This window comes from Copadichromis virginalis, linkage group LG19, assembly GCF_057382275.1.
Source record: "Copadichromis virginalis isolate Kocher_CV1m ecotype Utaka linkage group LG19, C_Virginalis_male_GT1.1, whole genome shotgun sequence".
NCBI lineage: Eukaryota > Metazoa > Chordata > Actinopteri > Cichliformes > Cichlidae > Copadichromis > Copadichromis virginalis.
The window spans coordinates 35,778,310-36,061,695 of NC_140636.1; the positions used below are offsets into that span (position 1 = coordinate 35,778,310).

The 283,386-nt window shown below is 40.9% G+C and overlaps 19 protein-coding genes and 2 long non-coding RNA genes across 36 annotated transcripts; 9 read left to right on the plus strand and 12 right to left on the minus strand.

The window, feature by feature from the left end:
• Positions 1 to 7,651: 7,651 nt before the first annotated feature.
• On the minus strand, positions 7,652 to 34,669 carry plcb2 (phospholipase C, beta 2). Its single transcript, XM_085441026.1, has 32 exons — positions 34,466 to 34,669; positions 33,971 to 34,048; positions 32,713 to 32,781; positions 31,773 to 31,913; positions 31,318 to 31,397; positions 31,138 to 31,191; positions 30,977 to 31,052; positions 30,750 to 30,850; positions 29,917 to 30,077; positions 29,666 to 29,812; positions 29,421 to 29,578; positions 28,465 to 28,547; positions 28,274 to 28,358; positions 25,434 to 25,668; positions 25,270 to 25,352; positions 25,096 to 25,192; positions 24,915 to 24,999; positions 24,638 to 24,762; positions 24,226 to 24,377; positions 23,742 to 23,906; positions 22,948 to 23,047; positions 22,672 to 22,776; positions 22,404 to 22,468; positions 22,175 to 22,265; positions 21,622 to 22,047; positions 21,237 to 21,420; positions 20,616 to 20,757; positions 18,525 to 18,589; positions 17,884 to 17,943; positions 17,675 to 17,732; positions 15,092 to 15,175; positions 7,652 to 8,615 (listed from the first exon to the last, which is right to left on the minus strand). Exons 1-32 carry the CDS (start codon positions 34,547 to 34,549, stop codon positions 8,448 to 8,450), a joined length of 3,807 nt encoding a protein of 1,268 aa, XP_085297152.1. The 5' UTR covers positions 34,550 to 34,669; the 3' UTR covers positions 7,652 to 8,447.
• Positions 34,670 to 38,195: 3,526 nt separating this feature from the next.
• Positions 38,196 to 40,259, plus strand: LOC146686716 (uncharacterized). The gene has a single exon (XM_085441350.1). The coding sequence runs from the start codon at positions 38,909 to 38,911 to the stop codon at positions 39,560 to 39,562; it is 654 nt and encodes a 217-aa protein (XP_085297476.1). The 5' UTR covers positions 38,196 to 38,908; the 3' UTR covers positions 39,563 to 40,259.
• A 5,379-nt stretch (positions 40,260 to 45,638) lies between these two features.
• On the minus strand, positions 45,639 to 67,568 carry ccdc9b (coiled-coil domain containing 9B). Of its 3 annotated transcripts, XM_085442160.1 has the most exons (15): positions 67,324 to 67,568; positions 66,853 to 67,185; positions 63,557 to 63,664; positions 63,357 to 63,461; positions 62,622 to 62,777; positions 57,709 to 57,858; positions 55,400 to 55,462; positions 53,779 to 53,957; positions 51,863 to 51,912; positions 51,726 to 51,773; positions 51,537 to 51,633; positions 49,727 to 49,760; positions 49,021 to 49,624; positions 48,829 to 48,911; positions 45,639 to 48,527 (listed from the first exon to the last, which is right to left on the minus strand). In XM_085442160.1, the coding sequence occupies exons 1-15, from the start codon at positions 67,333 to 67,335 to the stop codon at positions 48,501 to 48,503; spliced, it is 2,049 nt and encodes a 682-aa protein (XP_085298286.1). In that variant the 5' UTR covers positions 67,336 to 67,568; the 3' UTR covers positions 45,639 to 48,500. The 3 variants fall into 3 exon arrangements, with proteins under 3 accessions (XP_085298286.1, XP_085298287.1, XP_085298289.1); XM_085442161.1 differs by lacking the exon at positions 66,853 to 67,185; XM_085442163.1 differs by lacking the exon at positions 67,324 to 67,568 and having other exon boundaries at positions 64,424 to 66,920.
• Positions 67,569 to 69,788: 2,220 nt separating this feature from the next.
• LOC146686718 (uncharacterized) lies at positions 69,789 to 74,064 on the plus strand. The gene is made up of 11 exons (XM_085442164.1): positions 69,789 to 69,914; positions 70,458 to 70,490; positions 70,587 to 70,676; positions 71,088 to 71,159; positions 71,266 to 71,354; positions 71,467 to 71,569; positions 71,833 to 71,935; positions 72,015 to 72,067; positions 72,175 to 72,253; positions 72,475 to 73,340; positions 73,449 to 74,064. Exons 1-10 carry the CDS (start codon positions 69,864 to 69,866, stop codon positions 73,008 to 73,010), a joined length of 1,209 nt encoding a protein of 402 aa, XP_085298290.1. The 5' UTR covers positions 69,789 to 69,863; the 3' UTR covers positions 73,011 to 73,340; positions 73,449 to 74,064.
• Positions 74,065 to 75,539: 1,475 nt separating this feature from the next.
• LOC146686719 (uncharacterized) lies at positions 75,540 to 78,785 on the minus strand. Its single transcript, XM_085440988.1, has 5 exons — positions 78,569 to 78,785; positions 76,978 to 77,887; positions 76,613 to 76,709; positions 76,129 to 76,239; positions 75,540 to 75,680 (listed from the first exon to the last, which is right to left on the minus strand). Exons 2-5 carry the CDS (start codon positions 77,883 to 77,885, stop codon positions 75,540 to 75,542), a joined length of 1,257 nt encoding a protein of 418 aa, XP_085297114.1. The 5' UTR covers positions 77,886 to 77,887; positions 78,569 to 78,785.
• A 5,673-nt stretch (positions 78,786 to 84,458) lies between these two features.
• On the plus strand, positions 84,459 to 86,152 carry LOC146686720 (uncharacterized). The gene is made up of 3 exons (XR_014916928.1): positions 84,459 to 84,548; positions 84,637 to 84,682; positions 85,094 to 86,152. It is a non-coding gene; the product is annotated as an uncharacterized LOC146686720 (long non-coding RNA).
• A 6,765-nt stretch (positions 86,153 to 92,917) lies between these two features.
• On the plus strand, positions 92,918 to 96,626 carry LOC146686721 (uncharacterized). 6 transcript variants are annotated; one of them, XR_014916883.1, is made up of 6 exons: positions 92,918 to 93,906; positions 95,285 to 95,428; positions 95,560 to 95,606; positions 95,705 to 96,134; positions 96,230 to 96,247; positions 96,342 to 96,626. It is a non-coding gene; the product is annotated as an uncharacterized LOC146686721 (long non-coding RNA). The 6 variants fall into 6 exon arrangements; XR_014916884.1 differs by lacking the exon at positions 95,285 to 95,428 and having other exon boundaries at positions 92,935 to 93,906; XR_014916882.1 differs by lacking the exon at positions 92,918 to 93,906 and having other exon boundaries at positions 93,945 to 95,428.
• A 3,140-nt stretch (positions 96,627 to 99,766) lies between these two features.
• Positions 99,767 to 114,583, minus strand: mthfd1b (methylenetetrahydrofolate dehydrogenase (NADP+ dependent) 1b). Of its 2 annotated transcripts, XM_085441246.1 has the most exons (28): positions 114,416 to 114,583; positions 112,530 to 112,614; positions 112,228 to 112,287; positions 112,064 to 112,117; positions 111,525 to 111,661; positions 110,342 to 110,442; positions 110,095 to 110,231; positions 109,604 to 109,715; positions 109,395 to 109,522; positions 109,187 to 109,284; positions 108,898 to 109,071; positions 106,672 to 106,808; positions 106,524 to 106,570; positions 106,328 to 106,435; positions 106,154 to 106,228; positions 105,964 to 106,066; positions 105,790 to 105,866; positions 105,493 to 105,633; positions 105,330 to 105,398; positions 105,035 to 105,146; positions 104,723 to 104,862; positions 104,058 to 104,099; positions 103,763 to 103,863; positions 103,479 to 103,656; positions 103,272 to 103,379; positions 102,981 to 103,133; positions 100,398 to 100,520; positions 99,767 to 100,315 (listed from the first exon to the last, which is right to left on the minus strand). In XM_085441246.1, exons 1-27 carry the CDS (start codon positions 114,451 to 114,453, stop codon positions 100,431 to 100,433), a joined length of 2,805 nt encoding a protein of 934 aa, XP_085297372.1. In that variant the 5' UTR covers positions 114,454 to 114,583; the 3' UTR covers positions 99,767 to 100,315; positions 100,398 to 100,430. The 2 variants fall into 2 exon arrangements, with proteins under 2 accessions (XP_085297372.1, XP_085297371.1); XM_085441245.1 differs by having other exon boundaries at positions 99,767 to 100,520.
• A 3,108-nt stretch (positions 114,584 to 117,691) lies between these two features.
• Positions 117,692 to 121,299, plus strand: dorip1 (dopamine receptor interacting protein 1). Its single transcript, XM_085442188.1, has 5 exons — positions 117,692 to 118,040; positions 118,315 to 118,839; positions 119,092 to 119,181; positions 119,271 to 119,405; positions 119,802 to 121,299. Exons 1-5 carry the CDS (start codon positions 117,955 to 117,957, stop codon positions 119,983 to 119,985), a joined length of 1,020 nt encoding a protein of 339 aa, XP_085298314.1. The 5' UTR covers positions 117,692 to 117,954; the 3' UTR covers positions 119,986 to 121,299.
• On the minus strand, positions 121,297 to 131,312 carry klhl28 (kelch like family member 28). Of its 4 annotated transcripts, none has more exons than XM_085442182.1 (6): positions 131,216 to 131,312; positions 127,616 to 127,876; positions 126,892 to 127,529; positions 126,333 to 126,776; positions 124,990 to 125,198; positions 121,297 to 124,877 (listed from the first exon to the last, which is right to left on the minus strand). In XM_085442182.1, the coding sequence occupies exons 1-6, from the start codon at positions 131,237 to 131,239 to the stop codon at positions 124,714 to 124,716; spliced, it is 1,740 nt and encodes a 579-aa protein (XP_085298308.1). In that variant the 5' UTR covers positions 131,240 to 131,312; the 3' UTR covers positions 121,297 to 124,713. The 4 variants fall into 4 exon arrangements, with proteins under 4 accessions (XP_085298308.1, XP_085298310.1, XP_085298313.1 ...); XM_085442184.1 differs by lacking the exon at positions 131,216 to 131,312 and adding an exon at positions 130,574 to 130,690; XM_085442187.1 differs by lacking the exon at positions 131,216 to 131,312 and adding an exon at positions 130,554 to 130,690.
• togaram1 (TOG array regulator of axonemal microtubules 1) lies at positions 130,858 to 147,873 on the plus strand. The gene is made up of 23 exons (XM_085442181.1): positions 130,858 to 130,922; positions 131,461 to 132,643; positions 134,768 to 134,828; positions 137,352 to 137,480; positions 137,647 to 137,910; positions 138,028 to 138,305; positions 138,446 to 138,666; positions 139,280 to 139,380; positions 139,482 to 139,646; positions 139,754 to 139,822; positions 140,738 to 140,901; positions 141,352 to 141,514; positions 143,056 to 143,283; positions 143,638 to 143,761; positions 143,859 to 143,964; positions 144,245 to 144,480; positions 144,591 to 144,749; positions 145,155 to 145,281; positions 145,378 to 145,493; positions 145,607 to 145,790; positions 145,911 to 146,130; positions 146,218 to 146,304; positions 146,395 to 147,873. Exons 2-23 carry the CDS (start codon positions 131,609 to 131,611, stop codon positions 146,646 to 146,648), a joined length of 4,491 nt encoding a protein of 1,496 aa, XP_085298307.1. The 5' UTR covers positions 130,858 to 130,922; positions 131,461 to 131,608; the 3' UTR covers positions 146,649 to 147,873.
• Positions 145,527 to 153,798, minus strand: ccdc28b (coiled-coil domain containing 28B). 2 transcript variants are annotated; one of them, XM_085442190.1, is made up of 6 exons: positions 153,462 to 153,798; positions 152,092 to 152,393; positions 151,615 to 151,784; positions 151,228 to 151,382; positions 149,530 to 149,552; positions 145,527 to 149,403 (listed from the first exon to the last, which is right to left on the minus strand). In XM_085442190.1, exons 2-6 carry the CDS (start codon positions 152,325 to 152,327, stop codon positions 149,349 to 149,351), a joined length of 639 nt encoding a protein of 212 aa, XP_085298316.1. In that variant the 5' UTR covers positions 152,328 to 152,393; positions 153,462 to 153,798; the 3' UTR covers positions 145,527 to 149,348. The 2 variants fall into 2 exon arrangements, with proteins under 2 accessions (XP_085298316.1, XP_085298315.1); XM_085442189.1 differs by having other exon boundaries at positions 153,446 to 153,797.
• Positions 153,799 to 155,073: 1,275 nt separating this feature from the next.
• On the minus strand, positions 155,074 to 159,719 carry tmem39b (transmembrane protein 39B). Of its 2 annotated transcripts, none has more exons than XM_085441999.1 (9): positions 159,438 to 159,719; positions 158,661 to 158,858; positions 158,346 to 158,565; positions 158,121 to 158,204; positions 157,589 to 157,743; positions 156,038 to 156,371; positions 155,766 to 155,953; positions 155,549 to 155,669; positions 155,074 to 155,453 (listed from the first exon to the last, which is right to left on the minus strand). In XM_085441999.1, exons 2-9 carry the CDS (start codon positions 158,789 to 158,791, stop codon positions 155,220 to 155,222), a joined length of 1,467 nt encoding a protein of 488 aa, XP_085298125.1. In that variant the 5' UTR covers positions 158,792 to 158,858; positions 159,438 to 159,719; the 3' UTR covers positions 155,074 to 155,219. The 2 variants fall into 2 exon arrangements, with proteins under 2 accessions (XP_085298125.1, XP_085298124.1); XM_085441998.1 differs by having other exon boundaries at positions 158,346 to 158,568; positions 159,438 to 159,710.
• A 2,053-nt stretch (positions 159,720 to 161,772) lies between these two features.
• Positions 161,773 to 166,923, minus strand: LOC146686728 (KH domain-containing, RNA-binding, signal transduction-associated protein 1-like). Of its 2 annotated transcripts, XR_014916733.1 has the most exons (11): positions 166,562 to 166,923; positions 165,987 to 166,114; positions 165,695 to 165,811; positions 165,461 to 165,607; positions 165,223 to 165,347; positions 164,720 to 164,987; positions 164,556 to 164,632; positions 164,366 to 164,430; positions 164,080 to 164,256; positions 162,173 to 162,236; positions 161,773 to 162,093 (listed from the first exon to the last, which is right to left on the minus strand). XR_014916733.1 is itself a non-coding variant. In XM_085441477.1 (9 exons), exons 1-9 carry the CDS (start codon positions 166,725 to 166,727, stop codon positions 164,147 to 164,149), a joined length of 1,203 nt encoding a protein of 400 aa, XP_085297603.1. In that variant the 5' UTR covers positions 166,728 to 166,923; the 3' UTR covers positions 162,961 to 164,146. The 2 variants fall into 2 exon arrangements, 1 of the variants encoding a protein (XP_085297603.1); XM_085441477.1 differs by lacking the exons at positions 161,773 to 162,093; positions 162,173 to 162,236 and having other exon boundaries at positions 162,961 to 164,256.
• A 679-nt stretch (positions 166,924 to 167,602) lies between these two features.
• Positions 167,603 to 175,975, minus strand: tslig1 (tRNA splicing ligase complex subunit 1). The gene is made up of 7 exons (XM_085440870.1): positions 175,533 to 175,975; positions 171,906 to 171,930; positions 171,693 to 171,814; positions 171,489 to 171,571; positions 169,404 to 169,456; positions 169,170 to 169,206; positions 167,603 to 169,052 (listed from the first exon to the last, which is right to left on the minus strand). Exons 1-7 carry the CDS (start codon positions 175,612 to 175,614, stop codon positions 168,966 to 168,968), a joined length of 489 nt encoding a protein of 162 aa, XP_085296996.1. The 5' UTR covers positions 175,615 to 175,975; the 3' UTR covers positions 167,603 to 168,965.
• Positions 175,976 to 176,076: 101 nt separating this feature from the next.
• LOC146686730 (histone-binding protein RBBP4) lies at positions 176,077 to 180,818 on the plus strand. The gene is made up of 11 exons (XM_085440868.1): positions 176,077 to 176,192; positions 176,609 to 176,756; positions 176,847 to 176,992; positions 177,726 to 177,899; positions 178,004 to 178,119; positions 178,249 to 178,409; positions 178,505 to 178,631; positions 178,711 to 178,788; positions 179,323 to 179,457; positions 180,001 to 180,111; positions 180,246 to 180,818. Exons 1-11 carry the CDS (start codon positions 176,177 to 176,179, stop codon positions 180,306 to 180,308), a joined length of 1,275 nt encoding a protein of 424 aa, XP_085296994.1. The 5' UTR covers positions 176,077 to 176,176; the 3' UTR covers positions 180,309 to 180,818.
• On the minus strand, positions 180,403 to 183,239 carry LOC146686731 (syncoilin-like). The gene is made up of 5 exons (XM_085440869.1): positions 183,073 to 183,239; positions 182,360 to 182,841; positions 181,585 to 181,995; positions 181,391 to 181,515; positions 180,403 to 181,310 (listed from the first exon to the last, which is right to left on the minus strand). The coding sequence occupies exons 2-5, from the start codon at positions 182,831 to 182,833 to the stop codon at positions 181,271 to 181,273; spliced, it is 1,050 nt and encodes a 349-aa protein (XP_085296995.1). The 5' UTR covers positions 182,834 to 182,841; positions 183,073 to 183,239; the 3' UTR covers positions 180,403 to 181,270.
• Positions 183,240 to 184,170: 931 nt separating this feature from the next.
• Positions 184,171 to 216,499, plus strand: LOC146686732 (uncharacterized). The gene is made up of 8 exons (XM_085441028.1): positions 184,171 to 184,462; positions 195,177 to 195,492; positions 209,798 to 209,941; positions 210,050 to 210,093; positions 210,197 to 210,332; positions 210,457 to 210,567; positions 211,313 to 215,125; positions 215,676 to 216,499. The coding sequence occupies exons 2-8, from the start codon at positions 195,198 to 195,200 to the stop codon at positions 215,729 to 215,731; spliced, it is 4,599 nt and encodes a 1,532-aa protein (XP_085297154.1). The 5' UTR covers positions 184,171 to 184,462; positions 195,177 to 195,197; the 3' UTR covers positions 215,732 to 216,499.
• Positions 216,500 to 217,767: 1,268 nt separating this feature from the next.
• LOC146686733 (uncharacterized) lies at positions 217,768 to 220,823 on the minus strand. The gene is made up of 8 exons (XM_085442270.1): positions 220,293 to 220,823; positions 220,101 to 220,213; positions 219,909 to 220,015; positions 219,639 to 219,813; positions 219,383 to 219,497; positions 219,229 to 219,308; positions 219,054 to 219,142; positions 217,768 to 218,468 (listed from the first exon to the last, which is right to left on the minus strand). The coding sequence occupies exons 1-8, from the start codon at positions 220,803 to 220,805 to the stop codon at positions 217,843 to 217,845; spliced, it is 1,818 nt and encodes a 605-aa protein (XP_085298396.1). The 5' UTR covers positions 220,806 to 220,823; the 3' UTR covers positions 217,768 to 217,842.
• Positions 220,824 to 239,144: 18,321 nt separating this feature from the next.
• Positions 239,145 to 252,097, minus strand: LOC146686734 (sodium-dependent lysophosphatidylcholine symporter 1-B-like). The gene is made up of 14 exons (XM_085441130.1): positions 251,869 to 252,097; positions 250,266 to 250,394; positions 249,447 to 249,571; positions 246,683 to 246,806; positions 246,500 to 246,578; positions 246,261 to 246,412; positions 246,067 to 246,157; positions 245,403 to 245,521; positions 245,191 to 245,274; positions 241,608 to 241,691; positions 241,322 to 241,434; positions 241,077 to 241,220; positions 240,735 to 240,911; positions 239,145 to 240,576 (listed from the first exon to the last, which is right to left on the minus strand). The coding sequence occupies exons 1-14, from the start codon at positions 251,950 to 251,952 to the stop codon at positions 240,522 to 240,524; spliced, it is 1,560 nt and encodes a 519-aa protein (XP_085297256.1). The 5' UTR covers positions 251,953 to 252,097; the 3' UTR covers positions 239,145 to 240,521.
• Positions 252,098 to 277,359: 25,262 nt separating this feature from the next.
• On the plus strand, positions 277,360 to 280,681 carry LOC146686735 (protein L-Myc-1b-like). Of its 2 annotated transcripts, none has more exons than XM_085442206.1 (3): positions 277,360 to 277,642; positions 278,210 to 278,815; positions 279,469 to 280,681. In XM_085442206.1, exons 2-3 carry the CDS (start codon positions 278,290 to 278,292, stop codon positions 280,053 to 280,055), a joined length of 1,113 nt encoding a protein of 370 aa, XP_085298332.1. In that variant the 5' UTR covers positions 277,360 to 277,642; positions 278,210 to 278,289; the 3' UTR covers positions 280,056 to 280,681. The 2 variants fall into 2 exon arrangements, with proteins under 2 accessions (XP_085298332.1, XP_085298334.1); XM_085442208.1 differs by lacking the exon at positions 277,360 to 277,642 and adding an exon at positions 277,651 to 277,812.
• Positions 280,682 to 283,386: the final 2,705 nt, after the last annotated feature.

Here is a 283,386-nt window from a genome sequence, read left to right on the forward strand (position 1 = left end):
CTGTTTCAACTATTATTATGTCTTGTGACACTGATGGCTTGGAACTGTCAGAGGAACATTGATAAATTCCTAGAAAACGATTGCCTATAAACAACAAATTCCCTTTTATCTAATCTTTCTTCAATATAACAGATAGCTACTACATAGTATCTAACTTTTATTAATTGTAGTGTACCCAGTTGTTTAGATACATTTCTTCAAACCCAGGACTGATTATTAACATAATACCAACATAGTGAGGTATGCTCAGTTTACCTCCATGCATGACATAAAACCCCTCTACTATCAATCCCCTAAATATGAAAACTGGACTGAAGACAAATGAATGAAATGTGGATGAAATATTCAGAATGTGAATGAGTTGGTACCATGAGACTTGCTAATTGCACAGATATATGCAATAAAGCAAGGATGTCGTGGTAAATACCCGATCTCCCATTCACAGCGGGCCTGGCCTAGGCAGGAGCCACTTTGAATGCCTGATTACAAATTAAAGCTAGTGTCAAGTTAAGGTGTTATCCCCGGTTCTAAATAACTTAATTAGCCACGGGGGAGAATGCACTTTCAGTGATAAAAAAAAAAGAAAAGAAAAAGAAAGCAGTCTCTCAAGGTCCTTCAAGAAACAACTTGCATGTGGAAACAAAACACAGAGCTGGGCCTTCTTGGTACCTTTGCTGAGCTACAAACAACTGGGACTAGATAAGTGTAGGAAGGCAAGAAATTGAGCACATCTGGGACAAGTTCAACAAAGCCCATTCACTGTTACTCAAAATGTTTTCTTATCAGTGACTCAACATGCCCTCATCCTCCATGGACTACTTAATCTTCCTTGCTAATTAAACACACCTGAGAGTGACGTGGTTTGGGCTATCACCTGCCTTGTTCTGTGACAAACAGAATGCAGCTCGTGGTAACTTTGTGTTTCCATTCCCTGATCATATTTAGAAAGGAAAACAGTGCCAGCTATAGCACAACTCGCCTAATCAAGTCGTAACGACCAACGTGACATGATGACACTTTCCTAGAACTTGTCAACATTATTAATGACCTCCTTTCGGGATCACGGCGCAAACACAATCTGACTTTTGCTTACTCACAGTTATATAACATTTTAGCACCGGTAGATGTGTCAGTTGAGTCGGAGATAGCTTTTCCTGCAGGGACAAAAGCACTAAAATGACACATTCATATTCACCCAAAAAAATCATCGGTTTCAGTGCCTCTGATGCCCTTTGATGTGATACAAGGACACAGCAGTCTTAGGCTGAATTGAGATTTCACACACCTTCCGTTCCAGGAAAGAGGCAGCAGCTGGCCTGCTGTCACTGTGTAACCATGGTGTGCGTGTCATCGCTAAGGTTGAGGCGAGGTCATTGCTGCCCCATAGCAAAGAGCAAATGTCGAAGAGCAGAAACTGTGAATCAATTTCAAGCTTTAATAAATGTCACTTGTGTTTTTTATTTCAGATAATAAAAACAAGGGACATTATTGTATTTTTGTTTTGTTTTTTTAAATTTTACAATAAGACAGAAGAGAGCCATGATGAAAGTGAGATGGATGGAAGGGGACAATTACTAAGAGTTACAGGGTTGCCACTGAAGAACCTGACAGCTCACCAGGAGCTGCCAATCACAGGGACCACTGATATGTTATTGACCACGAGGCAGACCCCTTAGTGTCTTTGCTCCCTCCGTTATCATCAATTATTAGCCTGACTCAGGCTTGCCAGCCTGCCAGAACCAGATGGCAAACAGTAGGTTGTTCCTTCTTCCTTCTGCCTTTGGATTTAGAGGACTATAATATTAGCTTTCAGGCGGAGACATTTTGGACAACAGTGCATTAGTGGAGTGTGTTCTTTTGCCACAGCAAAAGGGAGGATTGATTAAAGAGGGGAAGCAGCAATGCCATCCAAAAGTCCAAATGCACATCAGGACTGGATTTCTGGTGGTTTTGCATAAAGACAATCAAAGAGTTGAAGAAATGATATGCATAGTATTTCTCTTTTAAAGCGCTGATTGGTAGACTTCTGACCTGATATTTGGAGTGCCTTGAGAAGACGTGGTCTTTCAAGTAGTACACTGAATACAATGCACTTTTTGCACAGTGGATGAATTTCTGGAAGAGAGAAACAAGTAAAAAGGCACCTGAAATGGAGATTGCAATGTTTGTCTACAAGTTCTGAATATTTTCAACTTGTCCAATCTGCAAGCAATCATAATTCTAAACTCTTCTAGTATCTGATAAACCGGTAACCGATTGTCAAAGTAAAAGTTGCATCTTTTGAAATGTGTTGATTGCAGAAAACTTTTACTTTGAAAAGTAACAGTCTCACTTTTCTTTTTACGATTTTCAGTTTCACTATTGCTTGGCAAGTCTTTCCCAAGTGTTTGTAGACAAGCTGATGTCTTTCACGTAACTACTGGCGAGGCTTTTGGTGCACCTCTGTATACCTTTAGTGACCAGTTGTGATCACTAGCTTAACTGAACTATACACTTTTCACTAGTAACCAGTGTTTACTATTGGGTCACCAATCAGTTTCTAGTCTTTCATACATAAGACTTTATCAATTACTTTCACAGCAACTGCTGGCAACCTCTAACAACCACTCACAACTGGTTGAGGAACACACATACTTCACTATCAAACAGAGATTTCCAGGAGGTTGTCAACTGGTCTCCAGGCCTGTGTCTCTAAGGCCAACATAAGGAGTTTTGCAAAACCTAAAACTTCTCACTGGTTTCCTGTTGAACAAGAGGATTTGCCTTCAATGCCATTTCCTATGAACCACCTGTACCCACTTCCATAATCTATCAGCTCTGACAGAAATTCTTTTTTCTGCAGTGATGTGGAAGAGATGGAGAGCCACAGAGCTTCCGTCTCCATCTTCCACCTGACAGGCCCTTTTCGTGGCCTTGCAGGCCCACTCATCTCTGACAGCTCAATAAATTGTACAAGTGGATAACAAATGCATTTGTGTGATGTCCACAACGTACAGAGGCGGGTAACACTCGGGTGCATCAGGAGTAAAGGTCTGCCTCAACGGGAGGAAGCTGCAGCAAATGGCAGGTTTAGCTGGGTCAGTGGAGAAAGCAGAAAAATCGCACCTGGGGACTCTAACACAATAGCACATGCCAGATTTCATTTGATATGATGGCTGGACTGCTGACACCAGTGAACGTTTTAGTCAGTTTCCTCAAGTCCATCACTTTATGGACTCTGAGTTAAAGGGAAACTGATCCATTGCTCTTCTGATAAACCTTTTATTGATTTTAAAACATGACCGTCTCTTTTTTTTTTTTTTTTTTTTTTTTTTTTGGCCTGTCCCGTTTGGCTCTTTTGCATCAGAATTGTTGTCTAAAGGCAAAGAAAGATGCCCAACGGATTTACTTTACCAAACTGACCATCCCAGCCTTGCCGTAATGGTCCATTTGATTCACCTTTTATTGTTTATTTTATTTTCACTTACTGAATACGGGACAGACTTGACTGGGGGAAAGAAGGGGAGAAAGAAAGAGGGAAAGAGAAACAGCTGAGAAGAGGGACGGGGGAGAAGGGCAAAAACCAAAAACCAACAGAACGGGCAGAGAAAAAAAAATGCATATATCAATCACCTGGATCACCTGCTGAGAAAGAAAAAAGAAAGCAAGCAGAAGAGAACAAGAGTAATAGAATAAACAACATCACAATGATATATGGGAATATGACAGTAAATACTAAATGTTAAACATTATTGTGCAGCACATAAGATCAACAGAACACAGTGTGCTTTGAGGTAGGAGCCAAAAAGGGTGTAGTTTGTGTGACCGTCTCTAACTTTAAAAACAGAGAAAAAACTCATTGGTCAGACGTCACCCCGACACCATCGCTTTGTAAATCACAGGCCTTTTCACGCCGTGCTCCCTTGGAGGAATTTCACTTCTTGTTAAATGAACTAATGGCCCTGAAGCCCATGGATATCCATTTTCTGCCACATGCTCTGCCACTCACGTTGTTCAGCGTTCACCATCCATCTGCTAAAACTGGCTTCTTTGTGTGTGTGTGTGTGGGGGGGGGACACATACAGTGTACAATAAAAGTAGCTCTGAGTAAAAGCAAGTTTTAAATGAACCCTTGATAAGACTTCTCTGAAAAGAGGCACTTGGTGACTCACCTGTATTAAATGCATAACATAGAGCACATGCTGTCATGACATTGTGGGTGTTATGTGGCTCAAGACCTTTTTTACACCCACCACTCTCCTGAGCTGCTGCCACATGAAGCACAAATGTAGAAAAAGAAAAAAGAAAAGCCGACATGGGGAAGGGAACTAATGATGTAGGCAAGATGAAGTGATATTATACCTACATTTAAATAAAATATGTTCATATACTGTAGATGTACTATTGTAGATACACAGACAACATCAAAGATTTTCTTTCCAGGTGTCCTTTCACTTTATTGGCAGTTTGTTTGTGGTCACTGTCATGCTGAAAAATGAGTTTGTTGATAGTCAGATGTTCTTCAGATAGTACTGATAGTGGATCAAGATCAGATGTTTTGTCTGTGTTCATAATTCCATCAATTTAGGCAAGATCCCTAACACCACTGGATGAAATGTAGACCTAGACATGACAGAGCCTCCACTGTGTTTAATAGATAACTGTCGGCACTCTCTCTTGGATTCTTCCAGATTTTTGGCTAATAACTCTTAGGGAATCACATTGTTGTCTGTCAAAATTTGTTATCTTTGGCCTTTTTGTAGATTTAACTAAAGAAATTGGAACAAATTGTGATTTTTTTTTTGCAACAGGTTGCTGGCCAAACTTTCAGTGATATCATTTAAAATGTGTTCTTTGCTAAGTTCTAATGTGTAGGTTCAATGCTTATTAATTGAGTTAGTTCATTGAGTTAAGTGAGTTAGATTGTTAGATTGGAAACATTTGTCTTACTTTCTGCAGAGCATGTGTTTCATGTAAGTGCTTGAAACTTAAATCAAAAGTCATTAAACTGTTGATCCCATCAAATAACAAAATGCATTTTGTTTAAACCTTCAACAGAACCATTATACAAAATATCCATCTTCTCTTTTTTTATGTTGAGTGACCGCTCTGCATGAAACAGAAATTGGGAGAATATTATCACTTTTTCTTTTATGAAATCTGAGTGCTAGACTTTTTTCTTGTTGCTTGAAATTTTTAACTATGAACCAATAACACTGCAGAAGCAACAACAGATCCCAGGCATTTTGCTGTTTACATAACAGTGTATTGAGCTGTCAGGGTTTTCATAGGATGTGTCTCTGTTCTCTTAACTCACTGTGAGATGGAGGCTCTTAATCCAGAGAGGTTAAAGCTATAATGGAGCTATCACTACACGACAAGGTAACCAAATGTCAGAAAGAGCAAGAGCAGAATAAATCAACCAAACTCAGCCTTAAAACATGAACTTTTGCCACCCGGGAAACTCAGGATTCAGGTAGTCAGAGTACTGTCTGCAGCTACTTTAAAGTATGTGGGTGTCTGTGCGTGTGCACTTGTATGTGTCTGTGTGTTTAAGTGAAAGGGCCATATCATCAACACATGTAGGACGCTCAAATTTGCATCTCTGAGGAGGTGGAGGTGCCTCTCACAGGCCCTCAGCGCTCATGCGATACAGTGGAGAAGAGGGTGACTGCGACGACGATGAGCCACACTCATTGGGCTGCTGATCCCATGCCAGAATTATAATGTTAATGAGATTATGTTGGGCACCCAGGAACAGAAATCAACCAATTTCACAAATCTTGTACTCTCTTTAAAAACAGAAAGTGCAGTTAGCAGCTCGCAGAATCCTCCACAAACAGGCTGTGAACAGTGCAGCCTCGGCAGGTGGTGTTTATGTGGGTGGTGTTTATGTGGGTGGTGTGGGTGCTTAATATTCATCTAGGATGGCATCCACTTCGAGCCAAGATGGGCTACGGATCCTGACTCCACCTCCTGTGGGTCAGACCTGCTTCCTCACACAGGAAATAACAAGTAGAAAAAAAATGTGCATGTACCTCGCAGTACCCCTATTTTTAGAGCTTATTCCACTGAAAAATACCAAATCTCTTGTCAGCTGTTCGTTTAACCTTGCATGTTCAATGTTTCATATGGCTGTTGTGCAGAATTCTGCTTTTGATTGCAGAATTTGGTTTCTCTGGTCTTTTGCAAGGGGAGGCACAACTGAGCACAGACGGCAACAGACAAAGGCTAGTACTGTCTTTTCAGCCACTGCCAGGATTCAGTACAATTTCACTGATCGTAGCTATTAACAGTTTTTTGTGCTTTCAAGTGATATAATTTCTCAAAATTAAAAAAAAGATTGAGGTTAAAGTAAAAGAAAAAAGTATATTGCATACCAAATGACATATCAAGACTTTTTAATTAGATTCTATTAAATTTAAAGACCCTACAATAATAGGGAGAAAGGCACTATAGTCAGTGGACCCCCTATGAGCAAGCACTAGGTTAGAGTGAGAAGGAAAAAAAACCCTTTAACAGGCAGCCGTCTACCTCAACTGGTTGGGGGCGACAGGTCAACCATATGCCATTCATTTAAACCACCTAGGATCTAATTAGCTTTTCTTAGGAAATTCTTTACCTTTACTTTTATCTCACAGATAAATAAAACAGTATAAAACTTTTGCTTTTGCAGCTACTCTGTGATTCATTTATGTGTGCGAACGGAAACGCTTTCCTCCTCCTTTTGGCTTTTCATCCAGTGTCACTGAGTAGCCATGTGTTTCCTGTCGGTGAGAGATCCTGCTCAGGCCATCCCTCTCCAGCTGGTTTGAGACAAACCTGCTGGAGATGTCTTCATCCTTATGTAAGATAATTAGCCCAGTGATTCAGGGCTGACTGGATTCACACCCGAAAGCTAACAGTTCATCTGTGTTGTGCATGAGGTGGCAGGACTTTCGGGCACAAGCTGTGTCTCCTAGAGATTTATCCAGATCCCCCACTTTGAAATGTCGCTCATGTCATTTGATTCAGAAGAAGGGTGTCGCGTGGAAAAGGAAATCAAATGAATGGACAGATTGCACGGGATGATGAGTCAGAGAAAAGCTGCATTCACTAATAAATGCATGCATATGCGTGTAAACACGTGAGGGGAAAAAATGACTCTCACAGGATACAGTGCATAAGTAGCTGAAATTTAAGCTGAAACCCTGCAATTTCCGGATTTATTTATTTATTTAGTTTTACCCAGACTACCTGCATTATCTCTGATTCACGTGCCTTTATTATAGCTCTGGTTTTAAGAGAGCACGTGATCCATCACATAGCAATTATGTGGTATTGTGAATCAGGTTATAATGTGCAAAATTACACTGAGGTTTGAAGCAATGCGCAAAGAGTAAGAGAGACAGTGGACAGGAGAAAAGAGAAAGGGTTACTGGCAGACAATACCTAACCTCATTTCCCATCACCTCTTTACTTAAGTTCCAGTCACTGATTCAGCTTCATTTGCTTTTCATATGATGATTCATATCATTTTGCTATGTGTCAGTATGATAATCACTTAACTTCAACAAATTACAGTTAATATAATATCTCAGGGATTAGCTAAGAAAGACAAACCTCCCCTTCAGAAATTTAACAAATCAACCTCAAAGATGTAGCAGTTTTAGTGATAGAAAAATAACACATATTTCGAGTAACTGTAAGTTTATTAATCATCGATTCATCACAGGAATAGAATAGGAGAAAATCCAAAGAGTACACTAAAAATAGGTTGAGCCACATTATAAGCAATCGTCTACATTTTCCAAACTTTCATGTTTTACATGCAATACAGGATGTGCCGTATACGTGGAATTGATGTCACAGGAGCTTCAAGCTTGTTACAAAGCAAATTTACCTTTGTTTGTTTTTTAATTTTGCAAAACATATGTAGTGGCTACATCACAGAGTCCAAGCGAGCACTTATCACACATGCAAACTGATGTGCCATTTTCTCGCTCAGCCCTGCAGACTCTGATAACCCATTTTTGCATCTACATTTAGTCCCATTTTTAACTTAAGAGAACAGAAAGGAGACCACAAGCACCTCTCTAAGGCTTTTAGAGCTACAGAGCCCACATCTGCAAGATATTTGTCACTTTGTCGCCTAATTTAGGGTGGGGGTTTTTTAATGGTGAAAAGAAACAGAAATAAAGAGTTAAATAGAAACTAAAAAAAATCTTTTCAAAATCATCTAATTTTGGAGTACCTGGACATTTGTGAAAACCTCATTATCAGCTCCCCAAAGTATACACCCACCTATGAATTAGCACAACTAAATTGCAACTTCACTCTGAGAACCTCTCATTAAGCAATCTTCTACGATTTCATATCCGCGCCCTGATTATAGGTTATGTAACAGTTTGAAAGCAGATATAAAAGTGAAAAAACTAAAAAAACATTTATAGCAGAGTTACACAGAGAGAGGTAATCAAAAGGCACATCTAACCTAGGAAGACATCTCCATAGAAGCCCACTCCCCCCCCACTCTTGTCGACCTCGTCGACCAACTCAGGGAAGTGCGCCCCCACACTTACATTAACGGCCTCTCGCACTTCTCGTGCCAGCGATCTTGTTTTCTGATCGTGCTCCTTCAGGGCCTCTTGATTGAGCTGCCAACACAAGGGGCCAAAGGTTAGTCAGAGGATTATCAAGAGAATGGGCTGACATTTTCATGATTTCACACATTTTTCTTTTTAGGCAGGTGCTTATCATAATCTTTAGAGAATGATTTTCTGTGCTCGTGCAAGTAAAACTAAAGATCGACCTCAACTGGCTTATACCCAAGTTTGACTGATTGATTGCAAATAAGAGTGAGGGATTTACCAATATGGAAAAAAAGTGTCTCAATATTCAGTAAGTATGTTAAATACAGCTGCATACATTAGCTCACATTCAGTTCTCTTCATTCATCTGTTTTTAAAGCCTCACTTGAATTCCTTCCCCCGCCTCTCGCAATATTGAAAACTCTATCTGCAAGCTAATACTACTAGTGAGACATAAAAACACACTGTCCATCTGGCATTCGCACGTCAGTGTCTAAGCTGTCTTCTCACACCTCTTTTCACAATAATAACTGCCAACATTTCACCAATCCTAAGCAAAGTATTGTCATAAAAAACATTCTGACATCATTTACAGCGGTGGGAGCTTGATGTGTACTTTCTGCATCCCCCAAACTGGATGTGTCACACCGCAGCATTACGTACATCCACTGAAAGGACAGATGGCCGTGGTTGGCAGTGTGGTTGAAAAACAAAAATTTGGTGGTTGGCTCAGTTTGGATTATAGATGCCTATAAGTCCATCAATGTAGTCAGATTTACACTACATTTGTTTGGACAGAAAAATCCAAAAAACTCTTGGTACAGTGAAGGTAAGGTTTGTGTAAATTCTCTCTGTGATTTTGCAAGTACAGTGTAAAACATTAAATCTCTATCATTATCTTTATCAAGGTCGGGTACTGGTCGACAACCCATTGTAGTTGCATCCAGAGGTCAGGGCTGTATTGGCTGCAAAAGCGGGACCAGCACAAAATTAGGCAGACGGTCACAAGGTTATTCCCAATCAGTGTGCGTGACATGGAATAATGGGTGAGTACCCTTGGTTGATGCTAGCTCACACACAAGCGACATGCTCTAATTTTTACTCACTGATGGGCAGACCTACGTAAGAACTTATGCAGCGTTGGGAATAATTTTTTAAAGGACTCTGGAACTGCCAAAGAATGCAAGGACATGTATTTATTTTTTCTGTGACAGTCCCCCAAAAATCAGGTAATAAAGTATAGTCATTTCTAAAGATCAGGAGTCAAGGACCTCTCAGAGTTTCTATTGGTAAACATGACTGTTTTGGCTGTCGTCAGAGGTTTTTACAAATATGCAGATTTAGTGGAAACACGAATAAGGTGTGCAAGTGTAGTTTCATTTTTCTAAGAGAAAAAAAATAAAACCAGTGTGCCCTGGTGTTACTGTGTCAATCAATCAATCAATCAATATTTTATTTCTATAGCACATTTCAAAAGGACAGTGTCCATCAAAGTGCTTCACACAAGGTAGCAAAGCAGATTACATCAAAGGCAACAAAAAAAGTTAAAAACAATTAAAAACAGTTAGAGTTGCACAACTGCAGACACGGTGGAAGGTTAGGTAACTGGGCGCCAAGTTATTTAACATTTTAAAAGTATACAAAAGGATTTTAAATGATACAGTATTTAACAGGGAGACAGTGTAGAGTGGCTAGAACTGCGGTGATATGATCATGCCTTCTGGTGCCAGTTAAGTGGCGTGCTGCGTCATTTTGAACTAATTGCAAACGCTGGAGGAGAGAGAATTGGAGGCCCATGTACAGAGAATTGCAATAGTCTAGTCTCGAAGTAATGAAGGCATGGATAAGCTTTTCAAGGTCTTTATGTGGAATATAGGGCTTTGCCTTGGAGATTTGACGTAGCTGGTAAAAACCCGTTTTCTCAACTGAGGCAACTTGTTTGTCTAACTTGAGTGAGCTGTCCAGGACTACTCCAAGATTTCTAACGGTATAAGAGAGATGGCTGACACAGGGCCTGGCCCCATTGTCTCCCCTCTGAATAACACAGCCAACACAACAACATTTTCCTGTTCGTTTGTTTTTGTTTTTTGTTTGTTTTTGTTTTGTTTTGTTTTTGTTTTTTCTATACATATTTAATTACAGGCTGCTTTGCCGGCCCTGAAAGCCGAGGCTGACTGGACTCCTGCTCTCCCCCATACGTGACACTGACCAAATGCTGCAACAGCTGGACCCACAACAACGACCTGAGAATGTCAACAGACCTGCAGGAATGTGATCTCATGCAGCCGAGACGGAGAGCACTAAACCTAAGGCCCGTTTCACTACACGGGGGAAAATTCCCAGACTGCGTCAGCTGACAGAGCTGTGACGAGACGCCCGCCAAGCCCGAATGAAAAGTAAGGCCGAGCGAAAGAATGCTGACCTTGATAACTTTGCATTCACACTGTGCAGGACAGTGATGGACCAACACGGATGATCGGGTGGCGAAAAAGGGCGTGACCGAGACAAGAGGAGTAACTGAGGACAGAAGGCACCTCAGAATGGACAAAAACACAGAAGAAGATGCAGGTTTCACCTGCGGTGAACATCGACACTGAAGAAAGGACTGCCCCAATTGGGGTCAGAACCAGGACGGACTGAATTTTGAGCAGCAGCAGCAGCAATGGTCGCAAACAAACTGAAAAAGGAGGGGGGCAGGACCCCAGGGCATGCTTCAGGCCGTGGTTTACCCAGAACACCAGAACAGGAAAGTGATGAACACAAACAGCCACACACACACACACATCTACATGCACTGACTCAGAATGAAGAGAAACACACACACACACACACACACACACACACACACACACACGTCTCCAAACACACAGATTCAGAATGAAGTGAAATACTCACATGAACACGTGCACTCGTTGAGTGAGTGAGAAATGACACACACACACATATACACACACACACACATACATGCACACACACATTGGAATGTTGATTCACTGAGAAGTGATGCACACACATACACATGCACACGCTTGTGCAATGAAGAGTGATCCACACGCACACACACATACACGCTGATGCAATGAAGAATGCTTTGCTTATGCTGATATGCAAAATGCTGCACACAAACATCCCAATGCATAATTTTTATGAGGAGCCATTGATTACCATTAAAAACTTAGAATGTGTTATATGTCACCTAGAAGGCATTTATGTAGATTTTAGGAATAAGCTCTAAAACGGTTTGGTTATGAAAACAATGTCTGTGCGTGATGTCTGTTTATGGCTCAAGGCCTTGACTGAATTCTTTGCTGTGCTTCACACAGCCCTAATGAGGAACAGTGGCACAGAGTGAAAATGATGAATTAATAGTGTAAGTTTTAGGTCAGAGTACGGCATTTTCTGTGATTGAGTTTTAATTCAAGGAGGAACAAAAGGTGTTACGGCACCTGAGGTTCTCATTCCCACACAATATTGTCCCGGCAGGAAGCAAAATGTTCCTGTGAATTTCTGGTTGATTGTTTGGTTTTGCTTAGCGCTAGCTTGATTTTATCAGTGAGCTTTGGCTTGTGTTCTTTCTCGTAAGCGAGAGAGGGATAGTTTTATGCTTGGACATGTCTGCAACGGGCCCTAGTTTGTGTTATTTTAGTAGTATTTTGTTGGTTATGTCTGTTTTCGTTTTTGTTACAGTGCACTGGAGAAAAAAACATCTGAGAGGTGTGATCCACCGGTGGTGATATGGTGATATTTTGTGAGTACATGATTTAACAATCAGCTCTTTAAACAAGGCCTGAAAGATTGAAATTTAAAGCGCTATAAAATATTATTACTGTAAACAGTTGCAAAGTGTGCTTCTCCATGATTGTAATTGGCTTGGGAGAAATTCACTTATAGGGAACACTGATCTAAAAGGATTGCACCGAGTCAATCCGGCCCAAAAAACAACAAGGAATTGTTTTTCTTTAAAATGATGACGTCATCTTGCTGGTGATGGAGGCTCGAATAGGTTGCGCGGGAGACTCCATTATCAGCAACATCTGGTATGAATGTGTATGGAGGTATGCATGTGAATGGACTGTGATGGACTGACGACTAAAAGTTTTGACTGACTTGATACTGAGACAATGACTGCACCCACTTTAGGATTAGTAAATGCCAATAAACAATTCATAAACAATTCACCCAGCCGACAAGAGAAGGGTGGAGGCTTCGCTTTGTTTTGTTTTTTCAGGAGCAGGAGGATAAGAGAGACTGGAGGAGGAGACTCTAGCTTCACATAAGTATGAACTGCAGACTTAACACTGTGGTTGCTGATTTTGAGTTACTGATGTTTGCATCAAGAAAACTGTGCTATATTAACTGTGTTTTGATTAAGGTATCATGTTGTATTATTGGGAATGCCAAATGCTACAGTGGAGAAGACTTTTGATACCACTCATGACTGGAATATGTTATCATTAACCATAGCAGGCCACTGTAAAAAGTCAATTAAATTTTATAGAGGAAAATCGCCAAAATTGAACAATACCTATGAATGACTGGCCACATTCAGAATAGAGATATGCAATAATAAACATTGGTCCACATGATTTAGGTTCTCACTTGAAATAGTAAGTATTAAATGTAGAATATAATCGACAGGGACATTTGATAGGATGTGGTACTGCAAAAGAACAAGAGCAAAGTAAATAAAGAAAATATTGTGTTTAGTTTGGATAAATTCAAATTAAAATGTACCATTACACTCAGAGGATCAATATGGAATAAAACATATGCAAAATTTGTAGGAAGTACATGACTGATAACTGTTCTGTCCTGAGCGTTTGTTTCCAGAGCACCCACTTGACCACACCAACAGTTTCTCGCCACCGAGGAGAGGTACTTGCAAAAAGAATAAAATAAAAATCTGAGTTTAACAAAACATTTTAAATGTAAATATCAAGCTTACCTTTCTTTTTCCATGAAATATGCTTGTGGGCACGCCAGCCATTTTGAAAAGGTGGGCAAAACAATTGGCAAGGCCACACCCCCACACATGTGATATAATTTTAAAGGTACTGTTGCCCTCTCTAAGAAACATCAGGACTTAGAGGAGTGGCAAGTAGAGTATGAGAGCTACAAGCAAAAAACTAAAAGTCCCACTAACCTTAAAGTGCACTTGAAAAGCTCACACAAGAAGGTTAACCTAGCTTACCTAGAAGACCTCATCAGGGGGAGCACACTCCCCCTCCTTGAAGAGCTCATCCACTCAACCCGCATCCCCAGAAAACAGCTAACCCCAGATAAGGCAGCGTGATGTATCCCGAGACAACAGGACTGGGACATCTAAATAAAGGTGTGAAACAATCGCCTTCAAAAGGTTATCAATTCACTCCAACCAAAATTAGGACCACACGGTGCGGCAAGAGTTAATAGTTATTAGTCTCAACACCCAAGGATAACCAGAAGAGCATGACTGATATGATGGAACTGGGATTTTGTTACACTTAATTTTTGCAAAACACAAATAAAACTAAATTGAAACTAAGGATTTTCAGAAAATAAAAACTACACTAAACTAGCAAAGAATTGGTAAAAACTAATTACAACTGGTAAAAATTGAAAATCTGGAGTCGAAACTAAATAAAAATAACAACTAATGGAAATGGCGAAAAGTTTAAAACCCTGGTGCAGAGATTGGCAAATCTGACCAGGAAACGTTATAAAATGGATTGTCAGGATAGTCAGCGTTAAAGCCACTTTTGACAGTCCATACTAGGGTGGCATTGGACATCTTCGGGGCAGAAAAGGGTTGGTGTGACCAAGGTGTGGTTTGGCTTGTTGTATGTACATTTCAAAATGTTACAGCTCTGGATGGATCAGTTACCAGATATGATGTCACTAACCTTCTCTTTTAAGTGTCTAGCTCCAATGAATTGACACATGGGAGTGTGTCAAGAAAGGGGAGTTGAGTCCGAACATCAAACAATGGTTTTATGAACATCTTATGACGTTATTTCTGTGTTTAATAATTTAGGAATGGTAAAGCTTAAGCTAATAGCGGTCCGAGAAGACGGACCTGTTAGAGAATCAGTGAAAAAGCATAAACTATCACTTTCATGTTTAATCATTACTCATTGAAATGAACTGAATAGCGTTTAGAAGATTTGTTAATTTTTTGTCTTTTGTTAAAAAGAGGGGTTTCAATAATTTTCAGACACACCTTGCAAATGTGCTTATAACGAGTTGGCACTCGGCCTTTTGAAGGTCAGAAGCTAGGTAACACATTCCCAGCAGATCAAGGATACAGAGTGATGCACATTTATCTAATGAACTAATATGTGAATATGTTCTGTTAACTCAAAAGTATAATGAGAACTAAACTACATACAGATCACACACTCTATTTTAAAGAGTATAATATGATCTACAACAATATCATAATTCAACTATTTTGATTACATCTATAAGGTAACATATAATAACAGAATAATATCACACTGGTCCAGGGGAATGGGACTGTCAAAAACAATAATTTCCGTTTTAATTGAATTTCTTGTGTGTACCTGATTGGTCAAGGTCTTGATTTCTTCCAGTGTAGCAGCCTGTTTCTTCATCAGAGCCTCTTGCTGCGGACTGTAATCTGAAGACTGTAACAATACAACAAAGCAGAAAACATGTTGCAAGTGGAAAACACTATCGATTTGTGGTTTTGAAGTGTGTGCGAGCAAATGGGAATGTGCATGTGGTATCAAGTTTGCGATAAAGACTGTTAGCGTGTCTATATAAGCAGTTCATCTGCTCATATGTACCCGTGGGATCTATGGATGCAACCTGAGAGAGAGAATCAATACAGTTAAGTCACAGGTTGCACTTGTCGAGTTAGATTACAGATCCCCCAACTGGACTTGTGCATTCAATACTGAGCCTATGCTGATTAAACAAGTGATTGTGTTATAAATATCTGCAGTAATTAATGGGGAAATGTTGATTAAGTAGATCAACACCAGCTGCAATGTGACCCAAATGTGTGGAGGGATGAAAGTGAGGGGGGGATTTCTGCCATCTAAACTGAGTCGATCTGAGAGGAGCAGAGTGAAATAGCTGAGTCTTTAACCCCGATGCATCATGCCTGAATCTTGATGAGCCAACGGAGGAACAAAAGCAAAGCTCAGTGAGTCATCGACCACACATGGATTAGCTTGTAAACAGCTTCTGAGTAATGGACAAGCCTGGCCTATGGTCAGGGCCCGCTGCACTTTACTCACTGGGTGAAAGCGTGTGTAAGTTTGTGTATGCGTGGCCTGCTGTGAGTTAATGTGTGTGCATGTTCAAGCGTGTGTGGGTGTACCTACAGCTGTGTGAAAGAGAAAGGCTTTAGCATGCCTAGGGTATTATTTTTCCATGCTTTCTTCAAATCTTGGCATTCTTAACAATAGGTACACAGCTAAATTATATGTGATCTGGTACTGGTAATGCGTGAGTACATGAAAATTACTAAAAACAGGGATGTTAAGCTCATTTTACACCGTGTGCCTCATAAAGCCTGCGGTTAAGTGGGCCAGACGAGTGAAACTCCCCTTTCTGTCTATGTTCAACTACACATTAGGTCCCTGCAATAGTACAATTTCAATAATACATCTTAGTTTTCTACATGATAGATGTGTAAAATTACAGAGTGGCTATGGTGGAGAGCTTAATTAATAGGAAAAACTGTAAAATTGTGAAAATAAGGTCTTCCTTTAAATTTTTCAGACTTCCAGTCAAACATAAGGCCCCCTAGGTTTCTGGCTCTGCAGTTTCAAAGCAATGACCTCTTCATCTGTGAACATAGCAAAACTCTAACCGATCCTTCTCCTGTTTGCCTTTTTTGCAGTATAAGCTTCTTTCCTTTCATGTTTATTTTAGTGCTAGGAAGTACAACAGTTGGCACTCTCACATGGTTTGCAGGGTTATCTCCTGCCAGAATGCCAGCGGTTACTAGCCAACAGTGTGTTAGCAAGTATATAGAAAGCCACAGTAAAACTCAACCTTCAAATTTTATTTCCAGAAGTAGAAAATCCTTAAGGTTTTTACCTTGAAAGAGAGCATTTTTCATTACTAAGTTGCATTGCTGCCAGTGTTGTGTTATTTTGTTATTTTTCCAATGTCATTGCTTTTATCTTCCTTTAATAATAATAAAAATAAAAATATATATTTTTTTACAAAGTAACATTCATGATTTGAATGTCACAGCTTTAGCCTGTCTCAGCCAGTGCCCACAGATGTACAGTAAAGCTGCAACTAAGCTAAATATTTAACTTAGCATAAAAGGCTAAATGTTTAGCTTAGCATAAAAAGCTAAATGTTTAACTTAGCATAAAAGGCTAAATGTTTAGCTTAGCATAAAAGGCTAAATGTTTAGCTTAGCATAAAAGGCTAAATGTTTAGCTTAGCATAAAAATCTAAATGTTTAACTTAGCATAAGACAACAACAGATTACAGCGGAAACAGCTAGCAGGTGTTTGTTTAAAGGTAACAAGAAAGGTTACTAGTACAAGCCTGTTATAGTTAACTAAAATGAAACTTAAAACTAGATCTTTAAAAAAATAAAGCTTAGCAAATTAACTAAAATAAAATAACAATATAGGGAAAATGTCCTTTTAGTTTTAGTGTTTGTACATTTGGTGAAATTATTTTTCAAAACTTACCTTATGAAGCTTTTTATTGAGAGTCTGGACATGTATCAGACTTTGAGTCAACTGCTCTAAAAAGTTCTGTTTTTAATGTAATATCTGTTCTGCTTTTCTTACATCTTGCCTCTGACATTTGTCCTCAATACACAAATAATTACAAGAACTGAAACGCAAAATAAACTGAACTAAAACCAAAAAGTCAAAACAAAATAAAAATATAAACTAATTAGAATGACAAAACTAAAAAAAAGTCCAGTTACTGATTAATGTAAATTTGAGAACCTCTGTAAAGTGTTTCCCTCATTTTCCTTTTTCTAGGCTACGGTAACCCTTTTTCTGGTTGTAGTGTTACGTTCAGCTTAGCTTTTAGCAAAAAGGTGACCACAAATGTCAAACAGTGCCTTTTATTTTGCACACAAACTAAAAAAAAAGTTTGATTGTGTTAGATCACTTTGAAACAACTTCTGTACTCACGGCAGCATTCGACTGACTCGCTTCATCCAGCATCTCAGTGCTCATTGCCTTTTTCAGCCTGAATGAATAAATTTATCTTTAATTAATCATCTTGTACAAAATGTTAAAAATTCAGATCTTCACTCTCGCTCTCTTAATTCTTTTGTCTTTCTAAAATAAATTGTAACTAACTTAGAGTGATGAATAAAACCTGAATGTCGTGAACTTACTTTGCTTTGTCTGCGGACGAACATTTCATATTGGCTTTTTTCTTGTTTTCTTTGGTTTCGCTGCAGAGCAAGACAAAGGGAACATGTGAGGATCTCAAATCTGACACTGAAAAGTGACCCTATAAACACCCTTTCTCCTTTAATCAAGAGTTGTAGGGCTGTGTGTGTCTTATGTGACCTTATCTTTATAGTGAAAGGAACGCTTGAATGCTGTGTTTTTGTGCCTGAGTGGACAGGTAGATGATCAAGCCTGCCTTTGCTTCCCTACTGCTGTTTAAACACCTGCTGGATAATGGCTGTCCTGAGATAACCATCTGCCAGCTGGGGACTTGGGATGATGCACACACACAGATATAACACCATAAGCCCAGCCAAGGACATTGGAAGACCCGCCTGCTGAGGTGATTCATTCATTATTTGAGGTATTCTCTTTGCTAAATGTCAAATATTTCACCTCAAATGGCACACACACACACACACACACACACACACACACACACACACACACACACACACACACACACACACACACACAGACTGTCACGGCAAAGTCTGAAGGGGCAGATTGGATGGACTCAGCAAAGCCTTCTGCTCCTTCATGTGCGCATCATGTCCTGAATGTGTTGCATGTGTGCTCACACCTCTCCAGGGTTTTCAGTTCAATGGCGTGCTTCTCCATGGCCATCTCCAACAGTTTGGCTAGTCTCTGTCACAACACAATAAGAAGATGGTGCAGTCACAGTAAGGATGAAGCTCCAACTCATGAGATGTGAATAGCTGTGAGTAACAATGTGAATGAAAATGTTTGCTTCTGTGCAAAAACTGGGGTCAAGCGGATTCTTTATATATAGATTGATTACTATTAGTAACAGCAATCCAGTTGGTGTGTAATTAATAAAGCCTCTGCTTGTCCATGATCCCAAACACACAACGAGGAGAGCCCATAGAGGAAATAGTGACTACATCCTGAATCATGGACATTAATCTGAGGTGAACAGGTAAATATATAACAGAGATTTCAGAGTGAGGAGACTAATGGCTGTAGGGGTGACCAGAGCACACAGAGAAGAGTTTGTCTTTCAGTTGTTACTTTTATAAGCCACTTTGTACTGTAAGGACAGGATGTGAATATCATACCCGTTTGATGCCTTTTAGAAACACTTTACAACAGTAGGAAGGCAACAGCTCCAAACATTAACATTATAGATCTAGTAATAGTGTTAAATGCATAGCATTGTTACCATATAAGCCTACTTCTTTTAACGTTGGAAACAGGCCTCACAGGTATCACCGTGCAAAATAAAAATAATATTTTATTTTTCAAAGCAGATTACGTTTAAATAATATCACCGAACGAGTTCATGATGTCTTATCAGCATCCTGATTTTTACTTAAATTGGGGTAAATCATGTCTTAACTGATTTACACTCACGAGCCACTTTAATCAGCCAATCACATGGCAGCAACTCAGTACACTAAGGCATGCAGACATGGTCAAAAAAACTTACTGAAGTTCAAACTGAGCATCAGAATGTGGAAAAATGTGATTTAAGTAACTTTAAATATGGAAAGGGTGAGTATTTCGGAAAATGCCGATCTGCCAGTGAGTTTTCTGGGTGGAAATAACTTGATGATGCCAGTGGGCGAAGGAGAATGGCCAGACAGTTTTTAGCTGAAATGAAGGCAATAATAACTCAAATAACGGCTCATCTCAAGCAAGCCATACAGGAGAGCATTTGCAGCCTAAAACTGCACCCGGTGCACTTCTATGAGCTAAGAACAGAAAATGGAGGCTAGAATTTTTATGGGCTCACCAAAATTGAACAACAGAAGATTGGAAAAATGCTGCCTGGTCTAATGACTTTTGATTTCTGCTCAGATATTTGTTGGTTTGTAGCATAAACAACATGAAAACATGGATCCATCCTGACTTGAATGATGCAGTTGAGGCTGCTACTGGTAGTGATGAAGGTCTGGGGGATATTTTCTTTGCACACTTGGTGGCTGACAATGTCCATATGTGACCACAGTGTGATCGGCATGGTTGCCTCCCACGGGATACCGCACAATGTCGCAAAGCTCAGATGATCTCAAACTGGTTATTGGTTGAACATAACAGTGAGGGAGATCATGGATGTGCAGCTGAGACATCTGAAGCTATTGTGTCATGCTATCATGTCAGTATGGATTAAATGTCTTTTTGAATCTATTACAAGACGAAAATATGAAGGCAAAAGGACGTGTGTGCCTTATAAAGTGGTAACTGTATTCATATAATCAAGAGACATACGTGTCATGTTTCTCTGGACTAATGTTTCTGTCCAACTGAGTTAGTATAACCCTGATAGCCAATCTCCTTTATCTCCTAATTCACCATCTTCCAGCACACATAGAAACGATGGCTTTACAGTATTTAGTGATTATACTTGTCTGGCTCATGTTTGGTATTTGGGCAGGTGGAACACAATAGATTTGATTGGAGTTGAAAACAGCTGCCTGTGTCACGTAGCGAGTAAGCCACTGAACAAACACGGTGTTTTGTGAGTCATAAAACCAAAATAATGAGCAGATAAGATCCTGAAATATTCCATAGAGCTGAGGGGACCTTTTACTTGCAGCAGTAATCATTTGGTTCACTGTTAATTATGACAGTATTGATTAGTGCGCCTTTAAGCACAGTATCTGGCTGCAATGTGTGTAATGTGTTTATTGTCACCTTCAGTGTCACTAACCTCTGTTGCACACTGCTCCTTCTTCTTCTTCATCTGATCATACTGCTCAGCAAACAGTGTTTTTATTTCAGACGTCATTTTTTCCTTCAGCTCCTGCACCCGCTCTGTCTTCCCATTGGACTCAGGGGTGTTGTCACCTCCCCTGGTGAAAAAATAACATGACACAATAAATCAGTATGTGTGGGCAATACAGTTTATTGACTAACAGCCACTGCCCTTCATAGCTGACAACCATGAGCTTCCAGAAAATACTATACAAAATGCTTATTTGGCCTTTAGTAACACTTGGTTTGCTCTGACAGCTCAGTGACAAACACTGCAGACACTCATTTTCTTCATCCTCATCTTAATAGTCAGTGTCAGCTAGAAACGCACATTAACTGTAGCTGTACTCCTCATGTTTCTAAATATAGTCTTATTAATCCAAAAACAGCAACATTATTAGTGAGTCACTATTAATTTGTGGAGATTTGAGCGCTGCTTTGCAGGAAACAGGACTGTCTCCTTCCAGCGGGATAATCAAAAGCTCTTTTGTCAAGCACCCTAGCTAAAATATATAGCTGCAGATTCACTCTGGAAAGCTCTTTGAAAACAAATTTGGGAAGGAAAACATCCCCTTACTCTTTTTTCTTCACTGAAACCTTCTTCTTGAGGGCCTTGAAAGAGTCGGAGTATTTCTGAATCAGATCCTCGCCTTTTTTCTGATACTTCTTTTCTAATTCTTTTATCTCTTTCTCCTGACGCTTGATGACCTTCTGATAGCTCTTGTGCTGTGTCAGTTCTTCAGTAGTCACAGTCGAAGGCTCTGCAGCACAAACACAAAGGGGATTTTTTTGTGTGGAGTCTTCTTACTTTTCAGCACTGGATATGCAATTATAATGAATCTATTCAACAAAAAATAACTCTAAATTGTTCTGTATTATCCTTGTCAGAGCGCTTTTATCCAGAGTGTATTGACAAAAGGAAAACTATGATGAGTGCAGCACATGAAGTGCTGCAGTGTTACCTTCACTGCCCGTCTGCGGCTGAGATGAGTCACCTGATCCTGCAGACTCGGTGGTTGCAACTGTTGGAGAGGGAACGGCCGCAGCAGAAGGCGCTTCAGCAGGTTCTGCAGCTGCACTGGCTTCCTCTTTTTTATCAGATGTAGGTTCGGGGTTTGTGCAAGACTCGGTGCTCGGTTCTTCTTTGGCTTCAGGAGCCGCTTCAGGCTCCGGGCTTGCTTTGGTCTCCTCGGGTGAAGGAGAGGCTTCAGGAAGGGTTTCAGATCTGGAGCTTCCTGTATCTGGTGCTGCATCGGCTGGGGCTTCATCGAGAATTTGAGGGGTCTCTGCCTTGCTTTCTTCCTCCTTTTTAGCTTCTTCTGCACCAGCTGCTGGTGGAGACTGGTCAGTGGCATCAGCGGGCGGTGTAGGTTCGGATGCAGCTTTTTCTAGAGGAGGAAGTGATTAAATGCACCTTCAAATACACCAGCATTGAGACCAATTGTGTGAGCCACAGACAAGCTCAAAATCTTTGCAATGCAAGATCTGAAGTGTCATCCTCTAAAGCTTCATTACCTGCAGCAGGGGCTTCACTTTCTTTAGCTTGGTCTGCGGGAGGCTGGGCTCCAAGAGGCAACTCATAGGGAGACACATAGTCAGAAGATGACTGTGGGGGTAAAAGAAGAAAAGGACAGGAACATAACAATCTAGCAAGTGGTTATATTCCAGGAACTCAATTAGTGTTGTTAGGATTTACTGGAAATCCAAAGGTATTGCTGATGATGTTTTTTCTCTCTTTTTTTACCTGTTTGGGAGGCTTTGTGGTCTTCTCTGTGCCTTTTGTTGGATTAAATAAGGCATCTGTGAAATCTGCAAAACAAACCATTTTAATGAGTGTACAATGATTTATTCTTAAACCAAACATAAGTGTGGGTACGAAGACAAAGAAGAAAACAAAAATGCTTCCAAACTACATTAGTCTTCTCTTCTCTAACTGTCACTCTGGCAACAAGGAGTCACTCGCAGCAGAGGTTTTCTTCTTTTGCAAAAACACAAAGTAAAAGGCTAAGCACCCGCAAAGGCAGCAGGGATGTAGTCCTTGACCTCAATGTACACAAAGAGAGCAGGCAGAGTGAGGGGCATGTTGCTCTCACTGCGCAGGCAGATGTGGTGGAAGCCTGCAGGACATGAAAATAAAACCTTGGTGAAATAAAAGCAAGGCAGCAGCTTGCCTGATGCAGAAGCTGGTTAAAACAAGCTGGCAAATGTTCTGAGGCCTAGAGTGATTCATTGCTTTAATTATGTATATTATATGAAGTATGAATTCAAATATTCTCAGCTTCGCTGACCTGACTGGATGGCATCAAGAGGGATGATTCTGTGTCCCACAAATTTGCCATTCTCTTCATGGACAACGATTCTTAAAGATGCCAATTCTGGCAGCAAGATCTAACCATGTAAACAACAACAGATATGTTAGTGACACATCATTTCATTCATTTATTCATCAAGGAGCCAGAATTTCTTGTAATATTTTAAAGTGGTCTTGAGTATGATTTCTCCAGGCTTTCTGAATTTCTTTCAACATTTTTCTTTGGACACCGGCTGCTTTTTAACTCCTTTTCGATCCTGTCCTTGTACCTGGGCATTTTCAGAGGAATGCTTTTGTGTGTATATGTGTTTTTGTTAAGATGCTTAACACTGATGTATAAACCATTCAAGCATAATACAGGTATCTAACTCAAGGTGTGAAAAGGATGGAGGAGGTCAGGAGGGAGGTGCAACATCTGGTAAGCATCTAAATGGCAATGGCTTCATTTTTTTAGCATGACAATGACCCCAAACACACAATAAAACACTATCAGTCTTGAACCTTCATCCCTACTAAAGCAGTGTGGGATTGTCTTAACAGAGATCGGAACAAAAGGCAGGCAGCATCCAAAGAAGAGTTTTGAATGTCCTTCAAGGAGCCTGAAGAACTATTCCTGTCAAAGAGAGTTCAGGATGTGATGAAGAAAAATGGTGCTCATACCAAATACTGACTTTCAAGCTCATTATAATTGTACAAGCTCTGTTTTTGCCTTCACATCAAAATATGAAGACTGAGGAGTGGCTGAAAATGTTTACATGGTATTTTATTCACCTTCTCAAAAACAAATGGCTCTTCATTCCACACTGGATTAATGGCGTTGGGTGTCGTGGACCACTTGGTGCGGTATTTCTTCTTAGGGTCTCCTGGCAGCCCAATCACTTCCACCTCAACCCCTGTTTTTACATTCTTGTCAGCCAGAAACTGCCCCGAATAGATCTATGGAGACAAGTAGATATGATTGGACGACTTATATATACAAGTCTGGACTTTTGAACAGCTGGACTCCTATATGAAGCAAATTATGTTTTTATTAAGATATCACACAAGGACAACATGGACAAACTTCCCAAAGCCAAAACAGCCATCTGTTATACACATACTGCACTAATTCTTCATGAGTTTCTCTGCATGCAGAATGATGAAAAGATGGAGCTTGAAACTCAATTACTCTGACATTCAGCTTCCACAGATAATAGGAGCCCACACTGATGGTTAAAGAAAGAGACACTCTGTAATAACAGGGTCGTGAACCTGCCTTGATGGTCAGTGTGCTCGCCACAACGGTGTCAATCCTGTCACAGAAAGGGTCAAACTTCTTGTCATTGCGACGCATCACATCGTGCTTGAGGAGGTAGCCCGTTCGGCCATTGAATTCAAACAGGGCCATGTTGAGCTGCATGGGGAAATCTGTAAGTGAGACACAAACAGCCCATTCACGCCACTTGTCTTCAGCTTAAAGGGAGGCAGCGAACAGAGGCCTGTGCAGCACAAAAAGGTGCAACACTGACCTGCTGTGGCGAATAAACAGAATAGATTTTAAATGACTAAAACACACAGTGTCATCAGTGTGTCAGAAAACTGTATTTAAACAGGAACGGTAGACGGTTCCAAACATTCACAAAGGGTATATTTCTGAGCATTTTAAAGTGTGATATCTCCATTTTTACCCATCGTCTGGTAGTTGAGCGCCACCATCTGGCAACCAGCGTTCCAAAAAGGTTGGGGATTGTAGTTGGAGGAGTCCATTCTTGTTCCTTTGGGGTAAATCCTGCTCATCTGCCTCTTATTATATCTTAGGTAGACAGTTAGGGAATCATTTATTTATATTTCCGTGTCCCCCCCCCGACCCCAATAAACTGAATGCATAGAATAAATTTGTCGTATACTTAAATGGTTTTCATTTTTGTCGAGCATGACAGCATGTGATGCACTCCTAAAGGATACTCAACAAATTCAACGGCACTCTTGGCGATCATTGCCTCCCCTTTGGTCTCCACAAAAGAAGAGATGGCGTAACTCTTGTTTTTCTCTGTGAAGGGAGAAGAAAATGACACGTTACCAAGGTTACATCGAGTTGTACCTGTTTTGTTTGAATTTAGGTTAAATTTGTTGTTTGCAGACATACTTCTGGCATTTTCAAAGGAGATGAATTTGTTGGGCTGGATGTAGTTGACTATGGATGACATGGCCTCATATGCTGTTACTTCTTGTCCAGCTGTGCCCTGCGGGACGTCAAAAGGAGGTTAACTTATATTTGGACTCTCCTGGCTGGAACAAATGATGTAAAACAAGTATTTACCTCATCTGATGTCTTCATTTTCTCCTCATCCTGTTCCTCTGTGTCTTCTTGCTCCTCATTTTCCTCCACAGTTGCTTCCGGTTCTGGTGAAACACATAAAAACAGTGTCAGTGACACCTGGAAATAAAATCACACGTCTAAATCTGGAGTATAACTGAATTTGCCTTGTGGTTTTTCATTTTCATCTTGATTCTCCGGGGTGGTTGCTGCTGGGTTGGCCTCATCCTGGGAAGTGGCGTTCGGGGCCTGGGCATTCGTAGCTGCGGCTGCGGTCTGGTCAGCGGCTGCTGCGGCAGTTTTCTTATTCTGGGCCGGTTTCTCATGGCTGCCCTTCTTGTTCTTGATGAGGATCTTACCCAGGAGCTCAGACGGGCTGGGGATCTGCTGGCCCGGCTTCAGCTGAATGTTAGAGACACAAACAAGAAGTTTAAACAATGACAAAATCGATTATATTCAGAAAACATCAAACTTATACTCTTACTTTTGTTTCAGAGGGATTTACATCAAAGTTGTTTAATGTTCAAAGTGTCATTGCTAAATTTAATCAACTTAGTCTGTTTTTTGTTTGGCTGTTGAGCATGAAACAAATGTAGTCTGTCATTAAAGGAAAGCTGTTTTGAGTGGAAAGCAATGGCCCTCATTTATTAACATTGCATATGCACAAATACGTGTAATTTAAACACAAAAGTTAAATAAAAAATGAAATGAATGGCTGTTATTGACAGGTTAACTTAAAAAGACATTCACATAGTGGACTATATGGTATAGCCATACTCCGATTACATCTTCCTATTTCTTTGCTATGCAGTTTTTATTTATTATCCTGGGCTGCGTTTTGGAGAGACTGTTTAGTATTTTAATTAACAGTAAAATACAATAAAACTGTTATTATTATTATTATTAATTTATTTACCTTTTTTTATTTTGCCTTTTGCTCAATTTTCAAAAACATACTCCTCCAAATTTTCAGAATTACAATTAAATAAAAAAAAAAAAAAAGAAAACAAAAAAGAATACAAAATAGTAAATGGAAAGGTGCAGACTTTAACCTTTTTCTTCTACACATAATCAACAATAATAGCTATTATTTTAATAGAATCAGAATCAGAATCAGAATGGGGTTTATTGCCAGATGTTGAGGTTTACAACATTAGGAAATTGCTGCGGTGCTTCAGTGCAAACATAGTGTCATAAATAGCACTTAAATAGACATGAAAAAAATAAAGTAAGAATAAGAATTAGAGTGCTATGTAGAAAGAAAGATATGTGCATGAGATATACATGAGATATATACATGAGAATAAGAATTAAGAGTGCTACGTAGAAAGATATATACATGAGTGCAGGTGGTGATCAGTGCCAGACATGAAATGATGCAGTGACACAGCGTAGGGTCATGTGTTAGTGGCGGGGACAGTCATGTGGTTATTGTTCATGTGTCCAACAGCAGAGGGGAAGAAACTGTTCTTGTGGCGAGAGGTTCTGGTGCGAATGGACCGGAGCCTCCTGCCTGAGGGGAGCAGGTCAAACAGACTGTGTCCAGGGTGAGAAGGGTCAGCTGAGATCCGGGCTGCACGCCGCAGTGTCCTAGAGGTGTACAGGTCCTGCAGAGATGGGAGTCTGCAGCCAATCACCTTCTCAGCAGAGCGCACAACACGCTGCAGTCTCTGTTTGTCCCTGATAGTGGCTCCAGCGTACCACACGGTGATGGAGGAGGTGAGGATGGACTCGATGATTGCGGTGTAGAATTGCATCATCGTCCGTGTTGGCAGGTTGAATTTCTTCAGCTGCCTCAGGAAGTACATCCTCTGCTGGGCTTTCTTGATGACGGAGGTGATGGTGGGCTCCCACTTCAGGTCCTGGGTGATGGTGGTACCCAGGAAGCGGAATGAGTCCACAGAGGTGATGGGGGTGTCAGTCAGGATGATGGGGGGGAGTGGGGCTGTGTGCTTCCTGAAGTCCACAATAATCTCCACTGTCTTCTGGGCATTCAGCACCAGGTTGTTGTGGCTGCACCAAGACACCAGACGTTCAACCTCCCTCCTGTAGGCAGACTCGTCCCCGTCCGAGATGAGCCCAATGACGGTGGTGTCATCTGCAAACTTGATTAGCTTGACAGACTGGTGGGTGGAGGTGCAGCAGTTGGTGTACAGGGAGAAGAGCAGAGGAGAAAGAACACAGCCCTGAGGGGAGCCGGTGCTGATGGTCCGGGAGTCCGAGACATTCTTTCCCAGCCTCACGTGCTGCTAGTAGTAATAGTAGTAATAGTAGAAGAATTTGTTTTAAAAGCTTGTGTTTAATTTTCCTAAGACAGTCAGGTCATCATGTGATCATATGCATGGCCACAGGGACTGCTTGACCTTCTAAAAGAAAAAAGCATTCAGGCATTTGGATGCATCGAAAACCTGAATGCATCCTCTACATTAATGTTGCATTCACTGACATTACCTCACTTCAATAATTTAGCCCAAATACCATCATGAAAGCTGCCTTTATTGTCTGCACACTGATAAAAAGCCGGATGGTCACTCTCCCATTTAGCTTGTTGCCTTTACTTAAACCTTTTTTAAAAACAAACAAACAAACAAACAAACAAACAAACAAACATAAAATTAACAACATATAAAATAAACATCTTTTTTTTCATACTTCAAAAATTGAGGCCTGGATTCAAACTGTCTGCTGACCTCCTTTCTAAAACACTGGTTTTGTCCCTAATACCATCTAAGATAGTTAAACAGACACAGCCTCAGGAATATAAACACATGCAGGCCTAAGAGGAGCTGACAGAGTTTGTTTCTGGGAATCTGAGAGGTTCTTACAGCAGATACAAGACAGAGGACAACAAACACACCAGTGAAACTTGAACTTTGCCATTTATTGCCTTCATGTCGTTGTGATTAAATAGTGAAACTCATCCGAGTCACCCAGCGTAGCATGATAGCATCTAAACTTTATCTGTTATTTTGACAGCTGGCTGTGCTGCAGCAGTGTACTCACTCACAGGGTATTTGTCCAGTGGCTCTGTTAACAGGGCATCACCAAATATGGTTTTGCAGTAGTTGGCCATCTTCTCCTGCTGTTTCACCCTGGAAGAAATCACATTAATGCCTGTTATTATTCGTGATACGTGCATCAGAACAGCAGCATTAATGGCATGTTATGACACGGCTTTATTTAAAGCTCGGCTCTTACGAGTCAACGTGGTTCTCGAAGGAGAGGATAACGGGGTACTGTGAGGTCTTGAAGGCGCTCTCTGCAATAGCCTCTATCACGTCCTGTCAAGTGTCACAAAAAGAGGCCTTTTAGCTGTTATTTTGTAAAAGTGGATTTTTACTTTTGGACTTAAATTTAAAGAAATGAAACTGGCAATAGCATATTAGAAAACTTCAAGAAGTTAATGAGACGCAGAGCAAAAAAGAAACAAGCTCACTAAAATAAAAATTATGAAAACATGAACATTGTGTCAAACTGCAGAGGTGTTTCTTGCAGAGGCTGTGATGTTGCTGAACTGAACCTGCACGTTGTGCCTCGGCCTGGGGCTGTTCATCTCCTGCTGCCCTTATATGGAAGTGTTGAGTGTAAGAGAATGGCCTATCAGTGTGTTTGTGTGTTACTGTGTACTTACACTTTCGTGTTTCGAATGTGCTCTTCAGCATGAATTAAAGATAAGTGTGAGCAGCTTTTTGGTGTGCAAGAAGCTTAGATGTTGCACATTCAAGATGTGCTGGCAGGAAAATGGTGACGGTCATTTACTTGGACTCAGCCGTCGCTTTCTGATCACAATTTTTAACACCAAAAAAATAATACTATAAATTTGAATATTAAATTTGTTTATCGTTACCATTCTTTCCTTTCTGTAAAGGCTGCAAAATATTAGAGTGGACCCTTTACGTTTTTCCTTATCTTCTATACTATATAGAAGACAAGAAAAGATAATAATGTAGGTGTACTTAACTACATCAGCTCTATGCACTGGTGGATGGTCATTAGTTGTGGCCAAAAAATTCCAGTAACCCCAAAACTAACATTTCAGCACGACATTAAAAAGGTGGGAATATTCCTAATATGGTAATGTGAACAGTTGCAGAGGAAAAATTTCAAATACTTGGAGGGTGGGAGACTGAGGGCACATGAGTATGTTCAACAACCTTGAACAGGATCTCAGTGGTCATGGTGAAGCCGTGAGTAATGATGGGCTCTTCATCTGGAGGTTTACCCTTCCAGCAGTCCAGCTCCAGGCAGCGGCAGCCGGCGAGCAGACACTGGCGGTACATCTCTGGGGAGGACACGCCCGAGAACTGACCAGCTGCACAGGGAGAGAAAAATGAAAAATAAGGCACATTGTTAAGCAGCATCTTAAAGAAATCATATCCATTTCTCTTTTTTTTCTGACCTGTTAGGTATGTGTTGTGTGACGACTTGACGAAGTAGTGAGGTATGGGTTGGGTCATGTCTTGAGACTTGGCCAGACTGTCTTGCATGACCACTGATGTCTCTGGACCCATCAAGTAGAATAAAAGACCTTCTGGAGAAATCAAACCTGGAGATGGGAACAAGAGACCATTTGAAGCAAAAACATAAGGAGGGTGATTGTGCCCATTATTCCATCCTCAGCATAGCAAAGTGACCACCGCTGAATCTCACCTCTGTTAGAATTATTGGACAGGGGCTCATACTTGTCAATCAGTGCCTTGATCTGATCTTGCCGGAGACGCGGAAACAGTTCCTCATTCAGCCGAGAGTCTCTCTGCTTCTCGTTGAGGAACTTGGTGAAATTCTCCTTCGTCATGGTGGGTTTGGTGGAGCTGGAGGGCGGGGCACAGCGAGACAATCACATCTTGGACTTGCACTTACTTCAGGCTGCAGTGTTTTGCCTGAATATTATTACCTTTGTTTCTGATATTCTTTATTACTTGCTGTATGGGTTTGGATACATGCGTGCGTATGTGCAACTAATTTATGCAACTTATGATTGCACTGCTGTCCTTCTTGGCCAGGACACTCTCTTAAAACAGATTTTTTTCATGATTAAATACAAGTAAATAAATAAATAAAAGCATCAGCGATGCCCATAAGGTTCCTCATCCCCATCACGGCCAATTTCCTGCCATTTTAGCTCAGGCAAGGCTGCTGAGGCACGAGCTGGAGCACAGACTGGCAGTGCAAGACCAGCATATTACATGAGGCACCTCTAACTTTAGTTTGTCAAACTAGGACAATTTTTTGCTTCATACATTTTGAACAGACAATGACATCATTTTTGAAACGAGTAGATTTAAACACCAGATGAAGAAGGTTTACCACTAACATTAAATTTATTATTATTTATTTATTTTTTGCTTGACAATTTGTGGAAGTTTCAAAACGTAAATGCAATAACAAACTAATTATGAATAAAGCATAACTACAGCTACAGTAGGTGTGTGATATTCAGGCTGTACAATGATCAGTTAAGGACACTTCTACAGGTTACTCACTAGGAAGTGAAGATCTCATAGATCTCAGGCCGAGGACAGAGGTGTGTCATAAAGCTCCTGAAGGCAGTCTCAGTGAAAACATCAGGCTTAATGGTGTCATACTGAAGAACAAAACAAAATGTGCAGACGGGTTGTCAGAAAACCGCAAACTGTTTTCATTAAGTTAGATAAGAATAACGTCCAAATTTAAAATGTATTTCCACTCGAAAGGAGATTTATTTTCTGACCTTTCCTTTGGGGAGCTGTGCTGCTGCCAAAGCACTTTCTACCCTCTTTTTATCCGCAGGGAACATCTTGTAAATACTGAAAAAACATAGTGAACAACTGAGTAGGAAACACAGGTATCTGCTGAACAAATGAACCAGTATGTGGTTGTCCTGAAACTTACTGTTTCACTGGGATCTTCCCATCTTTGTTGGTCTGAAGAGAAAGCCGGACATATCTAAGATTTAATAGTATTTCCATTAGAATTCCCAGAGCACGTGTTATCCAGCGCATGATGTGATTGCATGGTATTATGTTCCCTCATCATCTAGAAGCTGTAGATTACGTGATGATGTTCACTTACATTTTATCCAGGAAGACCTGCCTGCACGCGTTGTTTCTTGCAGCGTTGTAGGTGATCGCAAGAATGTCGTCCGCCCAGTTCTAATGTGCATTTTTTTTTAAATTCACAAAAATAAACAGAGGTGCTGCATGAAATTCGGTGTCTGCATGAGTTTGGCTTAAAAGGTCATAAGCGTCTATGCACAAGCTCACCACTAGAGGGTGTTGATGCAGAGTTAGGTTAGGAAATGAGAGCAGTGAATGTTGTATTTGAACAAAGCACTATTGAGATTTCATTACAGCAGATTAAATCTGGATGTTGGAGTCACAGAGTCTAATTTAGACTGAAAGGGAGGGGTCGGAGGGGTTGGGAGGGAGAAGAAGCAAAGGCTCCAGTGGTATAAGGGCTAGAGGCCTTTGGCTGTGTTTGAACAGTCAAAGGGGAACAGCTACTACACAGATACAGCGGTTTATTACCTGTGTCACTTTTTCCTTTGAGGCAAAGAAGTTATGATAGGTCAGGTTCACCGTGTCTGGACCCGAGACGATAGTCAGGGTTTTGGCGAGATGGTTGCTGTCCGGGAAATCCAAATTAAACACATTTCGGACCTTTGGGTGCTGTGGACAAATAAAATGTATTATTTCATGTTTTAGCTGACTAAACAAATCTAAATCTGCAGCACTTTGCTGTCTGCACAGATTGGACACCTGAAAGGTGCTTCGACACATGCAAATATGCTGACCAGCATATGCAAACATATGCACAACACACTGAGAGTCGCGCACTTGCTTATATATACGCACACACAAGGCGGTCATGAAGAGCACAAGCACACATGTGCTGCCTTCCTGTGTATGATGCTTTACAATCACCTCTCTATGCACGCCTGACGTCAGCATTGGAGCAGCTTTCCCAAAAAGTCCTAAGGGACCAAAAGATGAGGATGTGCTTTCAGCAGCACCCCATCTGTGATGATGCATTCTCCCTAAGGAGAACAGATTTTTCAGATTTCCCTCCCGTAAGGGATGATGACAGCTGCATAATGCAGCTCTCTGCGGAGGCCAGCGAGGAGTGGGAAAAGAGACGAAACTACAGCTGACAGCTTTGGAGCTCACTCGAAACTCGCTCACAGAAATCTCCCGCCATGACTCAGCCTGTCGTAGGGTGTGTGTTTATGTTTGTTTGCGTGCCAGTGCATCTGTGTGTTTCTGTGGAGGAGTAGCCTGGGTTCATGCGTCCACGGCGCTTTTTTTTCTCTCTTTGCAATGCAAATATGTCTGTCAATATTAATGGACAAACAAAGGACTCGACAGATATATTTGCATGCTTGGAGAGATTCCTCCACACAGAGCACAATCATTAAGCTCAATTAAATCAAAGTGAACGCCACAAATTAAATAATACAAATGGACTTACTTTGGGAAGTTTTGCATATTTTCCTGTTCTGGTATCTCTGATGGTAGCAACATCCAGGAATGTTGTCTCCTAGAAACAAGAGACAAGAAATCATCGTGGATACTAAATTCAACGTGTAGGCACCATTCCAGATATGGATTAGATACAACTCACCCTTTAGCAAAGTAGAAAAAAAAACACGTTGCCCATCAGTAAAATAAGTGAGTTAATAAATAAGCTATTTAAGGCTGGGAATATTGTAGGGCTGTTTTAACCTATAAATGAGTAAATAAATGCCAAGTTCATTCTGATATTTTTACAAAGTAGGGATAGCTTGTTGTTTCCTGTTCACTTTCAACAGACAATACATCTGTAATAGCAGCAGTGATGGGGTGGTCATGAAACATGGTTACTTAACAATATTGTGTGTTGATCATGAGGAGGGTCAGCGTGCCAGAGGTAGATATTACATTTTTCTTCTGTTATTACCTGTAAACAAATTAGATGGTTTTTGGGGAAACTGTGACATTTAGCTAAGCATGTTTCCCAGTATTATAGCTAATACTGGTGTAATTACAGAATTATTACTTGGTAATAACTAAATCTCTGTTATTATTGATCCGCAAAGTGCTACTTAAGGATTTTTGTTTGTTTGTTGAATGTATTCTCTTATTTATTATATTTTATATTATATTTTCCTGACTCTATTTATTTTTTTCCTTTTTCCATTTTGTTTTGTTTTCATCTGAGGCGCATCATCAGGGGGAACATTTGAGAAGCTATTATGAAAGATATCACAAGACAAAGTGAAGAACATGTAGACATCACAGTCACAATAACAATATGATTTCCTATATCACTGCCTCCTGCTTTTAGTTGTGGTGACCAAATTAAGAAAAAGAAAGACATTTCTTTTATATTATTTAGTTTTTTGAGCACCTGTAATTTTTTCAGCCAACATTTGCTTTTTACACCTATTTTATCTTAAAATTTAGTTTTGGTTAACTGTGGTAGCACATTTAAAGAAGACCTTGCCTGTTTAGTGAGAAGAGAAAGAGAGATGAAGAGTAAACACAGCTAGACACCTTCATTGAGTGCATCACAGTCCAGCTGCACAGCACAGTAGGACAGTGAGCCCACATCAGCACTGATCGATAATCTATACAGACTGCTGAGGCCAGAAGGTGGTGAATGATGCGCTTACATATCTCACACCTTTAGCAGATCCTAATCACATATATTTTACCCACACATCAGAATGCTGCTGGCTTTTCCCCACCTTGCTTTGGTTAATCCAGTAGACGAAAAACCCTTTTGGATCCATCTTCATGGTGACAGGAACGGTTTTGGTTGAGTCCTTGATAGAGACAAATTTATTCAGTACTTCTTGTATCGAGCTGATTGACAACAGTAGTCATCTAAGGGTAGTGTGCATCATAAGATGAAGACCGTACAACATTATAGAGGAATAATCTTTGACGTGGTTCTGGTAATTGTTTGAGATGGAACCCGTGAAACAGAGATGCTTTTTGGCGATGTGCCGATACTGAACCTGATATTTAAACTGCATTTGTAGCTATATTTAAGTTATTAGATAAGAAATTAATGATTAGTGTTTTAAAAACAGATGAGAACCATGTAATTTCACAGAGAAGGCTGTATTGCTCACAGGAGAATGAAAATAAGCAACACTTACTGATGTATATTTAAACTCCTAATCACTCTGGTTAATATTCAAGAATCAACAGCTTAATTTTTTTCAATATTCACTCACCTCTGACCACTTGGTAAACCTTTCTCCTTTGACCAGGTAGTCTTTGATCTCTGGAGGATCCAGAAAGTATCTTTTCTTATTCATTTTGTCCTTCTAGAGTGGACTTTGTTTCAGTTAAATAGCCTATTATTGCTAAAATATATCCACTATCTGATTCTCCACCATGGTCAGAACTATTAACCAGCTTATTCCAACACTAGCAACCAAAAGATGCACTAAACTGGAACTCTGCTGACCTGCCTGTGTCCAGGACGCACCCAAGAAAATATGCATTGCAAATTAAGATGAAAAAAAAGAAAAGAAAAAAACAGGACTGAAGGTTAATCTGTTGCCCATAAAATTACAGTTTATATATGTAAGATAAAGGTTACATAAGTATATGATTCTAACTGTCATTCACTTAAAGTAAAAGCATTCACGTGTTTATAAAATAAAAAGATAAAATAATAAAAGGCAGAAATTAGATATTTAAAACTCTTTTTTTAACATCCAGCTCCCCCATTAACTGTTGCTGTGACAACAATAACTGAAATTGCTTTTTACTGAGGAAATAGTTCCTTTAAAAAGTGATAACAGGGTAATCCTCTGGGTTCTAAAAAGTGACAAAGTTTTTAAGCCCCAAATGAATTCATAAGTGGCATAATGGCAAGACACAACTGGAGATAATGAGGATTTGCTTTTCTTTTAGCTTCCATGAATTGACACTTGGTTTGTTAATGAGTTCCTTCTTTACACAATGATTTTGAGTTAGCATTATTTATATCAGCATATCACATTATGTATGCCTCAAACTATAGTTGAAGCAGCATCTGTTGCACTAAGTGTTTGATTATTTCTGCTATATGTTGTGAATAAATGCCTGATCTGATCACATACTAGTGCTTAATTTTGCATTATTGGCTAAATATTTTATGAAATTGTGACCTGTCCAGGGTCACGGTGTCATTTATTACTCAGGGCAGTGCTGTTTCAACAAAAGATGCCAGGCCATTTGGATAACATTCAAATAAACCTTCAGACAGCGCAATATCTGATGCAAACAGTCAGCCACTGAAGAACCAAAGAAGTGACTTCTGGTGAACCAACCACAGGATCAGTTTATACTGGTGATTTTAATGGAGAAATAAAACCTTTTAATGAAAAACTGCTACACACAACCTTATCAGACTCACATCACACCTGGCCACCTCGCTCCCATACCCTACCATACCATAAAACATTGCAATGAAAGCAGTCATTAGAAACAACCCCCATTAGATGTTTGTTAGAGCAGGGCTTGTCACACCCGTCACGTGTAGAAACCTGTGCTGACGCTCATCCTTAGAAATGGATTGGCTGTTGCAAAACAAGTCATTTTCACCTCTGCAGCCAAGCCACTATAATGTAGGTCATTTTTCCACTTTGTATCAATGTAACAAAAATGTAATGTTAACTGTAAACTTAGCATGACACATAATAGTCAACCACCTCAAGGTGCTTTATAAGTTAAAGACCCTAAAACAATAGAGAAACCCCCTCTGTTGGTCTTCCTTGGTCTCTTGTGTTCTGGGGGCCTCTGGATGTCTGGAGTTTTGATGTCCTCCATACCTTCATGCCCTGGAGGACGGGGCTGTGGCCCCCCCACACCCTCTAGCAGATCATTACATGAAGGAACCTTTTAAAAACAAGCGCGTCCATGCTCACAGGTGTACACACGGGTGATCACACCCACAAACTACACCCTTTTTGGCTCCTACCTCAAAGCACACTGTGTTCTGTTGATCTTATGTGCTGCACAATAATGTTTAATATTTAGTATTTACTGTCATATTCCCATAGATCATTGTGATGTTGTTTATTCTGTTGCTCTTTTTTTTCTTCTGCTTGTTTTCTCTTTTTTCTTTCTCAACAGGTGATCCAGGTGATCGATACATGTATTTTACAATACTTCTGATGGCAAAAGAGCCAAACGGGACAGGCAAAAAAAAAGAGAAACCCCATCAATCAAACAACCCCCTTTAAGCAAGCACTTGGTGACTCCCTTTTAACAGGAAGAAACCTCTAGCAGAACCAGGCTCAGGGAGGGGCACCTATTTGCTGTGACCAATTGGAGCCGATGGCTAGCACCACGTTGGACTTCATTTTGCTTTTAAAGTGTCTTTAATTGTTTGTGGCATATATTCAACACAGTGCCCCAGAGATGAAACATTTCTCAGAGATTTTAGTCCATGTTGACGTAGCAGCATCACACGGGTGCTGCAGATTTACTGGCTGCACATCCATGATGCAAATCTTCCTCCACAACATACCAAAGATACTGACTGAGCTTTGGACTGAATGTGGAGGCCATTTGAATGACCTCACTGTCATGTTTAGGAAACCAGTTTGAGATGACCTGAGCTTTGTGACATTTATCCTGCTAGAAAGCAGCCATTAAAAGATGGGAACACTGTGGTCATAAAGAGATGGATGATGGTACTCAGGTAGGCTGTGACATTTAAACAACATTTGGTCCAAAGAGGCCCAAAGTGTGCCAAGAAAATATTTCCCCGATTGCCCCACACAATTTCACCACCAACAACCTGAACTATTAATAAAAGGCAAGGTGGAGTCATGCTTTCATGTTTCATGTTCCTGCTGTTTAGTCCAAATTCTGATCCTATTTTGCAGCAAATAAAGACTTAAAAAAATATTCTATTGTCCAATTGTGATGAGTCCATGCAAACAATTTCCTGTTACTGAGGTGCTCCTGTAGACCATCTGCTTCAAGGTCCAATGTATGACGAAGATCCCTTCCCAGACGCCTTAACGCCCACTCACATCCTGGGCCATCTGACCTCAGGAATTCGCATGATAAGGTGGGGCCAGGTTTCACAATGAACACACCCGAAACTCTGGCTGATTGGGACCCACACCCAATTTCCCACCTTGGCTCATGTGATTAGAGGATCATCAGGGGGTCCTTTGTCCCTCTGTGGGGGGTCACTCCCACTAGGTTTATATCTGGGACTCTCCACCATTTGACCTTAGAACTGAAGAAGCTTCTCGGATGAGAGGTGAAACGTCTTCAAGCAACTTAAAGAAGTCCAGACGCTTTTCTTTGCAAGCTCCTTTGACTACGATGACCTGGATGACTGAGAACCTTCACAGACGTATGACGAAGTGGTTACTTGAATTGTCACTGCTTTCCTATCAGCTCAAACCACTTTCCTCTGATCTCTGGCATCAACGATGGCCTTTTGGGAAAATCCCAGATCAGCAGCTCCTCAAACACTCACAGCAGCCTGTGTGGCACAAACAACCACGCCAGTTGAAGCTATGCCATCCTGAGGCTCGTTCAGCACGTGGACCACCTGCACATGCCCAAATACACCGAGTGATTGCCTGATTAGATATTTGTGCTAATTAGCAGTTGGATGTACTTAACAAGGTGTCCAGTGAGTGTATAATAAACAGAAGGTACTTGTTATATAATGTGTTCATTTATTTGTTTTTAACTGCTGTGCGATTTATGCTGAAAACTGGATTTCACGCGCTTGTTAAATCTGTCGCTTCACCTTTTTCACCTTCCCGGAGGACACGAGCGATGACAAATTCGGGTCGCTGTCCATTGTGCTGAAAAGGCGCGTTGTGGAGCAGCCAACAGGTAGGAAACATCATAAGCGGCATGAAAGCCACTCGTTGTGTATGGGTCTGGCTACGAGTTTAACACGTGATTACGTAAGACATCAACATAAATGAAGCCCCCCCCCTCTCTGATTGCTCGGAGCACATGGACTACCATCCTTTCCACTCGGGTGAACGCAGTGAAGCTAAAACACACGGTTGACCGTGTTTATCCCCTCCGCGACATCCTGTTCTCCGTGTGCACTTCTCGCGTGCTGATGTGAAGGAGATATCGTTTTTCTTTTTGTTTTGTTTTTACGGTTTCTTCTCGGGTTGCTGCACAGCTGCTGCTTCTTTAAGAACCACCACCCGCCCCCTCTCCTGTATTTTTAGCTGAGCCAGCCACTTCATTTGCTGGATAAGACAGACAGTTGTGTACCGTATGATCTCACTTAATCGTTTTAATAAATGACATCAAATAGTATACTGCGGATTCGCCGTGGGCCTGCGGCCAGCTGTTCCTTGGAGACCTCGCACAGGAGGAGGAGGAGGAGGGGGGACATTTGTCCCGCCGCTGTCGGATTCTGAAACGCGCAGTCAGTCAGCCTGTGGATGCTTGATGTCCATTATGAAACGCAGTGCTGCGCTGGCTGCACAATATGAGGCGCAGTTCCTCTGAGATCAAATGAATTACGGGAAATCTGTTTAGGTGCAACATCTTCCTGCGGCGCGGACGGTTCAAGGTGGTCCAGCATCTTCCCTCTGAGCCTCCTGCTTCCTCTTCTCTTGGACTGTGGATAACATAAAGCCTTCAAGACGGAGGGGGTGGTGGAGCATCGAGGAAAAAACAGGGGCAATATGAGAGAGCGGGACTTCATGCCCAATATGGAGAGGGGCAAACCTGCTACTTATACGGGGGACAAAAAGGCTAAGATGGCTGCTAAGACTAACAAGAAGTGGGTGAGACTAGCCACTGTTTTTGCATATGTGTTGTCTGTGTCTTTAGCAGCCATTATCCTGGCAATTTACTATAGCCTGATCTGGAAGCCAACCAGCGCATCCTCTTCTGGTGGGAAGCTGGTGGTGCCCACTCCGACTGCAAATATCTCAACTAACATGTCCACAAACGACAACATGACAGAGTGGAACTCTACGCAAACACGGCTGTTATCTCTCAACCAGACCAGGCAGGGCACAACCCCGCACGGTCCGGCGATTCAGTGGGGTGACAGAGCGGAGAGAGTGGCGGTTTCCCCGCGGGGTGCGGGAGCAGAAATTGCGCACTCGCAACAGGACGAAGGACTCTACGCGTCTTCCCACGGTCACACGAGCGCGGGGAGGTCGGGAGCTTTGGGTACAGAGACGCAAGGGTCTTCTCAACCCCGCGTGAGCCACTACATCCCGTCGAGCACCGCGAGGGAGTCTGTCGCTGAGGACAAGGGGGAGAGGGAGGCGCGCGGGGTGACAGAAAAGCGCGAGCCCGAAGACGCTATCACTCTTCCTCCGACCTGAACGGTGAGCCGAGGTGGCCATGGAAGAGACTGGTCGGTCCTAATCCCCATCACCACACCACCCTTAGGACCCCCCATATTTAAAACAGCTACCCCCCACCCCCAAAAAGGAGTGGTTTACATCCTCAGTACCGCAGGTCGGATAACTCACGTCTTTCAAGTGAATTTGCAGAGCCCCGTATGGATACTGAACTGCACATGTTAACAGACATCTTGCTTTTATTACCGAGAAAAGAGGAGAGCTCCCCCGTGGACCCTGTACCCCCTTAACTATGCGTTTCCTTTTTCTTTTGTTTTAGGCCATCTGTATGCCTTAAATCAGTGTGTGTCTACTTTACCTCGGACAGCTTCTGAGGCCACTAACCTGCCTGTATGTGTGCAACACTGATATATATATATATATATATACACTCTTTCCTATTCGTTTAACAATATATATGTAAGATGGTAGAATCCTTTTGTGTGTGTTACATATATATTGTTAAATGAATAGGAAAGAGGCTCCAGAGATGCTTTTGGTTTTGCAGGACCTAAATATGTCTTGCAGGCATACAGCTCCTAACATCACTGCCATTCTTCAGCCAGTTTAAATCAATACTACATTATTGCATTTTTAACACATAGGCCGTGTCTCCTTTCATGGATTAAACCCAGGACACCAAGTAGAAGGACCTACGTTATTGAGTTATGCTCAGGTATGTGCAGTGTTGGTCAAGTTACTTGAAAAAAGTAATCAGTAACTAATTACTGATTACTCCCCCAAAAAAGTAATCCCGTTACTTTACTGATTACTTATTTTCAAAAGTAATTAATTACTTAGTTACTTAGTTACTTAGTTACTTTTTAAAAACACGATTTACAACCTGAAGAGGTGATAAAGTGATAGATCTTTCAGCCCAATTCTACTTTTTCTACATAATCCATCATACAAAATGTAATCAAATGGAAAAGTCTCTTTTTTTAACTTGTTTTATCAGTTTTAATCTTTTAACTTTATGCATCAAGCAAAACATTTAATTATATGCAACATTCTCTGACTTGAATAAATTAGTTTAACATTTAAACCTATTTTCTACACATTCCAGCACATAAAATAAAATATTTTTTGTGTTTTCACTCACTCTTTCAAACAGATGCAAGTAAAACACAGCAGAAAATAAATAAAGTCAAAGACTCAGCGGTCCTTTTGCTCTATTTTCACCTGTAAAGCAGGAGCAGGGTAGGCGGAGGGTTACCCTGGTGCAGGTGTGCTGCGGTCAGTTGAAGAATCCGCGCGAGTGTCTCTGTGAGTTTCCCATCACGTCGTAGCTACTCGGTGCTTGCTCGGAAGTTTAGGGGTTTTTTTCGCTGTAAAAAGAAGTTTTCTTCCCACGCACGATGGACGCTAATGTTTTTGTCACTTTTTATGGAATCAAACTCAAAGTAAGGTCAGTACTTCCACACTTTAAACGCTGCACGCTCATACTCTCTCCCGCACTCGATATATTATCCACTGTTGATCTGCACACAGCTGCTGTCACCAACGTCGCACTTGCTTACGTCACTGTCATGAGACATTCTCGCAAAAAAAATCACGGTTTTAGTAACGCAGTAACGCAGCGTTCCTACGGGAAAGTAACGGTAATCTAATTACCGATTTTGCAATAGTAATCCCTTACTTTACTCGTTACTTGAAAAAAGTAATCAGATTACAGTAACGCGTTACAAGTAACGCGTTACTGCCCATCTCTGGGTATGTGCATATAACCATGTAAATGTATTCTGTATTTGGTTGTGTACATATAAGGCAGGCATACATCTTTGGGCCTTGACTTAACTTTTAGCATAATTAGATGATTTTTATTAAAGCTATAGTATGTATGATAGGAGGAACAATATCACAAGGTTACAAATAAACATCCTAAAATGATTCATTTCTATGGTTTTATAACAGATGTATGTAACTGAAAAATTATTCACTGACATTATCCTGTATGTTACCAATATTTTATTTATTTAGAGCCATAATGGATACTATAGATTCAAATAAATGATAGTTTTTTCCTAACATCTTACACTGTGTTTCATATAGAGAGTGATTTACATGAACTCTTTGGAGTGCAAGTATAATTATTGATTGATATGAAGGCGTAGGTTCGACAGAAGTAACAGCAGCGCCGGCGCAAAGAGGACTCAGTTTAGAGTCAGCCTTTGTTCTTGGGGTTTAATCAGATTTGGGCTCTTTGAATCACCCGAGTGAACCGTCCAGCCTGTGATCAGAGGGACTGTCGGCTTCTCTCAGAGAAAGAGAAGCCTTCGCCTCGCAGTCTACCACAGTTTTGGTATGCTGCAGCTCTCACTGAAACCACTTCACACAGTCACATGTGGTGAACTATGAAGTGGAAATAAGACCAACCACCCCGTGCGCTCTCTCAGCAGCATGTGAGGGAGGTGTATTGATTTGCGAGCTCTGTTGTTACATTGTACAAAAGAGAGAAGAACACATTACACAATGCCGTTCGGTGCTATTTTGATCCAGCTCCCTCTGAAAAGGCCTGTTTGGCTGAAAGGTTTCCGTGCTGGCTGTGACCAGCGTCACTCACTATCACACTGAAAATAAAACCACTTGATTTCCTCCGTGCAGCCAGTACCTCTATAATGATGTAAACGGTGATGACATGCACTGTTTTCTTAATGTGACAGAGTTTCAGAACCAGAAGCTGAGGTATGTGTGCCGCTGTGCTAAATGGGAAGCCCATTCATCATGGGAGACAGCAGACTCACACACACACAATCACATAGCAAGCCTTGTGTACAGGAAGACAACAGAGAGTGTATAACTCAGTGACACTGGCCTTAGTTTATAGGATGACTTTGGCAAATGTGTTTCCAGTGCCTCTTATGGCTTTGTGATATATGAAAGGAGCAGCGGGTAGCCTATTGATGAAGGAGTTTATCTGTGGTGACAGTTATTGCAGGAAAGCTACATCTGAGTCAGGACACAGCATCTGACCTCATGACTCTTGAACCCCCCGACCCCTCACCAAGGTAGATGATCACATTATCTAAAGTGAAATCAGTCACATGTTACATAACAGTGTCATATGAGAATAATTTGTCTTGTGACTGAAATCAAATAATGGTTTGCACAACTACAGGAAAGTGAAACTGCAGCTATTAAATCATTGAGATTTTATATATATATATCTCTATCTATATCTATATAGATATATATATATCTATATAGATATATATATATCTATATAGATATATATATATATCTATATATATCTATATAGATATATATATATATCTATATATATATATATATATAGCTGTATATATAATTACTATTACTGCTAAAAGCCTGAGGAATATATGCATAAAACATTGGTAAGAAGAAAAGGAAATTGTTTGACAGTGTCCTCCTTTTCTCTAGAAAACTGTCTAAAAATGTATTTTTTAAAAATCAGGGTTTACATTTTCTCTATTACTGAACCCAAAATAGCTTTCACATAAACAGTTTAACTACTGAACCCAATGCAGTGGAGTTAGTCTATCAGTGCAACAAGCATGTTTTGGGGGCCATCCCTGTGTGATATGCACAAATATTTGGGGGTTTATTTATTTTTTGTTTTTTAAAAAAGCAGAGTGCTTAACTGACTCCAGATGATAGGCAATTGTTTCGAGATAGCATTTCTTTTTTTCTTGTGTCCCGTTTGGATCTTTAGCCATCAGAATGGTTGTCTTAAGGCCAAGATAGCATTTCTTCAACACATTCCCTCCTTTCTTCTCCTTAAGGAAGATTTTTACCTGCATGAACTGCTTTAAATGCTCTGTTTCTTTGCTGGTGTTTTTTCCTAGTTAACTCCTGTATTAGTAATCAGAGGGAAAATAGCTAATTTAGTTATTTCAGGCATCTTCAAAAACTCACCCATCTATTGCTCAAATGTCTGTTTACAAAGGTCGGCCAATCAAAAGAACGCTGGTTTAAGGCCCCCCCCCCCCCCTTAAACCAGCGTTTAAGGGGGGGGCCAGACTAGCTAAAACACTGAACTTGGACCACATGAAGCTGCCACCATAAGTGATCTTTTTAACACATTTAGGTTTATCAGACGTTCTGTAGATGAATGTCAGAGTGGTACTTAGTGTTTAAAAGGCTCACAAACATCATTTTGCATGGTGAATGTTAAGCACCCGGTTAGTTGCAGAGACCTTTCCAAGAATAACCTTAGGGAATGAAAGCTCCATCAACGCAGCATTTAAACAAGACACCATCACAAAAGAAAGGAGATGCTGTTTTGCAGTAGTGACAATGAGAAGGAAGAAAGCAAGAGCTTTCTTCCATTAACAAAAGGGCAAACGTGTGGCTCTATTAGGAGCTGATGCAAAAGGAAAATGAAGCTGTGTGTAGGTAAAAAGCCACCAGCTGATTCAAACAATGTCACGAGACTAAAAAAGACAAATACACCAGAGGGTTTTAACTAGATTTATTGCATGATGCTAAGCTGACCTCAGATCAATATGACAAACAGCATATGTGCACCTTGTCGCCCCAGGCCTCTTGTTTCCAGGCCAGGAGAAAGAGGAGGGGCGAGGGCACTCTCCTTGATCACGGCAGCTGCCGAGGCGTGGTTGTTACATGCTTAACTATGACCGGGCTGGAGGGAGATGAACAAACCCAGCGGAAACAGACACCGTGTCAGGTTGTGTTAGGGTCACAGGTCCAGACTGGACATCACTTCCGCTTGACCGACATCCATCAGCTGTAATGAAACACCTTGAGAGCCTCCGACTGTTAAATCACTGTTAAAAACCTTGGCTAATAGGAGGCGTTGCTGACACGAGCAGTAAAGCAAAGGAGCGCCTTATAGACAACAAACAACAGTTTCACACAGTTTTATATTTTGAGCAATTTGCTTGTTTAAGTTTATTCTTCAGTGACGCTGACCTTTGTAACCACAGACAAAGGTCAATAAGTAACAGATTACATCTTGTTTGATTCATTTGTGCAAAAGGTTGTGTTTTTTAAGGAGCGTTTATGTTTTATTACCTAGTACTTACTGAGACTTCAGGAAGTTACTGACCCCAGTCAGGAAACTTTCCCAAACTTTTCCTAAAAAGAAAACCCCAAACAAACCACAATCTTGTTCCCACATTTCAGCTTTCACATAAACTAAAGTTGCCAAACTGAATGGAGTCAATCAGCAGCAGGTATACCAGCATGTTGCTGACTGACAGATTAGTATTGATGTTTAGGTGTAATTGTATTTGCCCAGAAGAACTAGTAGAAGTACTGCTTTTACCTCTATGAAACAGCCTGGAGTAGCGACTCTTTTCTCATAGGCAAACGCCAAACCAAAGCACCAAAACAGAAGGGTGTTTTTGCAAACCAAAAAAGGATGACAGGCCTCGACATCGTCTTGCTTTAAAGCTGCTTGGACCAAATGTTGATCTCTTTTTTAAAAAATTTTCCTCAGGATAGTAAGCCTCTCTCCACTGCAGTGCACAGCTGACATAATCCCACACTGCACTTCAATCCTCTAACACAGCCTACAGGTCTTATTTCCATAATATCAACACCCCCAATTTGGTGCGCTATTGTGTCAAACCCTTCAAACCATTAGTTAGCTTATAGCATTAAAGTGATCCAGAAGTGTTACAGCTACCTATTTTTTGTGCTCTTGTGTTAAAAAGTAAAAACAGTGTACAGCAGGTCACAAGCTCAAAGGCCTCAAAGGTAGAGCGCTGCCATGGAGACAGACTTGTGAGGAGATAATTAAAACAGTAGCACCTATGGGATCCCACCTGCAGGGCTGAGAGAAAGCTGTGTCTAATGCAACAACTCTTCAGAGAACCCGTGTGAAGTTAATCAAATTAAACATGAAAGCAGAGTCTGTAGGCAAGAAGTCAAAATGTATGGACCGTTGGTGCTGCAGCGTGCTCTGTCTTTATCGCACTGGTCCTCCGATAACGTGTTAAGAGTGACGAAACAAAAGAAAAACCTGCACGCAACAAATTCACCGACTACTGTGCGTTTGCTCAGGTGCACGAGTAAAGTGAAGTGAACAGGGTGACAAAACGATGCCAGCCGGAGCCTTTGAAACACAGAAAATCTTTATTCATGTGGCGTATGCTTCGTTCCGAGCGGTTCAGCAAATGAAGACATGTTGCACATGGACTCAAATTAGAGCGAGTACTCTGAGCAGCAAAAAAGGCTGGGATCACACCTTGAAATGCAGCACACACGCATACACAGGCACATCTAATTACAACAGTGCGAGAACACACGTGGGGGGTACTTGCATACTCCCCGCCAACCAACTCATCTCACCTCAGAAACTTGACATTTAAGGAAGGTGACAGTGCAGATGTTAAACAAACTGAATGAACAAGGACTAAACACTTAAATATAAAATGCTCTATGATTGTGTTTCTTCCACTACATGAAATCTCACAGGGAGATTTAAAAAAATACTTCAAAGGGAAACAGTGACCTGTTTTTCACACAGATGTTTCCTTCTACTGATAGATTGCTATCCACATATAATACAAAATAAGGCCCCTTCTTTCTTAACGGATGGACTGGCTTCAAACGTTGTGGCTCGCTTCTTGCTTTTTTGATTTTATGTAACCTCCGTAGACACAGACAAGACCGCAGCTCAGAGCATGTCTGCTGTGTTTTCCACTTACAGTTACATAACTGTTTACTACACGGTGGCATTGACGAAAGCCAAAAACTTCTTAATATAACTGTCGCTTCTTACCAAAATAGCATCAAAGGCTGGCAATAAATTTTAAAAAGGAGAAAAAAAACACGACTCAGAGAAACACAGCTTGAGATTTACTTGGTAACATTCTCCTGTCCGAAATGGATAGGCAAATAAATAAAATAAATGAGGCAGTTAATATACAAACCATAAATTAAAGTACACCTTCAATAGCTGAAGAAGCCAATATGCAAGGCACAACAACTGGCTAAGATATTAATCAAGGGAAGCTTGAAAGATATTAGGCTCTCTTTCACAAACATAATACAGAACAAATAATACAAAAGGGAATTTTAGCTGAATCCCGGCATTCTCAATTCACCCAACTCAAAAAATGCTTGAATTATATTTTTTCCCCCCACTCACAGGGGCCCAAAGACCAGAATTTGTACACTGTTTGTTTAGAATCAGCTAACATAGTACATTACAATCCTAAATTAAGTGCCAAAACATAACATAAGAAGAGTGAGGAAGACCGGATCATCGGGATTCAGCTGTAAAACTGTGCTTTAGGGAACACAACAATAGTGTGCAAGGTTTCTACTCTGCAGTGTTATAAATCAATATTTAAACATCCAAATGTGTTATGCTTTACCGTCAGCTGGCTTTTTATTTTAACAATAAAAGGAGTACACTAGTGAGTTATGTCATCTTACAACTGGATCGCATTTATTTCTTTCTAAACCTAGTTCTGCATTAAACAGAATGAGGAAATTGGCTCTTCTAGATGGCCTCCTTGGGCAGCGCTGCAAGCTACTCCAGCATGGCTGCTTTTTTTCTTTTCGTTTTTCTTTTTTAATTGAGTTAAGGCTTTTAGAAAAAGAAAGGCATTTTCAGGGCGCCATCTGATCCAAGTCCCAGTGGTTTGGACTGAATGTTTTACTTCTGACGCCTCGGGATGTTACAGTAGAACTCTGTGCCGATCGTCTGAGTGTGGGGGACATATTCATGGTGCACAACGCTCATGACTGTGAAAGAAAGAAGAAACGAGCATGTTCTGGATGTCCTGCCTTAAGGCTCTGACAGGGTAAATTTTCCTTTTTCAGGCTGCCCTTTGCTCTCTGGGACATAGATCCAGTTCCCCAGTGCTGATCCCCCCCACACTGTGACACAAATGTATACTTCCTCTATTTTCCCCGGTGAAAAGTAGTCGGACCACAAAGCAATGTAAAAACAGCAGGCGCAGGGGATGTGGCTCAGAGCTGCACAAGGAGACGACCTTGATAAGTAAAAAGGCCAAATTTAAATCAAGTAGATTTCTGCCACTTATGGGCAGAGTTGTGAGGTTTCATGACTGCAAAGCTGTCATCCCCAAATTCAGATAATCTTAACCAGAGTATGACATCATCAGGCTCCTGTCTTGATATCAAAAATCAGTGGCGCGCTCCTTTCAATGCTCTTAATAGCAGAAACATTTACAGCATGTCAGTAGTAACATTTTGTAAACTTTGGACTGTCTTGGTCACTGGCCAAAGACATTAGGGTTCAAATGTGCGTTTTAACAATATACTGATTTCATACTTCCCAAAGGCTATTTATGGATGCTGGAAGCAGTTAATAATATCCATTTGTCTACTACTTTTAAATGTAGAAATAAAAACTCTACTGGAGGTCTGCAACTATGTATCGTCATATATTACAATCTTTATTCAGTTACTGAAAAGTTACTCAGGGACTACAGCTGAAAAGTAGCTTTTAGCTATATCCGGTACAATATATTTATTGTGCATCGTCCCTGCTAAATAAGCTAAATAAATTAAAAAAATATACCTCTAAGGCAGAATCAGGCACTAAGTAATTAGACTGTGGCTTGGTTTAATGTCAAGGGCTATCTAAATTTAACCGATTAGCTAGCCTCCTGATATGTACCTCAACATTTTCATACAAAGGTGTAAACATTCAGTGATATTGCACTCAAGCAGCGTACTTCCATACAGAAAGAGATGTCAGTACACATGTTTTTGTACACATAAAGTGCTCTGATGTTAAAAAAAATTAAAAAAACACTAATAATAATCGAGCGGGAAAAAGGTGTCTCACCATTCATGTGTCACATTTGAGACAAAAATTCAGCTCCCACAGTTTTGCCTGTAAGCTATAAACAGTATTGCAAACGAGCTACTTTGAAGCAAAAATAATGCATCCAAATGCTGTGTTTTGGTTTCAGTGTTTATATCCAGAAAACGTCAGTTAAACAATTTTCCCATGTTCTCGTGCCTGCAAAAACAAACAAAAAAAGAGAGAGAGAAAAGGATAAAAATTACCAACTGCAACTTTCTGTATTTTACATTTACTGTATTTTCTCATTCCCTCCTCAGTATGAACGATCATACATTATCTGTTCAGGTGGAAGATGAAATGAAAAACCATTCTCACAAGACTATTTCTCCTGCACTCCATCAAGACTCAGAGGGGCTGAATTAAAATTGGATAATACGCAGCTGCAGTGCAGATATATTGCTCTCCTCATCCATTTGCACTTCCCTCCATTTGCACTTCTATTGATTCTCACACTGACCTTGTCACTGCTGGTGGAGTGTGTTGGGTGTGTTTCTCCAGACTCCAGGCTCAGAACAGACAGACCAGAGTCTATCAGCTCTTCTGTGAAAACAAAAGCACGGTTAGTTTACTTGGAACATCCACACACGCAGCCAGGAGAAAAATAAATAAATAAATCTTAAAAATCAGGCTCGCTGAAGTTCAGGCGTACCTGTGTTTGTGTTGCTGATGTTGCACTTAGGAAGTTCCACAGGCTGGATCTCATGTAGAGGGGTGCAGGCTTTTTCAGCAGGGGGGGAGCTGGGAGCTGTGGGTGGGCTGCTGTCCTTTTTAGTGCAATCAGTTTCAGATCCCTGCTGCTGTGCAAAAGAAGGTGCAGCTGGCCCACCTCCTTTATCCTGAAGACTCCCATCATCCTGCTTGGCACTTTCAAGAGGCTGACGTGGCCTCTGCATTTCATGCTTGTTCTTTTTAGGTGAGGAAGCTTTCAAAGAGCTGGGACCTCTGGATTCTGACTCTTGAGACCCCGTGGTTTGCCTTGCATGAGCCCCCTGGATGAGTTCCTCAGAGAAGCGCACTTTCTTCTCCAAACCCCGAGAGGACGAAGCCTCTGCCTTCTCCTGAGTCGGGGTGTCCTCTCTAAGGATAGCAGCCGACACCGAGGCTGCTGATTCACTCGCTTCCTCGGGCGTGCTCAGTGAATCCGGGCTCGGTGACTGCTTTGTTTTTGCGTCCTGATCTTTCAGCTCGTCTGCATTAGCGTCTGTGAGGGCATCAAGTTCCTCAAGGAATTCCTCCAGCGTCGTCTCAGGCATCTAAAAGATGAGATCAAAACGAAAAACAGGAGTGTTTCTTGCTAAATGGATGTCTTTTATTATTCACTTTATAGCAGGGTCAAAAGAGGTTTCACCTCTCACCTGCAGGTTCTCTCCATCATCATTTGCCTGCCATCTGAAAAAAGGGTATTCAGAAACAAAAAAGCAGTGTGTTGTGAATCTCTTTTTCTTTGCAAGTTATAGCATGCTGCAATATTGTATATAACAATCAGCAACAAGAGTAAATAACACAGATCATTTTATCACAATGCAACGTTCAGCTGGCAAAGTTTAGGTCCTGGCATTCGTGTGGTACTTTGACACATACCGTCCACTTAAACATTACCGCAGAAGAAGCACACCCCCACAAGCTTTCTACAATGGCACCACAGCATCTCACCCTTAGCAGGACAACATGTCACACCACAAAGCAAAAACAGTTCAGGACTAGTTTTTTTCTTTGACATTAAAAGAGCACAAAGCTCTCAGTTAGCCTTCAAATGGTCTGACTGAGCATCTGTGGGATGTGCAGCAATAAGCCCTATTTACAGGTCGCCCTCAGAGATTCCACGAGTATAACCTAACGGGTCAGACGAGACTGCTGCAGGCCATTTCAGTGTTATAACAGCATTTGCTTCTCAGTCACATACTTGCTCAAAAACCAATGACTACACCATGAAAGGTAATGACCAATGGGAGTCATATCAGGTGATTGTCCAAGGACATGTGGAAAGCAAGAGCTGTGATTTGAGGTTGGGGCTCAGCCTTCCGAGGCACAGACACACACCGGTCTCAGTTGTTGTGATTGTAATGGCTTTTCATGCATGAACTCCAGACAGTGTCAAGAGACTCAGGCTGGGACACTGTCCTCAGTTGCCCTTTGTCACATGTAGACTCAGTACTGGATTTTGTGTGTTTTAGGTAAGGGTGCTGTCTGGGTAGAGCATGCAGCAGAGCACGAGATGACCACTTGCTAGCTGTGAATTTAGCCAATTATTACATTTTCCCTTTTTTCCTCACATCAGCGATAGGAAATCGCACCAACTTTGTACTAAGGAACTGGTGAGCTAAAGACTGTTTAACACTGTTTCATGTTTAATTCAGCTACATCAGACAAAGTTCTCACACGCACCTCCATTTGGATAATATCCAGAAACATCGAGAGCTGCAGTGTATGTGTGAAAATGGCTTTGGTGGCCTGTGGGCTGCCTTTGCCCACACTCAAATCTGTTGCCAACTGTAACAGCAGCACAGCCTGATAACAGGAATCTCACACCCGAGTGCTGTTTTACAGAGCCCCCCTCCAAATCCTTACCCTTACCTACTTTTACAGAGACATAAAATAATCTTTCTCACTCCAAGTCCACACAGTGCCTCAATTTCAGCTCTGTGGCTGTGGAATTTTTTGGACATTATGATTGCATTACAGCGCACATATGGCCTTTTCCACCAGCACCTACTCAGATCGGCTCAGCTTGGTTTTTAGGGTTTTCTCATTAGGTGTAGTACTTAGTACCAGGTATTTGTTTAGTACTTGATGGGGTTCTAAGCAATCTGAGATGACCCCAAAATGTGATGTCAACAGGCTGCATGCTCCAGATTGGCTAGACGGCCTGCTCACCATCAAGTGGTGTTTCACAGCAGAGGAGAAACTGTGGAGGGGGGGACAGAATGCGACCTTCTGGGTTATTTAGTCAGCTGCCACCACTTCTAAATTAAGTCTCATGACATCCAGGGGAATTTGTACATTAGGGCACAGTGCAGAAAAACAGCATGTCTTTCCACATCCGTTTTACGTACTGCATTAGTCATGCCGATGTTTCTTGTAACCGCTAATTGAAGCTATGTTGAAAAACGCTCTGATGGTTGAATCACCTTTGCCAGCAGCCCATTGTGTTTAGCTGTTACTGACCTTCTGGCCCGCCCAGTCAGGCGATCTTTGCCTTTTGCTTTACTGCTCATCACTTGCACGTTTTTAGCTCCCTTGTCTTTGCCTCGCTTGTCATGAGCTAGGTCAGAAAAATACCAAAAGTTTAAAAGTCTAAACACTATAAGAGTATTTTATGGGATTTAACTGTTCACTAAATTATGTGGGGAATACCTTTTGAATCGCTGCCTGCCCTGGGTCCTCTTCTAGCATTTCTTCCTCCTGCAGCAATGTGATATGTCTTTTTTATGATTTGTTATGAAGCGTCTTACTCCTTACGTTCTCAGTAAGGTCTGTGTCTTTTGTCTTACCTCTGCTGGAAGGCCCCCATTCTCTGTCAGAGAGGGATTTGTCTGAAAACCTAGAAGCAGAGGTTTAGTTTTAGACAGTAACAAAACCCAGTGTGACTAATATCTCTATCATGTTCCAAAATCATTCATCTTTTCCCCCCTCAGGCACTATAACATCTCATCTGCACAACATAAACGGACATTTCAGTATATCATTGTGGGCCTAGAGTTTAAGATTGTGCAGAGATTCCATTCCTACATTCGACATCCTCTGAAACCGCGTAAATTGTCGAATCAAAAACACATTTCCTCTTCTGTTCTTTCTCGGGAGCCTTGTTAATGCTTCGCCAAATAAGGCAAGGCATTTCCATCCCTAACCCCCCAGCTAAAAATAGCTGCTCTTTCCTTGTGCCTTTACATTTGGATACTACCCTAAACAGCACATTAATTTACTCTGCAACTTGGTCAGTCTTTGTACAGCCACAGCTCAGTTTGTTTGAAATCTAACAAACAGTTCACAATAAACGAGTTGTATTTCTTTCCCGCGGTCAGTTTGGGGTGCTATCGTGTGATTTTCCCCCACCAATGCGGGCAGCAGCCTGCAACGCTGTATGAAATGTAGCTCATGAACTCCTTCACATGAAAAAAGTTATATTAGGCATACATAAGTAACTGTTTGGTAATGTTTTAGCTGTGTAACATCGTCCTGTGACTTGGTGACAATCAGCCTTGCAATCATGTGTTAGAACATGCACAACATCCAGAAACCTCATCTAATGGATTCTTCACTGAATAATTTAACTACAAAGAGGCACAATGTTCTCCGGGGTTATTTTCTCCTCTTCATCTGCCTAAGTGAAGTGAGCCTTTCAGTGAAGGAAGAATTTAAAAGTGAAAAGGGGAAATCTACAAAACTAATAACTTAAAATAAAAATAAAAAAGGCCTTAGTGCTAATAAGACCATTTTTAGCCTGCATGGTACTGCATACTGAAAATATCTTAGTACTGAAAAAGCCTTCTCTTAAAAGTGACAGTCCACTGTTCGACCTCCAAACCCAACATGGACTTTTTTGTTCTTTAAAGGAATTTGTACTGCTTACTTGACCTCCATTTCATTATACATGTTACCCCTAGACTCTCTTTACAAAGCATAATGTTTCTTCCTGTTAAAAGGGAGTTTTTTCTTCCCACTGTTGCCGAGTATTTGCTCATAGTGGGTGGTCTGACTGTTGGGGTTCTCTTTGTTGTTGTGATTTGGTGCTATATAAATAAAATTCAATTAAGTTGAATTGTTTGGACAATCTAAAATCCTGGAGTCCTGGCAACATTTTCAACTAAATGACAGCAAAACTTTATTTGGCTTATCAAGCGCTATAGTTAAACTATAACTTAAAATCCTGGATAGTTCAGCCTCTAACAAACAAAGAAGTAGTTTTGTGAACAGCAGCTTTAAACCATCACAGAATTACAGATATAGAAACAGTTATCCACGACTCAATCACCTCCCAGTTGGATTATTGTAACTCCCTATTTATAGGATTACCCAATTCTAGTCTTTTTCAGTCACAGATGGTTCAAAATGCAGCTACTCATCCTGTAAATCAGGGGTCTCCAACTCCAGTCCTCGAGAGCCACTGTCCTGCAGCTTTTAGATGCATCCCTACTCCAGCACAGCTGAATCAAATGGTGGAATTACTTCTTCAGCAATCAAGTTTAGCAAAGGCCTGGTAACAAGCCATTCATTTAATTCAGGTGTGCTAGAACAAAGATGCATCTGAAAATCAGCTCCACAGTATTTCACTGATCTCTGAACTTCATATTTTGCCATATTTTGGTTTAAAATGTTATTATTTTATTTCTTTTTTAGTCCTTCAGCTTTAACAGCTACAGCCAATGGGAATATGAATGTAAACCTTTAACTCTTTAAAAAGTCTTACATATTGTCAGTTTTATCCATGTCCCACGCTCGTCTCCACTGGCCCTTGGCATTTTTATGGCGTGCCACCCTCTCCCTGTCAATCTGCTCACGCTCCTTCTTCCACCTTAAATATTCCTCCTGCTCCTCTCTCGATGTGGGGACGTTGAGGTCTGTGATGGCCTGCAGGTTCTCGATATCCTATGCGCATGCAAAAGACAGCATTTCAGTGTATAAACTTATAATAATGGATACATATACAGATCTGTGGGAACCACAAATGTGTGTATTTCTGCTACGTTGATGTATTTTGCATAACTTTAAGTGCTAACCACTGCCTCCCTGGGTAAATACCGATCAGTGTTCCAGGAAAAGTACAGTTTATAGCAAATACAATTAGAAGCTCTTCCTCCATTCCCCTCTTAACCTATTTATTGATTACTGTGATGAGAGCAGAGAGGATTGCTGGCTAATAGTAAAAGGAGATCTGATACAGGCTCATTAACACATCAGAAAGGGCAGAAGCTGCTTGTGTTATAAAGCCTTCAAGCAAACCAAGACTAGAGATGTCACGAAAAAGACCAGCAGTTTCTGAGAGAGCGTGCTGATGTCTAGAAAAAAAATACATTTGTTGGATTTCTGAGTACCAGGAATGACCATAAAAATCTGTATTGAAGCTCAAAGCAGCAGCTAAAACCGTGAGAGAAAAAGAGATGCAACACAGTGCTGGTAAGAAGCTATGACAGGTCATGTTTTCCCCTCAGGTGAGGGCCAATCAAATCGAAGTAAACATGTTGCCCTCCTGCCTACACTTATTGGAGAACATGGCATCTGTCCTCATCCTGTTTTCCACCTCGTCTCTCCTTGCTCTGTGCTGGCCCTCAGAGGACATCAGGGGTCACACGGGAAGACGGTTTTCACATGTTCCAACAGGCCATGATCTGCTGCCGCCCCAGCTGCTAATTAAAAATTTTTTTAATTTTTTGCCAGGAGCCAAAGAAGGCATGTTGGATATTACAAAGTGAACCTGGCCAGTTGCTGAGATCATAATCTTACTCTCAGTGACAGTTGAGCTTCCAAAAGCTGCACTGATTTAGGTCCATATGGTATATTTGTTACACAAAAGTGTAACACACTTTACAACATGATGAGAAAAAAAAATCTACATGGTATTTCCTTGAAATCTGTGTAGGCCAGGACTGCAGCAGCCAGAGAGGCATGAACAGCATCACTTGTCATGTGGAGAATCCGCCGTGCCTTTGAAGCCAATCCTTCCTGCCTCCCCAGTCAGGCTGCTTATCGCACACCAGATCTGTGAGACAGCTCTGAGCTACTGCAGCAAGGCTGACATGCAAGCCAGCGGGAGGCAGATGGGAAGAAGCGCTAGGAAAAGGGGCACGTGCACGGCAACGTGTTGTGCTGTCTGCGTGTGTTTGTGATGTGGACAGAGCGCATATTTGCATTTGCTATTCTCTGTGCTTTGTATGCTAACGTAGTGTTGGTGAAAACCTTGTTTTCACTGACTGATCATCAGCAAATTACGTGGTCACGATGAGCTGAAACTGCAGTCCTTTGAGCTGAGAGAGGTTAGACACACAGCATCTAAATGTTTACATCTGTGTATGAGGGTTTTTTTAATTTACCTGGCATTGCTCTGACACCCCGTGATGCTCCTCAGTGTGCTTCTGCCCCTGTTTGACCTCATCCTGTCAGAGAGGAGAAATTAAAAGATGAGCTTAGCAGTTATAAGTGTGACACAGCAACTTGTTGCTCGCTAATTAAACACTGTTGTAAAGAATCGCTTTGCTGCTGTCACAATCAGGCCACTGACTCATCCATTAGGAAGGACTGAGAGGTCTAGACTGCCACCCAGTGGTCTTAAAGTGTAATGGCACAACTTGGCACAACAGCTTCAATTATAATGTAATTTCTGTCCACTCTGCACAGGGGCAGACTGCAGTTAGCAGGTAGCTGACCTTGGAAACCACCTGGCGGTTTGCAAATCAAACACAGCTTATTAGAGGTACAGAATTGTGCTAATTTCTATTCTGGTGTAGTTCTGATTTCAATGATGCGCTCTGGTGAACACAGAGGATGAGTCATGTTGCTATTAACAGCAACACTCTAACAGCTGAGGGAGGATGGGGGACAATAGGCACCGGGGAGAGCGAGTGGGCTGGTAACACACCTACGGGCTGGGACGCCCACACGATCATTCACACGCCCACATCCAGAGAGAGTATAGCTCACACATACACAAAGACCCCCGGGTACCTCTTTTCTCTCTCATCCCACTACTCCGTCTTCCTCTCCCTTTTTCTTGGCACCTTGCCAGGTCTGTCTCTTCGCATAATGAGCCTTTTCAGAGTGAGAAGGCAGTTGAATGTTAATTAGATCAAATCGGCCCTTTCAGGATGGTGGGAATAGGGAAACAATCGTGCCAGAGGAGTGTGGACCACTTAAAGTTTCAGGAAAAAGAAATGAGGGGAGATTGAAACAGATGGCACGGTTGCCAAGTGTCTCTCTCTCTCTCTCTCTCTCACCCTCCCCTCTGTTCCTCTCCGTCCGACTGCATTTCCTTACCCCTGTCACTCTCTCTCTCGTGAGCGTGAGCAGTCTGGTCATGAGGTTCCTCCAGGCTGCATGAGACACCGCTGCACAGCCACACCCCTGTCTCTCAAAGAGTCATTATTTATTTCCAGGGTGTCTCTCGCTCTGTCGCACACACACATACCCATCAGATAATTATTTCAGAGGCAGGGCAGTGCAGTAGCAATGTGCACCTCAGCGTGAACCAACGCAAATATTTTTTTAAAGCTTGCCAGATGGATCCATGGTATGTTCTCCTACGGTATCACCCTTTAGCAGCTTTCTCCCCCGCTGCTCTCATATAAACCTAGTGAAATGACACAGGTTACGTAAACCAGGTCTCTGGGATTCACAGATGACTGGTGCACTGGAGCCCTGGCTACTGTTCAAGTGCTGATTCAGTCCACATGATAAATGGAGGGGGGGGCACAGACCTAGTGGGCCAGAAATAAAGGCAAAAAGAACAATGTGTCCAGCCCATAGATTCAGTGCACATTAACCCAGACGCCCAGTGAGCAGCACTTAGTGTATCGGCCAATCGGTAGCAGAGATGCACATTTTAGACTGAACCTGTACTTCTGCAACTCCTGCTTTCATGTCCCCTCCCTCCCACCCCCCCACCCCCACCCTATGACCAGATTGTGTCTGTGTTTACAGTGGCGAGGATCAGCTGCCTGTGCATCAGCTTATTTATTTCAGTCTGTGAGTGTGTGTCTCTGCGTCAGGCTTCAGACTGAGGCAGAGCAGCTGTTCCAGACTTTCTGGGGGGGGTGGGAGGGGAGGCTAAGGTCACATTGCATTTCACAGACGATGGCAGGGGCACACGAGTCCCTGCCTGCATTAAATATGGCATCTCAAGCAAACCGGAGTAACTTGTAAAAGTTAACTGTGGATGATTTTGGGAGATTCGGGTCAAGGTATATTCCTCAGTTTCCCTTTCACACGTGAAACACACAGCAGGAGATGACAGGAAATTCTTCATGCGGTTTACTCGAGGAAGTTGCCTGAATTGAATTTTTCACACGTACCTTTGTCGAGTGACATCTAGAGAAGATCAGAGCTGCAGCGTGTGTGTAAAAACAGCTCAAAAAGGTTGAAAACTTAGTTATGCAGAGCATCTGTTCAACCCACAGCTCTATTAGCCACCCTCTCCTTTCCTAATCTCACACCAGTCAGTCACAGCCCGGTCCACCTCCTGTCAACAAACCATTATGCTCCATCACAGGGATGGAGGGGATGGGCCAGACAACATGTCTCATATCTATGTAAAACACGTCGGTGCAGCATGTGAGAATAAACAAAGGGAGGGGGGAGGGAGTGAGAGTGGAAGCAGGCAGGAGTGTTCGGTGTGCGTGAGTCGGACCTGTGGTGCTGAGTCTCTCTTGGTCATGTGAGATGGCTGCTTCGCCCTCCCCGCTGACTCCACACGCCTCGCCTGTCCATCATCGGCGGGGCTCTTGACGTCCACAGGGCCCGGCCTCTTCTCAGGCCTCTCACTCACCACCCTCTTACCCTGGAGAGTCAGTTACTCATATTATTAGCATTACATAAGTGTCAGTATGTGCTCTGCACTACAATTTGAAACATTCATTTAAGGATTCTCAGTTACAAGTACTTAGACACTAGTTTGTGGGTTTGGTGAAGTCATTCATACGCTTTAAAAATTTGACAAATTTTTGTGATGTCCCCAACTTTAGCACCATCACTACCTTTTATCTCATTGAAAACTAACTACAAGTCTCAGCTGTACTTTAGCCCTAATTAGCCAATGAATGACCCAATCAGCATGTCTTATTTTATACTAGAGATGGACCGATCCGATATTATGTATCGGTATCGGTCCGATACTGACGTAAATTACTGGATCGGATATCGGAGAGAAATAAAAAATGTAATCTGATCCATTAAATATCAAAAAAGCACCTCACAAAACTTGCGACATGGCGTAACTCGGCTCATAACCGTAGCACGTAGGAGCAGTGTGGTCACGTGATAGAGCGGCTGTGTGTATTTGTAGCCTCAAACCAGCATTTCATCTCCGAGGAAGTGATCCCAGAGAGAAGTAAAGCAAGTGTGTAAGTTCATCTCTATTTGTAAAGCATTCCCATGTTAAGCTTATCAACTGATATATGGAGCGACTGCCTCTTCCGGCTGCTACTTCAATCATGAAGCTGATCAATGATCAGCTGATCGGCTTTTCTGTCGCAAGTCCGTCTCTCTTCTTTGTTTTTGGTCCACTTTGCACCAGAAAGAAACCAGCGGCTGAACAACAGCAGCACGTTTAAGCTTGATCAGCTGTTGTTAGAATGTATTTATTATTACTTTCTACTCGAGGATCTTTTTCTACAGCTGACGGCTGGTAACTGTGCAGGGGCGGAGCTAGCAAAGTTTAGCCAGGGGGGCCGATAGGGCATGAACAGGGAAAAGGGGGCACAAAGACATACTTTTCTTTCTTATTCTCATTTAAAATGTCTAGCTTTTAATAAATAATTATCTGACACCCAAAGTTTTAATTTGATGTAAAATGAATAGAAGTCAATTACTGTATATAGTGACTGTTAAGTCTAATATACCCTAGTAAGCTATACTACTTTTTCCTTTGGGAACCATCTGTGCAGTCTGCAATTTTGTTGAAGAAAGATGTTGAATCTATTTAATATTTCTTGAAAAATAATTGATTTCTGTGCATTTTTTTTCACACTGCATCAAATTAAAGTTGATTACGTCGATTAAGCATCATGAGGTGGAGGGTGGGGGGTGGGTCCCTATTTTTTATTTTTTTTTGCTGGGAGTTTGCAGCCCTATTGGTTAGGTTGCTTAATATTTCTGCTAAGTACTCTTTAAAATACCAGAATAGGGAGGATGGAGCAGGTTTAAGTTTATTAGATTGATCAGTTTTGCTGAACTATGAAATATTTTGGGTGCAGTGCATTTTTTACATACACTATAACAGAATAGCTTTAGTGTTTTGTTTATTTAAACTTGAGTATGAACTTATACAAAATGCAGCAAGATATTAAAAAAACAGTTTTATTGATTAAAAATACACTATATCGGATTCATATCTGTATCGGCAGATATCCAGAATTATGATATCGGTATTGGACATAAAAAAGTGGTATCGTGCCATCTCTCTTTTATACTAAATAATAATATAAACATCGTAAATACAAGCTGCAGATTTGTGTCAATTTAGCATGTGAACTAAGGATACATGGTTAAAGCATGTTGACCTCTCACTGAGTTAGGTTAAGGAGAAACCAACTCTGAATTAGATATGTATGTCTTAGGGGTGCAACGATACTCGTATCGATATTGAACCGTTCTATACAGTGCTTTCGGTTCGGTATGCATATGTATCGAACAATACAACATTTTTAATTTATTTTATCAACTTTCCTTCTGCTGTCTGTGTTGAGCCCTCTGTGGATCTGCGCTCGACAGTGTAGCCTCGGCGGAGTAGTCGACCGCAGATTCACTGAGCGCAGGGCAAGCTAGCGAGACAGAAGTTAAGCTCTCGTAGCAACATTGCAAATTGAACCTCCCCCACCCTCATTCAGATCTGGCCTTTGGAACTATTTTGGTCTTCATGTGACGTATGACCCTGAAGGTAAGCGCGTCATGGACTAAAGTAAAACAGTACAGGGAGTGCAGAATTATTAGGCAAATGAGTATTTTGTCCACATCAACCTCTTCATGCATGTTGTCTTACTCCAAGCTGTATAGGCTACTGTGCATCTCTGTAATGAGAAGGGGTGTGGTCTAATGACATCAACACCCTATATCAGGTGTGCATAATTATTAGGCAACGTCCTTTCCTTTGGCAAAATGGGTCAAAAGAAGGACTTGACAGGCTCAGAAAAGTCAAAAATAGTGAGATATCTTGCAGAGGGATGCAGCAGTCTCAACATTGCAAAGCTTCTGAAGCGTGATCATCGAACAATCGAGCGTTTCATTCAAAATAGTCAACAGGGTCGCAAGAAGCGTGTGGAAAAACCAAGGCGCCAAATAACTGCCCATGAACTGAGAAAAGTCAAGCGTGCAGCTGCCAAGATGCCACTTGCCACCAGTTTGGCCATATTTCAGAGCTGCAACATCACTGGAGTGCCCAAAAGCACAAGGTGTGCAATACTCAGAGACATGGCCAAGGTAAGAAAGGCTGAAAGACGACCACCACTGAACAAGACACACAAGCTGAAACGTCAAGACTGGGCCAAGAAATATCTCAAGACTGGTTTTTCTAAGGTTTTATGGACTGATGAAATGAGAGTGAGTCTTGATGGGCCAGATGGATGGGCCCGTGGCTGGATTGGTAAAGGGCAGAGAGCTCCAGTCCCACTCAGACGCCAGCAAGGTGGAGGTGGAGTACTGGTTTGGGCTGGTATCATCAAAGATGAGCTTGTGGGGCCTTTTCGGGTTGAGGATGGAGTCAAGCTCAACTCCCAGTCCTACTGCCAGTTTCTGGAAGACACCTTCTTCAAGCAGTGGTACAGGAAGAAGTCTGCATCCTTCAAGAAAAACATGATTTTCATGCAGGACAATGCTCCATCACACGCGTCCAAGTACTCCACAGCGTGGCTGCAAGAAAGGGTATAAAAGAAGAAAAACTAATGACATGGCCTCCTTGTTCACCTGATCTGAACCCCATTGAGAACCTGTGGTCCATCATCAAATGTGAGATTTACAAGGAGGGAAAACAGTACACCTCTCTGAACAGTGTCTGGGAGGCTGTGGTTGCTGCTGCACGCAATGTTGATGGTGAACAGATCAAAACACTGACAGAATCCATGGATGGCAGGCTTTTGAGTGTCCTTGCAAAGAAAGGTGGCTATATTGGTCGCTGATTTGTTTTTGTTTTGTTTTTGAATGTCAGAAATGTATATTTGTGAATGTGGAGATGTTATATTGGTGTCACTGGTAAAAATAAATCATTGAAATGGGTATATATTTGTTTTTTGTTAAGTTGCCTAATAATTATGCACAGTAATAGTCACCTGCACACACAGATATCCCCCTAAAATAGCTAAAACTAAAAACAAACTAAAAACTACTTCCAAAAACATTCAGCTTTGATATTAATGAGTTTTTTGGGTTTATTGAGAACATGGTTGTTGTTCAATAATAACATTATTCCTCAAAAATACAACTTGCCTAATAATTCTGCACTCCCTGTATGTTGGATGTGCCACACAGTGCTCAATTACATGGGTGGGAGCTAGTGTGTTAGCGCAGTTAGCTCGTTAACGTGTTGGCCGTCCAGCCCCATGCACGGGGCGATCCGCGGTAGCTCGTTAACGGAGATTTGCCGCGTTGTGGCGTTAAGGTCATTTCAATGAGATTAACGCTGACAGCACTAGTGGGAACACAACGAATATGACTGCACATTTACTCCGACATCATCCTAGTGCAAAGACAAGTGGAAGCAGACAAAAACAACAAGCATGCATGCTACAAACTTTACCCGAGTCATTTAGACAGCCGTTAGCACAGGATTCTCCTTATGGGGACCTGATATGTTTAATATGCTGCTGAGAATATAGCCCAGAAGAAGCGGATAGTAGAGCTTTTATTTTATAAGAGCCATTTCTCTGTAATAAACTCTCTTTTCCAAAGATGAGCGATTTCTCGATCAGATAGATTTATTTTTTTTATTTTGTTGTTTCAGCAACATTAAATTTAAAAACTGTACGTTTGAGTTAAAATATATATTTATAATTTTAATAAATGACAAATTAAAAAAGCATGAACATTTTTTTGTATCGAAAAAATATCGAACCGTGACACCAAAGTATCGAACCGAACTGTGAATTTTGTGTATTGTTGCACCCCTAGTATGTATGTATGGATGGATGGATGGAGATCCAGTTGCTTTGTTGTGTTATATTTTGATTTGCTGGCCCGGTGTGGCTCCAAGACTTCTAAGGGACATCTTTAGAAAGTTGTTCTAAGAGATCTATTTCATCCTGCTATGAAATGGTTCCACCTCATTGTTCAATAAGTCCATTGAGATTTTCCCACACAGCCATCCCATGGTTTACAGAGTAGAGTCTTTTAAATGCGCCAACACTCTTTTGGATGCACATTCTTGCCTATGCAAGAAGAGCTCATGGAAAGAAAAAAAAACTACCAGAAATATTTGTAATTCTTAAATTACAGATCTTTATAAAAACATTTTGTGGCATTCTTCCTTGTTACAATATAACTAGACTTTAAGCTAATGGGGTTTTGGCTCTCCTGTACTGGGTCCTTGTCACTTTTTCCTTGTAGTTAATTTACCTTTTTGCCAGCCATGGTGACCGTTAGTTGCTTCCTGTGTCCTCGGCCAGCAGTCTGTGGAGGAGCCTCTCCCCCTCTGTCAGGTCCGGCTTCCTGCTGTCCCTTCCCAGCTGGTGAACCGCCACTGAATGGCTTTGTCACCACCACACGACTATCCTGCTTCCAATCAAAGAAAAGGACAGTCTATGAAATATATGAAATATTGATGTAGTTAACAGCATTTGATAGAACAGATGGGTTCTATCAAATGCAAAGACAACACTGTGGGATATTAGTTAATGTAGCTTTTTTAAAAAACCAGGGGTGTCGAATATAAGGCCGGGGGGGGCAGAGACTCCAAACCGGCCCACTGGACATCTTTGAAAAATGTGAAAATATTTTCCTTTTAATTGTATTCTCATAAATTGTACAGCATTTCCTACTGATGGAGACCTCCCCCACAGTCTTTCATACAACACCAAAGTAATAAATAAACATTTAAATAACAGAAATTCCTGTTTTTTTCTTTTTTTGCACATTAACAAAACTTTCCACTTCAGGAATGATGTACCAGAACGTTTTCTGTAGTTTAACTTATTTCATGTATTTTTTATAATTTAAGCCCAAAGAGTCAAGCTGACAGATTTCCTTTATTAAATAGAGCAGCATTTCTTATTCAGGTAGTAAAACTGAGACGTGTTGGGATTTTGAATTAAAGATAAAATTATTATTATCATTATTTTTGCTGACACTCACACTAGCGGACTTGCTGATTGTGATGGTAAGATCGTCGGCTTTGCCCTTCCGGCTCTGCAGTGCCATTCCTTCCTCTTCTGCTCTTTTCCTGTCCTCCTCTACCTCCTACAAACAATAAAGTAATTAGGAAACCTGAAAGAGTTGCAAGCTCCACACATAAAACCTCAGAAGCTTTTCTATATGTGAAGGCTTCTTCTCACCTTGTACCTCTTCATGAGAGCTTCATTCTTCCTGCGGAGAGCCTCAATCTTCTTGTCCAGCTCCAGGTCCTTCTCATGATCCCTCTTAGGCATCATGTCACTGGAGGTCTGGGATGAGACATTTATAGGTATTCATTAGAAAAATAAAAACATTTACATTTCATCAGATTGATCTTATTTTGAGGCTTCTATGGCTTCATTAAACCTGGTTTTCTCACAGGTGGGGTGCCGTGTGAAATTTAAATAAAACAGAATGAAATGATCTGAACCCTACTGTTCACTGGAAATAAAACAAACAGGATATGGCACAAGCTCAGAAATAACCCAGTCTCATGTTGAAGTTCATGCATCCAACAGGTTTCACAATTCTTTTAGGACTGGAGTAATGTTACCACTTTGTTGCATCACTTCTTCTTTAAACATTTGTGTGGGAACCTAGGAGACAAATTGCAGTCATTTTGACAGTGAAAGGTTTCTTATTTTCCAAACACAGCTGTGTGAAAAAGAACACTTACTGCTTCCCCACAAATTACAAGTAGAATCCAGCTGCTGCCAATCAAATGCACTAGATTAAAAAGAACATCACCAAATGTGTCCACCTCTATAGAAGCAGAGGGTTTTTGGCCGTTAGCTGGTATGGATCACCTCAAGCTCAAACTATACAATGCTCAGAAAAAATACCAGGCCTCAGTTAACATGTTAAAAGTTAAAGTTTGTGACAGTACAGAGGAGAAAGCCATCTTTTCTCTAAAAGAACATGGCAGCAAAGCTTAGCTTTGCTAAGCTACATCTGAACAAACCACAAGACCTCTGAAACAGGGAAGATTAGTGTGGAGATGTTTGGCCATAATACAAAACTGCACGTACCAGCACACCAGGACCTCATGGCAACTGTCAAGTACGGTGGTGGAGGGCTGATGTCTTCGGCCTGTTTTTCATCTATAAAACCTGGACACCTTGAAGTCCACGAGCTCCTCTATATACCAAGGAATTCTAGAGTCAAATGTGAGGTCATCTGTCTGATAGATAAAGGTATAAAGCTCATGCAACAAGACAGCAGCAAATCTACCACAGAATGGCTGAAAAAATTAAAAGAACCAAGGTGTTGTAGCAATGTCCAGACCTCTAACTGAAATACTGTCGTACAAGTTTCAAAGGACTCCATTGAGACCTCCATAAACTCTCTTGACTCTATTTTAACTGCCTACATGCCTTTTAGCACTTGGACCACTTTACTGCAGAGCCCTGGAGAATCATCACTGTTTATAACAAGCTGTTTTTTGGTGTGTGTGAAACACTTTCATTACTTAACAAATTGAATTTGCACCGCAAACAATAGTCTAGAAATGAAAAACTTTTGTTACAACTGATCTATACTAAGCAATGAGCAAATAAGATTACAAACCAAACCATACACACCTGCTTTAGCAGTGTAAAGAATTTGATATTATTGTTCTAGACACATTTATCAATAAAGAACAAAATGCCTACATTCAGCACTCAGCTCTATTCTTGTGTTTCTGTATATATTGTGAGTTTGACCATAATTACAATGACATTTAAATAAGCAACTGCAACAATATAAAACCTGCTTACAAGCAGAGGAGAAACCAAGGCTGACAGGTGAAGTAACCATCAGCTGATCAGCTGGACTGACAATTATTTTAAAAAGGCACCTGTGTACATCAGTGTGCAGCAGTGTGCACACTAATAACACACTAATAACACTGATAGATCCTCACACCCACCACAGATGGAGCATTCATCATGAAGCTCAGTTACACGAGCTGAATGCATATGCAGACCAAATTTAAATACCCCAATGCAATCAGCAGGGCACAAATAGAGGCTCCATACTGAAAATGTGCTCCATGTGCTCTCATACAGCCTGCTTCCTTCAGAGAGAACCTCACTTTATCATATTATACCAACTGTAACTGTAAAAGCAAGGGCAGGCATTAAGTTAAAGGACTCTTAAATGTGCACAGATGTTCACAGAGCAGGGACAGTGAAGCATCAGATTTCTGCATGAAAAAGAGCTAATTTCCTTTAACCTGCAGCAGCTTAGCCTCCTGTTCCCTCCCTCCCTTACTCCCGGGTCCAAAGTGTGGCTCAGAAAACTGGTGAAACAGGAGCACTCCTCTGGAGCCCAGCGGCTAAAAGAGGCTATACTACCTTCTTTAAAGCAAACAGTAATTCAAGGATATAGCTTCAGAAGCTGATAAAAGCAAAGTGCAATCTTTCTCATCGCCACTGGGGGGACGATTCCAAAATCAGGCAAATTATATAGAAGTCTGTGAGAAAATGTTCCAAATAATCCATTTATTTATGACCTAAATGTAGGTCACAAATATGAGTTTGTTGTTACAATTGCTTGCTTAAACTCTTATGTAGCACAACATTGTGTTGATTTTGTAAACCGTGGCTTAATTGAAAATAAAAGACACAATAAAGTCCTGCACAAGTTTGAGTGTGGCTGATGTGATACACAAATATAGAATAGAATAGAATAGAATAGAATAGAATAGAATAGAATAGAATATGTGCCAAAGCTAAAATAGAGCAGACTTGTCATTTCAAGACTATTTCAATTATCAGTACTTCTTCTCTTATAGCAAGCCAACACCATTTTTCTTCTTAGAAAGAATTCAAACATAAACAGCAGTACGGGATTAAATCTGAATGAACAACATTCACTGTCAAATCAATCAGCTATGTGTCTCCCTCTTTGAATCACTGTCGGCATCATCTGTTGTTATTCACAGCTCTGGAGAAGTGACAGTAACGCCGGCAAATAGAGAATTTGCCACTTCTGCTTGTTTGCATCTGTGAGGAAAACATAATTCATTTTGAAGTGTCCTGTTCTCCACTCTCTGCATAAGTGACTCTGAGGGGTCAGACCATCCTGACATGCATAGGACGTAGATGTGCCAAAGTGAGTCAGTCATCCTCCACTGTTGCTTCACTGACGACATACAAGTCAAGGTTTCTAGCACATAACGATGACTCACTATGAGGACCGCAAGGAATCTATTCATGTTTTTTTTCCATCACTGCAAGGAATGGCTGCCACTGGGATGCTGAATAGTTGAATTCACACTGAGCTCTCAAATCGGTCTGATTTTTTGCAAAATGACGGCAACTACATATCCTGAAATCGTCTGGGAAGCTGCAAAAAGCTCAGCGGTTGTGAAAAAAGTTTGGAGTCATTCAAAGGGGCGAACAGGCTGGAAAGTGGTTACCTCACTGCTCTTAGTTGTCAGGGTACCCAAACACAACAGACCATGAGGACATACCACCAAGAATAGGCGCAACAGAGAAACTCGCTGTCGACTCCGATTCTCAGGGAGGCCAATGGCGGAGAGTGAAGCAAACGCCCGCTTCAACGAACCAAAAAGTGGGGAGAATCTTTGCAGAAATGGCAAACCTCTGGCTCCTGGAGACCTGTGACAGTGCAGGAGCACAGCTAACACCCTCACGCGATCAAACGGCACACAGACCCTGCCAGCGGATGGCATCCATGCCCGGACAGACGGGCAAAAGGGGGAGGAAGCAGCCTGTAGGGAGAAAGCTGCCAAGGCTCCCCCCCACACACGCACACACCACCTCCTACCCGGCGATCCTGCCACCTACGGGAGCGACAGCAGGGGAGAGAAAGAGCCAGAGACACAGCTGAAACTGCGACAGAGCAGAAGAGGAAACGAGGGGGAACCTAATACTAAAAAAAGAGAGGGAGAGCGAGGGGGAAGAAGAGAGAAGGCACTCACTGGTCTTTCCATGTCAGCGCTGGGAGCTGGGCTGGGTCCAGGCGCAAGGCAGCCGTGGCGGCAGAGAGGGCTGGCTGGAGTCGACGATCATGCCTTGATTACAATGAGCCAAGTTGGGCAAGCAGCCAAGACGTCTAACAAATGCACAGAGCTCCCCTGTTAACGGATTTCACAGCGCCCACCCGCTCTCTCTCTCGCTCTCCCTCTCCAAGCCTCCTACCCGCTTGTCCTCACTCCCTCCTACCCTCCCTCTCCCCCTATAAAGCACTTGCTCGTTCCCCTCCTCACTTATCTTCTGCTCGAGGCACGCCGGTTAAAACCTGTTACCCTCCGATCATGCGACGCACTCTGTGAATCTGAAATTAGCGCTATTGCTCAAATGACACTGTAATAAACAAAAATAAGAAACACCTTTTTTTTCCTATAAGTGAATAGAACGCCACATGCTTGGCAACAAATCTGTCTGATTTCTCGTATGTTTTTATGCTTCAGACACTGGCAACATAAGAACAGTTTCCCCTTTATTATCTAAAATGTAGACTAAAACTCGCTGATTCCAAAACTGGCACAATTTGGTTTATTAAAACATAAAATACTACTCTAACCTTTTAAACAGAACTCCTTTCCTAGCTTATCATACCACTGTGTGGATCCAGGCATCACAGAAATATGATGCACGTGCTGTTTGTTCCCACTGTGGTTTCAGTAGCTCTTTTTCCCATGATGTCAAGACTACACGTTGAGAGTACTAAAGAAGCATCCTAAAGAAAGGTGCACTGCAGGGGGAGTGGGGGGCTTGCATTTCCCACCATTCTTCACACGCCGAGCGCTGCCTCTACCAAAGTTTGAGCGCTGAAGACATGCAACAGCCTGGCACACAAATAACACAGGCAGCTGAAGAAAGGCTACAGCACTGAGGTCGGTCACTTAACACTCCGAGTCAGTGCTCTGCAATTTCCACTGCATTGTGGAAACAATAACACCATTGAAAGTTACCACTGGGAGCTGTTGCATATTTGTCATATTCAAGTCCACATAGCTTTAATTCTGCACATATCAATCCTGCCAATGAGCAAAAATATATATATTTTAGAATAAATAAATATATATGATGTTAAGGCCCCTAATATATCAATATCAAAACTATTCTACTAAATGGGGAAGTAAGTTGTTAAATATTATGACTGCAAGGAAGTGTAATAGCAAGCTGTTATCAATATCAGATCAGAGAGAAGCCTTACACTGACACTGTATTATAATTTAAGGGTTATGTTTACTGTCACTGGTGTGAAAAGGACCAAACATAGTAGAATCAGAAATGTCAAACCAATGAGGACCCACAATGCAACAGTCACATGTAAAATATAAAAACACCGTAGTACTGCAAGATTATTACAGTTAGTTACTTACAAGTAAAGTCAGGAAAAAGAAGCCCACTGTAAACTGAAATAAAAAAATACAAAAATAAAACATTAATATAATGAAATATACAAAAATATAATGTGTGAGATGAGTAATGGTTCTTAAAGCATCGTTAGACTCTTTGAAAGTCAAAGCTTAAATGGCAAATACGGGGTAAGTTAAAAGGCAAATTTATAAATTTCTTGCCTGACAGTTCAAATGCTATGCTTAAAACAGGCAGACAGAAAAATACACTCATGTCAACGGACGATCTGATTTCCTCGTGTCAGCATTGTTCCCACATCATCATAATTAATGTTGTTCCAGGTTCAACATTGCAAGTGACCAATCACCTTCTTGTGACGTCATTCCTTTGCGACTTCGAAATACCCGCCTTCGAGTATTTCGAAATACAAGTGAAGAAGCGAAAAACCGCCGCCTGTCCGCCGAATTTGAAGTCAATTCGCCTGTCCGCCGAATTTGAAGTCAATTTAGGATACTTTCCTTTAATAAACGGTAAGCATTATACATATGTTCCTCACTTGGCTTGCTGTTTGTTTGCTAGCGATAGGCTACTTGACGACAGCATTAGCTAACCAGTGTTCCCCAACTTTTTGGGTGTTTCGTGGCCCGGGGGTTAGGTCAGGCAAAATTGCAGTAGCTTCCCTGATCATTTTACAAACATAAGTGAAGAGAATCTGGACTAAAAGGCCTAGACTTATGGTTGTGTGCTGAATCTATGAATCAAACTATCACCTGGAAACATAATTAACTGGTCCATAGCTGTGAAACTGGACATGAGTTCTTGATTCTATGGAGATTAACAGTAATCCAGAAATTTACAAATTTGTCCTGGTACATCGCGTAAATGTTGTCCCTGGGACATTGTGTAAATGTTGTCCCTGGGACATCGTGTAGATGTTGTCCCTGGGACATCGTGTAAATGTTGTCCCTGGGACATCGTGTAATTGTTGTCCCTGGGACATCGTGTAAATGTTGTCCCTGGGACATCGTGTAAATGTTGTCCCAGGGACATCGTGTAGATGTTGTCCCAGGGACATCGTGTGATAGCTTGTAAATAATGGAATGAAAATTATTGATTGTTATTAACTTGTGAAAAAGAAGTGTAACAAATCCACATGTTATGTTCTTACACCCTTACAGAAACTGTGACTCCTTCACAATGTCAGGTAAATGTCAACTCATGTTGAATAATCAACCAATCAAGCCTTTTATTATCACATGCAATGTTACACGTACAACTGCAATGAAAATTTCACCCCCTTCTGACCATACATATATTGCTTAAACATCACATTGGGAAGACAGGTCGGAAACAGTTAGGAAGGTCAGAAAACAATTTAATTAATAGATGAGGGGAGAGGAGGAGAAAAAAGAACTACAACCAGACAAAGCTCCTAGAAGACTGAAATGGATGATGGTTGCAGCATGCAAAAAGAAAATGATATCTGTTGACTACAGCATATGCTTTCTCACAGATTACCTTGTGGGAGTAGCTGGACCAAACTCTATTTGTATTTCAAGTTTGAAATCCCTGTTTGACCAGACTAACATTTCAGATGAGGTACCTCTTGACATAAAAATCCTTTTATGTTGTCATAAAACTAATGTTAAATTCTGCTTTAAATACACTTTATTGTACAATTTACTTAATGAATCGTATTCCTTAGTTCTGTTTTTATTTATATGTATTTATTTATTTGTTTTATAAGGTAATAGATGGCCTAATCTATTTGCAGTGTGAGGTATGTTGAAAAGCTTGTTTGATCATAATGACATAGCATGTTTACGTTTTTTGTAATGTATTTGAAAACATAGGTGTATTTATGTTATTTTTATAGAATTTCCCTCACATTTATCCAATACCAAGCCAAATCACTGGAAAAATTTTGGATGGGTCCACAAGAGCACAAAGTGCATACTTTTTGAAGGTATGACTTGGACTGTGGTAACTATGTTCTTATCACAAAGGGTTTATAAGTTGCCACTATAAACAAACAGCATTTTCCAAAATTGAAGCCTTGTCAGAAGAACCTGAAAAATACCTTTCTGAAACCTTTTCTGTGTAAAGACTTGTTCAAAAGCAATGCACACAGATTAAAACATTTCTGTCTTGGCCAACTGATAAAGAACACCAAAAATTTAGTGGTGCGTGTTGAGTCTGTGGTCTTGATTTGTTTTGTACACACTATAGAAATTAATTAATGTAAACCAAAAATGACACTTTCTATATGTTTGTGTATCTGCAGAATTAATTACAAGTCTCACCTGACAAGCTTTTGCAGTTTTGCAGTGTCATTCTTGACAGAAAAACATACTTGTCACATTATTTTTATTTCCAGAAAAACATCTTTCAGATGTATGAGAAATTGATTGGAGCCTGTCTGGAAAACGGCAGCCACTGGACCTTGTTTGTAAGTTGCACAGATTTTGCACTCTCTAGTGCATGATACTTTTCAGTGTCCCTCATTAGGAAAGCTCAAGGCCCAAGCCTACCATATCCATCTTTTTACAAAACAGTTTTGTGACATACCCAAGAGGACCATAGTCTATATGAATTCATTTGGCGAGTCGGAGGTCAGAAAAAGTGCGGTGTTGAAAAACTGGAGGTAATTAATTAACATATTTAACATAACATATTTAATTTAATTGAAATCATTACCGAACGTGGTTATTGATTTCTCTATATGCTTTTTATTTGTAATAACTGCGATCTCTCAGCTCATTTGCTTCAGCAAGAGGCTGCGCTGGAGAGTGGACCTTGTCACATGTGAGCCACCCACATCAACAGGATGGGAACTCATGTGGAGTGCATGTCATAATGGTACTGAAAACTATAGCTTTAACCTATATAAGTAATGTTTACATTTTTGCCTATTCAGTTTTTAAAGCCTTAGAGGCAGGATGGTAAAATCTCAATTTTTTTTGTAGATTGAACCATTTCAGCAGTAATGCTTTGCTTTGGTTACTCTGTTTTTTTTTTTTTTCCTCGGGGGGGGGGGGGGGGGGTTAAAAACAAACAAACATTTCTTTGTTAATCTAATTCTTTTTGTTCTTTTTTTTTTTTTTTTTTCCGTCAATTATTAGTTTGCCCAATCTCTCATTGACGGTAAAACACAAGTGGAGGAGTACAACACTGAAATCACAAAGCTCAGGTCCCGACTTTGCCACTACTTATTTTCCTCAATAGGTAAAGATAAAATTAGCTGCCTTCTTTTTCTCTAACATTGGAAAATGTAACTTGTACTTAAACAAATTATATTTTGCAGATCGAACTAGGAAGTGCAGTCAGTGCTGGTGTGTGATTGCAGCCAAAGACCGGGTACACTATGACATGTCCTTAGCCATATAGATTGTTTATTTAATGGACTTTGTTCATTTGTTTTTTGTTTGTTTATTTCTTCTTCTTTTTTTTTTTTTAATTCACAGGTGCAGTGCCAGAAATGTGGTGCATACAAGCACATGCGTTGTTCAAAGTCTGTTTGTGGCATCTGTATCTTCTGTGAGAGTAAGTCACAATATAACTAAACAATGTCCAAAAATGTTTAAAGTGAATTTTTTTTTCGTAATTTTGCCTTTGCACACCAGGACTGTGTAATTAAAGTGGACGTTTCAAGATCCAGTTTTTACACAAAACTATTTTAGACATAACTGTGTCGTATTGTGGGGATTTCTCTTCACAATTAAATTGATATAGTGCTGTTTATATCATTCTTCTTTATGTAACAGCACAGTGCAGCACAGCAGAGGGAAAGGAGTTGTGCAGCATAGTGGGTGGCTATACAGGAGGAGCAATAGAAGTAGCCAGTGAAGAATGTCATCAGGGAAAGCATCAGGCAGCGAATGACAAAGGAAAAGTTCCTAAGGGAGAGAACATCTGCAGCAAATCGACAAGTAACAGTGAGATAGGAAGACTGACAGTCAGAGATGAAGGTACACAGACTGAAGACAAAGAAAAAGAAACAGAAGTATACGGCACAAGTCTGAGTACAGATAATGCTGCTGCTGATGATGTTGACAGGATCGATGCAGATACAGAATTCCAAACTGATTCAGAAGGAACTAGTACAGTTTACAGAGTGCATGGTCGCTTATCTGTACCAAGCTCAAAAAAGAAAACCTACACAATAACAGAAGACGAGATCAAGCGCAGAATCAACGCAGAGAACATGTCAGTTCATGTTTTCAGAGGTTTGATTGGGGTAGGTATACATTTCGTGATTTTGATGTCACCTGAAATAAATCCGGGTTACTCGTATCAATGAAGTGACAATGTGGCTGGAAATTGTGCATTTGCTGCAACATATACACAATTACACCATGTAAACAAAAGCATTTAACTTTGTGCGCGTGTGTGTGTCTCTCTCTGCTCTTTTGGTGTTTGCACTTTTTCTTTTTTAGGGCCGTAAAGCCAAACTGCCCGCAATGATTCTTGACAGGCCTAAGAAGGCCAAAACTAAAGTAACAGTGTTTAGTGTTCTGAGTGAAGAGGAGGCTGGGGAGCTAGCCCTCGGGTTTGCCGGAAGATTGGCCTGCGATGTCACAACAGACATGGTCTGTAAAGGCATTGACCATTCAAGTGCTGATATGACAAAGTAAGTTAGTAAAACAATATGAAAGTTGTATCTTTTTTGGTATTATTTGTCATTTCCCCGTATTTGGGTTATTGGTGTAACATTGTTAATCTTACTTTCTAATAACAGACAGACTCTTCTCAAAATCCAACACAATCTTAAACATGAGCTGACTGATTCCTCAACCTTCAGTTTGCTGACACACACCTTTGGCCCCGCTGCACTGGATTCTGTCATTTCATTCCTGTGTGAAAAACTTGATCTTGTCTCTTAAATAATGAAACCTTTTGTGACTTTTGTTTGTTCTGTAAATCAGAATCTTGAAAATTGTTCACTGTTGTTCTAAGTTTGTGTTAACTATTTGGCAAAAATGATTGGTTCCTAATCCAAACAGCATAATGACTGTTCTAACACATATCTTAAAAATGCTACAAAGAAAGAAAATTATCACATATGTTTCAATATGAATGTAATTGTGTCACACTCGGTTTGTAGTAGCTTTCCTGTTTTATTTTGAGTTTTGGTATGTTTACACTGTTATTTTTATTTCCCGTGTGTTCGTCTTCCCTTATTAGTTTTACTGTATTTAATTAGTCTGATTTAATAACTTATAATTATTTATAATTATTTATAATTACTTATAATTATTTACTTTCCAGTGTGTATATATGCTCCTCGTTTGGATTATTGTTTGTTTGAGTTCTGCCTGTCTTTTCTATTAAAGATTTGGACTTTTGGACTATTAGTGGACCTCGTAGGTTTTTATTCTGTTCAATTGGTAATTGACTGGGTTTAATTTAGTGGCCTGGAAAACAGGCCGGAGGGGTCTGGTCATTTTAACCCCCTAAGACCCGAAATCTTCCATGGCATGCATTTTTAATTTCTCTTTGATATTTGGGCCGATTGGAACCCGATGAATGTAAAAAGAAAGAATTACCAGGTTTTGTTTTTTTTTTTACCTAATTTTTGTTTCTGAGAAAAATGAGAGCCACATATGAGGACATTAATTTGAAATTTCGATAGAACAGTTGCAGTATAATGTCCTCATAACTGTATATCAGGCACTTGTTGATCAAGATTTAGTATTTTGGTCTAAATAACCCAAAATGTGATGTCCACATGTGTGGACGCCAGGCTGGAGTAAAGTGTTAGAGCTATTTATACCTATGTAAACTTTTATACACTGGTTTTTACCTGTCTTGTTTCAGAAAGGTTTAAAAGGGTAATGTCCACAGTTTATTTGTTTATTTATTTGTTTGAATTCAACATATTTTATTAAAGTAATTGAGCTTGAACACAGAAAAAACTGAATCAAATAATCATAAAATCAAATCACTTGCACTATACTGAAGTCTAATCTACTCTGAGCTAATGCCGGTTTCCAACACTAATGATCAGGTGAAGGAGAGAGATGAGGGTGTGCACGGCCACTGGTGCTCTTATCCCTGTTCTTTGTGATACAATCCAACAGGAAAGCAGTCAAACCCTTGGACATTAGCCAAGTTAACGTTCACAAATATATACACACAGAGGAACTCTGAGCCCCAATGTCAGCATTAGCACAAACATGCCACTTCATACCAAATCTCAGTGTGAGGTCAGGTGTTAGTCTCATTCCATTATTCTGGCTATATTTTCTTACTCATTACTATTAAACTTATACTTAAGACTAACTATTAACAAAATCACACCCCAATAACTCTGTTATTACACTTTGTATTTAATCATAAAAAGGCTGGATGTTGAAACCTTTTACTTCTATTTTGTATGAGCCAGGATTCTCAACAGCTGATACTCTATGTCCAAAAAGTGACAGGTATCGTTCTATGGAGCAAAAAACTTAAGAGCGCATATTTTATAAATAATACCAACAATTACAAATGCAGACCTTTAATAGTAATAAGTAATCCTTTATTTATAATGCATAGCAATATAAAAATAGTAACATATGAAAATATTACAATGGGCACAGATGAATTTGTATCAAAAACAGCAACCAAGCCAAAGTAATGAATAACACACATAAATAACAACTGCTTGAGAGACCAAACAATTTCTTTTCAACTGTTCCTTGGCAGAAAGTTAAGACAGCTATTCAGCTTTAGGTTTCAATAAACAGAAGTAATGGATGCAGTCCCTTTGAAATGTCACACAAAAGTCTACTTGTGCATATACTTAGCTTTAACTCTTCTCTTTTTTGTTTTGTATTCCAAAAGGTTTTCATTTTCTCCTGAAGCGACGGCCGTAGTCACACCACATGTGGCCAATGCCTTCCCAGTGCTTCTGAAAATACTGGCACACCAAAGGGTATTGCTTAAATGTCTGGCAGAACTCTGCTGATGTGGCTTTAAAGTCGTCCTCCTAAGAGAATTGGATGCAACAGAATATATTTCAATCCATTTAACAGACCTATTGAAATCTTTAATATTATGTATTGAAGCCCTTTTCCTTTTATTGAATAACATTAAGAATTTTAAGTTATTAATAATATGTCGTGTTTTTGTATTAAGAAGCAATTATTTCTTCCCTTACAATGGCTAAGAAGGAACACTAAACCTATAAGCATATTTGGTTTCAGCATCTGTCTGTGAAAGAATCCCACTCACAAGTTCTACTGCACAGTGGGTGACACAATGATGTTCTGCACAGCTTAAGTACTTGTTTTGATAAGCAAGATAAGAAGCCAGTTTTAGAAATTGTTTCAAAAATCTATTTTGTATCTCTCTGTAACTTTTTTTAGCAACTGAAAGTTATTATGCTCTTAGTGTAATCAAGAAATCAAAATGTGAAATAGACAAATTACACTTACAGATGTGCAAGCTTTCAGCTTACAAAAGAAAGAAATGATTTCATTTCTCTTTTGGGTGTTAGAAAGCCCATGGACCCCGGACTCTGATTTTGAAAGCCATCGATTAACAGCCTGTGAATGTAAGAGAAAAAAAGTTAATCTGGAGAGAGAGACAGAGGAGCAGCTGTACAAAAAGCATAAAAGAAAGCTGACGTCAAAAAATAACTTTGTCACTCACTGGACAAGAGGACCTGTGCATTACAGAAATCAACCAGGCAAACATATTTTTAAATGTCAAAAAGAGCTTTGGGAAGCAGCCACCAGAAGATGAGTGCACTGTGGTCTTAAATGGATGGACATAGTCACTCAACATTTTATCCCTTTATATTCATTAACCTGAGTAGGTGAATATCACAATGAGGCAAATCATGACAACAGGACCCTGTTGTAAAAATGTGTTTCAGGTGCATCTTAGACAACGTGAAAAGAAAACAATGTGGTTTACCTGCAAGACATGGTACCAGCATAGAAGGATAGCTGACTCTGGAAAAACCTTCTGCAAAGCATTTATTTCCGCAAAGTCTTTGTCAACCATAAATGCTCTACAGAAAAAAAGAAAACACTAAATGAGATTAAACAGTATGAAAATGTTTTTGCTATCTCAAAGCACCACTTCAATGCCAAATTAAACATTTCAACTCACAAGTAGATATATAAAATACTGCATACAGCCTATAGGAATAACTTTAACAACTGGAAAGGAAAGTTTTTTGCAGCCCATGCTGCAGCTATAGCATTAGATTCTGGCATGTTATAACTTTTTTGAAAAGGAATTATTTCAAAATCAATAGCTGTCAATGTATTATTTACCTCGGGGAAGTTGGGAAATGCTCACAAACTATTCCAAGAACAGTTTCCAGGGTTTTCTGACTTTCGTTGCTGACAATAGCATAGGCCACAGGGACTCCATGCCCATGATCATCTCTTACAACAAGTGTGAATAAGGGAAATGAATACTGGTTAACGCAGTGCGTGGTGTCAACAAATACTAACTGTTTTGCATAGTTCTCCATGTTTGATTTCATTACAGGTGTCTGCAAAACAATCATTAGTTCTTGGTCAGATGTGTATGGTTGATAGAAGAGAACATGTTCTTGATGTTTTCCATTAAGTAAGGTATGTACACTTTGACTGTCTCCACAGTTAAAGTGCTTCTTCCTCATCATGCAGGTTCTAACACTGTCAATGTCACGTGGTGTGACAAAATGCTCTCTGTTGTGAAGATCTCTGTGTCCATGTTCTTTGGCCCATTTATGACATTCGGTTAGTATGATGGCTGGCTTAGTTCCAAGGGAAAGCAGTTCCTCAATCTTCCTCCTCAAATCACTGGAAATATTGTTGAAATGTGCGTCTTTTGGGTCCGAAGGATCATGCCCATCATGCTTATCATATGTACGCTGCACGATGACTGTGTGGTCTTTCCAACATTTGAGTACTTTAAATGAAACATAGGCCTTACAGCCCACTGCTCTGTAGCTGTTTCGACTTTTTTCCCCAGCTCTGATGCAGTTGAATTTGTAATAGTCTCTTTTCCTGTCTTTACCTGAGGCAACATTTAAACATTTATAATGTCCATGAAGGGTTAATGAGTTCAATTTTTCTAACACAACACTGAATGGGTCCTCCTGGCATTGTGACACATGCACACAAAGTTGTGTGTCTTTTCCAGTTCTTTTTTTTTCGTCATTCAGAACACTTCTTCTAATTATGTCGTCCATTTCTGGTGGAAAAATAACGAAGGTTTAATTAGTCAATATTCATTAATTCATTTTAACTTGTTGTGGGGTTTTTTGCAATACAATGTAAATATTAAATATAATATTAAAAAAAATATATATATATAAAATAATATAAAACAAACAGGGGCTAAAAGAAGCTAAACTTTTATATGGTATGTCTCTGGCAACTTTAACATGATGTCCCAGGGACAACATTTACGCGATGTCCCAGGGACAACATTTACGCGATGTCCCAGGGACAACATCTACGCGATGTCCCAGGGACAACATCTACGCGATGTCCCAGGGACAACATTTACGCGATGTACCAGGACAAATTTGTAAATTTCTGGATTACTGTTAATCTCCATAGAATCAAGAACTCATGTCCAGTTTCACAGCTATGGACCAGTTAATTATGTTTCCAGGTGATAGTTTGATTCATAGATTCAGCACACAACCATAAGTCTAGGCCTTTTAGTCCAGATTCTCTTCACTTATGTTTGTAAAATGATCAGGGAAGCTACTGCAATTTTGCCTGACCCAACCCCCGGGCCACGAAACACCCAAAAAGTTGGGGAACGCTGGTCTAGAGAACACTGGTTAGCTAATGCTGTCGTCAAGTAGCCTATCGCTAGCAAACAAACAGCAAGCCAAGTGAGGAACATATGTATAATGCTTACCGTTTATTAAAGGAAAGTATCCTAAATTGACTTCAAATTCGGCGGACAGGCGGCGGTTTTTCGCTTCTTCACTTGTATTTCGAAATACTCGAAGGCGGGTATTTCGAAGTCGCAAAGGAATGACGTCACAAGAAGGTGATTGGTCACTTGCAATGTTGAACCTGGAACAACATTAATTATGATGATGTGGGAACAATGCTGACACGAGGAAATCAGATCGTCCCATGTCAACAGCAGCAGAACTCACCGCCATCGAGGATAACAGCAGAGACACAGGCTGCAATGTGACGTCATGTCCACCAGGTGGCGCCAAATCACCGTCAACATTAGCGAAGTTCCACGAGGCGAGACGAGTTATTGATTTGAAAATAAATTCATAGAAAATCATTCTTACGTCCTTTTGGTAGCGTTTGCACGAGTGTGTGTGATCATTCTGTCTGTAAGCACGATAACTCGAAAGGTTTTGAATGGATTCTGATAAAACTCTATAGGAGTGTAGAGTGGGTCATGATAACAATGCATTAAAATCACATGGCTGACATCCAACAAGGTCTTCAAGGTCAATTTAATGACTTGTTGCCTGAAAAATTGGCAAAAAAAACCCTCACAAGTGATTGTGATTCTCACAAGTGTGGTATGTATTGTCAACATCTAGAAAGTGGTGTTTAACGATTTAAAATATCATATGACATGTTACACAGAATTAGAGCTGGGCGATATAAGATTTTTTCATATCACGATATGCTTTTTTCATTTCAGGCGATAACGATATCTATCACGATATAAGCCAAATAACTATATTTGTAAGATTTAAATGTGCCGTTGCTCACAAGTAAAATGTGAAATAATCAGGGTTAGGGGGGGTAGAGGAAGAAGAGATATATATATATATATATATATATATATATATATATATATATATATATATATATCTTCTTCCTCTACCCCCCCGCCCCCCCAATTTTTGCACATGTCGAGGAGCGTGTCAGGCTACATTTCACTGTGTGTTATACTTGTATAACTATGCATGTGACAAATAAAGAACCTTGAACCTTGAACCTATGTCAGCGCTGGGAGCTGGGCTGGGTCCAGGCGCAAGGCAGCCGTGGCAGCCTTGCGCATAACTGCAGCATAACTAAGGAAGGATTCAGGGTCACCTGGTCCAGCCCTAACTATATGCTTTAGCGAAAAGGAAAGTTTGAAGCCTAATCTTGAAAGTAGAGATAGTGTCTGTCTCCTGAATCCAAACTGGAAGCTGGTTCCACAGAAGAGGGGCCTGAAAACTGAAGGCTCTGCCTCCCATTCTACTTTTAAATACTCTAGGAACAACAAGTAGGCCTGCAGAGCGAGAGCGAAGTGCTCTAATAGGGTGATATGGTACTACAAGGTCATTAAGATAAGATGGGGCCTGATTATTTAAGACCTTGTATGTGAGGAGCAGGATTTTGAATTCAATTCTGGACTTAACAGGAAGCCAATGAAGGGAAGCCAAAACAGGAGAAATCTGCTCTCTCTTTCTAGTCCCTGTCAGGACTCTTGCTGCAGCATTTTGGATCAGCTGAAGGCTTTTCAGTGAGTTTTTTGGACATCCTGATAATAATGAATTACAGTCGTCCAGCCTGGAAGTAATAAATGCATGAACTAGTTTTTCAGTGTCACTCTGAGACAGGATATTTCTAATTTTAGAGATGTTGCGCAAATGGAAGGAAGCAGTCCTACATATTTTAATATGTGCATTGAAGGGCATATCCTAAGGTTTTCTCACAGTGTTACTGGAGGCCAAGGTAATGCCATCCAGAGTAAGAATCTGCTTAGATACCATATTTCCAAGATTTTCAGGGCCGAGTACAATAACCTCAGTTTGATCTGAATTAAGAAGCAGAAAGTTAGCGGCCATCCAGGTCTTTATGTCTTTAGGACATTCCTGCAGTTTAACTCATTGGTGTGTGTTATCTGGCTTCATGGATAGATAGAGCTGGGTGTCATCTGCATAGCAGTGTAAATGTATGCTATGTCTTCTAATGATACTACCTAAGGGAAGCATGTATAATGTAAGCACAATTGGTCCTAGCACTGAACCCTGTGGAACTCCATAATTATATGTGAAGAGGACTCTTCAATTATATAAATAAACTGAGTGTATTAATTCGTTGGATTCTTGTTCAATATTGTTATTACTGAAAGGAAGACTAATTGCAAGCTGTTATCAATATCAGACCAGAGACAAGCCTTTGATAATGATAAAAATGCAAAAATGTGTGGAACGGCCTAAGCTAAAATGAATAAACATTAAATGAATCAGGAGCGGTTTATAGATGCTGTGCCTAAATTAGACTCAGTGATCAATGAAAGCACTCGGTTATAATTCCCGTGTCTAAAGTTCAGTTTGCACATGTAGGGACACAGGTTTAAGACTTTAAATGCAACATTTAACCACTTAGCTTAAAGCATCATGGGACTCTTTGATAGCCTAAGATAAGATGAAGGTAAATAAACCTGACTCCAAAGACTTCCCTGAAAATTCCAGTGATTCGTCTTGAACAAAACAGACGGAAAACCAGCAGCACTACTCATCGTAATCATGGCTTAAAGCAGAGACAGGCTGCAATTTGGTGTCAGGTTCACCAGGTGGAGCCAAATCATCATCAACACGAGTCATGCATCAAGAGACGAGACGCCGAGTTAATTATTTCAAAGTAAATTGTGTGGTATGCATAGTCAGCATATCTAAAGTGCCATGTAAAGATTTAAAATATAATGCCACATTTGACCTGTGACCTCTCTTTCAAGGTCAATAGAGTAATATGAAGGTCAAAGTGATAATATTGCTATACAAAGCTGGATTGATAACATAAAGGCATATAGAGAATGATACATGGGGATTTTAAAAGTTGCATTGCTTTGGACCCCTGCATTGGCAACATTTAGGAAATGATACTGCTTAATGGGGCTTCTAAATATCACACTATAGTTTGACCTCAGACCTCACTTTTACATTTCAGATGCGCTTTTCTATATATAATCAAAATCAATATGTATCGTAGACTCTTGAGGTCTTAAAGCTCATTCCATATGACCTGTCATATCAAAAGAAATGAGATGCAGGTTATTCAACCAAAACACTTTTTGATGAGAAATATTTAAGGTAAAGAAAAACCAAGCACGCTATGAAAAGTATTGGGAAAACAAACATTTATAAATATAAAGAATAAAATAAATAATAAAGAAATATAAATTACTATTATCATTGATAAAATAAATATAAACAACTGCATTTTTAAGAGTCGTTCAGTTTTCATGTGCTTTTGTCTTATTTCCACTTTCATGTGTTTATTTCATCATTTGTTTTCACTGACAGTAGTCCTCTACATATGTTTCACTGCTTTTTCTTCTGGAGAAAAAAAACAGTACTGGGATGTCAATACATTAAATTTTATTTGAGGTTTTCATTAACGTTTTTTGTTGTTGTTGTTTTTTCACCTGAACCAAGTATTGTAACATTTTCAGGGCAGTAAGATGTTTGCATCAAACACTCAAGTTCCTGCATGTTGCGATGGAACAGACATGCCCACAGGCTAGAACATTCGAGAACAGATCGCTTAGATTTCTAAGAACTTTGGGTGTGTTGTTCAAAACTCTTCTGACATCACCTAAGTCACGAGATATTTGTCTATTTGAATCACCTGATGTGATGTTTCACACCAGGGATGTAACAAACCAGAGATTGAGGGTGGAATTATGAACAAGAATGGACAAAGCAACGTGTTTAGGCAATTCTTTTTGCACTCCCAAGACTAGACGAGAACTTTTCAATCACTACCCTGTCTCACTGTACTCAGATGGTTTAGACATTATTAATTCCAGATTATGAGAAAGAACCAATGCACTTTGGAAAGTGAAAAGGAGCATCTAAAGAAGTGTTGGGCATACAGTACTGTACTGAATATTCATTAATGAATATAATCAGAAGGGCTTTCCACAAAAGCTGTCTAAAATAACTAAAATCAGTCAAACCTACTTCTTCTTCTCTTTTTTCCACTGTTGATAAACAAAAAATGAACAACCCACAAACCAACATCAACACCGAATAACCAAAGAAAAGTCAGTTGGCCGCACAAAAAGAAAAGAAGTCAGTTAAACTGTAGGATTTGGTGACATCATTCGAACCCAACCCAGCAACGGAAAATAGATTGGTCACATCTATCAAAACCAAAACAAATAACAAAATACAGGTTTAAAACGTCCCATTTAATTAGCTACAGTGGCTTGAAGGAGGAGTGAGACAGAGAGACACAAAATCAGTTTTCTAGCTTCAGTTCTGGATGTTTTTTCAGGCCACAACTGGAGCCAGACACATCTTGTGTGTACTGGGAGTGGCACACTAATAGTGCTGTGCAAAAATCTTGACAGGCTATAAATTATATTTCCCTAGGAAAATGGTAAACATGTTGGGTGACTTATTTAAGCATGCAATGATACATACAAATACTGTATATAAGTAAAAAAAAAAAAGAAAGAAAATCCACCAAGACCACATGTACCTCCCTCCTGTCCTCCTCCTCTCTTATATATTGATTATGATTTGAACAACATATTTCAAATTTGGATTCATCACTCAGTAAGACCTGTTGCCACTGATTTTCAGGCACGTTCTTGAGTAATTTGGGACACACCCCAGCCTTTTCTCCCTGTTTCCCTTCCTTAAAATTAGCTGTGTAACAGCCAACTTTACACTGAGACCATTTCATGAGGCTTTATGAGACTTCAGTGAATGTTAGAAGGATTGATTGAAGGACCAGATGCATCTCTTAATTGCTTATTTCTTTACAACATTTTAAAGACATGACTTTCAAATACTGTTGTGGTGTGGATAGTATCAGGCCTGACATTTATTGTTTTGTCCACCCATTTTCCAGTTTTCTCAATTTTAGGGTCAAACTGCAAACATTATGATATTATATGATAAATTTGATAACTCTTTGAAAAATCACCTTATTGTTGCAGTAATTAAGAGTCCTAACAGCATACACAGTAAATAATATAAATAAAAGAAAGAAGAAAAACTGAAACATAAAGACACAAGAGAAGGAACACGTTTCTTGATAAGGACGTGTATAGGATGGGAATGGTAAACTTAAATATGCAAACAGTGAGATGTAATATATAAAATAAATACATGAACGGGATTTTTGTTTTGTTTTTTGTTGGGGAGTTTTGTAGGTTGCCTGTAAAGGTTTTGGTGTGGCTGTTTTGTGTAGACATAAGACCAGATAATCCCTTAACTACCTTTGCTATGCTTGAATGATTCATAGTGTTAAGTGGCCTAACAAACTACAAAATATTCTTCTTAAAATGAGTCTGAAAATTAGAGGAAAAATAAGCTAATCTTCAAAATTAAAAAAAGAAGAAAAAGAAAAAGACAGAGTCAGAAACCCTGGATCACTATTGCTCAAGACCGCTTCCAAGAACGTCTGGCTTCTTGAAAGCAAATTATAAGAAATGAAGGCTGGCCCGAGGCTTTTTCAAACAACTGCACACACACCACAATTTTTGTTTTGCTGTCTTTGTGAGGCCCTTTAGTTAGTCTTTAGGACTAAGGTCTTGCTCTAAGTCTAAGAAAATGACATTTTACTTAAAAGTTGTGCCTTTTACAAAGCAGAAATAGAAATAAATGCTATCTATACTGACCATTTGCAGATAAAAACAACACCATAATATTAAGAAAACTACCATGTAAGTATTCTAATAAAAAAGTTTGAACTGGATTTGGAGTTGTTTTCTCTGCAGCACATTTGGTGCAGAGACGGTGGTTGTATCCGACAGGTTTGGTGTTTTGGAGCAGAACAAAAGCTGACCTGTAATTTTCAGGTTACACCCTGCCCCACACTAAAACATCCTCATTCTTCATCTCAAACTCTGCCCTATAAATACAGCTGTGAAAACAGACGTCAGACACAAATTACTCTGCTTACTGCATCGGGTATGTAACTGGCATTGTTGATTGCTTGTGATGATTGATTGCAGTAAAAGTTTAACACTTAATTTTCTTCTACTTTTGTCTTTTCCAGGTGAGAACGTTTCACTGCACTTGTAAACAAGACAAAATGAGTGACCGTAAGTCTCTGATTCAGATATCTGTTTATATCGAGATCACTGACATGTAGTAATTAGGCTGAAAAACTATGTGCTACTGCTGCATGTATGTTCACTGCACTTGTGCACAGCTCATTTGTTTTATTTGCACTTTTCTACTCTGCAATTAGACAGATGTGCAAATGCAGCTATATGTTGAATTCTTGTTCAAAATCATTTCAGTGTTTGATTTAAGAACAGTGTGCTCTTTATTTAACATAACGTCAGCTCTCTGAGAGGCAGCATTGTCTATACTGTCGTTCTGCAAAATTATTTAACGCATTTGCTTTATATTAAGTCTTCTGCTTCTTATATTATGTCTAGTATTTCTGTTATTATGTCTACTATTTTTTAAGTTACCAATTTTGATTTTTTTTGTTTTTCCAAATACAGCCAAAGCCCAGGTGAGTGAATTAATTTGGCTTCCATTGTTTCACACCTGTGACAAACAGCATAACAAACTTGTTCTAACGAAGCAATCTTCCTCTCTAAAAAGCAAGCTCTGGGAAAAGGATCAGATTGTGAAAGAAAACTTTCACTTGTGTACTTTCTGCTGTTTTGCTTTACTGGTTGATGCTATTTTGACATTTTCTCTTCCTATGGTTGGGATGCCTTTTTTTAATTACTTTATTCCCTCTGAAATGGTAAATTCAAATTTTCTCTTACAAAGTAAGTCGATTCTTCTCATTTGAATCTTTTTGGTTTCTATATAAAATATTTCACAAGTCACACAAAATAAATCTGTTAAGTTTAGTTTTGTTGCCAGGGCTAGGTTTCCATTTCACGCATTAAATGCTGCAGAGGAGTTTGAGTGTCACTGCTCAGACAAAACTGCTTTTGTCTGAGTATCTTTGCAAGTTGTTGTCACATTTCTCTCTGTAGCCCTGAACCCCCTTACTTAGATACAATTTAAATAGCAGTAAAAACTAGCAGAAATGGGCACTCCGTCTTCAACACATCTGTGCTGGCCACGCTGTGCATAAAATCTCAAAGGCACAAAATGCCAAAACAAATCACGGAAGCAGTTGTGACCTCACATTTGGCACATACCATAATTTGTGAGGGTGAGATTTGTGGGGCGTGCCAATTCACAAGAGATCACCGATTCCCATAAAAAACAAGCTTGGTATCCAACCACGGCAAACAATTTTGAGGTTGCTGCAAAGTGAGTTTCAAGAAGCATTTTCATTTTTTTTCTCATGGTTGTTAACAGGGAAAAGGCCAAGAACAAGGGAAAGGAAAAGGCCAAGAACAAGGGAAAGGAAAAGGCCAAGAACACGGACATGGAAAAGGCCAAGAACAAGGGAAAGGAAAAGGCCAAGAACACGGACATGGAAAAGGCCAAGAACAAGGGAAAGGAAAAGCACCACCTCACTAATAAATAATGAATCATTATTCTGTGGTCATTTTTAAGAGATAAAAATGTCTTTAATAAACTAAAATAAAAAACAATGTGTAATTTGTTCATTTAAACATGAGTTTCTAGCAGAGCCCACAGCAGAACATTTATTCAAAACATAAAAGCTTTTACAATAACCATTAACCATTTGCTGATGACTAAAATGACATGACTAAGAAATACAAAGTGCCTTAAGTGAAGGAGTTCTGCATAGCTTCCGCAGATATTAAAAAATGGGATAATCAATATAAATGGGCATCAATGCCAACATGCTTTAAGACAAACATAAATTGTTATGGCAGTATTAAATATAAAAACAATCTTAAGACCAGTTTTGGAAGTTTCTCTATATGGGACGACTTCTTTTTACCTCTTGCTGCTTCATGGAGGCCTCCTTCTTCCAGCTTCCTTATGGCGATTCCTATTGGGCAACATGTTTACATCTTACACACACAAGATTACAAGATTTTGATATATACACCCCAGTTCAGTGAGGATTTGATCATCTGTTTGGGGTCTAGGCAAACATTCACAATGGGGCTCTCCAAACAGCATTAGGCACCATTACACTGGCTTCCAAATTCAGAAAATCTCAATGCAATACATTTATTTTCTTTTGAAAGATTAGAAAAACAAAGGAAACAGGAAAAAATATCTATTTTCGAAAACTAGACTCTTTGAATTATTATTGTTGTTATTATTATCATATATTCCATTTTTATTTGGTAAATGGCCTGTATTTATATAGCGCTTTACTGGTCCCTAAGGACCCCAAAGCGCTTTACATATCCAGTCATCCACCCATTCACACACACATTCACACACTGGTGATGGCAGCTACATTGTAGCCACAGCCACCCTGGGGCGCACTGACAGAGGCGAGGCTGCCGGACACTGGCGCCACCGGGCCCTCTGACCACCACCAGTAGGCAACGGGTGAAGTGTCTTGCCCAAGGACACAACGACCGAGACTGTCCGAGCCGGGGCTCGAACCGGCAACCTTCCGATTACAAGGCAAACTCCCAACTCTTGAGCCACAATCGATTTACAGACATTTACACAATTTTTTTACAGACATTCATTTATTGTTTTAAACAATACTTTAAAGACTGCACCTTTAGAGCTGATGTAAGTGATTCAAGTTTGTGCCTGTTCACATCGAGCAGACATACCAAGACGTAGCATGAGTCGAACTTCACTCCGTTTAAGTACGCAGCTCTGATGTGTTTCTGTATGGCATTGAAAAGCTATGAGATTGATTTTTTTAACAAAGTATCAGATGCAGCTATGTCCCAGAAAATAACTAACTCATTTAAATCTGTAAAAGTTTTGGCTGCAACCTGCAAAACTCTTTCTCACCTATCATGAAACATATCAGGCGACATTCTTTTGTCTCGTAACACACCAGCCAGCCAGCTTGCACGATGCAAGACATCAGATCTAGTTTTGTATGGATGCATACAGATAAAAGGTGTGCACCAAGTTGTGTATAATTATCGTAAATACCAGACAGGAACTGTTGCTTTCTCTCTGTGAGCTCACTCTTCTCCCCCCCCCCCACACACACACACACACACACACACACACACACACACACACACCAGTTCCAGCATGTTTGAACTGATTATTTTGGAATATGTAGTTGTTTAGAAATGGCTCCAAGAGTCCCAATTTGTGTAAAGCAGCAGTTCTTCTCAAATCGTCACTGAGCTCCTTTGACTATCTTATTCTTAATTAAGTGCTTTTGATAATCACTAACAAGATGTTAAAAAGCCTTGACCAAGTTAAAAGGCATTGTCGAACCTTCAGAAGCAAGATTTAACTTATTAAAAGATTTAACTGACTAAATATTACAGTCACACAATGACTATTTACTATTTACAGTCATTTCATTGTTGCAGTCAATCATTACAACCTTAAAATGACCATGACTGTGTGAAAATTTGACAGTAACTGTAAATTTATTATAGTAATATATTCTAGTAATATCTAAGTAAAATTCATGTGTATGTGACTACAACCCTCAGAAAAGCATTCTAAAATACAGTAAGACTCAAGAATTTGGATTATTTATTTACAAACTATAAAAAAAACAAAACAAAAAAAAAAACATAACATAAAAACATAAAAACAGCATTAACATCAAACAAGGGATGGCAAAAAGTAAAAAGGGAAGCTACAGTCACAAAAAGCCTGGTTTCCCTCCTTGAATGCCGTCCAATGTCAGAAAAGAAAATTACTGTCACGGCTGCCGAGGCGAGCCGTGTGGAATAAATGAGGATCCAATCGCAGGCAGTCGTAGAGAAGTGAAGGTGATTTATTGAACACAAAAAGAATGTGGACAAACAGCAAACGGGGCTCGAACTAAACTAAACTGGGAAACAACTAAACTACAGAGCACAAACCTGAATGAAAACGAGCAGAGGATGATGACGATGAACAGCAGGGAGAAGACACGGTGGATACACAGACTGACACTGAGTAATACAGACGAACCGGCAACAGGCAGGAGAACACACAGGGCTTAAATACACACACCAGTAATCAGGGGTTGAGAGACAGGAGGGCAACACAGCTGGGAGGAATCTGGGCTGACGGGACAGGGGAAACTTAACCTGATCACTCACATACGACACGGACCTTCACAATAAAACAGGAAACTCAGACACATGGAACCAGACAAGACATTGAACTAAACAGACAGATTCACAAACAGATGGGGAGACACCATAGACAGACAGATACAGACGCAGACCGAATATAACACAGAACCTAAACAATCATCTAGAAAATGATAACAAACTAAAAGCGCTGGGTCACCGACCCAGGACCATGACAATGACCACAAAATCAAACGCAAAAGTGGTTGGAAGATGTTGTGCAGGAAAGAAGGACCAGTTTCCTCCTCCGAGTCCAAAGGCCATTCAAACACATTCACAGTTTCGATCATTTATTGCTCATATCTTAAGAATTCTTTACAGACTAGCAACATGTTAATGTTTACAGTGCGTCTCAAAGCATTTCAAGAAGGTGGCTGTCAGCTGCTTCTAAAAAAGGTATGATGTCTTTGTACCTATTGTTATTTTTTTGGTGACCATTTATGTTAACTGGGAGTTATAAGAGAATGGCAACACAATAACTTTGTCTCATTGAAAGCCAAACAAAAGGAATCTGACTCACCTGGATTTACCTCCTATCTTTTACAAAATAAAATAAAAAAAACTTCACAACATAAAAAACACTCAGTGCTGGTCTCTTCAAATTTCGTATCCTTTCATTTGTGTTACGCCCCCCCCCCCACCATGGTGGAGGCAAAGGTAGGAAGGAGACAGCAACACTGGACAACCACAATCAATGAAGGAGGAAGACCACAGAACAGTTAAGAATCAGGCCGGATTTATTGGTTGCTTGCCTTGATAGTCAAACTTAACAACAGAAAAGAGGTGGGGGAGGAGGACTGGGCGGTTGATCCAAATCAAAGAAATTAATAAAACAAAAAGAGGTCGATAGCTTCCAGGGCCTAACTCAAACAAAAAATGCAAAACAAAAGGCCTACCTAGCTACTCGACAAAAGGTCAGTGAAAACATACAAGAGTGGCATCAACCGCATAACCTAGTGTGACTAACAGATTAAAACCTGCAACCAGTGTATAGGGTACCCCAGCTTACCTGTCCAGCCTCCCACCACACACAATACAAAGAAGCCTGTTCGCAAATGTTTGTCATAAAGCAGAAGCCAGCAGCCACCAGCTGGCCAGGGAGCTGCTCATTTGTAGTAATCCTTGGAGAGTGATTGGCCAACTGTGCCCAGACCAGCCAATAAACACATGCCAATCAACTTCGAACTGGCCAACAGGTGGAGGCTTGACACCTGAAAGATAAAAAGAACACCAAAAGCAAAGCCACATCTCTTGGCACATAACACTTGGCTAAATGAAATGATTTGGCTTGCATCAGTCACAGGATGACCATTAACCAATGCTCACCCTTGACGGCAGAGCAGGCTGGTTACGAGCCAGGAACATGTTTGCAAAGAGCGACGAACTAAAACAAATGAGCGTGCTGTGTGTGCACTGTACAACAACGCAACAAAACATTCTCTGTCCTTTTATTAACTTTGTATTTATTATTTATTACTTTATTGTTTTGTTCTTATTACTTTATTATTATAGCACTAGGAATAAATAATAAGTGAAGGATTCTGGATCCCCACCACGATAGATACAAACTTGTGGCCACAGTACATACAGTATTCTGGAGAAGGTATAAATGTGACTACCCTACAATCTGAGCAGCAGCAGCCCCTCAACATTTTCCCCACCTGATGACAGTAATATAGTACGATGCAATTCCATATAAGATTCTTGATGAATGCAGGATGTTATTATTCAGCCTGGTTCTATGTGCCCAATTTAACTTTGAACACCCAGTCCCCCTGCTGGGGGACTGCTGGGGGGGGGGACTGCACCCAGACCCAGGTGGTGTTACCCTTTTCCCTGGGTTGGGGAGAGGCAGACCGCCCCGACTCGGCAGCAGCAGGGAGGCCCCATTTTCCAGACCAGCCGCAGAAAATGGGGGTGAGAGAAGACTCCAAACCTCCCTCCACCCGCTCATTGTAGTGTTGATGCATGTGTGTTCTAAGGTGCATTTAAAACCCAGGAGGGCATGGAGCTACCTGCCAGAGAGCAGCAGGTAAGCGCATGGTCCCTCCTGCTAGCCCTCAATGTCTACGTGTATTTAAAATTGAGAGGTGGGCAACGACGCCAGGGGTGGGGTGTACACCCTGATGGTACTTTGGAGTCCGTGTATCGTGCCCACCCCCAAGATCCTATATGTATGTGTAATGAGAGTGTGAGTAATGTGAATGTCTAAGTTGTGGGATAAAATTGAGGCAGAGGCAGCCAGAAGGGGACAGAGGGGGGGGGGGCTTCCCCTGCACCCTGGTGACATACCCCTACTCCAAGGCCCTGCATGTGTGGGTGGTTGTGGTGGAGCAGGAAGAGGGAGGCAGCTGGAGATGGGGAGGGAAGGAAGGGAGGGGCAAGTGACCCCTCCCTGGGGCCAGCTCCCCCGCTGACCCGAGTAGGCACCCCCATACTCCGCGACCCGCCAGGGAAAGGGGGCCCAGGCCCATCCAGACCGGGGCCCAGTGCAGCAGCGCCCCCCGGCCCCACAGAGCCTGGGACAGTCCACCCAACCCCACCACAGAGAAAACTGTACCCACCCCCCCATCCACTCATCTTCCAGACTACATGAGACAATAGACGCCCAGGCTGAGATCTTCCTCCACCTCTCCTGTATCTCCCCCTCCTGCAGAGAGAGCCCCTGAGGAGAGGAAAGCTCCTGCAAGATGTGACAATCTCCCCCACCAGTTGAAGAGCCCCCCAGGTGGCTCGATGCACTGGCGGCACCCTGCTCCAGGGCTGGGCCCCCATACACCCACCCGCCCACAACCCCGGCAACACACCAACCAGGACCCAAGGCCCCGAGGCCCGGCCAGGGCCCCAGCCCAGAGACGGAGCGCCCCCAGAACCTCACGCCCATCCCGGACCCACCCAGGGGCAGCCAGGCTACCAGGTCAGTAACCCACGTCCGTCAGCACAGACCCTCCCCTAGCCCCGCTGCACGCAGCTACGAGGAAACAGTCACCCGAGAGCCAAAAGAGCCCCCAACCGGACATGACCGCTACCCCGGGTTGAGCCCCCCAAGGAAGATGCCTCCGGGGAACCCCCCGACGCCCTAAGCCTGTCCCTACCCCCACACCAATCACAACAGTGAAGGCGGAACCAAACTATGACCCCCCACCCCCACTAGGTGATGGAGCTGATCAAAGGAGCCCAGAGCAATTGATCTGATGTGGTGGCAGAGGCTGTATCAAGACTAATGTAATCTAATAGATAATTTCTATATTGGTTAGAATTAAGATTATTTTTATTTTTCCAGTTCATGAGGACTGTTTTCTTGGCTATGCATAGGGCAGTGAAAACCATATGGGCGATATTCTTTTCTGAAGTGACATTATCTAAGCTGCCCAACAAACACACTAAGGGGGAAGTTGGAATGTTACATTTCAGACACTTCGATAAGTCTTCAGATATCTCGCGCCAAAACTTCTGAACTGGTGGACAGAACCAAAGAGCGTGGATATAATTGTCCGGTGAATTGGTTTGGCAGTGTGAGCAGTTGTTGGTAGACGTAAAGCCCATCTTGAACATCCGATGACCTGTATAGTGCACTCTATGTAGTATTTTGTATTGAATTAATTGAAGACTGGGATTTCTAATTAGATGAAAGGTTTTTAAGCAAATCTGAGACCAGAAGTTTAGGTCTAAGTTAACTGATAAATCCGCTTCCCATTTTGCAATAGGAAGTGATATTGATTCATCTGTTTTAGAAAGCATTCTGTATATTTTGGATAGTAATTTGGGGGTTTTAAGAGTAAGAAATTGAACCACACTTGATGGTGTTTGTAGTTCAACTTGACCCGGTTTAAATTTCTTTTTTACTATGGATTTAATTTGTTGATATTCTAAAAATCTTTTCTTGTTGATCCCATATTGTGTAACTAGTCCGTCAAATGAAATAAATTCTGTTCCTTCTAGTATATGTTCTAAATATTTGATTCCTTTACCACTCCAATCTGAAAAGTTTATCATATTATTGTTTTGTAATATGTCAGGTAGGGATGGGTACCGGTGTCCGGTGCCATGATGGCACCGGTTCTGACATAAACGGTAGTAACCAGACCGAAAAGCAGCGCACATTTCGGTGCTTTATTTCGTGCTTTTTTTTCCTGAGCTGTGATACACTTCTAGCCAATCATTTTACGTTTCCGAGGATAGTAGGCGGGGCCAGGTACGTATGTTCTGTTAGAGCAGAGCTACAGATTAAAAATGTCCAAGGCTAAGCGGTCAAAAGTCTGGCTGTACTTCACAGCAAAAGATGCAAACTCAGCAGCAACAAGTGCTTTAAGCTGATACTGTGATACTGTCAAAGGAGGTAACACCAAGAATCCGATTAAACAGCTGGCGACACATAGCGTTTTTTTTAAAAGCCGAGAAATGCGAGGTATTTGATAGCTTGCTGCCAGACCTCACACCGAGCACGTCGGGTGGGTTGCCAGTTATCGGACCCGGAGCAACATCCCCCAAAAACACGAAGAGGAGAGTCCTGGCCCCTAGCCCTGCCAGTGTAGCAGAAATGATGAGGATGCAGCAGCAGCCGTTCTTCTCTGCGTGAGTAGCTTAATGTTGTTCGTGTGTAATTTACGTTGAGTAGGCTAACCACGTTATTACATTAATGCATGTAAGGTGAACTAGCAAACATCATCATAGCTACATGCGGCTGTCTTCTTGTTTGATGGCAGATACTCCCTTCACCCTGGCCAAAAAGGCTAAAATGACCAAAGAAAAAGTGGGAAACAGTTAAACATGAGAGGTTTAGGACAAAGTTTGTGTTTTTTCCATTGTTTAAGCACTGCTTCCAGCCAAGAGTGATGCCATATATGCCCCATAGCTGCAGAAAAGGCTAACATTGTTATCTTTTTACAAAAAAAACCAGCTGAACATGAGAGGTTTTTGTACAAAGTTTGTGTTCTCCATTCTTTAAGCACCGGTTCGAGCACCGTTTAAGCACCGGCACCGTTTCAAAAGTACCGATTTGGCACCGGTATCGGATAAAACCTAAACGATACCCATCCCTAATGTCAGGGTTGTTCCAGATAGGTGTACGTCCGCATGGGATTAATGAAGACGCCGCCACACCCTAACGTCTTTAAGACATGAATGCAGAGAGGAACGGCTTGAATGTGAGTGTATCATGCCAAGTTTGCACTCACACTGTTTTTATGTCTGAGTTTGATTGGCAGGATGAAATCAGTCAGCACACCCTGTGTTGTGTTCTTCATGAGAGAACAAAATTGCCCTTGCCATGTCAAGCCCATGAGTGGTTTGACATGTTTGTCAGACAAAAACAGGATTGTTGTCTTATTATTATGGTCTTAACTGACAGTGGAAGCTAAAAAACTGGTATGACAGGACATAAAAGCTGAGAGATGCGGATATCTCTGTTCTCTCAGAGCTCCACTTACCTCTGCAGACCCTAAATATGCATAAAAAGAGAAGAATTATAGTGCCAATATACAGTGTGGTCCATAGTAATTTGGACACTGACACAAGTACCTCATTATTGAAACATATTCCAATTATAGTTACAAAATGGACATACACATAATGTGTAGACTCTCAACTTTGATTTAAGTTGTCAGCTCCATAACATGTGCCACCCTCTTTTTAAAGGACCCAATCAAACAATTTACTCAAGGGCTGTTTCACTGGCAGGTTGGGCAATTCTTTGATTACTGCATGTAATTATTAATTAAGCAGATAAAATGCCTCGAATTTATATTAGGTGTTGTTGCTTTTATTTGGATGCGGTTGAAGGAGCTCTCGATGCAAGTGAAACAAGCCAGCCAAGCTTAAGCTGCAAAAATAGAAAGAAAAAAACATCCATACACCATGAATCCATCCATTAGGCAGTAGCCTAAGCAGAGAAGCCCAGTCCTCCCAATCCATTCAAGCCCTTCCCAGGCATGCTGAGAGATATCTCTCCAGCATGTACTGGTGTGCTCCGGGGTTTCCTCCAGGGTGGACATGCCCAGAACACCTCATAGGTGAGGGTGGGGACATAGATCTCAGGCTAGGAGTTGTTGGGATTTATTTTTATCTTTAAGTCTAATACCTCATAATTAGCATCACACATTTGTGTTTTGTCTTTACGTTGAAACCAAGCACACCATTGTTTTTCTTGTGACATTACCAATAAGTTTGATGTGTCACATGGCCCTCTTCCTATTGAAAAAACAAAAGTTGTATCCAAGATGGCCGACTGCTAAATGGCCACCATGGTCACCACCCATCTTGAGGAGTTTGCCCCCTCACATATACTAATGTGCCACAAACAGGACTTTAATATCACCAACCATTCCCATGTTATTACGCTGTATCCATAGAAATGGCCCACCCTGTAGAATTACTGCTACTTGCAGAGTGCACTTTAAGAGTCACACATTCAAATATTATAATTATTGTTTTAATCGTCTTTGTAATAGCAGTCAGTGGCATTAAAGCTTCCCCAGATTCTTCTCATTTGGTTTAAACAGATATATAATTGTGTTTTCTCTGCAGCACACATTGCAGAAAATTGTTGAAAATTGTTGTGAATGGAGAGTCTTTAGCACTTCGCAGCAGAACAAAGGCTGTCCCATAATGCTGACGTTCGACCAGTTTCCTTTCATACAACCATGCCGTTACAGCCCTGCCCTCAAGCATGTAAGGCATGTTTTAAGGTGGAACTGCCAGTTACCTTTTTACCTGTCCTGCATCTATTAGTAGCAGGTGTGGCAGGTGTGGGTGCCTCATAAACACACCCTCATCCTTCATGCTTCTCCCTTTAAATACAGGCATCAAAGCAGACAACAGACACAAACGTTTTTGCCTTCTTTATCAGGTACGCAGCACTTATTGCATTTACTGTTGACTCCTTGTAATGATTACACAGAACGTTTAAGAGTGTTTCATTTTTCTCAACTTTTGTATTTCTTTTAGAAAAAGAATTTCTACAACGCTTGTTAAAAAGACAAAATGAGTGACCGTGAGTCTCTGATTAAGCTGAAAATATCATGTGTTGTTTGTGCCATTTGTGCAGTTGCCTTTCTGTTAAATTCTGTTATTGAAAGCTGCTTTCAATTTTGGTTGTGGCCTTATGATCGCAGTCATCTATCCTGTTCTTTTGCAAAGTCACATATCAAGCTTGGTTTCTCTTTATCTAATTTTTTTTTTTTACTTTGTTTTTTGTTTCCAACTATAGCTGCAGCTGAAGTAAGTACTTTTATTTCATTTGATTGTTCTACACCTGGGACAAACAGCATTATAAACATGTACTTATAAAGCAATTTTCTCCTGTCAGAAGAAGGAAGAGAAATGTCCTCATGAGAAGGAAGGATCAGGATCAGGATCAGAGGGAGAAGGATCAGGAGTAAGAAAAGTTTCACATGTGCTTTCTGTTGTTTTGCTCTGTTGATTCTGTAATATTGTAGCATTCATGAGTTTATTTGTCTTTATCACTTACAGGGAGAAGGAAAAGGAAAGGTACAACTTCAGAAGCCTTTTGGAATTGAAAGTTTGCTGCCATCTGAGTTACAATACGTTTTTAATCACTTAATTTTCTAACGGTTGTTTACAGGGGAAAGGGGAAAAGCATGGAAAAGGAGGTGAACATGGACATGGAGGTGGAAGAGGAGGCGGACAAGGAAGAGGAGGCGGACAAGGAAGAGGAGGCGGACAAGGAAGAGGAGGCGGACAAGGAAGAGGAGGCGGACAAGGAAGAGGAGGCGGACAAGGAAGAGGAGGCGGACAAGGTCCTAAATAAATTATGAAGAATTCACTGAATCAGCATTATCTGATGACTGCAAAATGACAGATATATCTCTAATAAACTAATACAGAAAGAAGACTGTCTTGTTTATTCACATAAGTATTACAATTACAACTGTTGGATCCTTTCTGAAATTCAATAATGTTTGCTGATAAATCAATGGGCTTTGATAACAATTAGTCATTCTCAAAAACAAAAACTAAAAATGGCAATAATCATATCAAGTCATTTGCACTTGAACGTGTTCTATCTTCATGGTAATCTTCTCGTGTGTGGACACATTTTAGGTTAGCCAGGCACTAAAAATGTGTGTAAGTCTAATATAAATAATGGTGCTCTATAAGGTTATGTATGCCACTAGAGTACCACTTTAATTTGCATGGGTGTCTTCAGTGGTTCCTGATCTGATTTAAAAGTTTCATATTTTAGTCATTAACATGATCTAATAGTGAAATTTCATGTTTCCTGGCCAAGAAATATTTCAACAAACAACCAGTAATAAGGCATTTTGTTTTTCCACAACACAAACATCACAGGTACACACGTTTAACTGCTTTTCACATCGCAGCAACTATATGCATCGAGGCATTTAAACTTGCTCCAATGAAGTGCTTACGTTTAAGCTGAGGATCAAGATGTGATTTAAGTGATTTTGAATGTGACACAGAGTGTTACACAATGTGTGCCAGAGAATAGTCCAAATACAGAATAAATAAGGAGTGATCAAAAGTTGAAAATGACTTCTTCAAGCTTCAAGACAACAGCAAATCAGAAGACACTCGTTTCAACTGAAGCACTGTTTACAGAAGAGCCTCTCTGAATGCGCAACATGTCAAACCTACTGCAGCAGCCCATTTGGTTTTGGTTTTTAGGTCTTAGCATTGCTTTAAAGAATTATGGACAAAATGTGGCCCAAGTGCTAGAACTGATCATTTTAATCTGTCCCAAAGTGTCCTGAAAGTAAAATTTAAAAAAGAAAGAAAAACATCATAAGAGGCAATATTTTACTAAGCATTCTGGAAGTGAATGATTGCAACGCTTGTGTGCTGCTCTTTTACTCACAGTGTGGTTCCCTGATTACCTCCACAGTATTGCAAAACCTGTCAATCCTTGTGGAAAGTGCATCAAAGAGTTGCTGCAAGAAACATCACTGTGAATTGTTGACAGCACAAAGCTGTGTTCGTCCATTTTTATCGTCTACCATTTGTGCTCAAAAACCTCCATTAGAGACATCTATGAATCAATTATCCAGAACAGCGACATCGTTAGCAACAATGTCTCCTGCGTGAAATAAAATTTTGCTTCCCATTCATGGCTGTGTTATTATCTGCAGCACTGCAATGAGTCACATGTTGAATGACGCAGTTCCCTCTACTATGCTTCATTGTTTGTGTATAATAGTTGACATTTTCTTACTCATTGTGCTATTCTTAGCATGGCAGTAGTTCTCCGGGGAATGAGATTATCTGACATCATCCAAATAAATTCTCTTAAGATCCTCGTTTTTTTATATCTAGGGTTGATTAATATCTTCACTTGTTTTTTTGCTCTTTATTCCTAATCTCTTAGCAGTCTCTTACCACACTTTCTTGGTGTTAGGTTTTGTATTGTTGATTGTCATTTATGCTTAGAAATATTTACTTATGTATGCTTAGAGTTTTATAATTAGTTGCAGATTGGTAGAGGTTTGATCCTTGATAGTCTGCAAGCTTTGTGTGCATTAGAGAGCACTCTGGGAGCACGAGAGAGGTCGTACCTTGTCTTATTGTCTTACGGTAGGATTAACGTAGCTACGTCTGTTCTAGTCTAAGTGCTCTTTGTTTAGATGAACTGCTGGACTTCCTCACCGTGTTATCTAGGGTGAACCATCTAGGGTGAGGGGGAGACTACCCTCTTCCTGACCAAGGATGTTTGCTTTTGTGCTTTCATGTTATATGACCCTTTGATCAGCAGGACCCCCCCCCCCCCACACACACACACACACAGTACTCTTTGTGTGTATGTAGACATCATATGTTAATGACCCTATGCATATTCATGTAGGCACAATAAAAGGAGTGTTATGGGGAACCTGGCTGAGAGTCTGACGGAGGTCAAGTGGTGGAACGACACTTGGCTCCAGGCAGGTCTCCCTCATGCATGAGTAACAAGAAGAACTTTGCCTACTTGGTGTTCAATGCTTTTGCTGTGTAATTATATTGTCCTCAACGTTCCAGCGACGATAGGTTTGTAGGTTCAAGCTACAAACCTATCACTTGGCATGGGTTTTGCTGTTATTAGCTACAACATGTTCCTCTGCAGTCTTACAAATTCCTCCAATATCCTCCTGGAATACTGACTTTACCTCCAATTCATTTACATGACTTTAAACTGGAATATTGAAGAAATACAAAGTTTTCACAGTGTTCTGTGCAGTCCTTTAAAATGTTAAGTGCACCCTTACTGCTTCCCTAGGAATAAAGAGGGGGAGTAGTAGCCAAGAGCTGCTAATTGAACTGATTAAGTGATTATCTGTAACTATGATAATACTCTATAAAGGCAGACGTTTTTGCAGTTTGCTGATCTAGAGAATGCAGGTGTGTGTTAGCTCAGTGCTACAATGTTCCCAGGAGTGGATCTACTAACAAATTCAGCCCAACGTCAGACTCAGGGAACCTAAGAGCGACATCTCAAATCTGCAGGCCTCATATGGCCATAACAGTACGTACTGGTTATTTGGAAGGGTAGCCTGGAGAATGTCTATTCTATTAAAAAAAATTAAAAATCATGGCAGCACTTTGCAAAGATGTACCTTAACAAGGCACAGGAGTGTTGCAATAATGTCCTTAAGAAAGACAAGAAAGTTTGGTCATAATGGAAAACTTGTTGTTGGCAGAAACCAAATACAGCATATCAGCACGGTGGTGGAGGGCTCATGATTTGGGTTGGTTCTGATAGCTTTGCTGTTTTTGGTTTTACAAACTGTTCCCACAAAGTTGGGAGCATAAAATTCTGATGATGATAATGACTGCTTTGCTTTGTACTTGAATGCAGCCGCTTGGCCATGGAAACCCATTCCATGAAGCTCTCTACACACTGTTGCTGCGCTAATCTTTAGGCTACATGAAGTTTAGAGGTCTGTAACAATTGACTCTGCAGAAAGTTGGCAACTTCTGTACACTATGCTCCTCAGGATCTGCGTGTTTAAGGCAGAAAATAACTAAACTCTGGGGAAAAAAAAATGAACATGCAGCTTTGTTTTAAAAGCCTTTATTTCACAGATATGAGGAAATCACTGCTTTTACAATGACATGGCCAGTGAGCTTCACAGCAATGATGGCGACTTTTCAAAAAATGTTACCGAGTGTTAATTAAAACAAAGACAGAGAAAGGAGACATTATAAATGCAATTAGATGGGATTAAACAAATTATAATTTTGTTTTAGGGCAGCATTTCTTGTTAAGACTTACTTATGTAATAAAACCTTTATCCGAAGGGCACAGCTTGTTAAAGACTGAACTGAAGGAAATGCCTCTGGTGTGGTGCTCACAAAATATACACAAGTAGTTAGTAAATACAGTCTGGGCAATCTGAGATGTGAAATGTGCATGTTCAGTCAGCAATATAACGGAACAACACGTGCCTGATAGCAGGGAGAAAGACTGTCCTGATCTATCATCAGCAGCTTTACAGACATCAGTGTTAATATGAGAAACAACAAAAACAGCAGACGAGTTTGAGGTGCTTCCAGTTGGTTCTTCTTCACATTTCTTTGGCGCTCAGAGGACTGATGGGTTAATGTCTACACATTAAGAATGAAACAGTTATGATCTGCTGATGATGCACTCTGCTGCATGGCTTTATGTCTTAACTATGTTTCGTACCATCAAAGGGTGAGAGGACCTGTTTTTTTTCTCTCAGAAGAGTCCATTGACCTGTTCGGTCTCGGGGTCCAGGTCGATGTCATAGAAACAAGGCCGAGTGGGGAGGCCAGGGATGGTGGGCATCTAGGATCAACCAAAAGAGAAAGAATGGAGCTTTAGTTTTATTGATTTTTTTTTTTTTTTCTAAACCTGCCCTTCAACAACTTTTAATTGCCAACTCCAAATCTGAAAACAATGTTAGTGTAGCATGCCCCATTTTCTTTTTAGTTATGATGTTCCAAGTATCCAAGGATAACTAGATTGACTGGCTAGAAACGTCAGTGACATAAGTTTGAATACGATTGCAGATCTGAAGTCAGAGTAAGAAACTAGACTAAGAGCTTCTCTGAATGTCCCAGTAATAAACAAAACATTTTTTTGTCGAGCAGTGTGATCAATGATGACCTGGTTAAACGATTGAAGTCAGTTACCAAACAAAGGTGTTTATATTGTTCGCAGTTCACATTTTTTGTTGTGTTTTTTTATTAATCATATTGTTACTTCCTAATAAAAGCCTCTGGGTGAGAATATTTGGTGGAAAAAACAAGGGATGGACCAATCTGATATACGGTATCGGTATCAGTCCGATCCGGATTTAAGATTACTGGATCGGATATCGGGGGGAAATAGAAAATGTAACCCGATCCATTAATTATCACAAAAGCACCTTGCAAAACTTGCTACATGGCGCAACCCAGGTAGTGACCTTAACAAGTCGAAGCAGTATGCGTCACGTGATAGAGCGGCTGTTGCGTGCGAGACCTGTCGGCGGTCTGGAGTTACTTTACACTGAAAGCATCAGGAGCCTCGCTGCATGCTGCCAAACCAGCATTTCATCTCCGAGCAAGCTATCCCAGAGAAGTGAATTAAGTGTGTAAGTTCATCTCTGAATGTTTGTAAAGCATCCCTACATTAAGGTTAACAACCGGTATACGGAGCTCGGACGTCTATGCGCTTTCAATCTGACTGTACAATGGATAGACTCAAGTTTAACTTTGGAAAAAGAAAACTGTGTTGCACGCTAAACAGATCCGTGGTTCAAAAGAAATGAACTAAAAAAAAAAAAAAAAAAAAACCACCTTTTTTTATACTTGTGTTAAGTGTTTTATATAAATTACACAGAATTCAGTCTCAGCTTAAATGTGATAAAAACAGCTTACACTGACATCCATCTTGACAAAAGATGAGTGTCATGAAGCCGTGTTTGCATTTATTTGCACTGCTTTCCACTCTGGATGTCTATTTATATAAAGCTTTAAGTATAAAAGGGTCCATTTTACAACTTTTTTAGTTATTGAATATAAACATTATTTTGTGCTGATATTGCACTTCTTTTTTTCAGAACCAAAGGGTTTTTGAAATCTGCATAAAATTGCATTTTCTTATTACTTTTTGAGAAGGGTTTCCTACTTCACAGTAGCTTCATAGGAAAAAAAAACTGTGAGAAACTATCTGTATAAATGAACTGTATGCAGCAGGAATACAGGTTGCACCGGTTTACTATAACACTGAATGCACGCATGTTGCAAACACACACAAACATTTTCTACTTGAAATGCAAGGGATGGTAGATCCCGCTTTTCAAAATAGGTATCTGAGTATCTCGGTTCAATCTGCTGAATTATGTCAAATTAATCCCAGTGGAGCTTTCAATGCTTTTTCTTCTTACCATTTCCACAAGGAGGCTAACAGCGTTTTTGTTAGTTATTATTATTTTGTTAATTATTCCATGATGCAGCTAATAATAAAACATGTGGGTGTAGAAAAGGCTTCATCTAGATCCGGTTAGAGATGGGATGAAACTACAGAAGGAAGTCTTGATGCATGCTCAATCGTCCGGGTAAGTAAATCCCAAAAAGTTGATTCTGTTCATCTGGATGTGGCATTTATAGTGGGAGAGAAAATTACGTCACTCATCCAAGTGACTTCTTCAGTCTGACCTGACTGCAGGTTTCCCCAACTTTATAAACCATGCATTTGCATAATGACTGTAACTAGCACCACTGACGAACAGTGGGTTGTGAGGTCATTTCCACTGGAGTAAATTTGGTTATCCCAGCTGGACATTCGTCAAAGCTAGGTAGGCACCTAAAGAAAGCTCCAGCAGATCTAGAAGAGAAGGACAACTGTTGCCTAAGTAAAAACCCTACGTGTCAGGAGTATCAGAACAGTTGAGATGCATTTTCTCTAAACACAGTGCCTCTGCGGCTTTTAGACGCCAAAACACGCTGCACCAAAAATGAATCCACCCCAAGGATCAGGTACCCCGGCACAAACAGAGTAATGTAGTGTACACTGTGCCAGGAGGATTGCCAGGATTTATACATCAGGGAAACCAAACAACCTCTGGCTAAGAGGATGGCACAACACAGAAGAGCTAACTCGTCAGACCAGGACTCTGCAGTCTATTTAGACCTGCAGGCCAGTGGACACTCTTTCAATGATGAGGATGTAACATCCTGGACAGGGAGCAACTGAAAACGTCCAGATGAACAGAATCAACTTTTTGGGGTGCAGAAAGAAGGGAAATGAATTAGAGCTTACTGTGCCAACCAACGGGAACAGAAAGCCAGCGCCCACACTGGCTCTGATGTCTCTGATTGGCAGGATGAATCCTTTGGGCACACCTTTCTTTTCTGCTTCATGTGACAGTGACAGGTGGGTCTTTGCCATGCAAACTGGAAGATTCGCGAATCCCTGAAGGAGAGGCAAAAAAGAAGGATCTTTACAAAGGTTTATTCTCTCTGCTCTGTTTAATTGTATTGATCTCAACTGACAGCAGACGCCAACAAACAGGCCTGACAGGACAGGAAACAACAGCTGAGGGATGTTCACCTGCTTGGTGTAGAGCGCCACCTTGTGTTGGGCCTCAGGCAGAAGCTCAATATCATCTGCTCCATAGATCTTCTGAGCAATTATTCGAATCTTATCAGCAATAGGAAGCTAAAGTGGAATCAAAGATAGATATTTTAAGTCATAAATAAGCAGATCATGTGTTGGTTTAAAAGAGTGACTGGTGAAAATTAAGTACGGAGCCCTTACGTCCAAATCATACAGGAACTTGAAGTTGCTGGGGGCGCTAGAGGCCTTCTGGACGGCCTCGCCAAGTGCCACAGCACCAGCGCCACCCTCGGCCCAGTGAGAGCATCGCACAGCATCAAATGCTCCTGCAGATTTAGCCAAGGTGCACACCAAGTCCAGCTCAGCCTCCGTGTCTGTCCTGCACAACAAATGAATGAACAAAAAAAACATGCTTTTCACATATGTGCACATTCTTATATATGTTATTCTATTATTCTTTTTTTAAATTACCATCCATCACTTACTTGAAAGCATTCACTGCTACCACCACAGGCACACCAAAGTGCTTTGCATTTTCGATCTGCTTCCTCATGTTGTTGCAACCCTTCTCCAGCAGATTAAAGTTCTACATAGAGGTACACAAACACATTCAGTAAAAGGTTATGCAAAGCTTTAAAGGTTGAAAAGCTTGCATCAAATGTGATTAACAAAGTAGGCAGACGTGGCTCAAGCATTCTGCACAAACTAATAAATAAACAATGTTATCAAAAGCACCTTAGAAGAATATTATCACTGTTTTGGCACATTCTTTTCCATTACCTCTTCCACATATTCCTTAGGCAGTGGCATCCCAGCAGTGACCTAAACAAAAGAGACAAGAGAAATGTGAAATGTTTTAGTTAATTCAATAAATCCTCAAATTGTAATCAGCAGTGACTATTGTAATCCTCCATGTGTTTTATTCTTAATGATTACTAAGATGCTTAATTTAAAGATTAAACATAATTTTGTGGACAATTGTGCTGAAATTGTCTTCCGGAAATGGAAAATTGTGAACATTTAAAATTGTAGACAAGTGAAAATGCTCTGGTGGGGCTTTTTTTCTTTTAAAATAAATTTGTTTAAAGTGGGTTTAAAGGCTTGATCTCATCATACACACATTGTTACAGTAGTGGATTCTCATATTGAAGTTCCCCATTTTGTGCACAAGTAATCGTCTATTAGCCAACAGCTCCCAATTCGCACTGTGCTAAATGCCCCATTTCAACTCTTGGCTCTATAAGATCTCAAAGAGAGGGGCTCTCTCTCTCTCTCACTTGGTATTCTCGGGCATAACTCTAGCAATGAACACCCACCCATGTTCTGCTAAAATCTTCTATTTACGAGGAGCAGCCAAACGCAATAAAGGGGGAATTGAGCTAACACAGCTCGTCTCACAGAGTGAATGAACTGAGGAGTGGCACCAGGGCCAGGAGGAAACTTACTGTTGGTCCTCCTCCATGCATCTTTAGAGCTCGGATGGTCGCCACCAACACCACAACATGAGGCCTCAGGCCCGAGTAGCGGCACTTGATGTTGAAGAACTTCTCCATGCCGATGTCAGCACCAAAGCCAGCTTCTGTCACTGTTGCACATAAGTGACACAAGCAGGAAAGTATATCAGAACCCAAGCCATCAGGACTACTGACTACTATTATCCACTGACATTACATGGACTCCATGACTTTTACAATTAACATCTACAATATAAGCTAACCCTGTTAAAAAAAAGCTCAAACTGATTCTATTCAGCTTACCTACAAAGCCCTCAGGTCCAACCAGCTTCAAAGCAATTTTATCAGCCAGGATTGATGAGTTTCCGTGGGCAATGTTGGCAAAGGGGCCAGCATGAACAAACACAGGAGTCCCCTGTGGATCCAAATTACTCACATGAATTATTACAAAACTATTAATGCAAGTAAAAAAAAAAAAAACTAACAGCAGTTTGATAAACAACAATATCAAACGACCTGAACTACACAGAAATGCTTTTAACGTGGTCATGCTGCATAGGAGCTGCATGGATTAGCATGGGCACCGTGTTTCACCCACCTCCAACGTCTGCATCAGGTTTGGCTTGATGGCATCTTTCATCAGCACTGTCAGAGCGCCACTCACGCCCTACAGAGAAAAATCCATCACTTTCATGAATATCATTATCACAGCACTTACGCTGCATGACGTCATGTCACAGCGGAGGGTTTACGACACTCACCAGATCCTCGGTGGTGATGGGATCTCCCCTCCGACTGGTGGCTACGACCATCTTAGCCAGGCGCTGCCGCATATCCTCCAGGCTGCTGGTGAGGGCGAGCACCGCCATGATTTCGCTGGCCACAGTGATGTCAAACTGGGCCTGGAGGACACAACAGTCCAGTCATGCAAAGCAGCACTAAAACTAAGTTTATTAAACCAACTTTCCCTCAAAGGTTCAACTGCTTTCTGTATATTTCATGATGCTTTATGATACCATGAAAGAAATTTGCCACCTTTAGAGAATAATCAACTTTACCTCTCTTGTGTATCCCTTTTCAGTGGGCGACTGGCCGATAGTGATCTTCCTCAGGAATCGATCATTGGTATCCAGCACTGAAGTGAAACAGAAGGACATCATAAGTATTTGTATAAGACGCACAATACACTCACAGCAGACCTGCTGAGGCGGAGACCTCTGTGCTGTTCATACCTCTCTGCCAGGTAACAGAGCTTGGGTCGATGTCCAGGCGGGCAAAGCGGTTGATCTCCTCCTCAGTGAGAGCAGAGGGCTCCGTCTTCTGTATTCCCAGTTTCTAAACCAAAGAAGAAAACCTCGGTGTCAGAAGTGACCTGTGCACATCTAAATCAAAGCTTACACGTGCTGCAACTTGATCATTTACTTTGAGTCTGTTGATCTGGATCGGGGAGAACGTCCTCTCTCCTCCACTGAGTGGCACCAAACGGTTATACAGAGCCTAGATATTCACAGGCAGAGATGGATTATAGTGGTGACTCATTAGATAAGTTAGAGGAAGTGTACTTTTTATACACCAATGACAGAAATGAGAACCCACCTTATCAGATTGTGTTGCTTCATGGAATATGCGGGCATCGACAGCAGCAGCCACCAAGTTATTGGCAGCTGTGATGGCATGAATGTCACCGGTGAGATGGAGATTAAACTGAAAAATCAAAATAATCAATTAAATATTTTGCTTTCTTTGAACTTTTAGGAAAAAAAAGCACAGTGTCAGAAAAGTGATGCTGTACCTCTTCCATTGGAATAACTTGAGAATATCCACCTCCTGCAGCACCGCCTGCAAACAAAAGGATAAAGAAATAAATAAAACATACATGAATATGTCCCTGTAGTAAACATGGGCAACATCTCCTGAGTTTACACTCTTTCGAAACTCACCTTTAATGCCGAATGTGGGTCCCTGAGAAGGCTGTCGGACACAAGCAAACACATTGAGCTTCATGTGAGCACCCATGGCTTGTGCCAGACCGATGGTTGTGGTGCTCTTACCTTCACCCAGAGGCGTGGGAGTAATGCTGCAAACACAAAATCTTGTCAACATGTTTGCCCAAAGCCCTCAAAGGCAAAATATAGTGTTCTCTTTGACAAATAGCTTCATCTCAGTCACTTTAAGCGTTTTTTGTTTTTTTTTGTTGTTGTTTTTTTGGTTGGTTGGTTGATTTTTTTTTTTACATTTGCAAAAATATAACAAAAACTTTCATGACCATACGATGGGAGTTTTATGAGTGGATTCTGCAGACCACCATTGCAAATACAAAGGTGTCTTAATTGACATGTGTAGTTAAATTAGGGTCATACTGCCTCACTGCGCCATCTTGTGGCATGAAATGGTATTACATAAACATCAAACCTAGCCTGAGTTGAGTTCAACTTGAGCAGGGGCCCGTTCTTCGTACCTCGCTAAGTAAGTTAGCTGGATTTGATTGTTGACCATTTCGCGTGATCTTGGATCGTTCGGTTCTCCGAAGCTCATCCGGGACTTGCTGTCATAGCAACGGATCCGTAAGCGTAAACCTGCTCGGGAGCAGGTTTACTTTATGTAAACAGGATTAGATCGCAGCCTCTCAGGTATGTCCGCTTCATTTATACGAAAGCAACAGCGATATTCCACCACTGTGTTACCATAAATACATATTATCAGTGTAACTAAAGATAATGCAGCATTTGATCCTTTTATTGATGTCACACAGATACATACAGGTCATTTCCTTAAAAAAGGGAAATGTACTATTAACATTCTATTACATGTATGTGATTATTACAGATGTAATTCATATTTCAGAGTAGTAATAGTAAATTACTTCATGTAATCAAGATGAGAGACCACGACTATAAAAGCAAAGGTGGATTTGGGAAGTCTGTCGCAGCCATGTCCTGTCCGTTTACGCGAGCCACCCATTGCGGAAGGTGCAAGATTGATAAGGAGAGTTTTCAGAATCCAGCGTATATTGCGGGATAGACAGGATCCTTTAGCTCAGCGCGACAGTGTGCTCATAGAGAGATATCGATTTTCCCGTGAGGGTATTATTTACTTAACCAACTTGTTGACGAGGGGGTGCAGGACCACCACCTGTCTTTTGTTGCTCTGCCCTTTTCTTGGTTGCTGTTATAAACAAACAGATTATTTCAGGGTCTCTTTCCAAGAGACTAAAAGCAATATAAGTGATAAATATTACCATTCTGTAGAATACTCTTATATTCCACTTTTACTTGTTCCCATGTTCTAGTGGGTCCTGTTGTGGCTCTAATGTGAAAGGGGATATAATGTACTATAATACAATAGATTACCCTGCCGCCTACTGGTGTTGGCCAGAGGGGCCGATGGCGCGATATGGCAGCCTCGCTTCTGTCAGTCTGCCCCAGGGCAGCTGTGGCTACAACTGTAGCTGCCTCCACCAGTGTGTGAATGTGAGAGTGAATGAATAGTGGTGTTGTAAAGCGCTTTGGGTGCCTTGAAAAGCGCTATATAAATCCAATCCATTATTATTATTAAATTACTTACGAGTTTAATTTGTCAGCAACTTCCTGCCAGCCCTCTCTCCTTGCTTTTGCAGCCTTTGCAGTGTTCCCTTGCGTTTTAATTAAACTCTGAAACTCCTGAAATCCCTCACTCAAGAGTTCTTGCTCTGCTGCCGAAAAATACTGAGCGCTCTCCTTTGACATTTTCGCCGACCAATCAAAGGGTTGCCGATCAATGTTTCTACTCTCGATGCGTAGCCCCTGTTAAGCCACCCAGTGATCTCACATTACTTCATCCAGCTGTACTAATCGTCAACAACAGGTGTGTTCGGAGAACCGGAATAGCGAGCTCAAAGTTGGCGCGATGATTTGATCTTGGATGTAGTAAGCGAGGCACGAAGAACGGACCCCAGATCTCTCTTAAAGTGATTTTTAGGACAACAAGCCAAAAAATCTGTGTTGAGAAATGTTAAGAAAGTGTTTCTCTCTTAACATTCTGCTGATAGCTTTAGTTAACTTGGGGATTTTTGAACTACAGATGTAAACAGTCTGCCAATTTGAATAACTTCTACTTCCACAAACTGAGAACTTCTGTATCTTGAAATAAGATTTTGTCTACAGTCTGCAGACTTTTATTTAACATACCCAGTGACCACTACATATTTTCCATCTGGCAGGGACTGAAGGCGCTTGATGATAGTCAGCTGGACCTTTGCCTTAGTCTTGCCATAGAGCTCTACTTCATCAGAAAACAATCCCACTTCTCTGGCCAGACTGTCAATGGACTTGGCTGCGCAGGAGCGAGAAATCACTATGTCACTGTGGGATAACAAAAGGGAAAAAGAAAATTAGCTTCTTCAGCAAGACAGCGAGGATTGGGCTTCTGCATCAAGTTAATGAACAGCATGGTTATGATTATGATAAGGAGGCAAACCTTGGCACTGGCTTTCGGAGATTGAGTCTGGTGTAAGAAATGTTCCACTTTCCTGCCTGATGGCTCTCCAGGAAGCGCTTTGCACTCAGCACGGTGTTCTAAACAAGTAAACGTGATAAGAAAACAAAAGAAAGAAAAGTTTGAGAAAAAAAAAAATCAAACTCTTAATTAAACTTGATCAACTCTCAGGTGTCCGAATGGGCCTTACCGCCATCAGCATGGCCACAGTCATAGGTCCCACTCCACCAGGCACAGGGGTGATGAAGCCGGCCTGTTCTTTGGCTGATTGAAAATGGACGTCGCCCACAACACGCTTTCCGCTGGATTTAGTCTCATCTGAAAAAGAGACTCCAGTTGACCCATGCATCTGCTGATTATCTCAAAAGGAAATACAATGCACCATGACCGCATTAATACCTATAACGTGGTTGATGCCACAGTCAATGACCACTGCTCCTTTCTTGATCCACTCTCCTTTTACCATCTCTGCTTTTCCGATACCAACAACCAGGATGTCTGCTCTACCCACCTAGACAGAAACAGGGAGGGATAAACGATGAATGTTTATAAATGAAGAAACTGGATTTTAAGCAATGATGCTAGAGGAATAAATAAGGGAACACGTGAATTAGTGTTTATACTGCAGGCAGTAGAGATCTGTAGTTCCTATGATGTCATAAACTGTTAAGTTAGAATAATTGGGGCAGTTAACAGACTAAAATATTTAATTAGGCTCCTCATATAACAAGTTGTGAAAAAGTTTCATTTGCCAGCTAAGATCAAATGAGAACGTCAGTATTAAGAATCGGCTGCTTCAAACAGCTGCTCTTTATCTGCCTACTGTGCTGTTGTTTATACCTCTGTGTGTCTCAAAAAAGCCTAATGACACTTGTGTTTCTCTGTGTTACCTCTGCGGCAAGATCGACGGTTTTAGAGTGGCAGGTGGTGACGGTGGCGTGATTCCACAGCAGCAAATCATGCATGGGTGCGCCCACAATCTTACTGCGCCCAATCACGACCGCTCTCTTCCCTGCCACAGAAACGCCTGTAGAGAAGCGTCATAAACAGATTGTTGTTACTTTTGATATATTTACACATTGTAACATCATTGTAACTGACTGCAGTTTTTTCAGGGTTATTAGAGATTTTGTTTACCCGTCTGTTTGATTAACTCCATGCAGCCATTTGGCGTGCAGGGGATGAGGCAGTTGCCCAGATCCCCACGGGACAGCTTCCCCGCATTTATGCTGGTCAGTCTGTAAACACACAAGAATGTACAAATCACTGTAACCTGAAGATACCCATCAATCTGAAAGCTTTTTAAAGGTACAGTGTGTAAAATATCACTGCTATACTACAGTGTATACTATAGCTACGGTGGCCACTGTAGGACAAACAACTGTGGACAAACTTTTCCTCTGCAGCGAGTTGTTAGTTTGCGGTTTCCCTCAGCTCTAAATATGTGCTATTTAATCAAGAAGAGGCTGTAAAACTTTGTGAAAGGAGTTCGATACAAGTCAATAAGGCTCAGTGAGGCGAGCTGTTGGGGTTGCAACACTGCTGTCTGCTGCTGTTAGTGAAACTTTCTCTGAAGACTGAACATTGTTGCATTCAAACTATCATACGATGTGAGAACGTAATCACACCGTTTACCAGAGGGAAAGTGGAATTTTTAAGATAATCAAACCTACCTTAGTTGGCATAATGTTCGTTTGTGCTTAGCTGTTTTTGCTTAGCTGTCTCGTTGTCAACTGTCCGGAGACAGGAGTGTCACATGTGTAATCTGCTGAGAATAAGTATTCCTAACACTATCGGGAATAAATAAGAATTTTATAAACCTCTGCATGTTTTACAGGCCTGACATCTGTTCAGGAGATGAGGCGTGAGGTGAATAAGAAGAGGATGACATTTTATCCAAAGGGTTTGTCTTGCAGCTTTCTGTTTTGTTGGGTGGAGGGGACCCCTTCGCAGATCATATAAAATAGGTATGATACTTCATATCTTGGGTTTGAAGGTACAGACAATAAAAATTTGCCTCCATGGCACATGAACATCTCCGCTTTTCGTGTAGTTCGTGTGTAGCCTATAACCACATACGTAAGACGAGATTAGACAGAACCACATTGACCATCTCAGCCACTGTATTCATGATGGTGGGACAACCAATCTCTTTAATGTATTTTTAAAGGCTTAAATCTAAGTTTATTACAATGCATCTGCTTGTTGGACAAATTTAATTACTGTTTATGAGCACAACAGTTATTTTGTTTCTGTAAACTAAAAAAAGTACTTGCTGTAACTCTGAAATGATCACACTTTTCTGTGTTGCTGTTCTTACCCATCTACGTCCTTCTCTGGGGCCACGGAGTTCGTGACCTTCTCTGTGTCGATTTCATGGACTGAATCTAAAGGCAGCTGAACGATGAGGCCGTGGACAGAAGAGTTCTTGTTCACCTCTGTGATACTGTGAAGAATCTGAAAGCAGGTAGGAAGCCTTAAAACCCTTTATTGCTTTCAGGCTTGTCATGTACTGCATTCCCGCACAGCCCCTGTATTGCTAAATCAAGAAAAGCCTGAAAGCTCAAATTTCACCCATATGTCTCTGTGCTGAAAATCTGTCAATTATTGTGAGTTTTAAGCACTCAAAGACTTTAGTGAACACAACAAAAAAAATTTATGCGATTCTTTCGACAATTTGTTTTTGCTTCAAGAAACCATGTGACCTATGCATGCTTCCTATTGGAACACTAGGAAATAGTATGGCAGGAACAACTACTCCCCCAGGTGTCCATAAATAGTCTAATCCTGGAGTTGCTGTGCAGGTGTGTGCAACCCGACAACTAAATAAACAAGCCTCCAGTAATGATTCTAACTCACCTCCTCCTCTGTTGCGGTCGCGGGAAGTCTCAAATGCATTGCATTTATTCCAATCTGCACACAAAAATGCAGCTTAGGGATAGAGCTGTGGCTCATTGAAACAATATGCAGTGTACACACGCGGTGCAAAAATCCCTTCAGTATCAAAAAATTATTTTCTTTACCTCTGCTGCTGCTTTGAGCTTCATGCTGATGTACAGATTTGAATCATCGCGGTCTCCAACCTGAAAGACACATACTGCTTATCCCCCTGCATATTTCTATGACAGAACAGGAACTATGTCACACAGACAAAGCACCAGCATAAATGTCAGAATCCTCATTGTGCCACTGCACACAGATACCCTGACCCTTACCTGCCAGGTGCTCTCTCTAACGAAAGGCCAAATGAAAGCATGGGTAGAAATGTTTTTAGGGGAAAAAGGCTTTTAGCCTCCAACCACAAAGAATTCCATCATAAACTTACCTGTAAAACCACTAGACCAGGCCTGAAGTTGGGATTCTTAAGTTTCAACTGCTCGACATCCTTCTTCAGACGCTCCCTCACCTGCCTGAGAAAACAAAATACAGCCAATTTAATTTGTGCAATAACACAAAAAAAGAGTTAGCAGTATCATGTGACCCAATCTGTACCGTTTAATTAAAACAGTGACAAATTTATGCACCAGATCACCAGATTATTATTAAATTATTATTAAATTTATTATTAAATGATTATTATTAAATTTATGCACCAGATCAATGCCATCTGATGATCTCATTGTGAGTCATTTTCCAAACTCAAACTATCATTCTGGACAATCACTCAGAAAAGCGTGCTTATCTTCAGTTGTTGTCTTCATTTTATCTTTATTGATTTAATGTTCTGGAGACTAGAAAACAGGGCACTATTTTTTGCGTAGAGAAGAGATAAGCCAGAACAGATAAAGGTTGAATACAATCAGCTGAACCAATCAAAGACAAGCGAGAAAACAGTGATTGCGTTAACTGAACTTTGTGGTCATTGCTTTTGTGTCTAAACCCAAAATCCTGATTGCACACAAAAGTGTTTGGTTTAACATATTGTGGATGCAAATGAAACAAAGAAAAGAACCCAAAGTTCTAAAGAAAGTAGGTAACAGATGTGCATCATGTGAGCTGTAACAGGAGTGGTGATGAAATACATTTTGGCACTGATTTGAGACACAGTTCAACTAAACTTAGTCTCAAGAGAAACTCCTTAACCTTAAGATTTATGTACCCCCCCCCCCCTTTTTTTTTTTCAAGATGCAATAATGTGTGCAGAAAATGTTTTCCAAAAATATAGCACAAATTATATACAATATGCATATAAAACAGGGTAATTAAATGTTACTTAGGTACAGTATTTTGCATATGACCTTGTTTGCTTTTTATTTATCTACCAGCAGAGTGACCCTGGGGATCTTTCCAGTAATTAGAAAAGGCAATCACAACACTGAGTATTGTACCATAACAGATCTTTATCTCAACAGTGACTGGTACAAGTTTTCCTCATTAAACAACCAGGGCTCATATTCCTACAAACACAGGTCATTCATACAGTGTGCAGTCAAGCATGTCAGCTTCTGTCGAACTTTGGAGATAATGAATAAAGATGACCCATGGGGAGAGCGGCTCTGTGGCTCTTTGTATTGCATAATATAATCGACTAATAACTACTGTGAGGCGGTCTTAACAAGATACAGGCCGCTATATCTTGTGACAAGCACATGCAGCTAGATGTCTTTTGTGTTACTGTTAGAAAGATTTTGCCTTTTTGCCGTTTTTCCACTCATTCTCATTACTTGGATCTGGTCAAAGTTTTTCGATTTAAAAAAATTATAATAATTTTAAAAAAGGGTTTGCCTGGAATATCTGACTGTATTTTTCTTCTTCAAATTAGGTCAGTGAACCAATAGGACAAAGATCAGAGCACAACGCCACAGCTTCTTACATAACACCCCAGGATTTGCAATGATGCATTCAGAAGTTATGAATGACCAAACCTAACCAGTTAAGAAAGTGAATTACTCAGATTTCCGCTGAATTTAGAGTCAACGCATATGCACGGTAAACAGTCTCTGCGGCCCGATGCGACTGATTTAACAGTAAAACTGTTGATTATACTAAGTTATGAAATCACTTCACGGCGTCAGACTGCTTACTTCATATATATAAGATTGCACTTAAAATCCTCAGAGGATGCACAGCGTTTGAGTAAGATCAGACACCACCAGCTGTTAAGTTACTGTAACTTTGCTAGTTAGCTTCTTTAGCCAGTCACATGTTTCACAACGCTGATTACATTCACATGCTACCTATGCTTTCGTAAAGGTAATGTTTGATACTTACGCTGAAACCTCTTTACCGCTTATGATCTGAGCTGGCATCTTTCCCTGGGATGGTCTCTGCTCTTCTGGTGACGGTAGTAGCTGGTCTGCACGCTCACTAACTTGTAAGTAGAGGAGCGTGGCTCTCAAGTACTTGTGTCAAGCCTCCAATTCGAGACTTGCAGTCAAGCCAGCCTCCAGTTTGTTTTACGTTCCCTGTGTATTCAAAGTATTACGGGAATGGATGTGGAAACCGGATTTCAAAATAAAAGCCAACTTCGAGTGAATTAACAGATATGTTAAGAACATAATAACATATAATTTAGGCTTTTTTTTTTTACAAACTCTAATGTTAGATCTATATGACACAGCCTTGTACCCTAATTGTGCCCTGTGAATCTTCATTTTTGAACTACTCTTTCAATGACTTAATAATGCTCTTAAAAGCAAAAGTCGTATTTCCAAATACTATTTGAACTTTATATCAACACTTTCCAACCACAGTCTTTTTACAGTGATACCATATCAATATCAAGTCAGTCTGATTTTGCCTTTCATAGTAATGGCCCTTTGAAATTGTCCATAATTGACTTAATCTTCTAACGATTCAAAATGCTCTAAAATGAAAAATTCTTGTTTCCACAGGGTAATTCCACCTTAGATCAACAGTATACAGCCCCACAGTGATACCATATCAATATCAAGTCATTCTGATTATGCCTTCCAAAATAAAAGCTTTTTTAAATTGTCCATAATTGACCTAACTTTCAGTGATTTCAAAATGTTTTAAAATGGAAATTTCCTGTACGTTTATATTTTAAGTCTGTGGAAAGATGTCATGGTTGGTTTGCAAGCTGTTTTGTAATTTCTTTATTTAGAATGACATCTTTCCACAGACTTAAAATATAAACGTACTATCAATTACAACCTAGTGGCAATTTCAGCTTCCTTTTACATCATCTTTATGATTCAATTCTGTCATAATCAATTGAGTCTGATTTTGCTTTTCAAAATGAAAACCCAATATGTGTTGAAACAGCAATTTTCATTTTTAAAACATTCTGAAATAATTGAAAGAGTATATCACATATGGACAAATTCGACGGGCCATTAATTTGAAAGGCGAAATCAGACCAACATGAAATTTACATGGTTTTACTGTCGGGTTGGATACTGTTGATCTAAAGTGGAATTATCCTGTGGAAACAGCATCTTTCAATTTAAGAGCATTTTGAAATCGTTAAACGAGTAGGTCGTCTACGGGCAATTTGAAAATACTTTTATTTTGGAAGGCAAAATCAGAGTGACTTGATCTTAACATCGTATCTCTGTGGGGTTGTATACTGTTGATTTAAAGTGAAATTATTCTGTGGAAACAGAAAATTTCCTTTTTAGAGCATTCCGAAATCACTGAAAGTTAGGTAAGTTATTGGCATTTTCAACAGGCCATTATTTTGGAAGGCAAAATCAGAATGACTTGAAATTGAAGTAGTACCATGGTGTGGATGTACACTTTTGATCTAACATGGATTCATCCTGTGGAAAGAGCAAGTTTCATTTTTAGAGCGTTCTGAATTCTTTAAAAGAGTAGGTCGTATATCGGCAATTTGAAAAGTCTTTTATTTTGGAAGGCAACATCAGACTGATTTGATATTGATATGGTATCACTGTGGGGTTGGATACTATTGATCTAAAGTGGAATTATGCTGTGGAAACAGCAATTTTCCATCTTAGAGCATTTTGAATTCGCTCCAAGAGTAAGTCATATATGGGCAAATTGAAAAAGCTTTTCTTTTGAAAAGCAAAATCAGACTGACTTGAAATTGACATGGTAACATCGTGAGGTTGTATACTGTTGATCTAAAGTGGAATTACCCTGTGGAAACTGAAATCTTCCTTTTTAGAGCATTCTGAAATCACTGAAAGTTAGGTCAATTATGGACAATTTAAAAAGGCTTTTATTTTGGAAGGCATAATCAGAATGACTTGATATTGATATGGTATCACTGTGGGGCTGTATACTGTTGATCTAAGGTGGAATTACCCTGTGGAAACAAGAATTTTTCATTTTAGAGCATTTTGAATCGTTAGAAGATTAAGTCAATTATGGACAATTTCAAAGGGCCATTACTATGAAAGGCAAAATCAGACTGACTTGATATTGATATGGTATCACTGTAAAAAGACTGTGGTTGGAAAGTGTTGATATAAAGTTCAAATAGTATTTGGAAATACGATTTTTGCTTTTAAGAGCATTATTAAGTCATTGAAAGAGTAGTTCAAAAATGAAGATTCACAGGGCTTTTACTTTGAAATCCAAAATAAGATGGCCTTGATAGTGACTGGGCACAATTAGGGTACAAGGCTGTGTCATATAGATCTAACATTAGAGTTTGTAAAAAAAAAAAAAAGCCTAAATTATATGTTATTATGTTCTTAACATATCTGTTAATTCACTCGAAGTTGGCTTTTATTTTGAAATCCGGTTTCCACATCCATTCCCGTAATACTTTGAATACACAGGGAACGTAAAACAAACTGGAGGCTGGCTTGACTGCAAGTCTCGAATTGGAGGCTGGCTTGACACCAGTTCGCAAGTGGTAATAACTACTTCCAAAAAGTTTCTTCAAAGTGAGTCGGGAAACGACGGTAACAGCGCAGACTCCGTCCACAAACCAACCCTACGGTGGAATATCAGCGTATTAACTTTCAGGAATAGAACAACGTAGTTTTTTTTTTTTTTTAACTTTATTTATCACATTTTAGACATACAGTCAAGTAAAACAGGGATCACATAAAAGGTGACATTGTGGTAGTACAATGAAGAACAGAAAGAGTGATAAGGACAGTGAGACAAAAGTGAGTACAAAAAATAAATTAAATTAAGGGGAACATAAATAAACAAAAGTTTGCAAGAGCCAAAATCAAGTTAGCAGTTTCAATCGGTTACAGATGTTAACAGTCTTGAGAGCCTTAGTGTTTTTTGATGAGGAGATTGTCCTTATATATTGTGCAAGTTCCATTTTTAATACAAGAAGTTCAGGCTTTCTGCCGAGGACTTTGCTTTTGTGTATATGAAATTTTGCCAAAAATAAAACCAAATTTATAAAGAAGAAAGCATCATTGTCCTTGTCTTTAAAATTATAATAGCCAAAGATAACTAGAACAACGTAGTTCAACGTAGAATATTCGCTCGGCCTACCTAAATGGGCGGTGCTCGTGACAGCCAATCATATATCATCTTAAACGTGCTAGAATATATTGACCAATAGCACTTCTAGCTGTGCTCTAACGCTCACGGTGAAGTCGGGGGCGGGGGCTGTGCAAAACTGGGGTGTAATAACGTGGAGAATCAGGAGAGGGCAGCACTGTATGTACACAGAGCTTAGATTATCATTACAAAGCTAACAGCAACTGTTTATATAGGTCAGACTTGACGTCTACTACAATTTTCGATTCACAGTAAGGTGTCTTCGTTTACTAGAAGGTGCGAGACAAATACCACAACTTATATTTCTGGCTTTGAGGTCCGACGTGAGAAATGAGGAAATACGGAGAGGAATGGAGAGTAGATTCTGTGTTTTGAACGACACTGAGGACCTCAAAACACGAATTTCAAACACTGAGAACAATCAACACTTCGAAAGGTAAGCTTATATATTGTAGGTGATGGTTTGTTATCATTTGTTGGGCTCCGACTAGTCCCTGGAGGGTAACAGTGCTTTACTTGCCAATTGCGTGGTTTGTTTTTGCTATCGCAGGATTTTTGACCTACATTTGCACAGCGTCAGTTTTTCGAAATGAAACAGATCAAATCCACCGGGGCGATACATTTAACCCCGTCCTGTGTTAAAACGCATTTGTCTGAACTTTTGCTGGTTGGTTGGTGTGTGTATTTATTTATTTAATTATTTGTTTTAGGTCCAAGACGCTTTTTGAAGAAATACGTGCCTCCATAAACAACAACGACGAGGAGGACCGCTCCTTCTGGAGGCCTGTGCTCCCTTGGGGAGGCGTTTTTACCATCAAGGCAGGACGGAAAGCCATATCATGCACGCCTCTGTACGTGGAAATCCAGCTCAAAAACACCTGCACCATCGATGGCTTCCTCATGATTCTTTATGTGATTCTGCGGGACAACCAGGGCTTTCGCAGGGAGCTGGCTGTCTTCCTGGGCAAGCAGTTTGTGGAGCATTTCCTCTACCTGATGGACTCCTGTGACTACACCACGGTGAAGATGCTGTGGATCTGGGACAGAATGTCTAAAAGGCAATATCGCTCTGAGATCCACCAGGCAGCCCTGGAGATCGACCTGTTTGGCAACGAGCACCAAAACTTTACAGAGAACCTGGAAAACCTCATGTCCACCACGCAGGAGAGCCTGTGCACCAGCTGGAGCTGTCCAGCCCGCTTCCAGGATTGCCTCAAAAGTACCATCAACATCAGGTAAACTGTATTTACCTACTATTCAAGTGTTTTGTTAAGACACAGTTGCTGGCTTTTTACCCAAAATATGTTTTTTTCCCCCAGTATTTGATGTTTAAGTGCCCTTCAGCAGACCTCAGCTGTGCATTGTCTTATGCCAAAGTTGGCAGAAAGAATTGCAATCAAGTGTTGTGACGTGTTTGTGAGTGGATTGTTGTTACATTATATTTTTCACATTTCTAAGAATTTCACTCTGACCCTTTTCCCTCTCAGTCCTCCTCACGAGCTTCCTCACAGAGACCCAATTCAGTCAGCTGTGGATGAGTTCTTCTGCCCCAAGCTCCTGCTCTGCTGTGAAATTGGGTGAGACACGGCAGGATCTTCATCGTCGTCGTCTTTTTCAGCGCTGTGTTGTTGTACTTCCTTGACAATTTTTTATTTATTTTAAACAGATGTGATGGTCTAAGGGAATTCTCCCAGAGGATTTTCTGCCATGGCCCGCCACCCTTTGTTATCCTCAACATGCAGCAGTGGAAGTCAGAGGAGCTGTCGTATGTCCCTTACCATCTGGCTCTCTGTCAGCACAGGTATGAATCAGAGGTGGATATATCTACAGTAGGTTCTGCATTGCTGTTCATTCAAACGATGTGCCAGTGTAGCCTTCATGTTGCTCAGGTGGAGCCCGGCCTCCTAATGCTTTTACATCTGCTGAGCCAGAGGCCTGTGCACAGTCATCATAGCTGAATTAATGGAACTTTATTTATGATGCAGGATGGTCATTAAAATTAAAAATGTCCGATAACTATCCTGTCTGATCAGTGATTAAATTTTAAATGTCATTTGGATCTTCTCCACTGCACTGTTGTGCTGCCTGTCTTTTATTTGTTGGGATTTCTTTCATTGGAAATCAAAAGAGCAGCAAAAATATCTGGAAAAATCTACTTTCCAGTATTGAGAACAATAAATGTTTTTCTTACCTGCAGGTACACACTTGAGGGTGCCACACTGTTCAACAAGGAGGAGCATCACTACTCTGCAGCCTTCCAGATAGACGGTTGCTGGATGCACTATGACGGTCTGAGGAACGATAATCTGATCTTGTTACACAAGCCCCCAGAGCTCCTGCTGCTGTCCTCTCTGGTCTATGTCCGCACCTCTGACAAGTGAACTCATAGTTTCTCAGGTGGACATAGAGTACAGATGAGCCAAAGTCTCAGCACATGCCAGAGTGATTGCATTCATCCAGTTTTTTGTTGTTACATTACCACAATGTTGTTCTTTTCTTACTGCATTGCTATAAGTTTTAATTCCTGTCCTGGGTTAGCTTCCTCAATTCAGCTGAATGCTTGGTTAAAGCTGACAGTGCAAAATGGAAATGACATCTTTTTGGGCACGCTTGGAATCCAAGAATATAATGGACTATAATAGTCCAGGGTTGAGATTTATAAACAATCATACGAGTCAGTACTGAATTTCATATACATGTGCAGTGACCATCGGCATAAGAGATTAGTAGGTAAAACTGCTCTGTAGAAATTTCTGTTTGGAGTTGATACTGACACAAGTTTTCAGTACAAGTATAAAAAGTATTGGTTTTTTTTTTTTGTTTTTTTTTTTTTACCTCCATGGTTGATTTACAAAACTCTCCTGCCAGCCGTGCATGCAGCGATGCAGACCTCTCAGCTGTTGTGCATCTGTTTGGCAGTGCTTTTCCATAATAACCACTGGTTAGTACTTAGCACAAGCATAATGACACAGAGGGTGCAATTGAATCAAACTTGGTCATTATGCCAAAGAAAATATACAATCTGCTAATGTACACACAGTTTTTCCTGTCTTCATAGTTCCAAAGGTCTGTGTACAATTCCCAAGTCCTCTCTGGTTCCTGCACTGATCAGATCCATTTCATTCCCAACGCAGACACACCAGCGCACAAACATAAATGTAAGCCCCCTTGCTACAGGGATTCAACGCAGTACTGTAATTTAAGCTTATGTTTATGCATTTCAGTCCTTTCCTAAAATTAAACTGGTGCTTCCCCCCCCCCACACTTACACTGTGGGGTGAGGAAAAACTACTAAGTCCCCGCCTACCAGGTGAACAAGTTAAGGTTTAAATTTGAGGTAAGCATTTGCCAAAACAGGTGAAAATATAAAATTATGCCAATTTAGAAGTAATCTGAAATTACCCTACAAGCTGGCCTAGAAATTCATTCAGGCCACATGCATAAACCGATGAATAAAAGTCAGACAGTTCACAGCTTGTTCAGCACACAGCAGTCTCAAAATGTTACGTTAGTGTTTTGTTTGGTTCAAGTCAAAGCATTACTGTTGTCACACAGTGCCTCTCTCAAGGAAAGTTTAACATGAATCCAGTTGAGAGTTAATTCTTGGATCAAGATTTTAAGTTGTTTTTTTTCCCTGTTTGTTTATATGCTGACACTGTCTTTACAATACAAATACAGATATTTTTGAAACCTTGCCTATGGCTCCAGTTTATCATCCTTTTTCACGTGCATGCCAGGAAGAGATGCAGAAAAAGCAGGCAGTACCTTTTTAAGGCAGGCATTTATTTTAAACTGGGTACAGCTGCACCACATAAACAGACTTAAATGTATGTAAAATGTCTTCAGTCAAACATGAGAAAATGTGAAAAGCTACTGTTTTTAAACACCTAATGTTATCTTGTACTTCCAGTATTAATCCACAGGATATAAAATTCAAGATCATCACCTTACTCCAGACACACAAGGAAATGTAAAAAGAAGCAGAGTGGTCATTTTGGCTAACATTGACATCAGTTTCATAGGATTTCACCCCCCCCCTCCCAGACATAAACAGAGTGGTAGGCCACTGCAGAACATGTGTTAGTCATCCATCTGCTTTCTTTGTACAAGCACTTTGGTGAGAGTGGTGGCAAAACATGACATTAATTTAGGCCATAATTTAAAGAGAAAGAAAAAAAAAAAAAAAAAAAAAAAAGCATACATCTGTTCTTTTTTTGCAGATTCACGTTTCCAGATTTTCATCAGCCTCTCTCCAACCTTAAAATAGTTAGTATACACATCAGAAATGGCAACATATGTACATAACAGTGACAAGATGAATCGTGGCAGCGGCGACGGCGCACAATTACGCCTGCGTGATTCTGTGCCGTGGCTGCAGTGCTAAAGTGACAAACACTACTACAACAGACCAAAAAAAACAAGAATTTAGAGAACACAAACAAAACAAATTAAATACAAAATTAATAGTTGTGCCGTTTTGAAATAAAGTGTACAGACATACAAATTAAGTTGTGTGTTACTTTTCAAATAAATCAGAAATTCAAAGTACTTGACTTTGATGGGGAAAAAAAGAAACAAATCAATGTCAAACCGCGATTCTCACATGTGACACTGACCAGTTTGCACGGCAAATGTCATTTAACTTCTCATCTTACAGATTTAGTTTAGAGTAAACAAGGGCAAGGTGAAAGAACACACCTATGTAGTGTTTACGAGACTTATAAGTGCTGAACTGCAGGAAAAAAATTCATCTAAATTGAACCAAATAAACACATGCTTTGTGCAAAATGAACCAGCATGCACAACAAAAATGACAACATAGGATGACTGGTTGGTTTAGACAATGTCAAGCTACAGTCTGATGTTTCATTTGGACATCACCAGCCAACAGTGTGATCTGACAGACATGCTATGTGGGGGTTCTCTTACACCAACATTAGATGCCTTGGCCTTATTCTATTTTTTTTCCTCTTCTTTTTAAAGAGACAAACAACAAAACATAATTTAACCCACGAAAGGAAACAAGTCTTATTGCAGTATCTAAATGCCATTAGCTTAAATCAAAACATATATAGAAATTACAATATGTATCAAATAGTTTGGTAAGTGCAATGCAGAGCTTGGTTAAAGTTCCCACTTATGTGCAAACATTAGTCCACAAAGCAACGCAAAAAACCCACAACCAACAACCCATGCCTTGAACATAAAACAAGTGACTTAAGACGCATCACTACCTGGCCGTCTGCTAATCGAGTGTCCCCTCTATTGCTGTGCAGTCACTCGAGCCCAGTCACACGCTTTGAACTCTCTCCCAGGCCTGGTGACAGCAACAACATGGCCAGAGCTGGCAAGCACAGCCCTTGGTGCCTTATCATCCACCTCCATATATAACCACATGGAAGAATGCAGGGAAAATATTTAAAAATGTGGCACAAGGGAAGATGTTGCGTAGGACCGTTTCCTTTTCAAACTTTTTGCCGTTTCACACCAATCTGTGAAAATATTACTTAAAACCTAAGCTTGCAAGCAAGACCTGGCCACGTGTAGACATGTTTTTAGAGGAGGATTAACTAGCACAGAAATGTCTGACCCAATCACAAATAAAATCGTGTTCAAAGCCAAGAGAGGATACCAGCTACAGATAGTTGACAAAGCATGCTCACATCCTGCAACTGGACCAATAATGGAGAAAGTGTAACATTTAAAAAAAAAAAAAGTTTGAAGTATTTGAGAGAAAGAAAAAAAAAAAAAAAGAAAAGAAATGAAATCATGCCAATCTTCTCGCCTTTGGGGACTATGCAGGTAGAAGTTTGCAGTTGTTGGCCCACAGGCTTCCCTTTTAGTAGCTTTAGGGGCCACTTGCATTTTCTCCAATTAAATTCATACGATAGCAAATAACTATCACCAGTTACACAGCAGAGGCCTAACAGAGTTTGACATTAACTGGATGAAGCAACGCAGACAAACAGCTAAATCCTGAATCCTAAATATAGCACCAGTTAGTATTGTATACAGACCAAAAAAGGTGAAAAGAAGGCCAAGGTCAGTTTCAACTATTGTGAACAGTAGCAAGTGCATGATCTGACCTTAGACCGATGCAACAGAGGAGAGAATATGAGACCCTTTTTTTTTTTTTTTTTACTTTTTTGTTTTGCGTTTTTAAATGGCTCAGAGGATGAAGCAGAGACTAGTGGTGAACACTTTAAGGAAAATTCACCTCTACAGTGGCTGTGGGAATCAAACTGTACACACATTAGTGAGCCAGTGCAGAAAAACATTTACAGGCAATGCACTAGAGGATATATTTATATCTATATATTTCATTTAGACCATTTACAAGAGAAAGGCAGCCCTTTTTTGAGAAAATATAAATATTCCAACTTTTCTATTTTTTGTCAAGCACTGATGTGGATGCAGAATTATCCTGCGTTGCTGAGCCCAAGCATCAGTTCTGCACGCAGACATGTGACAAAACAGTTCTATCTGACATGCACATACCCCCTGGACCATACACACAGACATACACACTATATGGCCAATAACCACATAGTCATCAAATGCACAAGCAAACTGAAGTGTTCTAGGAAATTTGAACACACAGCTCTGGTTGCAGCAGAAAAATTCCTAAACAAAACAAAACAAAAAATTTAGCACAATTAAGGACGTGAAGCACAACATAAAACTGTCTGCAAACTTGACGAAGAATTTTGTAACGTAAATAAGCAGATTCCACAATCCTCTGAGACATAGCTCGAAGTCCTCATTGTGGTCCAGCAGCAATAGAGCGTTCATCTCAGTTTTCCAGTGACAGTCATCCAAACACCATCCACCTTCCTCCGTTATCTCCAGAACCTTCCAGCTCTTCCTCATCCCTGCAGCACGGACTGCAGTCCCCCTTCTAGCCAGCCAGCTAGCCCGGTACACCCATCCACTCAGAAATGCTCTGATGTTAACGAAAATGTGCAGGCAAGCTCATCTGCACCTGGAGGATGAATGTGGGGAAGGAGGAGGAGAGCCAAAAAAATAAAATAATAAAATAATAAAAAGAGAGAGAAAGTCTTCTTTGTGTCTAAGGTAATTTATTGGGTCCTAGCTGGCTGGGCCATGGGTCAAAGGGCAGTCAGACCAAAGTTACAACGGCAGTACATCATGCCACTGGAGTCCAACCAGCTGTCTGAGATGGGATCATAACGCTGAACGGTGTTCAGGTAGGATGACCCAGAGTGACCTCCTACCACATAGAGGTAGTTGTCCACAATGGCAGAGCCCACACCTGGAAGACAACAATACCACAAACATCTCTCATTATAGGCTTTTCGTGTTATTTTCTGGATCCAACCATCACAATAGAGTCACTCATTTTGAATTTAAAACTCAAAACTCACCAGTTCTGGGTTCGTTCATTGGTCGGCACGCCGTCCACTGGTTTTGATGTGGATCGTACCGCTCGATGCTGGACAGGTGCGACACTCCGTTGTGTCCACCCACCACAAATATAAATCCAAGCATCACACCTACTCCGAAGTTGATCCTCTTATCTGCCATGGGGGCTACCATTTCCCAGGCATCCTTGCTAGGGTCATACCGCTCCACGCTGTGTACAGTAGACGCAGCACAGTTATCAAAACACAAAGGTTAAAACGCTCCAACTCACCCGCTACTTGCAATACCTAGCTTTGCTTCCAGCTGTGCCTTCACTTTGAGATATTTATGGCAATATCCACAATGACCAGTCTTTGCAGACCTAAAGGTGAGCTCACATTACACATCTGGTGTAAGAATGCCTCCTCCATCTCCTGTTCCCCTTCTACTAAAGCCTAAATGACAGTTCAGAGAACCTTTGTTCAGCTTTGAATGGGAGCTATTGCTCAGTCAAACAGAGGCACTGCTGCATTGTATTTATTTTTTCCACCACCACTGTTATAGCTGTGTGCTGAGAAATTTTGTTAAGTAATGTAAACACAATGGGGCTCTTTCTATGCATGCGAGCTTCACAATGCATAATGACTGAGCAATTTTCTTTTAATCGTACAGGGAAAAAAAGAAAACAAGTTAGATGGTCATATCAAACACGCCAATTTGAACTTGTAATGAGGGAGCGATGAATTCCTGAGAGCCACTGGAACATTGGCAAACTAAGCCATATAAGCCACGGGGGAAAGCAGGGGGGGGGGGGGGGGGGGGGGGGGGGAAGAAGAAGAAAAATGTCCCCACAGATTCTGTCCAAACACATTTTCCTGAGGGGTTTTGGGAGTCAAGGAAACAAGCAACAAGAGCGCTGCTCTCTAGTGACCTCAGCAATACAGCAACACATTTAACAACCAATTCTGTTATGGCTATCCAGCACTTATTAACAAGCTCCTGGTCTTTTTCTCAGCTAGACTCGATATCCTTCACTTCATTGCCACTTCTAATAAATAATTAACATAACCCTGAGAGGAAAGAACCCCCCCCAAAAACAAAAAACAAACACACAACAACAACAACATTTTAGGAATTCTTAAAGTCCTAACCTGTTTCGTTAAAGACCGTTTTAAACTAAAGATAGTAGTGGGGGGGGGGGGGGGGGGGGGTACAATTTTATGTCACACGCATCTATACAAAGCATTATTTGACCGCTAAATAAATTGGAAAGTCATTTAAAATTGCCTGGTCCAAGTATTTAATGGTCACTTGGAGACAACATGCACTTAGAGCATATATACACAACTACTCTAAGTAAGATTACCTGTTCATATGTGCTGGGCCATAGCCTCCAATAGCATACACCATCCCATCTAGGACAGCGGTGGCAAAGCAGCTGCGAGACTTCGTCATGGGTGCCACAGGCTGCCACTCCTTCAGCTTCGAGACATACTTCTCCACAGACTGGAGGTAATACTGGCCGTCATAGCCTCCCAGGGCATACAGCTCTCCGGCCAGGACCACTACACCGAGAGTGCTGCGACACTCTGCCATACGCTCCACTGAAGACCACGTGTTGGTTTCGGGGTCCCAGCTTTCGACTGTGCTCTCGTGCCTCCGATAGCTAATGCCCTGCCTCATATGTGTGGCGATGCCTCCCACAACATAAACTTTGTGGTCCAGCACCGCCACTCCAAATTCATATCTGGGTACACTGAGAGGGGCCAGTCCTATCCATGAATCCGTCTGAGGGAAATACATTTCCGTGCTGAAAGACAAGGAAAAAACAAAACACTAAGACACTTTAAAAAAAAAAATTTAAGTTTAGAAAGTTGCTTTTATACAAATGCATCCAACTGTAATCTACAAGTCACTAGCATTACCTTTCCAATGTGGCAAACAGTCCAGCCTTGCCTCCTACTGCAAGCAGCACCTTTGGGGCACACCTGGGTCGTGCAGACAACACAGTCTGATAGGACAGCCGGTGTTCAGGCATAAAGTGATATTTGAGGGCCTCATTGAGCAGATGCTTGCAGGCGTGGTCATCTCGTATAAGATGGTTGGCTTCATATAGGCGAGTGAGGAATTTGACGCTGAGCAGCGGAAGGCGAACACAGTGCAGCAGTTGAGCCAGATGCTGCTGTCTCTCAGTTACATCATATTTGATCCATGATTCGAGGGCATAAAATACAGTCTCCTCTGTGACTACCTTAAGGCAATCATTGGACACAATTTCATCCAACTCGGCTCTCGTCAGTTCAAAAAACTCCTCCGTTTGACAGACTTCCTCAAAGTTCTCACAGATGAACTTCGTTGCAGCCAAGCACAGGTCATGACAGCCGTAAGTCTCTGCAAAGCGGGAAATGCCTATACAGTTTCCAGCGTCCAGCTGGCTCTCTAAGAAGGAACAACACTCCTTAAGTACAAGCTTAACCTGGAGTAAGTTGGCAGCGGGGAGCAAAGATTCCACTGTCTCCTGGGAGATAAACACCGTCCCGGTATAAGCATACTCCACTATAGCCTAGAAGCAAAGACAGCACAAGTGTTACAATAAACATGCTACAGCAGTTAATCACTGTGGCTAGCAAGTGTTGGATAGAAGCATACCTGCAAGGCAGCTTCATCAATGCACTGGAACTCCACCTCAGAGGTCTCCTTTTCTGACAGGTTACCCGTAAACATGGCCTTGAAATAAGGACTGATGCTGGCCAGCACTACTTTGTGGGCATGGATCTTGGCATCACCCACACGCAGCACAATGTCACATAGTTCGTGATCCTGCCGCAAGAGCTGGAGGCCTTGCAGCAGCTCCTCTGAGTGAGGCCGTGTCAGACTTGCAAACATATAGGACTGGTCCTGCTGGTCCATCTGAGAGCAGCAAATCACAGATCAGTGTAATGTTTTGAGAAGAGTCATAAAGTCAGTGATGTTTTCCAAAGATGGGCCGGTCAGCTAATAGAAGTCCTGGACGTTATCCAAGTGCCATACGGCTCTGACACTACAAGCCTGAAAAGTCACACTTTCTGGCTTGGGTAACGTGACGTAATAACAGCACGCGTTAAGTAAACAGGCCTGGGCAGTATGATGCAGTCAGACATTATTTCCCCCGAACCAAGTATTGCATTAGTTGTTCTAACCAGTTTTGTTAGCAGATTACTGCGAGTTAAGCTAAATATGCATGGTCTTTATTAAGAAACAACGCAGCGTAAAGTCATCTACACGTATTAGCTAAAAACAACACACATTCTAGATTGCCCTAAAACCAGGAGGCTAAATGTGAGCACTCTGTATCCAAGCTTTGGCACAACGAGTCACAACAACACATCAGTTTGTTAACTGGGGCCTTGATTTCTGAACGCAGGACTTGGCCAGATTAAAAATCGCTAGCTACCTCTTAGCTTAAAATAAGCACACAGCTAATACGGTAGCCAGTACTGTAAAGCTCACCAGCAGCTTAGCAGTTTGCATAAACACATTTGCACGAACATCACACGCACAACGCTCATGTGTGCACTGTACTGTCAGTATATTATTTTTCCACGCCAACAAATACAGAGAGCTGATATTGCCGTTTCCCTGCGCTGCAGTCACCGCAGGTTAGCTGCTAAAAATAAACACGGTTCCTGTGGCTAGCTGTATCATTGATTGATATACAGTAACATGGCTGACAGATACAAAACGTGACGTTGTAGCCAGGATTTAGATAACATTTAGCATCGTCAGATTAAGAAAAGCAAACCTGTAGTTTACAGCCCGTCTGGCGTGCCGCTGTAATGACCGATTTTGCAGTGGCGACGACAGCGAAGCCCGGGCGGCTATCAAGAAAACAACCTGCAACCTAGCCACAAAGCTACAGACGAGCTCTTATTATAACCAGCTACCAGGGCAGCACACCCACTTCCGGTGATTTTCAAAATAAAACGATATTTGCCGTTATTTAATTCACTGAATGGTTAAGAACCAAATCAATGACAATGCTCGTTATTGAGTTTAACCGTATTCTACTTGGTGTTCTTTATTTTACTTATTTCCTCCTTTATTTTACTCATTACTTTTATTTTCAAAAAATTCCTCTCTGCAATTGTGCTCTCCGCTTATCCGAGCAACGTAAATTGCATTGTACTGATCGATTGCTTTATAGTTTGAAAAAGAAAATGTGTTTCACAATTCAAAAAAGAACTATTTACAAGAAATGAACACATTTTTAGTCCAATACAAACCTACTGTGTTATGTGGCAGCATTGCAGGCATATGTTTTACTTGAATGTGGGAGGGGAGAGGAAAGGAAAGTGCAAAATGTAGGCACCAGGTATCATCGTGACACTACCACTCACATGATATATTGCTGCTAAGTAAGCACACATAATTTACCCTTTTGTTCTCTTGTGTTGGGAAGACAATGTATGTTTTTTTTAAAGGAATCATGTGCCCTTTAGCTCAACGTTGTTACTAAAGATGACTACCAAGAAGAAGCTTACTTGGTTTTTACGAGTTTTTGAGAAATAAAATATCCTTGTATCAGACCTCTTCATGAATTGTATTGTAACTTCTGTGTGTGTGTGCAAGGGGCCAGAGAAGAGGAGGAAAGGGTGTTGGCTGCTGACTAAGTTCACAACATGATGTGTTTTTCTATGTGGAATATTTATCTTTGCCAAAAGACAAAAAACAAACAAAAAAAGTGCCAGGACCAGTGATTGTATACACTCTCAATTCATATTTCTATTTTGGGATTTAATTAAAAAAATATTTGGAAGAATGCTGTTTTATTGCAAAGACTTGTGAGCTTAACAGCAAGTTTTTTTCTTATTAAAATGAAATATACATAAAGTCACAATTTAAAAACACTAGAAATACAGCCCAGAGCCCTGACAATTTTCCACTGATTAGTTTTTTTAAGGTACAAGATAATATCAGAAAAACTTAAAGCTACCTTATATAATAATCTATTTGTTATTATGTTATTAATAATCTGTGTAGTCTAGTTTATACCAGTGCCTCGCAATTTATCAGTTCATGATAGATTTGCATAACAATAACGTCGACTCACCAGCAGTTATAACTGACATGTTATGGGGCATAAAATAGTCCATATTTAGAATAAAGAAACTTCTATACATTTTCATTTTAGTTTAGTTTAAATTTTTGTGAATACAAAAAAAATGAAATAGTAAACATTCTTTTACACAGTGATAAATAAATACCAAGAAAAGAAAGTATACCTGTAATATGTGTGAATGTGTGTGTGCGTGTGTGTTTTAGTGTTCAACAAAGAGACCAAAAAATAACTGGATAAATAACTTAAAATGTTATTTTAGAGTTACATTTTATGCCAACATGGGTGTGTGCTATATGTAACACAATGCAGCACTTTATATTCATGCCATAACGTATTGTTTAATTTTTAAATTTTATTTACATAAATATGGACATTAAACTTTTGTCAGGAAGTTACATAACTCCAAAACGTGCTGAATATATACAGTGAAGAAAACTAGATGTAAAATACTTTGATTTTCCCGCATCACATAATCACATTTATAATCACCGTCTATTTTGAGTCTTAACCTCAGATTCCTTGTAACGTCTCAGTCTGGGCTGCAGCTCCGTGACGACGATGCCGCCTGGAGGAGCCTGGTGCTCGCGTCTCCATGGAAGCACTCAGTTAGTTTGCGACATGTATTCGCCATTTTGCAGCTTCGGTGTGTGAAGTAACGGGGTGGGAGGGGGGCTCTTCTCGAGGTGAATACCTCTGTAGCTTCCAAACATTCAACACTCCAGACGTCAGCTAAAACAGCCAGGGAAATGTCTGCACTTAGAGAACTGTAGCGTCCGCAGTATGTCATGGAAATTTGGACGACGAAATATCACATAGGGTCGCCCAGCGTTGCCGAAGAGGACCGGGAGAAAATGCAAGGTCTGTTTTCTTGCTGTTTTTCTAACTTTGCTAGCCCAGCCACACAGAGCATACAACGGCGGAAAAAAATAGCGGAGCAGCGAGTTAGCTTAGCACCATTTCAGTGGTGTTGTAGTAAGCTAAGATTCTCTGTAGCTTCGCTAATTAGGCTGCTTAGCGGTAACGTGTGATCAACGTTTAATTGTAAGTCAATTGAAGGCATTACTTTGTAGCAAATAACAGGCTAAAGCTCCAATCGACACACTTCCAAAGCCTAACTAGTTATTTAAAAAAGCAGAAATAATGTAACATACAAACGTAAAGGTTGTCGTAACCATTTTTGTGGTAACTACGTTTCCAAGAGCCACAAGTGGTTGTGTTCCTTCGCCCTTATCTACCGTATCATGGTGATCGATCTGGAGCACTAGGAGACTCTCGCTAAAAACATACACCGTTATGTTGCTCTGCCTTGCTAAATATTTTAATGCGGTGTTACAGGAACCGCTAAGCCCTTTCTTGACTGTTAATTCTCTATATTCTCTATATTTTGCATTCACAGCTTGACAAACGGGACTGTGGTTTTTCCATCATCAACCACTCAGGATGAAAGCACCAAGTAAAGAGGAGGAGCATTACTGTCCTTGCAGGATTGTGTTTGCTTCCTTGGATTCTAAAATTTGACCAAATCCACCAAAAGAGTACCAATAATGATACCTGGATTGATCACCCAGGAGTTACAGGAGCAGCTTCTGGATGTGAAGAATTACCAGAATCGCACAAATGGGGTGGAGGAGCTCAAACACATCCTCTCAGAAGTGGACATTAAGTCAGTCCCTTCTGCTGGCATTGAGGCGTTTATAAATTTTCTCCCGCGACTTCTCGACGATAGTAATTTTAAGGTGTTTTCTGGCACCTTGCAAGTTTTAAACTTGTTAATTCGGAAGCTAGATACAGCTGTAGACAAATATTTCAAACATATAGTCTTAGTCGCCCTAAAGGCTTTAGGGGATACTCGCACTGTCACCAGGAATGAATACCTGAATGTGTTTCGACAGCTGATGAAAACTATTCCACCCCAGCAAGTATTGGATCTTGTAATTGGCCACTTGAAACACAAGAATTCCAGGGTTCGGGAAGATGTCCTTAACATCATTATGGCAGCTATGCTCACTCATCCTAGGAAAGATTTCAGCATCCCCAAGCTTTGCTTTGAGGTTGCGCCATACCTGGCAGACAGCAAAAGGAGGGTCCGACATGCCGCCCTCGAGCTGTTTGCTGTTTTTGACCATTGCCTTGATGCACGGAGAAAGCCGTCTCTCATGGAAGCTGTTGACATGGTTGAACTGAATGAGGATGCAGAAGGTCTGATGGCAGCTGTACAGGCAAGACGAGCAAGGCACATACTTCCAAAACTCTCCTCGGAAGGTATAGTGGAGTACGGCTTGGTGGTGCCCAAATCGGGCCAGCGGTGCTCACCACAGTATGGTTCTGGAGCTGATTTAGACTGGGTGTTGAATGGAGGGCGGATAAGTAGTGCCAGGAGCCACAGAACAGAACCAGACTGTGACAGATTATATGGCTATGGCAGCTTAGGCTCCCTCACCGATGACCTTCCACTTCAAAGGAGGATTGTCAGCGCGGGCAAAGGAAAGAACAAACTACCCTGGGAGATGTCGAGCTTCTCGTCCACTGAGAATGACCAACAGCAATGCAGTACACCCAACGGAAAGTGCACTGAACAGGTGGAGCTCATCAACACTGGGGATAATCTCAATAATCTTTTATGATAATTATGCCATTTGGATAACTTGCAATGATTTAGCATCTGTTTTTAAATACCTGTTTGCTTTTTCTCTCTCACCATGTCAAAATAAGACATAGTTTAGAGGAATTATCTGGTTTATCGCCAGTTAATTTTCCCCAATAACAGATGATTTTGACTCATATTAATGAAGCAAATTTCAGTTTTGCACATTAGGGCATGATTGCTCATCTGTTGACTGCCTAAACAAAGGAATATTTTTAATATTTTCCTTTAAACTACTGAGTATCAAAGCAGTTCATGTTGATTTCTCCCCCAATGAGCCAGTAACTGCAGTCACTACATGAAAGGAGTGGTTATTTTTGTCCTTGTTGTCTGTCTTATTTTACTCATGCTTAGCTTGCAGATAACATAAATGTTTGCATTATCAGAAACCAGTATTTTTTTTAGTGAGATGAGTGATAACTAGAGGCAGCCTTCCAAAGATTTATAAGACATTTTAGAGGTGGCTTTTTCTTCAGAGACAGTTTTGAGGACAAAGCCTAAATATAGATATAGCTCTCATGATGCAGTATGTGATAAAGAGCAGCAGCAGAAAGGGTTTTGCTTCTGTGTGTCATTTTGTAAGTTTTTTTTAATACATCCTTGCACACGTCTTCTTTTAGAACTGCCTTAACACCCCCCCCCCCCCCTTTTTTTTTGTTTTTTTGCTCTTTGAAGAAAATAATGTTTTCCAAGACTTGGAGTATGAAAATAGACTAAGATCGGTGAATTAATTTGGCTCTTAGTTCTTTATAACCACGGATAAATGGATAGACTCTCACTGGTACTATTCCTGTAGGAGATACAGGACTCATTTTTCCTGTATAGTGACACCATTGCTGCAAGGATGAGCGCCCAGTTTCAAGTACAAGTCTTGCGACAGTAGCTCTCAACCTGTTTGAAGGAAGGAAAGGAGAACATGTCATTTGTAACCTAACAAACTACAAGAACTTATTAAGCCATTACCAGCTTTATTTTAATAATCCCCTGGCTTTTTCTAAAATTAGTTATCAATTGACTGTGTTTTGTTCTGGGAACTAATATCCAGCTCAGAGCCTGTATTCGAGAAACCTTGCGTTTACAGCAGTGTCTGTTTCCCAGCAACCCCATTACCAGATAGCGCAGTTACTGAAGTGATCGTGAAACATAATTGGTAATAACACAGAGTTATGCTTGCAAAACATGGCCTATTGCCTGCTCCACTGTTGATTGCAATCATGCCAAGTGCTCTGCTATGAGTGCTGATCAGATTATAGGCAGCGGAACTCATTTCAGCCTCACTGTTTTATCTGAGTGGTTGAAATACAAAAAAAACACACAAAAAACAAAGCAGTCTTTATTCATCTTTCTAAGGTTGCGTTGTGACCTTAAAACTTAAATGTGAACAGTGGACATCATACACCAAATTAAACTTTAGAGTAGCAGAAAGACCGTAAGCAGGATGTTTCCAGCTGACTAAATATCTCCTGCGTCCCTTTGTTGAGTGAATGACATTACATTGAGGTCCCCGTTATAGTTAGCCTTTGGACAAGGTTCATCATTTTTGTAATTTTTTTCCCTCTCCAACCCACCACAGTGTATTTGAAATGAAGCAATCAAGTTGGCAGTGTAGACTTCATCCTTTAGGAATTACAAACATTTTTTTCCACAGTCATTTTAGCAGGATCAGAAATAACTGGACAGACTATAGTTATAAAAGGTTTAGCATGTCAGTGTCTGCTCAAAGTTTGGAACCTATGGACATCACTAAATGCTCTTCTCTGCAGGAGGAAAGCATTTAGTGATCTAGTGTGTGTCTGTGTTTTTGATGGAGTTATTTTTCAATTTCACACAAGGAAAAGCACAATGTGAAGTGGCAGAGTATGTGCGAGTCTCATAATTGGCCTAGAATTGCTAGAACTGTCAACTGTGGCTGAAAAAAAGATGTGCTGAACTGTGAATGCTTCCCTGTTGAAACCCCAGAGATGATTATCAGACAGCAGCACTTGTTTTTATGACACTTGTTTTACCTTTTATACTTAATGTTTACCATTTAAAGAAATAATTGTACATTCTTTCACAGGGGTCAAATGGGGACACTCTTTCTTTGTCCAGGAAGCCAGAAACCTACATACCCAGTTTTAGTAAGTACCAAAACTTTCTTCTCTTTATATAATCTGACTGCATACCAGTCAGATTATACAGGGAGTGCAGAATTATTAGGCAAGTTGTATTTTTGAGGAATAATGTTATTATTGAACAACAACCATGTTCTCAATGAACCCAAAAAACTCATTAATATCAAAGCTGAATGTTTTTGGAAGTAGTTTTTAGTTTGTTTTTAGTTTGAGCTATTTTAGGGGGATATCTGTGTGTGCAGGTGACTATTACTGTGCATAATTATTAGGCAACTTAACAAAAAACAAATATATACCCATTTCAATGATTTATTTTTACCAGTGAAACCAATATAACATCTCCACATTCACAAATATACATTTCTGACATTCAAAAACAAAACAAAAACAAATCAGCGACCAATATAGCCACCTTTCTTTGCAAGGACACTCAAAAGCCTGCCATCCATGGATTCTGTCAGTGTTTTGATCTGTTCACCATCAACATTGCGTGCAGCAGCAACCACAGCCTCCCAGACACTGTTCAGAGAGGTGTACTGTTTTCCCTCCTTGTAAATCTCACATTTGATGATGGACCACAGGTTCTCAATGGGGTTCAGATCAGGTGAACAAGGAGGCCATGTCATTAGTTTTTCTTCTTTTATACCCTTTCTTGCAGCCACGCTGTGGAGTACTTGGACGCGTGTGATGGAGCATTGTCCTGCATGAAAATCATGTTTTTCTTGAAGGATGCAGACTTCTTCCTGTACCACTGCTTGAAGAAGGTGTCTTCCAGAAACTGGCAGTAGGACTGGGAGTTGAGCTTGACTCCATCCTCAACCCGAAAAGGCCCCACAAGCTCATCTTTGATGATACCAGCCCAAACCAGTACGTCACCTCCACCTTGCTGGCGTCTGAGTGGGACTGGAGCTCTCTGCCCTTTACCAATCCAGCCACGGGCCCATCCATCTGGCCCATCAAGACTCACTCTCATTTCATCAGTCCATAAAACCTTAGAAAAACCAGTCTTGAGATATTTCTTGGCCCAGTCTTGACGTTTCAGCTTGTGTGTCTTGTTCAGTGGTGGTCGTCTTTCAGCCTTTCTTACCTTGGCCATGTCTCTGAGTATTGCACACCTTGTGCTTTTGGGCACTCCAGTGATGTTGCAGCTCTGAAATATGGCCAAACTGGTGGCAAGTGGCATCTTGGCAGCTGCACGCTTGACTTTTCTCAGTTCATGGGCAGTTATTTGGTGCCTTGGTTTTTCCACACGCTTCTTGCGACCCTGTTGACTATTTTGAATGAAACGCTCGATTGTTCGATGATCACGCTTCAGAAGCTTTGCAATTTTGAGACTGCTGCATCCCTCTGCAAGCTATCTCACTATTTTTGACTTTTCTGAGCCTGTCAAGTCCTTCTTTTGACCCATTTTGCCAAAGGAAAGGACGTTGCCTAATAATTATGCACACCTGATATAGGGTGTTGATGTCATTAGACCACACCCCTTCTCATTACAGAGATGCACATCACCTAATATGCTTAATTGGTAGTAGGCTTTCGAGCCTATACAGCTTGGAGTAAGACAACATGCATGAAGAGGATGATGTGGACAAAATACTCATTTGCCTAATAATTCTGCACTCCCTGTATAAAATGAAAGCGTGTCGACATGACCAACACTTCTGCCAGATCCCAACAGAGACTGGGACAAAATGTCATGCTAATTCACTGTTGGTTAGTACGGCTATTGGTTGGTACAGCAGTCCCACAGAAAGGGGCATCGACAGCAGCTGTTCATTTAGTTTAAAAGCAGTTACTGACACTGAAAGAGAATGAAGGACCTGTGCTGTATTTTGAGCTGAAGCTTGGTTGGAACGTATCAAACTTACTTCAGCGGGTTAAAGGTAGCATGATAATTTTCAGGATGGACGCGGGCAGTAAAAATAGCAGCATCAAAGTTATTGTGGCTTGCTTTATTGTTGATTAAAGAGATTAGACTCATTTCCAATACTGCTGCACCATGTTTTTGTAAGGTAGGGACATGCTAGTGGTAATCCTAAAAAAAGGTAACAAGTTTGGACATGTGCCTGAAATATTGAAATGTAGTGACCTCTTTAACACCCAATACAAGTCAATAGTGTGTTTAGCTAAAACTTCCCACTCTTGCGTAACGTCACTGTGTAAATGTGCAGTTTCTATGGCAGCTGGTGCGGCTTACCTTTGCTCACAGGTGAGAGTGGAATCAAGCCGCAACTCTCCAGTCCAGAGTTTACCAGCTGAATGGAAAACACATTTATCAGTGATTTTTTTTTTTTCCATTCCCTTTTTTTAACTTGCTTTTCATGTTTGTTTGTTTTCTGAGCTGTTCAGAAACTAAAACATCTTAGCTAAAGGATCGAATTCTCAAATTTTAAAAAAAACTTTATAGGACTTTGTTGATAAACCTTTTCATAATAGGCATTATTAGGGTTTTTTATTGCTGTCATTTTAGTAACTACTTTTTAGCGTTTCTGTTTTTAGTGAAAATGTGGAAATATACTTTGTGTCTAGGTTCAACAGAGCCCCGAAAACCCCAGGCCTCCCGAAGGAGGGAGTCTCCTGCGCATCTCAGGAGAAGTGGAAGCCTCAACTTAGAACCTGATATCTTTAAAACCACAAACTTCTCTGACCCAGATGTTGGTATGGAGTTATTTCAAAAATATTTTTACATTTAAAGTTCTTTTTATTGATTTATTTTGAATAAAATTTGAGTAAAATCTTGAAAGTACACTTAAAGTGGCATTAACCATTTAGTGTCCTTATACAGTTTTTCATGGGTCTGATGAGTGAATGTAATGTCTGACAGTGGCACCCAAAGGACGTCTGCTCTCGAGGAACCCCAGCGTTGAGCGAACATTTTCCCTCCCCTCAAACCCTACTACATCCAGCTCCTTTCTTCTTCCCTCATACCCACTGGCTACGCTCCCAGGGGGCATGCTTACCCCAACCCCATCCCGCCGTCATGCAGACTCCTCCCTCTCTATGTCCAACACCTGGCCTAACAAGAAGGACAACAGCCCCCAACAGCGAGAAACCAGCCCCTGGAGAGAGACAGCGAGTGCTGCAAAAGGTAATCTAGTTGGAAAAAAGAGACTTCATTTCATATGTGTTTGTTTGTGATGCTGAAAATTTTTTTATTTATTTTTTACCTTTGTGGGGGGGTTTTCGGGTTACTATCCTGTCCCAGATGACTTCTCTAGCAGACGCTCTCCCAGACCTCTTTGTGCCTCCCTCATGAATTCTTCCACGTCATCATTCAGACGGGCACTGAGCAGTCCCAGAGGTACCTTCTCCGTCTCACCAGTAATCCCTCCAACAGAGCACATCCATTCCATTAATGGCCAGAGATCCAATGCCTCAGGAAGCCCTCTGAATCAGCAGTTAGAAAAGACCCTTAATGTGGACCCTGGTGGCCTCAGTGGTGTGGATGATCTTCAAGAAGATGATCCTCTGGACATGCAGGAGGTCAGCACAATTCTCTATTTTATATACTGGATGTTGTTTATAATCAGCCATCAAGAAGGGCCCTGCATGAACAGGCAGTTGAAGTAAAATGAAAAATCAAGCCTCTATGAGTTCCTATTAGCTTTGTAACTTGTCCACAGATGCTCAACTCCCTGCGCTCACTACGCAACAGCGCTGCCAAGAAGCGGGCCAAAGCGAGCCTTAGTAGTCCAGATCCAGACAGTCCTGACTCAGCTGTGAAGGTGGACTTGGGTCTAGACTCGCTGTCAAACACTTCTCCAGTGCTTACCAGCTCGACTAGTGAAAGTGGACTTTCTAGTCTGAGCTCAGTTGCAAACTCCAGCTTTAATGGCATGAAAAGGTAAAATATCCAGATTTTCTGCATTTGGCATGTATTGCTTATGATGTTGCCTCACATTTTCATGTAGTTTGACTGTGTTGGTCTGAAATTATGTTAATACACAAGATAAAAGTCACCTCCATATACTGCAAATACATACATAATTTAAAAAAAAAGACAGTGGGACAGGGGTATAAAGTGGGAAGTATATTTGAAGCATCGGTTTTACCTGTTAGCCACATACTTATTCTTGGTGAACCCTTCTACTATAATCAAAATACCAACAAGGGAGCAGAATTAATTAAAAAAATGTATTTTATTTCATTTTTAAAATTTACAACGGAAAATAGAGCAAATACAACAAAAAAGCCATTAGTTATAGAGTGAAATCCAGAGACAAAAAAGTAACCGGTAAGATGTGAAGTGATCTTTTATATTAAATGTAACAGGGAGATGTTTGTTTATTAATAAAGATGACCTTGTGTTGGGATATGGGATATGTTGCCTGTTGTGTTTAATCATGTTGACAGTTTTAAGAAGCTCTGACTTTGTAGTCTTTAGGTGTTCTCTGATGATGTGTTGAATGGTAGGCAGTTTCTCATGATCACTTCTCACTTGTCACAACTGTCACCAGCCCTGGAAACTCTGCCTCTGCAGGAATGAAACCTCGCATTGCAAGAGTGCCTTCTGCAAAACTGAGGTCTTCTGTGTCCTCGGACTTCAGCAGCCTTCAAGGTAGTAAAGGAGAGAAAGGTTTTTCCCAGTTGATGCATTGCCGTGTGTCTTTTTTATATTATTTTATTTATTTACATTTTTGTTTTCTGTTTTTTCCCAAGTGTTGTCCCAGGGAGATGAATTCTCATCTAAGGTGGGTGTGGTTGGACAGAGAGTTACGTACTCCAATGGCATAATCAAAACTGCCGAAGAGAAAACGGTACCATCCCCTCCATTGGTCAGACCAGCTTTTCACGAATCTTTAAAAACTCAGAAGCATCCCAAAGGTCAGCTAGCATCGACGAGAACAGAGTGCTATATTGGATATACCTTCTAATAGCATTTTGTGTGCTTAAATAATTAAATCTCATTATTTATCTCTTTTGATGTTCAGGATCCCATAGTCACAGCAGCAGTAGGAAATCACCAGGCACAGACATGTCTGAAGGAGTAGTTGGCAGAGGTAAGTATGTCTGTGAAGGTTCTCAGTCATCCAGGTCATCGTAGTCAAAGGAGCTTGCAAAAAAAGGCGTCTGGACTTCTTTAAGTTGCTTGAAGACGTTTCATCCGAGAAGCTTCTTCAGTTCTAAGGTCAAATGGTGGAGAGTCCCAGATATAAACCTAGTGGGAGTGACCCCCCACAGAGGGACAAAAGGACCCCCTGATGATCCTCTAATCGCCTGAGCCAAGGTGTAAAACTGGGTGTGGGTCCCAATCAGCCAGAGTATCGGGTGAGTTTAACACCCACTCACATCCTGGGCCATCTGATCTCAGGAATTCGCATGATAAGGTGGGGCCAGGTTTCACAATGAACTCATCCGAAACTCTGGCTGATTGGGACCCACACCCAGTTTCACACCTTGGCTCAGGCGATTAGAGGATCATCAGGGGGTCCTTTTGTCCCTCTGTGGGGGGAAACTCCCACTAGGTTATATCTGGGACTCTCCACCATTTGACATTAGAACTGAAGAAGCTTCTCGGATGAGAGGTGAAACGTCTTCAAGCAACTTAAAGAAGTCCAGACGCTTTTCTTTGCAAGCTCCTTTGACTTGGCAGAGGTAAGTTTCAGATCTGTAAAGGATACAAGTTATCATTTGATTGTCCAGGCTTTTGCTGTGTTACTAAGCTGATGTAGCTCAGTGCTGCTCTTGGTTTTTTGTTTTTTTTTGTTTTTTTAAATAAAGGACTCAACAACATATCTTTTATTTCTCCCATCCGTTTTTTTTTTTTAAACTACACGTTTTCAACTAGCTATAAATTACAGCTGCTTTCTGGATGTATTTTTAAATAAAGCTTATAAATATAAACTTGCTTGTTCCTGCATGATCACAGTTAAACCGCTAAAAGATTAGTCATCTTATTCCCTCATGCTTATTAGGCATGCTTGGCACTGCAGTGTCCTCCAGCCATCCAGGAGTTCTCTTGCCACTTGAGCACTTATCGTTCAAACCCCCCACTGATCCCTCAGTGGGCATCCACAGCAACGCTGTGTCTGGCAGTCACCAAGACAGTGATATCATCCCACGTCCAGAAGAGGTTAAGGTTAGTCACACTCTGTTCAGCGGTGGATGAAGAGTGTTGCTATATATTACTGTGATGTTTAAATAGTAAATACTGATGCCATGTTTATATTGAATATACGATATAACATATGGCATCATTTACTTTGGGATTAATAAAGTATTCTTATTCTGATAATGTCAATGTTTTTTGTGCGTGTGTGTTTTGACTCTCTGCTTAATACACCCCTAATTAATTGTCAGAAGAGAGACAAAACACATTTTAAGTTAAAATGTTAATTTCAAATTAAACAAAAACTATATATCTATATTGTATATAAAAAAAAAAAAAAAAAAAAAAAAGATAATATCAGAATCAACCATATGTAGTGAAAACTTGGTATTGACACAGCTCCGTAGTTCATAATCTCAAGCTTCCGGTTAGCAGAATCTGACCCTGTGTGTGCTTTTGTTTTGTTTTCTGGTTGCGCAGGAGAGGATAAAAAATGCAAGATTTGGCCGGGATAAGAACAGGCTGGATCAACAAGATGGCCCGATAAGTCAAGGGCAGTATTCAACAGATCAGATTCGCTACCGTGTCAGGAAGATGCTGTCTGATTCACCAACAGAGGAAAATGGAGCATTAGTCATTAAAGGCAAGAGAAAGTTTTTGAAACTTATAAATCTCTGCTTTTTTATTTAAAAAAAATAAAAAGCACATTTCTCACAATAAGACCTTTTTTTTTATTTTTTATTTTTTTTGGCTTAACATTTATCCCTCATCATAAATGCCTTTTATTTTGTATTTAACAAATGTGATGCATTTTTGTGACAGAAGATAGATTTAATTTTAACCTTTAATTTCTTTAAAATAAATAAATGTTATGGTTAAAAAAATCCATCTTTGCAGATAGCTTTAAGTATTTTATAACTATCTCATATAGCACTTTTCTTTATTAATCTATACACGTCAGCTTTGTGTCCGCTGCACCCTTGGGCATACTGAACTCACAAAACAACATAACTGTTTTGCACAATGGCCTAAGGAGTAAACAGCATGTGTTAGTGTTGATTTGCTCCACAGTCCGATCATCCCATCACATCCCCCTGTGGGATTTCAGATGACTGATGGCGCATCCCCAACAGGGCAAGGGGAGCAGAGAAGGTTAATGTGCAGCTGTTAGGGTGGAGGTATCCACCCAATGTAATGCAAAATGTGTGGCTCAACCACACAAAGCTCAGTGGAGCATGCCGGGAATTTCTTATTACCAACATAAAGAGATCTTTAAACATTGACATAAAACAACATAATTAAAGTGGACGGATGTCAGTTAAAGAGCTAAAACATCGTTGACTCATAAAGTTTGCCAGCTGTACTGTTTTACCTTAGACCTGCAGTACAGACTCGTGCAGTCTGTTTTTACAAGTGCAAAATGTCTCACTTGCCTCTCTTCCACTCTTCATTGTTTCCTGCCCACACACAGCAGAGTTTCTCCATCAAAAACTCCTGGTGGGGAAAAATTATGATGATGATAAATGAGTGTCTTCAAGTGCCCACTCACAGTTAGCTCTAATTTAAACCAGCATCTTCTGTTTTCTCACATTGGATGATGACGGATCATTGTGGAGGCCACACACGCTTGCGCGCACACACACACAAATTTCATAGCATGTAGAAGCCCAGGCATGTGCACAACAAAGTGTTTTGTTGAAAGTGTGAGTTATCTATAGACCTGTCACAGTATGAATCACAATAATGATATTATTACTTTAATGCACAAATTGGGAAAAGAACTAAAAACAATAACATGCATGTAGCACTTTTAACTCACTAGTGCTGTTGTTGTTGTTGTTGTTGTTGTTGTTTTTTAAATGACATTAAGAAGTTTTCCCAGGATTCATTTTATTCTCAGTCCAGAAGAGAGCGCTCTCTCAAAGCTAGTGTACGAGGGGTACTACTTGTTCTCTCACACGAGGGACACGCTTAACTAGTTTAGATGTTTTTAATAATAAAGAAGAAAAAAAGCCTTTTGCTCAGCAGTGCTGCTTTCAACCACTAATGTAGGTGGTAAGTTTCCTGTGTGCCTGAATTACAGAAGCCTGTCACTTTAACAGATTTGTTATGTTATATTTTGCATGTGTAAAAAGTTCAAATTTTTGTGTCTGGTGATTCAAACGTTATTCTTCTCTGTTGCAGATCTGCATATGAACGGCAGCACAGTGACATCTAAAGCAGACCCTGTCTCTGATGAGTCTCTTGTCACCAGTCCTGACACTCCCCAAGGACCCCAAAGCCCAATTAAGTGCTTCACTCCACCCCACCAGCCCAGCCCCCCTACAGTTCCACCCAACCCTAAAAATGTGTCCCGTCTTAGGAGGGCACCTAGCCTGAGCAGAACCCGTCCTTCACTGTCCCACAGTTCAGGTGAGTTGATCTTAAAAACCTTTTACTACATGCTGCATAATCTTTGTTGCACACAGAAAGTTATTGTCCCTGTTTAACGACACTCAGTAACATTATAATGATACAAACCATTGCTATAACAGGCCTTTGTTTATAGAAAATGTTGGAACATTAATTAATTAAACCTCTGGGACCATCAGAGAATGGGTGAATAAGATGTTTGCTCTGGGTAATGTGCTTCAATACTTTGTTTTGACAACCTGCTGTTAATGCACCGACACACACACACACACACAGAGCGCTTGTTTTCAGCCTGATTGAGATGTAACATGAGACTGAATCTGTGTGTTGTGTGGTGTTTAATGGGCCATTTAGATGAGCTGTCCCCTGGCAGTTTGGGGCACAGGAAAAATCTCTCAGATCCTGCAGAGCTGTGTCCGTTTTCCAAACCCGAGCTGGCGCTGGTGCAAAGCTTCAATCTGCTGAACTCTGAAGACTGGTGAGAAATAATCAATCCATCATCCTTAAGCATCTCTTTCAATGTGGACCACAGAGTAAAATTATTACCCTTTGTGCGTTGTTATTTTCGAATGTAGGGAGAAGAAGATTGAAGGACTGACATTCCTGCGCTCTCTTGCACACTATCACTCAGATACACTTCAGGCTCGGCTTCATGATGTTTGCCTATCTCTCATTCAAGAGGTAATATCATTTTTTAATAACAATCCCACTTAATTTTCGGAATCTATGCATGGCGGTGTTTGACTCTGCTGTTCCAGTTTTGCAATTCTATTTAATTTCTCTGTGTCTTAATAGTTTTGCTTCATAATTATATATAGTCTCAGCTATAATTGCTTGGCATTTTGCTAAATTCCCATTGTAGATTTTTTTTTTTTTTGGTCAAATAGATATCTTGAATATGTAATCAGTGCTCATTTACTCTTCTTATACCTTAAGCACTAGTATTGTTAATCTTATTTAGGTGAAGAACCTGCGGTCGGGTGTGTCCAGGGTTGCCGTGTGTACCCTGGGTGACCTCTACACACACCTTCAGCGAGCGATGGACCAGGAGCTAGAGGGGACAGTTAAAGCTTTACTACAGAAGGCTGGGGAGAGTAATGCCTTCATTAGGCAGGATGTAGATGCAGCACTGGATTGCATGGTGCAGCACTGCACCCCTACTCGAAGCATCAATGCTTTACTTACTGGAGGACTCAGGTTAGATTACACACAGGACAGCTCTTTGTTGTTTGTTTGCTTCTTCTCTGTTTGGATCACTACATAATTTAAGCTTTGATTGCTGAATTGATTTCCTCCTCTGCTGATAGTCACCTTAATGCAGTAGTGAGGAAATGTATGGCTCAACATCTGGCTAATTTGGTTGAGAAGGTTGGTGCTGCACGTCTCCTTTCTGGGGCTAAAGATCTCACTGACAGAATTTTACCTGCCGTGGTCAAACTCGCACAAGACTCCTCACAAGAAGTTAGGTATGTAAAAAAAAAAACAAAAAAACTTTCATATTAATTCATTTAATTTTTGTGTTTTAACTTCTTTACAACTTGTTCATATTTGCTTGAACGGTGAGATTATATTTTTATGTATTGCCAATGAAAAGCATTCAGCAATAACAGATAACAGTCAGAAAATGTCAAATTTGAGACATTTTAAAAGTCTTTAGACCATCAAAAGGATATAGTACAATCCAAATCTACTTTTGGTTTTGCTGGAATTGATTTGTTATTGTTGACACTATTTCTTTTGGTGTCACTGTACTGTAATTACCTTGCATTTCATTAAAATATGTTTAGAAATGCTTTTCTGTTGCTTTTGGACTGCAAATCCAAAGTGCCACTTTAACAAATGAGATAATATTACACCTTCTCCCCTCAAAGGTACTTTGGCCGTCGAATGCTGCTGTCCCTGTCTTCCCACCCAGAATTTGAAAAGATCCTGGAGAAATACATCCCTACGAAAGACCTGCAGACTGTCAGAGACACCATCTTCACTCTAAAGACAAAGGTACTGTTTCTTTCTGTTTATGTTTACAGGAAAATTGGTATTTTGGCTGGAAGTTAAATATAGGCATCTAACTCTGAGATTGTTGGGGGGGGTTAGGGTCTTGGTGAGATGCCTCAAGATACTCAGTCAGCCCGAGGCAGACATTCCCTCCCGGGCAGCGGTACAGTCAGAGCCTCATCGCTCAACAGAGAGCCACTCAACCAGACCAACAGGTGGGTGTAGATATCAACCAATGCACCAGAGTAGCCCATTAAGGAAAATTTATTTTTCACAAATGTGTAATACATATGGAAAACACGTGAATTGTGATGCATTTTATATACAGGGAGTCTCACAGCCATTACAGCTGTAGATCTCAGACACAGAGTTTTGCAGACAAGACTGAGTACATCAAGCAGATCTCGGATCTGCTGGCTTCAAAGGACTTCAGAGAGAGGATCAAAGGCATCGACCAGCTAGTGGCTGACTGCCAAAACAACCCAAACATGGTTATCAACAGTATATTCCCGGTTAGTAATTTATTTATTTTTTTTCTCCAAATCAATTTAGCATGTCTTTATGTACATTGTGGTCTTTTCATTATAATGACAAAGTGTTTATCCTTCACTTTCTGATCTCCCTAATTCTAGGTGTTTGATGCCTTCAGAGCCAGGCTGCAGGAGTCCAACAGCAAGGTCAACTTGTATGCCCTGGAGTCTTTACAGAAAATCATCCACTTGTTAAAGGACAAGCTGTCCCAAGTGGTCAACATCCTGGTCCCAGCAATCGTGGACAATCACCTCAACTCAAAGAGCAGTGCCATCTGCTCTGCTGCTATTGGAGCTATTAATGCACTCATCTTAAATATAGGTACTTACTTTGAGCATTAAAATAGAGGAGAAAGTTTTGGTTAAAAAAATTGCTTTAATTTGACTTCCATTTTTTTGCCTGCTACAGACAACATACTTCTCCTTCAGCCTTTTTGCGCCAAGGCTCAGTTTTTAAGCGGGAAGGCAAAGGTGAACCTTATCGAAAAGGTCGCAGGTATGTCTGGTGTCCTAGTTCGGCACTGTAATCAGCTTCTGCTTTGATGTATCTAAATGCAGTGTATTGCTTCTCATCTTCTATATTTAGATCTTGTGACAGAGCTCTACCCTCGTAAGCCCCAGATGGTCGAGCAGAAAGTGCTGCCCTTGCTCTGGCACCTCTTGGGCACCTCTACCCACAGCGGCACCATTCATGGCCGGGGCGGCAGCGTAAGGGGTGCTACCGCCAACCTGTGCCAAGCCCTTTATGCCCAGATGGGGCCAAGCCTGAGCGAGTGTGCCGCCTCCCAGCCTGCCAATGTCCATAAAAGTCTAAATGATATCCTGAGGACCTTATCGTAAGGTAAAGCAGGCTCCAAACAGAACCAAATGTCGAAAGAGGGACAGCATTAAAACTGATCTTACTTGAAGATGTTGCATTATCATTTCTTATAGTGCCTGCACTTTTATATAAACATAGAGAAAGTCCTTAAGAAGTTGGAGCTCTTATTCTTATCTCAGTGAGATTCCGTCTGGTACAGAAGCATGGATGGCTGTAACATAATGGCATCAGGTCTTTCACATGTCCAACCTGCTCTCTTTGCACTTTGAAAGTAGCTCATTGTCGTTGTTTTGTTTTTGTTTTTCCATAAACTCTACATGTACTGTAGACCAGCGGTCTCCAACCTGTTTTGCGCCACGGACCGGTTTATGCCCGACAATATTTTCACGGACCGGCCTTTAAGGTGTCGCGGATAAATACAACAAAATAAAACTAGTACCGGTACCGAAAAAAAGAGAATTTATTCATAACACACGTGAAAAGACCCAGGAAAACCGAGTTAACGATAAAAACGATAACAAAATAACGCTGGAAACCGATAAAAACCCTGAAAACCAAACATTTCACACCTGAGCCTCAACTCTCGCGGCCCGGTACCAAACGACTCACGGACCGCTACCGGTCCGAGGCCCGGGGGTTGGGGACCGCTGCTGTAGACAAATCAGAGACACTATTGCAGAATGTAAAATTAAAATGCACAAAAAGAAGAGGAAGAACACAGGGACCTGAAAGTTGTATATTTTTGCTGTTTCATCAGATGTGATGTGATATTTTTAAAATATCTTTATGTAGTTGGAGATTTTTGAACTGAGATTAACAAGCATAGTACAAAAATACTTTTGTACAGCTCAAATGTGTATTTGCACAGTATTAGCTTATTCTATATGTTTGCTGTATGACGGTACAGTTATAATTTATCTCTTGTGTAATGGTTTAAAAGTCATATATAATGTGCTGAGTTGGTACTATGTCTCTTTTTGCATGACCAAAATTTACTGGCAGATCAAAACTGTTGATTTATGTGTACGTGGACTTGTAGAGGAAGGTTGGTCTCGAACTCTGAGAAGGGAAAAATTTTACCTCTTCATTTGCCTGAGAAATAGTCACAGCCCAGGTCTGATATTGTCTCAGTATAGTGCCAGTCTTCAAGTAGCCTTTTAACTCATCTATTGTTAAATTATAACTGAACTTGTTTGTGAACAAGAGCAAGAAGATATATGAATAAACTGTTTTATTTCTGTAAAACCAACTTCAGCGTGCGTCATTCAAAGACTGAAAATGGGGTGGAAGGATTAACTCGCTAATCACAAACATGGATCATTTTAAAAATTGAAAGATGACTTCTGTCCATTAAACACACATTATTAATCTTAGGTAATCTAATATAGCTTTATTAATAGGCGGAGTTACTGGAAACACAAGCTTCAGGTGTTCTTTTTTAATTCCTTATGCTTCATTCATGACATTCTTAGTAAAAGCTAACCATAACTAGCCTTCTGATGACTACACTTCATTTGTAAAAAACAAAACAAATGTCTGGCTGTGAAGAATCCTTGAAAGAGGACTGATCAAAGGCTTGAAAAGAGGTAGGCTTAGCACACGATTTTGGGGGGAAAAAAACAAAAAAGGGGGGAGCGTTGCTTCAAAAATGCTCTCATGTTTAACAGTGAACACTAATATCTCTGTAATTCTATGGTCATGATTAAACATGACATCCAAAGTACACTCTTGGGTTTGTAATTTAATAAAACACAAATCATAATCACCGAACCTTTATATCAAAGTAGCTGCCATTTTGAAATAGCACTGTTTAGAAATGTATGCTAGCTGCAAAACACTACGCATGTGCGGTCCTTGTAAGACTGAACAAGCTACTGTTTGACCTTCATTTAATGGTACGTGATTTTCTAGCATTTCAGCAGCAGGGTGAACTAGCTTGTGCTTGGAGGGATGCTGCTACTGTTGTTTTAATTTTTTTTTTTTTAAAGAAAAAAGAAAACCTAAAGGTAATCCTGTCCAATACAGCAACTAAACTGCACATAATTCAAACTTGATATCAGCAATATACACAGAAAATAAACATTTAGTTTTCCACGTCCAGTGTTTTCCAATAGCAAACCTTTAGCAAAGATATAAAAATGAGGGAGTGCTTTCAGAATAAGAGCAAAACTCCCTTTAAACTTCAGAGCTAGCCACAGTGGTGCTGTCAAAAGGGCCGAATGCGTTTGCTACTTGAATGTGCAGATTCCTTACCTTTGCTTATGGATGCATACAGTTAGATGGAATATGTCACAGATTAGGCATATACATACAACAAAAGAAACAGTATAAATATTTCGAAGTCTCGTTAAATGTGCTTTTTGGCATGAAAAAAAAAACAGAGCCAATGAGTTCACTCACCTGGATTGACTTCTTTCTTAAAATTATGTAACTAAAAACTAAAGCCAAGGGAAAGTTAACATACAGGATATTCTCACAGATTCCTGATCAGTTAACCATCAAGTTCCTTTTGTGTTATGAATGAGAGCGGTTCATGATTTTGACAGTGTTCAGTTAATGCTCTGCTGCTCTCGAGTCCTTGCTTTGTTCCCTCAGCTTCACTGACCAAATGGAAAAAACGAGCCCCTCCTCCCGTTGATCTTTCCATCCTGTTACTAAGGCAGCTGGATCGATTCCACGTTAGACGAGTGTGTGGTTGCCATCCCGAACACCTCATTCTGTCAGGGACCAGATGTCTTGGGCAGGTCCTGATTCTCAGCCAAGTGGAGCTTTTGTCTGAACGTGCACACATTAAGGATTCACCACAGAAGGACTGAAAACACATTCAAATCCAGCATCCGCTCCTGGACTGTCGGGGCAATTCCCATAAACAAATATGCATTTGAGCTAAGAAAAGGATACATTGAGGTGCTGAGCTCTTCAAGCTGCAGAAACAAAGGAGCAAACAGGAGAGAGGGTTATTGAAAACAAAGCCAAAAATAGAAAGTGAAGCGCTAGTACCTGGCAGTAATCTCACTGTGGGATCATGTTACATAACAGCCTGTGCATTTCAGATCAATATTTGAGTTACGCTCTCATCATCGACTGCAGTGTTTCCAGAAGCAAACGTTAAGCTTCGATACAAAGTAAAGTTGCTTCATAGCCCATCTGCTCTGAGGCCCAATTATCCACTCTGGAGAGTATTCCTGGCAGCAGTGTCTGTAAATGAGTTGAAGGGTTTTTCTCACCTCAGTCACAGAGCACTGCAGCTTCCCGCAGTGAGCATAGCGTGGGTAACTACAGTAGGAGCCACACAACAAACTAACAATAGAAACTGTCAAGACATCCTTAGATGGCACATCACTGTACGAGAGCTTTTTTTTTTTTCCCTTTTTAAACGAGCCAACAGTTCAGCAAAACTGAATTTCATGTGGAAAATTATAGTAACAGGATTTAAATTCATTGGTTTGTCCAAATAAAAAAAATTCACATTTTCCTTCAGTCTATAGTACCGTTTATCAAAAGGTTTTTGTTTGTTTGAGATGCCCAATTGTGGAGATATTAGCTCTACAAACCTTCCCTTTCGTCACAGCCTTCTCATGTGGGGGGAAAAAAAAAAACAAACAAAAAGCATCTGAATGTCTCCCTCCAGAAATCATATCGCTCAAAAAAAAAAAGAAAAACACACTATAAAATGTACAGCCACCTAACATTACAGCTCAACTAAGGAGTACAAGCCTTGACACCATTTTATGGAGCTTTATGGTGAGATTTGAAACCCAGTTATTATCATCAGGTTAAGTCTTTCTGTTCCCAAGCACAGCCAAACAGTTATCAACATACACATAACTAAGTTTCTTACCAAAGCACAATTGGAAATCCTAACATCCATCAGCATGTCCACAGGAAAAATAGATACTAACCAATGAAAACAGGAGCCTCTGAGGAAATATGTAAATAAATGTAAATGAAGGAGTAAGAAAGTATCTTCCCAGGTGTGCCTGGGAAAAGACAAACTTAACTCTGTGAATACTGGGAGTTAAATCACACTTCAGGATAACATAAAATAGTGCCATTCACATCCTGTGGGCATCGGCTCTGCCAGCTGATTGGTCTGTACACCTGACCCGATGAGGAAAAATCAAACGGGACAATGTTAGACTAGTTAGGTAACACAGATTAATGCAAGTCTATTAGCAGGAACCACAGCTGTTGCGTGGAAGACTTGTGTAATCTCCATTCACTCCAGTGGACCTTGTTTTGGGTTTTTTTTAAAAGGGTAAGAAGGTAAAAAAGTAGTCTGTATGTTATCAGCACACAATGAAACTGCTTGAAGGGTTTTATGATCCAGTGAATTCTGAAACCTGGCATGACCCCGAATTAACGGCTCTGGCCAACTAGCCAACCCAGTGAGATCACATTCTGTACAGGCACAAGATGGTGCTACATGTGCTCTAAAACCTTTAAACACTTATTTCTTAAATCCAGCTCTACAGATGGTGTTAAATCTATAGCGGTTTTTCAGAGTAGAGCTCCGTGATGTAAACTAGCCTTAATACCTGTACATGTGGTGTTTCATGTCCACTTTAAAAAGCTGCTGCCACTGGGATTCATGCTTACGTTGCAGAGCAGGTGTTCCAGGTTGTGGTCGGAGGCACATTTCCTCTGGTCCTCGGAAAGCTCCTCCACATGGCTGTCAAGGCTGAAGTGCAGTCGTGCCAGCTTTTCCTGCATCTCCCGCACGTGTTCGAGCTGCTCAAAGGAGCATACTTTACCTGGAAATCAGACAGGTTAAACCAGACCTGAATCTGATGGCGCAGTGTGTCTTGTCTTGTGATTACATCAAAGTCAAAAGTATTTCCATGGCAGCAGAGGCGTAAAAAAATAGCACAGCGTGTATTTGATTTCAGCCTGATTCATGTAACACAGCCACTTTTCACTCGCCTTTATTTTCAGCCAGTAACAGAATACTCTCCTGGGGGGGGGCATCTTATCAGGTTACCTTACCAAAAGCTTGCAGTTTGCCTGAGTGGAAGTCATTGAGGAGGTTGAGTAGGCCTCCCTCCATCTCTCTCACATCTGAGACATCTGTGAGGAAGGAGTGCTGCAGGGGGGACGACTGGATTACTTTACTGGGCCCTGCTGGCTGGGGGGCCCTGGGCTTCTCCCTGTGGGGTCTGACAGGAAAAACAACAAGATAACATTGCAACTATTTATTTTTGTTAACATATGACAACATTTAAAAAACAAGCAAAACAAAAACAACACCCGGACGAACCAAATCTGTATCCTGCTGTATCATCAAATGCAGGTGAAACACAGCGTTGTCTTAGTGAGTTATTTTATTGCTGGTCTTGGAGGAAAACCTGATGCATTAAACCATTTCTTTCTTATTTTGACTGTGAAACACCATTATCCCTGAACATACACATGCTGTCTGCCCCACAAAGCGGTGCAGTCCTGGTAGGTCATTAAGACACAAACCTGGTGATCTTTGGTGGAGCAACGACCGCTGCGAACACGTCTTTGGGCTGTCCCGGTGCGCCTATGGACCTTTTATACTTGCCCCTGTTCTTGGGGGAGGGAGGCTGCGGCAGGCCGAGGGAGAAGGTGGCACTTTTGCTGGCAGGCAGGACGGAGAGCTTGCGGGGGTTGATGGGCGGTGGAGGCGGTTGGGGGAGGGACACTTTTGGGCTTCGCTTCTTGCGCTTGTCTTCCATTGTTATTTACTTAGTTCTATTAGGAGAAGCTCCCTGAGGTGCAGCCTGGCTGGTGTGCAGGAAGTCCTGAAACGACAACGGTAGGAAGTTTGAAAAGCAGCAGCCTGTGGAGGATTGTCATTGTGCCAAAATTAGTGCTGCAGCCCAGAATGCTCCCCTCTGCATGTTTAGGGAAGCTTTAACTGGCTTAACAGCATCCCCAGGTGATTACAGTAAAATCCAAAACAAACAGTTCCTCCACTATTTATAATTTGATAAGAAATATATAGGCACATATTTCCTGTATAGGATTTATTCGATAGATAATTAATGGTTTTGCTTCCTTGGTGTTTAAAAAAAAAAAAAGGTGAAACTGGAGACTTTGAAGATATTGAAAGTGGAATAAGGTTAGGAAAATATGTGTGAACTAAACTGGATGGCGTACATTTTTTAACTAAACTAACTAAACTAAGCCTGCGTGAGTGATGAAGAAATCAAGGAACGCACTTTAACAAGGAAATGTACTCTATTGCACCAAGAGCCTATAAAACAATACGCTATCATCCGAAATAAACATAACTTTTATACAAAAGGCTCAATGAAAGTCTGTGTTCTCCATTCTTGTGGCGCGTTATGGACTAACACTGTGCGATAAAGACATTAAAGGCCATTAGAATTTAATGCGTCAGTCAATACATGCATTCAGTCTAAATATTTTATGAATTATGATTTTTACAGAGGCGCATTAGCATTAAAAGACACGAGCTCGTGTCGGTTTTCAGCGTCGTGAAACTGTTACAGCAGTGTCCGTGTTTGTCGTTGCTTAGTTACATTTTATGGTGGTCTTGCCTTGGATTTATCGCGCTCTCTCATTACAATGAATGCAATCTCTGTTGTGACAGCAGTTATCTGGTGAACACTGCGCCAGCCTCTGTTCAAAGTAGGAGCCAAAGATGGCCACTACGGTAATACACAATGGCAACTTTCTGCGCTGAAATTCTGCTTTTAGCGGGAGAATTATTCTCCCGAGTAAAGAACAATTAAGCGGACTGCGGGTCGCTGCGCCACCGGGTTCAGTTCCGTGAAAGGATACGCGTAAAGGGAACGCATCGTCTGCTGATGACACAAATAAGACTTACCGAATCAATTACGCACCAGAGAGCAACGCCGACAGGGCGCCGGCTCGCATTTCTCCTCCTAGGATTTAAAAGTCCACTTCATATGAATCCTGATGTTAAAAAGAAATGTAATACAGTGGAACGATCCGTACAGCCCCGGTGTTTTTACCGATGAAAGGTAAAGAGCGTCGATGCCGCGCTTGGCTCGTGCGGAGCTCAGCTGTCGTTTTTATTCCTTCTTAAAGGGCCAGTCCACCCGGCCGTGCGCCACGGGGGGAGGAGCGACTGTTCACGCAGGTTACTGACTGGCAGGATGCTGCTGTGCACCGCCTGAGGATGGCTCTTTGTAAACATCCTACTTACTGCTCCATTAAGGCTCCGAGGGTGCTACAGAACAAGGCCACACGGGGACGCCAGTGTTCATCTTTTGCTAACACCACTGACGTGTTGCAGTGTCAGTATATGCAGGATGTAAGCAAGGAATTTCCACGCTTTTTTGACTTTCCCTGTGGCCATGGGCGTGGGGTTTTGATGGATGGGATGGGAGTTTGATCCGTTGGGGGAGGGGGGATTTTGTGCTTTTTTTTTCTCCTCAGTTTACAGATGAGGAGAATTTTTAGCCTTTGTATGAAAAGTATTATTATTTCTTTCCCAACGGATGTTAAACACAACAAGAATTTGTGAAGATAGCTTGTCCACACACCTCACTTTCATTTTAGATGCAAACTAGCAACATGACTGAGAAAAAAAAAAGCTTATAAGTTGACCTGAATTTCAGGCAGAAGTAATGTCCTTATGCTGGACCTTTTTTCTTGTTGTCACTCCAAGCTGCCTGTGTGTGCAGAACCAGAGGAAAGGATGCAGGATGTGGTATGCGTCTGTTTGTTAACAAAAAGATTCGGTTGTTGTATGAATGCAATGCAATGTTTCTCTTACTGCTCAGTAAATTAAACTGACAATGCCACAAAATAGGGAAATGTGGGATCTTGCAACAGAAGAAGCACGATGGCATTGGGACATCTCAGCCTGAGCTCAACCAGCTGGAACATACAGGCCAAACAGTACTATGCAAAAAGCTCAAGCCACCATCATTTCTTTTTATTTTGCTCCCAAGGATTCACACTTTCCCCCAAAAAAATTTAAAAGTGGTATTGAGCAATAATTCTCCAGTTTTTTTGGAAGTCTTTAAAAGCTTTTCTTTGGACATTAGCTGCTTCTTCACTCATTTTCAATCCAGTTCTTGTGTCTTACTATTTTCAAAGGAATGGTGTTTTGGTTTCTAAGCTACTTAGAAAAGGCCATTGTTAAGGAAGGAAAACTGCAAAATTAAACAAGAACTGGACTGAAAATCAGTGGAAACAGGTCTTATGGACCTGTGAATCAGTGTTTCTATTTTCTAAAAAGAGAAGAAACTGTAGTTTTTAAATTCTAAAATTAATGCTTGGAGTCTGGCGAACACCAAGGCATCAAACGGCAAATGAATCCTTCATTTTTAAATCAATCCCAAAAGAAAAAGCATGTAGGATGATTCCACTCCTGCATGGAGTTCCCATTATGAAGGAATCCACAGGGACGGCTATTCATCATTATTACTTGTAAAGAAATTTTGTAAGCAGCGTGGACTGAGAATAAAACAGAATCCAACAAGGTTTAAAGTAATACAAAAATATTTATTTTTATTATGGCAGGTCAGAACAAAAATGTGACACAAAAATGCCGTTTGTAGAAAAAATACAGAGATCTTAGGCTTGTTTATCTTGTTCCAAACGTGAGTGAGACGAACAATAACTTAAGTCTAACTAACTTTGTGGTCTGATGAGTTGTTTGAGTACGAGTATGCCTTTCCAAGAACTATTCTGTCTCTGAGGAGCTTGAAGAAGGCGTAGTAGTTGCTGAAGAGAATCAGGGCCAGCGATATCGTCTGATGCCACTTTTCTGAGCATATCAACGAGTAGAGCTGGTAGAATATCATGGCACCTTCGAGGATGATGAGTATGTTCAATATTCGTAAAGGCTTGTTGAAGAAGAACTAGAGTAAGAAAGAGGATCAGTATGAGCACAGCTCTGTAAAGGATCTGATACCAGTTCTGGTTCTACAAGACCTCTTCATTTAGGTATACTCACATAGAAGCGATAATGGGAAACATCTGATGGGACTGCAACATTATAGTGGCCCATGGCCTTATATACATTCTTATTATGTTTTACCAGGACTCCCTGTGGCCACATGTACTCTTCGGTCCATCTGTGTACAAAAAAAACCAGGTAAAAGTTAGCTTTAAATCTGACTAAAATTAGTCTGACTGAACATAAAATGCAATAAACTAAAAGCAGTGCATACATGTGTTGGAGGACGTTGGAGCAGAGTGAGGGATCTACTTTTTGCCAGCACCCAAGGTGGGCTGCAGCTTTGTGAAGCAGGTCACAATATCGAGGGGGCAGCAAATGCCTCATGAGGATGACTGAGGTACTGACTGACACCAAGATGAAGAGCTCACAAGACCATCGCTTATCCACATACTGGGTACTCTGAAGGCAAATATGCAGAAACTTTGAGAAAAGCTCATAAATCATATTGAATTAAAGTTGCAGTGAAGTCCAACAGTTTCCTACCTTGACAAACCACACGGGTACAAATGCCACATAGTAAGCACTGAGCATTGAGCTGACCAACACCTCCTTCATCCTCCAGTTAAAATCCATCTTCAGGTACTCCACCTCCTTGCGGATTAGGTCAGGGGATAGACAGCAGGCGTGAGTGGGCATGGCCTGGACACCATACAGCTGGCTGGTGTGCTGCTTCCATGTCTCCTTGAGCACAGTCAGATAATCCCTGCCCCGGCCAACGCCGCCAACCTCTTTGGAGCCAATGCTGGTGATGGGTGAGAGCGGAACTGCTCGTCGGAAGTCACAGCTCAGTCGGAACAAGGGAATATACATCCCAAATCTGTGGGGGTGGGAGGGGCTACAGTTAATTTCTACAGATCATAGCAAGACTACAGCTGGGGTTGTAGTAGAAGAGTAAAGAGCATAAACTGAGAGTCACAGATCTTTGTCATATTAGTTCAGAGTCCAATGATACCACATATGGTTTAATATTGCATATGACACACCATCTGCACATATTCTTGCTAGCTCATTTTCCTAGAGCCACCAATGGAAAAATATTTCCACAGGACATGTCAACATATTTAAACGCAGGACCTGCATAGTATGCTCATAATGATTCCTTAGATCAGGGGTGTCAAACTCCAGGCATTGAGGGCTGGTGTCCTGCAGGTTTTAGATCTCACCCTGAGTCAACACACCTGAATCAACTGATTAGTTCATTACCAGGCCTCTGGAGAACTTCAAGACATGTTGAGGAGGTCATTTAGCCATTTAAATCAGCTGTGGTGGATCAAGGACACATCTAAAACCTGCAGGACACCGGCCCTCGAGGCCTGAAGTTCGACACCTGCGATTTAGATGATTCCTTTCAAAAAATAAATAAATAAATAAAAATAAAAACCCACAGTCATGAATCAAGATTTGACCCATAGTATACCAAAGGCTCTGTAATCAAGCACTCTGAGGTTCACCAAACAGAACTTGATCTGCCTCTTGAAATGACATGCAAACAAGCCACGCTATCAAATATGAAAGAGAATAGGAGCTACTTCACTGTAACTGGATTTCTTTATTTAAATATTAATGTGCAGCAAACCAAAGCTGTGTTTTAAGTAGGGCACCAAACAGAGCATGGAAACAAGATGTGAATGTTCACTGGCATAATGTGGTTCACACAACTTTTAAGAGAGGGCAAAAGTTGTGTATACTACAAAAGCTAGTTTTAGTCCAAATGCTTCATATCTATAAGTTAACGACATGTGAAACGTTAGAAGGAGCAAACATAGCTCAAAACAAGTTATTTGCACTGAAAATTCCTTCTGGCGTTTGTGGCCTGTTAATCAGGGGTTAATGTGGGCGGGAACAGTGGTTAAAAAGCAGATGGCTGAATCTACTAAGAGCAGTAACCTTCAGAGCCAACAGCCATGTAGGTCAGCTGATCACAGCACAAAGAAAACAAATGAAGCCACATTAAAACATAACAACTGTTCAATCAGTGTGAGAAAGACAACAAGGATTCAGTAAAATAAGGAAGCCTTGATATACTATACTTACGGGTAGCAGAGGAAGAGCAGGCTGAGGACAGAATAGGTTCTGAAGAGGTAAATGAGAGAGCGGCACAGGCTCCAACCTGTCAGCGTTAGCACTGCGAACCGCGCCATCACTAAAAAGATCGAGTGAGGGAAAGAGAGTTTCCCACTCTGTGACGCCTGAGGCAGAGGAGAAGAGAACAGTCAAATCTTTCACAGCAGGACATGATCAAAGATGTCTGAGAAACCAAGCACAGAAAAATTGAATCCATTAAAATTCTTAAATTTTTAAAAGTGTGCTTCAGGCATGTATCTGAAGATACTGTTTTACTACAAGAAGAATCTTTAAAAGGGAAAATCATTAAACTGAAGTGGAGCTGCGTGCAGACTGATTTCTTTCTTACGTCTCTGTTTCATCTGGCCTTTTCAGCTGGAAATTTCCTTATAAGTATGAAAAAAAAAAAGAACGGGGTACAGTCTTTCTGCATGAGGTGTTTTTGAGAGCCTTGGATTAATAAAAAGTAAAGTGACACAAAAGCCAATAACTGAATTCTTACCTCTTTAACAATGGCTGCGATTAACCTCCTTGCTAGTATGATGATGGTGAACACCAGCATGTTATAATCAATAAGATGGAAGTTCTGTAAAAACATAGATTTTTGCTCCCATGAGATTTTCCACATATTCTGTATAAACTGTGCCTACTGGCCTACACAGAGGTTGATCAACAAAGCAATTGCTGAAACATTCTTTGTCAAAACACTGAACACCCAAGTGCTCACCAGTGATGTGTGTGAGGGAGGGTGAGATGCAGGGTACCACCACACAGTCTTGTAGATGTTGACATAGTGCACAAAGAGCGCAATGAGGTGGCAGAAGAAAAGATGGAGCTCGAACAGCACATTTTGATCCATGGACAACTCTGGGATCTTGCAGTGTTTCAGAGGAACCACAGTCTGGGCCGCGAGAGGAGGACTGGACATGCACGTCCCTGGGCTGTTCCTGCTGACAGATCAGATGGCACAGAAGTTCCTGAAGAGGCCACGGAGGAGGCACACACAGACAGATCGGGCGCAGTGTGTCAGAGTTTGACCTACCTAGTGCGAGATCTCACCCCTGTGACCGGGGAGCTGGTTGTGTGATTTCCATTGCCAACTGAGCCTGAATCGCTGCTTAACGGAGGTCTGCAGTACGTGGTACGATTCGCTCCTCTCCTTCCACCAGCCATTGTGGACACACCCACGGCACACCTCTTTCAATTGTTTTGGTGATATGTCCTCTCCGTGTTTTTGTACCTGTTCGTACAAATGCAGCAGGCGAGAGGATTCATATAGAATATCTGGCCAATACTAAATATTTATTGTGACTTAAACCAGTCTGTAGTATCTATCTATCATGAAAGACACACTGTACTGCCTTAAAACGAGTTAAGTTGACATTGTGAATGGCTTAAATAATAAAACGAGGCGTGCACAGAGCCCAAACAAACAGCAAGGAGACCCCTCTGCAACATGAAGATCTGACATCCAGTGAATCATAAATATGCATGACAAAGGAGTTTTCACCAGCTGCAAAAGCATCCCTCGCTCTAAAGTGCAAGTTTTTGCGGAAGCTGATATTAAAAGCTAAGCTAAATAGCTACACCATTTGCTTCACTCGCGGGTGAAATTTGTTTAGAAAACCGTGTGTGTTAGAGATACAGGGCTGCAAGGCGAACACAACGTGGAGCTACACAATGAGGCACGGACCTCAGTCTGTCCGCCAAGAGCATGCATGCCTAAATATCAAGACTGAGGCCTAGGCTAGCAGTAGCTTTGACTAGCTAGGTAGCTTCTAACCCACCAAACAGGCTAGACAAGGAAATGTACGCTTACCAGTGTCTGATGTCTGAGTCAGATGCTGCTCTGTAGCAGAGATAATGAACTAAACACAATAAATTTTTAGAATATTTATTGAAATAATGGCGTGTATGTCACTGACAGCAGCAGAAACACTCATTGTTGATGTGAAACTAGCCGTAGACAGACGGCGGAGCGGATATGTTAGCGAGCTGTGGGAGGAGAGTAATTTAAAGGGATATTCCACTCATATTTAACCAAGAAAGAAAAGAAAGGCGTTTTTATCGATTAAAATGACGATTTAACACAGGGGTATAAGACTCATTTCAGTTCATGTTTCAGATACACGGAGTCTAAAATGTTCTAATAGTCTACTCTGAAAAACATCCTCCATATATAATTGTTGCTCCTTTACTGTAAAGACATTTTCTTTTAATGTACGATAAATCTTTTTTTGTTTGTTTGTTTTTTTTTTCTTTTACATATTTCAGTAATTCTATCTTGATTTTTCCACTGAACATTTTCTGAGCTGTTTTGCACCTTTTGAAAAGCCTCTCTAATGTTTCCTTATACTTGGTAGTGTACGATCACAGGTTTCTCTATATAATTTTTACGTATTAACTATGTAAATATTATCTAACATTTCCCTACGTATTATTATATATAAATAAATTATAAAATGAATTAATAAATAATACAATTCTTATACAATATATATAGTACGCACAAACTATAATATAGATATGTATATAGAGTATAACAACTTTAGATAAATTGTATTAAAAATACAATTATTACTGTAATTAATACTCTAACCTTTAATCATAAAAAAATGTTAAGGCACAGAATATTTCCTATTTTCTACTGTCACCTACCTTAAAAACATTTTTAAGTGAATTTGTATATTACACAATTAAGAAATGGCAAGTTTTTCGTGTTTTGATGTAGTACAAAACTACTTATTTACTTTGGTGTAGGATGCCATGCTGTAGACAATGACTCTGTCAGTAAGAAGGCTGTAAAACCAATGAAAATACATCAGATTTTATGCCTTGATGTTACAGTTTTCACATTTCTCTGTGTCATTCAGTTGGCTGGACTGGAGTCTTTGGTGCTCTGGTTCTGATCCGTAATCAAGGTGGTGTTGTATGAGATGCAGTGTGGTTTATCACTGCATATTTGCACAATTTGCTGTATGTTTTTTATTTATTCAATTATTTATTAACATTTTACAGTTTTGAAATTTCTTAGTAGCTGGCCACAAGATGAATACTTTCCAGTGAACAGTTTCTCTTCTTTGTATGTTTTTCTTGACTAATAATTTACATCACAGTCCATTGTGAAAAAAATTAAATGTTAATTTTACCTTTATTGATGTACTTGTACCATTTATGGTTTAGTGTACTTTTCTTACTTTTCTTAATTTTAAAGAGCCCTCTAATTATATTAATAACCTGAACACGTCATAGACACCTCAGCTTCACTACTGGAACTTCAACATTATGCACTCCGTACTGTACAGTAATGCCACTGCTTTGCACATGTCTCAACTCTGTATATTTTTATATATTTTATTTATTGTTTACTCTATTTAATTTGTAAAATATGTGTACACACACACACGTAGAAAAATATTTAGTATACACATCCAGAAATGCATATACTATTATATATTGTACATATATTTATTAGTTTCAGATGTAGCCATTCTTGTATTTTGCTTGTTTACATTATTGTATTTTGCACAACTCTGTTGCTTGTGAAGCTCGCACACAAGAATTTCACTCACATGTGCTGTACCAATGTACCTGCACATGTGATGTGACAATAAAAGTGATTTGATTTGAACCTTTCTATAAAAGAAAAGAAACCCAGCGTTGCCGTAAAACTCACACTCACAGTGTGCGGTTCCTTCTTCAGTAGTTGTAGGGCAAAGGTTGCTGATGCAAAGTATGGGAAAACACCAGAAATGTACTCCCTTCTGCGCAGTTTTTTGCAGAGCTATGCTAAGCCATCCAGCGGGCTACACTGGACCACTTAGTTGGCCATTTCTAGCCTGCGAGCCATATCTTTAACTTCCCTGTTTCTGCACAGGATAATAAAAGTAACCTTTGTACAGATCAGTCTGCAATAACTGTAATGCATCTCTGTATAATTTTATAGCTTGCTTGGCCAAAAATCTAAATTAACAGACTACTTTTCCACAGTTACTGGTGCCCTGCCAAACAAAAACCTCATTACAACTCATGTGTAGATGGATGTTAAATTAGATCTTGCAAGAAAAATCTCAGTCTTGCACATACATGTTTAGAAAAGTGTGTCCAATATCCAAAGATTAAATTCTCATGATTAAAAAAGGGACAAAAATGAATGGCTTTCACTTTAAAAATAGTTTTATTGATTTACTTCATGAGATAATGACAAACATCCTGTCAGCTCATTAACATCAAAGAATAATAAGGCACCATCAATAGAAATCTGTCATTTTTTGTTCTTTTATTGTTAAATAAAAATGCAGTTAAAAAGAGTAAAATCTGTACAGATTCAAGAACGAGCATTCATTTAATGCCCGTACACCCATCAATGCTAAAGCAATCTTACACAAAAGTCAAGCTCTCTCTCACTCCCTGAGAGACGCCTCAGTCTCAGAGACACTGCAAGGCCTCTGCCCTTTCCAGGAACGTCAATGGACCTGCTAACGACAGAAAGGAGAACTTAATCAGACGTAACAACAAAGCCAACACTTATGTGGCAATTTCCATTCAACTGACCTTAAAAGGTCTGCCAACGCCGGAGTTCAATATATCAACTGCACCTACGCAGTTCTCAGACAACCTAAGAGGAGAAAACTAAATGAGATCTGGAACTCAGAAGTGCCAACACTCAAACACAGCAGGTAAAAACCATGCAAACTAATTTTATATTAAAAGTATCATGCAACTCAAGCATTTTTTTTCCCTTTCGTCTCCACCAATGAGTTTTACGGCTTTGAGAGTGCTACTAGTAATTTTCATTTAATCTACAATCTATAGAATTATCAAGATGGTAATAAGTATTAGGTGAAATGAATGGGCAATTCTCGTTTTGTTTCTTTTTAACATTTGAGCAAGAGTTGCATCAACACCATATTGTTTTATGCGGCTTATTTGGCCTGGAATGGACTACTAATAGCATAATTTTGTAATTAAAAATATGTTTTGGATGTTTTGGATGACTTGCATTACTTGGATGTTTTGCACAGAAAAAAAAAAAAAAATTCTAAAATGAGTGTTGGGGTTAGTTTTACCTTCTTGTGGCGATCTTTAGGCTTTTAGAATCCTCTCCCTCTGCGATTTTTTTCTTTTATAAAAACCAGCCAGCATGACTTTGCATCAAAGTCAAGTAAGATCCCTGCAAGCTTGATTTGAAATACTGTTGAAATTCGGTTATTTCAAGCGGCTGAAGATGCACGGCTCTCTTGAGAGCTTGAAGAGATGCACTAACTAAAGGTTAAATGACAATACATGTTCAAGCACTAATATCACTTTCAAGTCAAACATGTATTTGGCAGCACATTACCTCAAGGAACGATGAGCTTTATTTAATTTCAGTTCCCCCCCCTTTTTTTAAGGTGTCATTACAAGTGGCATTTAGATAAAATTTTGAAGACAGGCGAAGAGGATAGACTTCTTGTAGAAAAAAACCAAACCCAAAACAAAAAACCAAACACTGCTTTGGAATTTTAAAAATCAAAGTTGACGTGTATACATACAGCTTATTCAGCATTGTTGAAAACCACTGAGGACCATTTTCACAAACTGGAGATAATCCTTTGGTACAACAAAGGCAAAAATACCATGTTTAGGTTGATTAAAAAGAAACTAGAAACTTTATTGAAACACGCACTGCAGAAAGACATTGTTTTTTTGGGGATGTGTTTAGTTACCTATTTAGTCAAAAGGTACACAAGCATTAAGCATTTTGGAGACGGCACGACTTAAGCATACACAGTTTTCCTAAGGTTATATACAAAAAGACCGAGTTGGCTGTAGTCTTACGTACACAGTAAGTTATTAATCCTTCAAGCTTTACAAGAATTAGTCGATCAGCGATGATTTTGCAAGTAATAGAGCGACTTTTCATAAAATACCAATTGTAAAAGGGTGGCAGAAAATAAAGGCCTTTATTCTTTGTCAAATGGATTTCTACAGTTATATTTTGTTTATTTGCTCTTTGGGAGTAAAGTCACATAACTAGATTTGTAATCCAATATAAACAAATAAGACCGTTTTAATCAAAATGGTTCTATTTGAGTTTGCAACTAAATCTGTTTAAGTTATTATAAATTTACAAATGGAGTCATTATGAATAATTTCTGTCCAGTCATGAAGGACTTTTTTTTACAAAACAAATGCAGCCTATGTGAGAAAATTTTAATCGCCACAATCACAGTTTGTGCAGGAACAAAAATATTTACCATCAAATATCTAACAAAAAAACGAAACTAAAAAAGTCATTTTGTTAGTTCTGTTTATGTCACTAAGACCTTAACTACGCAACTGAAACAAACAATAGGGAGAAAAATGTTGCTCCTCTGGCACTAGGATACATCCAACAAAATGTCCTAGGTTTTAAAAATAAAAAGAGAAAAGAATGTTTTAAATAAAACCATTAACAAGGGAAACGAGAGGGAAATTACTTTTGTAAAGTCAAGTGTGAGTTACAATCGGAGACAGTTGCCACTGCAACTCTCTACCAGTAGTTGTTCAGTATCTTGGGTAAGGATGCTCTCTGTACGATCCCTTCGCCTGCCTAGATGGAGGGGCCTTGCCTCCAGCCCCGGCACCGGACCACGAGTTGTCCCAATCATCTTGAGCTACAAGAAGTCACAGAAAAGCAGAGGAAACCAAAAAAAGGATGCAAATATCAGCTAAGTCTGAAAGCAATAAAGCAAAAATAAAGATACGTGTGATTTAAAGACTTACCATAACCGGCCTCATATGATGGATCCTGGGCTTCACCGTGTCCATAATCATAATACTCTGTATCCCTGGGGGCACATCACCAACAAGGGTTAAGAAGGTATACTTAAATTATACCTAAATTAAAAATTTTATTTAAAACAACAAAAACACACATTAAAGAGACATGTTACATAAATTAAACTTGACTTACGCAGGGGCAGAAGGCTGGCTATAATAATTATCATATCCCTCATATGCCGGCTCTGCATAAGAGTCATCATATGCAGGCTAGACAGAAAGAAAAGAGGCAACATCATGAATCTGCGCCATTCCCATTCATGCCAAAAATGCTGTCAAATAGGATTCAGCACTTACATAATCCTCATAAGCATCAGGCTTTGACCCTGTTGCTGAAGGTGGAACCTGGTGTTGCTGGTGAGACAAGGCTGCCGAGGGGAGCATCCTGGGAGCCCCTGCTGCAGGCGGTCTGGAGCGAGGAGCAGAGCCTCCTCTAGTAGGAGCAGAAGGAGGTCCACCCCGACCAGACGGAGCACCTCTTGGTGCACCACCTCGCCCCGGTGCTCCGCGTGGAGCCCCACCGCGCATCGCTCCCCGAGGAGCCCCACGTGGCATTCCTCGGCCCCTGTTAAATCAGAACCATTAACCTACTTAGCCAAACCAGATGCAAAAAACGGACTCCACGTTAGTGTTCTGCAGATACATTTTAGTTTACTGAGAAACATTTGTAATTTTAAGTTTGTGTGAATCTTACATCTGCAACAAGCACATATTCAACCCGTTAAGGCATTCTTTTCAGGTAAGTGTGTTACCAGACAACATGTATTGTAGTACACTATGTCACAGATTCCAGCGCATACCTTGGTCCTCCAGCACCAGGTGGTCCACCTCTGCCCCTTCCTAGAGGACCACCTCGCCCCCTCGAACCATCCTGGGATCCATTCAGGAACAGTGGATCCATGTATGGATCGTGCTCACCAGGTTCCTGTTCATGTGGCAACAGACAAACATGCATACCATTACTGCAGAGCAGTGAGGAATCAGTGGATCTGTTAGAAAGTTTGATTCTTGCATCAAGATGTCTCTCCGCACACATACCGGGATAAGGAACTTCTTCACCTCCTCCATGGCGTGAGCCATGCGCAGGTACGCTTCTGGTATGGGTGCCGTCACCTCGATGAACACATGCAGTTCCATGGCGAGGTGAGCATATTTAGCCTCACCCCCCTTTCTAAATTCTTCCTCCTAAAAACAATGAGCGCACAAAACTAATATAGCCAGAGGAGTGATGCAGGGCAATAAGACAGAAGCAAAGGAAACCGTTAGACAAACCTTGTTCTTGTCCCTCATGGAACCTTTACCCAGAACTGAAATCTTTGCTCCGGTGTCCTCTTGCAGCCTCTTGATTGTGCTACCCTGAGGTCCCAAAAGCTTTCCCACAAAGTTGACCTGCAACAAATTCATAATTCACGTCAGCACCTCAGAGACACCCCTCTTCCCCAAAAGGGGAAAAAAAAAACTAATTAAGTAGAGTGTGAGAAATCAGTACAATTAATAATCTGTTAGATCAGCTGATTGAATCGCCTAGGTGGTTAGGGCGCTATGTAAATGGGAAAAGACATACCCTAGGGTACTGCTTGGTGGGAATGAGGACACGCTCCTTGAGCTTCAGATTCTTGGTCGCAAACAGGTCCAGGTATGTTTCCTTCTCAGGCTCTTTCTTGGTTTCACCTTTCTGGATCCTCTCAATCTCTGCAGGAATTAAACACGATTAAAAAGCTGACATTCATGAACAAATGCATTTCAAATAATAGACGAAAGCTATTTTTTTCAGATGATATGGGTTACGATTCCCTGCGTCATCCGAAGATGAAACGGCAGGTAAAGCTTTGCATGCATTTGGGTTGTAGTTAGCAAATAGTCGCCTCGAAATCGCAGCTGTTCGTCGTTAAGTATCGGTGTTAGCTGATGAGTAAACACGATTAAAATCCCATCAGAACCGTTGAGAGCAAGTGATTTAATTACACAGCTTCAAATACACACTGGACAACGACCTGACCCACATCGCTAACAACCACGTGCTTAATGCGCCATTGTTCAGGCCTCTCGACTCGGCTAAGAAGGGACAAAAAAAACAGGCCCCGACTCGAGCTAACTAGCCCGGGTTAGCCTTTATGTTAAAGCAAATAGCGACATTACCTGCAGATATGAGTTTCATTGCATGCGTGAACGATGAATCCAGGCTATCCTTTTCCGCCAGGAGCTCCGGGAGGTACTTAGTGTCTTCCATTTTGATCTTATTCTCTGCTGGGCTTGACTCTACGGCGGGCTCTATGTTGCTCTTATTAGCATTCGCTTGACTCATAACGCACGAACGAAGCTCGGCTCAGTTCGTCAAGCTTCTCCCCTTTAAAACGAAAATGCAACAAGGAAAACGGTGTAGTTAGTAAAGGGCCCACCGGCGTCTTCTCCGCTGCAAGTCGTCGCACTTTTCCTCAGCAGACAAAGGAGGGTGGATGGCGCAGCTGCATTTCAGTGAGGGGGAGGAGGGAACCCGGAAGGCGACCGTGACGTCACTGCAAGAAGCTCCAGAGCCCTGATTACCTGCTGTTACAGCACTGTGCCAAAGTCAGAGCAAACCTTGTTTTATTGTCTGTTTTTTCATTTATTTGAGGGGATTTCTTTTAAGGTACTTTACCCAAACGTTGTGCCTATTTCTTTACTTGATTTTATGGAAAATTCCAAAGAAACCACGGTTGACAGGGATAAAACAAGGAGCTTTTATCGCAAACTTGATACTTCCCAGCACGGTGTGGAGTGTGCTCTGAAAAAACTTTGAGGAAAATCGAGGACAAAAAAAGGGTAGTATTTAAGGCTAAACAGCCATCTACAGCAGATGAATGGTATATGAAAGCAATGTCCTTAAGAAACAGCGAGGGGAATCCAGCATAGACCTGACACAGGACCTGAGAGATGCATTTTAGTTCGCAGAAGCCTCAAAGCCTGGTCTCAGTGGTAGAGTGGCCATAAGAAACCATTCTCAAGGAAGGGAAACATGGAGAAAAGGGCTGAGGCATGCCAAATTACATGAGACCTGCACAGTGGTAGCATGTTTTACTGATGATCTGATCAGAGAACAGAACAAAAAAAAAAGCATCCATCAACCAAAGAAGAGCTTTGAATGTCCTTCAAGAAGCAGGAAATTGTAGTCTGACAAAATCAACCAGCACAAAACACAAATGATCTTTGGGTTCTTTAATCTGAGTTTTAAAATTAGTATTCAGATGACAAAAATAAAGAAACTTGAAAATAAATTAGTTCAGACAGTTCTCACAAGCATACAGCAAACACCACTACACACCATTTACCCACATCTACAATAGTCTGGATTATGATATAAGTTATTGTAAAATGTCAAACCAAAGTTTTGAAATTCAATACATACAAACTGTCCAGTGCATCAGTCCAGAACATCATCAAAACAGACCACACGGGTTTTCAAAGGCCAGCTCCGTTTACAAACAAATAATAATATAATTTGTAATGATTTAAGCTCTCAACTATCAGCTCACACATCACACATGAATGAGTCAGTTCAGGTTGAATTTTCGGAGGTGCTTGGTGGGCACTGCAGCAAGAAGAAGCTATAATATCAATGCAGATAATGTTCTTTCTCAGTTATCTGAAGCACTACAGGATATACAACATCCCGTTTTAACACTCTATTCTGTTTTGCCTGGTATTTGTATTTAGTCAATGACCAAAACAGTTCTCTTATACATAGAATACTGCTGCCTGTACTTTCCGTTATTCATACAGGCAGATTCCTGGTATTATACCGCTTTGTCTGAGATATCTATTGAAAACAAGCTTTGGACGTGTCTTAGAAAAGCTTTGTTCAGTTACTCTCTGGAAACAAGACAAGCCCAGGCATGAATATCCTGATGTCTAATGCAGGGAAGTGTTTTGTAGAATACGCTCATCTTACATTTGATGTATGAACAGGTTTAAACAGTTCAAAAAGTAGACGCAGTGTACATTTGGAATATTTTGCTGTGTTGAACTCAGTAAGTTGTGCATATTTTTTCCAATTTGATATTCTTTGCTAAAATATGGTGATAAATGATGACCTTTTTGCACTTCTGTCCTATTTAATCGCAACACTTCTATAAAATACTTAAAACTGAGATTTTAAGTTGAAAAACAGGTGACTCAATTGTATGTCAAAGGTAAACATTTGCTTATTTATTTATTTACAATGAGATATAATGCATCAACACACCTTCAAAACCATCACACATAAGAGTAATAATCTCCTAAAATGAAAATTTGAGCTTAAATTTGGTAATTGTGACTTCAGGTGCACAGTTCAAATTCAGTGTATTCCCTCCAAATAATTGATATCCCTCACAAGTCTCATTTAAATGTAAGGCTAATTTTACAATTCTTTTTTAAATTTAAATAAAGAGTTGAGCTTACATGCCCCAAAAAAGACAGTACTAATCAAAAATCAGTGCGCTGAATTAAAAGGCCACTTAAACTGGTCATGTAGACTTCCCACTTTTACTGAACCATTGAGTGTGAGCTTCTTCTCGCAGTTGTATCAGATATCAATGATGGCAAATATTTCTGGTTTTTCTTTATCGTGGATTTGCATTGCTGAATATGTGATGGCTTTCACCTCAGTTCCCTAGAAGGACAACAAATGACATAAGTTACTGTAGTTGCATTGTAGTTTTGTAGCATTAGTTATTCATTTTATGTATTTCTTCTAATGAGTGTCATTTTACTTCTTTGTCTGGCTTACCTGTGGGTGCTTTTCCAGAGAAAATTCTTCGCCCCACCTTTCATAAACCAAAGAAAAATAAAGCAAAGAAAGTAAATTAAAACTTTTTTGCATGTCCTGATCAAGTTTGACCTTTGCCTTAAAAACAAATTACAAAGTTGTTCCACATTAGCTCGGGTTTGAATTGTACGTAATACTTTTTTAAAATAAATATCAAGATAACTTCAGTGTTATTGAGGAGGACCCCAAACTTACCCAATGGAGCGAATCTTGAAACGCATTCTGTCAATATGTAAAACTTTGACCTCCTGATGAACAGATATGACAAAATTGTTAGCACTTCATAAATGTAGCAACTTCATAACTGTAATGTAAATAAGGAACAGTAGCAAAATTACTTGCAGCCTATTATATTTAGAGATGGTGATTATATTAAAAAAAGAAGGGAAAAAAGATAATATTACCAGTTGTTTTGGGTAAGTTCATCACCACATTTAAAACTAAACAATCATGATCTGATTTAAGTGCAGAGTTTCAGCTTTAATATTAAGGAGTTTAACCAAAGTACAACATTAGGAATTACAGACATTTTTATCCACAGTCTTCCATTATCAGAGGCTCAAATGTAATTGGATAAACTAAAATAAAATAAAATTGCTGCTTGTTTGTGGGTCTCTCTGCCTTCAATTTTATATTCAGTAACTGAAAAGCATGCTCAGCTGGTTACTGACGTGGCCATTGAAGAATATCCCATTTCTGTTTCCTTAAGAAACTCAATTTGCACTGTGAAACGCAGAGTCTGAGCAAGGTGTACGGCCCTGTACACTAAAAATTCATCCAGCTGTTTCTATCAGCAGCCACACCACCAGTACTAACTAGATGGTAAATGGCCTGCATTTGTATAGCGCTTTTCTAGTCCATAGGACCCCAAAGCGCTTCACACTACATTCAGTCATCCACCCATTCACACACACATTCACACACTGGCGATGGCAAGCTACATTGTAGCCACAGCTGCCCTGGGGCGCACTGACAGAGGCGAGGCTGCCGGACACTGGCGCCACCGGGCCCTCTGACCACCACCAGTAGGCAAACACAGGGTTAGTATCTTGCCCAAGGATATTTGGCATGCAGCCAGGAGGCAGCCTGGGATCGAACCACTGACCTTCTGATTAGTGGCTGACCTGCTCTGCCACCTAAGCTACAGCCACCCCTAGAGGCCCAGTTGAACTGGCAGTCCTACATGCTCATGCCATAACATCGCCTCAACTATGTTTGACAGATGATGTGGCATCTGTGTGATCATGAGCTGTTTCAGTCTGTCTCCTTACTTTTGTGAGCAGGCTCTTTGTTTTCTTTTATGTTCTGATCTGATGTCCTTGTTGCTGAGTGTAACCAGTGGTTTCCACCTTGCTGTAAATCCTCTGTTTCCATTCATGAAGTTGTCTTTTGATTGCAGACCTTGACAATGGCACGCCTACCTCCTCGACAGTGTTCTTCTCTATGTGTTGTGAAGTGGTTTTACTTAATCCAAGAAAGATTTCTTCAATCATCAACTTTAGTTGTCTTCTGTGGTCTTTCAAGGCTTTTGATGTTGCTGAGCTGGCCAGATGATTCATTCATTATTTTACAGAATGACCACATTGTTGATTTGACCACTTAAAGTTTTTTTCCATTTCCTTTTTAGGTTTTTTTTTTTTTTCCAGACTAAGATGGCTTCCTTCACATGCGTCGACCACTCTTTGGACCTCACATTGAGAGCTCCAGTAAAAAGCTATAAAATGCAAAAATAAACTTATATAATCAAATCCAGACCATTGTAGTCATTTTGTCTTGAAGTAATCAGGAAGAAGGCCTCAACAGACCACGAAACAGCTTGGAAGTCAATTGTCCAATTACTTTGGAGAATCTGAAAATAAGCGACTGTGTATATAATTCTTGAATAGTGATGCCGTATTTCTGCTAAACCCTTGAATTAAAACTAAAGTTGCTTCGGGGAGTGTATAGAGGCAAAATGACAAAAACAGGGTCAAAATGCTTATGGATCTGTTTCATTGGGCCTATAAAAATGTGGCTTGACATAGAATTTGGAGATGGTTAAGATAGCAATACATGTTGCTTTCTGTCCTGCTTTCATAGAAATGTATGAAGTCTATATTATTTTTCCGTGTCAAGGAAAGATTTTATACTTACCCATTTAAGTCATAATTTATATCAAAACCGATCTATTTTATAAAGGCTCAGGTCTCAAATGCTTTTGCAAACAAAAACAGATATGCAATCAATGTAAATAAGTTTAAAGTACATGTTAAGTAATACACAAGTGACCAAGATACTCACCCTGGGAATAAAGAAAAGATCTGCACTAAACTTGTATAACCAATCATCTAGGAAGTGGAAGAGAAGCGACTCCATGTCTTCACCTTTTAGGAACAAAAACATACACACAGACTTTAGCTGATCTGCTCTGCAAACAGCCAGACTGAGACAGGTAGAAAGTAGGTACAACTGGAGTCGGTTGAAATCTTGGTGACAGACTCTCACCCTCCGACTCCACTTCAACTGTATCTATCGGTTCCACCGTCTCTGTGTCCGTCATGTAGCCGAACATGCCCATGGCACACTGCTCAAAGGCTTCCTCCAAAGAGTCTCCCCAAGAGTGAATTCTTGGAAAAGAAAAAAGAAGGGGTTTTTTTTTGTTAAAAACTAAGAAAAAAACAGAGGAACATGGTTTTACTATACCAAAAAGGTACTCACTGTACATCTGCTGTGTGATCCAGGTCTGAAACGATTTAAAAAAAAAAAAAAAAGAGGCGATATCATGAGTTGACTGAATTAAAGTCCTAAGAAAGTCTTGCCAGTGGCAGCAATCCTGAAATGTCTCTAGGTACTTATTTGAGCATTTATTTTGAAGAACTTAATTAACTTTTTTTTTTTTTTTAGGTAGCTCTTTAAAACTACAGAATTAGACCCATGATGGAGCCTTGAGGTACACCGCAAGTTTGTATTTGTATGTACCTTTATTTTGAACATGTTAAAATAGTATAACAACAACAGTTGTAAAAAGAGACAACAAAAGAAAAACAAGAGATTGGTGTAAAACTTGATGGGTTTGTAGCCTCAAGATTAGTTTTCTTGACATGACATGAAGAACGCATAATTGCATCTTTAAAGTAGACTGGCAACCTCCATACAACTCTGACATAGAAGAACTGGGTGGCTCACTATTGTGCACATTAGTTCTCAGGGCCCTATTTCAGGAAGCCGGTTTAGAAAACTCAGAGTGAAAAACGATACTCAGGGTTGAGTAACCCCGAACTGTCCAACTCGGAATATTCGGTTTCAGAAAGGCCGATAACAATTAGTTCAGTCAACGCGGAGTTGCTTTAACCCCAAGTTAAGCGCGCGCACGAGGATACATAAAGCCCTGATTAGTGGAGTACAGATTAAGCGAGTCACCATGGAGACGGAGGGAAAGAAGGCGCGGTCAATGTATTTTACAGCGCTTGAGGCCGAAATTCTGATGGCAGCATATGCCGATAACATGCAAATTCCGCGGAAAAAAAGTAACACAGCCTCAGCTGCAAAAGAAAGGGAGCATGGATGGCAAAACATAGCCGACAGAGTCAATGCGTGAGTGTTAATTTAAACATTGATCTAGGGATTTCCACCCATTTAACATGTTATTTTATTATATTATATTTTATTTTATTTTTTATTTTATACATTTGATTTTGTGATGTGATTTGAGGGCAGGTGCAACCCAACAGGCCCCAAACGTTCCTGGCAGCAAGTAAAAATGAAATATAAAAATATAGTCCAAACAGGTAAGGTGTAATTGTATTATGAGCCATAGTGCTTGGTCTGTTTGTCCGATGTAAATCAATTGCAGTTAGAGGCTACATTAATTTCCTTTCTGTAAGCACTTATTGAAATTATCTGAGCACATTACAAGTACATATTTGCTTACTCTGTATGCTCAAATGTGACCCGTTATAGCCAACAGAAAAAAAGCGGAGGCCCGAAAAACAGGTGGGGGTCCTCCACCACCACCACTCACAGAGGCTGAGCAGTTGGCTTCCACATTTGTGATAATGTTGGCAGCATCACATATGATCTTCACAGTGCAGAGAACACAAATTAGCATCCATTACTATAATGAAATAATTTGTTAGTTTGAAATGCTACAGGGAACTATGTACCTGCACATTAATGCTGTGGAAAGACTTCCTGTTCACATAGTCTCCTTCATTTACTGAAGGAGCAATGATTGGAATGTGAGTGCCATCTATACAGCCAATCACGCCTGGGAACCGTGAAAATAAATGTAAAATTTAAGTAGTAGTTCAAGTATCACCACATCATGAATTAAGTTTCGTTCATCCTGATACCTGCAATTTTGTGGCATCCCTCTTTGATGAATCTTGTGGGTCTATGACCGGGGAACACCACAGACGAGTGCAGGAGACGTTTCAGTGCAACTGTAACATTCCTGACTGATGTAAGTATCAAGCGCTGTAAGTATTTTACAGCGCTGTAAGTATTTTACAGCGCTTGAGGCCGAAATTCTGATGGCAGCACATCAGAATTTCGGCCTCAAGCGCTGTAAAATACATTGACCGCGCCTTCTTTCCCTCCGTCTCCATGGTGACTCGCTTAATCTGTGCTCCACACAGCAAATTCAAAAGTGTTAAATGTTTCGGTGTTAATAGTCTTCTTGCAAAAGTAGAGTTAATTTTACTCTAAGCAGAGTCACATTCTTTTAATGTAACTCTGAGGTGTAAAATGATAGTAGTTAAAATCGAGTGTTAAAAATGAGTCAAATCTGGAGGTGTTACAATGGAAACATTAACTCTTGACCTCTTAACTCTGAACTCCTACAGGGGCTATGACACCAATAGAGTAAATTCACAGACTCCGCCCCCAGCACGGCTCCAATCGAAGCTGAAGCGAAGCCGTTTCAGAACATTTTGCTCTACATATTTGAGTTGTTTGCTATGCTTGGTAAGTCATTTTTTCAAAGATTGTTTCAATTATTATTATTAGCTTTTACTTCTGTGGCTCTTTGGAGTTGAGACAAAGCTGTGTGAAAGGCATTAGCCATGTTGCTCGCTGATAGCATAACATTCTGTTTTAGCTAGCTGAAAGGTATTGTTTGCGGGCAAATACCACAGCCTTGAAAAAAAGCTTGCATGTGAATTTTCAGTCAAACTTTTGGTCAAATACGCCTAAAACAATGTGTAGAATGTGAAATGTTGGTATAATGGTGCTGCTTGAAGCCTGAAAACGATCGCCCATAAAAAAGCGAGCAAACAGCAGTAGCAGACGTCCTGACTCGATTCTACGTTAGCATTTAGATCCCTCCAGAGTTTTGTGCACACGGTTTAGGTAAAAATGAAAAAGGTTGCGGTTTTACATTTAGTTCAGTATTACCTGTTGCCTGTGTTCTTGGCTTTTGGGAAAATACTTTACACAAGTAATGGCTCAAAGAGGATTCCTTTTTTTTTTTTTTTTTTTTTTTACTGTGCTGCAATTGTTTACTGGATTATTTGTGCCATTAATTAGTGTCAACTAATTTTTATTCAATCTCCGCACAGGATATGCTTGTGAAGATGGAATATGGGGGAGAGCAGAAGTGCGTTGAAGTTCCACAGAGGGATGAATGAAGGACATGCATATTGTATTGAAGAAATAAATGATGAGAATGCTGTTATTTGCATTTACCATGTCAGACCTTTTGATAAACAAAATTCTAATGAAAGTGAGAACATGTATACTGTTACATCTTTCAGAAAATGTTTTGAAATTGTGGTGCACAGTTCAGAATAAATAAACTGAACTAATAAATAACAGAATAAATAAAAATGATTTTATTTTTCACGAAACTGTATAGTTTCGTGAAAAATAAAATCTCTTTCACACAAATGTAAAAAAACTGGACATATTAAAGATCTTTTTTGAATTTGAATTTTGAGACAAAATTTAACACGAACAATCCTTTTAGCTCACTGAAATCAAAATTAAACTAGACTTTCTGTGACGTTGTTTTGATAAATCAAGTAATGGTAAAGGAACTATTGGCATTGGAAGTCGGAGTTTTCATTTCCCACGTGGAATTTTCAACTGGAACTCAAAGTACGATCGGGAAGAAAAATCAGGATTTGTTTTTCGCCTTGAGAACACAGTTTGTTTGTTTATTTTTCGTTCAAAAGCACCGCTCCCACACGTTTATGAACAGAGCCCAGTTATAGTCGGGGTGATTGTTGGTGGTGACATGAGGGGGCGGTCCAGCTTAAAATATTGACAACTCGGAAATCTAGACTTCCATTGAAACCAGCATCGTGGTTGGTGCTCCGACTTTAAGTATCATAACTTCGCACTTACATTCATATTTCTTGTTGATCGGCGGGTATTTGGATTTGACAGCTTCCTGTGCTTCTGTCAAGTCTAACACACGATCGTCCATTGTAGATCGAAGCTTGTTGAAAAAGGCAGACGTTTATCTAGACCATGTCCGTGTGTTCTTCTTGAATTTCCGGGCAGGCTTGACTCACCGTACTACTTCCGTGAAAGACGAAGAACACATTTTTTTCTTCGCTCTCTTTTTTCATTGTTACACAATGGATATATTAACAGAAATACTTAAACAAATAATAAATTGTAAAAATTACTAGCAATAGGAACCTCTAGAGAGTTTATAGAGCATATACGCGTATGTATATGTTATAGAGCTAGTCCTTGCAAAACAGGGCATTCAGCTGTCATGAAAAATGGCCAACTTATTCAAAACGGCCTAAATACTACCTATTATTACTAGTATCGTTATCGTTTGCAAATACCGGAAGTTACTTTTTTTGGCACAGCACCGGATGTGTCGTGTAACGACTTCCTGTCGGTTTTGTCGTCGACTATGATTGGCTAGGCGCGTTCTATGGAGTTGGCGCCATTGCGAGTCGTCGTGCTGTCTTCTGAGCGCTCTCCCTAAAAATTACTTATTTTGTCATTAGTAACGGTATTATAACCACGCAATGGCTGATAAAGACGGTAAGGACGTCTACGTTTTTTAACGAGAACGTTATTTATGTGTGTGTGCTGTCGAGAGTGACAGAAAATGCGAATCAGGATGTAGCGGTGGTGGTTGGCGCGCCAGCCAGCATCACCTTTCATTGTTAGAAAGCACTCAGCTAGCTGTTAGCTGATGTTAGCATTAGCTGCTAACGCGCCGGTGAAAAGGGTTTTAAACCAGTGCAGTCAGATATACTGCCCCACTATAATAATCTTCAGAAAGACTGTATTATTTATTTATATGGGCGACAGCTGCTCTAGCATTGTGTGCTACTGTTACTTTATTGATAAAATCAGCTAAAACGCTAGGAAGGAAAAGATTTCCTCAAGTAGCTGCTGCATATGTTTGTAAATTTGACTATAACGTAGCTTTGTGTTAAATGTTACTGTTGCAGCGGCTTTTGATGACGCTGTGGAGGAAAGGGTGATCAACGAGGAGTATAAGATTTGGAAGAAGAACACCCCTTTCCTCTATGATCTGGTCATGACCCATGCTCTGGAGTGGCCAAGCCTCACTGCTCAATGGCTCCCAGATGTCACCAGGTAAATGGGAGTTGTGCAACACCTTTTCAGGCTCCAAGTCACAACAAGATACTGTAGCAGATATGTAAATATCATGCGATATGTCCACAGACCAGAGGGAAAGGACTACAGTGTGCACAGGCTGGTTCTGGGGACCCATACTTCTGATGAGCAGAATCACCTCGTAATTGCCAGCGTTCAACTGCCGAATGATGATGCGCAGTTTGATGCTTCACACTATGACAGCGAGAAAGGAGGTGAGAGCATAAAAAGTCCACTGAGAACCTATGTTACAAGAGCACCACCAGTAAGAGGTCATAGAATAACTTATAGTTTCCTAGTGTTCTCAAGGGATCTTTACATGCAAAACATGGAAATAACACTTATAAATAGACTAATTCACATGCCTAAGCTGGTTTTGGATGATATTGATTTAATCGATCTAATCCAACTTTAGCACAGTAATACTAGTACACTTCCACCAGAAAATGTTGTTAGACCTGGTGAATGCAGAGGGTTTGGAGGACATTTCAGTAGTCTTTTAATTCTGCACATTGTTAATGTAGCGCTATCCAACTCCTATATAGCTTATTGATAATTGTGTGATGGTGCAGAAAGAACAACATTGTTGGCTATGGGCAACTCTGCTCACAAGAGGAAGGAAAAGGAAATAACGTATGTAACAGCATGAATCAAATTTAACCTCATTCAACGAAGCAAGGGCAATAGTGAATGTCAGCTGAACAAGTAGAATAGTAGGTTACGTACTTTTTAAATCGCTTTTTTAAAGTTCTGTAATATGTTTATTAAACATTTTATTAAGAGCAAAACTGGTTAACAGGAACATTGGGCATAAATGACACACTACGTAACTTAAGGGTTGCATTTTTTGTCTAAAAAAATACATAAAAATCCCTGGTGCATAGGTCACCCTAAAACCTGCTTCATGGAATGGAAGAGCTTCATGTATCTGTTGTCTTTTTATTTCAGAGTTTGGAGGTTTTGGATCTGTTAGTGGGAAAATAGAGATTGAGATCAAGATCAACCATGAAGGAGAAGTGAACAGAGCCCGATACATGCCTCAGAATCCTTGCATCATTGCCACCAAGACCCCCACCAGTGATGTGCTAGTCTTTGATTACACAAAGCACCCCTCCAAGCCGGGTAGGTTTGCAGAAAGAACACTTTTTCTTGCATAACTGCATATCATGTGTCGCTACATTTGAAGCTCTACAGGCTTTTTAACACTGACATTATTTCTGTTAAAGACCCTTCTGGAGAATGCACCCCAGATCTGCGTCTGAGGGGCCACCAGAAGGAGGGCTATGGCCTCTCATGGAACCCAAACCTTAGTGGCTGTCTCCTTAGTGCTTCTGATGACCACGTAAGAAACCTGTCTTGACATGCCTGCCTTATTCTTGTTAAAATGATTTTTTGTCTTCTATCACATTACAAATCATTTGTTACTTCTTTTTTTTCTTTCTTTTTTAACATTCGTCTGTGCTCTCTGCAGACTATATGCCTGTGGGATATCAGCACAGTTCCCAAAGAGGGGAAGATTGTGGATGCCAAGACTATCTTCACAGGCCACACTGCTGTGGTGGAGGACGTCTCATGGCACCTTCTCCACGAATCGCTCTTTGGATCTGTGGCAGATGACCAGAAACTCATGATGTAAGCAGCCTCAGCGATGACTCATTAAAAACAAAGTTGTTGTTCAGTTTCACATTTCTTCCTGACACTGGTGCTTTTGTCTGTTTTTGGAACAGTTGGGACACGCGGTCCAACAACACCTCCAAGCCCAGCCATGCAGTGGACGCCCACACTGCTGAGGTCAACTGCCTGTCTTTCAATCCTTACAGCGAGTTCATTCTTGCCACTGGCTCTGCAGATAAGGTGAGGTGTCTTTCTTTCAGACAGTTACAGTGAAATAGCATCTTGATGCTGTACTGAATTGGCCTCCTTTTACTTGCAGACTGTGGCTCTTTGGGACTTGAGGAACCTGAAGCTGAAGCTTCACTCGTTTGAATCCCACAAGGACGAGATCTTCCAGGTAAGAAGTGAACTTCCTCGCAATAAATCTGTAGTTGTTGTTGTGCAAACTTCGGCTTGAATGTTTCAGCTCACTAACTGCATTGTGGAGTGAGGCTATTTAGGCTGAAATATGTCTCTGGTGAATAACTAGCTTTTGGCTACAAAAGATGAAATGCAATTGCTATTTATGGTATAATTAAGTTAACAAAAAGATAAACTGTCAGGAAGTTGTTTGCTGTTACAGTTGCATACAAAGTCAATACAATGAGGTGAACTGGTGGAAAACAGTGTTGTCTGATGCAGGAGTTAAAATTTTTCAACTTTGGGAAAAACATTTTTGAGAAAAAGGATTGTAGGACTTTGTAGTAACTTGTGAAAATATGTGATGGTGAATTGTTTAAAGCTTTTGGTTGTACACTTGCTTGTACCCTTGGAATTTAGGGTTGAATATTTAATTCTTTGTATAGATATAATATTTACAATTATATTCACCAAAGTACTGCAAGGGGGGACTTAATTGCAGAGGTTTCATATCCACATCTTTTTCCAACAGGTTCAGTGGTCTCCTCATAACGAAACCATCCTGGCCTCCAGCGGCACCGACAGGCGGCTCAACGTCTGGGACCTCAGTAAGATTGGAGAGGAGCAGTCACCAGAGGATGCTGAGGATGGCCCTCCTGAGCTGCTGGTGAGTTGTGACAATGAGCGGTGGTGATGATGCAGTTTTTCTCAACAAAATGAGCATATTTGTGGTGACGTCAGAGGCTCTATGCACCCACACTCTCCAGTAAGAGTCTTGTCCAGCAGATGGATTATAGCTCCACCAATGCATGGACTGCAGCTGGTGATGATAATCATTGTTCTGCTCAGCAGCCTGAGAAATGTCTACTGGCACACGAACTTCTCCACCTGCTGCAGTTTGTAGTTAGTGTAGTGACCCTGCAGCTTGCAGCGGCTCTGTAGAGCAGTACAAGGACTACTGTCACCAAATGCAATCCATGACAATAGAGTTGGAGTCCAGCAAGCTACATGATTTTTCTAGAGAGGCAGTGGTCACTGCCTTAACAGTGACTTGGTTGGTCTGTTAGTAAGGTACCACCACACTGGAAGAGCATGCCTAAGTCTTTGTGTAGGAAATACTGTAATCTTGCTTTCAAACATTGGCTTTGTTTTATTTTTTAAGCTAAATCTCGATCATTGTGCTAAATCTTTCTGCTTCATTTCGTTTCAGTTCATCCACGGAGGACACACAGCTAAGATCTCAGACTTCTCTTGGAACCCCAACGAGCCGTGGGTCATCTGTTCAGTATCAGAGGACAACATCATGCAAGTGTGGCAGATGGTAAAGGCTTTGTAAAGAAAACTCGATCAGTTACAACACAGCGAGGATTTGAATAGTAAAGTGCATTTATTATTATAACATAGAAGAGCAGTTACATTAAAAATCTTTTATTTTTTTGGCAATTATATCTGCAGGCTGAAAATATCTACAATGACGAGGACCCAGAAGGTGCCGCAGATTCAGAAGTCCAGGCATGAGTCCGGTCTCCACGTGTCTTCTTCTTTTGACCTGCTCATTAAAAATGGATCCGTTTACCAGCACTGGGTGAAAAAGCAGTCTTTTTAAAATACATTTTGAGCAGCAGTGTTTTGTAGAAAATAAAAGAATAAAATGCTGCCATGTCATCACGTGACATGTTTAAGAAAAGGTCTCTAATGATCAGGTTTTTAGATCTTTTTAGTTTTTCGAACTGAAATCTGACTCGTGATGAAACCACAGACATGTTTATGATCACCTAAGTGTGCATTTTGTTGGTTTTATTTCTTCCATCTTGGTTAGTTGAGCAGAAACATTTCTGTGGAAGATCCATTTTTAAATGTTATTGTACATACTGTAGGTTGATCCTTTTAATTTGCCTGGTATTTGTAGTATGAAATTCCCCCAAATTGTGTTGTCACTTGTATGTGTTTTGTTTTTCTCTCTGCATTTTCTCTGCATCTGATCTTTTGTGTACTTAAGTATATTCATATAAAATTATTTACAGTAAAGCTGTTTGCTTTGTTTTCTTGGCACAACATTTTAGATGTTAAGTTGGATGTGAGCGAGTAACAAGACGCTTGCATTAAGTAGACCGCATTTTCAAACATGTAATGGGGTGGCTGTAGCTCACCCATTACATGAGCAGGTCATCCACTGATCGGAAGGTTGGTGGTTCGATTCCTGGCTTCCCCTAGCCTACATGCCAAATATCCTTGGGCAAGATACTAACCCCAAATTGCTCTCCGATCCATCGGAGTATGAATGTGTGTGAATGTTAGCTATATGAAGCACTTAGAAAGATGTGCTTGTGCAAATGGGTGTGAATGGGTGAATGCACAAGTTGGGTAAAGTGCTTTGAGTGCTCAGATGAGTAGAAAAGCGCTATAAAAGAACCAGTCCATTTACCATAATGTCAGCGTTGTGATTTGGTCTCATGTCTTATGTCTCGGGAAATTGAAACTTATGACTCTTCCTCTGTAATGTCACTGAGTTCACAGCCCCTATAAGAAAATAAGTTTATTATTCATTTATTATCTTGACTTTTACTAAGTTAAAGCAGAAATGATTGGGATAAACCCACCTCAGAAATGTCAGCTCTGCTAAAAGGCCATCTTTAAGATCTTCCAAGCCTTTCTTCGATTTTCTCTGAACCTCAAACTCCACTTCTAGTTCTCTCAGAGTCTTTCTTAGTTTCTCCACAGTCTTCTGCATAAAATAAAAACATACTGTCATCTAGTTTTACTGAACATCTGTTCTATCCAACCTCTCTTGTACCTTATGTTGTGCAGTGCTCTCCTGCCGCTCTGTCTCCAAAAGAGTGATCCTCTGTTCCAGACATGATCTCTGCACCTCCAGCCTCTGTATCTCCTCTCTCAGAGGCTTCAGCCCGGCTCTCAGGTCCACTGCCTGCTCCCTGGTTTTTCTCAAAGCTTCCTCCCCAACCTGCCTTCTCTTCAGCAGAACCATGAGGCGAGGCTCGTACCAGCCTTCCAACATCTTCACACTGCCACTGAGCCTTCGCTGCAGTCTGATGGAGGCCTGGCGACACTGGCTGATGTCACTCATGGCCCTGGGCCTGCAAGGCTTAGTGGCCTGATCACGGAGGGAATTGAGCTGGTTCTGGTGGGCGTTTTCCAGCTGCACCAACTCCTGGGTCAGACTTTGAATTTGAGCCTTGAGTTCTTCCTATGAAGAGATGTAAAATAAGAATGAAAAGTATTACATTTGATAATGGAGGCTATTTTTATCTGTGGGTAAAAACATTCAACAAATAAAAGGATCCCATATAGCAAGAGAGTGGAAATGGAAACTACCCAGTAGCTTAGTTGGGTACATGAATTTATCTGATTGCTAATTTCTCTATAGGGTGCAAACAGTAGCTAGAACTAAAACAACAAGAACTCATACTCATGATACTCAAATAACTGAAAATCAAACCATAAACAAGCTGCAGCCATGATGACCCCAAGTTTTATATGATGTTGCTATACTAAGCAAACCTACACTACAGAAGTAAATCATCATTAAATGTAAAGCCTGTGGTTTCTACCTGAGTAACAGCAGACTGAGCCACCTCGTATTCCTGCTCGGCTAGCTTCACCTGGCTCTGGATGCAGTCTCTGGTTGTGGTGAACAGTTTCCTCTTTACCTGTTGCACATCCTCACAAACCGTAACATAATCCAGCTGAGCCAGAGCGAGAAGCTTGCGTGTTCCCTCCAGCTTCGCTCTCAGGTGCCCCACAACTTGCAGCATAGGTTCCTGCAGAACCAGAAGCTCCTGTATCAGCACATCTCTTTGCCTCTCTAGATGGGATACTCGCTGTATGCAGTACTCAAAGAGTTCACCCAAGCTCTCCATGTCCACCTGTTCCGAGCGTAGAATAGGATCTTGAGCAAATCTACCTAGTGTTTCAGAGTCTGTGCGGTTGCTCGGTGAGATATCTTCAGAAAATCTCAGTTGCACATGTGAGTCATCAGTAGATAACATGAAGTTCCCATCCTGTACTGAGCTTTGATCATCCATGAGAGAATCTAAGAAAACAAGGCGAGAGCCATTAAAAACAACACCTGGTAAGACTGTGGTTTTCAAAACACTTATTCCTTTACAGATTGTTAAGAGGAATGAACTGTAAAGGCAAACACATCAATCATTCTGATAGCTGTTAAAGTTGAGAGGCCTGTCCTAAAGCTTCACACTACAGAACCTTTCAACCTGTCAAATAATTAAAGAAACAGCTTTTATTAACATAGATGTGTACTTACGTTAACTGGCAGTCCGACTAAATGTTCAGGCAGTTACTGTGTTAGCACGGTTTTCTGTTAGAAAGAGGTCTGCAGTGTCTGTCTCCAGGAAAACGGAGGCACACTTTGTGTTTATTAATAACACTGAAGGCCTGGGAGAAACTCTATCTAAGACTCCCTCATGGGCTCACAAACTGTGTCAGTGCTGGAAGCAGACTCAGTGTGCTCTGGATGTGGCAGTTAGCGCATGTCCGGACCAGCCCGGGTGCCACAGAGAGCTATATTTACCCTTCTTCACAACCTGTTTCAATGTGTGTTTAAGAAGGTAGTGACATCATGGTGGAAAGCTGAGCTGAGCAATAACTTTCCACAAGTGTACCCCAGACTACCTTACAGGCAAAGGTGTCGACATTAGCAGGACCATGCATGCTTTTCAATTAATATCTTCCTCCAGGACTCAGCTCAGCTGACCAAGTTTGCATGGTTTATGTAACAGTATTTGTTTGAGGTGTTTTGCATACTGCCTATCACACTCCTCGCAGACAAGTGGAAACAAACACACACTCAGACATGTGAATATGGATTTAATGAAGGAGGTGATCGGAAAGATGTGAACATCTTTAAGTAATAAGGTATATTTTTTATTATATAATATTATTAAAATACAAAATTTCATGCTAGTAACTTTGGATATTTTCAAGGCTATCCAAAAGGTTAAAGAAGGACAAAGAACATTTTCTTTTTGTATTATTACAGTGCAAAAGTCTTGAGACACCCGTCGTTTCTTTATGTTTTGCTGGGAACGTGTGCAAACATACATGCGTGTGTACAGCTCTAACGAGCTTGAAAGTCAACATTTGGTGTGACCACCTCTATTCACCACGCAAGCTTTTATCTACAGTTTCTTTAAGTAGTCTTCATGAATAAAAAAATGCAGACGTAAATACCTGAAACGTAAACTAACCGTGGGAAAATTAAGTTCCAGTTTCTCCCCAGTCTGCTCCATGCTATTAGCTCGTTATTCCTCGTTCCACCGCTAGATGTCGCCAAATCAACGGCCGCAGACCCGCGCGCTCACCTGAGTGTGCCCAGCCTCCGTCAGGTGGGACCTCGGGTCGACTGCGGCGCGACTTTTCTCGGTAGTCCCACATTTTGCTTCAGTGAAGCGTCCGCAGACAAACGACGCTGACAGCAGAGGACACGCTCTCCTGGCACCTTAAACGCGAGGGCTGAAGCCGGGCGTGCAAACACATCCAGGCTGCAGTTGTTTCCTGAAGTTGAACTTTTCACGGAAATGCTTCACCTGGAGTTTTCCTTCGGGCGCTGAAAGTTTGGAGTTGGAGAACGAGGGCGAAGCAGGGCGACGCTTCAAATGGAGAGCGGCTAAATCAGTCTTTAAAGTTTCGTTACGGTACGTCTGACACTTCTTTTTTATCTGTCCAACTTAAGCGTCAGATTAATGGCTACCTTATTGTGTTGGCATTATTTTTATTTATTTATTTATTTTTTGTTGGAATTCCTGCTGGGAAAGTCCCTCGAAACTGAGCTGTGGCGTGAATTTTAGGAGAAAGGGTTTAATATTCCTGCGTAGGGAAAAAACAAACAGATAAGGATCAATATGATTGACTGGCTTTTGAAGGCGTGAAGAAAGTAGGTTTAGAAGTGAAGCTGTTATATCAGCACGATTTTTCTTCTTCTTCCTAATGCAGGTTTTTAATTATGGGCAACATAAGTACGGTAATTTTAGCCCAGAAGTAAAGAAAAATAGTCCATACATGTCAGAACCAGGGATCTCAAGTCTGTTAAAATAAAGTTTGGTTCAAATTGCAACTCCATGGCTAGATGTTGAGTATAGACATGTATGGAAAAACAAGGTGTGGGAGAGTTGCTTCTCAGCTAAGGGATCCTATACAGAGGTAATCTAAGACCTGTAGTGCTTCTCTTAGCTATGGAGCTCGTGACAATGAAGGGTATTGTGTTGGGTCCAGTCACTGATCCAGTAGCACACTTTTTACGGCATAGTCCCCTGACACTTCTTTTAATAAATGGCAGTTAACACGCACTTGATAACCCACTGCTTGCTGATTAACCCGAGGGAGATAACACGACCACCTTAGGACTCCCTCTCCCTTTCCCCCTTTTGGCTGTCTGCTGCAGCAGCATCTGCTGGACTTTGGTCTGGAATGAGCTTCCAATAATCAAAACTTCTCTGAAAAACCAATCAGCACTTTCAGTTGTTTGGGTTGTTTTTTTTAGCTGCAGGTTTAGCTGTTATACCTTTCTAATAGGTGAGGCTGAGACTGAGCCATTTGTTTAAAAAGGGTGTGTCACATACTGGTGCTCCTTCTTGGCCAGCCTGCCATGCTTGGGCTTGTACCCATTACAGGTGCGTTGTGTAAGCACTTTTGGATGCATGGCGGAACCCGGTAGAAACCCGTGATTTGGGGAGGGGAGCAGATGTTAAGGCAGAGATGAGATGACAAAAGGCAAGGATGTGAGGAGATGGCCGGGATGAAGATTACACTGGGAGCTAAGGGGTGTAAGTGCACTCGGATCTTGGGTAAGCAGACAGGTAGGTGCAGCTGTTCAGCTGTGTGCTGTGTGCTGACTGAGATCAGTGGAGGAAAGGGGAGAGCTGGCGGTCAAGAACGGCAACAAGAGGAGCAATCGAATGTTGCAAGAGACAAAATGCGCACGAGTGTGTGTGATCACCGAGTGACTGATTTCTGTGTGTCATGCAGGCCTGCAGAGAACGGAAACGCCTGACTGATGAGTGGAAGAAAGCAGGCCATTAATCAGAGAGATTAACTGATGATTAAGTTAATCAATGAGCTCTTATCAAGAGATGAAAAATCCAATCAGTGGCTGTTAGCCGGCCATCCAAGTCATCATGATTTACTCAATTTGGGACGGAGGCTGTTTACTTTAGTGTCTTTCTGAGGCTTCACATAAGTTGTGCTCTAAGCTCTTTCAAGTGTTTTTATTCCCACACTTGCCAGTGCCAAGCAACTGTCAGACGGAGTGAGCTTTAAACTGAAAGGATATTGTTTTGACTTGGGCTGAGCGGAGACACAAAGATGCCAGGATGTATTTTTAAACCTCGCTCTCCAGCTGTGTTTGCCTTTTCTGTGAGCTGGTCACTGCTGCTGCACAGCAGTTTCTTTTTATCTGCGTCTGACCTGTCAGTCCAGAGGTCTTTAAACTCTGCAGAGACTGCAGTCCAGACTTAGACCCCCAGCAACCCCTGGAGGCAAAGCAAACGAGACTTTGTCGCAACTCGCCAACTTTCCAGACTTTTTGTTTTCTCTTTAAATCCAGCTTTTGCATTGAAAAAGGTAAGCACTGGCATTCACACCTTACCTCTAGTTAAGATTATCATTTAATAGATATCACTTTGCTGTTGCCCACCTACAGTACCTCCATTTGCAATCTGCCCTGTTTCCATAGAAGTTAAAATATTGCATAAACACAGGGAACAACAATCTGGGCCAGCGCACACAACCACACATTATAATGTTATCTCAAAATGACTTCCATGCGCCAGCCATTATCCATTTGTCTTTCATGGCGCTGTCTCCTAGAAGGCCACTGCATGGGGTGAAAAAAAGGGGAATAGATGGAGGGGGTGAGGAGGTGTGTGTGTTTGATGCTGGGGGGGGGGGGTGAAAGCAGGATTGGAAAGAAGAGTTCCTCTGTCGGTAATTATAAATCTCTCAGGAATGCAGCTGCTGTTCTTACCAGACAAGCTGCTGCATGGCTACAGCGCCCTTGCAGCATGCCAAGTTGCATTTCCTTCCACAGATCTGTCTCTCTTTCTCGCACACACATGCACGCATACGTGCACGGACCATCTCTAACCGCCTTTAACCTCATAGCATTTTGGTTCATTTGTGTCATTATTGCCTTGCGGCGTTATTGTGTTTATTTGTATGACAGTTTCCTGAAACCGTCCCCTTTTTGGAGCAAACAGAAGAACCACAAAGATGTCACCTTTCAGCTCAAAAGATTGCATCTATGACATGTGTCTTCATGCTCCAGGTCCTGGATTGAAAGTTCTGCTAGACATTTGGAGCCATTATGTATTCAAAAATGTTTCTATTGAGTCTAAACCGAAAGAGGAGGTCGCTTCCTTTATGGTGGGTGTATGGTGAATGGTTTCCTCGAGATTCCCTCGGCCCATAAAACGTGTCTCATTTCACCGGCTGTCCCTGGTTTCAGTTGTGAAAACCGCCTTGAGATGTAGGAATTAAGTATTTCCAGTTTGTCTCTTATAGTGGCCACATCATCCATCACAGCAGCAGCGTTACTTGCACATCAAGTGTTTGCATGAATATGCTGAGTTCTAGTTCAGGCAAGGCAGCTTAAGTCTTAGCAGCACTCTTCTTTGTTTGATAATGCCCAAAGAAGACAGCCAACGCCCTGACAGATGCCTGCAGGTGCTGAACAGTAACACCAGTTTTCTCACTGCTAAACACTTGCTATTTAGCTACAGAATGGCTCTAAGTGTGAAAACTGATATTTTCCAAACTGGCTGTTACTGTAAACAACTTTCTGGTCTTTGAAAGAAGACTGGAACAGATCCAAAGCGCTCCTCCTCTCTCTAAAGGAGAATGAGCTTGTTGGTCTATTATGTTTCCTCTTCCTATGGTGACTAAACCATTTGCAGCCCGATCTTAACCTTGCTTGCTGCCAGCAAGGTTAAGATCGTGCCATGTGAAACCAACAGGTCAGGCATTAGATGTGAATGGCCTTCTGGTTAAACTGAGCCAGTCCTAGTTCAAACAAAGGTGGCTGTCTGTATCATTGCCACACCCTCTTGGCTTTGCCTTATCCCTGTGAGGCAGCAGAGTCTGCTCCATCAGCTTCCCTGTATGACTCACTGGAGTCAAAAGTTACACTTCCCCTAGCCCCCTCCTCCCCTCATCCCCCTTGCAACTACTTGTGAAATTCCTATTGCTCATATTTACGTGATAAGACTCCAGTTTAAAGGGAGTGTTGTGCGAAGTCGCTGTAATGCACAGATGGCTGTTGAAGTCAAAAAAGACAACAGTGATAGTTGTATTTGTGATACTCCACTTTGGCTCTGATCTGCTGAGGGTGTGTGCGCTTAACTTTAGTGTTTTGTTTTTTATTCCTGCCACAGCTAGCTTTCCGTCTTTTTTCTCTCCACGCTGGTTTGTCAAGGGAAGATGTTTGAAAGCTCTGTGAGCTCTGTGGGGTATTATCCTTAATTTGTAACCACAGTTGCCTCAGGCAAGGCTGGTGTCATTGCTTTATGTTGCTGTAACTTAGCTGACCTGCCTGTTTAAATGTGGACACGAGACCTGGATTTGTTCTGGAATTCAATTTCCTGAGCTGGCTTTGACTGTTTAACCACAACATTGAAACCCACCTTCCTGATATCATTTAGGTCTCCCTCATGCCCACACTACAGCTCTTTATTCTAGGGGACATGGACAACTTTGGTCCTTGTGGGGTGGGGCCTTTGTGGATCAGGCTTGTTGCAGCATATCCCGAACAGACACAGAGAAGGAAGAGCATGGAAGTCGGGGTCAGTACCTTGTACTGTGTTGTTAGGCAGGTTTTTCTTTAGCTAGGACAGTGAGGGGTACAGATTTCAGAGGTGGCTGTTTATATCAATGATACACCCTCTTGTCTTTTCCTTGTCGTGATGAGGCAGTAGACAGTAAGGAGACAGTGAGGAGGACTGGACAGGCTGCAGCAAGATTTTCTTTTCAAATCAACCAGATGAGCTATTACAGTGGGAAACATTGCCATGCTGGGAGTTCTGCTGACACTGGGGAGTGCCATTGCCATGGAGTTGTGTACTTGATCTGCAGTAATGTTTGGATGGGTGGGACTGTGTAGCACCAAAGTGGTCAAAAACTACAAAATAAACAAAGAAATTCCATAAAATGCAGCAAAAACAATATACTGTTAGGAATAAAAGTAGTCTTTAATTAGTTTGATCTGTAAAATGACTGCGTATTTATTTACCTTTGAACATATGTAGACACTTGTGTATCTACTTTTTCTATTTAATTGTCTATTTATAAATGTAACTTTGTATGTACTTGGACATGAATAATGTTTTTTTTTCTTTTATATTTCTGCTTCATTATGCAAATGAAGAATGATATTCAAAGTTTGTCATGAGGTCAGCTTTAACAACAACATTACAAAATAGTTAAAAAAAAATCAACAAATTACATGGGAAAGTAAATTTTAACCAAAGATAAACAAAAGCTAATTTAAACAAACTTATGTCCTTTTGAATAATTTCTCATATACTATTTGGTGCGTTAAATTGCATATTAGTTATGTATGTACTTCAGCCGCCACTGGTTTTAACATTGCGGCCAAATGGCGTATACTGTAGCGGTCGGTAGTCCATAATCAATAAATCGTCTTTCCAGATATGCTCAGTCTATTTGTCAAGAGTGTGTAAACTATTATCAGCTCCTGTTTACTTCATGCTGGTGTGTACACACTGCTGTCAATGTCAGTCGCTCTGTAGGTATTGACACACCACGTTGAGGTTTGCTGCGTTAGAGAAGTATCTCCTGTCCAACGCAAAGCTTGACGTCTTTTGTAAAGGATAAGTAAACAGCGTGTTGGAACACATGCCTGCTCTGGCAGGCTGGGGTTGGGTTTAAAAACCACAGCAGGTTTTGCGTGCGCACGCGCTCGTTTATGTGTGTGTGTCAGAGAGAGAGCGAGACGTGTAGAAAGGGCACACAGCTGTTTTTGTTTGTAAATCAGTTTGTCTTGATTGTGATCTTTTCTGAATATATTATACACACACATGTGCTGTGTCACTACAAATCCTCCCAAATGCTCCGATTTTAGATTCTTTTGAGCCCTGAGTTTGTGTGTCAACTGTAACAAAGGTTTGGTGTTTAGTAATTGCTGGGGCAATAAAGCAGCTCTGTAATTAGCATTTTGATGCTTTATTTTGAAAAGTAATGGTGTGTTTAAAACTTATTTGCTAGAGAAAGAATTGTGATAGGAATTTTTAAAGTCTAAATAACCATTTAGTAAATTTCCTGATGAAAGAAAGAAAGAAACGGTTACTTTTTTTTTTTTTTTTAAAGGAAACTCCACTGTGTACGTCACCAAATTAGATTTGTTTGTAAAATGAAAAATTGCAGGTTGCAATTGTGGCATGAGTCAACTCTTTGTGACCAGACTGCACAGACAGTGATCAGCTGGGTGGTCTCGTCTACATCCTAGACTTCTTAGTATTGCTCTGCTCCCTCTGAGGTGGAAGTAACACGAGAAGTTGTTGCACTCACTTCTTCTCCCATGAGAGGCGTCTTGATTATTGGCGGCTGAAGCCAATGCAGATGCATGGATGTTAGTCATGCCCTAATGACTGTAATTTGGAGCAGGAGAAACACAGGGCTTAGTGCGGGGAGAGGCCTTGTACTTTTCTCTGAAAAGGATGGATACCCTTTCTTTTTTACTAGCCTTTCACTGCAGCTCACTCCTCATGGGGCACCGGCTACACACACACACACACACACACACACTGGCACTTTGTCATTTCAGATGTGCGGCAGTGGATAACAAGTTCAGCTTGTCCAGATTAAGATAAACTCCTTCAAAAACACCCACATTATGTATAATGTTTAGAAAAGCTTTGAAGCTCTTCAAGTATTCATCTTAAGCCTCTCAGACTGAACTGCATACTTCAGGCATGAGTTCGGGTGCAAACTTCTTTCTGGTGAGGCCAGAAACTAAATTAATTCTGTTCTTTCTTCCATATAAGCGGCATTGTTTGGACTCAAATATCTCTGCAAGGACTGGCTTCATCAAGGATGAGTGCTGCCATCCAGATACTGCAAGTTGGAAGTGACGTCACTCTTGAGTTAGCACGTTCCAGAAAAAGCTAGGAAAAACAGGATTTGTTTGGGTTCTTAGCGAGGTAAAGTCATTCAGGTAGTACTAGAAATACAGCATAATATTTTCATGGACAGAACCTGATCAGTGATCTGCATAAAAAGACACATCATCTTTTAATTCAAGATTTAAAAAACAAGCAAAGAAACAAACTAAAAAAAATCAAAAATACTGTTTACATTCAGTGCTTCCATCTTCGATTGCCAGCTTGGGGTTGGTTGGTCTGCTCCAACTTTCTGAGTGTTTGAGTTCAGTGGGCGTTCTACAAAACATTTCCGGATGGGAACTCGGAATTTCTGAGCTCCAGTGACATTTTTGTGTCCTTCAGGATAAATCAGTGGACTTGAAAAATATCACCAGGTCAGAATTTAAACTGTTCATGGAAATACTTACAAAACACCCTGAGGGGTGTTCAAACATGGCCAGGCTTTCTTTCCATTAGCTGGTTTGACAAAACCTAAAGTCCTAATCGGAGGCAACAGATATCATGACAGCGGTTATCAACCTTTTCTGTTTAGACTGGCTTTCCGCTTCTCAGGCTCCGTGCACGGTCACATAGAAAGGTGTGTTACACACGTCACATGACTCTTCTTCCACATTAAATAATCCCTATGAGTGTCACATACTCACAGTTAAAGTTAGATAAGGATAAAGTGGTGATATAAATGGGTGAAAAAACATAGATAGAAAACCACAACCGCAAAATTCCACACTGTTGCAATGAATGCATGACGTCAATGCTACAGGAAAACACTAATTTTGGGTTATAATGTACTGAGGCACAGACTGCCAAAATAAGTTATATTTTTAACCATCCATATTGTTCTGTTTATCCAGTCTGGGGTTGTGTGAGGCAGGTATCTGTCCAAGCTGTCATAGAGTGAGAGGCAGGGTACGCCCTGGACAGGTCGCTAATCTATCACAGGGCACACACACATAGAGAGAAAACTATTCACGCAGCCAATTTGGAATCGCCAATTAACCTAACCACATGCATGTCTTTGGAGTGTGGGAGGAAGCCGGAATTCCTGGAGAGGACTCAGGCAGACACGGAGAGAACATCCAAACTGCACACAGAAAGGCCCCAGACTACATCTAAACCTAGGATTGGTATGCTAACCACTGCACCACTATGATGGCCGGTATATTTGCTATTTATAATGTTGTTTATTTCTAATGTGACAGCTGCACATTAGAACTACGAAACGGAAAACCTAATATATTTAAACATTAAAGGTTACTGTCCCACAGCCTCATAAAAGAGACATGCATATCGCTTTAGTTTGTGGCAGATCCAAGGGAAATAATTTTTTTTCTAAGTGGGAAATGCCACGATTGGGTTCTAATCTGTGCTCTAGAAGCTGCAATTCCAGCAGTGCATCTTCTACTTAGATTCAAAAGCAGCCACAGTTGATGCAAGTCTGAAGTCACATTGGAGCTAATTTCAGTCTTAGTGCAACTACAGCAGGAGGAGCATGACGCCCCCCCCCCCCCTTTTTTTTTTTTTTTTTTTTTTGTAATATAAAAGTAATGACCATGGGATGGTCAAAAGGGATTGGGATGCAGACCTTAAGACCTTGATCCACATGTTAGATGTTTTTTTTAACTTCTGGGATTACTTCCCAGTTGGTGTTTAACACTCCAAACTGGCACCAACCTTAAGATTATATTAGTTTGAGTCAGGTGTAAAATGATGTTATATATTCCTTGTGTCATTTTCTTTACTCATGAGAATCCTACTTTGTCAAGATTTGACCCAAGACTAAAGAAAATGTTACTTAATAAACAGAATGTCAAACATCTGGTTTTAAAAGTGCACATCTGCTTAAATATCTTCCACATGATGCACCCAGACCAGAGTCGTCTCACTTCCCTGTTGCAGTTTTGATAATGAGAGGCTGTTTTGGAAAAAGTCCCATTTGTAAATCCTCAGAGAACACGACTTTGGGTTTGTGTGGTTTAGTTTCATGTCTCACCAACTTAAGGTTCAAAGTCTTTCTAGAAACATGTTTGGCTGTGTTACTCACACGTTACTTAAATCTTTTTGGAAAAAGCAGCACAGCAGCCAAAGAAACAACTTATGCCTGAACTTTGTCGACTGCACCGGGGGATTCATAATTTACTCGCTCAGACTCAACTCCCACCTTCCCTAATTCTTTGTCTGCTTACAAGCTCCTGTCATCTTAAGAGTTTGTCCCTATTTTCAGACTATGATTTGGACATAAGCATCTAATAAAACCGCAGCTGGAAAAAGTCCAGTGTAAGCTTACAGATCCCCAGGAGCAGGGCTGGGAAATCTGCCTCAGAGTAGCGAAGTTTAACAAGGTGACGGGCGGAGGAAGGAAGCAAAGCGATGAGCTCATTCAGCGGGTGATGAATAAAACAATAGTAAAGGAAAACAATGAGGGATGACAATAAAGTGCATGAATGGACACACTCACTGGTTGCTGTTAATTTTGTGTCTTTTTGCTCTTCTTAGCGTGCTGCTGTGCCTGTATGTATGCAGTGCGTGAGCTTACGGGTGTGGCTTTGTGAATTATGACTCCACGTTATGGAATGAAGGGAGCGGTGCCAGTTCTTTCTTTGTAGAGCTGAAGTTTGGTTTAGAGGCTGGAGGGGGTCTGTGTAGGATAGAGTGTGCTGGCCGAATGAGCAGTGACCACGGAGACACACAAACACAAACACAGGAGGAGTGGTCTGAGTAAAATAGACTTTGCTACCAGGGATACATGTTGGATATATTTGTAGTCGTTTTTAGGTTTTGCTGCCCAGAGTTGTGCCTCTGTGCTTATGAAGAGTTTAAAATTTTCTGTTGTCTGTGTGGTTGTTTGTTGCTTTGGATCTACGTTAGCCACCAACAACGTAGCAATTGTTCTCCCTGGTAATCATTACATCATAAAATCAAGCTATTGTAAATACATAATTAAGCAGCTGAACCAATGATGCAAATAAATGCAAGGCTAAAAGTCCATCCATCCTATTATCATGAATGTCATATTTTTACAAGTGCACCGAGGGACCCTATTTAACTTTGACCACTGACCACTAAGTAGAAATTTGTGGCAAAGGTCAAGGACACTAAAGGCCTCACATAACATCATTTTCATTCCAACGTTTGCCACAAACATGATTTTAACTTGATGAATTGATGACATTATTTATCTCTGAGGTCAAAGGTGAAAGGTCAGCTACGTTATGAAATGATAGCTCATCATTAGCTAGTGCCATAACAGAGGGGCCAGTGCTCATCTTGAAGCTGTGGTTACAGTATAAATGTTCTGATGTCATGGTTGCAACTTTGTGCTGACCAAGTTTAGATGCACCTAATTCCTTCCTTCAAAGTCTTGCCTGCTTGTGTTGCATGAACCTGGATAGAAATGGATTCAAACTGTAGCTTGTCTGGTCGGTGCAGGCAAAGGCGTTAATTCTAGATTTGTAGTGTCAAGCTTTTCCGAAAGCATTACCGCAAGCTTTAACTTGAAATTTAAACAACACACATGTGGAAGTATATGACAATAAGGGATATTTATCTTTTGATTTTTCAGGAAATCAAACTAAGAAAGTACACTTATTGTAAGAACACTGAATTTTGGAATTTCTTGAGTTAAAGGGTTTCTATGCTGAACCCAACTTTCTGTTATGCAGTAAGTTGAGTTTTCTTAATGACAGGGCAGCTCTGACAAGTAGTAAAGGTAACATTTTGTCAACTTTTCATTCAAAACTCACTGTGACTGATTTATCACCTTAAGTAGGCCTCTACTTAAGGTGAGGCCTACTTAAGGTGTAGGGGCGACCGTGGCTCAGGGGGTTGGGAAGCGTATCTGTAACCGGAAGGTCGCCGGTTCGATCCCCGGGCTCTCTGCCCTGGTCATTGTGTCCTTGGGCAAGACACTTTACCCTGCCGCCTACTGGTGTGGGCCAGAGGGGCGCGATATGGCAGCCTGCCCCAGGGCAGCTGTAGCTACAACCGTAGCTGCCTCCACCAGTGTGTGAATGTGAGAGTGAATGAATAGTGGAATTGTAAAGCACTTTGGGTGCCTTGAAAAGTGCTATATAAATCCAATCCATTATTATTATTACTCTCTGCAAGCTGATTGTTACTGTGATTGGGGAAAAACAGTGGGAGAGAGTTTTCAGGTCTTTCATTTATTCTCTCTTCTTGAGTGCTGGTGCATGTGTTGCTTGGATGAGAACTAAAATGTAATATCTTTCCTGTTTCTCAGGGTGCTCCAGTGTGAGGTGGGATGTCAAACCGTGACTCACTGGGGTTTGGGGACCTGCTTCCCCAGGACGTGGTCAACATTTTTGCTCACGAGAAGCACAGCAAAAAGGGGCGGAAGAAGCGCACTCGTTCCCTGGGTCGCGCTTTGGGCTGGCTGAAGGGTAAGAGGAGGAAGAATCTCAGCCTGAATGAGAAGAACCCCGGGCTGGGTCCTGCTCTGGACCTGGCTTTGGATGGGCACTCTGCTGGGAATCAGGGTGGACACAAGGGAGGACAGAAGTCTGGAAGGCAGGCTCATCTGCAGGGCAACAGCCATGGTAAAATCCCACATGGTCTCATTTTATGAACTATTTTAATTATCAGTCTAAACATTGTTTAATTTTAAGTTTCCCATTGTGTTTTATACTTTTTATTTCATATTATTTCACCTTAGAACTCAGAGTTTTTTCTTGTCCATAAACATATAAATTACGTATAGCTCAGTTTTCAGTAAGACAGTCTGTAGTTTCTCTTCTACTGCATCTTAATTTAAGCAGGTTAGTCACAATTTTGGACATCTAACCATCCTTCATAAAGTCTATTCTTGCACTGCAAATTATAACATAAGGTACCTTTGACAGACATGCAAATCCAAAACATAAATCATGCTTATTGTTGTGCTGATAAATTCCCCGTCTCCATTGAGGCCGTGCCAGTTGATCTACATTTTGTACTGACATGAATCAGCCAAACATGTACCTGTCAGGAAGGAATGACTCTTAAAATGTAAAGTCACCCAGACTAAGTACATTACGACAAGGTGAAGTGATTTGTTGTTGCACCAGTTTAGAGCATTATGTTCTTTTAATGTGTCATCTGTGATGGATAAAGACAAAGTCCTGGGAACCAGCTTGATATCCTGCGTATCGGTTCCCAGGTATGTTTGCTTGCTTTCTGAAGGGATGTTTAAACAGACTGACTTACTCCTCGCCTTCTGACCTTCAGCACACTTTGTTTGCTGTGAAGAAATCTGTCCATCCTGTTCTGTGACTCCATTGCTTGCTTACCTTGTCTTCAGGTTACATGGGAGCACTGTGGCACACTTTCAAACAGGACAGACTCTAAGCGGATAGTGGGGTTTAATCTCACAGTCACCAGCTTCAGTAAAGGCAGTACATAAGATCTCTTAAAGGGGACCTTTTTTGCTTTTCTTTAATTTTCTATCATCTTTGTAGTATGCACTGTTAAAATGGTGAATGCGCATATTAAACAGAGCCCAAGCCTGAAATAATGAGGACATGTGCAAGTGATCCTAGTAAACAAAAGCTAAACAACAACCCCGCCTATCTGCTGTCAAGGCATTCAGTTTGTGAGAGGCAGCCAGTCAGAAGATAGCCTCCCCCTTGGATGACTGCTAGGGGTAACACTTGTTTCTCTTTTTTGAACTGAGTGGCTTCTTTCATATTTTAGGCCTTCCCAAACAAAATGACTGGGTGTGTGTCAGAAATTAGTGAGGTTGATCTCTGCCTTACTAAAGCTACCCTTGGAGAAATCATGTCATCAAACCAGGTGTCAAAACTCGTCATTAAAGCTACAAAGGAGATCGTCAGACGTCGTCTTTATGGGGGGAAAGTGCCGAAATGGCTTCATTCTCGTGCCATTTGTTCTAGTAGAATCCATGACTAAAAGTATGGAGCTGGGAATGAGCACACTAGGTCTCCTTTAAGCTGAGCTGTACTCTGCAGATCTTGTTGCAGCTTGCAGAGGTGCAGCAATATACCAGTCCTGTTTTTTTCTCTGTGAACACTATTGTCTTCAGCATAGTCTGGTGGGAACAGTGGGTGCTAACGTTAGTTTTATACCCTGATTAATCACACCTATATGCAGTCAGACCTGAAACGCGAAAACATTCCACAAACAAGCGGAACCTTGTTTTAGTGAGACTGCTTATGCTAAAACCATGAAAGTACAAATGGTGTTTCATTTGCTCAGGGCTGTTTAACGTGTCTTTGTCTGGCAGTGCTTATGCAGTCTTGCCTAATTAGTTTACGACAGAGGAGGTTCCTCTTGTTTCTTGTAGTTGGACCTGTAATCTCGGTGCAATGGTGAGAGGGATCGGGGATTTCCATAAGATCCAGACCCCTTCAGTCTGACATCGTCTAACTATACCCAAAACATTAGACGAATATGTATAGACTTGTTTTCAGTCACATCTGTGGATTCGGGAGATCATAAATGAATGCATGCATAAAGACGTCAGTACATTTTGTTACTGCGTCACACAATCTTTGCACTTTGTTGAGCCACTCGTGTTAGGTCCCAGCAGTTTTTGTTTAAAAAGTAAATTCTAAAGTGAGATAAGGCATTTCTGCTCTGCCAAGGTTGGCATAGAGGCTGACTCCCACACTGGGCATGGGTCAAGAATGTCTCCACTACACTTCTGAATACACACACTCGACTAGAGATGCATAAAACCACTACTTTTTGGATTTTTTTTTTTAAAAAAGAAGAAAGTTGGACGGACATTATTGTGAAAGCAATCTCAGAAAATGTTTTTAATGGTATAAATTTAGCCTAAAGGTTGCATAAATTTATCTTTGGAAAGCCAGGGTTCTTAACTGTTAACTGTGATTCATGTGCCAGGTATAGATGTATGCTGCTATTGAGCCCTTAGCAATGAACATGGCGTGTGTATGCCGTGCCGATTGTTGGTGCTGGCAACAACCGCTGCAAGCTTCTCAGCAGACGCTTCCTCAGATTAGAGAAGGAGCTCAGCGTTCCCAAAACGCATCCAGAGGAGGTTTATTACGGAAGCAAGATGTGGTGCAATGTAACACATTTGCCCAGAAAATTTAATACCACTAGCTGAGCCCCTGATGATGATCTGTGTTGATGCCAGAGGGGCCTCCTGCCCAATAAATGCCTGGTATGGCAGGCATTGTGCCAGTTAATTAAAAGCCATGCCAGGACTGTTACAGTGAGGGAGGAACAAGGTGTTCTGCTTTTTCTGATCTCTCCATGAATACTGTTTCTTTCTGCACTGAAACACTGTACACATACAGGTCAGAGGATATGAGACAAGAGTGTAGGGATGCCTATCAGAGCACAATACCTTCTGTTAATAAAAGAGAATGTGACAATTTTTGGCGTTGGCGACAGGCACAATGTAGCTTGAGTGCCAGTGCATTTTTTTAAATTAGATATTGTCACCTTAAAGGTACAGTCAGTAATGTTTTGAGGTTATTTAATAGAAAAGAAGGATACCTGTATTCATAAATATAAACAGAATAGGGTGTAATTACATCTCGCAACAAACTAAGGCATTCTAATAATGCCTTAGTTGGTTTGTGGTGTAAGGAAGTCACGATGTTCCTTCTTCATATTTGAATACAGTGTTTGAGAAGGACCTCTCCTTTTAGACTAGAGGTGTTTTACGTATGTGGCTAGAGACCAGCCACATACATGCTGTAGTTGTAAGTGTTTGTGTGCCGTCATGGGAAGTTTAAAAATGTGCCTGCACCTTCTGACTCAGGGCATCAAGGGCTATACCTATGTTTTATTGCCAGAGCATAGGTTACCTTAACCAAAGAAGTGAAAATGCAAGAAGGCAAAAGACAACACCACTGGCATCCTAAAAATCCTCTTTCTCCTCAACTCAAGCCTTGTCTTCTGAACTGGAGTTAGGCCTCTAACGCACAAACGTGCACAAACATGCTTATTTTACCCAATATTGTTGCAGTTATTTAATGTCAGCAGATCAGAAAAGAGCCGGCTAAAAAACAACAGCTGGTTATAATCTAACATTATACCAGCTAATATTAGTCTCGAGTGTCCCACTTCCCCAATGATAAACAGTTTAATTACATTCTCAAGACTTTATGCTGTGTCCCAGATACTGCAACTTGGATGTTGGAGCATTTTTCAGAAAAAGTGAGGAAAAGCAGGATTTGTTTTGTGATTCATGTATCACTAGCAAATTTTTTTTTTTTGCATTTAAAACAATTGCATCATGTTCATGTATAGAATATGATCAGTGCTCTGTGTATAGCTTATTTGGTGATTCATAAATACACAACAGTGGCCGTACAGATAAAAAGTACTGTTTGTGTTCAGTGCTGTAATCTTTGATTGCTAATTCAGGTTTGGTGGGGCTGCTCCGACCTTCCAAGTGGGAAATCTGAGTTGAGAAGGCTTCCGAGACTTACATTTTGACTGGGAACTTGGAAATTTCAACTTCCAGCTTATTCGGCCATGCAGCAAATGGTAACTAATAGATGCTAATAGTAGCGAACAGTGGCAAACAAAGTAGTGCTACTGACAATTCAGTAAATCCTCAACAGTCATCTTAGTATGTTTCATGTGTGGTGAAACATTTTACATACTGTAACTTTAAGTTTTAGAAAGAAGTTGATGGTCTTTTCCTGCAACATTTAGACATTTTATGTGCCAAACCATTATCAGTGTGGGAAGTACCTGTTGACCGTCAACCTCACAGCTTAAAGACCTTAAAAGCTCTTCTGCTCATCTCTAGTGACTGATACCACAGGATACCTTCAGAGGTCTGGAACAATGGTCAGATGTAGTAGTAGCCATGATAATGCATTAGTTAGCGCTATCACCTTAAAAGAAGGCGGTTCCGTGTTTGAATGTCCTGCTTGGGTCTTTCTGTATGGAGTCTGCATGAATGGATGGTAAAAATGTAACTTGTAGTCCAAAGCATTTTGAGTGTTGTGTAACAAAAAGGTGCTGTGTGAAAATGTGAGGACATTTACTTCTAGTGATGTGATGAATGCCAGTTCATTCTCCCAGTCCTGACAACAGCTGTGTTGGGGTACACAATATTGTTGAGTTGTCTGTCCATATGTGTAAACTGTATGCCCGTCCCATTCTCAAATCAAATCAAATCAAATCAAATCAAATCAAATCACTTTTATTGTCACATCACATGTGCAGGTACATTGGTACAGCACATGTGAGTGAAATTCTTGTGAATTTTGAAGCAGGCTGGGACTACAGACAGAGAGAGGGAAAGGTTGAAGATGTGCGTGAACACTCCAGCCAGCTGAGCCGCGCATGACTTGAGGACGCGGCCGGGAATCCCGTCCGGACCAGTAGCTTTGCGTGCGTTCACCTTCCTGAAGCACTTCCGCACATCCTCCTCAGACACAGTGTGCGCACTGACGTCATCCGCGGTGCGCACACTGTCCGGTCTCATGGTGTTCGCTTCTATTCTCATTAACATATCTTTTGAACTACTGGTAGACTTGGACTCAAGAACGACCTGATTAGAATTTAGTGGTTGAAAGGTAAAGGTAACATAAACTTTATATCAAGTATAGTCAAATCTAGATTGGTTATCAGACGCAAACAACCACAAGGCTATTTTAAGCCCAGACACACTATAGGGACTGTTCAAATGATAAAATGCCTTTATTCCAGCATGTGTTTGAAATGATCAATGTAGGGCGTCGTTAGGGCCATTTTAGCAGTAGCTTACACGCTGTTTTGCGGTACACTAATGATTTGAAATGGACGGGAAATTCTTTATCAATGTGCCTGTTGGTTATAAAATGAGGAAATAATAAATCCTCAAATTAATGTGAGGGGAAAAATAGGAGGTGGGGAAAAGGAAGGGAATGGAACAAATGGAGAGAGGAGTTGAAAACAGGATAGACATAAATGATCGAAAGGACAAGCTACAGTGTTATCGCCAAGTTGAGGTCAGCCAAGTTCTTTCTGTATAAACATAGGATCTACTCCACATACTCACAAATTACCCCACCCATAACTAAGCCAATGGATTTGGTACAATATCTATATCTTATTCCTGATAATAATCACAGAAAACTAGGAATCTTCAAGACTGGGGTATTTAGTTGTTGCTCCGATGTAGAGGAGCTCTTTCAGCGTAGTAGTTGTTTATCAGCCACATAAACTGTATTAATCACCTCACATGGTTTTATAATTTTGATATTTTGAAAACTGTCAAAACTAGTCAAAAGAGTTTTAAGCTATTGTTATTAAAATTCAAGCACAAAATTCTGTTCAGGGTAAATCAGAATTGTATACTGATTGCATAATACGAAAAACATTGAGCAATACCAAGCCTTATTAATATGTTTTTGTATTGAAGTGATACTGCATGTCTTAAGCTTGCTAAGAATCCAAACCAACTAACCTGCTGGTTGGATAGTCAGTTTACTTTTCAGTTTCACTTGATCACAGGTTGATCTAGATTCCTGGTCCAAAGTTTGCATTGGTTTACTTTCTGATTTGCTGAGTTGATAAAGTCTAGTCTCTGAGGCCTTACACTCTTATAAACTCATCAATTGTTCATTGTCTTTTCTGATAACTTCTGCCTGATTCATCTCGAGACCAGTGGGCAGAGGATATCTGTCTTTGAAAGTTGATTCACCTCGATTAGTTGAATGACTTAAATGGCAATTTGGGTCTTTGTTTACATGTCTGTGAGTGATTTATGTCTCTGTCATGCTCTCAGTTTACCCAGTCCTGTGTCAAAACCAGACAGGCGTCTCTTACGCAACTATATCAAGCTCTGTCTTCTCTTAAAAATGGCCTTTTAAAGGAATCCCTGTGTTTTTTAAATGGAAACAAGGTTGTTTAAGGATAATTAGGTCACACAGCCCTAATAAGGTACGCTCACCTGTTTGCTCTGAACACTCCCGCAGAGATTCCTCACATTCCTGAGCTTTAAGATATCTCTCTAAGGAAGCTAGAAATAGGGAGCCCTTTGTGTGTGAGCTTGTGTTTAGTTTTCATGCAAGGTTCAGATCCTATGAGCCATTTAATGAGACTTCCTTTGTTGAATATTTAGTTCTAGAGGCTGCTTGGGAGAAGCAGAACTAAATCGTTGTGACACAAGTGCTGATATTTGCTCTTAAAATGCTCTATAACAAAGAACAGAGACTTTGGCACTGCGGCACGACACAATAACAGTGAAGGGCAGGAGAACAGGTTTGAAAAAACTGACTTATGATAGAGTTTCTCTTTCTTCCTCTCATGGTGGGAAGTCAGTAACTGCTTTTTGCACATCGTTGCCTCAGGGAAATATAAATCTCTAAAAGATGCTTTCGTTCTCTAGCGCCTTTGTGAAAAGGTGCCTTTTGATTGGAGCAGGGATGATGTCATTTTCTGTGATACTTTCAGGAAATTGCCTAAAAATCGTCTTTGGGCTGAAAACGACTTGATAAATGAACTGTCCAAATCTGTTGTGAATGTGGGTGAAAACCAAGTTGACGCTGTGGGAACGTCAGCGTTGGTGGACTTGACGACGTGTAAACAGTTGCGCACGCCATTATCTATAATGACAGGGCTTTAGTAGGATTTGATTTCAGCAGATGAAGTGTCACCACACCCAGGTAGCCCATGTGATCATATTTAGTTCGCTCAAGTGTTGAGAACGTTTTAATAAGTGCCAGTTTGCCCTCTAGTTCCAGTCTGAATAACGTGCTTGGGTTTCATTTCATCAAGTTTATTCTCTGCACTCTTCTAATGTTTGGTGTCATTGTTACCAAACTAAAGCAAGGCGACCAACAGTAACATTATTTCTGATATCTTTGCATTGTTTCATTGTCAAGATATGCAGACATGTCAGTGTGGCATGGCACCAGCTATTGCTATTGTCACGAAAGGAAAATGTTTGCCAGCACACTGCGGCTGGTCTACAGAGAGACTGATAACTGTGTGCTTGGAAAGGTCTGTGAGTCACCACTCGTGACTTTTGTAGTTAAATCGAGACATTTTGGAGCGACGTTAGGTAGCAGACACTTGTGACATCCTTAATAAAGATAACTGTGTTGGGGCAGCAAATTTTGCCAAACATGCGCACTATTAATAATGTGGTTTTTCCATGAGAGTGTGCTGTTCTTTCTGGATGAATTCAGAATTCAGGGACTGCACCTCTCATAAGTGTATAACGCAGGTACCTGCCCAGTTTATGTCAACAGAAACTGTTGTTTCAGTTCCCAGAAGTGTCAATTTGTTTATCCTGAAGATATGTTATTAATGTTAAACATGAGGTTGGGATAGCAGCTCTGTGCAGCTGATCTTTGGTACCTTTTAGATACAAAGCAGGCTCAAATACTAGCTAATCAGACCAGACCAGGTTGTCACATAAGGGGAACACAAATACTAACAAGCCATTCGAGGGACTGCAGTATTTGGTGCGAGGCTGATTACATTTTTAATCCCTGATGTTTATGAGAATTCCAAAGTTCAGGCAGTGTTCATACGGAATTTGCTGTCTTAGTACTGGACATAGCACATTTAAACCTTTACCTTCTGGTCTACTAGAGAAAGACTGTGGACTTTATCCTGTGGGGAACAACAAGCTATTACCACCAGATTATTGATGATTCATGGCGTAATTGCTGGAAATTTCTGTTTTGTCCAGAGTGGTGGATTCACCACCAGCACCAGACTACAATTGGAACCCATAAAATCCTAAAATCCTGTGCCCATTTTTGAAAAAAGTGGGGGGGAAAAAATAGAAAAAGCGAAAATCACAAACGTGCCAAGTTTGCCTGTAATACATCCAAAATATTCTGCCTATTTCTAGCATCTACTTGTTGTACTAATACTATTAAGGCTTTTTATTTTCTCAACACTTTTAATTGATTTGTATTCACATATGAATCTCAGTTAAGCTTGTGCTTTCATCAAACAGGCTCTAGCAGGCCTGAATACTTTCCATTTTATTCTACGTTTTAATGAGATTTTAATTTGTTGCTTATGGCTAAATCTATTCATAAAGACCTTTTGTTTTCTTTTGTTATGTGGCTGACAGTGAGTTTTCTGTGCTGTGGGGGAGGTTCAGGATGTAAACGGATGTGGTGACATTGACTGTGGCGTTAAAAAGTAACTGACCTGCCAACTCCCCCCTCCAAAAACCCCCAAAAGACAATCTACTGTTGTGAAACCATTAATGGATTTTCTGAGTTATTTGATACATCTGGTCTTTGTCTTGCATACCGATTGTGGTGCAGCACTCAGTGCCACATGATGCAGGTATATCTGTTACCTACATTGCGGTCCTTGTCACAGCACCTTTCGTGCTTCCTTTTCTTTCACCTCCGACGTTTATGTTTAATTCACAAAAAACCACCTGCGTGAAAAGAGAGTATGCAGGCAGACCGGGATGCTTTGAGATGTGCTTCCAGCGGATCGAGGCTACATGTATCGTCCTTGAGTTAAAGGGTGAACTTTCAGCTCTTTCCCACTGTCAGTTGGGTTTGTGTTGATTAGAGAAGCTTAAGCACCTGGCAGACAGCACCCTCAGAGCTGGCGGTTCAAAACAAGAGAGAGGGGCAAGTTAGGGCAGGGAGGAGAGGTGTGTGTGTGTGTGTGTGTGTGTGTGTGTGTGTGTGTGTGTGTGTGTGTGTGTGTGTGGTAGGTATTTGCATCTGTCTGATTCCCATGAAACGGTTCTAGGAAGAGTTGCATCAGCGCTGGATTGTGTCAGTATGTGTGTGGCGCTCTATGTCTGCTATGCAGCCAATCTAGGCTAAAAAGGACAGTAGTTTGGATAACATGACCTAAAACTGAGTATCTAAATAAGGTTTGTTGAAAATATAAAACCAAAATCAAAATATTTCCTGCTCCCTGTTTTCATTCTTGGACTCAAACATAACTTCACTTTCAACCATAAGATAAGCATGAAATCCTCATCTTATTGATTTCAGTCAATCCTCTCATTCATCTACTGTCCAAAGCTCAACTCCAACCTCAGCAACCTTGGTACCTAGGAGCAATTTAAGAGGAAGGAAAACCATACTGGAGAGGACATACTTCAAAGCATATGAGGAGTGAAGCTGCTGGTTACAAAGGGGCACAGGACAAAGCATCTGCCAAGACATTATCTTTGCCCTCAATGTGCTGGATATCCAAATTGTAAGGCTGCAAAAAGAGAGCCCACCGCATGAGCCTCTGATTTGGGTTCTGCAATGTGTTCAAGGAAGTGAGAGGGTTATGGTCAGAAAATACCTCAATTGGCCGAGCAGAATCTAAATATACCCTAAAATGCTGCAAGGCCAAGACTAATGCCAAAGCTTCCTTTTCAATGACCGAATAATTCAGCTGATGGGAGTTGAACTTCTTGGAATAGAAACTAACTGGATGTTCAGTACCTTGCTTGTCAGCTTGGACTAGAACGGCACCTGCACCAATGTGGCTTGCGTCCACGTACAGCTTGAAGGGCTGATCCAGACGAGGGGCTAAAAGCACAGGTTCAGAGCACAGTAAAGCTTTTACATCCCAAAAAGCTTGCTGGCATGCTGCAGACCAAATAAACTTTACTTTGGCCTTCAACAAATCAGTCAGAGGAGCAACCACTGTTGAGAAGTTACCACGGTGTAAGGCCCAGCAAACCGTGCCTGGAACGGTGACCCTGCAATCGGCAGTAAAGCCAAAACCCGGTCACCCGCACTAAACTGCTGCTCTTCAGAACGCCGGCCATAAAAATATTTCATCTTGACCTGAGCCTTCTCAAGGTTCTGTTTGGCCAACTGACCTGCCACATACAGTCTGTGCCGAAAACCATTAACATAATCTATCAAGTTCACTGGTGGTTCACCTGACAACCACTTATCGCACAGCACTGTCAACGGTCCCTGAACTTTGTGGCCAAAGACCAAGTCATTTGGGCTAAACCCAGTACTCTCCTGGCACACTTCTCGCGCTGCCAGCAGAAGCCACGGTAAACCTTCCTCCCAGTCACTCCTCATTTCGGTGCAATAGGCACGTAACAAGGACTTCAGTGTTTGATGGAAGCGCTCTAAAGCACCTTGGCTCTGTGGATGATAAGGAGAGGCTTTATTATGTACAATATTCAACAGCTTAAGAACTTGTGCAAATAGATGTGACGAAAAGTTTGATCCCTGGTCACTCTGAATAATCTTCGGTATGCCAAATATAGAAATAAACTGTGTCAAAGCCTTCACCACAGACTTGGCTGTGATGGTACGCAGCGGATATGCAGCAGGATAACGCGTAACCTGGCACATTACAGTCAACAGATACTCCGAACCAGATTTTGATCTAGGAAGAGGGCCCTCACAGTCAATGATCAAATGTTCAAATGGGTTACTCACAGCAGGGATGGGACAAAGTGGAGCAGGTTTAATAGACTGATTTGGCTTACCTACAATTTGGCAAGTATGGCAGGTCTTAATGTAAGCTGAAACATCACGCTTAAGACGTGGCCAAAAGAAGTAGCGCAAGATGTAATTATAAGTCTTCGTCACTCCCAAATGCCCAGATTTGTCATGAGAACAATTCAACACCTCGTCACGGTATTTAGTTGGAACCACAATCTGGACAACTGGACTTCCAACACAGTCCAACCCTTGCGGAATCCACCTACGGACTAGTACATCCTTCTGCAGAAAATAACCAGAGGCCGCACTTCTAGCGTCATCACTAGGTTGCACTTTGTGAAACAGCTCAGTCAGTGAAGCATCAGCACGCTGTGCGTGAATTAACTCTTGCTGGGAAACTGACAAATGTTCAGGAACAATCAAATCTGGTTCAACCTGACACTCTTCTGCTTGAGTTACAGGCTCTGCATCCCTTTTAGCTGCAGCCCTCGTAACAGCACAAGCTGCAAAGTCAGAAAAACCCAGCCCACTGGCCGTCACAGGTGTCATTTGACAAAAGAGCCACAAGGACCTTCCAATCTTCCTATAATTTCAATCTTCTAAGGAGGAATTGGACTCCATAATAAGACTCTTCGGACTGGATCAGAGGAAGAGTAGCAAGCAGAGTGAAGAGTAAAAATATCCATGAACGTTCAGTGACACTGCAAGTGAAGCTGAAGACTTTCACCTGTATTCTAGTGAAAAGTCAGCATCGATTCACTGACATGGTTCTAGACCATAGAAAACCAAATCTAAGACGTAAAAATCAGTTTAGGGTGGGGGATGTATGTAACGCCAACACTACCAGTCCATTAGTACACAATCCTGCTCAATCCAGCTGTGACAGATGGTATCTTTAATATGCCAGTGATTAATATGGACTCTGTTAAAATGTGACTGCCAAACTGGTGATACTATAAGTCATTATTACCGTGCAGTTATTCTCAACCGTAACTCCTGGTTTTTCCGTGTAAGTCTGTACTCTAACGGTAAAAAGATAAAGCATTATACTAAGTTGACTTTACTACTTTACACACAAGCGTATCAGCTTTTCGTTGTATTGAGCAGCCAGTTCTGGTAAGTCAGCGGTATGTTTTTACTCGTTTGTATATGCTGGTTCCACATGTGATTCGTTTCTTTTCTTGTAACACTCACTCTGTAGGATTCAGACCATGGGAGCGTTTTCCATTTGTTCAGCTGTCATGTGCTCTATGTCATGTGTGTGCAGCGCACCAGGGAAGTGATAAATAAAAAAAAGTAAATTTAGAAAAATAAAATGAAGGGAAGGAATGAAGAAAGAACAGTCTTGTCGACAAAAATGGGACGCTGTAACAGCTTGCTTGAAAAGTATTTGGTGGCCCTCTGGATAGCAGCACTTAAAGTTAACTAGGGAGGCCTTGTGCCATTCTCTGTATTCAGGCTGCATAGTAACAAATTATTGTAGTGTTTTCTGGAAACAATGGGGAGTATTTTTCACATGGGTAACCATGTGCTCTGGAGCTGCAGGCCTGTACTAAACATGTTTTTAATCTTGTTTCAGGAATAGTCATTTCAATTCACTTACACCCCCTTGTGGCAAAATAATAATTTTTTTATATAAACAATTTAGTGTAGTAGATTAAGCATTCACCTAACAAGCAGAATATCCACGGTTTGATCCCAGAGGCCAGACGGATCCTTTTGGAGTTGTGCTGGGAAGGACGTATATTTAAAAAAAAAAAAAAAAAAAAGAATATATAAATTTTTAAAATGCCAATTTAATAAAAAAGTAATTTATAAGGCAGCTTTATAGTGTCTATTCTAATGAAGTCTGAGGAAGTATAGAAATGTTGACCATGTTATTAGAGTTCTGTAATGAAATTGTATATTTTAACAAAGACGTGGTGTGTTGTTTACTGAAGACATGCCTGTTTGACCTCAAATCCCTGACAACAGCACTCTTTGCATTAATGTTTACATGTTTGATTTCTGCATCTTGACTGACCAATCCTGGGCGAGCTAGTCTGCAGACGGGGCACGATAGTGGGATGGTATCTTACTGAGCACTGACAGGGGGGTGACATAGAGGAAGAGGGATGGCAGGAATTAGGCTGCTGAGGATTAGTGTCTGAGCTCTGATTGTCCATTGGTTGAAGAGACATTCTCTGCTCGGCGAGGACCTGAACTGACAATAACAAGCACCATATTCATGCTGTCGTGATCTTTCCGGGATTTATATATTTTTTGACTGGATCGTCTTTTTGGGTGTTTTTATGTGGTTTAACTTTATAACTTGGACATACTTTTAGTCAACTTTTTGAAGACATAAGAAAGATCATGGTGGTGCTTCTGACTAATAACGCCAATAATTTTTACTGCTTTCCTACAGTTTCCAAGAGAAGAGGTGAGTGAGAGCAGCATAGGTTTGATCTTATTGGTTGAAGATCCAAACTAATTGGTCCTACCCAGGTTGTGTTTACTATAAATGACCACACAGGCTCGATCAGCTGCCTTGCTTATGGCAGTCAATAAAGAAATTAAAGTCTGGTCATTATAAACCATAAAAACCACTGTTGAGCTATAATATTTACTTTGCAGATATATAAAATGCTGTGATTTTTTTTCTCCTACAGTAGTTACAAATACTTCTCATAATAAGAAAAATATTAAAAAAAGAACAGCTAGAATTTCAATTTTGCACATTAGGATTTCCTTAACAGTGTATATATACTGCTGTTACAGAAGAGGAAGGTAAGAATTAGCTTTAACTGTTAAGCACGTGGTTAATTCCAGCATGGTCTTACAGTGAGAGTGCTAGGAGGACAGGTAGCTAAAAGTAGGGCAGCTACTGCTGTTACATAAAACTTTCGTAGAAGGCTGCTAGTCCAACAATCCCAGACTGTGCCATGGAGGCATGAGAGCACTGCAGGTATTACATGACATGTCAAATGGGTGTTATGTTTAATTATGTTTAGTTCTTATTGGATTCACGAAGAAAATATGTTGCTCTTTTAAATGTAAAGACTCATTAACTTTAATTTTATATAACGGTCTTATGAATAGGTTACTCGGGTTTTTGTTATTCTTGAGTTTCACACATGACTGAAAGTAATGCTTAACTTTGGATTGGATCCATCGTTTGAGATGCCATAGCAGTTTAATTAGTGTCCTTCGTACTGTCTCTTTAAATGATGCTTAAGCTGGGAAAAAACACCAGGCATATGTTGCTGCAGGCAGATTTTTGATCTGATAATCCCATGTTGAGGATCACTGTGTCTAATCCTGCATGAGAAGAACTGGAGTTCGGTCTATTCATTTCACACTCATGTGTTAACCCTCAAACATCTTTACTGTTCCTGTGCTTAAATATCCCTGACAGTCACCTAAATGCTAACCCCCTGTCCATATGGCCCCATCATTTACAGTTACAGTAACACAGAGCTTTGAGTTGATCTGGCCTGATCTCCTCTCCCTATCTTTTTTTTTTTTTTTTTTTTTTTTTTTTTTAAAGCTGCCCTAAAGCTAGATGACGATGAAAAGACCCCGGCACCCCCGTTGTTCCAGGAGAATGTGTTCATTGAGTCCAGCAGGCCTAAGTACCTGGAGGACCTTCACACTGAGGCTCTGCAAGGACTGAAAATGATGCAGGAGGAAGGTATAAAACCAACTACTGATATACCCAGTACATGTTTGTTCTTCCCTAGATTTTGACACTTAATTAAAAAGTCTCATTATCAATCGAAAAATGTTCTTGTCTTTTCAGAAACCAATAATGGAGTGGAATACCAGGACAGCGTAAGCACAATTGTAAGTTACACATTATATACAGATTCTTGTGCTTTCTAATATCACAAATGATTTGTTAAAACTTTTATTAATGTAATATAAGTAATCTTTCTGTTTTTGCTAGTCGACAATGACGGCTCAAACAGATGGAGAAAGTGCTGGGTTTATGACGGACAGCACGATTCCTGATACGTCTTCTGTCGCCTCTGTGCAATCGTCAGTGTCCACTAGATCCTCCCGCTCTGGACTCACCAGACAAGGTAAATTAACCACAAGCCAAAACACTATTTATATCCACTCTTTGTCATTATGCAATGCGCTTTGACATGCTTGCATAAAACATTTAATTGACGACATGTGGATAAACATTTATTCGCTCTACAGGTTCAACATTCAGACCTTTGAACTCTGGGAAAAAGTCAGAAAAGACCAGGACCAGAAGACGCCACAGGAAGACTGTTGTGGGTATCCCACATCATGTTCAGAGAGAGCTGGGTATGCAGTGACTTTTTTGAACTGTATGAACTGTTGGGTCTGTCTAGCACAGGCCCACCGCTGGAACGAGACAATTAAAAAACACAGCAAAAGCATTGAACACCAAGTAGGCAAAGTTCTTCTTGTTACTCATGCATGAGGGAGACCTGCCTGGAGCCAAGTGTCGTTCCACCACTTGACCTCCGTCAGACTCTCAGCCAGGTTCCCCATAGCACTCCTTTTATTGTGGTTACATGAATATGCATAGGGTCATTAACATATAACATCTTACATAGGTATACATGTGAACAAAGAATACTGTGTGTGGGTGGGTGGGGGTGGGTGGGTGGGGAGAGTGGTCAGAGTGTGACCCCATAAATGACTTCTCTAAACCTGCTGGTCTGGAAGTCCAGCAGTTCATCTAAACAAAAGGTACTTGGACTAAAACAGATATAGCCACGTTTATCCTACCATAAAACAAGGTACGACCTCTTCCCATGCTCCCAGGATGTAGGTGTGCGAATGCACACTAAGCCTTTGTAGCCTGCTAAAGATCACACATCCTGTCACTACACAATTGATTATACACCTCTAAGCATATATGGTTAAATATTTCTAAGCATAAATGACAATCAACAATACAAAACCTAACATGAACTATTCAAGACTGCTACAGTATCTAAGATGTTTATGTTGCAGATTCAAAGAAAGACAATTAGTGCATAACTAGCTATGTTAATTCTGAAAGGTTGTGCTGTTGTTTTAGGTCTGGACAGAGTTGACTGGACACTGAATCCAAAGTTAGATGAGGAACAGCTTTTTAATGGCGAGACTAATCTCAGTCCAACTACAGATGGGCAACAGATGGGATCACAGTCTGAAAAAGGAGCCAGTATTAATGTTCCAGGCATAAGCATCCAGCCTCTCAACAAGAAAAATGTCAAGCAGCTCGGTGCTACCCATGCTGCTCATAGAGATGATCTCGCCCTGCTGCACCGCCTGCGTCCCGCCTTGGAAGACGATCAGAGGCCTCGATCTTTAGCTGTACCCTGGTTGACCACTTCCTCCAGCCTTCAACAGGAGCTCCCCAGCCCCGTCATGTCCATGTCACCCCAGGCTGCTTACATGTCCAAAATCATTCCCAATGCCATTTTGCCACCCGCAATCGATGTGGTGGAGATCAGCCGTGGGCGTAGTCGGAACAGTGTCCGCACTGTCAGCAAAAGCAGCCTGATGCTCTCCAGCCCAGCTCCGTCCCGTGCTTCTTCTAGAGCATCTTCAGTGAGAACCTATTCCTCCAAATCGTCCACCATCACCTCGGCCTCTCGCAACAATCCTCCAAATCTGTCTGACACGTCGTGCTGGAGTAATTCTGACTCGTCCGAGACATTGGTATCTGACTCTTCAACCATCTCCAACAGCAGCACCCCAAAGCAAAAGAGAAATGGCAATGCTTCTGCTAAAGAGGACAAAGTTGATGCTCACTCCTCTATAAGCAAGGCCTCCAGCTCCAATGGCAGGGTGATCGTCAGGGGAGATGAGGTTAAGAAAGACGGACAGTTTGTGCGTAGCCTCTCTGTTACTAAGCCAAAAAGGGCCCCTCCTCCTCCAAGCCGCTCCTATTCCCTCCACAGTAAAATGAAGCGCCAGCCCCGTTATCCAGCAGAGATTAGGGTCCTGCCAGGAGAAAATTCTCTCCACAGCAATTCAGCCCCAAGTGAGGAAAGTGACCAAAACCAATCTGACTCTCATCCCTCCAAGACTCTGGACAGCCCTGGCTACAATGCTGACACCAGTTCTCTGGATGATTCAATGGGCTCTTCGTCAGTCGGTCCCTTTAGAACTCAGCTGCAGGCAATCAAAAGATCGAAAGATGCTTCACAAGAGAAGCGGGAACTGCTTGAGGAGAATAAGCTAAACAATGTCAGTGGCAACTCCAGCCAAGATGGCACATCCCCACAGCTCACTAAACAAGCTAACGGTTCATCTCCAAAGCATAAGAACAGCATTTTAGCAAAGCTTCAAAAAGTATTTGCTGGATCCTCTTCAATTAAGTCAGAGTCATCTAAATATAATAAGTGCACTGAGGAACATAAAGCTGATTCAAAAGACACTGTCAGTCCCTCTGTACAGGCCTTGATAGAACTTTTCAATATCCCTCCACCACCTAAAATCCATGCACCTCCACCTCCTCCACCTGAGGTATGGTCCCATAGTTTGCGTTCATGTGAGCTGATCCTGGGACCCCCAGCCCCTGGCAAGACTTATGCTATTGCAAAGAAGAACCCGAAGGACCGGAGACAACAGAGGCAGTCTCCGGCAGCTGCTGAGGAGTTGGCTAAGAGCTTGGCAGTAGAAAGAAAGCACAAAAATCCATCAGTGACGACAGAGTCTGTTAATGGATCCCTACATGTGCTAGAATTGAAGAAAGTTCAAGAAAGTGGAATTTTGAATGCAGAGATTTGCAAAGATAGCAATGAAAGACTGGCTCAGAATGTAGATTTGAATGGACGTGGTAAAGATGAGAAAGGGAGAGTAAGTGATATGTTGAATGGAATGTTAATGAAGGCTGTAGAGAGACGAGAAGAAAGACTTGCAGCAATAAAAGAAGAAGCAGCTAATAAAACAACCGGCCAAGCTACAGAGGTAAAGACTAACACTGATAGAGCACCTGCCATTTCATTAATTCACATTTCCCCAGCGCTATCTCCTCCTCTGGTGCAACGTGTTTCCCAGCCCCTCCCCAGACAGACCACAGAAATCAATTCCATTACATCAGTAAAAGTTGTATCCCCCGAATCTTCCTGGCCCCCTCCACCACCACCAACATCAGGTAGCCCCAGTGGGCCAGATGAAATAGATTTTCCTCTTCCTCCACCTCCACTGTTTGGTGATGATTCACCCATTATACCTGTTCAGGTTCCACCAAAGTCCTCCCTCAGGAGTGACTCCTCTTGCACGACTGCATCGGTTATATCAGTAGTGAAAAAGGACATCATTAAGGTGATCATGGAGCCTGAACTTCACAAGTCCAGTACATCTCAGGGGGTAGCGCCTTCTCCCTTAAATATCCCTCCTCCCCCACCATATACAGCACCCCCTCCACCACTTACAGAGGTTCTGCCTACTGCAACTGATAAGGCATCTCTGACACTTTCTCCACCACCACCTGTAGAGTTTGGTCCTGTAATACCAAAAAAGCTACCTTCACCCGTGGTTCAAGATGTGCCCCCACCTATTAAAGACATCTCCTCTACCTTATTAACATTAGTATCTCCTTCACCAGCTAAAGTCGTCTCACCTCCTGTAGTTGTTGAGGTCTCACATCTGCCACTCAAAGAGGTGTCTGCTCCGTCCTCTGAAGAGGTTACGTCTCCTCCTTCTCAAGAAAATATGTCTAATATCTCTGAAGAGGCTGAATCTATCAGCAAGCTCACTCCACCACAAAGTATTCCACCTGCACCACCCCTGCCAACACAGCCAGAATCATCAGAGCAGAAGATTGAGCTTCTACAAGAGGTCTCCTTTGAACCTGAAGCTAACACAGTTTCATCTAACAGTGTTCTTATCCCCCCTCAGAATATTCCCCCTCCACCTCCCACAGAGCTTCTCCCACAATCTCAGGTAGTAGCCCCAAAAACTGATGTTCTGACAACAAAGGAGGCCTCACCTTCACCTCCATCTGAAGTATCAATACCACCACCATCACCACCTGAAACATCTTCACCAGAAAAGACTCAAGTATTTGCTCCTTCTGAACCTGTAAACATTCCTGTACCTCCACCTTTACCAGTTCAGGGGCATGCCAGCATTAAGGAGCAGCCTATTCCTTTAAGCACAGAGAATAAAACCCAAGAGCAGACTTCTACCCCAGTTGTGCAAGAAGAACCTATGCCCATTGTCACCCCTTCCCTCCTGCAGATGGTCAAATTGCGGTCAGTCAGCAGCAGCCCTGAGCCCCCCAAAGCTGAAGAGCAGCAACCACAGGCTGAGGTCACAAGCAGCAATCAGTTCCCATCCTCATCTGCTAATGGTGAGGCTCCTCAGAAGCCCATCAGAAAATCTCTAATCATGACCTCTTCTACACCCATTCCTCCACCGGAAACAGACCCTTCGCAACCAACTGTGCCCAAGTCCCAAGCTGACGTGGTTCCTCCTTCATCTTTGTCCATAGCCACCTCCCCTACGAAAAAGGCTTATTCTGCCATGAACACTACCCGTTCCATGAACCTACAGGAAGCCATCCGCATGAGGACAGCAGCCAGATCTCAACAAAGTCCAGCGTCTCGCCTCAGCTTGCAGCCTCCAACGTCACCACTGGACCTCCACAAGTCCCCCAGCAGCACTGCAAGCTTTATCTTCTCCAAGAGCAACAGGAATGTTGTGACTGAGACCAAGCCAATGCTGGTGGCCAAGGAAGATGTACAGAAGGTGATCAGTGAAGCAGAGTCTATGAATAAGGGAGCCAAGGTGCCACCACCTGTTGCAAAGAAACCCAAAACAAGGGGCAGCGAGGTTGAGACGAGTGGAGATGTGGACCAAACTGCAAGACAGGAAGCGCAGCAGGAAAGTATCAAAGGTAATGTATATCAGCCCCGATTTTTTAAAAAGGCATGCAACACATGACAAATAGAAAGAGAGTGACCAGATGTGGCGCATGTCGTGCACATAAAGATCATGAGTGGGTGTGAAAAGCCCCCAAAACAAAAAAAAGACAGTACAGATAAAGAAACGGGTCAAACGCAATGCAAATTTTAAGCCTTTTTACTCAGTTTAGTGATCAGCGCTTCACATGCTGTTTCCCAGCAGTTTCTCATATTAACTTTATGCTATAGCTTAGCCACATGCTATGCTAACATTTGCTAAGCAGTGGGCAATAAACATACTACAGCAGATCCGTTGATGGTAATGTGGGTAAAGTATTTAACAGACCAACAAATAATAGTTTTTCAGGGGGAAATGTATGTTTTGAGATTATAATGCCCAGCCATTGAGTACTTGAGATGTTTTCCCAGTTTGCACCAAACAGCTAACACTGCCATCTACTTGCCTAAATAGCTAAAATATTTTTTTCTGTACAATTCTTTTGGATGTAGACAAACCAACTCTGTGTACATTTCCAACTTTAGATGCTGCAGAGAAAACAAATGGAACAGCTGGTACTGTTGAAGGAGGGTCGTCATAAACATGATTATAAAGACTGAAGGAGACCTCTGCAACTGGATATGGATGGATGAGATGCTTCACTCAGAAACTGCCTTTTTTTAAGGTTTTGGAGTTGTTTGAATTTAATGGTGTGGGTCCTAATTTTCTTGAGAGCTCATTTTGCATTTTATAAAGAGATGTATATTTTCTTTACCAGAGGGTCTTTGTCGTCCTCTAGTCTCAAATAGTGATTGTACCACTTATGTCCTGCTGAATCAATCCTTTAGTCAGTACTTGGAACAATGGGACTTTTGGGCACTCATCTGTAAATATAGCAGCATTATGTTTATTTAACATATCCAGTAATGGTGGATTTCTTCTACAGAGTTATGTTCTGTATCTTTTCCAAAAGTTTCCACACTAATTGTATTTGTTCCAAATACTATTAATTATCTTAAGTTATTTTTTCTGTCACATTTAGAGGATGACCTCTACAGACAGAAAGTCTTCTTTGCCATGTTTGCTAAAGAATGACATAATAAAACAGTCTGTTGCGTAGCTCTACAAGCATGCAAATTTATATTTTAGATCCCACACACAGACACATCACACACTAGAATGATTATAGTGCACATTTTCTGCTGCTTTTTAGTTACAGATAATGGAGGCAATGCCTTTCTTCCCAGTTATGGCTTAAACTGTGGGATATTTCTGTATTGAACTATAATATATTTCAAACTGGTTTTTCAGACAACTGTAAGAATCACCATTTATAAAGAAAAATTAAAGATTCATCGATAAACTAAAATACTGTGTTGCCCATCTTTTTTTTTTTTCCTTGCATTGTTTTACTTCAGGGTCAACTGTTTAGACATTCTACCCTTAGGGCGATCGTGGCTCAAGAGTTGGGAGTTCGCCTTGTAATCGGAAGGTTGCCGGTTCGAGCCCCGGCTTGGACAGTCTCGGTCGTTGTGTCCTTGGGCAAGACACTTCACCCGTTGCCTACTGGTGGTGGTCAGAGGGCCCGGTGGCGCCAGTGTCCGGCAGCCTCGCCTCTGTCAGTGCGCCCCAGGGTGGCTGTGGCTACAACGTAGCTTGCCATCACCAGTGTGTAAATGGGTGGATGACTGGATATGTAAAGCGCTTTGAGGTCCTTAGGGACTAGTAAAGCGCTATATAAATACAGGCCATTTACCATTTCACAAAAATGTAAAGGAACACTTTGAAAACACATCAAATCTTACTGAGGGAAAAATGCTGCTGGATATCTACATTGATATGTACTGGGCAATAAGAACAAAAGGATACCGCCTCATTTAAAAGAATTGAAAATTTAACTACAGTAGGTTGAATTTAAAGAAATGCTTAAAATCAGAGTGAAAATTATGCAGCAGGCTGGTCCATTTTGCCAAAATTTCATTGCAGCAACTCATAATGGACACTTAGTAGTTTGTATGCACGTCATCACAGATGGACCCACTGTTTCAGCGTAGGTTCTGGCAGTGGGTCCAAGGACTTCATCGTGATACCTAATGGCAGTCAGGGTGCTGTTGCCTAGCCTGTAGAGGTGCAGCTAATGGTCCTGCTGGTAGGTTAAGGACCGATGGAATGTCAGTGCTCTTGAGACTGTGCTGGGACACAGCAAACCTGGCAATAGCACATATTGATGTGCTCTCCTGGAGGAGTTGTACATCCTGTGCAGCCTCTGTAGGGCCCTGGTATTTCCTCGTGGTACCTCTAGTGACACAGAGCCTAGTGAAACAAGACAAAGATGAGGGGGGAAAAAAAAAAATTTTTCAGTGGCCTCCACCTGTAAAACTATCCACATTTTGGAGGTTGTCCTATTGTTGCCCCTCTAGTGCACCTGCTATTAATTTCAAAGCAGCTGAGCCTCTCTGCTACTCAGTTAAACTTCAGTACCCCAGAACTTTAACAGACCTGATGCTGTTCTCTGATTAAGAAGTGCTCCTTTCATTTTTCTGTGCAGTGTACGTTCCTAAAATGGAAACAGTTTTTAAATGAAACAATGTTTGTTGTGTGAAGTCATGAATGACAAGAGTCAGTTGATTTCATTTTCACATTTTATTGAAATGAGTCAGACTACGCAGAGCTCCAGTCTTAAGGCAGTATACTTGATTAATTGATCAAACACTACCTCCAAAAAAAATACCACGTCATCTCCCCGCCATCTTCTGCATCTGCTGTCCTGCTGTCATTCTTCAACTGCACCTCGTATGACGTCAACCCCTTCTCCTCAACCTCCACCTCCTTCCCTCCATGTGTCCCGTTTCCTCCCTCATCTCTAGAATCAGGTGACTGTACATCAATCTTCGACAGTGGCAACTGCTCCAAGTGACTAATCCTTTCACTTTCCTTCTGATTCAGATCGTTCGCTTGCTCTACATTATAAACTTCATTTTCACTTCTCTCATCTGAATCCTTTTTTTCATACGGTGACTCCTCCTCCCTCAACTTATCTAAACGCTTCACCTCAGATTCATTCCACTTGCCCTTTAAGGCCCTCTCCCCAAAACCAAAATCATCTAAATTAAGTCCCGTCATCGCTTCAAATGCAATTCCACTTTCTTCTTCACCATCATCATTATACTTTACTGCTTTTCCCAAGAACCTGTCCCGGCTGTGCGTCTCATTACTGTAACGATTTGTGGTCCTCTGTTGTTTTCTTATGCTGTCCAGAGGGAGGCTGACTGGTAGAAACTGGTCCTTTGCTGTGTACGACTGATCCGACACCAGTAATGACCCACTGCTGGCAGAACCTTACAAACAACAACAAAAAGTAATTTTAATTTTTTAACTGACTAACAGATTTAATGTTCGTATACAATTGGATGTTTTACAGTTTTCCATGACTGTATATTCGATTTTTGAATACACAGTTAAGTCCATACATTTATTTGGACAATGACACATTTGTAATTTTACCTTGCTACACCATCATAGTGGGGTTTTAAACACATGTATATATAAAAAACTATTTAAATTGTACACTTTCAGCTGTAATTTTAATCATTTAACAAAAGTATTGTATCAGCTAGTTAGGATTTAAAGCTTGAAGTTATATTTGGTAGCTGTTCACTGGAACTCAAAAAATGAAATCCAGAGGTGTCAGCGGCAGAACATTAAGTGAATCCCCTGCCAGGCCTTCTCAATCACCAACTGCAAACGATTTGTATCCAATTAATTAAGAAAAACATCTTTATATTTCAAATTATATTCGTTTGTCATCTTTGAGCCTCTGAAAATTGACAGCTATGTGTAAAAATGTCTGCAATTCCCAAACAGTCGATGCAAAATGCTGAATATCTTAAATTAAAAGGTATAATAATGAGATTGTTACAGACCTTCCATCATAGCCCTCCGGGGCTTAGGAGTCACACACCGGGACTCACAACATTCACATATGGAGTCATCACCAGTAAGCGCCCTCCACCTGTTATAGCATATGTATTAACAGTTCCCCTGGAAACAGCTGGGAAATCTACAGTTCTGTTGGTATATCATCCTATTATTCCTCACCTGTTGCCCCTGTACGTGCAGGATTTGTGCACAGGACTTGGATCCTCTGACGTGACAAACAACCTGCAGTAGATACTGACCTAAAACAGAAACGGGATTATGCCACAGTGCTTAGCTGTGTAAACTGAGAGAATCATAGATGGTCTACTCTCACCTCAGTGTTTGGATCAGCAGTAAACTGGAAAGCCAACACGGAAAGTCTCACAGTCCTATCTGTCTGGGAAACAAACTCAGAGGTCCCCAGGTCTCCCTTGCTGTCCAGCATACAGCTGCAAACATCAATGACAACAATATGGAGTAAAAACCCAAAAATTTAAATATGTAGCTTTTTCTAAATCTCACATTCGTCACAGATTCACTCTTTTTCTCCACATTTAGTTTAATCAGGTCACTCTATCCACACTACATACCCAAAGTTGTCTATGATGGAGTACTTCAGGGACGATCTAGAGCCACTAGATGGAGCTGCATAGCAGCTACGTATGTAGAGTTTTCCTCCAGCAGGCAGATGAGGAGCAGAAACCTGGATATGAACCTTTTGCCCAAGCTGGTAGACCCGAGTGGTGACCGGTCTACTCCATGAATCTACAAATGTGAAACACGTTGAATGTGAAACACAAGTACCCAGCTGTTTAGGATCTGCCAAAGTCTGTTCTGCTGCATAATGCAGACACCCATACCATCCATCAGGGTAATCTGGTAGTCCGTGTGACGACTTTTCAGCCTTTTACGGAAAACAACTGTTTCCCAGGTTGGTTGGACAGCCAGTTGGTGCACATGATGGTTCCTGTGGAGGGCAGACGATTTGGAAGCTTTCAACACTGACTAAGTGTTCGCACACCTTCTGTATAAAGCAAACCAACATGCCTAACCTTGGGTAGCGGCATTCAATATCTACATCCACCCGGTGCGCTCTGCTTGGAAATCGTTTTGGCGACGGCTCATAATGGAGCACGAATTTATAAACCAGATAACCGGGGGGCATCTGTCAGGAAAGGTCAGAAAGTGTCAATACAAGATGACAGATGCAGCGAGAGAGGGATTGAGCACCACCCATAGCTTACCTCACGTACGCCATCACAGGCGGTCAGTGGATACGAGAAAAGAAGGTCGCCGTATGGTCTAAGAAGCCCGTTGCTTTTACAACTGCTGCCTAACAACAGTTCCTCTGCTTCTGCGCCCAGACCGTAGAAAGCTGGTTTGATCCTGACGACAAAGTCAGATGTGGAGCAGGTTACAGAGACGTCCGGGAGGTAAGCAAAGTCTGACTGGATCTTTGCCTCGGGTTTCCCTGGTCGCATGGGTCCAAGTGTCACAGGTGCTGAAGCGGAATAGGACCTTCGGTAACCCAGCTGAGGCTCTGGAGGTGTGTCGGCAGGTAGCCTCTGGTTGGATTCTCTGTCTTCAGCTAATGGAAGTTTGATTTTCGGAGCGCCCAGTTTGAAAACCACTTTCCTTCTCGTAAGCGGAGAGTCATACGTGTCCGCCGCAGAGCTTAGAAGGCCAAGTGATAAAACGCTCCACAAAATAAAGGGATACCACTTTGTTTTCATCGCAACAGACGGACAGCGGTCCATCACTCCTTCTCTTTAATGCACGCGTAGAAACGTCGCCGTCACGGCTGAAAGCAATTAGATGCGATGAACCAGAACTATTTGGTCGATTTAAGCCCCTAAAATAAACCAATTCAATTCAATTTTATTTATATAGCGCCAAATCACAACGTAAGTCGCCTCAAGGCGCTTCATAGATACAGAGAAAAACCCAACAATCATATGACCCCCTATGAGCAAGTGTCACTGTCACTAGGTACCCTGGGGATCATCCAGAAACTGTGACACATCTTTTTTGGTACTGTTCTTTTACACAGAGATTCTGGAAGGAATTTAGCAGGTTTGTTATTGTCTATATTTTAAGGGAGTTTTCTTTACGATGGGAAAATGTTTTATTCTGTTTCTTTAAGTTCCCCAAGAAGTATGAGAAATGTTTTTTTATGATAAATTTAATACTTTTAGCTAAATTTTTTATCCATAAATGTAAGTTTACTAACAAAACACCATATTTCTGTCATTATTTTAAGGATGTGGAAATGTACATACAATCAATATCAGACTCCACCAACAAAAAGGCTCTCAAAACAATTTATGTATGTGAATTTTTGCGTGTATTCTTATAATTGTTACCTTTTTCTTTTACCCCTGGCTTTGTGTGTTCATGTTCTGTTGTTTTGTATACTTCATCTGTTCGTATGTTGTATACTCATTGTTTGTTAAATAAAGTTTATATATAAAAAAAAAAAAAACTGTCACTACTGTCACTGTCACTACCCGATCCGTAGTTATGGGTCAGAGTATCTGTTAAGATGTTAAGAATAACAAGTATATCTTAAAATGTTTGCAATAATGAAGCATTTCAGTACAATGTAGACAAAAACGAAAAATAAAAGAAAGTTACGGATCAGGACTCGCCGATCCTTACTGCGCATGTGTAAAGTCTGACCGTACAAATCGGGTCTGTCACTGTTGTCACTTTTTTTTTTTTTTTTTAAAATTAAACTTTATTTACAAACAACAGTTTAACATACAAGGCACCATCATTAATCCGATTATGTTACATCCTCGGTTGAGCATTATAGCAAAACAAACAAACAAACAAAACGAACAAAAAAAACCCCAAAAACAACAATAATAAGCACAAAGTTAAAAGAGTTAGCACAAAAATAAAGAACAGTCATTGAAGGATTCGAACCAAAGGCAAAAACTAACGTGCAAAAAAAGGGCAGTCGTGATTATAAAATAGGGAGTTTTTTGTTTTTTTTTAACATAGGTTAAACTCTTTAAATAAAACAACAAGTTTATGGGCTTTCTTGTTATTCACAAGTTTCAGCGATTTAGCCCAGAGTCTAAAGTCATTCAGCCATCTGTTTATACATGGTTTAGCTTTAAAGTATCTGCATTTGTGAATAAAAAATTTTCCCATTAACAAAATCGTCCTAATCAACAGGTCAAAATCTGCATTCTCAGCAAGTATTCCAAATTTTATTACTGTCACCGTCAAATGTGGTAACTGAATTCTCCTGGACTGTAGCCAGCTCCACATGTCAGTCCAGAAGGAGTGCACTGATTCACAGTTGAAAAACAAGTGATCCAGACTTTCAATATCATTTTCACAAAATGTGCAGGCGTTCACATCTAAATTAAATTTCCGTCTTAAGAATTCATTGGTTGGATAAACCTCATTAATGATTTTAAAGTGAACCTCTTTTGCTTTAGGGGAAAGAGGAAGTGAAATATACTTTTTTCTTATCGCCTTAACCTCCATGGTCTCAAATTCTTTAAGGATATAATTTCTTTTAACCGGATTAGGGAAAATTTCGTTTATCAAAATATTCCTGATCACTTTGTTTGTAAACCTGCTGTCACCAAATTCAACTCCAGCTATGCAGAGCTGCCTCAGTCCAGGAGAAATTTTAGAGTGCACAATATCTTCTTTTATCATTGATCTCAAAGGGACTGGAATGGCTTTCACTAGGGATTTATATCTCTTAACAGTACATCTTACATCAAATTTCTCACAAAACGTCTCATGCTTTTATAAGACCCCATTATCATCCATAAAATGAGCTACAGCCCAAATCCCTTTAGATCTCCATTCATCCACGTACACAGATTTCCTACACAAACGGATATACCTGTTGTTCCATATAGGGGTATTGTGAGGAGTAAAGTTATGTTTGTAGATTAATTTCCAGTAGAGAAGGACCTGCTGATGGAAAGCTGAGAGTTTAACAGGTAACGAACTGCAATCAAAGTCACAACGTAACAAAAAGTCTATTCCACCCATTTTGCCAAAAATCACACTGGGAATAATGTTCCAAAAGGAATTTTTGTTCCTAATGAAAGATCTTAACCATTTCAATTTTAGTACACCATTCATAACATCAAAGTCAATGGCATTAGCCCCACCCTCTTCATAATTCTTAATCATATCATTTTTCTTTATATAATGACATTTGTTCCTCCATATGAACCTAAAATTAAGATTATTTATAGATTTAATTAGTTTTGGAGATATGGGCAGAGAAAAGGCTGGATAGATTAGTCTGGATAGACTGTCCATTTTGGTTAGCAAAATTCTCCCAAACAGAGTTATGTCCCTTTGCAGCCACCTGTTTAAAATAGACTTACACTTTTCTATATTGGTACAGATATTCTTATTTTCAGTTGATGTCTTATCCTTGCAAATTACAATGCCCAGATACTTAACCTCTTTTTTAATCTGTATATTATCTATTGCTTGCAGGGTACACTCATGCAGAGCTAGAATTTCGCATTTATTAATATTCAGCTGTAGGCCAGAAGCTTTGGAGAAATGGTTGATCGCCTGTAAGGCTAAAGGAATCTGGTCTTCATTTTTTAGAAACAGGGTGGTATCATCTGCGAGCTGACTGATTATTATCTGTTCACCCATCACAGTTAACCCCTCAATGTGACTGTTTTTAATCAAAATAGACAACAGCTCAGCAACCATGATGAACAGAAGTGGTGAGCTGCTACATCCCTGCCTTATCCCTCTATTAACCTCAAACCTTGAACATGTACCATGTTCTAGCAAAACAGAGCTGTTAATGTCATTATATAGCATCTCTATAACATTGACAAATTCCTCTCCAAAACCAAAAGACTGCAGAGTTTTTAATATGAACGTATGTTCAACTGAGTCAAAAGCTTTGTAAAAATCCAAGAACAGGATGTATCCTCTCTCTTGGATTAATTCACTGTATTCAAGGAGATCCAAGACCAGCCTAATATTGTTATGAATTAGTCTTCCTTTCAAAAAACCTGATTGTGTTTCACTGATGATGTTTGAGATGCCTTTCTTTAGCCTCTCAGCTACAGCTCCAGACAGGATCTTATAGTCAGTGTTTAGTAAGGTGATGGGTCTTAAATTGTCTAAAATTATTTTATCCTTGCCCGATTTAGGAATCAGGGTTATCAACCCTTGTTTCATGCTCGGCATCAGTTCTCTTTTCTCTATCGATTCCTTTAATGCATCAAACAATAAAGTTCTTAGGTCCTTCCAGAAGAATTGATAAAAATTAGTAGTGAGTCCATCTGTCCCTGGGGACTTGTTTAATGCCATTTTCATGACCACCAAATCCAGTTCCTCAATTTTAAACTCTGAATCACACAGATCTTTGAAAGGCTTGTCAATACATGGGATGAGATTATGAATCTTATCAAAGAAACTATCAGAATCAGCTGCTGAATATTCTGAGGAGTACAATTTGGAATAAAAAGTGAAGACTTCCTTTTCAATCTTTCTGAAATCTTTACATTCAGTCCCATTTATCAACAAGCTTGAGATTAGATTTCTCTGCTGTCTACACTTTTCCAGCTTACTAAAATATGAAGAGTTCTTTTCACCTGCCTCAATCCACTTGGCTCTCGATCTTATAAAGGCACCATGGGCTTTCTCTAGGTAAAGATCGTCCAATTTAGATTGTAACTCCATCAATTTATTCTTCTCTTGCACGTTTAGTTTTTCTTTACTACAGCACTGAGTTATTTCACGAAGTAAATTACTTTCATATTCCCGTTTTTCCCTGTTCAGTTCTTTGCGGAATTTTATAGTGAATTCTCTGATTTTGAATTTAACAAATTCCCATTTCTGTATATTACCCACTACTGAGTCATCATTTTTTATATCTATAATTATATGTCTAATTTTATCACAAAACTTGTCCTTATTTAAAAGGCTGGCATTAAATTTCCAATATCCTCTGCTACTACGTTTCGTCCTTGTTGGTTCTAAGACAAGATCAATGAAACAGTGATCAGAAAGGGGTGCTTTGGAGATTTTAGATTGTGAAGTACACCTCAAAATGTCATCGCTCACTAACCAATAATCAAGTCTTGACCTGCTTTCTCCATTAGGTTTAAACCAAGAATAATTCTTAACTCCAGGATTCAAACTTCTCCAAATGTCTGTAAAATTATTATCACTAGAAAAGTTCTCAATAATGTTATTCTGTTGCCTCCTTCCTAAGCGAGGAGGCCATCTGTCCATCCATTCATCTGGTGTCATGTTCCAGTCTCCTCCTACTAGGATGTAATCTGTGGGGTACATAACTTTAAACTCTGAAATAACATTTGTTAGATTTTCCAATAGACTTTTATTTTGACCCTCATTATTATGTCCATAAAGATTTGTAACAATTAGAAATATACCTTCGCTCTTCAAGACTGCAGTTAACCAATGACCCTCACTATCAGCTTTATATGTTATAATCTCCCCTGGGAACTTATTAAAACAAATCGCCACACCTCCAGATCTGTTAGATCCATGACTGAAAAGAATCTTGTCTCCCCACTGATTAGCCCAAAAGGTAGCATCAGCATTCACAGAGTGAGTTTCTTGTAAAAACAGACAATGACATTTTTGCCCCTTGCAAAATAAAAAAAGTGCCTTTCTCTTAACAATTTCCTTCAAACCCCGAACGTTTGTCACTGTTGTCACTGTCACTACCCGATCCGTACCGGAAACCCGATCGGTACCCCGCATGCGCAAATCTTACGTCACTTCCTCTCTTTGCCAACATTGCGACATTCAATATATTTGAATGATACGGTTAGCGCCCAGTTAGCTCCTAGCATTTCTCAACAGCTCTGCCTCCTTTTCGACTGCCCGGGACATTTAAACAATGGATAATCCGTATACAAAGAAATTCATGCTTTTCTCCTCAACAGAGAGCGTCCCCCGATTGAGCAACAGTGCCGTAAAATAAGAAGAATGGCGCCTAATTACAGAGTTAATAATGCAGACTTTGTAATATCTCACGTGTAGATTCATCAGCCAGATGAAGTGTTTACTGACAATTGACAGTGCACATCATCATCACTATTCCAACAATCCTCTCCTCACAGACAAGCATAAACACACTCGACTATCGCTAAACCAAATTTAACACACGTTTGTAATGACGCTAATTCAGTTTACAATAGGGTTTATTCGCTCGGTCAGCAGGTGGCGGTATCCTCGTACACTGGGGAGTAAACTGCCATTAAACGAACAGAAGAAGAAAAAAAACCATCTGCACATGCGCGGTACGGATCGGGTAGACCCGATTTGTACGGTCAGACTTTACACATGCGCAGTAAGGATCGGAGAGTCCTGATCCGTAACTTTCTTTTTATTTTTCGTTTTTGTCTACATTGTACTGAAATGCTTCATTATTGCAAACATTTTAAGATATACTTGTTATTCTTAACATCTTAACAGATACTCTGACCCATAACTGGGGAGGCACCAAGATGGCGGCTTGAACAGTCGTGTTTTTTCAGGAGCTCCGAAAGACCGCAAAATTTACTAAGTAACTTTATTCTCTTTCCACTTGAACTATAATTATGGATGCCCAAAAGGTTATTAAGAATGCAAAGCTGCAATTTGTGCCGTCAAACCCCAATGTTAAGACGTCGTCGCATGCTAAAGTCAGTGACCATGGCTATGCTAGCACTGAAGCTGCCAACGTGGGCTTAAACAAGCGAGAACGGGGAACAGACTCGGCGTCGCCAACTCCTTCAAAACAACCGCCAGAGGAGAAAAGAACAAAATCTTCAGAGAAGGAAGATGATATCTCCAATAAAACTATTTTTGAAGCCATTATGGGACTTGACAAAAAATTTGAAGCACAACTGGAGGATATCAAGGAACAAAACAGACAAAGTGCAGCTATGGTTGCCAGCTTGGCTAAGGCTGTAGAGTTTAATGCTGCAGAGATAGTTGATTGCAAACTGAAAGTTGTTAAACTGGCAAATGCGAATGAACAGCTGCTTAAAGAAAATGAAGACTTGAAAAGAAGAGTGAGAGAACAGGAGCGCTACCGAATGAGGTGGTGCCTAAAACTGAAAGGGGTGAAGGAAGACAAAGATGAAAACATTAGAGTGAAGGTTTTGCAAACGCTTCAGAAGATTGCCCCTGACTTGAACTTAGAAGAGGCCGTTGATATTGTCCACCGCTTAGGGAAACGAGTTGATGGCAGAAACAGAAACATCATTATTCTATTCACACAGAGGCGAATTAAAGAAGAATTGTGGAGGCGCACCAAAGACTCTTCAACCTGCAAGCAAGAAGGCATCAGCTTCGCGGAGATGTTGCCGCAGGAGGACATACAAGATCGACAGCGCCTATGGCCTCTGGTGGAGGAAGCAAGACGTGCGGGTAAACGAGCCTACTGTCGTGGTCCACATGCCTTCATTGATGGACGCAAAGTTGAGGAAAGACAGGAGAACTAAAAATGACAAAAACTGAGATAGTAGAAACTTGTTCGCGGTCTGAGGAGCTCAGCATTTAGTACTTTTTTTTTTTCTTTTTCTCACGTGGTGAGTGATATTCTGTCTATAGTTCATGTTGAATGTTAACATTTGTTTTGGTTCTTTAAATGTTAGGGGTTTAAGAGAATCTGTTAAAAGAAAAGCCTTATTTTTGTACTGCAAAGGTAAAAACTCAAACTGTATTTTTCTACAAGAGACTCATTCATCTGATAGTGATGTATCTTTTTGGTCAAACCAATGGGGTAGCAAAATCCTGTTTAGCCATGGCTCAACGAGGTCGGGGGGTGTAGCAATTTTATTCAATAACTTTCCCGGGGATCTTGTAATACAACGGACTGACTTGAATGGTCATTGGTTGATTGCTGTAATGAGAGTTGAAAGTTTGTTTTTCATTTTAGTCAACGTTTATGGATATAACAATGAAAGTCAGAATAAAATTATGTTAGAAGATATAACTTCAAATATTTTTGAACTTAAAGATCGATACCCTACAGAATACATTTTAATGGGTGGTGATTGGAATATGACTCCTGATGAATGGACTGATAGATGGCCCTCAAGGACAGGTAGACCACAAAAAAATAACCTAATTATAGATTTTTTGATAAATAACAACTTGACAGATATTTGGAGAGGAAAGAAATCCAGAAATTAAGAGCTTTTCCTGGTTTAAACCAAATGGAGCTTGTAAATCTAGAATAGACTATTGGCTAGGAAGTGACATCATTCTTAGCTACACCGTAAAAGTTGTAATGTCAAATGCACCTCTATCTGATCATTGCTTTATTGAACTGTGCTTAGAATCGGAAATTAGACAATCAAATAAAAGAACTTATTGGAAGTTCAATGCCAAACTTTTACAAAATGAAGACTACTGCAACATAGTCAAAAAAATTATAAAAGATATTATGGCTGATCATCTACACTCAACAAAAATATAAACGCAACACCTTTGTTACTGCTCCCATTCCCCATGGGATGGACGTAGAGACCTAAAATTCATTCCAGATACACAATATAACCATCCCTCCCAAACAGTGGTCACAAATCAGTCCAAATGTGTGGTAGTAGAGCTGGGCGATATGAGATTTTTTCATATCACGATATGTTTTTTTCATTTCAGGCGATAACGATATCTATCACGATATAAGCCAAATAACTATATTTGTAAGATTTAAATGTGCCGTTGCTCACAAGTAAAATGTGAAATAATCAGCAGCTTGTTTTGATTTAAATATTTATTTCCCATAAGTTCAACAGGGTAGATGTACTTAAGGAACATGAGACTTTTTCAGATAAATAAAGGCAAATATTGCAAACTACACAAAAGACAGCCGCTAAAGCGTTTAAGTTTCAAAATAGAACAAACAAAACAGACTAAATTGTCAATTCCACTTAGAAACAAAATATTAATTCTAAAAATAAATCTTAGTTTGTTTTACAGAAGAACAGACAAAACTGACTAACTTTTGTCAGTATCAAATAAACTGAGAACTAAAAGGAAATTCTCAATCTCTCCTTGTTGTATAGCTTAGCTTTTCAAACAGTTTTAACAGTTACTTTAGTCTGACAAAAGCCGAATGACGAATTAGCGCTTCCAGTCAGAGACTGAGGCTACGTCCACACGTACACGGGTATTTTTGAAAACTGAGATTTTCCGTTTTCGTTTTAAAAAATAATCCCATCCACACATAAAGGCAGAAATGAAGGAAAACGCTGCTATGAACACGCCAAAGCAGCAGGTGGCGCTAGATTCCTAACCGTGCAGAAATGTTGGCCAATCAGAAGTCTAGAAGCCTCGGTGGGAAAAAGTAAACAAAGCTGGGGCATAGAAGCAGAACAGAGTTGTATGTGTGGAGGGACAGTAACTGTGTGTATATGTAAGCATTTAAACACTGCAGAGAGTAGAATTAACAGTATTGTAGAAATTCATTTCACCGAAACAATAACGTGGCGCACAGTGTGACGCATGCACCAGTTTATTGTATTTCCAGACTTGCTTTCGGCACAATTTACAGTGCACGCTACTCTGTTTTTTGTCAGACTTGAAATAGCTGAAATACCTTCAAACTACGGAACTTCTATGGCTCTTCCGTTCGACAATCTCTCCGGCATTGGAAACATCATCTGTTTTCTCTTCGGTCACGCTCGGTTGATTTTTCTAGTCGGCACACTCATTTCCTCCATTATGCGCTGGCTCCATTACCCGCTGGCTGCTTCCCAAACAAACACACGTGCGGCTTGGCACTTGTGCTGTACGTAACAAGTCACGCGACGTGACGCTGCGGCTGTGATTGGTTCGGCTCTGCGCTACTATCGAGTAAAAGTTATATCGCGATACATATCGTTATCGTTCTATCGCCCAGCTCTATGTGGTAGTGGGCACATCTGCTATATTGAGATAATCCATCCCACCTCACAGGTGTGCCACATCAGGATGCTGATCTGACATCATGAGTAGTGCACAGGTGTACCTCAGACTGCCCACAACAAAAGGCCACCCTGGAATGTGCAGTTTTGTCTCACAGCAAAATGCCACAGATGCCACAAGCAATGAGGGAGCGTGCAATTGGCATGCTGACAGCAGGAATGTCAACCAGATCTGTCGCCCGTGCATTGAATGTTCATTTCTCAACCATAAGCCGTCTCCACAGGCGTTTCAGAGAATATGGCAGCACATCCAACCGGCCTCACAACCGCAGACCTCGTGTAACCACACCAGCCCAGGACCTCCACATCCAGCAGGTTCACCTCCAAGATCGTCTGAGACCAGCCACCCAGACAGCTGCTGGAACAATTGGTTTGCACAACCAAACAATTTCTGCACAAACTGTCAGAAACCGTCTCAGGGACGCTCAACTGCATGCCCGTCGTCCTCATCGGGGTCTTGACCTGACTCCAGCTCGTCGCCGTAACAGACTTGTGTGGGCAAATGCTCACGTTCGATGGCGTCTGGCACGTTGGAGAGGTGTGCGCTTCACGGATGAATCATGGTTCACATTGTTCAGGGCAGATGGCAGCTGAGAATGTCCCAGTTCTTGCATGGCCAGCATACTCACCGGACATGTCACCCATTGAGCATGTTCGGGATGTGCTTGACCGGCGTATACGACAGCGTGTACCAGTTCCCACGAATATCCAACAACCTCGCACAGCCATTGAAGTGGAGTGGACCAACATTCCACAGGCCACAATTGACAATCTGATAGACTCCATGCGACGATGTGTTGCACTGCATGAGGCAAATGGTGGTCACACCAGATACTGACCGGTTCTGGGTCCCCAGACCCCCAATAGCGCAAAAAACTGTACATTCCAGGGTGGCCTTTTGTTGTGGGCAGTCTGAGGTACACCTGTGCACTACTCATGATGTCAGATCAGCATCCTGATGTGGCACACCTGTGAGGTGGGATGGATTATCTCAATATAGCAGATGTGCCCACTACCACACATTTGGACTGATTTGTGACCACTGTTTGGGAGGGATGGTTATATTGTGTATCTGGAATGAATTTTAGGTCTCTACGTCCATCCCATGGGGAATGGGAGCAGTAACAAAGGTGTTGCGTTTATATTTTTGTTGAGTGTAATTGTAGGATATATCAATAAATGGGAATTCATTAAATTCAAAATTAGAGAATTTAGTATTCAATTCAGTAAAAACACAAGTCAAAAGCAAAGAGAATATGAATGTAAATTATTCCAAGAAATTACTTATTGCTGTAGTAAAGATGATCTAAATACCCAAGAAAGGAGTAAACTTATGGAGTTTCAAACTAAATTAGATCAGCTCTACCTAAATAAAGCAGAAGGAGCTTTTGTGCGTTCACGGGCCAAGTGGATTGAGGAGGGGGAAAGAAATTCTTCATATTTTTTTAATTTAGAAAAGAGCAGACAGAAAAGAAATTCTATATCTTCTCTGTTAATTGATGGCATTGAATGTGACGACCCTAAAATTTTGGAGAATGAAACTTATACATTCTATTCCAATTTATACTCCTCACAGTTCTCCCAAGCAGATTGTGATGTCTTTTTTGATCAAATAGATAATCTGATCCCTAAAATTGATGAATCATTTAAGGAATTATGTGAATCTGACTTCAGAATTGAAGAGTTAGATGCATCTGTTAAGAAAATGGCACTTAATAAATCCCCTGGTCCAGATGGGTTTACAGTTAATTTCTTCCAATTTTTTTGGGAAGACTTACGGGAAATTTTATTCAAAGCTATACTGGCCAGTATTGAAAAGGGAGAATTGATGTCTAGCATGAAACAAGGATTAATTACATTAATTCCTAAACCAAACAAAGATAAACGACAATTGGATAACTTAAGGCCCATAACTTTATTAAATACAGATTATAAAATTTTCTCTAGCTCAGTTGCAACAAGGCTCAAACAAGGGGTTTCAAGTATAATTAGTGAGACACAATCAGGGTTTCTGAAAGACAGGAACATTCATAATAATATCAGATTGGTTTTAGACTTACTGGACTACAATGATCTAATTAGTGATGACAGTTTTATTCTTTTCTTGGACTTTTATAAAGCTTTCGATTCAGTAGAACATCCTTTTATTTTAGAAACACTAACTCGATTTGGATTTGGGGATAAATTTAGGAAGATAATAGATATACTGTATAATGATATAAATAGCTCTGTGTCATTGGGCTATGGCACTGGTAAAAGATTTGGCGTCAAAAGAGGAATTAGGCAAGGGTGTGGAAGCTCTCCGTTGTTGTTCATAATGGTTGTGGAGATGCTCGCAATTCTAATTAAAAACAGCAGTGTTGCCGGAATTGAGATTATGGATAATTCTTTAATAATTAGTCAACTTGCGGATGACACTACTCTTTTCTTAAAAAATGAACATCAGATTCCCCTGGTAAAACAAATAATCACTACATTCTCAAAAGCTTCAGGCTTAAAGTTAAATTTAAATAAATGTGAATTATTGGCATTAAAGGAGTGTAATTCACAATTACTGTACGATATAAAGGTGAAGAAGGAGGTAAAATATTTGGGCATCACAATTTCAAAATGTCTGTGAAGGTTCTCAGTCATCCAGGTCATCGTAGTCAAAGGAGCTTGCAAAGAAAAGCGTCTGGACTTCTTTAAGTTGCTTGAAGACGTTTCACCTCTCATCCGAGAAGCTTCTTCAGTTCTGAAGAACTGAAGAAGCTTCTTCAGTCACTGTCAATTGTCAGTAAACACTTAATCTGGCTGATGAATCTTCATGTGACATATTAAGTCAGTTTTATTAAGTCTGTAATCAAGTGCCATTCTTCTTATTTTACGGCACTGTTGCTCAATCGGGGGACGCTCTCTGTTGAGGAGAAAAGCATGAATTTCTTTGTATACGGATTATCCATTGTTTAAATGTCCCGGGCAGTCGAAAAGGAGGCAGAGCTGTTGAGAAATGCTAGGAGCTAACTGGGCGCTAACCGTATCATTCAAATATATTGAATGTCGCAATGTTGGCAAAGAGAGGAAGTGACGTAAGATTTGCGCATGCGGGGTACGGATCGGGTTTCCGGTACGGATCGGGTAGTGACAGTATGGTCCGACTTTGCACATGCGCAGTGAGGATCGGGAGTCCCGATCTGTCACTATCTTTTTATTTTTTTGTTTTTGTCTACATTATATTAAATGTTTCATTATCGGAAACATTTTAAGAGATACTTGTTATTCTTAACATCTTAACAGATACTCTGACCTGTAACTATCGTAAAATGCTTCGACCGGAAGTAGACACCTTTCGCGCATGCGGGGTACCGATCGGGTTTCCGGTACGGATCGGGTAGTGACAAGCACTTTGGCAACAGTGGGAAGGAAAAACTCCCTTTTAACAGGAAGAAAGCTCCGCCAGATCCAGGCTCAGGGAGGGGCGGCCATCTGCTGCGACCGGTTGGTTTGTGCTCACCTTTTTATGTGGGCCCACAGTAGTCAAGAAATCACCCGAGACGTCTGCCCGTCTGACCACTAAATCCGGTCTCAACCTCCGCCGACAACAAACACCTGAACCTCGTTCTACTGATCCTCAGTTGCCCGCATCCTCCACCAAATGCTGCGAGATCGATCAACTTTAGACCAGACAACAAACGACGGAGGCTCCGGAAAAGTGCAATCAAACGATGAGTTTTATTATCACAGGAGAACAACCAATCGTCAGCATACGGATTGTTTTGCTCTGACAAGAATACATTGGGTTCTGGTTTTATAGGACAAAATATCACACCTACGTCAATACAGTTCAAAAATACATGGTGACAGACGGGCAAAAGTTCAACCCGTGCAGACAAGGGTACATCACGTACACTTCTAATAACCATAAACCGACATATAACTTCCCTTTTCTACATTACTTGCCTTTTAGGGTAATAACTTCAGGTCTTAGCATCTCTGAGAGCTAATAATGGACCCTCGTCATTGATCACTAAGTAGAGTACTTTGCAGCCAGTCTCTTAGGCCTTCGCTCAGACCTGCTACTAGACTAATATGTGTATCGTAAGCGTGCATGCAATTAACCTGCTATGTTCTCATCTCCCCTCAGCATGTATCATCTGGACACTCTCACCAGTGAAGCTTAAAACCTTCTAGAATGGAACATCAACTCTAACCAAGCACATTTATGCATTGTGTATAGAATGAACTCAACCTGTAAAAATAGAAAGGTCAATGTGATGACAGACATATTCAATGCAATTTTATAAACCCTGCAGGAAATATTACTGATAAATGATACTGTGAAACATGTTATTAATACATTCTTCATAAGGCAAATTATATGATAGCAATAAAAGAATCTCTGAATCCCAACAGGTGAGAGAAGGAAGACAGGATAAAAGACATGCTGTGGAAGAGAGACAGAGGTTAATAACAGATATGATTCAATGCAGAGAGGTCTGTTAATACATAGTGAGCGAGAAAGGTGACTGGAAAGGAAAAACTCAATGCATCATGGGAATCCCCCGGCAGCCTATGTCTATTGCAGCATAACTAAGGGAGGATTCAGGGTCACCTGGTCCAGCCCTAACTATATGCTTTAGCAAAAAGGAAAGTTTTAAGCCTAATCTTGAAAGTAGAGATAGTGTCTGTCTCCCGAATCCAAACTTGAAGCTGGTTCCACAGAAGAGGGGCCTGAAAACTGAAGGCTCTGCCTCCCATTCTACTTTTAAATACTCTAGGAACAACAAGTAGGCCTTCAGAGCGAGAGCGAAGTGCTCTAATAGGGTGATATGGTACTACAAGGTCATTAAGATAAGATGGGGCCTGATTATTTAAGACCTTGTATGTGAGGAGCAGGATTTTGAATTCAATTCTGGACTTAACAGGAAGCCAATGAAGGGAAGCCAAAACAGGAGAAATCTGCTCTCTCTTTCTAGTCCCTGTCAGGACTCTTGCTGCAGCATTTTGGATTAGCTGAAGGCTTTTCAGTGAGTTTTTTGGACATCCTGATAATAATGAATTACAGTAGTCCAGCCTGGAAGTAATAAATGCATGAACTAGTTTTTCAGTGTCACTCTGAGACAGGATATTTCTAATTTTAGAGATGTTGTGCAAATGGAAGAACGCAGTCTTACATATTTGTTTAATATGTGCGTTGAAGGACATGTCCTGGTCAAAAATGACTCCAAGGTTCCTCACAGCGTTACTGGAGGCCAAGGTAATACCATCCAGGGTAAGAATCTGGTTAGATACCATATTTCTAAGCTTTTCAGGGCAGAGTACAATAACCTCAGTTTTATCTGAATTAAGAAGCAGAAAGTTAGCGGTCATCCAGGTCTTTATGTCTTTAAGACATTCCTGCAGTTTAACTAATTGGTATGTGTTATCTGGCTTCATGGACAGATAGAGCTGGGTGTCATCTGCATAGCAGTGTAAATGTATGCTATGTCTTCTAATGATACTACCTAAGGGAAGCATGTATAATGTAAACAGAATTGGTCCTAGCACTGAACCCTGTGGAACTCCATAATTAACCTCAGTGTGTGAAGAGGACTCTCCATTTACATGCACAAATTGGAGTCTATTAGATAGATATGATACAAACCACTGCAGCACAGTACCTGTAATACCTACAGCATGTTCTAACGCTCTAATAGGATATTATGGTCGACAGTATCGAACGCTGCACTGAGGTCTAGCAGGACGCACGATCTGATATCCTCGTGTTGGTGTTGTTCCCAGATCATCATACTAAATGTTGTTCCAGGATCAACATTGCAAGTGACCAATCAGAATGTTGTGACGTCATACTTTTGCGACTTCGGGAAAAAACGGCGTAAAACAAAAAACTGTACTTAAGCTGCGAGAAACTGCCTCTGTCCGCCACTCATTGGACCCTAACCCTAACCGTAACCCTTTAATAAACAGTAAGCAGAATTGATATTGTCCTTGCAACATTGGAATTTCATGAATGCACGAATGGCTTGGCGCGCAAAAGAATAACGTCACAACAATGTGATTGGTCACTTGCAATGTTGAACCTGGAACAACATTTTCATGATGGTCTGGGAACAACACCAACACGAGGATATCAGATCATCCCTAGCAGGACAAGCACAGAGATGAGTCCACTGTCAGAGGCCATAAGAAGATCATTTGTAACCTTCACTAAAGCTGTTTCTGTGCTGTGATGAGCTCTGAAACCTGACTGAAACTCTTCAAATAAACCATTCCTCTGCAGATGATCTGTTAGCTGTTTGACAACTACTCTTTCAAGGATTTTTGATATGAAAGGAAGGTTGGAGATTGGCCTATAATTAGCTAAGACTGCTGGGTCTAGAGATGCTTTTTGAGTAAAGGTTTAACTACAGCCAGCTTGAAGGCCTGTGGTACATAGCCGATCATTAGAGATATGTTGATCATATTTAAGATTGAAGAATTAATTAATGGCAGGACTTCTTTGAGCAGTTTTGTAGGAATGGGGTCTTGGAGGAAGTAATTATTGAAGTTAACTCAGAAAGATCAATTAGAGAAAAAGAGTCTAACTTAACATCAGTGGTACTAAGAGTAGCTGTAGATAATATTACATCTGTGGGATGATTACTGGTAATTTTTTCTCTAATGATAAAAATTTTATTTGTGAAGAAGTTCATGAAGTCATTACTAGTTAACGTTAAAGGGATGGTTGGCTCAACAGAGCTCTGACTGTTTGTCAGCCTGGCTACAGAGCTGAAGAGAAACCTAGGGTTGTTCTTGTTTACTTCAATCAGTGATGAATAGTAAGATGTTCTGGCTTTGCGGAGGGCTTTCTTATAAAGCAGCAAACTATTTCTCCAGGCTAAATGATGATCCTCTAAATTTGTGACACGCCATTTCCTCTCCAGATTACGAGTCATCTGCTTTAGGGTACGTGTTTGAGAATTATACCACGGAGTCAGGTACTTCTGATTAGAGACCTTCGTTTTCACAGGAGCTACAGTATCCAGAGTCGTACGTAGTGAGGAGGTGAAATTATTAACAAGATAATCGACCTCTGTTGGGGTAGGGTTCAGATAGCTGCTCTGCTCTGTGTTGGTACAGGGCATTGAAGATGATAACAGTGGGTGGATTATATTCTTAAACTTAGTTACAGCGCTTTCAGAAAGACATCTACTTTGATAAAGTCTACTCTCCACTGCTGTGTAATCAATTATTATAAATGTAAATGTTATCAGGAAATGATCAGACAGCAGAGGGTTTTCAGGAAACACTGTTAAATGTTCCGTTTCTACGCCATATGTTAAAACAAGATCTAGAGTGTGATTAAAGTGGTGGGTGGGTTCTTTTACATTTTGAGAGAAACCAATCGAGTCTAATAACAGAGTAAATGCCATGTTGAGGCTGTCATTTTTAGCATCTACATGGATGTTAAAATCACCCACAATAATTATTTTATCTGAGCTCAGAACTAAATTAGATATAAAGTCTGAGAAATCAGACAGAAACTCTGTGTAAGGCCCAGGTGGACGATAGATGATAACAAGTAAGACTGGTTTCTGAGTTTTACAGCTGGGGTGGACGAGGCTAAGCATCAGGCTTTCAAATGAATTAAAAGTCTGTCTGGGTCTTTCATTAATTAATAGGCTGGTGTGAAAAATTGCTGCCACACCGCCCCCTCGGCCTGTGCTTCGAGATTTCTGGTAGTTAGAATGACTCGGGGGTGTTGATTCATTTAAACTAACATAATCATCCTGCTGCAACCAGGTTTCTGTAAGGCAGAGTAAATCAATTTGTTGATCAATTATTAAGTCATGTACTAACAGAGACTTGGAGGAGAGAGACCTAATATTTAATAATCCACATTTCACTGTTTTACTCTTTGGTTCAAATGTGGATACTGCATTGTTTTTTCTTTGTAATTGTTTATGTTTAAGTTGTTTGTTGATGGTTTTTAGTTTGTTTTTTGTCTGTTTGGGAGCTGACACAGTCTCTATGGAGATGGGTTTTTGGGGGGGGTAGCAGGAGGAGAGAAGCTGCAGAGAGGCATGTAAGACTGCAACTCTGCTTCCTGGTCCCAACTCTGGATAGTCATATTTTGGGGGGTTTAATAAATTTGTCCATATTTCTAGAAATGAGAGCTGCTCCATCCAAGGTGGGATGGATGCAGTCTCTCCTAACAAGACCAGGTTTCCTCCAGAAGGTTTGCCAATTATCTATGAAGCCCACATCGTTTCTGGGACACCACTCAGACAGCCAGCAATTTAAGCAGAACATGCGGCTAAACATGTCACTCCTGGTCTGATTGGGGAGGGGACCAGAGAAAACTACAGAGTCCGACATTGTTTTGGCAAAGTTACACACTGATTCAATATTGATTTTAGTGACCTCCGATTGGTGTAACCGGGTGTCATTACTGCCGACGTGAATTATGATCTTACTGAATTTACGTTTATCCTTAGCCAGCAGTTTTAAATTTACTTCAGTGTTGCCTGCTCTGGCCCCTGGAAGACAATTGACTATGGTTAGTGATAGTTTTACTTATTTTTACTCATATTTCTTATGTAAAAATGTTAATCATTTAAAAAAAAAAAAAAAAAAAAAAAAAAGACTCAAACTAAACTCAAGGTTAAAAAAAAAAAAAAAGTCTGAAATTTATGGCATTTATTTTTTTTTAGAAAATCAACCCCCCCCCCAAAAAAAACCAAATTAATAAATAAATGTCTCTCTCACTGAAGGAAGTTGTTTTATACCAACTTGCACTACCTTAATGTTAATGCATGGCTTACATCTAACTGGTTTAATGTTCCGCATAAAAAACAAAGTGTTATAAGGATGCTTCAAAGAAACCAAACAGTTTTTTTCTCTGCTTTGACAAAGTTTATTCACAGGTTTAAAATCAAAAATATGAACACGATTTGACTCCTCAGTGGTTTATATACATTGCTCTTCATAAACATAGTTGGAAAAAGTATTTACACATATACACATACAGCAGCATATATTAATATAGAGGGCAGATGTAATCTACTCTATTCTGCTGATTCAGTGCAGTTTGAAGGCCCCAAATGAAAACGGTTCCTTTTTCATAGCATCATTTGAGGTAAAATCAAGTCATCTGCATATTAGTTAATGAAAGCATCTGCTATAGGGCTGCTGTTTTTTTTTTTTTTGTTTTTTTTTTTATTGTATTCTTTTAAATCAGTCACATTTCACCATGACTGCAACTTTTACTTTTCTAAGACAAAAGGAAAAGACAAACAAAGCCAACATTTACATTTTTTTTCTTCCACAAGACTCAAATCATTCAGTCATTGGTAATAAGTTATTCTTAAACACATGCCTGCATAAGAAAATTATAGTCCCTTAGATAGTTTCCATAAATAGTTAAATAACACATTTTTGAATTTGGGATGTCACATGGTAAATAAAAAAGAACTCCCAGTACAGCTGACTTTGCTTTATAAGCACTTCAAAAAAGTCTATTAAACCCGACGGAGATTTACATAAAAAATTAATTTGAGTTCAGAAAATCAGAGATATCTGAAACCAGTTGTAAGACGTATTTGTAAGGCAATGATTCACATAACCTATATACAAGTACATCATGTTGTACTGCCGTTTCTCCTTTAGAAAATTCAAGTACACTTTTTGAAATGTGCTATATGAAAACAAACAAACAACAAAAAGGAGAGAGTGTAGCAAATCTCCATACGACTCCATTTACTGGAATAGTGCTGGCACACCCTTCATAATAAGGGCTGATACTGTACATTTCTTTCAGAGCACACTGAGTGGAAAACAGCTAAGACGCGTCATCGAAACATCAAAATGTAACAGTGTGTTCGAGTGATGGTCTCATAGTGTAAACCAGCACGTTAATACCTTGCAAACGGTACTGCAAAGCACACTTTCTCCCAAAGCTTTCATGATGTAGTGCAATCACACGGGAGGAGTGACAAAACGGAAGGCTATAAATAGGAACGTCTCAGTAAACAATAAAGTCAAACATCTTTGGAAACCAAGACTAGAGCTCCCAAGAGGCTTTGTCGTTCATTTATAAAAGCTGCCAAATGCTAACCAAAATGTGTGTGAGCTTTGTTTTAACAAAGAAGTGGTTTGAATTTTTTTCAGCTATTGCTGTAGATTATAATAAAGAGAGATCTCTGTGCGGCATTTAAGCTAAATGATGAAAGAAAATCTCAACAAAACAAACAAAAAAATATATAAGTAACAGAATCTAACCTGGGAGGTCGGCATAACATAACAATCCTACACCGTGTAGATTTGGATCTTGTGTATTCTCTGAAGTTTTCATTAACCTGTTCACTGGGACACAGCTGGATGGAAAAATAAATACTCAGTGTGGACACTAGAGGGTGATGTAAACCTGTGCAATTCACTGCGGAGGAACCCGCACATGATGACGATCACTAGTCAGCAGTGGGTGGTTTGTGGTCCCTCCCCTGTTAGTCCAGGCGGTCTCTTCACAGCCTGTGCAAACATGTAAAGCAGCAGAGGCGGCTGGCTTGGCCTCTAGACGCTGCTCCCACGATCTGAGGTTTCAGATTCAGAATCCGTTTCAGAATCGCTGTTTAAAAAGAAAAGGAGAACAACCAGAGTCACAAACACACAAGAGTGGGCTAAAACTGGTTAACAGTTCAAGTTTTCATACAATGCACAGATCCTGGTGGGACACAGAAGAAGGATCAATGGTAAATTGTGTGTGTGTTTTCACTCCTCACTTACAACATTGCCTGCAGTAGTTTTCGGTTGCCTTGTCTCCTTTCCTCATCGATGGGGTAGGTCTTCAGTATCAACAGTCCCACAGCAATAAGAACCACGGGCACGGGAGAGACCAGCACCTTCAGGGTTACACTGACCGCCTCGGGTTGTGAGCAGCCCCCGGTCACGTAGCCAGCAAATCTGTGAAAAAGTGTACACAGGGGGAGAAAAATTAAGCAATATGGTCAGCTGAAGAATTAAGTATTGTTGTCCCCAGGACTACTGGACTGATAAGCTCCTTAGTTTTAAGGATGAAAACATTAATATGATTGAAACACTGATTAAAAATCAGGTCAGTAAACTTACTTCAAACTGAGGGTAGAGATACCCAGGGAGACTCCAGAGGCAAACTTGATAAAGAACACATAGAAGGAGTAGAAGAGGGCTTCATGACCGCGGATGTCTGGATTTTGAACTTTGAAGTCATCCACTACATCAGGAAGCATCGACCTGAAAGATCAAACATCCAGACAGAAGCTCAACAACACAAAAGAAAACCCACATCCGCAAAAGGATCCAAGGACGACTTCTGTGGATAAACTTGTGCTTACCAGGGCAGGAGGAAGGCTGCTGCTACACTCACACCTGCTGCCACTGAGACCAGGTAAGAAACGATCAGGTTGCTTTTGACAGAGACGATCAGGATCATGAAGGGCACTGCCCACTGTAGCGAGAGGGAGAAAGACGTCAGAGGTCTCATAAATGAAACAAACAAAGCTTACGATCAGGATTTATTGAAGACTTTTTTTTTTAATCTTGCAGACTGAATGAGTCAAAATAGAGCATAGAGTGAGCTATAGCTTCACTCATCTACACTCCATAACATCTGCTACTCACCGAGATGCCAAAGTAAGCTGCTTTCTTCTTCCCGAACCGGGTTAGAAACCACTGCCACCAAGGGATGGTTAGAGCCCCAGAGAGCTGAAGAAATAATGATAAAGAATTTAGTTATACAAGCTCGGAAGAGAGCACGAAAAGAACATATACTCTGAGTTAAATGATGACTAAGCGATGACTATAGAATTTTTTTTTCATGTATTTCATATAGCTGAAGCGTGCTTATCAACCAAGGGGCAATTAAAAAAAATTTAAAAAATAATTTAACATATGGCCTTTTTTCCTGCTGTGCTTGCAAATATGTTTCATTCACTTTGTCCCCAAAAAAACAAAACACAGAACACAAAGTAGACTACACATAGCAGACTTGTAGCATTGGCATTGTTGGACAACATACTAAACTGTTAACCACATTGTTTCTTTTTAATCAGAATTTAATCTGCGCACACACAGACCTTGTTGCAAACAAATTGCCAAACCAACTGGACTTTTCCAGTGTGTGAGGAAACCTTGAGACTTATTGTTGCGGAAATTATAGCTGGTTGGCGTCAGTCATATCTTCTTCTCTGCATTTTTTATACATGTGAATATTTTTGCAACTTGCTACTATGTGAAATACGCAGGTCTGATGCAAATGGAGAAAAAAAACGTCTGCTTGGATAATCATCGGGGACACAGTGGGAATGTCTGGGAGTAAAAAAATGAAGCCAGAAATGAAATGCCAAAAACTGCAATTCCTTTAGTAGCCACATGAGGCTGATTCCAAAAGCCACTTAAAAGCCCAACTTTACAGCAGAAATAAACATGTTTACAGAATGGTACAAATTAAACACCTAGTTTCCCCCTTCATGGTGGGTGGACATATTTTATTTTTTAATACATCAATGAGTAGTGGCAAAAGTGATACCCTTATATAAATCTGGAGATAAGCATAGTTTTAACAACTATAGGCCAGTGTCTCGTTTGTCACAGTTTTCAAAAGTGCTTGAAAAACTTTTTGCGGAAAGACTTGATTTTTTTTCAATAAAACTATCAACTAATAAATGGAAATCAATTTGGATTTCGTAAAAATAGATCAACGGCATTAGCATTGTTGACTTTCATTGATGATATTTCATCTGCAACCCATAATAATAAATACACAGTTGGGGTATTTGTTGATTTAAAAAAAAAAAAAAAAAAAGCTTTTGACACGTTACAACATCCTATTTTGATTTCTAAATTGTATAATTATGGTGTGAGAGGAGTAGCATTGAATTGGTTAAGGAGTTATTTAGAAAATAGGTTGCAATATGTACATTATCTTGGCAATACCTCTGAACGATTGAAGATTGTATGTGGCGTTCCTCAAGGTTCTATTTTGGGACCTAAACTTTTTAATTTATATATTAATGACGTATCAAAAAGGTTAAATTTTATTTTATTTGCAGATGACACAAATTTGTATTGCTCTGGAGAGAATTTGAAAGATTTGGTTGAAATTATGATTTCTGAGATGTTAAGATTAAAAAAAAATGGTTTGATGTAAATAAATTATCTTTGAATCTGACAAAAACGAAATTCATGATATTTGGCAATCGTGTAAAGGAGGAAGAAGTCATTATGTCCATTAATGGAGAATTGATTGAGAGAGTTACTGAATTTTAATAGTAGATGAAAATTTGACGTGGAAATCACATATTGAGTATATTAGAAAGAAGATGTTTAAAAACATTTATGTTTTGGGAAATGTAAGAGATTTATTAGACCACAAAACAATGCGCATTTTATATTTCTCATTGTTTTTCTCATACTTTAGTTACTGTGTCGAAGTTTGGGGGAATACATATGAGAATACTATAAAATCTATAAACTTATTACAGAAGAAAGTGATACGGATGATTCATAACGTTAAATATAGAGAACATACAAATAAATTATTTATAAAATCAAAATGATTAAAATTAGGAGATTTAGTGAAACTACGGACACTATTAATTATGTTTAAGGCTAAAAGGAATATTTTGCCTTCTAAGTTACAAAGAGTATTTTTAACGTGTTTGGGGGGAGAAGACAGCAGAAGGAAATTTTATTTTAAGCATCAGCTAGCTAGGACAACACAAAGATTAATGAGTCCAACGGTTAGGGGTACGACTGTGGAACTCTTCATTATAATTTAAAGAGTTGTATAAATTTACATTGTTTTAAAAAGTGTTACATGCTTAAAACGATAACTCAATATGAAGAATGTGAATGAAATTGGAGTTCATTGAATAAGGATCCATTATTTTTTGTTTCATTTACTTACTTTTCTCCTTGTTACTATGTGGAGTGGTATATTCTGATTGTAAATTGTTGTTTGGTTTGAGTTAGGACTGGAAATAAGTGTTAATGTTAGTTTGTTCCTTGACTTTTGGTGCCCACTTGCAATATAAGTTGGATTGTAGATAGGGGGCAGGGTTTAATAAGAATATATTCTTCTGCCTGCTCCTTTTCACACGTGGTTGCAGTGCTTTACTGACAGAAAGTGTAGTTGGTTTGTTTGAAAGAACTAACTGTGGAAACTGTTGACCAAGTGTGAAATAAATAAATAAATGAAATGAAATATGTATCTGTTAGATTCATAAATACAATCTATACAGTTTATGTAACTTGCTAGTCAAGCTTGTTAGTGTTAACTTCTAATCTCCCATATTTAGGCACCATCTAGTGCTCCAAGTTTTCCTATACTGTGTTTTATACATTAAAATGAGTGGAATCCAAACACTAGTTGGAAAGTTAGTCTGCATTTCTCTAAATTCCTAGCTCTAACTCTGTATGATGGACTTTCTTGGATGATCAATTATATAATTTTAAATAAATCAAATGAAATTTATAAACAAAAAATTACAAAATATTTTCTACAGAAACTATTCAGACTACTAACTGGGCTTCACTGAGGACTGTGGGAAATGTGGAAAGTGGAAAAATTAAAATGACCACCGGAGGAGGTCAGGGGATAAGGTCACGATAAGCTTTCATTGGCTTTTAGCCCAACCCTGCAGGGGCGCAGAAAACCTTTGACCTCCAGGCCAAAACTGGTCAACCAGTGTTAAATTAGCAAACAAAAACAAGCAGTAGATGAAAGGCCAGAAGCCCACGAATTCTCAGACTTTGACACTCTGCTCTAAACTCTCCAAATGTGATACAGTGTCCAAGTATTTCCCACTCCTAATCATAGAAAAAGGCAGCAGAGCAGAAAGCAGTGAGAGGAGGGCATTAGCAATGGTGGCTGTTCCCATGGTGTCAGTGAAGGGTTGCCAGGGCAACAAAAGCTCCATTCTGTGCCCTTGATCTAGCATAACTCAGAGAGTGAGCGAGTGGGAGACCGATTCCCAACAGTACGACACCTCCTCTCATCCTGAAATATGCCCTCTCAGGCCTTCGTGGCATGCTTCTACATCATGCGAGGAAGCGCCTAAGACTAGAAACTGAAATATCCCCTAAACAGTTTACAGCAAGCAGCAAGCTTTACGTCTGCAGACATGGTGTTGATGTACACTAAATCTACCCTGATGAGGGTTTTTACGAGAAGAGCACTCATAGTAAAAATACAAACACTCACCATGATGACAAGAAGGATATTCTGAAAGTCCTTCCTGTGGCCGAGAGCGTAAGTGATAAAAAGTGCAAAGTTTCCCTCCAGCAGCTGTAAAAGACAGAAGCAACTATAAACCAAATTACTGTAATAAATAAAATAAAAAATCCTTTCAACGCGACCTCTGAAAATTCACGAAAAAAATAAATAAAAAATGCACAAATCAAATGTAGCGTTACCATGAAAGCAAGAGAGGTGAAGAGGAAGCCGATGACCAGTTTGACATACGGCCCGTGACACATGACCAACCGCAGGCCCTGAGCAAAGGTGAGCGGCTCCGACTTGTCCCGCCCGGTTTCTAGAGTCCAACATAAAGGAGAACACAACAAATGAGACCTCTGCAAATCTGCATCTAAGAATACAACACACACAAGCTTTTGTGGTGAGACAATGTGGTATTTGTCTAGTGAGTATTTTGCAGCACTTGCTACAATCTGGCCACCACATCTTTATCTTTTTGAACACAGAGTGAGAAGGCCAAGAGGAACTAACCAGAGGCGCTAAGAAAAGTTTAACAGTTAAAGAATTATTCCTGTCACTGTTACTAATATACAGTTTTGCATGCGCATGATTAAACTGGACAAAAACTGAGTCAGAATTTTCTTTTCCTTTTTTTTTTTACATCAATTCACGTGTCAAGTTGTCAGATTCATGATTCAAGTCTGTCTTGAAGCCAAATTGAGTCATTATCTTACTTTAAATGTTGTTTGCATTTATCAGGGCTCGCAAAATCGCCCGATGTCCCGGGGATAGCGATATCTGCAGTCGGGCGACCAAAATCTATCCAAGCCCCGCCCGTCGGGCGATTTTGCGAGCCCTGATTAGATAAGAAAGGATTCATACCTTTTTGCTCCTTCACACCTAAAAACAAGATTGCAGCACACAGGACGTAGATGATGCATATGACCCCTGAAGCAACCAAGTAAGCTTGTTTCTGAGGACAAAAAAAAATAAAAATACACGACCCTTAGCTTGGACCAACAATAATCATCTTTTATTTGACACAGTACAAAAAAACCCCCTTTCAATAGACTCACCGTCTGATCCAGTGAGGCTATAGTGGTGTTGACACTGGATGAGTTTGTGCTGTAAGGCGCATCAGACTCAGTGGGACAATTGGAATTACCACCTACTATCTGCCCCTGGATTGCAGTGCCCAGCACTGTGCCCAGCACCTCCACCATCATCCCTGAGAGCAAACACAAGAACTGACGGTCAGCACACGAATAACAAAACACCAGTGAAATCAGTTTATTTGCACAGGGTGATGTCGTACTGTAGGCTGTAGCAGAGTCCCGCTCTTTCTGGTCCCTGCTGATGAACATGGTGAGGGCTGAATATGGCACATGGAAGCACTGCAAATGTACGAGACCACAACATTAGACAAGTTCACGTCAGTGGACAAAAAGCAAATAAAAAAAATAAAATAAAAAACATGGGCTCAAAATGCGGTACTAACCGTCTGCATTGACTGGAAAAGGCAGTAAAAGACCAGATACCAAATGACCTTCCCCTCTTCAAACGGAGGCACGTACCAGATCAGGAGGTAAGTAAGCACTGCAAATGGGGTGGAGAAAATGATCCTGAGAAGAGATGAGTGGACACAGGTTGATAAAAGACTGAGCATTTCTTTCTTACCTTTGTTTTATTTTCTTTTGTATTTAAGGCAAACACATAGAACCCACTGTTTCCTTCCTTTAAGGGTGTGTCTAATGCATTTTCCCCACTGTTACTGTAGCTCAACCCCTCCTTTTTATATCCCTCCCTGGCAGTCAATTCTTTTCAACTCTTTCTTTTATGCTTTGTGAATAATCCTTCTAATCCTGGCTTGTTAGATCTTGTGTGTGGAGAAAGGGCTCAGCCAGCGCTGCACAAGGAGGCGATAGCTGCTTGGACCCACATCATTCTCACCCCACTCGGCCTCAGCATCCTTCTCTTCAGCCGTGCCCTCTACCTGACCTCAGTCACAGAAACCGGCGATACTACAGACTGCAGTTAAAGCCTCAGTTTTTAAATAAGGAAATCAAACAGTTTTACTTGTTAAGAGAACCATTACAAGGCAGTTTTTGGGGGCCAAAATGAAACTACATTTTTCTCGCTGAAAGTAATCACATAATTTGAGGAAAACTGCAGTTTTTATTAGCATCATGTGAATAAAATGTGACCTTTTAGAGGCCAAACAGGGAGGTGAAGGCTTACAGGGTTGCACCTGACTGCATAATCATGAAACATTTTGTCAAATGGCAACATATATTTAAACAGCTATTTCTTCCTCAGGCTTGTTTCTGAGCCGTCGCACATGCGAGTTAAAACCTGACTCTTCCCAAGCTCCATAACACTAACGGGGAGAGGGTGAGCGTGACATTCACACATGGTCATATGAAATCCCCTTGTTCCCCTTTCACCCATGTGACTCACATGGAAAATAAGAAAACTCCTGATACCTTTTAACGTCCAAGCAAATTTAGGTTAATGAGTACTAATAATTTCCATTTTTGCTCACTGAGCACAGGTTGCTGGTTCACTGGCACAGCAGTGAAAGTCACAGACACATGATCACACTCTTTCCCCCCCCCCCCTCTTTCTAAAAGAAACAAAATCTACTTCTAAAATAAAATAAAACCTCATTGAGCTAAGATAATAAGTAAAATGAGAAATGTAGACTCCTGCCAGTCTGGCTGCCTGCCTGTCTTTATGTACATTTCCAGTACAGACAGAAAAAAGAAATAAGAACCTAACAAATCTCTGTATTTTTATCTGGAGGATGTCCCTTTTATGTACATTTTGCTATTTTTCTTTAAACTAGCCTCATTATTTTAACCCAGCATGCTTTTTGACCTGAAGTAACCTCTCTACACTTGTACACGCCGAGAAATCATACACACAAAGGAGAACACACCCATATTGGTTTGAAGCTGATGGTGTGTTGTGGGTTGGACCAATCACAGCTTAAGCCAGTAACTTCCCCCTCCCCCTCACTTCCTCCCAGCTACAACATTACAGCTCATGCACAGCTGGTTTTTTCAGTCACTCCACTCCAGATATGGCTGGGGTATCATGTGAGGGGGGGAAAAAAGCTTGTAAAAATATTTAGCTCTGCTCCTCTGCAGATTATATCATGGCCTTGAGAGATTTTTGTAACCAGATACGGTTCTGATATTGTCAAGAAAGCTGCACCATGTTTGACTGTGAGAAGAAAGTCAAGGTCGCCCTTCTTCAGGCAGGGATACCCATGACAAGCTGCCAGCTATGTCACAGTGAACCAAACACACAGCAGATTGCAAACACATATCTAGACTGAAACATAAGTAACAACTAAAACATGGGAGACGATGCTGGTAACTAAACTGGTTTGTTAGGAATGCAAAAATGGTTTCAGGCATTTTCATCTATTTGAGTTTTGCAAATGTTTTACAGGGAAGGAAAAGTACAGCGTGTGTTCAGCTACAAGGACCTTTTGTACTTGCAAAGTTGCAAGAAGAGAAACTCTCCCAGCTGCTGCAACAAATTTCTTACCGAGCCAAGTGTCACTTTCCTACAGGCTCGTCAAACTTAGTTTAGTCCGGGGAGACATGCGCTCAGACTTGATGTCAAGTAAGCTGGACTTTTTAAAACCCTGGTTAAAGTCTTTGTCAGCAAGAAGACTTACACTAATAATAATTCTCACAACCACTGTTATGACCCGATCCATCCCTGTGATTCACACAAGTCACTTAAGTATATCTTGCAGCTCATTTTAGTTTTTTTTCCTGTCTGACTCCCTCACTTTTAAAGCTCAGTTGATGTTAACCAGCTAGCCCAGGCCCATCTTTTATTTTCCCTATTGGCTGACTAGCTGTCCTGCTTGCTACTCTATCAGTCCTCAATATAATTCAACTGCTTCCCTAAAAGGATTTGGTCTCAAGGCTCGATCCAAACTAGGACCGCAGCAGACGATGGTAGCCCTGCTCCTACTCTTCAGCTGGCTGGTTTCAGTGGGTGCTTCAGCCTGCATTTGGTAGGAATGTCTGATGCTGGCACTGTATATGATTCATATTTAGACTGCATTATTGCACTCTTACCATTTATTCCTCCTTAGTTGCTACTTCAAACTTGTTGCCATGGCTACTGATCCTGAGCTGTTTTTTTTCTTCTTGTTGTTGCCAGAGCATTTGCCTCATGTATCTCTGTCCTTACTCAAAACGCAGCATTATCTTATTATCATTCAACATACAGATACCTACCAGGGCATCATGCGGCCAAAGCGGGTGGATCTACTCCGGCTCACCAGGAAACCCACTGTAGGGTCGGTGATAGCATCCCAGGCCCTTCCCACAAACAGGATGATAGAGGCATAGAAGGGGTCCAGCTAGAAGGGAAGGGTGGAAAAAAGTGTGTTAGCTTTGAGACCAAAACAGTGAGGATGCCAAGGACTACCTCATATGGAGAGTGGCTCAAAAGAGCTGTGACAGCAGACTCAGTACAGCTGAGAGCACAACAGAATTAAAATACACAACACTGTCACTTCTTTTATAACAAAGCAGCATTCAAAGCCCCTCTAATGATCTCATCCTCTGAGCTGAATGGCCTTTTTCCAGTTCCTACTGTGTACAGCAGGAAAAAGTCTAATTTGCTAACAAAGCAAACAGGGGGAGTCCGGGTTAACACGCTTGACCGGAGACAGTTTAGCTGATATGAGGCTGAGAAGAACACACACACACACACACACACACACACACACACACACACACACACACACACACACCTACCTTGACCCCTGCGTTTGTAACCTGTGTGTGTTCTGCAAACAATTGAATTTTATCGATGTCATTTAGCTGCTGTGTGGCATTGATTTTTAATATTAAAAAACGTTGTGATGAAGAGCTTTTTTTTTTTTAAAATAATGAAGATCACTTAGTTTTCCTCACACAAATGTTAAATTTTTTTTTATTTTAAATACTGGCATCAGCCCAGAATCTTCACAGTTGGTGCAGCTTTATAAAGGAGGCAGAAGTGTGTGATTTTAACCTTTTGGGTTTTTTTGCCCAGCGCTTGGCAATTACCTGTGCCACATCGAGCAAGTAGATTTGGAGGAAGAAGCCAAGAACAGTGCCTGTGATCTGGTAGGGAGCCCCGCCAAAGGCATAGCACACTTTACTGAACACAGACAGACGATTTCTCTGGGTCTTCAGCTGGAAGAGAAGAAGAGGTGAGAACAGAGGGGAAATGCAGTGATGTTAGTGCATTTAGACATTAAATATGGGTAAACTCGAATTCCACTGGGAAGCTATAAATTAAGGTGTAATTATGTAGACAGTGGGTTAACACATTATCATTGGCTCCATTTCTGCCTTCAGTCTTTAATTCATCCCTCTGATTCAAATCCCTACACCCATCCCTCTGTCAAACTTTGCGTTGCAACGCGGAACTATGAGGTTACTGTAGTTCATGCTGAGTGAAACCACATCACTACATCACCTCAGCACAGCCATTGGCTCCAGCAATGGTATGTTAGAGGTAGTGTAACATTTTATGCTGAATAGCCAACAGCCTCCAGACAGACTAGAGCCTATCAGCGGTAGCCAATACCCTTTCTCAAGCGTGATGTCAGCAAAGGGGGGATTACACACCCTGATTTACAACCATCACGGACACAGAAGCAGAATCACCTCTTGAAGGACGCAAATTGCAACCTTATCAACAGGCACACACAATATTCTCTCTGTGGTCACGTTCCACAGAGTGCATGTCTGGAATTACAGTGATGCAAGACTAAAAATAATACTGATGCTAAATAAAGAACAGAAGCCTGCATAACCTTTAATGTGCTTTAAAGAAAGATCTCCACAGTCTTTCCCAGAGTACAAGAGGACTGCACTGAAAAGTGCCTTTGGATTCAAAGAAAACCACCAGTATAATTTACAGTTTGAACCATGGTGCCATATACATCGCTACTTTTTCATCCAGCAGTCTAAAAACCCAAAGACAATGAATTTAAATGCACATCAAGGTTACTAAAGATTAGCAGCTTTGGGGCTAATGTTTCACAGGAGTTTTGTTACACTTTAAATCTACATCACATTAATGTAAATGATCACAGAGAAGACACTGATGTTTGAAATGCAACCTGCCGTGTATTTTCTCGTGCAAAGATACCGCCACTGTTGAACGATATGGAAGCTATTAAACCATTTTGGGGGTAAATTTAAGGCGTTAATCGTTAAATATAGGGACTTAATTTCAGCCACTTAAACCAAATATGGCTCACAAGTCGTGGCTCTAAAAACAGGATCACGCCACGTTTCTCCACATCTGCCAGCAGCTATATTTGAATGTGACAGAGAGAAAACGCCGGCTTTCGTTAAGGTGTTTGGTCCCTTTAAAACCGGTATGCCAGCATCACGAGAGCTGGAGGACAGATAAACGTGGACCGGGCGAAATTCAAACCTCGAGGGCAGGAAAGGGCACAGAACAAGGCAGGGTGTGAGGTTTTTGGTAAGAAAGGAAGTAAAGACCGCATTTTATCAAACGTTACTTTGAATTTAGGCGCCCTTTAACGCACCTGATTATTATTATTTTTTTAAGTGGGCGCGGCGGGCACATAAATCCTGTTCATTTTAACACCCCTCTTAAAAATCAAACGTGCCGGTTAAACGTCGCTCTTACCTTCACCGTCTTGATCTCTGCATTGAGCGGTTTGACTGACAATAAAGTCGCCGCGTACTGCTCGGCGCCCTCTCCTCGTGCCATTATCTTGTTCTAGTTGATGTTATTTTTCGATATTGTGAAATGTAAATATATTCCTTAGTGTCAGAAGAATGAACCGAGTTCACAGCATCGCCATGTTAGCCAGAGCTCTGGGAGCTTCTGAGTCAGAGCGCTCGTGCTGCTTTCGTCCACCTCATTCATTCTACTATGTGGGCTACGTCAGGTTACACGTCACAATCGGATGTTCCACCATTTTTTCCTTTTTTTTCCCTGTTCGTGACCTTCAGTAACTATTAAAAGTTTAGTACGCTGGGTCTTTTAAGAAGTTTTCTTTGTGTTAGAAAATCAGTAAAAATTCCAGCTTCAGTGGAGATTGAAGAACCCTTACTCTACCTAATAACGAAGCAGCTAACAGGAAGGTATCAGCAATATCACCAACTTTTTAACCTTTTCTTTGCGCTAATTAATTTAATTTAATTTCATAAAATAATAACTATACACTAGTGATGGCCAAATGAAGCTTTCCGAAGCACTGAAGCTTGTATTGAAAAATGGTTCATTACTCGAAGCTTTTCAACACAGTCCTCTCCGGTGACATCTGGTGGCGAATATTTTGAAGAGCAGCTTGAATCTGCAAAATAAAACGGACTGCTCAATCATCACTGCTCACTCAAGAGTGGAGTTCTCTCCGATATTGGGCCACCGTTCCGTTGCTTTGAACATGTAATTGGTTTTGTCTTCTCGATTGGGGGGCTGAAAAAAATGTAATGCATATTTGCGTAATACATTTTGATCAATAAACTTTCCCTATTTAAACATTTATTTATTTAATACATTTATTTAAACATGCACTATGGTGTGGCCTTTCTTTGCTCATAACTCCTTGATGTTGGTAAATACAATAAGTGAGCAATATATACATTATACATATGATAACGCACAGCACATTATGGAGTATGCCCCTGCTGTGAAGTCCTGCCTCCATCTACTTGTCATTTAATCACTGGACAGCTGGACAGGTTCATATAAAATATTAGATTAGGCCAATTGTCCTATACATATTTTTGACCTAGGGGTGGGATTGATTGTGAACTGGAAAGGGAAAATGCTTAGGGGGCTGAGTACGGCTGCATCGTCACTGATTTGTAGAATCATTTTGATTCGATACAGGATCCGATTCAATTTGATTGGAATCTGGAAAGTTTTGCCTCAGTCAGAAATATTACAATTCTGGTCATGTATCAGTATATCCATAATTTCGTATCTATTAAAAGAAAGCTGACACATGTGAGACTTAATTAGAGATGTAAACAGAGAGTTATGAAACCTGCAGCTGCAGAAGCCAGCGGGAAAAAAAGAGGCAAACACAGCGCGGACCCGCCGACACATCAAAATCTGACTCTGACGCGTCGGGTCCGCGCTCTGTGTTCACGTTTGTATGCAGAATCCGTAAACCTGCTCCCAGTTACTGTTTTAGCTGCATGGTGTTTGACGACATGTTGTGAGGTTTAACCTGAGATGCTGGCGTTTCAGGCATAATAACGTTAATTTACAAATCGACACGGGATTTTAATGAATCAATATCACTTTATTCAATTTAGCATGGATTGTAATCAGAAAAGCGATAATCAAAACCCACCCCCAATCAAGAACTTGCAAAGTAAGAACATGATCTATGTAAGGTAGCCTTTTTGTTATTTACAGTTAAAAAGAGGATTAGTGTTACTGTGCGCTGGCTGAGTCTCTTTCCTTTCTTAGAAATAGTTTCTCCTGCTCTGGAGAAAATCCACTTGCATGGAACAGAAGAGGCTGTGGAGTGCAGGAACCACACTGCAAGCTGGTAGATATGCAGGTATTCCTGGGTCCTGCAGACTATCACCTAAAAACAATAAACAAAATGATTTTCTAAACTGTAGCAATGTAATGTACGTATAGTGTCAAATACATTTTTGTAGTCTTCATCAGCTTTAATTCACATGGAAGTGTTCCTAAAGTCATATGCTGGAATGATCACCTCTTCGCTCTCTGTCACCATCAACACACTCCACGAATCCCATGGATGATTCACTTCCTTATATCCGTTTGAATCAGGTACCGAAGCAGTTACGTGCGTAATGAAGCTTCGGACGTCACTGGTCACGTGATTTTTGCCAAACGAAGCAAGCCTCGACACAGTGCTTCTGAACCAGTGTGTTGTTTTTTTCGACACAAGCTCCGGAGCGTCAGCTTCAAGCGGGCCATCACTACTATACACTCACTGGACATTTTATTAGGCATATCTTAGTAAAGGTGTGGACCCACGTTTGCCTTCAGAGCAGCTTAGACGCAGGAAACTTTCACATAGTTGGTGCGATTTGTTTGGTGCACATTCACGATCTGAATCCCATTTCATCAAATCCCCAAGGCGCTCTATTGGACTGAGATCTGGTGGCACCCACTATGTAATACAATTCCGTTGAAAAATGAATGTAATAATATGAACTTAGCTTTGTGTAAGAGACAAAAAGCACACTAGAAATAGGATAGCCTACAATACACTAAGTGTTCATGGCATGGAATCAACAAGGTGTTGAAAACGTTGCTGTGAGATTCTGGTCCATATTGACATGACAGTGTCACAGAGTTGCTGCATATTTGTCAGCTGCACCTCCATGGCATAAATCTCCTGTTCCACTACATGCCAAATGTGCTCTATTGGGTTGAGATCTGGTGACAATGGGAGTCATTTGAGTACAGTGAACTCATTGTAATGATCAAGAAACCAGTTTGACATGATTTGGACTTTGTGACATGGGGCGTTATCCTCTGGGAAGCAACCATCAAAAGATGGGTACACTGTGGTCATAAAGCGATGTACATGGTCAAGAATATGTTTGTTACTCTGTTTAAAAAAATTCAAATTCAAATTTTATTTGTCACGTACACAGTCATACACAGTACGATATGTAGTGAAATGCTTAGACAACTGCTCGTGACCTAAAGAAAAAAAAAAGAAAAGGCTATGAATAAGATAGGAAATAAATATGAAAAATTAAAAAGGGTAAATTTAACTAGGAAGGAATAAAATATAAATTAAGGTTAAAAATGAAATAACTGTACAACACAAATTAGAATGAATAATAATAATAATAACAATGGATTGGATTTATATAGCGCTTTTCAAGGCACCCAAAGCGCTTTACAATACCACTATTCATTCACTCTCACATTCACACACTGGTGGAGGCAGCTACAGTTGTAGCCACAGCTGCCCTGGGGCAGACTGACAGAAGCGAGGCTGCCATATCGGGTAAATTTAACTGGGAAAGAATAAGATAAAATATATAAATTAAAGTTGAAAATAAAATAACTGTACAACAAAATACACAATACACAGTATAGAACTATATAAGAATGTATGAAGAAATATAAATAAATAAATAAATAAATAAATATATACACAATAACAGCAGCTGTACAAGTATTAACTGGAAATGAAGAATATAGTGACCAGTGTTGTGCAATCCACATTATGTCTTGTGCAGTGCAAATATGCTTAAAGTGATTTAAGTGATGAAGTGAAACCAAAGTCCAGAATGTCCAGTGTGTGTGTGTAAGAACCATATGTGTGGGTCAGTACTGTGTGGTGGTGTGATTGAGAGACCGTATCGCCTGCGGGAAGAAGCTCCTCCTCAGTCTCTCTGTGTTGGTCTTCAGGGAGCGGAATCGCTTTCCTGACCTCAGCAGAGAGAACAGTCTGTTGTTGGGATGGCTGAGGTCCTTCACGATCTTCCTGGCCTTGGTCCAGCACCGCCTGCTGTAGATTGAGTGCAGGTCAGGGAGCTCGGAGTGGATGGTGCGCCCAGCTGACCGCACAACCCTCTGTAGAGCTCGTCTGTCCTGCATGGTGCTGTTCCCGAAACAGGTTAAGATGTTTCCCGTCAGGATGCTCTCTATGGTGCACGAGTAAAAGTTCCTGAGCACCTTGGAGGGCAGTTGGAAGTCTCTCAAGCGTCTGAGGTGGTAGAGACGCTGACGGGCCTTTTTCACCACGGTGTTGATGTGACAGGACCATGACAGGTCCTGCGTGATGTGAACTCCGAGGTATTTGAAGCTGTCCACTCTCTCCACTGGGCACTCGTTGATGACAGGGGTCTGGTAGTTCCTCTCCTGCTTAGTGCTGAAGTCCACTATCAGCTCCTTTGTCTTACTGACGTTTAGAAGGAGGTTGTTCCTCTGGCACCAGTTCTCCAGATTCCTAATCTCCTTCAGGTAGGCCGTCTCGTTGTTATCAGAGATCAGGCCCACCACGACGGTGTCGTCAGCAAACTTAAGATAAGATAAGATAAGATAAGATAGAACTTTATTAATCCCTCGGGTGGGTTCCTCTGGGAAATTCGGTTTCCAAAAGCACAGCACCGACAGAAGTTACAGTTACAGAATGTTATATATATATATATATATATATATATATATATATATATATGAGCAGCTGGATAGCGTAGTGGTTAAACTACACGCCTTTGGAACAGAGGATCGCAAGTTCGATTCCTGCCTGGGGCGTCTGTATCCAGTAAGGGTCCTAAGGCTAGACCCCCTATGCTAAGCAAGCCTACCGCAGACATGAGCGAGACAGATAAATATGAAGGCATGCCGGCTCGGACGTCGCCCGGATCAACAAGGTCCGCGTCAGGTGTTGAGGAACCAGGGCACCCTGACGACAAGTGGGCTACTGGAACAAGAAGGCATCGGTGGGCAAGGGACGAAAACAGGGCGTTGTTGGAATGCTACTACGCAAGTAACCCCGGCGGAAGGGGCTACATGAATAGGATGAGGGACCTATGGATTCTTCGATACCCAACATCCACAATGACGGCGAAACAACTAGTAGCTCAGTGTTCCAACATTCGAAAGAAGGGACTGCTCTCACAGCTAGAGATTGACGAGGTACAACACAAATGCTACGGCAAGGAGGAGTCAGGACGCCAGGTCAGGGGGGAGATATCATCACCCCCACCCGAGATTGGGTACATAGCCCCAAGTGCGATAGGAGAAGGATCGTTGAGTGCGAGAGGAACTGACCTGAAAAATAGGATCATGGCCAAGCTTGAAACCTGGATCCCCCGTAGCCGGTTACCAAGATTACGTGAAGTACCCCCAGAAGGTCTGCTAGATGATGTTAATGCAGCACTACGGGCAATACCTACAACCACGATTACCGACACTAACAAGCTGATCTACAATACGGCAGCAGTGATCAGTGAGATGCTTGGTTACAAGTTGAACAGCCACAAGGGGCAGTACCCTCCATGGAGAAGGAGGCTAGAGGGCAAGATCAAAGTAGCACGGAGGGAGGTTAGCCAACTAACGGAGTTGCAGAAAGGTGCGACAAATAAGGTGCCTAAGAAATACAGCAAGTTGTCCATACCTGAGGCCTTGGAAACTGCCAAGCAAAGACTCACAGCCTTGGCCAGCCGCTTGAGGAGGTACACCAGAGAGATAGAAGGCAGGAGAATAAACCAGCTGTTCTCCACAGAACCAGCAAAGGTGTACTCTCAGTGGCAAGGGAACAATAAGAGGACAGCACCACCAAGGCTGGAGACGGAGCAATACTGGAAGAGCATATGGGAGAAGGATGCAACCCATAACGGCAATGCTCAGTGGCTAGAGGATCTGAGGGCAGACCACAGCGACCTCCCTGAACAGGGTCCAGTAACCATCACAGTGGCAGATATCCAAGAAAGGGTCTCCAGTATGAAGAGTTGGACAGCACCAGGGCCCGACATGGTTCACGCCTACTGGCTGAAGAAGCTGACTGCACTCCACGAGCGTCTGGCAGCACAAATGAACCAGCTGCTAGTTAACGAAAGACACCCGGAATGGCTAACTGAAGGCCGGACGGTCCTGATCCCCAAGGACCCCAAGAAGGGACCGGTCCCCTCCAACTACCGACCAATAACCTGCCTCAGTACTACATGGAAGCTCCTGTCAGGCATCATATCGGCTAAGATGAACAGGCACATGGGTCAATACATGAGCGGGACACAGAAAGGAATTGGCAAGAATACCAGAGGTGCAAAACACCAGCTACTGGTAGACAGAACAATCAGCCGAGACTGCAAGACCAGACTGACCAACCTGTGCACTGCCTGGATTGATTACAAGAAGGCCTATGACTCAATGCCCCACAGCTGGATACTGGAATGCCTAGAATTGTACAAGATCAATGGGACCCTAAGAGCCTTCATCAGGAACTCAATGGGGATGTGGCGTACAACACTAGAGGCCAACTCCAAGCCCATAGCACAAGTTACCATCAAGTGCGGGATCTACCAAGGAGATGCTCTGTCCCCACTGCTGTTCTGCATAGGCCTGAACCCCCTCAGTGAGATCATTAACAAGACTGGCTACGGATACCGACTACGGAACGGAGCAGTTGTCAGCCACCTCCTGTACATGGATGACATCAAGCTGTATGCCAAGAGTGAACGAGACATCGATTCACTGATCCACACTACCAGGCTATACAGCAATGACATTGGAATGTCGTTCGGACTGGAGAAGTGTAGTCGGATGGTAACAAAGAGAGGGAAGGTAGTCAGAACTGAGGGGATTGAACTACCAGAAGGCAACATTGCAGACATAGAGGACAGTTACAAGTACCTGGGGATCCCGCAGGCAAATGGGAACCATGAAGAGGCCGCTAGAAAGGCTGCAACCACCAAGTACCTGCAGAGGGTCAGGCAAGTCCTGAGGAGTCAGCTGAATGGTAAGAACAAGATCCGGGCCATCAACACATACGCCCTGCCCGTGATCAGGTACCCTGCTGGGGTAATAAGCTGGCCAAAGGAGGAGATAGAAGCCACTGACATAAAGACAAGAAAGCTCCTGACCATGCATGGAGGGTTTCACCCCAAGTCCAGCACCCTGAGGCTGTACGCTAAGCGGAAGGAAGGGGGCCGGGGACTGGTGAGTGTCAGCACCACAGTCCAGGATGAGACAAGGAACATCCAAGAATACATTGGGAAGATGGCCCCAACTGACCGAGTGCTCAGTGAATACCTCAGGCAGCAGAAACCCAAGAATGAGGAGGGAGACGAGGAACCATCATGGAAGGACAGGCCCCTGCACGGTATGTACCACCGGCAGATAGAGGAGGTGGCTGATATCCAGAAATCCTACCAGTGGCTGGACAAAGCTGGACTGAAAGACAGCACAGAGGCACTAATCATGGCAGCACAAGAACAAGCTCTGAGTACAAGATCCATAGAGGCTGGGGTCTATCACACCAGGCAAGACCCCAGGTGCAGGCTGTGTAAAGATGCCCCAGAGACTATCCAGCACATAACAGCAGGGTGGAAGATGCTAGCAGGCAAGGCATACATGGAACGCCATAACCAAGTGGCCGGCATAGTGTACAGGAACATCTGTGCCGAGTATAACCTAGAAGTCCCGAGGTCAAAATGGGAGATGCCCCCAAGGGTGGTGGAGAATGACCGAGCTAAGATCCTGTGGGACTTCCAGATACAGACGGACAAAATGGTGGTGGGTAACCAACCAGACATAGTGGTGGTAGACAAACAGAAGAAGACGGCCGTAGTGATCGATGTAGCGGTTCCCAATGACAGCAATATCAGGAAGAAGGAACACGAGAAGCTGGAGAAATACCAAGGGCTCAGAGAAGAGCTCGAGAGGATGTGGAGGGTGAAGGTAACGGTGGTCCCCGTGGTAATCGGAGCACTAGGTGCGGTGACTCCCAAGCTAGGCGAGTGGCTCCAGCAGATCCCGGGAAAAACATCGGAGATCTCTGTCCAGAAGAGCGCAGTCCTGGGAACAGCTAAGATACTGCGCAGGACCCTCAAGCTCCCAGGCCTCTGGTAGAGGACCCGAGCTTGAAGGATAAACCGCCCGCAGGGGCGTGCTGGGTGTTTTTTTTTTTATATATATATATATATATATATATATATATATATATATATATTAGGGGTGCAACGATACACAAAATTCACGGTTCGGTTCGGTTCGATACTTTGGTGTCACGGTTCGATATTTTTTCGATACAAAAAAAATGTTCATGCCTTTTTAATTTGTCATTTATTAAAATTATAAATATATATTTTAACTCAAAAGTACAGTTTTTAAATTTAACCCTAACCCTTGTGCGTGTTTTTTATTTTGACAGCGAATGCGCACCTGCGGACCACTTATGTGCAGCCCTGGTTATTTAGCTCGTCATATTGCAGCCACAGAAATTCTTTTGTCCATGAAACCATAAAGCTGCACTTTCTTTTTGCCTTATAGTCTGATTTGTCATAACTTCTCCGTTTTGTGGTAAGCTTTTCTTTGGCTGTAACTTCTTCACCCTGACCTGTCTTATTTGGCTCAGCAGAACTGAAATGCTTTTACACACGCACTCACATAAGCTCAGCGATTCTCTGCGCGATCAACCTCTCACATGTTTAAGCTTGCTGCGGGAGATTTCACTTGTCATGTTTGCATAGTAAGCTAACGATTAATAAGACAATGTCAGAGGAATTGGTGCACAAATTATCATCACTCACAGATCAGTGCTGTCGCTCTCTATACATAGTTCGCACGATTGCAAAGTGAAAGCAAAAAAACAAGCGCAAATTCAAACGCGATTTCAATATGTCACATATTGACAGTGGCTCACCGATGCCAATGACATAATTACCCAGCTACATTTCCGAAAGAATGCAAAAGCATTGACATATATTTTTCCTTCCTACAATAGCCCGACGGGAAAAATCGCTAGCCCTGGGACATCGGGCTAGCGATATTGCGAGCCCTGTATCTGATTGAGGAATCACTCATCTTTGGAAAAGAGAGTTTATTACAGAGAAATGTCTCTTTCCAAAATAAAAGCTATACTATACGCTTCTTCTGGGCTATATTCTCAGCAGCATATTAAACATATCAGGTCCCCATAAGGAGAATCCTGTGCTAACGGCTGTCTAAATGACTCTGTAAAGTTTGTAGCATGCATGCTTGTTGTTTTTGTCTGCTTCCACTTGTCTTTGCACTAGGATGATGTCGGCGTAAATGTGCAGTCATATTCGTTGTGTTCCCACTAGTGCTTTCAGGTTAATCTCGTTGAAATGACCTTAACGCCACAACACGGCAAATCTCCGTTAACGAGCTACCCCTGATCGTGGGGCTGGACGGCCAACACATTAACGAGCTAACTGCACTAACACACTAGCTCCCACCCATGTAATTGAGCACTGTGTGGCACATCCAACATACTGTTTTACTTTAGTCCATGACTCGCTTACCTTCAGGGTCATACGTCACATGAAAACCAAAATAATTCCAAATGCCAGATCTGAATGAGGGTGGGGGAGGTTCAATTTGCCATGTTGCAAGGAGAGCTTAAGCTAGCTTGCCCTGCGCTCTTCCTTCTGACGATGCCGTCTGTGTTGAGCGCTCAGTGGATCTGCGCTTGACAGTGCAGCCTAGGCGGAGTAGTTGAACGCAGATCCACTGAGCGCTCAACACAGACAGCATCAGAAGGAAAGTTGATAAAATAAATTACAAATTTTGTATTGTTCGATACATATGTGTACCGAACCGAAAGCACTGTATCGAATGGTTCAATATCAATACGAATATCGTTGCACCCCTACTATTTGGGCACAAGCATCTAATGCAATGAAATAAAATAATAATAATTGCCTATTCTACATGCAAAAAAATATTTAATATAATATAAGAAGCCACATCATGCAGACAAATATGATTTGTCAGGCTTCAAATGTCTACTGTACAAAAGGCCAGCCAGTTCGCAGAACTCACGAACGGAGCCACATCTGCGGAGTAAGATATCAGCATACGGCTGCCGTTTAGCCAATGAGCGGTGAGGCAACCCATTCTCTTCACCAATCAGAAGACACAATTCTACCTCATCATTACGCACACGTCGACGCAGAGAGTTCGGTCGGAGCTGCAGGTGGGAAGAGTCAGCAGAGTTTTACTCACCGTGTGGATTTTCATTCCTTCTAATGCTGTTAGCGGTGTGCGTCCATGAGACTGTACGTTTCTGTGTTTTATCGTGTTTGTTCTTTGCTGCGGCCATTATCCTCCCTTGTTTAATCCTTGGCGCACACTTCGTTTACCGATTGTTACTGCCGTTTACTGCGAAGCAGCCTCTGCCGTGCGGTCATTAAGGGACCGTCACTAATTTCTCATGTTAGCTCTAATGTAAAGTGCCTAGTTGGGATTTATGTAAATAGTAAAATTAGCATTTGTTGACACTCCCTTATTTTGGTTGACTGTTCCACTATCCAGTATTGTTTGTATTGTTGTATTACACATTTAATTCACTCTGTTCACATAATTATGGAAGACTTTTATGTTCTTTCCAACAGAAACCACACCATCACTCACAGATACCTGAGTGGCAGTGGATTTTGTGGATACGCCATCTGTTCTTATTGGACAACCCTGTTGAGATTGTGGATTCATAGAGTCAGCACCTTATCATCTACATCAGTCATAGTCAGGAGGTCAAGTCCATCCCTCTTACAGTGACCTCCTCCATTACATCTACACTGTGGAGGGTGCTAAGTGCTGTCTGAGATACCCTCTTGTAATCAGTGTTATGCTTAGAGCTACATTGGGTATTAGTGATTGCAGGTACTCAGTATGGAGCCCTTTTCCCACCAAACGTGCACAGTATTGCAAAACATTATCAATTAATATTTAATCTTCATTTATTATGTATAACTGTAGGGAAACCATTACTTAAGCAGGCATAAAGAAATGCAAAACAGTTGTGCTACTGTTCAAATTAGTCATGCTACCTGTGGTCAATGTTTGGGAAAATGAAAAATAAAAATCTTTTATGAGGCATTGTATAGTGCAAAAGACCACTCCTCCTGTTTGGATTCCTCATTTTCCAGCCTGGTACTGTGCAAATAAGCCTGGCTGATAAAGTCATGTCATCTGTTCTCAAATGTAGCATATTCCAAAAGGGAAGTGGGGCCTTTTTTGAAACAAGATACAATCTGTTCTCTTCATACATGCATAAAGCAAATAGCTTAAAAGGCACCATACAGGACTGTGCACTTTATATATGTAAGACTGCAGTAAAGCAGTAGTTTCCTTTTTAACACTGGACGTCTCAGAGAGCAGCCATTTGGCTTTTCTACCTTTAAAACCTGCCTTCCAGCCAAATGGCTGGTAGGCTTTTAGCTAATATCCTTAATCACCTGTGAACAGCTGCTTTTGTTATGTAAATAAGGTTTGGCCATGCTGAGCCACTTGGAGTGGTTAGTTTCCTGAGCCACAAGGAAACTTGTGTTTCACTTTGCCATCTTAGGGAGAAATCAACACACATGGGTGTATTTCCTGTGTTGCTGAGATTTATTGATAAAAACAGTACAAAAAAACAAAAAAAAAACAACAACAACCATTTGCACACATATTTACAAATAATAATAAAAAGTGAGTGAGTACATTTCAACATTTTCAGCAATCACTCACAATCCTGGCACTGCCATGGTATCTGTAGTCTGCATTTACCACATGTGTATCTGTAGCAGTGAACACATCGCACAGTGGCATGATTGTTCTTGCATTTGTGTTTGACCTGACACATGGCTCTTTTTCCAGGGCTAGGTGTGGAGGGTTGTGTCTGAAGCAACTGTTCTTTTCTTGCCTTCTTCCCAGCTACATGAGAGTGAGCCAACTCTCTTGCAAGTTCCACCAGGAAGTCCACCCGTCTTTCCTGCGTCCCGGTGCATGCTTGATACAGCACATGTGCATTCAGTGCTGCCATGTCAATCATGTTATAGAACACGGCAAATGGCCAGCGCCGTGCTCCTCTGCGGACAGTGTACTCCCGCACCATCTGGTCCATCACATCCACGCCACACTTTGTGGTGTTGTAAAGGGTGACGGTGTTTGGCTTCCTTTTGGTGGTGTTATCAGTCTGAACCACGCTGTGCATGCTGCTAAGAATATAGACTGTCTTCTTCCGTTTGGCCGCATACGCCGTCAGCGTGGCAGCAGAGGTTGAAAACACCTAAGAAATAAGATAAATTGTTATTTCTATAGCACTTTTACACACAATGAAACACATAAACATAGAACCACAAAAGACCTGCAACATACCTGAGTGGTGAATTCATTGCGATCTGTGCGTCTAGCGGATTGAGGAATTTCCCGGCGAATCTTGTTGACTGTGCCGAGGACGGTGGTTTTCCGTCTAAGAAGTTTTTGCGCAAGTGAAAGCGATGTGAAAAAATTGTCCGTGGTAACATTTCTGCCCTTGTCTAGGAATGGTTCCATCAGCCTCATTACTACATTTTCAGACAGTCTCTCCCCACTGGGACGATTGTGGTCCTTGCCAAGATATGGGAAGACATTGCAAATGTACTTGGATTTTAGGTCGCAAGCCACCCAAAACTTGATCCCAAACTTGTCAGGTTTACTTGCAATATACTGCAGGAAACAGCACCGAGTCTTTGATGGGACTGCAGCGAACTTATCAGTCTTTGCTCGATCACTGCGGGTGGACCTGTCATCAAAGCGTAGGTGTTGCATGATGTCTTGGAAGCGGTTTTGCGGTATAGTTCCAATGATCTGTGGGTTTCCCAGGTTTGCTGACCAGCAGTCACGTAGTGATGGAACCCTAGTAACCCCCCGCAAGACAATTGCATCCACCTCAACACAAAAGGAAGTTCACAGCTTTTAGCAGCTCCCCCCCACACACACAAACAAAGAGGCAGTTGGCAGTTAGAAATCAGCAATCATTCACACACCCCCACTCCCCTCCAGAATTCTCAGATAACGACCTAATTTACATATGAATTGATGCTAAAAGACTAGCCAATTTAGCTTCCACTTGGCTGACAGAGGGTTAGAAAAGTCTGAGACATAAGATTTCAGCTTGTGAATGTAAATTAAATAGATTAATAATGTTTCAATATAAATATGTTACAAAATGCTTTAAGAGCAAAAATTCAAAAACTGCTGTAAGTGAATTGTGGAATGTCCACTGACATTTCTTCCCTCAGCAGTACGATCTGGCCATATAACATTTACATACTGCCAAAGTTATTAGGCCTGTGCACTGAGCCTTCACTGTGTCATTGTGAACAGCACTATTATGTTTTTATGGCCTCAATAACAGGGGTCATTAACCTTTTTGTTCCCATTCCTTTTTGTTCGAACACAGAACCTTGTTGGAATTTGAGCATATACTAAAAAGAGACATGGAACCCATTACAACAAATCTGATAATACCAAACAAACACACTGGAGGAGTTTATGCTTCTTTTTAAAGAAAACTAAAAGACACAATTTTCTCCCAGCCGGAGTGAAACAAAGTCTATATGGTTACTTTGGTGTCAGTGCAGAGAACTTAGCTAGTCTTATGACATATAATAACCTGAAACATCTTAATCCTGCACATATAGATGCTTAGGAAAACTGCATTCCAGTTTAAAACGCTTTATGTAAATGAATAAAACCACAAAGGCTGCTTTTACTGAGAAAATTTAGTTTTTGTTTCTATCGGGGTGTAATAACACATCTTATAAAATATTTAATCTCATTTATCAAAGAGTGTACAGTTAGTATGTGTTGTTTTTGCGTGTAAGAAAGATCAATCTGGCTACATAATTAGTGTGAATGCTTGAAAAGCATTCACAGTATTGTTGTTGTAATCTTTATTATTAGTGTGAATGCTTGAAAAGCATTCACAGTATTGTTGTTGTAATCTTTATTATTATTATTATTATTATTATTATTATATTTTATTCTGTATTCCGTACGTTTTTTGTAATCCTACTCCTTCAAAACCGTTCAACTTAGAAAAACCATTCCAACACCGTTAGATTCCTATTCTTTTGGACAACACTGCTTCCATTTTTCATATTTTTAACATTTATATTTTTAATTTTATTCAACTTTATTCAACAAAAATTTATAATGTATTTCAATGGGGAGACCCTTCAAATCCTCATTCAACTTACTCATTTTTAAACTCTTACTACTTCCACATACATTGACATAGAGCCACCATTCAAACTTTAAAACGAAGACAAGACATTCAACTATTCAACTTGCATTTATCTTTTCAATATCTATTATACTTTTTCTTCAGTTCCAGTTTAAGTTTCATGATGTTTTTTCACCCGTTTCAGAGTTTATAATGGGTGTGTATGGGACGGAATGTTGGGGCTAGAGTGAGGCAGCTCAACTGCTAGAGTGAGAGGAGCAAAAAAAATAATCTTAAAATCTTTTTTAAAACTGCTGCTGTGTCCGCAGCGTTTGCTCTACAGGTATGATTTTACCCTCAAAACGTAGCCATGGCTGTCCTCTTTCATCCAATGTGTTTACTATTGTACTAGGTGTTATGGTTCTTTCATAAATGTCACCAATGCACAGCCTCCTCCCTCCAACTCTTCCATAGACTCTAATGTTAAAATGGCTCAGAAGGTTCGTTTGAAAATCAGAAGAGCATGGTGTCTTTCCACTGTCACCACGTCCATATAATAAACTCCACAGACATGAAAACTGAGAATTTGGTAGACTAGACATTGCTGTCGCTCACAGTGAAAGAATTTTGTCAATACGACTTTTACTTTTCATTTGGGAACGATTTGTTTCGGCCTGACTTTTCTGTTCATTTTAAGCAGCAAAAGTGAGGTGCATGTCTGTGTCCGTGTGTATGGAGCCATTGGGTGCGGTCACTATAGCAACCAGGCTCACACCTGCCTGCTTAACAGCTCTCTCTGCCACTCTGCCAAGATTCATCTTAAACACTTCTCTTTCAACTGCTGCTGTGTCCACAGTGTTAAAGCCATCATTTTACCCTCAAAACGTCGCCATCGTTGTTCTTTTTCCAACATCTTGTCTTTCAAAGCTCAGAGATGTAAACTTTTTAAACTGTGTGGGTCCAAGTGGAGGGATCACATTTTAGTCATTCAGTGATTCAAAGAATATGACCTTTTAATATTCTTTCAGATGTTTTCTGACTCTAAATGTTCTTTTCTCATTTCTTAGGTTTTTCTAATTTACAATTAAAACATTTTCAGCTTTTTTCCAACTTCTTCTTCTGTGTAACCTTCAGCTTTTAGCAGTTCAGCACTTTTGTTTTCAGGTTAAATTCTGGGTTTTTTTTTTATCTCATTCAAAATTTTTAACTTAAATTCAGTAATTATTTCATTTCAATGCATACATTCAGATTCAAGCATTCACACTGCAGTTTCTTCAGAAAATGCACTTTCTAGTTATTATTATATTTTATTCTGTATTCCGTACGTTTTTTGTAATCCTACTCCTTCAAAACCGTTCAACTTAGAAAAACCATTCCAACACCGTTAGATTCCTATTCTTTTGGACAACACTGCTTCCATTTTTCATATTTTTAACATTTATATTTTTAATTTTATTCAACTTTATTCAACAAAAATTTATAATGTATTTCAATGGGGAGACCCTTCAAATCCTCATTCAACTTACTCATTTTTAAACTCTTACTACTTCCACATACATTGACATAGAGCCACCATTCAAACTTTAAAACGAAGACAAGACATTCAACTATTCAACTTGCATTTATCTTTTCAATATCTATTATACTTTTTCTTCAGTTCCAGTTTAAGTTTCATGATGTTTTTTCACCCGTTTCAGAGTTTATAATGGGTGTGTATGGGACGGAATGTTGGGGCTAGAGTGAGGCAGCTCAACTGCTAGAGTGAGAGGAGCAAAAAAAATAATCTTAAAATCTTTTTTAAAACTGCTGCTGTGTCCGCAGCGTTTGCTCTACAGGTATGATTTTACCCTCAAAACGTAGCCATGGCTGTCCTCTTTCATCCAATGTGTTTACTATTGTACTAGGTGTTATGGTTCTTTCATAAATGTCACCAATGCACAGCCTCCTCCCTCCAACTCTTCCATAGACTCTAATGTTAAAATGGCTCAGAAGGTTCGTTTGAAAATCAGAAGAGCATGGTGTCTTTCCACTGTCACCACGTCCATATAATAAACTCCACAGACATGAAAACTGAGAATTTGGTAGACTAGACATTGCTGTCGCTCACAGTGAAAGAATTTTGTCAATACGACTTTTACTTTTCATTTGGGAACGATTTGTTTTGGCCTGACTTTTCTGTTCATTTTAAGCAGCAAAAGTGAGGTGCATGTCTGTGTCCGTGTGTATGGAGCCATTGGGTGCGGTCACTATAGCAACCAGGCTCACACCTGCCTGCTTAACGAGCTCTCTCTGCCACTCTGCCAAAATTAATCTTAAACACTTCTCTTTCAACTGCTGCTGTGTCCACAGTGTTAAAGCCATCATTTTACCCTCAAAACGTCGCCATCGTTGTTCTTTTTCCAACATCTTGTCTTTCAAAGCTCAGAGATGTAAACTTTTTAAACTGTGTGGGTCCAAGTGGAGGGATCACATTTTAGTCATTCAGTGATTCAAAGAATATGACCTTTTAATATTCTTTCAGATGTTTTCTGACTCTAAATGTTCTTTTCTCATTTCTTAGGTTTTTCTAATTTACAATTAAAACATTTTCAGCTTTTTTCCAACTTCTTCTTCTGTGTAACCTTCAGCTTTTAGCAGTTCAGCACTTTTGTTTTCAGGTTAAATTCGGGTTTTTTTTTTTTATCTCATTCAAAATTTTTAACTTAAATTCAGTAATTATTTCATTTCAATGCATACATTCAGATTCAAGCATTCACACTGCAGTTTCTTCAGAAAATGCACTTTCTAGTTTACTTTATATTTCATCAATTTAAAAAAAAAAATTCTATCCAGATCAGGGTCACAGAAAGCAAACAGAGACAGGGTACACGCCAGAGAGGTCAACAGTCTATCACAGAGAGACATACAACCATGTACTCTCACCCGCAATCAATTTATAATCAATAAATAAGCCAACAAGCATGTTTTAAGACTGTGGGAGTAAAACATAGAAACAGAGGGCCCCGGGCTGGCACATTCAAACCCTGAACCTACTGACTGTGAGGCAACAGCGTGTTTAATTTTATAGGCCTTTTCTAATGAAAATGCAAATTTACCTGTAGTTAAAAACTGAGGACTTGGAAGCAGCACAAGTGAGTCCTTCTGTGGTTGCTGATGAGTTTATACTTTCTGGTAAAAACAACAAAAAAACAACAACTAAAGTATATATATTTAGTATCTTCAGATAACTGAAGGAGCCTAAAATACGATCGTATAGTAATATCTGAACAGTTCAATTAAATTATAACAATCATAAAAATATGCCTGTTTCAGCACCAGAAGAAAATAATCTCTTCGCAAACTATATGCAGCAAAAACTTTAATTCTAGCGCCATCTAGTGGATTTACCCATACATAGAAAGCGAAAATTTGCCAGAACGGAAAAGATGTGAATCTCATAAATCTGTGACGCGAATTCACTATTTTTAGACCCAGCAATGATACATGATTCACTAAAACCATGATTCAGATGAAGTGGTCCCTATTATTTTTCACTATTGACTCATAGGGTACCTGGATTACTCATATGGGTGAGCTGGAAGCGGCACAAACAAAATGAGTCCTTTCGTGGTTGCAAGGCAGAAATTCAAAGAATAACAAGGATATATATATATATATATATATATATATATATATATATATATATATATATATATATATATATATATATATATATATCCATTCGCTTCCGCTTATCCTTTCCAGGGTCGCGGGGGGCGCTGGAGCCTATCCCAGCTGTCATGGGGCGAGAGGCAGGGTACACCCTGGACAGGTCGCCAGTCTGTCGCAGGGCCAACACACAGGGACAGACAACCATTCGCTCTCACATTCACTCGCACATTCACACCTAGTGGCAATTTGGATTATCCAATTAACCTATCCCCACAAGTTGCATGTCGAATCGAATCGAATCGAATTTCCCAGAGGAACCCACCCGAGGGATTAATAAAGTTCTATCTTATCTTATGTCTTTGGATGGTGGGAGGAAGCCGGAGTACCCGGAGAGAACCCACGCAAACACGGGGAGAACATGCAAACTCCACACAGAAAGACCCCGGCCTGATGGGTGTTTTTATGTATGTGTGTATATATATATATATATATATATATATATATATATATATATATATATATATATATATATCCCTACATTACTGGAAAAGGGCTTCTGTACGACTGTTTACAATTTGTAGTGATGCTGTTTGTGATCTTTTCAAAATTACAGCTTCTCTGCATAGTGGTAGATATCGTTATTGCAATATTGAACTATTGCAATAGATAAATAAAAAAAAGATTAAAAAAAAATCTGAGAATCATCTTCTCAAAATCAGTGAAGGTGAGGCACAGCTTAATCCTTTTTAATGAGCCTTAGCTCAAAGAAGCTTGCTCTGACAACAGCTTCATTTTGTTGATTAGTGGTTTCGGTTAACCGGTGTTTCTAAATTGCCCATAGGTGTGAATGTGAAGGATCTAATGTAAGGGCCAAGAACACCACTTACGATGGTGAGAGGATTGTAACAATAGAACATCAGTTTTCTCTTCCATCCATCCTCTTTTCCTTGTCAGGGTCGCAAGAGTCAGGGTCCACCCTGGACACGTCGCCAGGCTAACAGACTGTCATTCGCATTCAACTCAACCTCACTACTGCATGTCTTTGGACTGTGGATATAGGCTAAATGGTGGAATTGAACTCAGGACCTTCTTTCTGTGAGACAACAGTGCTAATCAACAGCTGCCTGTTTCTTCATTTCAAATTCAAATCAAATTCAAATTCAAATTCAAATTCAAATTTTATTTGTCACATACACAGTCATACACAGTACGATATGTAGTGAAATGCTTGGACAACTGCTCGTGACCTAAAGAAAACAAAAAAGGAAAAGGCTATGAATAAGATAGGAAATAAATATGAAAAATTAAAAAGGGTAAATTTAACTAGGAAGGAATAAAATATAAATTAAGGTTAAAAATGAAATAACTGTACAACACAAATTAGAATGAAGGGTAAATTTAACTGGGAAGAATAAGATAAAGATAAATATATAAATTAAAGTTGAAAATAAAATAACTGTACAACAAAATACACAATACACAATATAGAACTATATAAGAATGTATGAAGAAATCTAAATATAAATAAATATATACACAATAACAGCAGCTGTACAAGTATTAACCGGAAATGAAGAATATAGTGACCAGTGTTGTGCAAAACCAAAGTCCAGAAAGTCCAGTGTGTGTGTGTAAGAACCATATGTGTGGGTCAGTACTGTGTGGTGGTGTGATTGAGAGACCGTATCGCCTGCGGGAAGAAGCTCCTCCTCAGTCTCTCTGTGTTGGTCTTCAGGGAGCGGAATCGCTTTCCTGACCTCAGCAGAGAGAACAGTCTGTTGTTGGGATGGCTGAGGTCCTTCACGATCTTCCTGGCCTTAGTCCAGCACCGCCTGCTGTAGATTGAGTGCAGGTCAGGGAGCTCGGAGCGGATGGTGCGCTCAGCTGACCGCACAACCCTCTGTAGAGCTCGTCTGTCCTGCATGGTGCTGTTCCCGAACCAGGTTAAGATGTTTCCCGCCAGGATGCTCTCTATGGTGCAGGAGTAAAAGTTCCTGAGCACCTTGCAGGGCAGTTGGAAGTCTCTCAAGCGTCTGAGGTGGTAGAGACGCTGTCGGGCCTTTTTCACCACGGTGTTGATGTGACAGGACCATGACAGGTCCTGCGTGATGTGAACTCCGAGGTATTTGAAGCTCTCCACTCTCTCCACTGGGCACTCGTTGATGACGGGGGTCTGGTAGTTCCTCTCCTGCTTAGTGCTGAAGTCCACTATCAGCTCCTTTGTCTTACTGACGTTTAGAAGGAGGTTGTTCCTCTGGCACCAGTTCTCCAGATTCCTAATCTCCTTCAGGTAGGCCGTCTCGTTGTTATCAGAGATCAGGCCCACCACGACGGTGTCGTCAGCAAACTTGATGATGGTGGTGGAGCTGGTAGTGGCCACACAGTCATATGTGTACAAAGAGTACAGCAGGGGGCTCAGAACACACCCCTGGGGGGCTCCAGTGCTTAATTTAAAAATTAGGGTCAGCCATGTTTTAATGCTTCCTGTTGGGTGGCATCATGTTTCAGTTGTATTTTTAAAAAAAATAAAGACTAAAATGAGCACAAAATGAGAAAGAAAAAAAAGATGTGATTTTTGAAGTAGACACTGCTCAGTACTTTTGATTTGTTTCCTAATGTGTTTTAAATGCAAGACTTTGCTCACTCTTTGAGCAGTTTTTACCTGCGTGCATTAAAAATAGCTGCCTGCCTTCCAACATCTCCCTCTCTGTTATCTCACTCTAGTTTTTCAGGTGCACTTCAAAGAAACCAATTCCCAGATTATTTACCCTTAGCAAGCACCAGGTGGCAGTCTAAGTCAGTCTACTATAGCAGTGTTCTCATGGCCTCTTTGAACCGTTTCATTAAACTTTGGCACATACCTGTTAACTGCAAAAGTCTTGAGCCAACACTAATTTCTTTCTATTTCGTTAGGAAAAAGAGAAGTAGCTGCAGCGGTTCACTGAAATATGCATGGAAATTGAGTGTATGGCGGCGGGGGGGCAATTCTAACAAACTTCAAAGTCAATATTTGGTATGAACACCTTTATTCTTTCCTGAACTTCTCTGCACATATTGAAAATTTTAACCAAAAACTTTAAACCTGAAGTGATGACTCTATTAGACGTGTTGCTACTGATCGGCAAATCATCCTTGTGTAATTTGGCATGCCTCAGCATTTTCTCCCCATTTCCCCGTTTCTGGCTAATAGATCTTTGCACATCAGATCAGTGCACAACTACAATTTTATGCCCGTTATGACTATCTGGCATTTTTCAGAGATTCAACTAAAGAGGTGAACAAATGATGTGTTTTTGTGACAGGCTGCTAGAAACACAAAGATTCTTTGCTAGGTTCTCAATTTTAGACAAAACACTGGTTTGTCCTTTGAAATATTTGCACAGAACTTAGTTAATCTTGTATGTAAAGTGCTTCATTGGGTTTGAAGTGACTGACAGTGCTGTGATGAGAAACTGCAGAATGGTGAAAAAAATCAATTAAAAACTGTAAACATTCTTCAATCATATCTTTAACCACACTCACTTTCCACAAGTGTTGATTTCATCATTGTGTTAATTCAATAACTTACACAGCAATCATATCTACAATCCTTTCACTATGTGCGGCAGTTAACTGAGGAAGTGAACACGTGTGAGATAACATCAGCAGTGAAAAGCTGATGTAATGCGTGCTTTGACTGATACAAATCTTTGGTATGTGACAACAGTTAACAGGTAAAACTGGCGCCCTGCTGAATGCACTCTCATAGTATTCTCAGGAAGGCCCTGAGGTGTCACACTATGATGGCTTACATCCCACGGGAGCAATAAGACTTTGGGGATTTATTTATGTTTTCTTTCTCCTGCGCAGTTGGTTGGCTGGTTCCATTTTTAGACCTGTTAAAGATATTTGGGAGGATAGGGTCAGAGTTCGGGGTTAGGAGGTTCTGTGTGTCACTGGGGTCGTGGGGAACAGGGCACCCCCTCCCTTCTGTAGCAAATGGGTACAATTCTACAGACAGACCCTGAAAACCCATCGAAATTCCTCCACAGCAGTGCTTGATGTTCTTCATGCTGCTGAGTGGGTGTTACAGATACATGAGGGCTCTACTAAGGGGGAAACCAAAGTCCCTACACCCCCTTTTTACCACCCTCACACATATGTTACTATAACAATAAAGAACAAAGGAGGGTACTTGAAGTTAAGCTGGGCAGTGACCTGGGGAGATACTATTGTTGGTGTTAAGCATTGTTACCCCTACATTGTCTCGGATGAGGAAAGTATCTCCAGGTTTTAACGAAAGGGACCGAAAAGACGAGCAGAGGAGGAGGAACTCATCTGAATTTTATGAGACCAGTGTTTTTCTTCTTTCTCTTTGGCAGGGATGAAACAGTCCCAACATAGCAGACTGAGGGCTGGTCCACTGTGTAATTATAGGATGTGAAGCTGCAGGATCTAAAGCCTGTGGTCTTTGCTTTGAGGGCAAAAGAGCTCCAAAATCAGCTTAAAATGAGCCCAGATTTCAAAGTGTTCAACTCATTTTTTATTTAGACCACGTTGAATCTGCTTTAAAGTATCACAAGGTTCTGCAGACATTATGAGTTTTCCTTTATTTTTGCTATTTTTAAAAAGTCACAACAATTTGAACAACACAAATAAGATGAACTCTATATTGATACGAAGACTTGTAACTTAAATTCAGCTTATACTTTAGACATATGTCTCACGTCCTGGGCGCTCACTACTAGGGATGGGTATCGTTTAGGTTTTATCCGATACCGGTGCCAAATCGGTACTTTTGAAACGGTGCCGGTGCTCAAACGGTGCTCAAACCGGTGCTTAAAGAATGGAGAACACAAAATTGGTCCAAAAACCTCTCATGTTCAGCTGTTTTTTGTAAAAATATAACAATGTTAGCCTTTTCTGCAGCTATGGGGCATATATGGTATCACTCTTGGCTGGAAGCAGTGCTTAAACAATGGAAAAAACACAAACTTTGTCCTAAACCTCTCATGTTTAACTGTTTTCCACTTTTTCTTTGGTCATTTTAGCCTTTTTAGCCAGGGTGAAGGGAGTATCTGCCATCAAACAAGAAGACAGCCGCATGTAGCTATGATGATGTTTGCTAGTTCACCTTACATGCATTAATGTAATAACGTGGTTAGCCTACTCACGCAGAGAAGAACGGCTGCTGCTGCCATCATCATCCGTCATCATTTCTGCTACACTGGCAGGGCTAGGGGCCAGGACTCTCCTCTTCGTGCTTTTGGGGGATGTTGCATAACAGGCAACCCACCCGCAGTAGATGTGCACGGTGTGAGGTCTCGCAGCAAGCTATCAAATACGGCGCATTTCTGGGCTTTTAAAAAAAACGCTATGCGTCGCCAGGTGTTTCATCGGATTTGAGGTGTTACCTCCTTTGACAGTATCACAGTATCAGCTTAAAGCACTTGTTGCTGCTGAGTTTGCATATTTTGCTATGAAGTACAGCCAGACTTTTAACCGCTTCGCCTTGGGCATTTTTAATCTGTAGCTCTGCTTTAACAGAACGTACGTACGTACCTGGCCCTGCCTACTATCCTCGGAAACGTAAAATGATTGGCTAGAATCTAAAGTGTATCACAGCTCAGGAAAAAAAAGCACCGAAATAAAGCACCGAAATGTGCGCTGCTTTTCGGTCTGGTTACTACCGTTTATGTCAGAACCGGTGCCATCATGGCACCGGACACCGGTACCCATCCCTACTCACTACTGAGTTTAAGTTCTGAACTTTCAGTGGAGATAGAAATGGTTACTCTTGGCATACGCCATCTGCTCAGGAAGCTCTAATTATGTGTTGAAACGCTCCAGAGCTGCTACTTGCCGGGCTGTGTTTGGAGAGTTTATGTAGTCTTTTGTAAGCTGGTGATCTTTAAAATCAAGAATTAAAAATTTTAATCTCTCAGTGCTTCAAAATCCTCAAAAAAAATAAAAAATCCTATCTTCTGACTCTACTTATGTCGTGCCAGGACCAGGGCAATTATTAGAAGATCCAGTAATCAATTTTCCTCAAACTGACTGAAACTGCCTTTGCTGCCCAAACCGACAGTGGCATGTGGCCAACTTAAAGTCAGTCACTGACCAAATAAGCCCCAGTCACCAATCAGAATCCACAATTTGGCTTCAGTATCACAGCGTGCGTACCCTATGGACCAAACCAATCAATATTTTAGGAGGGTGGAAAGATTTGGGATGGCGTACAACACTGGCAAACTTTGACCTTTTGCTTGCCAGTGAGCACAAAGCCTCATCATTATCCAGTGATTACATCATGATCAGTGTTAACATGATTAAATCTCTGAGGTCACTTGAGGGCAGACTTATGCTGCTGGCAAAGCTGTAACTGTCATCTGTAAGCAGGAAGTTAAAAGCAAACATAGCAGTGTTTGTTTAACACGTTAACCTGCAGCTGCTGGAAAACTTTGCACCAACTGTAAAGAAGATTACTCTGATCACTTCACCCCCACCGCCAGATATTTTAACACCTGAACTTGGTGCTTGGTGATCTTTTGTGATAAAAGCTGGTCGTTCAAAGGTGTGCGCTCCACCCAGTGGCAGGACAATGTTTCATAACTTGGGACAGAATACACCTATTAACTACTTCAAACTCTGTCTTTGTGGACATGTTGTGTATGGAAATGAAGGTCTATCTCCTTTGAATTCATAGCTTTTGTAATACAAATGAAGAGGCCTGCTAGTGTGATTCAACAGGGGTTTGCATGCAGCTTTGGAAAACTGCTCCATGCCCAGTCAATCCACATTTGAACTCATTTAAGAGTAACTTCTTACCACTGCTTATCAGTAATGGAGATTAACTCCAACTACTCTGGCATTTTTTTTATAGCCTTTAACTGGCAGTTCTGCTGATTTTGATGGGATTAGAGAAAACGGTCTTAATCTTAAAAGTATTGTTTGGTTTCAGGGTTGACAGCCTTGTCTCGCAGTTTTGTTTGATTAGAATAGAATTAGAATTAGAACAGAATAGAATAGAATAGAATTCAACTTTGTTGTCATTGCACATGGGCAACGAAATGCAGTTTGCATCCATCCAGAAGTGCTTTAGTGATATAGATATATTACAATATATCAGATTAGAGACTGAAGTGAGTAACGACATCAACTGCAACGTGGCCCCACAGTGAAAACTATGCAGGGTCTAAAACTGATTTAGGGCTACATGCAAAACAATGTCAAAATACTGAGTCAGCCCTTTATCTGCAGCACTTTTCATGCAAAAATGGCTCCCGTGGGTATTATCATGTCAAGCACAAATATTTTATTGGACCAGAATGCATCAGATTCAACATTTTACTCTTTAATTTTGTAACAAAATGAAAACCGAAAACTGACATGTAATTAAACGAGTTAAACGAAACATTTTGGGCATGCAGTTTTGTTGACTGTGACAAGTTAAAATCCATTAGGTTTTAGTAATATATTATTTAGTGCTTTATAATTTATGATTAACCATAAAACGTTCAATTCAAAGTTAAAATTCAATAAGGTGGAAATATTCCACACCACACCAAACAGTAACAAGTCTTGATCTAGCACGTTTGCCCTGCATTGTTCTTCTGCAATGGAAAACATTTCCTAGCTTCCCTTATTCTTCTTTCCCCCATTAGCCCACAATTGCCAAGAACAGTGAAAAATGATATGAAAACAAGTGTCAGTTATTGTAATCATTACTGGTGTAGCAGCCAGGGCGGGGCTGTGCAACAACCCCACTTACACTACGGCTCTGATGCAAATGAAGGGGACTTACCCGGATCTACAGCTTGCTGCAGAATTTTCTGAGGCTCCTCCCTGCTTCAGACGCCTTATAACAGGGTATCTCACTGGCGCGAAAAACGCACTGTGTGGCTCTTTATTGTGGAGGCCGGAGAGAGTATCGTGCGTGCTGTTTCTGCACCGGCGTTTTTTGGGCTCCCTCTTATTTTTTAGTTCTTTTGTTTTATTTATCTGGAACAAAAACGTGTAGATCGCACACCGGAAACAACTGGATTTGGTTTTAATCCATTACATTTTCGTGAATTGGGTCTTTCGTTGCCGTTAGGTGGGATTTCTATTTTTTCCCCTGTGCGCTTTATTACGCATCGGACATTTCGAGGAGAGCCGGTAAGTGGTTTAATTCTGTAGTCTCGTCTTTGAAAGTTTCACTTGAAGAAACGGACCTGTTCAGTAACAGTGTGCCTGCTCAGTGATCTCCTCTACCGCTTCACATAGCTGCTTAGTGGAACAAAGCGCTGTTTTCAATTCAGGAAATACTGTCTGGCACTTTTACGCAGGTATTGTAGCCTCTCGTATGCCCTCACACTTGTTTTAAATCCCAAGTTTGCACACACACACACACACACACACACACACACACACACACACACACACACACACACACACACACACACACACACACACACACACTTATATATAACTAGATTATTTAATAACCATATGTGTCTGAACAGCTTGAGTCCATCAGCACAAAGAGGAGCATCTGCAAGATGGCATCAATTATTGATATGGTCCCATTTGTAGAAAGTAGGCTGTTAGGGGGATTGCGATGTCCTGATAGTGTCCCATTAGATGGATGGGCTACTTGATATGTGATCGTGCATGTGCTGGGAACTAGGCTGCTTTAAAAAGATCATTGCTAATCTCTCTGAAATTTCCTCTCTGGTTGTGCAGAACGTTGTTCAGAAGCCACTCGTGTGTGCCACTGGATCATTCCTGGGAATAAACTCTGGAGGATATTATTAGCCGGGAAAATGGACTTCGACTCGCACTATTTTTTCGATTATTTGGATACCGAGGAGGATTTTTACAAATCAACCGCACCAAGCGAGGACATATGGAAAAAGTTCGAGCTGCTTCCCACCCCTCCCATGTCTCCCACCCGGACTCTGTACCCCCTCTCGCCGGGAGACAGGCTCAGCGTGTTTTCCAAAATGCTGGGCCAGGAGGACGAGTGCGAGGGTCAGTTCATCCCGGACACCGAGGAGTTATTCGGTAACCTCAGCTCCCACATAATTCAGGACTGCATGTGGAGTAGCTTCTCTGCCAGCAAGCAGCTGGAGAAGGTCAACGGGAGAACGCCGGCTGCGGGGCACACCGGTGTTTCCCCCGTCCCCCAGATCTCCGCAAGAGCGAACAAAGCGCAGTGCGTCTCGCCCGGTAGCCTGCTCTCCATCAAGGCGACGGACTGCGTTGACCCCGCTGCTGTTCTCACCTTCCCCGCAAGCAGCTGCAGGAAGCCGGCGTCGTCTGGCTCTGAGTCCCGCTCTGATTCCTCTGGTAAGGATACAGCCATGCCTCTGATTTGCCCCACCCTGCCCTGCTCCAGGATTAAATTGCCCATAACAGTGCGTAATTTGGAAAGCGGGGGCTGCGGTTGCATAGCTGTGGTCTGACTTGCATGGCGAGGTTATCAAGTGTGACACAGTCACCTAAAGGCTGGAAGCTTGCTGAGTGTAGTATTTTAAAAACCGCGCCCCTGCTACTCTCGCTCTACCCCCCTTCAATTCTCTATCTTCCTCTGGCTCTGCATTGAAATCAGAGTGCAGTAGAAGGGTGGGGTAACCCGCTGATGATTTATTGCTGCTTCAAAAACACTGACAGACCGTGAGAATAACTTTCAAGCATTTCCCAAATTAGGGGTTGTCCCCTATCAGCATAAAAAAGTCTTCATTGAAACTGCTGAATAATGCTCAGTGGTTAAAGCCTCAATTCTTGCCATGGAATTGAACCTGGCATGCACCACCACTGCTCTAAGCGCCTCACCTGCTGCTCTGCCATCCTGGCACTGACGGATAGAGATTTGCTTGTTTGTTTTATGGAATTGCTTTTAAAGGTTGAACTAGCTTGAGTGCTTTGTAGGAATTTGCAAGTTTGTAGAGTGAATCCCTTTTCTGTGTTTACTGATGAGTTATTTGTCTGTGTGATGACAGATGATGAAGAGGAGATCGATGTCGTCACTGTGGAGAACAAGCAGAACCGGGTGCGGCTGGTAAATGTCCGAAAACCAGTCACCATAACGGTCCGAGCAGACCCCTGCCCCAAACGTTTTCACATGTCTGTCCACAGACAGCAGCACAACTATGCCGCTCGTTCCCCAGACAGTGAGCCAGAACCGGAGGAGGAGGAAGAGGATGACGATGAGGAGGAGGAGGAGGAGGAAGAACCCCCAAGCAAGCGTGCCTTTATGGGACCTGGTGCTTCAGCTCATGTCTCCCAACCATCATCCTCCTCGGAGGCTTCGCAGAACTCGGACACAGACGACACGGACCGCAGACGGAACCACAATTTCCTTGAGAGGAAGAGGAGGAATGACCTCAGGTCTCGTTTCCTTGCCCTACGGGATCAGATCCCTGGCCTGGAGTCGGCCAAAACGCCAAAGGTGGCCATCCTGACCCAGGCGACAGAGTACCTCATGGAGCTGCACAGCAGGGAGAAACGGCAGCTGCAGGAGAAGAAGCGCCTCAAATCCAGACGCCAGCAGCTCCTTCGCAGGCTATCTGAACTCAAGTGCTCTTGAGCCTCCAAACAAGCGCGCCTTCAAAATAAACTGCCTCATTCACCCCCGAGAACTTTTGCTCACAAGTTACCCGTCACTTTTGAAAAGCTATGCTTTTTTTCTCCTACATGCCTCATGTGAATAGCTGTGAAATTTTTTCGGAATGCATTCAGCTGTTGTTGTGAATTGACTGTGCTGGCCTGTGAACCTGTTCTGATGATGAGGAGTGGTTAGATTTTTTTTTTTTTTTGGTCAATAGTTGGGTTGATGAATTGATGCTCATCAACACCATGATGTGAATTGCCTGTTAATTGCTTACCAAGAGCAATCATTTGTAGCCTTTTGAATATGTGTGTTTCTTCATTTCACCATTGCACATGGAGTGATGCATGAATGAATTACATTTTTTTTTTTTTTTGTATGACTGATTATTTGAGGTTCCATAAAACAAAGACTCTACTCCTCTGGGTGGTGTAACACCAGGCTACCCAAAAACTTCTGTTTTGATAAGATAATAGGAGGTAAACTGGGATGATAAAGGTTGCACTACTGTACTTTATACTCACACGTCACTTTCAATGCTTCTTCTGATTTTGTTTTATAAGCATGCTAACAACAATAGCATCATTAAATTTTATACCATATTTGCATACGAACCTGAGGTCTACTGTTTGTTTTATTAAAATAGAGAAAGTTATGAGGGGCCTCTCTGTTGTGCTGATGGGCTGCTGCCCTCCAGAAACATCGCCTTTATTGTACCTGATCAAGTGTAAAATAAGGGCAGATCATTCAATTTAGCAAACAGTATCTTAACGTATTGATTCTCCTGCACAAGATGCTGGTCTACACAAGGTTGAGCTGAGGTTGTCCTTGAGACTCGTCCTTGAAGAGATTCCTGTGTGATTCTCCCCTCTGCAGTGACTGCTGCATGCTGGGCACCTGATGTGCTCTGAATTGGGTCACGCTCACACACAAATACAATCGGTATCTTTAGAACAGTCCCTTGGTTTTTTTTTTCTTTTAAAAAAAAAAAATAATAATAATAATATATATATATATATATATATATACTGTATATCTCTAAAGCAATACATAAAATGTAGACCATTCTTAACCTACATTAAAAACACTGGTCTCAAATATGTTAGCATCCTTCTATTCACCCCTTTTAAGTGGAATTCATTCTATAGTAAATTGGCCTAAAGGACGAATATGAAACTAACTTCATGCATCCAAGCTCCTGGTGATGTTGTTGCCTGGTGTGCGACCTTACCAACGAGTCTCTGCAAGCCTGAATGACTCAGGTTTGAGCTGCAGTCATTTGTTTAATAAACTCAAAGCAGGCACTTTGTTCAAGTTCAGCCTGACAGACGAGCCAGGCACACCCTGAACTCCAACCGTCTCGCACCTCACTTGGCTTTTGTTATGCCTGGAACTGGCGTTCCACCTGCCCGTGTTTATTCAACGGGTCCCGTTTTTAGTCCTGAGGGCACTGTTTTCTGGCACAGTTTAATATATATTTCCTTCACCAAGTCAACATTTGGCCTCATGAGGCTCAGTTTAACATAACTTAATACTGACTATGCTATACTTTCTTCCCAATTACCTTAAATTTCTTGAAGAAAATGGTATGTTTTGCAGGTCTCATATTTCCACACTAAGGAGAAAACAAACCAACCAGTATCTCAGTTAATGCAAACCTGAACAAACTTGTGATGGCGACCAGCTTCAGTGCACATGGCCTCTAGTTTGTTGCTTAAACTTTATTTTGCATCAGGAAGTGAAAGCAGAAATCAGATATCAGGTCTTGAGCCAGATAGGAACAACGTCTCTGTGTGTTTCCAGTTACCTTCCAACGACAAAATTCATTTAAAAATCACCTTTTCCACTTCATTTTCTAACTCCCACCAGCAACATGTAAAGTATTAAGTGCATCGTGTCGTGGATGCAAATAAAATGTTAGTTCTTGGGCAAAACATCATATCTTGAGATGCTGTTTGAGGAACTAAAACATACTGCACACGTGGGTTCCTGCAGTGCGCTATGTAGACATGAATGGTGACAAAAAAGTGTCATTTCTTACTTAAAAGGTGAAAACCATTTGCATTCCTGCTAATATTCAATGGCGTGTCCAGCGGGGTGGCCTGGGGGGGCACAGGCCACCCCCCAAACCAGACTGGCCACCCCAGGTGCCACCCCAAAGGCAAAACAATAAAATTCAATCAAATATCAAATGTCCGATTATGTTTTCACGGTGACGCTCAGATATCCGAGTGTAAGTGAATGCAGCATCGCTTCTGCGCTATGCGCATCACGTTAGCAAAGGTAGGAGAGCCAAGCGCGATAGACGGCACTGCAGGAAACAATTTTTCGGTGAAAGAAAATGAGGACAGAATAAATGTCCCGGTAAGTAATATCAAGTTTGTTGAGTTTAGTAAACTTCGGTGAAATTAGAATACCAAGGAAAAAAATAACACTTAAAGAATTATTGCAGCTGTGGAATATTTCAGACAGTATGCTACTGAGGGCAGCTAACATAAGAGTTATGAGTTATAAGATATAATCTAAGTCGTAACATTGCTGTATGGAGCTGCAGATTTGGTTGCAGGTTAACATAGCTGGACTGGCCATCGGGCATACCGGGCATATCCCCAGTGACTTATTTTTTTTATTTTTTTTGTAATGGCATGAACAATGAGAGGTGGTGGATTGGCCAGATGCAGGTCGATGTGTAGAAATAACTCCGTTGTTTGGTGGTGGCTATGACGGGGCTTCCACAGAGGCAACAGGTGGATGAGGGAAGGGGAGGCAGGAGGAGAGACCCGAAGCAGCCGCCAGTCCGAGTGTCAGGTGAACTGAACTTCAGGTAAGAAGTTATGACCTGCAGTCTATCTGGGTCAGATATAAACCAAGTTTAGGTGGAGTTTATTTTCATGTTGCTGACTTTTTACTGTCAGTTGCAATAACTCATACTGCGTTCTAGCCAGTTTGACGGAGTTTTTATACAGCTGGGTGGGTGCTATGATGTTACTGATAGTGAACTTTATTTTATTCATAAGGTTAGTAGAGTTGCCAACGGCTCCTTAAAAAAATGGAATGGTCCCTCATTCAGAGAAAATATTACGCGTTTCGTATTGAGCTGAGAAGAGACGCAGTTTGTCCCGGACTTTAGCTAGAATGGAAAAAAGACACAAAGCTGGATTTATTCTGTCTTTATGCTGCACAGCTGCCTCTTCTTCTCTCATTCTCTCCCCCTCCCTCTCCTGTTGCTACTTCAATCATGAAACTGATCAATGATCAGCTGATCGGCTTTTCTCTCTTGTTTGTTTATCGCCCACTTTGCGCCAGAAAG

Bases quoted from the DNA above. Each gene is read 5' to 3' on its own strand.
- LOC146686731 (XM_085440869.1), bottom strand. From the start codon at position 182,833: ATGGATGATCAAAGCTCAGTACAGGATGGGAACTTCATGTTATCTACT. The intron at 181,516-181,584 runs GTACAAGAGAGG...TATTTTATGCAG, and splicing joins AGAGCACTGCACAACATAAG to AAGACTGTGGAGAAACTAAG. The intron at 181,311-181,390 runs GTGGGTTTATCC...ATTTTCTTATAG, and splicing joins GCAGAGCTGACATTTCTGAG to GGGCTGTGAACTCAGTGACA.
- klhl28 (XM_085442182.1), bottom strand. From the start codon at position 131,239: ATGGTTACGACAACCTTTACGTTT. The intron at 126,777-126,891 runs GTAATGCTAGTG...CTTGTCTTTCAG, and splicing joins CTGTTTGCCACATTGGAAAG to CACGGAAATGTATTTCCCTC. The intron at 124,878-124,989 runs GTGAGTTTTGAG...GTTGTCTTCCAG, and splicing joins AATGAACGAACCCAGAACTG to GTGTGGGCTCTGCCATTGTG.
- dorip1 (XM_085442188.1), top strand. From the start codon at position 117,955: ATGGAGAGTAGATTCTGTGTTTTGAACGACACTGAGGACCTCAAAACA. The intron at 119,182-119,270 runs GTGAGACACGGC...TATTTTAAACAG, and splicing joins CTGCTCTGCTGTGAAATTGG to ATGTGATGGTCTAAGGGAAT. The intron at 119,406-119,801 runs GTATGAATCAGA...TCTTACCTGCAG, and splicing joins CTGGCTCTCTGTCAGCACAG to GTACACACTTGAGGGTGCCA.
- ccdc28b (XM_085442190.1), bottom strand. From the start codon at position 152,327: ATGGAAGACAAGCGCAAGAAGCGAAGCCCAAAAGTGTCCCTCCCCCAA. The intron at 149,553-151,227 runs GTAAGCATGAAT...TTGTTTCTGCAG, and splicing joins TGGAACACCTGCTCTGCAAC to CTTGAAGAGCTCAGCACCTC. The intron at 149,404-149,529 runs GTATCCTTTTCT...GTGCACGTTCAG, and splicing joins GAAGAGCTCAGCACCTCAAT to ACAAAAGCTCCACTTGGCTG.
- mthfd1b (XM_085441246.1), bottom strand. From the start codon at position 114,453: ATGCCAGCTCAGATCATAAGCGGTAAAGAGGTTTCAGC. The intron at 109,716-110,094 runs GTAACACAGAGA...GTTTCTGTCTAG, and splicing joins CCGTCGATCTTGCCGCAGAG to GTGGGTAGAGCAGACATCCT. The intron at 100,521-102,980 runs GTAAGCTCTAAT...GGTTGATCCTAG, and splicing joins TGTTCCCGTTGGTTGGCACA to ATGCCCACCATCCCTGGCCT.
- LOC146686734 (XM_085441130.1), bottom strand. From the start codon at position 251,952: ATGGCACGAGGAGAGGGCGCCGAGCAGTACGCGGCGACTTTATTGTCA. The intron at 246,158-246,260 runs GTGAGTCTATTG...TTTTGTCCTCAG, and splicing joins TAGCCTCACTGGATCAGACG to AAACAAGCTTACTTGGTTGC. The intron at 241,435-241,607 runs GTGAGTAGCAGA...CTCTCGCTACAG, and splicing joins CAGCTTACTTTGGCATCTCG to TGGGCAGTGCCCTTCATGAT.
- LOC146686718 (XM_085442164.1), top strand. From the start codon at position 69,864: ATGTTATGTTCTTACACCCTTACAGAAACTGTGACTCCTTCACAATGT. The intron at 69,915-70,457 runs GTAAATGTCAAC...TTGTTTTATAAG, and splicing joins TGACTCCTTCACAATGTCAG to GTAATAGATGGCCTAATCTA. The intron at 72,068-72,174 runs GTACACTATGAC...TTTAATTCACAG, and splicing joins TGATTGCAGCCAAAGACCGG to GTGCAGTGCCAGAAATGTGG.
- togaram1 (XM_085442181.1), top strand. From the start codon at position 131,609: ATGATACCTGGATTGATCACCCAGGAGTTACAGGAGCAGCTTCTGGAT. The intron at 140,902-141,351 runs GTTAGTCACACT...CTGGTTGCGCAG, and splicing joins CACGTCCAGAAGAGGTTAAG to GAGAGGATAAAAAATGCAAG. The intron at 144,481-144,590 runs GTTAGATTACAC...CTCTGCTGATAG, and splicing joins TTACTTACTGGAGGACTCAG to TCACCTTAATGCAGTAGTGA.
- LOC146686716 (XM_085441350.1), top strand. From the start codon at position 38,909: ATGAGAGAGCGGGACTTCATGCCCAATATGGAGAGGGGCAAACCTGCT.
- ccdc9b (XM_085442160.1), bottom strand. The intron at 49,625-49,726 runs GTGAGAGGTGAA...CTCATCTTTTAG, and splicing joins ATGATGGAGAGAACCTGCAG to ATGCCTGAGACGACGCTGGA. The intron at 48,528-48,828 runs GTCAGTGTGAGA...TTGTTTTTGCAG, and splicing joins ACTCCACCAGCAGTGACAAG to GCACGAGAACATGGGAAAAT.
- tmem39b (XM_085441998.1), bottom strand. From the start codon at position 158,791: ATGGCTGGTGGAAGGAGAGGAGCGAATCGTACCACGTACTGCAGACCT. The intron at 158,569-158,660 runs GTAGGTCAAACT...CTGATCTGTCAG, and splicing joins GGGGTGAGATCTCGCACTAG to CAGGAACAGCCCAGGGACGT. The intron at 157,744-158,120 runs GTAAGAATTCAG...CCTCTGCCTCAG, and splicing joins TCGCAGCCATTGTTAAAGAG to GCGTCACAGAGTGGGAAACT.
- LOC146686719 (XM_085440988.1), bottom strand. From the start codon at position 77,885: ATGGACGACATAATTAGAAGAAGTGTTCTGAATGACGAAAAAAAAAGA. The intron at 76,710-76,977 runs GTAAATAATACA...TTTTTTCTGTAG, and splicing joins CATTTCCCAACTTCCCCGAG to AGCATTTATGGTTGACAAAG. The intron at 75,681-76,128 runs GTAAGTGTAATT...CAATTCTCTTAG, and splicing joins AGCTGAAAGCTTGCACATCT to GAGGACGACTTTAAAGCCAC.
- LOC146686728 (XM_085441477.1), bottom strand. From the start codon at position 166,727: ATGAGTCAAGCGAATGCTAATAAGAGCAACATAGAGCCCGCCGTAGAG. The intron at 165,348-165,460 runs GTATGTGTGCGG...CCACATGAACAG, and splicing joins TGAAGAAGTTCCTTATCCCG to GAACCTGGTGAGCACGATCC. The intron at 164,988-165,222 runs GTATGCGCTGGA...CTGATTTAACAG, and splicing joins CCTGGTGCTGGAGGACCAAG to GGGCCGAGGAATGCCACGTG.
- LOC146686735 (XM_085442206.1), top strand. From the start codon at position 278,290: ATGGACTTCGACTCGCACTATTTTTTCGATTATTTGGATACCGAGGAG. The intron at 278,816-279,468 runs GTAAGGATACAG...GTGTGATGACAG, and splicing joins GTCCCGCTCTGATTCCTCTG to ATGATGAAGAGGAGATCGAT.
- LOC146686730 (XM_085440868.1), top strand. The intron at 177,900-178,003 runs GTAGGTTTGCAG...TTTCTGTTAAAG, and splicing joins AAAGCACCCCTCCAAGCCGG to ACCCTTCTGGAGAATGCACC. The intron at 178,789-179,322 runs GTAAGAAGTGAA...TTTTTCCAACAG, and splicing joins ACAAGGACGAGATCTTCCAG to GTTCAGTGGTCTCCTCATAA.
- plcb2 (XM_085441026.1), bottom strand. From the start codon at position 34,549: ATGAATAAGAAAAGATACTTTCTGGATCCTCCAGAGATCAAAGACTAC. The intron at 24,763-24,914 runs GTATCCTTTAGG...TGTCTACCTAAG, and splicing joins AGTGCCGTTGAATTTGTTGA to ATATAATAAGAGGCAGATGA. The intron at 24,378-24,637 runs GTAAAAATGGAG...TCTCACTTACAG, and splicing joins GCTCAACTACCAGACGATGG to ATTTCCCCATGCAGCTCAAC.
- LOC146686732 (XM_085441028.1), top strand. From the start codon at position 195,198: ATGTCAAACCGTGACTCACTGGGGTTTGGGGACCTGCTTCCCCAGGAC. The intron at 210,333-210,456 runs GTAAATTAACCA...TTCGCTCTACAG, and splicing joins CTCTGGACTCACCAGACAAG to GTTCAACATTCAGACCTTTG. The intron at 210,568-211,312 runs GTATGCAGTGAC...CTGTTGTTTTAG, and splicing joins TCATGTTCAGAGAGAGCTGG to GTCTGGACAGAGTTGACTGG.
- LOC146686733 (XM_085442270.1), bottom strand. From the start codon at position 220,805: ATGGACCGCTGTCCGTCTGTTGCGATGAAAACAAAGTGGTATCCCTTT. The intron at 219,814-219,908 runs GTATGGGTGTCT...TCACATTTGTAG, and splicing joins CCAGATTACCCTGATGGATG to ATTCATGGAGTAGACCGGTC. The intron at 218,469-219,053 runs GTCTGTAACAAT...GTTGTTTGTAAG, and splicing joins CCGGAGGGCTATGATGGAAG to GTTCTGCCAGCAGTGGGTCA.
- tslig1 (XM_085440870.1), bottom strand. From the start codon at position 175,614: ATGGACGATCGTGTGTTAGACTTGACAGAAGCACAGGAAGCTGTCAAA. The intron at 169,457-171,488 runs GTGAGTATCTTG...TCTGTTCATCAG, and splicing joins ATCTTTTCTTTATTCCCAGG to GAGGTCAAAGTTTTACATAT. The intron at 169,207-169,403 runs GTAAGTTTGGGG...GGTTTATGAAAG, and splicing joins TTCAAGATTCGCTCCATTGG to GTGGGGCGAAGAATTTTCTC.